Source organism: Pagrus pagrus (genome assembly GCF_965226575.1).
Source record: "Pagrus pagrus genome assembly, chromosome: 10".
Lineage (NCBI taxonomy): Eukaryota > Metazoa > Chordata > Actinopteri > Spariformes > Sparidae > Pagrus > Pagrus pagrus.
Window position 1 is genome coordinate 2,516,797 of NC_140194.1, and position 243,793 is coordinate 2,760,589.

Below are 243,793 nucleotides of genomic sequence, written 5' to 3' on the forward strand. Positions count from 1 at the left end.
AGGTAACTCGATATCTCACCGACTCTTTGCGGATCTTCCTCACCGAGTGTATTATCCCTCAGTTTGTTCTGTAGATTATTTAAATGCTCACTTGATTGTCAGCATGTGAAGGCGAGCGGTTGCGAGGGAAGGCTGGTTTATCTCTCTGGAGGGGCCAAAAGGCTAGTGTTAATCATGACGGAGCAGAGCGAGAGGAATTAAAACTAATGAAGTCCTGAGAGACCAGCCTGCTCGCTTTCTCACCACCGCTCTCCGTCTTTGTCTCTCCTCCTGTGGACTGTTAGCGTCCCCGAGGGTTTATCTGTCTGTTTTACTGTCTCTCTCTCAATCCTACGAGGACGGATCGGGTTGAGGGTGTCACAATATCGCGAACACCTGTGCAGACGCAATAGATCCTGCAAGAACAGCACATCTACAACACGAATTCTCCCTTTGTACGACTTGTGATGTTCAGATTTGGTTGAGTCTCATCAGGAGCAGAGTTTAAAGATTGCAGTCTGCGTTCACTGTCTGAAGATAGACCAGTACTGGTGATCCAGTTCATCCCAAAGCTGTCGGATGGGATTGAGGTCAGATCAAGTTCTTCAACACCGAACTGGGAAACCATTTGTTCATAGAGCTGCTTTGTGCATGAGGACATTGTCACGCTGAAACAGGAAAGACTCTTTATGTAGAAACTGCAGCGTTACAGGAATACATCAACATTTTGGGTAATATAATTATTGAGTAAGATGAGAAGATTTATTTTGTCTCATAGTTAGCGAATAATTAGCTTAGCTCCACACAAAGAGAGCAAAACCTGTGCAAATCAGCCCCAGACTGCCTTAAAAAAAGGAGTTGTTGAGTTTAGGGTTGGGCGACGTCTGCAGCGAAACATCGTGATGGACGATGACGTCAATGTTTATAAATTTGAGGCAGCCCGCGGGAAAAAAGACACACTGCTGCCACACATTTAAGCGAGTGTCTTGGGTTCTCCTAACTGAGCTGGTTTAATAAGAAAATAATAAACTCTACATGGAGACGTGATGTTAGTGCAACAAGCAGCAACATGCTTCTTTTCATTTCCTGGTCTGAAAAGGTGTTGACTTGTCTAAACTAGTCTTGTTTATGCTTTGTCCCCTCCCCCGCAGCTCACCTGTGCAACGGGACGTTCCACAAGCACCTGCAGGACCTCTACGTCCCCCTGGTGGTGCGCTACATCGACCTGATGGAGTCGTCCATCGCTCAGTCCATCCACCGCGGCTTCGAGCAGGAGACCTGGCAGTCGGTCAAGTAAGAGCCCCCGCCCACCTGTTCCCCGCCAGCCTGAGCGGTTAACGTTACGCCGATGACTACACTGTATAGCACAGGCTCAAATGTTAGCTAAGTACTTTTCTGCACACCGTGCTTATGCTCTGGTTAAGTTCAGCCACATAACCACCTGGCTGGGGTTAGAAAACATCGTGGTTCAGCTTAAAATAACTGTTTTGGTCGAGATGGTCCGACTTTCCGTCCAAAATAGATGTTTTTGGTCGCCGGTGCAGGTGTGCTTAAAAATATCCAGCAGTGTGACTTGAACTGCAGTCGGCCGTTTGGTTGCACGAAAGCCAGCTATAAGTATATAATGTGACCGTGATATGCTGCGTCTGCTACACATGTCAACCTTGGACGTATCTGTGGTTTGCAGATTGAAGATCTGGCGACTGGGCTGAAAAAAAGATGTAGAACGAAAGTTTTCTTAGACGTCGGTGTTGCATGTAAACGTTGGTGGTCATTTATTTGTCTTCTAGTCCAGAACTTTCTGCCAACTTTCTCACCTTTGTGCAAATTGTGTTTGTGTGGAAAATGTATTGAAATCCCTAAAAATTATCCAACACGTCTGCAACACCTGCAGTTTAATTGGTTTAACTTCACACTGAATTAGGGGCTGAGAGATTAGTTTTTTTCAGGGCTGATATCGATTATTAGTAATCCAGGAGACCGATAACTGATCGTTGGAAGCAAATCTTAGCCTCAAAGTCAAGAATGATTTTTAATTTACATTACCGTACTTCTGTACAGTTTTAAGGTACTTTGCTTCAGTATTTCTGCAACTTAATACTTTCACTCCACTGCATTTATTTGATAACTTTAGCTACTAGTTTCCAGGAAGTGGACACAGATTTCTGCCTGGATGAATCGATGTACAGACATCAACACGTGCAGAGATCTGTCATGAGGCCGGTGTGTGTTTTGATTGTTATAAACTGTGTTAGGGGGGAAAAGAAGCTGAACTGTGCAGAACGCTGTCATCATCAACTCATGATGATGTTTAAGACGTCGCCCTTCATGTTCCAGACAAAGAGTGTAATTGCACTCCTGGCCTAAGGGTTGGCTCATTTAATTTTTAAACCTGGTTTGTCAGTTTAATTACTTTAATATGTGAGAAAAAATGTGGATACCTGAATTTTCTTGACGTGAGGAAAGTTTAACGCTTGCAGCTCTGAATGAGGCATAAAAGGCACGACAGAGAGAACGAGACAAAATAAAAAGACATCGTGAAAGAGTTAATAAAATAAAAGATAGTCAGTTTGTTTTCTCCGTATTTATAAGACACATTAAAGTATTTTCATGATGTTGACTCTGGATCAAGACACAAAGTGTGTGATGCATTTGAGCTCCTATTAAGTAGCAGAATTAATTATTTAGTGAATGGTTTCTGGTAGGGATGTCCCGATCAGGATTTTTTTACCCCGATCCCGATTCGAGTCATTTAATACTTAGTATCTGCCGATACCGAGTCCCGATCCGATACTTAGCCCTAACTAATATTTTCCTAGATAATCAGCTGCATTAAGAAAAAAAACACCTGAGATCCCGATCATTGAAACAATGCCCACATCGGCCTCGCTCCCGCTGATCGGCTCGGGACATCCCTAGTTTCTGGTGATAAATGAACCCTGTTGTGCGCAGATATGTTTTCCAACACTATATTTATCAAACAGTCTTTATCTGAGAGAATTGTCGCCTCGCCGTGTGCATGAACTCTGTCAGTTTCAGTTGTCGTTCATTATCTTTTTACCTTCTGTTGACTCTCGGCGGCGATGGTTTGTTGATGTGTGATACTGGCAGCTGCATGAATGTAACAGAAACAATAAAAGATGAAGGAACTAAACAAACGCAGCGCGGCGCAGAGCAGAGCAGAGCAGGACAGCCGAGAAACAAAAGGAGGCAGACGCAGCGAAACACACAGCAAGGACACAGGAACAATGTAGTGAGAGCTGCACTCTTTGACAGAAAAAAACCCTGAATGAAAGAAAACAGAGTGAAAAGAAGTACGCACTGACTTTTCTGTGTTTTATTGGTATGTGCTATTGATCAATTAATGCAGGCAGGACGAGTGGCTTCTATTATAGTTACTATTCTTGTGTTTGTGAGCCGCGGTGAAGAACGCTCGCTGTTACTGTCACATTTTCTTCTCTCTCTTTTGTTCTTTTAACATTTTCCTTTCATGCCATCGATCAACCTCGCCGCTGACTTTGACCCGGCAGGTCGTTAACTAACAATCTAGCGAGCGTTCCTCTTCCCAAAGTCCCCAGCCTCCCTCTCACGCTGCCACAGATGCCCAGCTTCTCGGCGCCGGCGTGGATGGGTCCGCTGTGTGAGAACACGTATGTATAACAGGAGGGATCAACGAGTCTCGCCTCAATCCAAGAGGATATCCATCAATGAAAAAACACCCAGACCTGATCCCGAACAGACCCAAAGACGATAGAGAGGTGCTGATGTTGTTCCCCCTGTTAGTTTGAAGCCAGAGTAAAGGCTCATTTATGCTTGGATACATATTTAGATACAGATGGAGCATACTCGTCCGTATTTCTGCATGCTTTCTGAAAGCCTACGGATATGGACTTTATAAATGGCTGAACTTTTTGTGTAGAGGTACCGGCCCCCAGGGAGAGCGCCAGGTTTTGAAGCCAGATTTTGCGGTGGCCAAACCATGTAATCACATCGTCACATGACGCACTGGGACCCAGAAGACTTGGTTTAATATTTTGAGCATCACAACCCTCCGTGAAATGACTCGTTTCACTGTCGGAAGTTGTTCCAGATTACAACATTTCTTTCTGTTACTTCACAATAAGGCGCACAAAACTTCGAGTAGTTACCAGGTAACGAATGAGGAACGAATGAGGAACTAACTGCTTGTTAACCATTAGTTAATGAGTAACTCCTTATCACATTTTATACAGTAGCTACTTAGCTACCCTAATTTTCCTCATGGTGGATAATAGAGTAGATAAGTGGAGAACAGACTGAGAGGTCTTATATCAAGTCAGTATGCATCAGGTGGGTCTTTGGGTTTTCAGGGCTCAGGTATGGATGAAGATCCATCCGTCTGTCCTTTGTACTCGGCAGTCTGTGTGCATGTTTGTCCACATTGTTTAAAATGAATTATTATATCAAGAAACTTCCCAAGTCAGAACTCCACTCCCTTTAGTTTCCCCCCCTGCATGAAGCCCCGCTCGCATTTTACTATTACTTTAAGTTACTGAAAACCACAAAACCTCCGACATGACGGTCAGCCCGGGTCTCTGAGAGTGAACTGAAGAGCATGCAGCACTCTGCTCGTCTGAATGAAGCCCGGCTCGGCATGAGAGGCAGCTTTGTGGTTTCAAATTGTTTCTGTGACACTGTGGCTCTTTTGTCAGCGGGGCGCCGCCTGCATGCGATCGCTCCTCAGAGACTCGTTGGTGAAGATTTTGTAACGTGTCACGAGTCCTTGTGCCGTGCTGTGTGCATGTCGCGATCAGTGAAGTCACAATAATAACACCGTCGTCTTCTTTCGCAGCTTGCAAGGAATAAATCTGCCTGACATCTTGTGAGTTGAGACGTTCTGCTTTTTCCAATATGTGAAAGCTTTTATCGGAAAAATCTCACCCGCTCTTTTTTCGCCCTGGAAACAAAACAAAACAAAATAAAGAAAATCACCGTCTGTCCTTCAGCTTTCAGCGTTTACAACAATTTATCCCCTCTGACCCGCCCTGTTTTAAGGTAGTATTGATTTTAAAGGTTGTCTCTGCTCGCCAGGAACAAAGAAAACAGTCCATGAATTCAGTTTTACATTTAAGCAGCTCAAGAACTGATTTTCTTGTGATTCTAAGAACAACATCACAAGTTCATATAACTTATCACAAATGAATAAGTCGTAACTTATAAAAACAAAATACGACAAAAGGAAAATGTCTTTCAAGATTCTCAAGTCGACGAATACGTGAATCTTCACAGCAACATTTCATGATCTCATGACTCACATCCGTCTGTTTATCTATGAAATACTAAAAAGAAATAGAATAAAAATAAAGATAAACATGTTCCTGACATCTGTAACTGATTGCAAAATGTATATGAATGACAAAAATCTAATTTGTTATTGTTAATAATACATTTTTAAAAGTTTACAAGCAATATTTCTTTTAATATGTGCCTGATTTATGAGTCGTGTACTTAACATTTACAGTGATAATATCTCTCCCAGTTTCTTTGTATTGTCTCTGTGCTGACCAGGCTCTCCTCTCTGACATGTTCCTCTCTGGATTGTACATTTAGTTCAGTAAAAGGTTGTTGAAGAGAGAAAAACACTCTCTATTAGAGGATTCACACAGTTTTCTTCAAAAGACAGATTTGTACCGTTGACTTCTGTCTCACGACTGTTTGTTCATCTTTAATGGAGACGTTTATACTCTGACAGCTAATAAGCTACAACGACTTGGGACTCTTTCCCTCCCCTCAAAGGTCAGTACAGTCAAGTCGGCTTGACTACTTTGGTAGAAGTTCAGATACTCTAAAAAAGTAAAAGTACGGATTCAGCTTCTTTACTCCAGTAAAAGTAATCGAGTACAGGCTCTGACATGTACTCAGAGTATCAGAGTAAAAAGTCTCCCTCTGAAGGACATTTGTGGTCAAAGCTAACTGAAGCTCACGTCATATTAATATAATTCAAAGACTATTAAAGTTAAAGGTAGAGTCAGTAGGATTTGTCCCAGCTGTTCCTGAACGCACCACAAAGATAGTTGATAGTTGAGTCTCATTCCCAGGACGTCAAATAGCCACATGTTGGGTTGGTAAAGCGTCCCGAGCAGCAACAAAGAGAGAAAATAAGAAACTCTCTGCAGATACGACATCGTCATCAATCCGAATCGACGGATTGCAGCGGTTACTTTAAAAGGAGTTGATCTCATGCTGCTGTGACCAAAAAATATGCATCGTAGGAAAAATACGATGACAGTAATGAACACAAAACAAAAGACATGAAAATCTCAACATCCTCTGGTTATAATTTGCTGCTTTTCTCTGTTTTATTACGTTTTTTTTTTAGCTTTGGATTGTTGGTCGGACAAAACAAGACATTTGAAGACACTTGTGATGGACACCTCTCATAATTGTATTAACCAGACTAAAACACTAAGACACTGAGGTGACTGTACGTCAGTTGCAGCCGTATCATCAGCGAAACGCTGGAGGTTTGATCTGCTGCAGGGCTGCCGGCCATGTCGAGGCCACCAACGCTCAACCAGGAGGCTGCGTTTTCTTAAAAAGGCTCCTCGCTCCGACTCCCCCAGCCTTTCCCACAACACAGACCACACTGTTCCTCTACCTCACTTCACTTGGCCCTCCTCGATCCAACGAAAAAAAGAGAAGAAGAAGAAAAAAAAAAAAGCTGGCACTTCATTAGCGAGCACAGACGGGCGAGTGGGATCGTCCCGTTCCCCGGGGAGCGGGGCGGAGCGCGCTCAGAGAAGAGCACCGCTAATTAGACATGAGGGGGATAGCCGCCGAGCGTTTAATTGCACCACGGACTCAGCCCAAAGCGTTTATTCCTGTGCGCCACTTGTTAAGGTAACAGTCTTTTAAAGGCGAAGTGAGAAAAGTGAGGGAGTGAGTGGCGCTTGTTTTAACCCCCCCTCCTTCACCCTCCTACCCCCTCCTCCGTCCTCCTGTGGCTGTCATTCTAGCCGGGCGCTGTACACTTGGATGTCGGTGGCGGCGAGCGTTGCCATGTGTTGCTGTGTAACCTGTGCGCAGGGGAGAAGGCGGGGAGACGTCCATCTGTCTCTGTTTCAGCCTGGTGCTGTGTTTACTGACTGAAAACACACAGCTCTGCACCAAAACTACCAAAAAAAACCTGTTGAAGACGCTCACAGCCACCTGAATACGCTCTGCTTTGTTTTTCTCGGGGCAGATTGCTGAGAACTTGTTTTCTCGTCTACGCCAGTGAAAAGAGGATCATACGTGTTTGTGCACATTATTCACAGCTCAGTAATATCCTGCCCTTCTGCTGATTTGTTTTCTTTCTGTACTCTTTGTACTTTTTTCTCCATTTTTTCATCTCAGTTAGTCTCAAATTCTGTGATTCTGGCACCGCATGCAGAGGAAAAAACATATTTCCTGCAGTTTACCTTTTTAGGGGCTATTTTGTGCTCTTCAGTGAGACGGATATTGTGATGTATCATTAGATGATTGTGCACAATCGCTGATGTTGTGATAGCATCGTTATCTTGGGCAACGTATCTTGAGCCATTTTGTGAGTTACTGTTTGATTCCCGCTCCGACTGCAGCAGCATGGTCGACAGTCCGAGGCTTCAAAGTTTGACACTGTACCCCTCTAGTACTGTAAAGAGTCCGAGTCAGGAGGTGGTTGGGGTGGACTCTCCTTCTGGAGACTGGAGTTCACATCCTGTTTATGATGAAGAGTCAAGAAACATAGAAACATATGAATGAAACATTAATAAGTGAACTTGAGTAAAAGTATCTGAACTTTCTCCTGCTCACGTTCAAAACAGGCTCGTTACTTTAGTTTGATGCATTTGAGGTGAATTATGGATTATTGTTATTTGGCGTCATCGCACGCCGCCTTCCCGACATCACCAGACTGATTTCAGACGCAGTGAGACGAAACAAAGACGTAAGAAGACGTGAACAGACAGAGAGGGAGGCTGGAATGGGGAGAAAAGGCGTGTTAGTGTCTCGTATCTGCAGAGAGTTTCTTATCTTCTCTCTTTGTTGCTGCTCGGGACGCTTTACCAACCCAACATGTGGCTATTTGACGTCCTGGGAATGAGACTCAACAATCAACTATCTTTGTGGTGCGTTCAGGAACAGCTGGGACAAATCCTACTGACTCTACCTTTAACTTTAATAGTCTTTGAATTATATTAATATGACGTGAGCTTCAGTTAGCTTTGACCACAGATGTCCTTCAGAGGGAGACTTTTTACTCTGATACTCTGAGTACATGTCAGAGCCTGTACTCGATTACTTTTACTGGAGTAAAGAAGCTGTATCAGTACTTCTACTTTTACCAGAGTATCCGTATCAACAGTATCACCAGCTCACAGTCTCATATTTAGGTTTGCTGTAGTTGTAGTTTCACTTTGATTCACAGTTAAAACGTCTGTGCTGAAGAAGAGCAGAGATCCTCACACAGAGTTAGACTTCATGTAAAAGCGTTTGTGTTGTCGTCATGTTTGAGATACTCGGCTCATCACGCTCTTCATCCTCCCTGCAGTAACGGCTCGGCCACCTCCGAGGATTTGTTCTGGAAGCTGGATGCTCTGCAGATGTTCGTGCTGGACCTCCACTGGCCGGAGCCCGAGTTCGCCAAACATCTGGAGCAGAGGCTCAAACTGATGGCCAGCGACATGATGGAGGCCTGCGTCAAGAGGTCAGACTGAGAGGTCCCCACAGCTGGATCAGAACCTCCACATCTGTCTGGATCCATCTCGCTCCTTCTTTCTGTCTTTATTCTTGTAAAAATACGTTTTAACACTACGAATACAGAATATAACCCAGTAAACACACACAGATATGAACCTCCAGTGATTCACAACCTCAACAAGTATGAATGTGACTCATTTCTAACCTGAGAACCTCTCAAAGCTCAACAAACTCTGAAGGTTCCTGATATAATAGTTAATGAGATGTTTCTGTTCCCTTTTTTTAAACGCTACAATAAAAACTTTCACAAAAATGTGCCACAGTTTTACAAAAAGGCATCAAACTTCAGTCATAAAAACATTTTTTTATTTCTTGTCCCACAGAACAAAATCTGCATTTGATGCCAAAATGCAGAAAGCGAGTAAGTCGACGGACTTCAGGGTGCCGCTGTCGGTCTGCACCATGTTCAACGTGCTGATGGACGCCAAGAAGCAGTGCTCCAAACTCTGCGTGCTGGACACCGGTCAGGAGGTGAGCCGACGGTCACATGACTGATTACACGCCGTCACGTCGGGGATGTGACGTCATCACAGCGTCCATATGTTTGGATTTTAAACCGTTGCATTACAGACGTGTCACTGCAGCAAAAAGCATTAGTGTGAATCAAGGTTTTATCTGTGATTAGAGGATCGTTCTGTGGAGGATTGTTCAGTCAAGTGAGCAAATTCTCAGTTTCCAAGTCAACCAGAAGTGAATCGCTTTAATTGCAGCGATTCAGCTGAACTGAACTCATTTCACCCTTATTCAGCCGTATCCTGTCTCGATTCACAAAACTAACACCCACTCCTAAAAAATGACCTGAAACAAGAGAAGGATCTGCACATTGCCTGATTTTGGTTTTCTTTTAAAAAAGAGCCTGAAGAAATCACTCACGATGGATGTTTGTATTTTTCAGTTCGCCTCTTACATTTCACCATCAGAGCGTCGTTGTGTGCGAGCTTTTAAAAACCCTCCGTCGTCTTTTATTTTCAGCCTCGCACCGAAAGCGGGTCGAGTCAAACTGTCAGATCAAGCCACTAAAACGTGACTGTTTCCCTCCAAACATCCGGCAGATGTGGAGTTCAGGTGTATTTGTGTTCACTTGAAACGGCCAAACGCTCGACACGAGCTGTTAAATGGATGACCGTGAAGCCTGTGTGAGGCGGCAGCCTTGGCGTCGCTGAGAGCGAAACCCTTGGCCGCCGGCAGTCTTGACAGAGAGCTAAGCTCGCTGTTCTCTTAACCTTCAGCTGCCTCTCTTCTGCAGCTTCCACCACTAGAAAACACCGTGTGTCCATTTATTCCTGCTGACAAACACTGAATATCTGCCTGCACAGAGACGCTCTACACACCAGCCTCATGCACAAACAGCCTGGTTCTGGTTTTATACTGACCGGGTTCATTCAACAGTTTCAACAAGACAGAGCAGGATTTTAATATATTCAGGAAAGTGCTGCCTCGTCATATAAAAATATAACCTTTATCGTTCTTTTCGTTAAGTGCTGTAATTATTATTTAATGAATAGATTTAGTTCATATTAAAATGTAAATACAACAGAAATAATATGCAAACATGCAGCATGTTACTGTTGTAGTTGATCGAAGTGGAGCTGAGTTCAACTCATTTATACAAAGTTTATAAGCTCGTCATAAACGTGTACTGTATTAAAATCTCTTGGGTGTTGAATAAAGATGGTGAGGTTGATTTAACTCCTCGGGGTTTGTTTGTGATCGGCCAATACCAGCTGATAATACTGACCCTGTACATCGGTCGGGCTCTTGACCACAACACTGGATTCAAGCAGTTAGATTAGATGAACCTCGCTTCTCCCCGGAAAATGAAGGCTGACTGGTGACCCATCAGGCTGGCACCGCTTCCATTATCGAGTAAATGAATGAATAGACGCAGTTCTTGTCCGACTGTTTACTCTGAGCAAAACGGAAATCAATCCAGTTGTCTTCATGACAGCGGCAGCGTCAATAATACCACCCGGAAACGCTAAAGCTAAAGCTGTTAAAACGTGTGGTGGAGTAAAAAGTTACATCAATTCTTTCCTCTGAATTGTCGTGTTGCAACACAACATCTCTGCTTGGCCAACCCACTCCACACACCACAGATAAATAGACAATAAAGCTAACAATAAGTCGGAACAACAAAATAAAGATGGACACATTCACGTTAAAAAGAAAATAAAGATCTGTCTGATGAATATCTACAGTAGCCTTTACGTGCACGGTGTGTATGCTGAGTATACAGGACAAGGTCACGGTCTTTGTTTATTGTTCATGCAGACCAAGAATGCTCTCCATGTTTTCAGGAATATCTGCCTCCATCCTCAGAGTTGAATACAACTCATTCATAGCTTCATTCATAGCTTCATTCATAGCTTCATTCACAGCTGCCATCCAGAGTTTAAATGACGAAGGTGTGGCTGATTTCTATTATCTAAAGAGGTTAAACTCCAGCAACTCTCGCAGTGTGTATAGACTGAAGAACTTTATTATCAGACCAACGCGTTGCAGCTTGTGGCCGGCATCGGGTCACAGGGAAGCACATTACAAACAATATACAGATAGAAAGAAAAATAAAAAGGCACATTTCCATTTTCTCACAGAAGCTCAATCAGAATAAAAATGCCTCATGTAACCACCTCAGTCGGAAGAGACGGATCCGATCAGGCTGGACGATCGTTACCGTTTCATCACCTTTCCTGTCGTATTGTGTCACACTGCAGGACGGTAAGGTTAGCTAGGAAGTGGCTGAATGCTAACATTAGCTGTTATCTATCGGAAAGCTAACGGGTCATCACATGTGTTGTTTTATCTTGACATGCGGCCCGATGTCTCTCACCGTCCGTTGACTTTTTCAGTCGCCGATCAGTCAGGAAGCAGTGGAGTGATAACAACTCTCAGATTCACAGCGTTTATAGGATTTGCAAACCTGGAACAGAGCAGTACGACATCTGAACACCCCGAGTGTGATTCCTGAGGAAAATGGCCGCTGTTTAAGAATGGTCCATGGAAGCAACGAGAGATCAGAAGTCAAAGGAACAGCATTCAGAAAATAGATACATCAGATATCTGCATGAACCAAGGAAGAGTGTGATTGTAAGGAAGCGATGCTGTGTGCGGTGTGATAACAGATTTAACATCTTGAACAGAGATGTCAACGAATATGTAAGCTTTGAGCATTTTGTATCCGTCCACTTAAAAAACGGCCTAAACTGATTTCATGAAGTCCATTTGGGTTTCCAAACACAACAAACCTCCGTTTGTGTTAAACGCTTCATTCAGCCTGTCGGGCTGAAGTTCATTCAGCCTAAAAACTCCATCTGAATAACCTTGATGATTAAATGTTCAGAGTGTTTGATCGAAGACATCATTCTGAGGAGTTTTCAAAAGGAGAAAAGCTTTTACAACTTGCCGGCTTTCTGCTGGTTTTTTACATGTTCCTTTTTTTTTTTCAGCCGACCGTCGGAGATGTTTCAGGAACAACTGAGACTGATAACGATAATATTTGGGTTTATATCTCAGAAAGTGTTTGCACGCTCTGACAATTACCGAGTTTCACAATAAAATGTGTTTCTTTTGTTGGACAAAATGACTTTTTGACATCAAGTGTTTGATTCAAGGTCCAAATCATGATGGAAATGAAAAGTAGTTAAACTATGGAAAGACATTTGTGTGAAGATAATTTCTTTTTCCTTATATATTTGAATGAAATATTATTTTTTTGGGATTTAAAATTTGTTTGGTTGATTGTGTTTACCCTCTTTTCTTTGTCTCATGTCCTCGTCTGTCCCTCATGTCCATGTGTCCCGCACATCATTGTTTGAATCCCAGATTGACAAACAATGGGTAAGTTCCTCCATCGCCTCATCGCCTTTTTTCCCCTCTCACCCTTCTCCACATGAGCTCCACCAAAACACAAACCTTCCATCAGTCAGTGAGTCATTTCAGCTTCCTTACAACCTTTTTATGGACAGTGGTGTCGACTTGTGGTCCTGGAGAGTCCCAGCACTGCATATGTTCAAGCTTTCCTCATTCTGCTCACACCTGAATATAGCTCTTGATTGACTGAACACAACCAATCCAGCTAATTAAGTTTAGATGAAGCAGCAGAAATAGAAAACACGCAGTGCTCGGCCTCTCCAGGCAACCCAATCACCAGAATGAATGTTGGCTGAGTATGTTTCTGAAAAACCACAGGTAAGTTCAGTGTTAACGTCTCTTTATGTTGGACTTTACGTTTGTTTGGGTTTAATTTTGTATTCTTCTCTTGTCACCACGCTGTGCTTATGCTCTGAAAAGAAAAACATCATGGTTTGGCTGGAAATATCTGTTTTGGTTGCCATAATAACATCTAGTGATGGTCTGCCTTCCTGTGAAAAATAGCCGGTTTCGGTCGCCACTAAAACATCTGGAAATGTCCCCAAACTCAAACTGCAATCAGCCTTTGTGCCTTGTCAAATACCTGTTTCGGTCACCACAAAAATGTCAGGAGATGGTCCGACTTCCCAAGAAAATCACCCAGTTTTGGTCGCCACTAAAACTGCTGGAAGTAATAATAATAATAATAATAATGCATGTTATTTAAAGGCGCCTTTCAAAGCACTCAAGGTCACCACGCATAGCAACAACGATACAACAAAAAAGAAAATCAGAAAACATTTTAGTGCAATTGTGAAAGGTAGGTAAATAAATAAATAAATATGGATGTGGGATTACATAGTGCAGTAATAGAAAACAGGCAAGGGTGTGGTTGTATGATTAGTCTGACACAGAACAAGCCACTCGGAATAAGTGCGTTTTCAGGCGGGATTTAAAGGTGGAGACGGTGTCGGAAGTGCGAATGTCTGGTGGGAGAGCGTTCAAAGGCTGGGGGCAGAACGTAGATGGAAGTATGCAGACCGGGTAACCTTATTGATGTGGGCTTCATAGGTTAAGGTGCCGTCCAGGATGACACCCAGGCTGTTTACCTGAGGTGATGGTGGGACAGTGGAATTGTCTATGGACATGGAGAAGGGGTTGTGTTTTGCTAGGGTGGTTCTGGTACCAACGAGGAGGACCTCTGGTTTTGTTGCTGTTCAGTTTAAGGAAGTTGACTGAGAACCGTGATTTAATTTCCAGTAGGCAGTTGGATAGAGCTGTCGGTGGTAGAGTGGAGGTAGGCTTGGTGGAAATATAGAGCTGGGTATCGTCAGCATAGCAGTGGAATTGAATATGAAATTTCCTGAGAATGTGTCCAAGGGGCAGAAGATAAATAGTGAACAGTGTCCTCACAGACTTAAACTGCAGTCGGCTGTTTGTCAGCCTTGTTGGCCTATAACATCACCTTCCCCTCCAGCTCCTGATGTGAAAGTCCACTAACAAGCAGATGATGATATCGTGATACGCCACATTTGAATAAGACATAAAATTAAAACTATTTTTATGGTGTAGATGCTGTTGTATGCTGTAGATAAATTGAGGAGTAAAGAAGCTGCTCTGCAGTCCGGTGGTACGGCACTTGTCCCCAGGGGGCGCCAGAATAATATAATATAATAATAACAAAAGTTTCTTGTTATTTAAGTCGGCAATTGGCAAAACTACAATGTCACATCTGTCTTGCAATGAATTATGGGTAATTTAATCAGTGAAGTCCGCTAAAGTCTGGACTCCCCTTGAAGTCTGCAGAAAGTCTGTTTGAGGCCCCTCGTGGACTGAATAAACTGTGGACACTCGTGGACTCTGATAACATCAGTAGCCAACAATGCATGTAGCAGTAAACACTTCGCAGACCTTTAATGTGATTTGACCTGTTATTCTTTGCAGCATTAGGATCCCATTAAGACAAAGGTTGATGGTTTTGGTTTTTGAAGAATAAACCCAAATTAAAACTTTTGTTTTCTGAGTCTCTTCTAACTCCCCCACAGTTCAGATACTGATGTACTCCTGCTCAGAAAGGTGTAAATTATAGGTTACATCTCAACGTATGTGGTGTAACCTGCTCTGCCCTCATTGTAATGTTTGGATCCAACACATTTGTTTCTTTGTGGTCTTAAAACATCCACAGACACTCTTGATTTTCACTGATTCACTTGATGCTCGTTCATGTTCACTCGCCAGTCGGTGCTGTGAATGAGGCCTCCTTACCTCTGACCCCTGACCGGCAGTCTGAAGGGTCTTGAAGAGTCTAGACTTGATCCAAACCTTTGGTGTGGTCAGTTTTCTGCCACGAGTCCTCAAGTGCGTCGAGCTGCAGCAAAGCACTCGGACATACCTGACACCTCAGCGACAAATTCTGCTGCCCCCTCTCGCCTCTCGTTTGTCGGGAAGACGGCGTCCAGACGTCGGGAGTTCAACTGCGAAGCGAGCAGACATCCTGTGAAGAATCTCTACTTGACAGTTTAATCCGGACGAGAAATTCTTCTGCTGGATTGAGGAATTTTTCATTTCATAGACGCGTGTTAAACTCGCGTGATCAGCCGAAATCAATGAAAATGCTAATCGGTCTGTTGTCGTTTTGTTGCTCAGGTCGCTGGAATAGTTTTGTGGGGGGTCATGTTGAAAATGTGACCCAGTTCAGAATCCAAAACATCTCACCGAGCTGAAGTAGCAGCGGTGGCTGCAGCTCAACGACCAGATAAATGTTTTTAAAAGCAATAATTGTTCTTTTCAGTTTTTGCTGCGCACATGGCAAAGACCAAACAATTTCTTCTGCTCCTCTCTGCTTTTTATGGCGGCCTTTGTAGAAATAAAGGAGGCGAAAGCAGCAATGTTAATTGAGGTAAAAAGAGAAAAAAAGAAAAGCTCTCAAGATTTGCCAAAAAGATTCGGCGTGCTGAAAGAGAGCTGCCATTTTGCGGACTTGTGGAGGGAAAAAAACACAATTAGGGCTGGCGGCGCTGACCTCCCTGGACCCGCAATTTGTCAGCGATCCGTGCGCTTTGTTGATTGAAATTTTTAATTTGGGTGTTCTTTAGACGGCCAGTGAAAGGGCATTGTCGCCAAGAGATGAACTCCCCTGCTGCTGCTGCCATTCAGCGCTCAGCCCCAGCCTTTTTTTCTCCCTCCTTCCTTCAAGGGAAAAGGTGCCATGAATATGTTTTTAGGGGGGGCCAAACGAGACATGAAATGGCGGATTAATTGAATCTTGTGTGAGCCTTTGGTCCTCGCAGCTGGACCGGTGCTTTAGAGAAATACAAGGCTGCTCTAATTGTGGGGAGCCGCACAAAAAGTATCCTTCAGATTCCTTCGCTTTTCCAGCGCGGACGGGAATGTCAGTCAGCCGCATAATGGTCCTATTAGCTGCTTAACTCAGCGGCGTTACACGGATGGGAAGGTTTTTCACGCCTCGCCGTGTCAGGAGGGGTGTGCGTGTGTGCGTGTGTGTGTGTGTGTGTGTGTGTGTGTGTGAAGAATAGATGTTCACATCGAGTGTTGTAGGTTTTTTATTTCTGTCTTTTACAGCACAGACAATGCTGTTGTTCTGTATCAGGGAGGCGAGGAGTCAGTTTTGGCCTTTGTGTCCCATCAGTTTTCTGAAAATAATAAAATATTGCTTTTTGTCCCCCCTCGCTCCCCGTCCCCCCTCCTCCCCCGCCTCCCCCTCCTCCTCCCCCCCTGCAGCAACAGTACCACTCCAAAATAGATGTTCTGATTGACGAGGCGTTCAAAGACATGATTTCTTCCCTCGTTTCAAAGGTAAAACTCTTTTCGCCCTCCAATCAAATCAATTTATTTTTCTGCTGTTTTTGTATTTTCTAATTTTGTGCTTTTTATATATTTATTTATTTTTAAGCCTTTTGTCCGGCTGTTTTCTCTTTGAATCACATTTTTTATTTTTTTATTTCTTTTATTTTTTTGGCTGGATAATGACACATTTAACACGTTTTAACTCAGATTTTTTAAATATGCTCTCTAATTATACTTTTTTTTGTATTCACATGGATTTGTGGGAATTTATTTCTCCTTCATTTCCTTTTCTTGCCTCTTATTCTTTTTATTTATGCTTTAATGTTTTTATTGTATTTTGTTATTATTATTTTTTTTCATTATGTCGTTCAAGGGTAGCTATTATCTTTATTTCTTAATTATATAAATATCATAATTGTTATACATTTAGCATATTTATTTAATTATTTTGAGGCTAAGTTTTAATTGTTTCAAACCATGATGGATGTAAAACACACACGATGTATTTTCTTCCACCAGTGCGGTGAGAATATTTCCACATGTTTCTTGTCCTGTCCCTTCAAAGACTGAACGATAGAAAAACATAGAAATGTAGATTTTAGAAAATTATAGAAACAAGTTGAAATATTCTGACTCAAGAAACTGAGAAGGATGAAAAGTTTCTAAAAAATCTACAACTGAAGCGGTGAACAGTGAATGTGTCTCGTCCTCTCCGTCTGCAGTTTGCCGCTGTTTTAGACGGCGTCCTCTCCAAGCTCTCGAGATACGATGAAGGCACATTCTTCTCTTCAATCCTCTCTTTCACAGTGAGTAGCCATGTTTTTGTTCCTGGAAACAGAGAGCGCCGAGCTGTTTCTTTCACCGCTCACACAGGCAACCTGTTATTTGCTGGAAACCAGATCTTCCCAGCTGAACTTCAGTGTCATTCTTCTTCTTCTTCTTCTTCTTCTTCTTCTTCCTCCCCCCTCTTCCTCCTCCTGCCTCCCCCCCCTGAAAGGTGAAAGCAGCTGCCAAATATGTGGAAGTCCCCGTGAGTCCGTCGATCTGCCTGCTGTTTTTTTATTGTTCACTGTGTCCGTCACAGTCGGTTTCCATATTTGTGTTTCCATTCAGACAGCCGGAGCGTCGGCTGGAGGGTGAAGCAGCCTGGAAATGCAAAGCGGCCGCTCTTTGCATTCAGCCTCAGCCATGTGCTTGTTGTTTTTTTGTTTTTTTTAAGTTTGTCATCATACGGTTGTAAACATGTGTGAAACATAAAGAGGGTTTTTATTCCATCTGCAGCTCCGGAGCCAAAGATCACACAACAAGCCTAATTAATTGCACTCTTGTCCTTGGAGATGTGTTTTGCTGAAGTGTCGGTTTGTGGGCGGCAGCCGCGTTCGGGTGTCGAGCGGTTAATGAACGGCGGCGGCGTGGCAAAGATCAGAGGCTGCGACGAGCGAGCGAGCGAGCGGGAGGAGGAGGAGACGAGGACGCGTACGACGCAGGAGTTAAAGTGTCGAGGTGATGAGGCGTTAACGTTTGGCGGCGTGCAAGGTGTGAAGGAGAGAGAGGTTTAATCTCCAGAATTAGATCTCACAAAGATAAGGTGACCTCTCGTTCTCTCCAAAGTGATTAACAGCTCAAAATTAACAAAGTACAATTCCTCTGTGGTTTGTGTTTTTGCACGTTTTACATTTTCCGTCTCTTTAATATGAATCCTGGCAGATTTTAAAAGCACCCACTGGGATTAAAGATATAAAATCAGTTGTTCCAAACCTCTCAGGCTTCGATCCAAACGGAAAAAAAACACTGCGGAGGAGAAATTCACCCAAAATGGAAAAAGAAAGATTTCTTCTTCCTTTCTCACTAAATGTTTTTGACCACTATAATAAAAATACATCTCCTGTATTTGTGACATTGATGCTCTCAGTTCACTTCTTCCAATTTCAGTTGATTGACAAGTTTCTCAGCCTATCACGCTCACCGGTGGACTCACCCCATCTCAGCTTCAGTCGCCCTCTTTGGCCAAATTAGGAGACGTATCCAGCATCCTCAGAAAGTGCTCTTCACAACTTAAATCCAGCGTCAGTGTCTGAAAGCAGTGACAGTGCAGGGAGCAGGACAGTGGTGGACTCCTTCACGTCCTGTCGCAGACCTGCCACTAACTTTCTGTTTTTGTTTTTTCTCCAGAACCACAAATCTTCCTCCCTAAAACCTTTTCTGGAAATATAATAAGCTAATCCACCCGATGAAGTTAAGGATGCTGTCAGCGCTTTAACATCCGTCTCTGCTTGAGAAGCACTCGAACATCGTTAAGTGTGCGTTGAGTTTGAAAGAGACTAAAGTAAAAGATGTTTAAAAAGGAAGCAGTTAGTCGCTGTTTTCGACTGCAACACAACAGGAGTCAGTCACCTATTCAAAAATGCTCTATTTTTGTTGTAGGTGTGCCATCAGCTTAGCTTAGCATAAAGATTGGAAACCGCTCGCCTGCTTCTGTCCAAAGGAAACAAAGTCCACCTCAAAGATTAACATGTTTTTAACTCTATACAGATTTTAATTCACTCGCGCTACACGTGTCTGAGCGTATTTCTAAGCTTCCAATATGCTTTAATCCGTTTTATGTGCGTAACTGCAGCGATTAGCGCTGAAGCTGCCGCTCTGCTAACACGCTGCTCATGCTACGCCCTCCCTGTGCAGACGACGATGGTTTCCTGATTTTTTATAAAGTCGTAAGAAAGTATCAGGATGTTTCCCGAAGCCTAACCGGGTGTTTTGGTCTCTGATCCGAACAAACGTCAACAAGAGTGATTTTGTTTCTGAAGGCACGAACACATGATGTCGTCCTCACACAGGCTGAAAATATAATCCGTCATTAACGCTGTTTGTCCCCACGGATCGCTTTGATATACTGATAATGTGTGAGTGTTTAAGGATGAGTAATGAAGTCTGCACTCTGTCACACTTTTTAATAAGAAGACTTGGTAAAATGGCGATAAATATGTTTTATGTTGAAACCTTTGTCTAAATTAAGGCCAACGATATACGAAAGCGTGATTAAGTAAATCAAAGACATAATTATCATGTTAACATAATATTCTGGGAGCAGAAAGTCGTTTGAAACTGACTCATCGCCCAGCTGAGATAAAGAGCAGCACAACAGTCTCACCTCGCCTCCTTAATCCTCATCCCCGCCGCGGTACATCCCACCTATCCCAGCATGCTCTCTGGTTCCCGTCCAGACTTCCTCCTCAGCTGCCTCCACCCCTGAAATTATAATGTAACCGCTACCTCGGCCTTTTGGTCTTTTGTGTGGAGGGAACCTGACGCAGGTAAGCCTCTTTTCCAGGTGGGATGAAGAGCATGAGGGGGGGCGGGGCCTCTGCGTCTCCTCGCTGAACGGCTCCGCCCACCACCTTGTCACGAAATCGTGCAGCTTTCTCTGACGACTGCAGCTGGTGACTTCATAGTTTTATATTCTGCGATCAATGTTTTTGTGGCTTTCAACTGCTATGAACTTCGTCCACGCGGACAGGCGTTTCTCTTTCCTGCTTGCTTTTTAACTTAACTATACTTTCTAATAAGCTGCATTTGCTGATGTTTGATCGAACTCCATAAAACTTAAAATGTCACCACAGCCTGCCTGTGTCCACAATAACAGGATATATCACAATACAGTAATCCTTGAAGTTTAATCATTTAGCAGCTTGTCAGTAATCTTGTGCCGATGCTCTGATGAGGTTCAGGCATGTAAACCACTTGGTTAGTGTTCGGAAAACATCATTATTTGGCTCAAAAATACCTGTTTTGGTCGCCTCAGATACGACTGGTCTCATTAAAAATATCCAGCGGTGTCACACTTACAAAAGCTGAAACACAGACTCAAACTACGGTTGCACATTTTATCTTGGCGCCTCGGCTGAGCTCGCATGAGCTAACGAAGAATTAGCTTCGCGGTGGAGACACAGTTTTTAAACTATCTGCTATCTTCAGTTTTAATTGTCATTTAATCTTGACAGTACCTCTCAGCTGTTCCCATCAGAGATAGATCATTTGAGGTTGAAACAAAGGTCTAACGTCACTTCTCGTATCATGTTCCTGTTATTTCGTCTCTCTGCTGTTGTACAGGTGTCAAACCAGGACCAAACACAAAAGTTACTGTAAGACTTTCTTTAATTAAACTTTCCTGTACTCGTAGTGAAGTATTGTACTATGGAGTATAATACGGAGTACTCACACTGTGCAGGGTTGGAGTGGCTCGCTGTGTGTTTCTCACACTGACTCACACGTGTTCAGCAGGTCCGACACGCTCCCGCCTGTACAGCCAAGACACCAGTGACTGACAGCCACACATGCTCGTATCAGACATATGCATCCTGGCAGCGCAGGAACACAAACATTGGACGAGCGATCGTCGTCACTGGCTCCTCACCATCTTCAACACAACACAGTCCTGCAGGGCCGCTGCAAAACGTTTCCGGGGCGCCGAAGCTCCGAGAGGAGATTATTTAAAGACACAATAAGTAATTGTTGTTAGTCCATATGTCCATGTTTGACTCAAGCCTATTAATCAGTCATTACTTGTTCGAAAGCCTAACTCTGAGTCTCTCTCACCCGACCTGGAGTAAATAAATTAATCACGGAGGACGGTCCAGACAGGAAAGTGTCATGAGAAGACTTTTGTTGTGAATTGGCTCTATACAAATAAAGACTGATTGATTGGATGTTTCTGAAGGTGTGGTGTTCAAGACGCTGAACATATGATCTCAGCGTCCACGTTTGAGGCTGCCTGGAGACTTTTGTGTGCTCACAAGAAAGGAGTTGCTCTGTTAAATCAAAGATTAAACAGAGATCATTTGTCTTTTTCCTTTGTAACTCAAAGTCTCTCAGATCGTTTCTCAGAGACTCGTTCCTCCTCGGCCTGAAGAGCTCTCCACGGCCGCACTGACGGCGACGCTGTGTTGAATTTTCATGGCTATCCGGAGAGGTCGGGTGATTGTTGGGCGAGCGTGCACAAAAAGGCACGTCTGAGGATTTTATCTGCCAAATATGCAGATAATTGTTGAACTTATGTACATGAAAGCAGGTAGAAGTGGTGCCGGGCTGCCAGCCTTCATACAGCTGCAGACAGATGGCTGAATGAAGACGGGTTCATTGGGAAGAAGAGGCGCCGTGATGTCAGATCATCGCTGGTCGGTTATGGCGGCCAAAAGAATTCGTGATGACGATATTATCGCGATGCAGATAGAAATTTTGAGAAAAACATTATTAACGTTATATCAGTAATAAAGGAGCAGTCTGTAGTTTTGTTGAAGAAACGTTAATGAGCAGAGAAAGATCTTCACTGACGGATTAACAAACTAAATAATCAACCTACTTTGTTTATATGTGGCGGACCCTGCCACCTTTCTACCTTCAAACAGTGTTCTGGGACCTTATTTTCCTCTGAGAGCAGCTTGTTTATTCACTGAGGGGGAAAAAAAGTGTTATTACCTCATTAGTATTGTAAATATTCAAATTCTGAGTTTGAATTTCTTCTCCGGAGCTACACGGTGCCTCTTTGAATTTAAATCACGGTTATTGACGATAGCGGTTATCAGCGACACCCCTATTGAGAACCAATCTGGTTGTTCTACCTATGACACCGTGCAGTCAACGCTGACATCATGGTATGTGTTTACTTCCGTTTTAATTTGTTGTGATTATGAAGTCAATCTCGTGCTCAGTTATTTTCAACTGGGACAACAGACGCAGTGTGAACGTGAAGTTTAACGAGTCTTTACTGACGCATCATGTCAACGAACACTGACTGTGGACGGACAGAATATTTTATATCTTCTCAGCTGAACTGAAGCATCACAAACACTTGTGTTTTAATCATAGTGGGACTTTTATGCGATGACATGCGAACACATATTTGTACACACGCACAACATGCACCTGGCAGAAGTGAAATGAATCCAGGGCAGGAAACGAGGCCGGCAGCGGTGTGTAATTACCTGGCATTTCACCGCCCTCCTCTTCCTCCCCCCGCTAACCACTCATTATCAACGAGCCTCTCCTCCCCCCCCCCCCCCCCCCCCCACCACCACCACCACCACCACCACCACTTCAAACCATCGACCCCTCCCTGTCTGTATCCGAACACGAACTGCGCTTAATTTTACACTCTCAGTTTTTTTGTTGTGAAATGTTGACGAGCAACCAGGCGGCCATTATCCCGGCGCGGAGGGGATTACTGGTGTTTGGCTACAAGTGAAGAAACAGTGAAGGAGACAAAAACAGGCAGAGAGGGCAGAGCGTGACAAGAGCGCTGAGCTGCTTGTATATGTGTGTGTTTTTTTCCGCCTTTCTTTTCCTCTCGTGTTAAAGTCTTAATCTCCGTGGCTGGAACTGTGCCGGCGTCTCCGATCTGTCATGCTGCTTTGTCAGCTCGTCAGAGCGAGAGAAAAGAGAGGTACATGATTGAGACTAAGCCTTCAGGGGGGTGGGAAAGGGGGGAAATAGATGTCTCAAGTGACAACAAGGGCAGTAATATGTTGCCAGTGACACACACACAAACAGTCTGAGGACAGGTTCCTCTCCTGCGTTCACCCTTTCCACGCTCACACACATTCTTACATTTGATCTTACGCACTCAGTTCTGGCTCCTCCGTCCTCACCACACGTCACCTGCAGTGACGAACATGTGAGAGGCTTTCAGGCACAATTTGAAGTATTGCATTTTTAAAAAAGGTCGATGGAAACTTGAAAAATTAGAAACAGAAAACCTGAATTTTGCAAAAAAGTTTGTGTGTTCGTTTAAGGTCGTTTTTGCGTTAATGCACTTAATGGAAACAACTTTTCAGCTAGCATGGATCTAACAATTAACATGTGGACACCGCTTCAGAGGCAGAGCTCCGTTCATAACTCTGAACGCTGCTCAGCGGCGCATGAAGCCTTCCAAGGGATCTTCCGTGTGGTGAGGCCCATGCAGCGTGTGAACTCGAGACTAATTAGTTAGCTAGTTACTGCGCTAACTTCTTCTTCTTCTGTCAGCTCTATGACGGGTGGCGACCAGCGTAAAGCTGCATCACCGGCAGCGAGCCTGCGAGACATCGTGAGAATGGAAAGGAACGGAAATTGTTGAAGAGGCGCAGGATTATCATCGATGTCAGTAGATCATGACAGCTCTGTAGTTAAAGTCTGAAGTTTCTTCTGCTCTACGAGGAAAAACTATAGCAGCAGATTGAAACAGTCACCTCATCGTTCAGCACGAGTCTGATGTCACCTTCCTCACATTACTGCATTAAGATAACCAGTGATGGAGAGTAACTAAGTACATTTACTCAAGCACTGTACTCAAGTGCAATTTTGAGGTACTTGTACTTGAATATTTCCATTTTCTGTTACTTGCTCTAGATCTTTAGCATTTTCTTTTGCTGATTTTTTTTTTTTTTTTTCAAAATTTGTGTGTAAATTATTAATAATTCTGTTTTAATTTGCTTCTTTATGTATCTACCTGTGTATCATCCACATGTTTATTCACTTTCCCCTTTAATTTTCCCATTTATTCATTCATTTATCCATTTTTAAGTTTATTTATTTATGTTACACTATTCGCACTCATCGCTCAGTCATGATATTGACGATGTCGATCACCATCACTAAACGTCCTGCTGCAGACGTCCCTTCTGTTTGTGTGTTTTTTTCATGTGAATGAAAACTGTGTGAAAATGATGGATAGACGAGCGCCTGTGGACAGAAAACAAAGCCCAGTTTTGAAATGTATCTGTGTTCATGTGGACATGACCTGGAAGTGTCTGCTGGAACCGATCAGAGACAACATGACGAGTCCTGTAACGCACCCGCTGAGACACACGTGCTTCACTCTCGTCAAGATTTCTAATCGTCATTCAACAGCGATACTCGGTCTGCCGCGCTCTCACTTCTCCACTCGCTCCAGAGGATTATGGGGATTCTGACAGGCCCGTCAATCACTGGGCCTGACGCCTCCTCTCTCCGGTTGAGTATAACACCCACAACACCCCTCCTTTTCCTACACACACACACACACACACACACACACACACCAGAAACCCTCGCAGCCATGTGACCCCACTTTAACCCCTGGTTTCTGTCCAGCAGTCTGTCTGAATCACAGCGTCGCTGACTGATCTCAGTCTGTCACTCGCCGTTCGAGGCCTCTGCAGCAGCTGATGAGACTGTTTCTATCAGGAAGTGTTTGACTTTAAAGTCAGAGAGGTTACAGTATCGAATGTTTGACGTTACCGCTTTGGTCGCCACGATCACAAATGGAGTTTGTCTTCCCGACTTCACCACAAAAACGTCCCCAGGTGTCCTTAAAGACGTCCGTCCAGTGGTGCGACGGGAATAGCTGTCGGCTGTTCGGCTGCTTCGTTGGCTGTAATAACGTGAGCGTGATGTGCCACGTTCGGTACAAATGTATCCGTGGCTTTCAGAAACATTAACTGCTAACGTTACATCCCGGCGCCTGGGCTGTGATATCAGTCCAAAAGCGGGAGCAGTGTGTGAACGACCCGGCTGGTCCAGTTTCCCACAGCTGCCTCTTTTCTTGCCAAATCACAAACTCCAAATTCAGACACTCGCTCGTGATCAAAGTGACAGAAGACGATTGAGTTCACTGTCGAGATCCAGTCCTTTTTTTTCCCCCTCCATTAGCATGTGACAGTTTGTGTTACTTTTGTGTTGTCTTTGACAAACAAAAGGTTACAGTCCCAAATTTATAATCAGTCTCCAACCTGCCTTTTGCCTTTAAGTGAAGCCAAAAGGTTTCTGGGCTTCTTGAGGCTCCATTTCCTTGTGTTTCCACGAGGGACCTGACGTGCCATGCTCAGCGGCGCTGTAGCAGAACAACAACCCCCCCGGGGGCCGACGCATGCCGGCTCAGAGAAAACGAGTGTGAAAGATGTCAAAGCAATTACAATAAGCATTACAGTTGTAATCTCCCCTGACAACAGGGAGTGTGAATGAAAAGGGTTTTACCCACTTCTCCTGCCTCTGGCCTCTCCCCGCCAAACAAACTGCTGCTGCCACAGCAGTTAATGTTTCCGCCGGTGAAACAGCTCCAGCAGCGTCTTGTTACTCCCAACACGGAGACGGTAGATTATTATTTTTCTTCTTTTCACCCAGGAAGCAGCAGGTGATGCTGAACACTTGTTCCCTGTGTTGTGGCGTGTAAACCAGTGTTATCCTCAGTCTGGTGGTGTCCGTGAGGAAAATGCTTTTAAAATCATTGCTCACATTATCCGCTCTGTGCTCAGCATACGTATGTTTTTTCATTCACATCCGTTATTTACAAAACGTGTTCACATAAATTATTTGTTTAAGTTTGTACCTGCAGGTCTGTGCTTGAATCAGGCGCTTGAATTTTTGCACACGTTTGCGATGTTTGTCTGAGCACTGGACGGCTAAAGTGTTTACAGCTGGTGAATAACCACAGCGGAAAGACGTCTGTCACAAATCAGACATATGTGACTAAGGGACACTGTCACTGTCTCCCTGGAGACACTTTCCCTGTATTTTGTACAACTTGGCACTGTGATCCCAGGTTTCTGTAACAGTTTCTGTAACTACGAACAAAACTCTGCATGTCATAATAATATTTAGACCTGAAAATTATGTCTTTGCACACAAACGCTGCACACAGCTCAGAACAGTAGCAGCACGCTAAGCTAACGTAACATGAACCAGACACAATAACACCTCAATATAACATGCGACCAGCTAAACCTGCCTTGGCTTATGATCAAAAACAAGCGAGTTAAAATCTTGCAAGTACAATAACACAATATATACTGTATAACGTTAGCAAACCAGCTAATATTGCTTACTATTCAACAACAATAAGTCCAGCTCAGTGTCAGTCTGCAGCCTTTTATTTAGCAAAGCAATCACTAGCGACTAAAAGCCACTTTTGTAAGACAATATTTTGTCTTGCCTCTCGCTCTGTCACCGTCTGTTTTTCTCTTCTTTTTTTCTCCGTCAGCGTCCTCTTCGGTCTCTTCACCTCGAACAAACCTAAACCTAATCATCGACATCAACGAGAGTTGTTGCACCCTCTTTTCTTGTTTTCACCCTCGTATAGGTCATCAAAATAATGTTTTGCAGGTAAAACGGTTGCTACATAATGAAAGAAAATTGACCCTGAGAGAGACGTTCACATGTCACTGTGCAACACGATTATTGTTTCAGAAGTTATAAAACTAAACGGGCTCAGGAACACTTTGTAAAACTATTGTCAGTTAAACAGTTTGTCCACAAAATGATTGAATTCTGCTTTTATTGACATTTTATATAAAACATCCCAACAACCACAAAGACAGGTGGTGGGTTCAGGTCTGTTGGAGCCGTTGGAGGTGTGAGCGCCGGGCTTTGAGTACGTCTCACCTCAGAAAGAGACTGCGTGGAGATACAGAAGCTAGTTGAACAGAGCTGATGGGAGCGATGGCGGGACTTGTTGTTGTTTGTTTGCTCTTGACATTATCTTCTGGGGGTCTGTTCCATCTCACTGTGATCACACAACACTGCTGCTGAGTTCAAGCTTCACTGTTGTTCGTGCAGTGAAACGTGCACCATGAACACCAGCCACGTTCACATCTTCAACACCAGGCTGTGACTGTGTGGCGTTTTAACTCCATATTCAGCCTCCACCCGCGTTGGAGTCGTCTTCAGGTTCTGACTGTGTCGTCTCTCCTGCAGAAACCGGGGATGGATCTGGCCGACACCTACATCACCTTCGTCCGGCAGAACCAGGACATCCTCCGAGACCGCGTCAACGACGAGCTCTACATCGAGAAGGTGTTCGACGTGAGTGCTGATTCTTGTTTTGAAAGACAATTACAGGTCATTTTGTAGTTTGGGCCGTCGTTTCTATCAGTAATAATAACATTAATCTCAATCAGAGATCAGAGATTGAAAGCAAACGGAAACTCGATCCAAATAATCTAAACCACTTTATTTGGAGGTCAAACTGAAAGTCAGCACACCTGAAATTTCACCAATTATCCGTCATAACAATTAAAAGTGTACAGAGTTGAAACACAGATGGTTGTAACAGATGCATTTCATACAGAAGACACGCAGGTCTCCTCACACACCTTAGATCCATATAATGCCGCTTAAAACTGCCTATTGACTCCATTCTCCCTTCATGCAGTCTGTGATTTTCATCTGCATTAACTTGTAGGTCCCTGATGTCATGTTTCACGTCACAGATGCACAGAAACAGTTGTAACAGAAGAGAAAACAACAGCAGACCCACTGTGAGAAGAAGAAGCGTCTGTAAAACGGTGGATAAACTATTTTGAGCGTCACAACCCCCGAGAAATTACTCGTTTCACTGTCAGAACTCGAGCCATTCGGTCCAATAACATTTGGAAAGTCTAGAAGAGCGATTAAATTATTTCACCCCCCTCAAGTTAGTCGGGCACTTAACCAGAAGTTAAGAAACCCGTGTCTACTGCAGAGTCAGGTGACCCGGGTGTGAATGCAGATTGAATATTTACATTGTTTGAATGAAAGTTCAAATTTCAAAATAAAATGTGACGGCCCGATGCTTCATCATGTAAGTACACGTGGGAAAAGCAGTTTACGGTTGTACGGTCCGAAATACGTAAGAAGCTGCACGAACACAGCGCGTCGAAGAGGACGAGACAAAGAAAGCAAACAGATCAACATAATCAAATAATGCAAACATATCTCAAAAATAACAACTGGAAAGACGAAAATGTGCCAAAAAAACCCTCAAATAAAATACAAAATAAGAAAGCAGTCGTGTCTGCAGGTGTGAGGAGACGTTACAAACAAGAGAAACAAATCATCTTAATGACTTAATGACTTCTTGACCTAAAGTATGACGTCACAACAACACATTTAAAAGATGCTCTTTGAGTGTTTATAAAGACGACATCAGCCATGACCCGCTTATGAAATATTCAGAGCCGTGCTGCTTGTGACAAAAAAAGCAGAGAGGAGCGGTGTTAATGAGAGTGGAAGTGGCAGCAGTGATGGCTTTCCCTCCCGTCAGCCGGCTGTGAGCTCTGCTGCAGCTGAACGAGGACATAATAAAGGTGGATTCACCTGCGAGCTGCGTTCACGGCCTCATCAGACAAAAAACACACTGAAGAGCAACGTTTCCTCTCACTCGGATAAATAAGGGATAATGAGAAAACTTTTTTTTTTTTCTTACCATCTTGAAATATTGTCACCGTTCAAATTCAATTCCATTTTCTGTCGAGCTACAAACATTTTCAGGTCCACAGAGCGTTTCTGATGAATTTCACTTGAAGTATAAAATACTGATGCAGCTTCCAGGTCTGAAAAGTGAAGCCGATGCCGAGGTGCCTTAAATCTGAGCTCTTTCTGACGGCCAGCACGGGGGCGACTCCCCTGGTTGCAAAATCGAATTGTATCTAAGCTTATGGGAAAATGACCCTACTTCTCACTTGAGTTATTACCTCAGTTCACAGTTTGCATCGTACAGAGGGCAAAATTATTGTATATATATACGACAACGCTGAAGAGATGATGACACGGAAAAAAAGGTTAAAGAGGTCGTATTCTGCTTTTTGGGTTTTTCGCCTTTCTTTTATTGTGTCGTGTAGCATTTTTGCTACGCTGCTGCACTGCCTGAAGCGCCTGGTTTGGAGACGAGCCTTTACTTCCGTAACCTACGTGCGTCACTGTGTAACAAGCGTTATATAAATATATATATTTATTATAAAATATAAACACTCCAGTCCGTCAGCAGACATCCAGCTGCTGCTGCTGTAGCGGCGTTATTTTAGATCACACTACCTTGCTCAGCATGACCCGCCCTACTCTGCTTCTGATTGGCTACATCCTGCCCGTTAAGTAATGCGCATGTGCAACTCCCACCAAAGATTGAACAGAGGCGGGATGTCTCACTCTGTAGCTGAAACGGAGCGTTTAAGACACAGTGCGTAAAGGGATGCTGCAGCGATGCACCGTATGAGAAAAATAATGTGTTTTTTGGGAAATTAAAGTATGTAAACTTTTTCTACTAGGAACCCCGAATAAAAGTATGAACCTGAAAATTAGCACCATATGACCTCTTTAAAGTGTCTGTATACATTTTAAAATGCACTGCAAATGGAAATTTGACAATAAGCTGTTCTGGTATCTGATCTTTTCATACGCTTGTATGAAAACACACTGTGCTAATAAAAATCTCTACAAATGGAGCTCACAGTCAGGTGTTTGTGCTGTTGGTGCGAGCTTTGATTCTCCACTTTCGGAGCAGCAGCAGGTCTCTTTGAGGCTGAAAACACAGACTGCTTCTGTTGACCTGTTTATCACTTAGGAAACACCGAGAGCTGTCGGCTCGCTCTGCAGGAGCTGCACACACACACACACACACACACACACACCTCCACCCATCCACCCATCCACCCCTCCATCCTACGCTGTCCGTTTGCTTCACCGTCCGCCCCCCCTCCACGATTCAGATTTATAAGAATATTTTAGCGCCGAGTTGCCAAACACGCCTCAGCTCGCCGCCGTGAGTCAATGCAGCGGACATGGCGGCTCAGACCTTCGTACACATTAGCAGCACGAAGCAGAGCGATGGATTTCTGCCACCTGCCGCCTCCTCTGAGGGTTCGGGAGTATTGTGGCTGAAGCTCGAGCTGCACTGTGCTGATCCGTGTGTGTGTGCGTGTGTGCGTGCGTGCGTGTGTGTGTGTGTGTGTGTGTGTGTGTGTGTGTGTGTGTGTGTGTGTGTGTGTGTTAAAAGAGGGTGTGTTGGGGGGGGTGAGGAGAATGAGTCTAATGGAGCTCAGAAGCGCCCAGTCATGCACCAACGAGGAGGTGACGGCGGGGCCTCAAAGTGTCTCCACTCAGCCCTTCAACATGTATCACACACACACACACACACACACACACACACACACATACAGTTAGTGTGTAACAAAGAAAGTAAACCTGTGTTCATACAGCAGCATCGGGCCTCCTGCCAGGAGCATTATGGGTATGCAGTCGACTTGTTTATGTGCGTCTGAAGGAGTCGAACTCAAATTCATTTAAGGCGCCTTTTCTTTAAACAAAAAGGGTTTGACGCCGCCGACGGATAGAAAGAAGAAGAAGAAGAAGAAGAAGAAGAGGCTGTTAAAGCGAGCGACGTGACGAGAAACAGGACGAAGATGAGCTGATGTAAACGTGTCTGTGATTTATTTTTTGTTTGCTCTTCGTGTGCATGCTCACATGCGCCTGTCCGTCTATTTGTCTACAAGTGCTCACCAGGGAACGTCTTTGTGTGGATGAGGAGTGTGATACACATGCCCACACACACACACACACACACACACACACACACACACACACACACACACACACACACACTCCATCCTCTTCACATTAGGAGCCAAATAACCTTGATGAAGCAGCTGACAAGGACGCTGCAAAAAAAAAAAAGAGAGAGAGAGCGAGATGTGGATCTCTTGACATGAAATCATTTAATCTCAGATTTGGCCTTCGAGAGTGATTTTTTTTTTTTAATAACATAAAATGTTTAACATTGTGCCAGTTTCCTTCTGTCGTAGTTTGGTTTACATTTCGGACTGCGTCAGAAATCAAAGACAGGACTGGAAGGCAGCGTGGTGACATGACAAGAAATCACACGTGCAGATAGTTTCATCCTCTTCGTTATCCCTTTGAGAAAACACAATTGTAGGACCTCAGATGAAACCTCAAGGACAAAATTCTTCCTTTGAGCTCGACTGCGAGCATCATTTTATCTACATTCACGAATGTCAGCATCTTAAAACAAGAAAATCAAGAACATGACACCTGATCTCAACAGAAAGGGACTTAGAAGTTCAAATTACTTTGAATTTTCAAGAACATTTCCTTCTTTCTGCTAAAACCAGAATATGTGTCAAATGTTTAAATGACATCATTACTGTGACACCATCAGGGAAGCACCCTCCCCTCCTTTAATCATATCGTTCCTGACAGGACTAATGCAGACCCACAACGCTGTGCAGACCAGCCTCCACCCTCCTCCCCTCCCCCCTGCATATTCCCTCCATCTGTTTTCACTCTCGTCCTCTAATCAGCTCAATTAAGGAGCGTCTTCGTACTCAATTTCCACGTCGGTTAACGCGGCTCGCGAGGCGACCGTCAGGCAGCTGATTAGCCCGATCTGAGGAAAAACTCGCCTCCCAGAGACTCAAATAAACGTTTCACCGAGCGGGTGAGGAGAGGGGGGGAGGAAGACGGAAATCAGAAGAAAATCATCACAGGAGCAGCAAATATCATCCAGTAATTTCAACATCCTCGAGCAGCTGTTAACTCAGCGAGATGATTAGCATACGACACGGAGTCCAGCGTTAAAAAAATATTTAATGTGGAGAGTGAGAGGAGGAGGGAGGGATGGAGGAGGGAGGGAGGGGGAGGAAGAAATGCCAATAACGGCCAGAATCGGTGAAACTGTCCTCCACACGCTCACATGTAAGGATATGAAAATGTTCAGGACATGACGGCAGATCAGAGCGCTTCATATAATCTGTAAAAAATGTCAAAATAAAGAAAAACAGACACCAAAACAAGGTGCATTAAAACGTAAGTCAGCAAATTTAATCGCACACGTCATCACATTATTTAGTGGGAGAGCGCTGATGTGCATTTCTTGGATGAATACATTATTATTATTATCTGTTATATCAGATGTGTTCAAACATCTGGGACGAGATGTGATCGCCGTCAAAGTCAAAGGACAAGAAGACACAAGTAGAATCAAATTTGCTGTGGAAGGATGAATCTGAAGTTGCGTCAAATTATCGTCTCGAGGACTCGTCTGCCTCGTCTTCATCAGTTCACAGGAACAAGAAGAAAATGGTGGAATCAGTTAAACAACTCTGGTTTTAGCATCTGCAGTTAGCATTAGCTGAAGAGGGCGAATGAACACAAACTGCAAACTGCAAACTGCAAACTGCGAATTCAAAAGTGAATTCACGATGACGATGTGATCGAGATATCTGTAAAGATTTGAAAAAAAATGGCAGCGATAAAACCTGTCTTTAACTGTGTGTGTGTGTGTGTGTGTGTGTGTGTGTTGTCTCTTTTTTTTGCTGATCAGCTGTGATTACTATAAAATTTTCACATTCACAAAGTAACACACGAGTTAACATCATTTTCAGAAAGCAAAGCATCCGGCTCTGTTCTCTCCGGACAGAGAAGAAATAAATAATAAAATCAGACCTGTGATTAAACTCGAATCCTCGTTTGTACGTCAACATACATTTTCTAGCAATTAGTTGTAACTGAACAACTTGGACTGGGTGAAAAAAAACTGCTTCATTACTTTGACATAATTAAAAGGAGCCAGTGTGAAGGAGGTCAAAGTTCGTTCCCACAATAGATGTAATCAAATATTTGCGTGACCCTCGAATGATCACGGACGTGTTTTGGCTTTTGTCAAGTGTATGAAAATACCCTTTGGACTGTTTTTTCTCCGTTAAATTGGAAGATAATTACAGTTCTTGTCAGTGTGAAATTAAGTCTGCCGGCGGCTCTTGAAGCAGATCTGAATATTACGGGTCATTACTGTGTCAGAGCAATTTTCCCCGAGCATTCTTGTTTGACTGGTAACTGAATAAAGCCACCCGATGTGTGCATTTTACCAGCAGAGTGTTGAATGCTGCTGTAAGTGAGGATCGCTCCTCAGGTGAGGAAAGGTGCGTTTGATTTCCCTGCAGCTGTGGCCTGGTGGCGGGAGGTGTGAAGGAAGAGCATTTAATGAAATCTACAAAGACGGAGCCTGATATTTTTTTCCCTCCGCTGAAGGTCGAAGCAGAGCCGTGAACTCTTCCCTTGACGTGCAGCATTCAGGAGTTTTCCAGTAAATTGATGCTTTTTGAATAAGTAAATGTTTTCACCTTTTTGAGTTTTGCCGTTTGGATGCCACACATCCTCCGACCTCGTGTTGTAGTGCTGTCAGCGTGACTGAAGCGAGGCGTTTTCGAAAGCTGGCGGCAAGCAAGCGGGCGGTCATCTGAACTCCTCGGCGAACGCACGGGAGTGACGGCCATGAGCGATCCCTGCTCAGAGTGCGACTGTGACGGCATCAACATAATGTCCTTTTTATTTATATCATTTTTCCAGGATGTTTGTAGCCTCTGAATGAAGCTGCTTTCTGGCAGTCTGAAGTTAAATCCTGCTATTAGAAAATCTGTTACACTGACTGATTTAATTAGCTTCACTTTAAAGGGTGAGTTTGTGTTTTTAGACTGCAATTCCTCTAATGCCTAATAAGTGTGTTGAAGTGAATTGGAAAAAACCCAACTTCTTACCCACTTCTCCCAGGTTGAGTTTTGGTTACAATTTGAGATTCATTTCACAGTTACTGAGCCATTTAGTGTTTCTGTAGCTTCGGTAACGAAGGTACAGAACTAATTAAAAGTTGAGATCTGGAAACACAGCGACCCTTAATAAAAGTATGTCCGATGGGTGACGTCACCGTGTCACAGCGCTTTGTGGACTGTCGTTTTGACCTCCTTGAGTTTGGCATCACGGCCGTCGCCATCTTTTTGGAGCCAGAAGTGACCATATTTGGACAAGAGGGCGGATCTGGGGAGGATATCCTGATCGTATCTGGCTGAGAGCTCGAGGACACGCAGTGGTAGCCACACCTTAGATCGTATCCTGCTTTATCGTCTATTCTGCTCTAAAGAGCACCATAATTTACAGAATGGTCATTCTGCACCAACTCACCAACATCCAGAACTTTTTCCCGGGTATCTGGAGTACAGCTGTATGATTTTGCGAGGTCCCATGAATTTGATTTAAGTGTCAAGATTCATTATTTCTAGAAAATCCATGACATGAACTGAGCGGTCCTCGTTGAGTTTGAATGAAATGACCCAAAATGAACATCATGCTGTATTGACGAAGACTTGAAACAAGCGATCGAGACCATAAACTCATAAGGAAACTGTTTACTGTGGTAATAAATCAAGTGAGAAGTAGGGTCATTTTCTCATAAGCTTACATAAAGTCAGACTTCTCTTTGCAACCAGTAAAGTCTTCCCCCTGTTGGCCATTAGAAAGAATGCAGGTTTAAGGCACTTTCACTTGTCAGATTTAAAAGCGCCAAATAATTGACAAAATAGAAATTTTACAGTTTTCACTCGTAACTAAGTTTGACTAACGTGTTGTTTGTTTGTTTGTTTGTTTGTTTTCTACAGCAATGGTACACCGGCTCCACGAAGGCGGTGTGTGTCTGGCTGACGGACAGATTGGACCTACAGCTCCACATGTACCAGCTGAAAACACTCATCAAAATTGTGAAGGTAAAGAAAAGTGAAAACATTACGAGAGACCAGAACTTCTGTCGCAGAAATATATGTCTGTAATTCTGAGCGACTTTTACCTGTAAGATTCAAAGGCTTTTTTACTTTGCTGTTTGAAAAGAGCTGCTGCAGTGAATGAGCCTGAGACTGGCTAAATTTAAAAAGAAAGCATTTTAAATGTTGGCTTATTCATGTAAAAACAGTCAGAAGTGAAATGGGAGGAAAATAAGAAACGCTAAAGACAAATCAAACCAGGCTGAAGTGTCCTTGAAAGCGGCAGCAGCGGCGGCGGCGGCGGCGGTGTGAAGAGGCGGCGAGACATGAAAGAGAAAACTGCTCAACTGTGCGCTGCTGCTCGCTGCTTTTGTCTTTTCATAGTTTGCTAATGTACAGAGACGTGCGAGTTTAACTTGAAAGCGACGAGACAAGGAATTATAATGGCTTCTGACTGAAGGTAAAAAACCCTCAGTCTGCCTTCCCGGTCCGACACATAAAAGACTCGTCCTTGAGCCTCAATCTTCCCGCTTTTGTCCGAACGGCAGCCGCCTCCTCCTGCTCGCTGCATTCCTAAGATGCTCTCTGTCTTTCCCTCCCTTCTCCTTTTACCTTTCTCCACCCCTCCACCCTCCCACCAACAGAAGACCTACCGTGACTTCAGGCTGCAGGGCGTCCTGGACGGCACGCTGAACAACAAGAGCTACGAGACCGTCTACAACCGGCTGACGGTGGAGGAAGCCACAGCCGCTGTCAAGGCCGGAGACGGCCTGCAGGGCATCAGCATGAGAGACAGCGACGAGGACGACGATTAAACACACACACATTGAACCTTCACACACTAATGCTACTTGATTATCATCATCTCTAACAGATCAGGACCTTCTGTCACAGTTAATGATATGAGTCCTCCTCTGAACTCTGAGTGCTTCTCATTAACATCTTAATTTGAGGCTAAAGCTTAATAAATGATTAAATGTAATCTTATATTAGCATCGCTGAAAATACAATAGAAGTAGATTACTGCTGTTTACACCAACAGGACTTATGCTAACGTTAGCTAGTGCGCCATGTTGTAGATGTTCGACTCATTTTAAGTTAATAAAAACTGAAACTGAAGTCAACAAGTATTTTAAAATCAGATCGAGGAGAACGAGCAGAAATATTAACATTTATATATCAGCACAAACATTAGATAGACTAGCGAGCTAGCAACTTGTAGCTCACTCGTCTTCTACAGATGTTTTTCAATGATCATAATTAAATATAAATATAAATAAATATAAACTGACACTGAGTTTTAAACAGGAATCGCTGTAAGAAAGAAAACATCAGATTTAAACAGGTTGCGTACTTTACGGGCCTTATTTTCTGTCTAAAAACAATATTACAGTCCCTCATTTTACTGAGCAGGTCCCACCGTGGTCATGCAGAGTGCAGTTGAGGCCACACATCAGTTATCGTGACTGAAGGTCCTGATCGGTGAAGGATGGACGCTCAGGTAGCGACGCCCTCCCTCCCCTCCTCTTACCCAGCCTGTCACATCCTCGTTGTCTGGACGCTCGCCGTGCACACGTGTCGCAGCGTACACGTCCATGAGTGAGAATGTACGACAAACAGGAAGTCAAGGTGAGGCGAGGCACCTGAAGGACGTGGTGCCGGACGGTGCCGAGACAAACCTTCGTCCTCCCTCTCTCACCTGCAGGACAGGAAGCCCCGCCCTCCTCCACGAGCAGCCATACTCTAATTGATGTCACTTTGTACAGTAGAGCTCAGTGTTTCGCCGACAGCACAGCGCCTTCCTGTTTTTGTTTTCATCCAGTCGTAGCTTATCGTTGAAAAATGCTAAAAGCTGCGGCAGCGCTGAAGCCCCAGAGTCTGAGCGAGCTGTCGCATGATCCTACCGACAGCAGCGGCAGTGAAACCAATCAAAAGGTTTATTTTTATTCACAGGAAGCTTGGAGTTGTACGGTTCTGTTTAACTTTTTTAATCAGAGTTTATCGCGTCATATCTTTGTTACTTGTTAATATGGTTTTATTTTGTCGAATAACCAACGTGTGGTTGAGTGTTGGACTCGGTAACCGTCCTCAGCATCAGCATTTGTTCTTTGTTTAAACACATAAAATAATCAGGCCTCTTACCTTTACCAAGAAGCTTTAATCTAAACTTGACGTAAAATCATCATCTCTAATCCGTAAAGGTTAATAACAGCATCATAAACATCTGTTTATTGACAGATTATAAGAAAGTGATAAGATCCTCAAGAGTGTTCACGAAAGCCTTTTGAGAATCCTTTATAACAACATTACAAAAACACATTTATTACGTCATTGTTAAACCTTTACTCAGCTTATTTGCATGTTTTATTAATATCAGTACAAACTGTATTATTCATTCATCATCAGTTAACGATGCCTTCTGCAGCAACCAGATCTAAAATGAGAATAATCCCTTGTTAAGTCAAACAGATCCTTTAATGACGCACATCAACGTTTTTTTAAGGTAGTTAACGACTAGTTAATGCATCATAATGTATTATTCTTTATAACGAAACAAAAAGTGTGGTCAAGGTAAAACAATGACATAATAGGGAGGTTAGTTAAACTCAACAAATGTGTTTGTAATGCTGTTATAAACAACTCATAAGGTTTTTATTGAATTTCGTCTATAAACATTAAACAACTAATTGTGAGTGCTTATAAAGGACTTTAATATAAAGCGTTATTCAGGTCGGAGGGCTTTATGAACAATATAATACAAAACAATATGAACAACGTGACTAGCTACATTCGCTATGTGAGCTAAGGAAATGTCACGGACATCTGCTCGTTATGTTTTGATATTTCTTGTGTAAGTGTAACAGTTGACCTTCTAATGGCGGCTGACTGAAGAGGAACATCAGGAGTCGAGAGGTTTTAAATGGACTTGCTCTGGATGTGCAGATTGATCGGCCCAGCTACCCGATCATTGTCACCGTTCTTTGACCCGCTCATAGTGGACAAATCTGCGGCACGCAATTTACATCCGACGCCAAAGTGTCTGTACCATCTGTGTCTTTTATGTCAGTAAAGACTGATTTGCCTCCTCACGGACCAAACGATGTCAGCTTTTCTCAACCGTCACTGAGACTTTTCCCCCAAACTTCAGCGAGTGTTTTTTAGTTGCCTAATCTGACCCAGACTTTAACAGATGGTTATAGGTTTTTTTTGTAGTCGACTATCATCTGATAATGCCCAGACTTCCTCTTCAGTGAGTTAGGGTTATTTCGGCTGATCTCTACAGACGGATATCTACGTATGAATGCAGATATTTTTTTAAGAAGCCAATAAAAAGCTAAATCGATGGCTGATGGTGTCCCAGATTGTGCTCCATCTTTTGCTCTCCAATTGGTCAATACTACGTAGACTACAAACAAATGTCAGAACACTTCTGACTGCAAAATCTGGTCCCTTGACTTCAGATTTTGAATTCATATGCAGATATTTATTTAAAGAGATAATTAACAATGTACTCGCCAAGATAACATCTGAGACCTGGAGTCAGAGTGACGTCTCAAGCTGTCAGACGATCAGCGAGACTGAAAATAAACCAGAAATTTATGCAGATGATCTAATCCACTTCATTTGGAAGTCAAACTGAAAGTGAGCACACCCGACATAATTACACAACGGACAATAATGATTTAACTGTTGTCTTTTGTTTTTTTTTGACCTGTGTGTTTGTTTCCAAACTGTTTGATCGTTGAACTTTGAATAACTTTGTTATTTAATTTGGGGTTTTGCAGAATCATCCGTCACGGTTCAGTCTGGCAACAGTGTTGAGCTTTCAGAACAATAACACAAAGTAAATGATATCTTAATGTTGGATGTTCAGTGTCTCACATCTGCAGTAGAGCTCTTACAACTCCAAGCTAATAAAATGTTGCTGTAGTTTCTCAGTCAGAACCTGCTGTAGCTCAAAATGTCCCCACTGCCAAAACGACGACTGGTGGCCTCAGGTGCAAAAAAGAAATGAAGTGTTTCTTCTTTGGTTGTCCACATGAAACAAAATATCACTGAATCAGGTTTGTGGGTTCAAGTGAAACAGGAAACAACCAGGCGAAGGTCTTAAAAAGTGTTGAAACTGCATTGAAACTCTCTGAGATTAGGGAGTAAATGTTCAGAACCACGACTACACGTCGATGTAGTTGCAGATCTGCCGTCATCTCTGTTCATTGTGACTTTTACTGTTGTGAAGAATAATATTGAGCTGTAGAGTGATATGGTCGTACAGCCTGATGTGCATCATATCCAACGTCGATCAAAGTCTTAGAAACGTGCCAACCAACTGGAACATTGTGGACTTTTTCTTTCTCTCAACAGGAGCATCCAAGGATCTGTTTTTAATCTGATTGATGTGTTTAATCTGATCAGCAGCGAGCGGACGAAGCGTCTCATCGCTGCTCTTCATTCATTCACTCCCGTCTGTTTTGCGTGTTGTCGTTGAGAAAAATACGAGTTTTACCTGTAAATTCAGTGTAGGCCTCAAATCGACTGTGTGCAACAACCTGCTGTTTGTTTTTAACCGTCCGATCCAGTTTGTGTCAGTGCAGTTCAAAAGGCCAAAAACTAAAGGACAAAAATCTATATGAAGAAGTATATTTATATCGTCTGATTGTGCACCTGTTTTGTTCAGGTGTCTTATCTAAGTGTCACGATTAAAGTGTTTTTAAAGCACCTGCTTCACCTTGTGGCTTTTTATTTTCTCGTGTGTTTACTACAAGTCAAACTGAAGGTTAGTTATTAGCTGCCCGTTGTGATCTCACAGGCATTAAAGGAACAGTTCACCCAAACTTCAAAATTCAAGAAAAGTCGGGTGAAGTTTCCAAATCAGTTTGGGATCTCGGAGCTTCCAGAGACTTAAACCTGATGAGCTTTTTTGCTGATTTGCTGTTTTGTTGTGACGCTCCAGAAATGTTTACCTGACTTTCCATCTGCTGCGTTGTGGGTGAACTTCTCCTTTAATATTTAGCTAAGGCCAGCAGCATCTCAGTTTAGCTTAGCATTCAAATACAGCTGCAACGATTGATCGATTGGTCGTCAACTATGAAATTAGTCCCAAACTTTTTTGATATTCTGATGGATGAGAAGGATGAATCAAAATTCAGTCATCATCTCCTCACTCTCATGTTGATGGAAAGTCAGGTGAAGTTTCGCAGTTCACAAAACATTTCTGGAGCTTCACAGTAAAACAGCGTCGTAGCATTCTCCTAAACAACTGAAGTAGCTGGAGACTTGATTTAAAGAGGTCATATGATCCTTTATTGTGTTATGTTTATGGTTTTTGTGCATTTTAAATGTCTGCAAAGTAAAAGTCCACACCAAAGGGAGTTAGAGGACACACTGCACACACTTCTACAAAATTAAAACTGACTTCCAGCAAAAAAAGAGCAATAAATTAAAAGACATTTAGTATAAAATTCTCAAATAAAAGTGAGATTTCCTCCTTTTCAATCTTGAAAAACACTCCTGCTCTGCCTGAACAGCTGGTTTGGAGTCGAGCCTTTACTTCTGTAACTTATGTGTGTCACTATGTAACAGGCGTTATATAATTATATATATTTATATATTTATTATAAATACACTCCAGTCAGTCAGCAGACACAGTTGAAGTTGTGTTATTTTAGATCACACTACTTTGCTCGGCATGACCCGCCCTACTCTGCCTCTGATTGGCTACATCCTGCACGTTAAGTGATGTGCATGTGCAACTCTCATTAAAGATTGAACGCAGGCGAGATGTCTCACTCTGCAGCTGAAACGGAGCGTTCAAGACACAGTGTGCAAAGAGATGCTGCAGTGATGAACCATATGAGAAAAATAATGTTTTTTTGAAAATGAAATAAAAGGATGAACCTGAAAATTATCATCATATGACCTCTTTAAAGTGTACAAAAGTCCCCACACTCCACTCTATGAAGTGGTGTGTTTTGTTTCTTATGTAACATAAACGCACATTTTGTTCTGCAAACTTAATGTTGTAAAATGAATAATGAATCAACCTTTATTAGTTTTAGTATTAAAAATAATTCTGTTGGGTCTTTCTTTCACTCGTTTCTACAGGAGGTGGTGGTGCTCATACGACTTTCGTCCACAGGGGGCGCCAGAATCAACAAACAATAAGAGCTCCATGAAGCTGCTTTAATGCTACTTTATACTTCTACTCTGACACATTTTAGACAGAATTATCGTGATTTTACTTCACTACCTTTATTGTTATATTTAATAGTTACTTTTATTTTACATATGAAAAATATAATCTACCTATTAGATATGATGCATCGTTATAGATTAACACTCGGTTATGATGTCAGTTGTGTTGCTGATTAGATTGATTAGAGCTGATCAGGTTTGCATGAGGTCATCCTGCACTGAACCACAACTGAACACAATCAAGACGTGTGTAAAAATTAATATGCATAAGATAAAGTACAGTATATATAATTTTTCAGGATGTTGAAGACTCCTAAAGAAGAGTAGAATATCGAATGCAGGACTTGTACTACAACACTGTGGTAATGTTACTATTACTTAAGTAAACTATTTGAGTAATACTGCAGCCAAAACCATTAAAATTAAAATGTCCTTTTGACTCTTGACTCTCCTTGATTAAAAAAACAAAAATTATCAACTTTAAAACATATATTACATACATTACATTACATACATTATATTTAACACGTCAGTATTGTGCATTATATATAATATTGTATGAATAACTTCCAAGGAAATTAGCATCAGGACATTTTCCACTATAATTATTATGATTATGGGACAACTGCCTTTAAAATGTCCTTAACTTCTACATCTTAAAGTTAATTAAACCATTCCTATCTAAATATGAGCAGCTGAAGGAAATGTATAAACCCAACATCACATTATTTACTAAATCTGACTCGTCAGTTTGCAAATTGAGAGGACGTGCCCAGAGTTTTAAAACCTTTTTCTTTAAGGTCGCAGAATTCAGGGCTCGACTTCGGTGTAAAAGGATTGGTTTCCGTTTGTTTTTGTCTTCTAGAGTACCTATTCTCCATTTCTCCTTTCAGCTCAGAGGTTTATGGAGGTCTTTTGGGGGTTTTTTCTGTTCCTCAGAAGCTGTCAGCTGGCTGTCGTCCATCAGCTGCAGTTTCTTTTCTCTCCTCTTTAAAATGAGCATCAAAACCTTTTTCCTGCAACAAAACACGAGTCTGAGTCCTGCTGCTGCTTGACAGGGACACAAACACAGGACAGAGGACACGTTATTATTATTATTATTATTATTATTATTATTATTATTACTGTTGTTATTATTATTATTATTATTATTGTTGTTATTATTGTTGTTGTTATTACTATATAATTGTTATTATTATTATTATTATTGTTATTATTATTATTACAATAATAATAATAATAATAACATGAGCATTAAGGTTTTAACTTCCAGCAAAAAAAGGGCAATAAATTAAAAGAAATTAAGTATAAAATTCCCAAATAAAAGTCAGATTTCCTCCTTTTCAATCTTTAAATCTAAACAGGAAGAACTTGTTCATGAATTAGACAATAAAACTGAACCACCTTCCCCTCAGAACAACAAACAGCAGTAAACAAAAACATAAAAATGGGTTTTAAGCTCCTTTAAATATATAAATGAGCACATGGCTGAGTGATACAGAGTCAGTGTGGAGATAGGACAATCACAAATGAAAGGATCAGGAGGTTTAAAAGCAAAAAGAACAATTAATAAAAAGAGAAATTAAGTGCAAATGTCAAATGTATATAGCGATGTCAAAATAAAAGTATCACTAATAAACTGTCAGGTTTCCTCCTTTTCCAGGACGACATTGTTCACGAATTCAAATAAAACTGGACGACCGTCCCCGGAGCTGATGTTCAGCGAGCTGTGAGATTGTTTTCAATTCACAAAATCAATAAAAAAAATAACACAAATAAAAAAAGAGGAGCCACAAAAATATGCATCTTCAGCTGATTGTGATACATAAAATAATAACGAGCATCAACAGGATGAAACCACACGAGTCAGGAGGTAAAATGAAAAAACTAAAAGGTTTGAATTAAAAAATAAATTAAATATAACAATTCAAATGTATGAAGTGATTTCAAAATAAAAGATGTTTTATTAATAACCTGTATTTTATATTGTAAACAGGAAGAAACTGTTCATGACTTCAGCTGTGAAAATGAACCAGTTCCCCTGAGATGATGTCGAGCCGGCTGTGAGACGCTTTCAGTTCAGGAATCAATAAAAATAACGCGAATAAAACAAAAACCAGAACCACAGAAATACAGTTTTAAACTTATTAACACATAAACTAACGATGAACTGTCGACGGGAAAAACCAAAGAAGTCAGGAGGTAAAAATCACTGCACGAAATAAAAGAATAAATTGATTTAAGCAGCAAAAATGGGGAAATTAACACAATAATTTCTTGTGCATGTCACTCATACTTACATATTTATTTTTGTTTATTTATACTTCACACAACACACAACACACGACACTCTGCTTGTACTTGTCCTGTATATATTCAGTGCAGGCCTGCAGATCAGCTGCTGAACAGATCCAAAGGTTTAATCTCTGTCATTTTTATTTATCACACAATGACAATAAAGCTCAATGTGTATTATTATTATTATTATTATTATTATTATTTTGCATTAATCAGCTGTACACAAACGTGTGTTAATGGTTTATAACACTGATGTATGTGTCAGCAGCTTTAAGGATTTTTAAATGCAGTTTTCTGTCCACAGTTATAATTTCTACAGTATTTTTGTTTTATTCCAGCTGAGTTTGACTGTTTTCTCATTAATTATCTGTTTGTGCAGCAGCAGTTAAATGTGTTGCCAAATACACTGATTATCATTTATATCTGCGTCCATTATATTTATTATAAAACATTTATTTACACACGAAAAATCCCACATTTCTGATCAGCTGATAACTTTATTATGCAGCAATTTCATAGTAAATAATAATATTTCTGGTTCTATAATAAACTGAAGGATGCTGTTGTTTCGTGGCTTCACGTTTCAGTTTGAAAAAAACAATTTTAGAAACACGTTTTATTTGTTTTTTCGTTTGATCTGAATCAATACTTCGTTTTTTATATTTCCTATTTGAATGTTCAGATTTTCGTTTTTATTTAAATCTTTTTTGTCTCATCGTCTTTGGTCGCTTCAGTCGTGAGAATCTTAAGTTGTATAAATAAAATAAAAAATAAATAATCGAAGCCTTGACAGTTCTTTAGTTGAGAGAAATACAATAAAAACATTTAATAAACGTGTGTGTAAATCAGCAGCAGCAGCAGGAGATTCAGGTTCCTTGTTAATGTGTATTGTCTGGTTGTGTGTTTCCCTCTTCAGGCCTCTGCGCTCACTTTTTATTTCTCTCCATCTTTTCTTCAAACCCTTGAAGGCAGAATTCAGCATCAAACCCTCTCTGAGCTTTCATCGAGGTATTGTTGTCGGTTTGAACATCGTCTCTGATTCATTCTGTGGAATTTGCGTTTTCTGCTCGCCGAGTGTTTTACAGCCTGATCTCTGCGCGTAAAGGCGCATCCGGGGAGAAAAAAGAAAAAAAAAAAAGACAGGATGTGCTGAGAGGAGAGCGCGCGGGTTGTTTCTCGTGCTGCCTCTTTAGCAGACAATTTGTGAGAGTCGAGCTCGAGGAGTGTTTTTTCAGCCGCGGGTGGATTTTGGCATCTAAAAAGCTGCTGCGTAAAAAGAAAGGAGGAAAGAAAAAAAAAAGCGCTCGAGTCAAAGTTTGTGACTCGGAGACCCAAAGCCCACCCAGGCTGAGATCGATGACTCCAAATCCATTCTCTGTTCAATATCTCGATCCGTTTTCTGTCTCGAGTTCACCCGCGTGTGCAGCTCTGTGTCCTCTCTGAGGCGTGCGTAAAAGGGCTGGGTTTCAGGAGCCAGAGATGCGTCCAAATCTGATCTAAAGCTCTGACAGCTCCTGACCTCGCGGCCGCTGCGCGTCTGGCGTACTGCGATTAGAAAAAAAAAAAATGATGTCACGCGAAGCCACAAGGGGACCTGGGATTTACCAAATACCTTCCAGTTGAGCAGGAGTCCTGCCAAGTAAGGGACAACCTCCTCCTCCTCTCTTCCTCCTCTTCCAGCGGCGACAAGTGCAGAGAATCGACGGAGGAGAATTGAGCAAATTATCTACTTTTGCGCGCTCCTTCCTGGACGGTAACGATCGACGAGGTCTCGGCTCTCCGCACGCCGTTATCGAGCGAGCCGCGGCCGCCCTGTTGCCGTCAATAAGCGGGGGGAACTGCCGATTAGGAGGGGGGGTTCCCCGGCAGATGATGCCCTTTCCTGCGGGCCGGTGAGGAGCAGCACCGACCCCCGGCTTCCCTCCAGCAGCTTCTCGTTGTTGTTGTTGTTGTTGTCGCGGCGCGGTTGATGCGGAGGTGATGGACGGTCCTCTCCGCCGCCCAGCGGGGATCCTCGGCTCCCCCCCGGCTTCTGGGAGCCAGCCCGCGGGCTCCGACATGCTCACCTCCGGCGGCAGCAGCAGCAAGCCTCTCGCTTTCTCCATCGACCGGATTATGGCCAGGACGCCCGAGCCCAAGTCGATACCGCTCCCCAGCTGGTTCCAGTCCGCTCCCGTGGGGAAACCCGACGTTTGTCCGTCCTCGCTGCATTGTATGATCCCGCTGGTGCCGCTCGGCTACGAGCCGGGCCACCGGCTCAGCATCAGCGGGCTGGATCCGGGCCACCTCGACGCGTCCTCTCTCGCCGCTCCCGCAGACTTTTTGGGCTTCGGGTTGAACTATAAGAACCAGCAGGAGGACTCCGCTGTGAGCCAAAGCGCCGGCCAGTACAAACTCTTCAGACCCCGGGTGGTGAACCAGTCCTCCTTCCCCACCATGGGCACCGTGTGCTACCTGAACTGCAGCGGGGACGGCAGTGCGTGTCCTCCGCCGGCCGGCCTGGTCAACCTGCACCCGATGGCCTCGTACCTGCTCACCGCCCGGCACAAAGCCTTCATGGCGGAGAAGAGCAAGCCGGGCCTGCAGCAGGCCGGGGAGCGGTACCCGGTGTCCGGCGTGCAGGCCTTCAAGGAGCTGTCTCAGAGCCAGATCCAGCACTACATGAAGGAGCGGGACCAGATCCTCACCGACAAGATCTTCAAGGGCTCCGCGGCGGCGGCGGCGGCGGCGGCCCGGCTGAGCGGCTCCTGTGCCGGCAGCAAGCCCAAAGTCTTCACCTGCGAGGTCTGCGGCAAGGTGAGAGTCCGCCAGAGGTCCAGTGTGGTTCCGTCCACCAGCTGGAAACTAAAAGAAAAACCAGCACCTGAACGATCAAATGTTAACTTCTGCTATTTTTTACAATTTAAGTCTTTTTTTCTGGATTTATTTATTTCATTAAAATCCAAAAGTCTTTTTTTAAAATCATATTTCACATGTTAAAGGGCGTAAAAGTAGAATATCAGATTTTAATTCGTTTTAATTTAGAGTTTAATGATCAAAATTAAACTAATTCTGACTGTTTTAAAGAAGAATTTATTAATATTTTAAAAAATCATGTTTTCTGACTCGATGTGAAAAACTAAACATTTGTTTAAAATGACTTCAATCTGATTAAAATCATTTTGTTTTTTATTTTGTTGAAAATGTTGAAGTGTTAAAAACATTTTTATTCAGAAAGTGGAAATATTTAAGTTGAGCAAAAAAAAAAAAAAAAAAAGAAAGAAAAGGATTTATTTTCTTTATGAAATTAAAATAAATGATTTATTAACAGAAGATATTCAGTGTTCTGGAGCGGGCGGGTGTTTGTCTCGGTGCCGCAGTTGTTGCACATTAGCTTTAATTAGACTCAATCTGATAATTAAATGGTTTTTTCTCATTATTTTTGGATTTAATGTCAAACAAACTGTTAATAAACCTTCAAACTGGGACATGAAGGAACATTAAGATGATTTTAAGGGTAAATTTCCGGTTTGTTCCTGAAAATGTTCTTTATTATGAAGAGAAGGTTTAAACAAGTCGGACTCATTTTTTTATTTTTAATGTTGATTATGTGACGTTTCCTATTATTAATATTAACATGTTTTATCATGATTTATTATTTTCTCTTGCAGGTGTTTAACGCGCACTACAACCTGACCCGCCACATGCCCGTGCACACCGGCGCGCGGCCGTTCGTGTGTAAAGTTTGCGGGAAAGGATTCCGACAGGCGAGCACGCTGTGCCGGCACAAGATCATCCACACTCAGGTGAGACGCGTCCACACGCGCACAGACATCAGCTCAGTGTGGACACGAGAGCAAAGACTCGGTTTATTTTAAGTTTTTGTCTTTATGTTTATTTATTTATTTATTTATTTATTTATTTATTACACGTTTATTAAATGAATTAGACCCAATAAAAGAGACAGAAACTGTTCTGTGACGCATCAAGATTTAAAAAAATAAAAAATAAAATGTGATTATTTATTAAGGTGTTAATTATTCCTGTATTTAAATGCCTGTCAATCAAATCTGAAAGCGGTAACAGTTTCCAATCAGATGCTTTTCTGTGTATTGTGGGCGGGACCTTTGTGAGACTTTTAATTAAAAGTGTGTTTGATGATCGGAAACATCAGAGAGATGTCGCGTGAGGCCCAACTTCCGTTTTTTATCCCCTTTAATAAAAAAAACATCTGACAGATGAAGGGAGGTGAACTGAGCAGAAGTTTTAGTGTGAATGAATATTTAACTTTATTTAAACTTTGCGTTTGGACAGACTGACGGACTTCAGTGTGTTTGTTGCGCGTGAGCTCCTCCTGTGGCCTCGTGTGACGTCATGTTACCGCAGATTAAAGTTTCCTCGTAAAAATAATAGATAAGATAATAATTTAGTTAAAAATCTAAAATAAAACTATAATATCTGAACTTAATTACCGTGTAAAGACTCTTCATGCATCTCTGTGATGTTCTCTCGTGTTTTCATTCGAGGCCATAACGTTTATTTTTTATTCCTTCTTTCTTTTCTCCAGGAAAAACCGCACAAGTGTAATCAGTGCGGGAAAGCCTTCAACCGCAGCTCCACGCTCAACACGCACACGCGCATCCACGCGGGATACAAACCGTTCGTGTGCGAGTTTTGCGGCAAAGGATTTCATCAGAAAGGTGAGAAACAAAACCCGCAGAAATACTTTTAATGTTTTATTAAAGGTTCAAACAAACAAACTAACTTCATGTATTTAATTTAATGTTTGTATAATTATTATAATCAACACATCTGCCTCTAATAATCATAATCATAATCATAATAACAATAATAATAATAATAATAATAACAATGACTCCACTGTGCCGCTCTCTGGTTCACATCTTAATTTAAAGGAGCATTCTGTAGTTTTTGGGGATAAACAAACTAAATAAACAAACTGAACTTAAAGGACAAAAACACAATTTATACTGTTTTACTGATTTTCCTCTGAGATCAGCTTGTTTATTCACTTACTGAAGAAATATATATTTTCTTAGTTTGAATCTCTTCTTTAAAATCTACGTAGTGCCCCTTTAAACAGAAGCAGTGCATTTAGCAGAAAGGGTTCACTTTAGTTTAACATGATATTTTAAAGGGGAGGAGACAGAATAATGCAAACATCTCGCAGAAAGTCAGCGGCTCAGACCGGGCTGAACGCCAAGTCAGCAGCATCTGTCAGCCGTCAGTCAGAGACACAAATCGTCTGCAAACTGTCGGAGCGTAAATGAACTGAACCAGGAAACATAAAGAGGAAGTCGTGACGGACAGACGGGCGGATAAATACACAGCAGGCTGGACGGGGAGGAACAATGTGACGGACTCTCTCCGGATACAAAAGACATCGTGAACACAAACCAGCAGCGAATCACAATATTATCGAACAATCGTTAAAATGTGACAAAACAGGATCGTGGTGACGTCCTGCAGAGCTGCGGAGACGTCCCGTTTGTCCGGTCCAGACTCCGGCACACGTCACATCATCAGGACTTTAGTGGATTCAAAATAACCACGGCTCGATGTTTCTTTTCTTACCGTATCGTGACGCCCGGAGAGCGGAGGCGTGATGCAAAACTACATTTGACAATCTGCAGATTTTAAAAACGTAAACCACGGCTGGAGAAAGAAAAAAAATATCCATACTTGATCCCATTTTCGACGCCGCAGGGAAAAAATGAACTAAAGGTATAAAAAATTTGATTTTTATTAAAGAAGAAATAAATAAAATAACAAGACTTTTCTTTCCTCGGTCGGTCGAAGTGAACGGCATGAAGTCTGCAGCTCACGTTAAATATCAGGTTTTATTCAGAATCATTCGTTGTTGTTTTCTCTTTAGATTGAACCTTTAAAAATAAACAAATGGTAAAAGTTGGTGTTAATTTTAAACGATTACCTCGAAATGAACCAAGTAACGTAGACGATTCAATGTAAGTGCACGAGCTGAACTTGAAATTATTATTCTGATTTACTTTGGTTATTTTGAGGTGAGATCGCAGATTTTACGGCAGGTACAGGTGTAATAATACTGCAGAATATGAGTATTACTGTGTATTTTATCGTTTTATTGAAGCTTTACTGTGTTCATCTTTTAAATGTTGCAGCTGGTGATAATTTAATGATTTTATACTTCAGGGTAGTTTGATCAAGTGAAGTACAAGAGCCTCAAAATTCGAGTAAAAGTACTTAGTTACTTTCAGTTCCTCCTCACTACTCACAGATCATCAGCAGAGTCGGAGGCTGATTCAAACTAAATTAAATTTGACTCTCAGCAATCGTTTTCATTTTTCCTCAGGTTTATTAATTTCTGCTCTCAGTATCATACTTTTGTTCCCTGAATAAATCATTTGTGGCCTTAAATTGTTTAATTAGTCTTCTTGATTCTCTAAACGTTCCTGTCAGATGACTTCACGTGCTCCTCCTGCGTCTCACTCGCACAGCTATGAAGTTAAAATCTGTGTTTACGAACTAAATTCTGCTAATTATCAAAATCTTCTGAGCAAAATCAGCCACCGAAGACTCTCTGACACCGAGGTCTGATTCTGCCTGACGTCCGTGAGTTTAACATCAGGATCCACTGCAGACGGACACTTTGAGCTGTCTGCTTCAGTCCCAGCACTGAAAATAAAATATATCAAGAAAGGTTCGATGAAGTAGAAAGAAAATCTGCATTTTTTTGGTCTGATTTTAAATTCACAACATTATTACGATATCTAAAGAATTAGAAATTTAAAATCCTGGCAGTCAAATCTGTCTTTAACTCTGTTTACTGTGTTTTGTCTCTTTTTTTGCCAAATAAACGACCCTTTACAACACGAGTGTGTGGAGGTGGAGAGAGTCCGTGTACAAAAAGAACAATTATAACTTCTCACTAATTACTCGTACAAAAAAAAAAAAAAAAAAGACAACCATGAACTCGTAAACAAAAGATGCACTAGGCCGAACGTCTCTGCTGGATTATTCAGACGATATTATCAACACAATATCTATATTTCATGGTTATCATGATGCTTCAAATGAGCCTTTTCTTGTAGCTTCAGTTTAATATTTTTAAATCTGAGGAGGTCATGAGCTGATTAACAGGAGATAAGAATAAAAACATGTTTCTTTTACATTAATCCTTTTAATTCTTTAAAAAGTATTTTAACCAGAGCGATTAATATATCAGTCGTGTTGCTCGATATGCAAACTTTGTTTTTACTGATTACGATGCAGACAGTTGAATTCCCGGTGACGTTAACTGTTCGAGTGCACTGATGACAGACAATAATTTGTTAAAGTGTAAAACATCTTTATCACCACATTTAAGGGATCATTGCCAAATATGTGTGTTTATCAGCTGATATCAGAATTTCAATCTATAATCGACGTTTACAAACTGTGTCAGAGTGTGTTTGTAGTTTCCTTGTGTTTTCTCGCCCCGATCTGACTTCTCGTCTTCTCCGACTTTTTTGCGCAGGAAACTACAAGAACCACAAGCTGACGCACAGCGGGGAGAAGCAGTTCAAGTGCTCCATCTGCAGCAAGGCGTTCCACCAGGTGTACAACCTCACCTTCCACATGCACACGCACAACGACAAGAAGCCCTTCACCTGCCCCACCTGCGGGAAGGGCTTCTGCAGGAACTTTGACCTGAAGAAGCACATCAGGAAGCTGCACGACCCGGCCAGCCCTCAGTCGCCTCCGCAGGCCTGAGCGCCGACTCTGCCTCCCCCCTCGCGTCCCGACACACCAAAAAACACACACGAGGTCCGCTGTGACCTTCATCAGGCCTGGAACTGAACTTTAGTCCTTGTGTGCCAGATTTCTGTGCCCTCACATCACCAATCTGTGTGCTTTGTCCCCCAAAAATGAGTAACTTTGAACCTCCAATGACTTAATTAGTTTCCTCTGGTGGCTGATTCTCACGACATCCTGCTGTCACATCCTCCAGATGTTGTCCAGACAAAATATCTTTCATTTAGTCTCTTTGGAGACGATAAGAAGTTCGTCAAAAGGGGCCGAGATATCCCGACTTTTAATCTGATTTCAGCCCTCAAAATCCTACACTTCCCATAATGCAACTGGATCTTAGTGTCTTTTTGTTAGACGCTTTCAAACGCCACGTGTCAAGTTTGTCACTTCTATGAATTTGCAGTCTCGAAGCTCAAGCTGGGTCATAACCCTGATGACATCACCATGACGTCATCAGGGTTATTTTCCCAGACGTGACCGACCCGCCCCCCCGCCGACGACACTGAGCGAGTCAGCGGGGAAAATCGAGACTTTTAATTTGGACCGGCGGGGTTTCTTTGCCTGACACGGATGATAACCAGTCGTGTGGTTCGGGGGGCGGCGCAGCTTCGGTTTATCACAGATGAAAGTTTATAGTCACGACAGAAGAAACACGGTTAACGTCAGTATTTCCAAAAGTCCAAGTTAAAGACGCATTTTTTAATGAAATCTATGAAATCCAGCAGTATTTTCTCACATGATGTATTTTGATCCTAATTTGCTGAACTTTTGAATCAGTTAAATTCAAGTAAACTCTCTGATGAGGTCGGTGTATGTCCACAAAGTCTGCCATGTTTAAATACAAAGTCCTTTAAACAACGTGCATTTTATTTGTACTAATGTTCCTGATGTGACTCAGAAGAAACGCAAGGAAACCTCGTCCTCGACTCCTCCGGTCGCATCTCGGGGGCCTGTTGACCCCAAACTTGACCCCTTCCTCTTGAACTTCACCCTGCAAAAGCCATCAGGACACTTCTCAACCCCTCCAGGCCTGATACGACCCCTGACCTCTGACCCCTCTGGCCCTGACGCCGGCCTGGAAACTGACAGGAGAAACCCGGCCGACTGGCAGCGTCCGTCGCTCTCAGCTCGCGTTGGACTGAGGACACGTCACAGAGGACGAGCTGAACTTTGACTCTCCTGCCCTCTGATTATTAGTCAGTTATATTATAATGGTGGCTAATTATTATATCATTAGTCATCAGTGATTAGTTTTCATTATTTTTCAGTTGCGTCTCAGGATGTGAGATTGATGAACTCTGAGACCAGAGATGTTGCAGAGGTGAAACAACACAAACTGCTCGTTTGACCAGATTTATACGAACATTTTAAAGATTAAGTCCGTAAATAATCTTTATTCTTCTTGTCAACAAATCCATGAAAAGAAAAAACAACAGTGAATTGATTTTATTAACAATTGTTGCGTATCAAAGCCTGATATATCTTCTTCCTCTGTGCTCGACTCGATCTGAATTTTGATTAATCCACCGCTTAAAAATAGCCACATTTTAAAAAGTGATACTATATATTTCTGAGTTGTTTTTCAAGATTTACGTCTTCAGTAGGAGCCGGTTCCCTCGTCTCGAAGTCAGTGGTTTTTCTGAATTGGTTTTCATTTAGATGCCTGAAATGTGGTTAAAGGGATTTTTTACGTTTTGTTGTACGACATAAAATCTGCCACTTAATGCCCCATATTTAAATTATAAAGCGCTTACATGTCTTAGAAACGGCGGTTGCAAACAAGTGGTCGGGGACAGTAAACCTCTTCACATTGCAGCTGGTTTATAGCCTCACGTTAGCTTTGAAAATCATAAAAGTTGTGTTTTTTTCCTTTTGTTTCGTCGAGGGAACCAGGCCGATGCTAACTTGCAGGTCAGCCTGCAAACATACATAATCCCTGCAGCGGTTTGGAGCTGAGAGCCGCAGACTGGAAGTCAGAATGTTTAGACAAACAGACTGACACGTTGTTGTTTTTTGTCTTTTCATTGGATTTGCTGACAATAAGAAAATGTCGACTAACAGCAGACTTGTACTTTAACATGTTAGCGTGAAGAGCAGAGGCCTCTCTGACAAATTTGGATATGAACAACAGTAGTTTGACTGAACAGTCCACGGACCGACCTCTCCCGGAGGTTTCGACCATATATACACTTTTCACAAACAAATGAAGTCTACTCAGTTTTCATCACATCGGCCAAATATAGATTATGATCACAGCTGGTTGTATATTTGTAACATGTGCGACCACCTTACATCCACAATGAGTCAACAGTGAAGGACTTGTAGGATTTTATTTTGGCAGTTTTGTCCATCGATTCTGTCAGTGATAAAAAAACATTTTACTCACGAAGAGATCTGGATGATCAGGTTCCTGATGAAACTGAGAAGACTTCCTGCTTCAGCTTTGGCCCTCTGTGCTCACCGTAGTTGTGTGCAGGGATTGATTTTCACCAACATCTCAGATGTTCACCCCAGTTCCTCATTTCAGTGCCGCTGTTGATGAGTACAGCGTTATTATTATGCTACTGATAGAACGCACTGTTGAAACTATGGAAAGATGACCCAAGTTGTACCTAGAATGGCACCCAGTAGAGTGCATACCTCTGCAAAGGCCTAACTGTTCCCTTTTGTACTCACTCATAGATGCCAGCCACCTGAATACGCAGGAGTTTTTTCATCAAGGCTCCCTGAGAAATTAATGAAAATGTCAAAAACCGCAAAGTTAAAGGTGCAATATGTAAACAGAAAAGGGGGAAACATATTAACAGAGTAACTGCAAACTGCTGCTTACTGTAGCTGGTTAGCTCAGTTAGCCGTGAAGCTAGCTGTCCTGTTAGCTCTCCTGAGTATGCACAGACTGGAGGCGATGGGGACAGAGAAGCCTCGGACCGCTGCAGCTAGCTGGTTAGCATTTTACCTTTAGAAGATGTGTCTGCAACACACTACAAAGATGCCTTAAAGTCAACACTAATATTTATTCACATTCTGTTGAGAAGTACTTTTCGTTTTACATATTGCATCGTTAAAGAAAGTGAGAAAATAATTCCTGGATCCGTCCGTTTATCAGGATACGCACCAAAAGTTAACCGGGTCTATTCTGGGCCGAGACACATCCTCCATCCAACTTTCATGAAAATCAGTTCAGCAGTGTTTGTGTAATCCTGGTGACAAACCAACAAACAGGCACGTTACTTCAAATAAAAATGACTATAATTTCTACACTGTTGATGTCATTTGGATGCAAACACCCTGAACTCAAAGCTGAGAGCAACAGTTTCATATAAAACACAATCTGCTGCACTGAGCTCACAGCTTCACCTCCTCATCTCTGGTCCTGACTGACAGTCAGCCAGTCAGACAGTCAGTCAGTCAGTCGGTCAGCCTGTTGTTATTTTTGATTTCAATCTCAGGATTATTGTAAAAAAAAAAAAAAAAAAGTGTTTTATGATATTTATTTTAAATTGTACCACTGTTATAAAAAAATTTCTTGTCACGGTGAAGGTTAGTTTGTTTGGGGCCTCCGGCTGCAGAGGCTTATCAAGAAAAAATAATAAATAAAATCAACTGTGTGTGATCACTTCCTCAATCATTTTTTTAAAGTGCTCCACTATAACATACAAGATATGCTGACTGCATAAAAGCTTTAAAAAAAGTAAAGATATAAATAAATACATTGCTTTTCTCCATATGCTGGAGTTTAGAGTTATTTTACAATATAAAAAACTATTTTTGCTTTAAGTCTCATCGCTGCTGTAAAGCAGGCGCATTAAAAAATATATCTCATCATCACAAACTTTATTCACAAATACATTACAAGTCTACAGAAGCACACAGCAACACACTATTACGTTTACATTAAGTACCAGCAAATTCAAGAAATAGTCAGGTTGTATGTTAAACTATGAAGTTCATTTCTGTCAGGAAATCAAACAATCTAGTAAATTATTGACTTTGTGTCTCATCATAAATCACTTTTTCTCTTTAAGTTCTTATAACGCCTTTTGTGGTGAACATTATGACATGACAAGATGATTTGTGAATTTTATGTCAAAATCAAGCAAGAAAAAATCTAATTCATGATTATTTTTTAAAATAATCACCAGGCATCAAAATCAAAAGATGGACTAGATGATATTAAATCAGATAAATGACGTTCTGAATGTCAAGATTTTGTTAAATTATGCGATGCTGAATTCACTTTTCATTTTTAAAATCGCAATTATGACTTAATAAGTGACTCATCTCATAGTTTTTACTGACCTCAACCACTTGTCACCTTTTTACCCTCTTCCTGCCACAGATTAGCGTCCATACAACACAGATATTGATATGAAAATAGTAAATAACACATAAGATCAATATGTTTGAGAGCCTGTGTATCATTATGAAAATGTGTCGGCACAAAAATGAATTATCATTTTAAATAAACACAACAAATTCTGGATGATACAAAAGCAGAAAAATCTTTTCTCACTTCTCGTGTTAAAATCTCATCGAACAGAAACAGAACGATTGCTCTTTTTTTTCAATGAACTTTATTGAAACAAATCCAACAAGGACACAATAAAGCAATCAGCAGCGTAACTCGTGTAGGCTGAAGGCTGATCTGTGCACAAACGCACCAGGCGGAGGACGATGAAAGCAAAAGAACAATTATTAAATTAAAACTTTGTAATGCATAGTTTATGTTTTAACAGCAGTAATGGAAGGTAACTAAGTACATTTACTCAAGTACTGTACTTAGGTAGCCTGTTATTTTGAGGTACTTGTACTTTACTTGAGTATTTTCATTTTCTGCTACTTTATACTTCCAAATATTGTACTTTTACTCCACTACATTCATTTGACAACTTTAGTTACTTTGCAGATTACACGCTGCATCAGAGCCAATGTGGCACATTTTAAAATTAATTTATAAGATTAAAAAAAAGAAAAACACTAATTCTGATAATCAGAAAAATGCTGATTATTGGATCAGATAATCGTCCAGGTCAGAATATTCAGCGTATACATACACGTAAATATACGTGGAATCTACCTTTACTTGTACCTCTGATACTTAAGTACAGTTAATATCAGATACTTTAACACATTATCTTTACTTTTACTCAAGTATGAGTTTTGGGTACACATACAGAAGAGTGTTAGGGCCAGGGGGAAAAATGAGAGGAGGACGTTATTATTTTTCATTATGCATTTCAAGAAAAAAGTTGAAATACAATTTTTGATAATTAATGTAGCCAACACATTCTCATAATGCGTCTTGTTTTCTCTACTTTGGTTATGATAAACCATAAGTGAATACTGTATCGCATAACTTAGCAAAATCTTGACATCCAGTACGTCATTTATCTGATTTAATATCATCTCGTCCATCTTCTTCTGGCCCTCACACTCTTCTGTACATCTCTGGTATTCAGCTCCTGTGAAATTTAACTCAGTTTGACTTCATTCTTGTACATTTTGATTCATTGATGTCAAAAAATAAAAAACTTCTAGCTGAGGACAGAAACAGTGAATCTAAACAATGAAACTGTCCAAGGTTATGTTTTTTTTTCACTCTGTACTTTATTAATAAAAAACAACAAACAGAGTCATTAAAAACATTAAAGGTGAAGTTAAGAGCAAATCCTCCGTCATCGCGGTGCGACGGGCCACGCGGGAGGCGGCTCCTCATCTCTGGCAGCTGATTGGTGGAGAGACTTCAGTACTGTACACGCTCATGAACGTCCTGCAGACACAGCACGTGCTCTGAGAACTACAGCTTGCGGGCAGAGCCTCCTTGGAGACGGACGCTCGTTTTTCTCCACTGGGCAGCTCTTACGGGCGGTCACACCCACGTAGCTCCGCCCGGCCTCGGACTTGATCAAACTATCCCCGCTCCTCTGTTCCTCTATCTGGACTACAAACAAACACAGACATGGGTGTGTTCGTGTGAGACGCTGCTCTGCGCGTGTACGGTCATACAGCACTGTAGCCGCCCACGCGGGGTGCGCTGCGAACAAAAACAAAGGCCCCGCTGTGCGTCTCCACGGAGGAATTCCTCTTTAACCTGCAGCCACAGCCTGGCAGCATGGAGCCGGAACCCCGGGGGGCTCACCTTCAGAATAAAAGACAGTTGTTGTCAGGACTGCGCTTCTTGCTCAGAAATGATCTGCAGCTTCAATAAATACAACCAAACTACAACCACTGCCTTCACTGTGTTTTAATAACTGGTAAATGTTCTGACTCTCTGAGTACTTTTCAGTAGCGTTTACTGGTGCAAGGCTATATGGACGACGGCATAACGCAGAAGTCTTGTACTGGTGTGGAAAGGTGCTTCATCATATTTTATTATGGCACACTGGATGTAAAAATATTGTATTACAGACACAGAAAATGCCTTATATATAATGATATGAGGCACTACTGACAGTAACTTTATTTCTTATACATTCCTTTCATATTCTTATATTGTAATTTGTTGCGAATTATCAGTCAAATCTTTTTTTTTTTTTGCCATATATATATATATATATATTGTGTGTGTGTGTGTGTGTGTGTGTGTAAAAGTGTATATATATGTGTGTATGTATATTTCAATTTTCTCTCTCTATATATATATGTATATATAAACAGTATATATATATATATATATATATATATATATATATATATATATATACACTGTGTATACACACACACACACACACACACACACACACACATATTTTTAAATTAATTATTAGTTTAAATGTTGAAAGCAGTTTTTTTGAGTATTGAGAAATTTGAGTATATAAAACTACGTTCAGAAGTCTGAAGGGAAGAAATATGAACACAGACTGAGAATTTTAAGTCAAGTCTGTCTTTTTTTAATAGAGCAGTATAGTATTACTTCATACATGCTAACATCAAATGGAAAAAAATACGTCTATAACCACAAAACTTAAATCAAATTAAAGACAAATTATCATGTCAGAAACTAACAGATTAATTTTATTTTGAAATCGTAACCGGAAGCGGAAGAGTGTCCCCGGTGTGTGTGTGTGTGTGTGCGTGTGTGTGTATGTGTGTGTGTGTGTGTGTGTGTGAGAGGTTGCAGCTCGCTCACCTCTGCGTGACTCTCCGGTGCTGTCGGTTACCCGTCGCTACTTTTCCTCGTCCGGAGCCGGCGAGGTGAACAGAACCCGGGCAGAAAGGTGAGGTGGACCCGGGCCGCCGCGTCACGTGCAGCCGACACTTCATTAATAGATGGATAACTTCATTAATTAACGGCGTGAAGTCACAGTGCTGAGCAGACCCCGGAACCGACTCGTGTGGCTGCAGTGCGGGTGTAAGCTACCGGACACTGCGAGCTAAATCAACACCAGACTCCATTAACATTTTGACTGATTGTGAGTCCGTCTGCGTGTGTTTCAGCGCCGACTGCTGCTCCAGTTCACTGTGTTATTATTGTACTCAGCGGTAATATATTGATCCTGGGGTTGTTTTGGGAACACACAGTCCTTCTGGTGTCAAATATTTACTTTATACAAGTTTCTGGTTCAGCGATTCATAGTTGTGTTGGATTATTTCACACACGGTGGTTTCCAGCATGAGGAGCGGTCCCTCAAGGACTTGCGAGATAAATGAGTGTGTGCCAGAGGCTTAAAGGAATATTTCAACAGCTTTGGGAATTGCTCTCTTGCCCTCATGTCTGTGTGCTTAAAGGAAAAGATCACCCCAAAAATTAAAAGTCAGTCGTTATCTCCTCACCCTCATGCTGAAGGACAACAGCTGAAGTTTCCACAAAACCTTTCTGGAGCTTCACAGAAAGAAAACCAAGCGTTCTCAGCTCGACTGAAGCAGCTGGGGACTTGTTTTAAAATGTTGCGGGTGCATCGAGGGTGTGAATAATAATTTTGGATCTCTGGGCTCCCACAGTCCCGGGTCACTCCCGACGAGCCACATGGAGCCAGTTAATGTTTTTTGAAACAAGCCTCCAGCTGCTTCGGTCGTTGAGGAGAACGCTGCACCGCTGGTCTGCTGCGAAGCTGCAGAAATGATTTGTGGACTTTGAAACGTCCCCCGACTCTCCATCAACATGGCGAGGAGATAATGATTGACTTTTTGTTTTGGGGTGAAAATAATCAACAGACCAGTCGACAGTGAAAATAACTGTAAGCTGCAGCCGTAGCATGAAGAGACGGAGAAGCAGCGGCTCTGTCTCCGAGTTTTTCTGGTCTGACTTAACCAACTGTCTGTCAGCAGCTCTCTCCCAGCAAACCTGACCTCTGACCTCTCCGCCATGTCAGTCCAACGCACAAAGAAAGAAACGCGCTCACACATCTATTAATGCATTATCTATTTGTAAGCTTTGCATGTGACTACACGACAGTTTGCGTCGCTTCTTGGCTGTCATAGCAGTGCGGTTGTCAGCAGTCTGTGTCTTTATCTGAGCAGGGCAGGGGGGGCAGAGTCATGTTCAGACTCCTCAGTCACCGAGGTCGGAGGATGCAGAGCTGCGTCGCAGCCCAGCGGCGCCACGAGCACCACAGGGCCGTCGTGGCCATCCGCCGCGAGGACGTCAACCCGTGGGAGAGGAGGGCGCCGCTGGCCCCGCGACACGTCAAAGAGCTCACCAACGCCGGCGTCAAAGTCATTGTCCAACCGTCCAACCGCAGAGCCATCCACGAGAAGGTGAGGCACTGAGATGTGTGAAAAAAACAACACATTTCCTCTAATTTCAACCCTCTTTGTATGTTTGGAGGCCAGGATCAATAAGTTATTGTAGCTGTTACTGTGGAAGTGTCAGAAAGCAGATTTGAAGTGCGAGTGCCTCTGCCGGCCGTTTAAATCCGCCTTTCTTGTCTTCAGTACTACCTGAGGGCGGGCGCCGTCGTTCAGGAGGACATTTCGGAGGCGACTCTGATAATCGGGGTGAAGAGGCCGCCGGAGGAGAAGGTGATTCCCAGGAAGACGTACGCCTTTTTCTCCCACACCATCAAGGCTCAGGAGGCCAACATGGGGCTGCTGGAGGACCTGCTGAAGAAGGTGAGAGCTCGAACGACCCCTGAAAACGATCCTGCGGCACACGACACAAATTTTATTTTGTTCCGTGAGTCATTTTGTCACTCTTCTCCAGTCGTATGTTTTACGTTGCATTGTGGGACACGTAGTTTGTCAGTGTAATCTTGAGGTATTTTTTTAAATTGTGTTTTTTTTTTGGGGGGGGGCGATGGCTTTTTGTGTCTTTTATTTGATAGGATAGCGAAGGAGAGGAGGGATGACATGAAGCAAAGAGCTACATAATTCACTTTTACTCCTACGTTTTATACTCAAGTACATTTATTGCCAGTGCTACTTAATTACGTTTGATATCAGTTACTTTAAGACTCAAACACTTCTTCTGTGGGTGACTTTCAATTTTACCAAAATAATATTTGAACACAACGTCTTTACTTTTACTCGGGTATGAATTATGGCTACTTGTGAAACACTGATTTACGCCCTGTAGAAAGTAATTTGTTGCACTACTAGTTACATCATGTTTGTGTTACAAGATCACCTCATGCGTTGTCACTTAGTTGTCCGACACCCTTCAAGCACTTCACAGGAACATTTTGGGGTGAGAACAGGTCTCGGAGAATCAAGGCAGCGCTGGTGCCGCCTTGTACAAATATTAATTTCCTTAAAGACATATATCCATAAATAAAATGATAAAAGAGACCTGGCCTTCCTGAAATGACGACATGGAACAGAAAACATGTCATAATGGCAGATTGCTGCATTAAACGGGTCAAGGTCTCTCAAACAAACCCGCTCCGGTCACTCACTTACTAAATCTTGGCTCCAGCTTATTTTGCATTTTTATCACTAGAAGGTCCAATGTCTAGAATAATAGTTGATTGTTGAGTCTCGTTCCCAACTTGTTTTGGCTCGGAGGCCGACCCAACCTACCAGCCCAGAGCGTCGGTATGTGAAGATTTGGGGATAAGACTCAACCCTCTTTCAAACTGGACCTTTAAAACCAGACTGCAGAGACTGACGAGCCTCTCCGCACGTTGCTGTGTCGAACTTCATGGACATCGTCTCTGAAGGGAAAACGTTAACTGACTTAAAATATGTGCGCTTAAATGATCAGGTTCACAGGAAATCTGAGAACATGTTAACATACAATGATAAATAAAAGGTTTGTCCTGAATGTCAGAATGGGGAAGTCCTCGGGTGAAACAGTACCCAGGGGTCGCTGCTCCATCTGAGATTAATATGTGGACAGCGTTAGTACAAACCCAGATCCAGTGGGAGACAAACAGCTGTCTGTTAATGCTGCGATGATCCTGATGTACAGGAGCAGTTTTGTCTTCTGTTCTGCAGCTGAGAGTTTGATGACGCAGATGTTTAAATACTCTTCTGTCTTCCTCATGTGTATTTATCTTTTCTTGAACAAAACTCATCTAAAAACTAAAACTAGATTAATTTTGTCTCCTCAGGAGGTTCGTCTGATCGACTACGAGAAGATGGTCGATGCTAATGGCTACCGGATAGTAGCGTTTGGTCAGTGGGCCGGTGTCGCAGGTAAGAAAATCCTCCTCAACACAAAAAAAAATGACAGTCAGGTTTTTGCAACATGTACCAGCCGGTCAATCATTTCTTTGGACTGTTGTGAAACTAAAGTAATGAGGTGATCCCCTGTTCAAACATTTCTGAATCAACTGGACCTGATTCAGCATGACTAACTAACTGCTGAATCAGTGTCGGTACTCTTCTCGCTCTGGTCAGCATTCCTGTGACTGGATCTATTCAGTCTGGATCAGGAAGAACTCGCATTAAAGGAGAAGTTCACCCAAAAATTAAAATATCAGTCTTTGTCTCCTCACCCCCATGCTGATGGAAGGTGGGGGGAAGTTTCGTCATCCACAAAACATTTCTGGAGCTTCACAGCGAAACAGTGTTGCAGCGTCTTCCTGAACAGCTGAAGTAGATGGAGACTTTTAAAATGTAAAATAACAGCTGGAAAAAACTTAAATGGCTTCAACGTAATCCAAGTCTCTGGAGGCCCCGAGATCCCAAACTGGTGTGAGAAGATGTTATTTACACTGTCAAGCTTGTGCACCTACCTCAGACGGGGTGCACGCTAACGCTAAGCTGAAACAACGTATTTTCAAATCAAATTGGGGTCGAGAGGCTTCTGCAGCTGCACGGAGCCATTTTATGTTCGTTTAGGTTATTTATCAACGTTTTAACCTTCAGGATTGTTTTGCGGACGCCTGACTTCCCATCGACGTGTTCGTGAAGCCTCACTGTCAAAAAATAAAATCACAAGCACCCTAATACACCCATAGATATTCAGTTATCCTCTTGAATGAACTTAAATAACTTTACAAATGTTCTGAATGATCCAACACAAGCCTGCAAGTTATATTTGCATCACTCCAGGAATACTGTGATGAATGGTTCATGTCAGAGTAATATTTAATCAGAGCTCATCTGTTGTTTGTCTCCGTAGGAATGATCAACATTTTACATGGACTCGGGCTGCGCTTCCTGGCCCTGGGGCACCACACTCCCTTCATGGTAACAGAACATTCCTCCTAAACGGGCCTTTCTTCGCCCTCGTGTGATTCTTATCGCATCACTTCTTATCTCTCTGCTGTTCCCAGCACATCGGCATGGCCCATAACTACAGGAATGTCAGCCAGGCCATCCAGGCAGTGAGGGATTGTGGGTATGAGATCTCCATGGGCCTCATGCCCAAATCTATCGGACCCGTGACGTTTTGTTTCACCGGTACCGGCAACGTCTCCAAGGTAAAATGAGATTTAAAATAAATGCACAGTGGCCTCAGAAATATGGACTCCAGTGAGAACTTTCTGTAAGTTTACTCGACTCCTTCCTTTCTTTGTCCTTCAGGGAGCACAGGACATCCTTAACGAGCTTCCTGTTGAATACGTTGAACCTCATGAGCTGAAGGACGTCTCAGAAACGGAAGGTATTCATACCCGTGATTACCTTCGTGCTTCAGTGTTGTGATGACGTGACGTGAATCTTGCTGGACAGACGATAAAACACCCTGCTGCTGTCTGATGGCTCATCACGCTGAGGGCTCAAACTACAGATTATTTTAATTATCGATTCATCTGCTGATTATTTTAACGATTAATTGATTACGTACACGTAGTGGATTGTATTGTTCTGACGCAGGATGGTGCTAAGATCCCCTTAATTGACCTCTTGCTACTTTATACTTCCACTCCACTACATTTATTTAACTTTAACTTTAGTTACAAGTTACATCAGAGCCTGATCAGCACATTCAGGTAAAGAAAACACTGATTCTGATAATCAGAAAAAAGCTGAATATCAGCTCTGATAACTGGCCGGGTCGCCAGCGCCAAGTTGAGTATCCGTGTAACTGTATGTTTAATTTGCTTGTACTTTTGATACTTAAGTACTTTTATTGCCAGAAAATGACTTTTAACACTAAAGTTTATGTCTCCTGAGACACTTATAGACTGTTACTCGAGTACTATTCTTACTTTGACCAAATTGATATTTTTAAATGATATCTTTTACCTCACAAAAACAGCAAAACAGCGATAAATATGATCGTTTTTGATCATTTTTAATCTTTTCTTTGCTTTGGCCCGGGGCCTCACTTTGGGCAGCCCTGATGTTAGAGTCTGAAATTCACACAGCAATCACGAAAAAGCTGTTTCCTAATAAACAACCAGGTTTTGTGGCCCATCCCTGAAGAAAACTCCTGAAAAACCAGATGTGCTCGTTGATCTCGCTTCATTGGTTTGGATCTCGTGGTTTTATTGTACTTAAACTGCAGACATGATGATTTACGTCACGTTGTTGTTTTCTTCTCAGATCTGAGCAAAGTTTACGCCACCGTCCTGAGCCGACATCACCACCTGATGAGGAAGAGCGACGGTATCTATGACCCCATGGAGTACGAGAACCACCCGGAGCTGTACACCTCGCACTTCAGGACCAGCGTGAGTCTACCTCCACCCCCCTCCTCCACCATCACCTCCACCCCTTCACTCCCTCCAGTTACAACACTCCTCATCCAACCTGCTCCCGTCAGTCACTCGGAGGCCTCGTCCTCTATTTCAGTCGGCAGCGCTCAACAGCTGCTGGTTGGTGTTTTAAGACACATGGCAGCTTCAACACAGCCGTCGTCCTGTTAAACTTTATGTCGACTTTCATCGAGAATGAAACCGATACATCAAGCTGATCAATAATCCTTCACATAACAAAGAACATGTTAAACCTTTTGATGTGAAAAAATAAGTTATATTTAAACAGAAAAATATGTTTTATGACCTTTTTATTGCAACTCAAAATCATTTATATTATTATTTTATCTTCCAAAGTTACGAGTCTCTGTTTAAATTGTATCAAATGTTTTGCTCTTCATTGACTTCTTGTTTCATCAGCTAATCGTTTCTGTTCTGCTTTGTATCAAAGCACGGCTGAATAAAATAGTCAAGCAGCGGATGACAAAATCTATTTTATTGAGCTAACACATCCGCTGAAGAAGAACGTGAAATACCAAAGGAAAACAAAACATCACTCGCGCTCACTGTCAAGGCTGCACAAGCCCTTAAAATTCTTATTTTAATAAAAGAAAATTCACCTAGCTGAGCTTATTTTTGGAGAATAACCACATCCTGTTTAGTATTCGAGCTTTGTTCAAAGATAAATTATCACGCCTGCTGTAGTGCCACCTATAAATGAAATGACAAAATATGAAGGTTTGTTCAGAGTGTTCGTTATTTATGGAAAAGTCGTTTGGAAACCATTTAAAGAAGATTACAAAAGAGAAAAAACTGAATAAGTTACTTTTTTTGTGCCAAATTTGGTGAAGACCGAATGAAACTGCATGAAAAGTCACGTCAATCAATTTACTTCTGTGCTTCACAGCTCAGGAATCTGAAGCAGGAATGTAAAGTGCATCGCGACAGTTTCTGTGTTCACGGCCGAACTTCTCACTGAAATCTGCTTTTGAGATTCGCTGCAGACAAAACAACGTCGAGGTCATCACAGGTTGAAAAGTTTGGAACTGATCTGAAATGGATCCATTGAATACTGAACCCAACATGAGTGAGCTGATGTAGAAAAATAAAGAGGAAGGATCTAAAAAGTCCCGGTCCATAATAGATGAACCCCGGCTCAGGTCCCGGGTCGGGTCTTTAAGGAGTTAAATGCCAAAATGTTGAACCAATTCCAATTGATCCTGAAACTAATCATCAGAATAATCGATAAGGACAATAATTGTTGGTTGCAGCCCTCGGGCCCCCTTTTCCACCAAATTTCATCTGTCAGCTTTTGAACATATCCTGCAAACAAACCAGGACACAGAACCTCCTGGTAGGAGCCACTCCAATCAGAAACACAGGAACACCGGTCAATAAAAGTGAGTTTAAAAGGACTTAAACCTCTCATCCAAGAGGCTTCTTCAGTTCTAGCTAACTGGAGGGGAGTTGCAGGCTTTTAAACCCTGTGGGGACACTCCCACACAGAGTTAAAACCCTGCGACTCCCCTCCAGTTAGCTAGAACTGAGAGGTGAAACGACTTCAACAAACTGAAACAAAGTTCGGTTGCCTACGATACAGCGCTCCGTGACCTGGATGACTGAGAACCTTCATCAACACATAGTGTAAATGTTGTGTTAACCACAGGTGGCGCCCTACACAACCTGTCTGATCAACGGTATTTACTGGGACCCCCACACGCCCCGACTCCTCAGACGACTGGACGCCCAGAAGCTGATGAGACCGTCTAAAAGCTTGCATACAGTCACCGAAGGATCGCCGGGGCTGCCTCACAGGTAAGAGCGCTGAGTCTGAACATCACCAGGAGGCCGTTCCTCTTATTCTCCTCCCTCCTGTTTGCTCCCGACTCTGTTCAGCAAGAGTCAACCAGATCCTTGAACTTGTCACTCACCTTAAACGGATCGCTGCACCAGCCTGTCTGCCTCTCTGTCTGTCTTACCCGCCGACATTTAGCAGCTGTTTGAACACACTGTTTTAACTGAGTTCACCGTTTACACTCAGAAACTAATGCAGGCGACGCAGAGGAAGTCACCAGACTGCATTAAGAGATGTTGAGTCAGAAACATTATACATCTTTTGGACCTATTTGAAAGCAGGGTTGTCCATATACTTTTGGCCATATATTTTAAGAACATGAAGCTGCCTCTCGAGTGTTCATCCATTGAGTCATTTTCTCTGGTGAGTGATCGACATTGCAGCCTCACAGGGCAGCAGGTTTATATTTCCAGTAGTAGAAGGTGAAATGATCTTCTCCTGACACACTGACGGCTGAATGTCTGTTCCAGTGAATGGGGTGTGTGTGTGTGTGTGTGTGTGTGTGTGTGTGTGTGTGTGTGTTAGCTGCTTTATCTCCACAGAGGTCAAGAGTCACATCTTTATCTTCAGCCGTGTTTACAGAGTGAGACCTCTTCAACACCGCCTCCTCTCTTTGTCCACAGACTGCTGGCCATCTGTGACATATCTGCTGACACCGGAGGCTCAATAGAGTTCATGACCGAGTGCACCACCATCGATAAGCCTTTCTGTATGTACGACGCAAACCAGCACATAGACCACAACAGGTACGGCGCTAACACTCCTGATCTTTGTCTTCTCACCAGCATCACCTGCTCCTTTCTGTTCAGTCTTCTGCTTCTACTCGTCTCATCTGCAGGCTGCCGTTTGTCAGTTATTATTGTCCTCGGATTTAAAAATCTTTATCTCAGGGGGGAAAAAATCTGTTGCTGTAAGGCAGCAGTTGGTCATAGAGTCGTGTGATCTGTAGTCCTAAAACCCGGAAATCAGATCCGGTTCCCTTTTTCTCAAAGTCTGTGAGGTTTGTTGAATGTGTTTTCAGTCAAATGTGTGAAATAAGGTGTGTGGTTTCCACAGGCTGAAGGTATTTACACGTTTTATCCATCATTAAATGTCCACAGTTTAATTATAAAGCTCTTTGTGTGTTAAAAACTGTTAGCGGTTGCTAACAAGTGTCTAAATGAGACTACAGAGGTTGTCGGGGACATTAAACGTCCTCACAGCGAACACAGAGACTCGTCTCCTCACTAGTCCGTCTTTACAGGCCCACTTTAGTTACACACTGTTCTCACTCTGACTTTACAACTTGTACATTGATCAGTTTATAGAAAACCTGGATAGTAACTGTGCAGTAAGACTCTTAGTGGTGGAGACGTTCAGGTCATGTGACCGTGATGTCCTCTGATGAAGACGTAATGTTGGTGCAAGCAGTATTTGTGTTTCTAATCAGTAAACAAGATGTTGTTTCTGTCCCGGCAGCGTGGAGGGAAACGGGTTCCTCATGTGCTCCATCGACAACCTTCCTGCTCAGCTGCCCATCGAAGCCACGGAGTACTTCGGAGACCGACTCTTCCCCTACATCTGGGAGATGGTAAGACGGTTTAGGGTGTGAGCGGAGGTGAGAACAGCCGGTGTTGTCGAGGGGTTTCTGTCTCGCTCTGTGCTGCTTTCTTGGTTCGGTTTCTCTGGTCGGGTTTGCTGTGGGAGAGCGCTGCAGCAGGTTTCTGAGGGTCGGTTTCTGCCAGTGTCTTTTCTTTTTACATTTAGCGTTCTGTCATTATCAGCTGCCATCAGACTCCACCAGGCCGCTGGAGGAAGAGGAGTTCAGCCCGCAAGTCAGAGACGTGAGTAACGTGATGTTACTGCTGTTATTTCCACAGTTCACGATTGTAAGTGTCATTTCAGAAATCAGAACGATATCTTTGTTTTCTCAAGATAACCAAGTACTTAACTTGTAATCTCGAGATAACGGCATTAAAAAAACAAATACTTCCGAGCGTGGCTGCTCTTGACTTTCGATTCAACTTCCAACCACCAACTAACTTTAATATCTATCTAATATCTATCTATCTAACAACAACAGATCACAGGTGCTTGTTTTACAAATACATCCAAGTAAAACAAATTACTGGTGTGAGAAAATTCTTTTAATTAAAATACAATAATTTGTCATTTAAAAAATACAAAAAGACATTTTAAATAAACTGATGTCACGTTTTAGCCATTTATTGCCTCCAGTATTGGATTTTGTTGCCAGTTGTAGAAAAGTGACAGACGGGAGCTCCGCGATTAAAATGAAGTTGTTAATTTGTGTTATTTAATTTAGAATTAAAGTAACTTTATGTCGACTGTATCTGTTCTTTTATCTCCTCATGTAGCCGACTCTGATTTAACATCAAACACAGATCATGTCTGAAAACAGTTTGCTGATGGAAAAATGTTCCACATATTTCATGTTATAAATGAATAATCGATCATTGATTCAAGACTTAAAATTGGCCTCCCTAACACTGACCATAAGATCTTTTTATTTGACGAGATTTATTTTACCGACTGAAAATAATGAACACCAACAACAAGATCTCTAAGATTTGATCTCACCCTTTTTATTTTCTTCTTTCCTGAAGGCCGTCATCACCTCAAACGGAGCGCTGACCCCGAAGTTTGAATACATCGAGAAGCTTCGAGAAAGAAGGTAAGAAGACAGGAGCTGTGAACACGTTATCATATACGCTGCTGCAGTTTTTGTAGAATCTGTAGCATGTGTTTGTATATTTGGGGATCCGTCTGTATTTCAGCTTGATTTTCATTGAGTTATTTTTAAAAAAAAAATGCTTTGGAACAAACCTGTTCTATCTACGAGTTAATGCAACCAATCTGTGGATGAAATGTCTAAAGATTACGAGACAGGTAACGTTCAAACTGTTTGTAACGTGTCATAATGTAGCTGACCTGTGCCAACCTCTATAAACAGTAGTGTAATCATTACAGTACTGCTCTGTAGTCTCCTGTTGTTGCTGTTGTCCCTCCTTAACTCCTCTTTTAGTGTTGCATTTTGTGTTGTAGTGTCCTCAAGCCAGCAGCGCTGAAAACTGGACCTTTAGCGATTAACACCCACCGTGTGGTTGTTCCCGCACAGTGCTGCCCTCTGGTGTCTGCTGTGCCAGCCTGCCTCTGCATTAACACCTTGCATGGCTAGCGTGCTAATAAGCCGCAGCTGCTAGCCAACGTAACACACTGGACGCTTGGGTATCGAGGGGTAGAAACATCTTTTCTTCTCACTTTCACTCTAAAAACCGCCGTCACCCCTTCCTGTCGCTTCAGTCTGTCTTGTTTCGTCTTGTAGTTTTTTAAGTTTGGACAGCCGGCTTCACCAGAGTCACATGAGAGGATCACGTCTGAGACGGGAGGTGTTTAGCCTAGCTTAGCATAAGGACTTGAAGTGGAGGGAAACTGCTAGCCTTACTGTTGTTAGATTTAGATTTTGTATGTTTCATGCTGATAAAACGAACGTTTCTGTAAATGGAGTCTGGTGGATTTGGCGATATACTCGACCGATTGCAGAACTTTTTGTACCTTTTTTAGTTATTTACGTTTACGCCAAGAAATGTAAACATAACTTTTAAAAATACCAGAATTTCCCTTTAAAGCCCAGAAACATTAGTTAAACCTGACCTGCACCGAGCGGACACAGCAGAGGGTCCTTTATTGTTTTAATTACCTCTGACTAGATGCCACCTTTTTTTTTAATTTATTTATTTAGTGTTTTTTCTTTCGAGCTAGGCTAGCAGTTTCCTCCAGCTTCTATGCTAAGCTAGGCTAAAAACACAAAGAGATGAAATCGATCTTCTCCTCTGACTTTGTATAAGACAGAAAAACACATTATTCATCCGCATGTTTGTCATTTTACTCGCAATCTGTGAAAATCCTCATCAGCATTCAGTGACGTTTTATCATTTTAATCTGCTTGGATTAATTACTCCATCTATAGTCTGTCGATTGATTACACATGTTGCTTCTTGTTCAGCCCTCGCCGCTTATCTGCAGCTTCAGTTAATGTTGCTTTTGTTGCATTTTAATGAGCTTGTCAAATCTATACCGACTCCATACCTCTTCTGGGTACAGTAATCATTTTTTGTCTCTTCAGCTTATTAATATTCAGGCTCAGTGCAGATTTGATCTTCTGTGGCTCTTTAACAGCTTGGTTGAGGAGATTTCAGCTTCGTCTTGAGACTCCAGTCTAAGTGTTTTTCACACCAAAGAGTCTTGCTGGCTCATATTTAGGCCACCTCTAAGACGTGATGAGGTTTTCTTCCTAATTGTCTAATTTTTTTCCAGACAAGCCATGCCACCAAATCTTAATCCTTTTGATTGAGTTTGGCTCCTTAAGATATGTAAACTTGGGGAGAAATCTTCCTGAGGGAGCGGCTCTCTTTTCTTTTTTAATTAATAAGACGATGCTCGGCGGCCGGTCAGACCTCCAGTCAGCCCCGCTGCGACGCGTGCATGTGTGCCGTGTCGCATCCAATTAGGCCAAAGCTAACGAGTCCAGGGGTCTGACTCCTGGGGGGTGTGAGGCGGCTGGTGGAGGGATATTAATGCCACAGGTCAGTCGGGTTGGCGCCTGCATTGTGTTGTTATTGTTGTTATGACGAGCACGCAGAGACGATGCACTCACTAGACTTTCATTGTCACTGTGCGTCATCAGTGTGACTGTGCAGGAGATGAAACTCAGTTATAGATTATTGTATGTAGGTTAAGATGTAACCTACAGTAACAGCCCTGATCGAGCTGCTTAGTTGTCTGATTTACTTTATAAAAACAACAAAACTCAACAGAAATCTGCAGATTTTCGTTCTGTTTATTATTTGATTGGTTTATTTGATTTATTATGTTTTGGATGACGCCTCCTCATGATCATCCTCCTCTTCCTGCTCCTGCTCCCCCCAGCCTGGCTCTCCTTCCTCTTCCTCTCCCGGTTCAGCCCAAATCATCATCATCATCAGTCAAACCGATACTTCTAAATTTAATTCGATCATTGAAGCGTCGCTGCCACTTTGACTTTGTACACACTGTGTTGCTACAGCGCAGGAGTTCGACACTGATCTGAGATCTGATCAGACAAATATGAACTCACTTATTTGAAAAAGCAAAATCATTTTAACTGAAATTTTCAAGCCTTTGGGTCCATTAGTCAGATTATCTTAAGCATTATAAGAAGTATTCATTGTGATTTTACATGACATCGTTTGGAAACAAATGTTTTATTGCACAGTTTCCCATTTTTTTCTCTGTTGTGCAGCTTAATTGCATCTCAGGGATTCTTCAGCAGTCTTGTCTGCTTGTATTTGCTTTTCTACTGAGGTAGTGCACAAGAACCGACTTTGTCCAAGGAGTTACTTCACTGACATTCGAAAGGAAACGTCAGTACTTTCCCTTGTTGTGTGCACAAGATAAGATAAGACTTTATTGATCCCTCACACAGGAAACTCACTTGTCGGAGCAGCTCAAGAGTCAAAAAGCAGAGAGGAAAAATTAAAGATACATAAAAAATGAAACAACACAAAGCAAAAATATACACACAAGATGAATATATACTTATTTCACCATTATCATTCAGAATTTTTTTTTTTTAAGCTTGAAGATGAATTTAGACTAAATCAGATCCCAAATTAAGATTTTTTTTGTACTTACCTGTTGTGCAAAATGTGTAAAAAGTCAAAGTTATGTGGCTGATTTATTTATTTAGTTTAATCTTTACAGGCTTGTGGGTGACTAGACTGGTTTCCATTCAACTTCCTATGTCGAGTGACATAAAATAAAAAACCTCCTCTTTGTTTTAAAGCAAATTTGATGGACAGTTAAAATCATGACTTAAGTTATTAATCCAAATTTTGTGTGTTTAACGTCTCAGCTGTTGGATGGTAACGCAGTAACTTAGACCCATTGATGTTTTTATTACCTGACGTGTCTCTGAGTCCGTGTGTCTGATGTCCTTCAGGGAAAAGGCTCAGATCATGAAGAAGTCGGGGATGAAGCGCGTTCTGCTGCTGGGTTCAGGATACGTCTCCGGACCGATGGTGGAGTATTTGACTCGTGACGAGAAGACCCAGGTCACTGTGGGTGAGTTTGCCTTTGAAATATGTAGCAACATAATCGTAGATCAGATCGACTTTACGTCTCAAAGTCTTGACTGACTGTGACTGTAGTAATAACCACAGTGAATCCAGATCTTCAGAGCTCTGTCCATGTATGACCTTCCACTGACCCTGTTTCCTGTTTCTTCTCTGCTTGTTTTATAGCGTCGATGGTGCTGAAGCAGGCGGAGGAGCTGGCAGCCAAAAATCCAAACACCATCCCCGTGATGCTGGACGCCGGCAGCCAGGAAGGACACCTCGACTCTCTGGTCAAAGATCACGACCTGGTCATCAGGTACCGCGGGAGACAAATGTTTTCGTTACAGGCAGAAAGACAAACTGTTAAACGGAGGGATAGAAGAAGTCGTCTGTCCACAAGTTATTATTTATCCTACAGCAAACTTGAAATACTTGACAGCAGCGTTGTTAATTCTTATAAATTCTGAAGTAGTACTGTAACTAGGTGAATATAATGATGAGCTTTTATTTTTAGATTCTCTACAGTTGCCTTTTACCTTTTTTAAGACATATTTTCTGGCCACACCCCCAAAAGGGGATAAAGGGGATAATTTTCATCATCCTTTGCTAAATGTTTCTTAAATGAATCAGCTATCTTGTCCTGACCTCACATCCTCCCTCTGCTCCTCAGCGTGCTGCCGTACTCCTTTCACCCACTCATCGCCAAACACTGCATCAAGAGGAAGGTGAACATGGTGACGGCTAGCTACCTGAGTCCTGCCATGAAGGAGCTGCAGAGCAGGTGATGGTGACCGAACACTCAGCAGGATATATTAACACGTGTGCAGTTTGACACTAGAGGGACATTTTTACATTCATCTGCTGGAGAAACTTGACTAACATGTGATCATGTGACACCATAAGCCAATCATGGACCAGTATGATACTTTTTCAAAACAAAACTTAATTTAAAACAAGTACACTGGTTTAGTGTGGTGGTGTGTTCTGTGTTGCCTAATGAAAATTTAATTTTCAGTGTTTTGAATCAAGAGATACTGAAACTGTGTGTGTGTGTGTGTGTGTGTGTGTGTGTGTGTGTGTGTGTGTGTGTGTGTGTGTGTGTGTGTGTGTGTGTGTGTGTGTGTGTGTGTGTGTGTGTGTGTGTGTGTGTGTGTGTGTGTGTGTGTGTCAGTGCGGAGGAGGCGGGCATCACCATAGTGAATGAGATGGGACTGGACCCGGGCATCGACCACATGCTGGCCATGGAGTGTATCGACCAGGCCAAAGCTGACGGCTGCACTGTGAGTCAGCAGCACACACTCTGACTGTGTGTGTGTGTGTGTGTGTGTGTGTGTTAATGATTGTTTGAACACATGCAGGCTTCCTGGCAGTCGTATTGATCCGTTAAACAGACCAACAGTCCGTATGTTCACATTGCTGAATGTCTCACAGAAACAGTCGACGTCAGACAGCTGATGTGCTGCGTTTTTTTGTTTTTTTTTCACTCTCTCTCTTTTGGTCTCGAGTTCTTGACACCTGTCACCTTTAAGCTGTTCATCTAAAACAGTCAGGACCTGATTTTGACCTGGTTCAGACCCGAAGTAAAAGTGACAGTTACTGACAATTCATTTTTTATTTGGTGACTGTTGGACAAAACTAACAAATCACGACTTGCTGTTATCGACGAACAACTGCCGTGAAGTTTAAAAAAGGAAACGATACAGTTCTGGAACAATCTGTTGATTAATCATTAAGAAAATGAGTTGACGGTGTCGTTCAGGTGGAGTCGTACAGCTCGTTCTGCGGAGGTCTTCCTGCTCCTGAATGTTCAGACAATCCTCTTCGCTACAAGTTCAGCTGGAGTCCGTACGGCGTCCTCCTCAACACCATCAACCCCGCCATCTTCCTCAAAGACAATCAGGTACGGAGGCCTCAGAGGACCAAAACTTATAAACAAGCAGAATGTTTTTCTGTAAAGTTGTTCCCCATCATTACAGTGCTGTGATCTGTGTGTGTGTGTGACCCGATATTGTCCAGGTGGTGAGCATCCCGGCCGGCGGCTCTCTGATGGACTCCACCACACCGATGGATTTCCTTCCTGGTTTCAATCTGGAGGGATTTCCAAACCGCGACAGCACCAAGTACGCCGAGTCATACGGCATCCAGACGGCACACACACTGATCAGAGGAACACTGCGCTTCAAGGTACCACACACACACACACGCACACACACACACAGTTTTTCTGCAGCACCCTATTTTCGTTTAAGTTGGTGAAAGCTGCGACTAACAGATTATTTCTTTATTGATTAATTTCTTACTTGTTCGGTCAGTCAGTTATAAATCACAGAAATCAAGTTGAGGCCTGTTGAAATGTTTTGATTTGAAGTCTGAATGTTTTTAATATTCAGACATGAAACGGAGAAAAGCTTTTTATCCTGATAATTCAAGTAATGTTCATAACTTAAACATTACGACACATTTTGAATGAAGAATGAAGACATTTAAGTTTCAGGCGAACAGCAGTGAGAGACTTTTCCTACAAAAGTCTAAATTTGATCTTTTCATCTTCGTAAAATTCAGACAAATGAACAACAGAAAACAAGAAGCACTCTCCTAACTGAACCTGATTTCTCCCAGGACCTTTTGTTTCTTGTCTTCATGTCCGGTGTTGCCTCAGTGGAGCTCTCGTTCTGTTCACAGGGCTTCTCGAAGGCCATGAGTTGTTTTCTCAAACTGGGTCTGATCAACAGCGAGGCCTGTCCCATCCTGCACCACACTGCATCCCCGGTCTCCTGGGTAAGAGCCTCCTCTGAGCCGTGCCTCCCACCTCTTTCTCCAGTCTGTTTTGCAGCTCTTCCACTTGAAGCATCTGACTGTAGAAGTGGGTTTGCTGAAGAGTCTATTGCTGTCAATAGCTCATCAAGGCTGCAGTGAGCCGAGGCTCTCTGACACTGATGAGACGAGCTTTGTCCTCTTTTATCTCTTTCAGGCGAAACACCAACACAGAGCTGCATTTTCAGAACGTGTTTATCAGAAATCAAAGCATGATGAAAGATTTTCAATCATTCCACAACACACAAATATTGTGTCCTAGTGTCCTAACACACAATATTTTAAAAACTGAAAGAGGAGCTAGGAGACAGCCGAGGAGCTGAAGAGGAGCTAGGACATAGACTAGGAGCTAAAGAGGAGCTAGGAGACAGCCAAGGAGCTAGGAGACAGACTAGGAGCTAAAGAGGAGCTAGGACACAGACTAGGAGCTAGGAGACAGACTAGGAGCTAAAGAGGAGCTAGGACACAGACTAGGAGCTAAGAGGCAGCCGAGGAGCTAAAGAGGAGCTAGGAGACAGACTAGGAGCTAAAGAGGACCTAGGACACAGACTAGAAGCTAAGAGGCAGCCGAGGAGCTAAAGAGGAGCTAGGAGACAGACTAGGAGCTAAAGAGGAGCTAGGACACAGACTAGGAGCTAAGAGGCAGCCGAGGAGCTAAAGAGGAGCTAGGAGACAGACTAGGAGCTAAAGAGGAGCTAGGAGACAGATGTGAGAGCTGACAAAGAAGAAACAACATGTGAGGCTGAAAGTGTTTGAACGTGTCAGTGGTGGAAACATGGAGGACGTTTACAGACACTGATCTGTTCTCTCCTCTACAGAAAGAGCTCCTCTGTAATCAGATGGGATTGTCTTCTTCGGTCTCCCATGATGCCTTTGAAAAAGCCGCGTATGAACGCATTGGAAAGGACGACTTGGGGATGGACAGCCTGAGATGGTGAGAGACTGCTTCCAACAAGCACCCGAGGGTGAAATCAGGTCCTTTCTGAACCTTTGTGTTCTAATACTGAACCAGAACCCTCGAGGGTCTAATGTGTAGCTTCAATACCGCCATGGAGTATCTGGAGATATGTGGACAGAGGTTTACAGATGTCCAGGTTGGCTGATAAACTGCTACATGTTCTGTGTTTTAAATGCTGTCAAACATTGAATACAGAAGCTTCAGTAAAGAGTTACTTTCAGCCTTAGCTCAATTATTTACAGTCCAGAAGAGCAGCAGGTTTTTTTTCCTAAAAGAAAAATGTTCTCGAAAATATTTTTCTCCTAAATATATTTTTTGGTGTTTTCCACATGGGGGGAAAAAAACGTGTTTTTATTTTTATTTTTTTTATTTTTTTTCAATCGCTGTCACACATAAAACATTTGTATATTTTTTTCATGTGGTTTTTTTTCACTTGCAAAAGTTTTCACAAAAAAATTATTTAAAAAATAATTTACAATTTAAAAAATAAAAAATAAAAAATAATTAAAAATCTAATAATAATAATAATAAAAAAAGAAGTATTTATTTTTTCTCCTGATTTTTTTTTTTTTTCTTTTTCATGTGAAAATAAAATGTAGGAACTCAAATCGTTCAGAACCAGTTCTCGAGTCATAAACACAGGACAGAAAATAGTTTTAGATCGGACTTAAAATAGATCACCAGAAAAACATTTCCTCACTTGCCCCTCAGGGCTTCCGTAGAGAAGGCTTGCTGATTCTGATTGTTATCTGAATACAGTGGATCGAAGATGCAGCTTCGGGGACCTCAGACTTCCTGTTCTTCGCAGATGATGTGGTTCTGTTGGCGTCATCAGACCGTGACCTTCGTTTTGCACTGCAGCGTTCAAGGGCTGAGTGAAAAGCGGTCCTGATGAAAGTCAGCACCTCCGGGTCTGAGGCCTCGGTTCTGCTGCTATGTTGTGCAGATAGTTATGATTTACTTCGTCGGTTTTTGAGTTGCTGATCAATTGAAGGAGTTCAAGTATGCTGTGCTGTTTTCATGAGTGAGTGTCACCTAACCATCACCCTGATATAAAAGGCCAACACGGACTAGAAAGACTACAACATAGAGGTAAGGCTTCAGCATCCATCCAGCATTTGCTGCCTTCGCCTCTGACTGCACTTGAATACCTCTAGATGGGCATCTTGCTGTCAGCCCCTTCGTAGTGCTACACACTTACTCTTACTCTGTCAGTATGGACGAGCAGAGCTCAGAGTTTCAACCCTGTGAAGTTCTGTGATAATTCTGAAACTACTTTTGCCTCGTGATGCTGACGTCTGCTGCTATTCAAAGTCACTGTTGGAGCTGTGGATGGCGGGCTGAGAACAAGGCCAATGCTGCTCCTCTTCTGCACACGTTTTTACTTCCCTCCCTAATGAGGACGCCTGAAGTGGTGTAGCGTGCACACTCTTCAATTTAAATCAACTTTTCCAAGGGTCTCTTCAGACCAAGGCTCCATGCTGCCATTGTTCTGCTGCTGCTGGCGGTGAAGTGAAGAGGGCCATGCTGGCATTGAAACGTAAATTCCTCAGACGGTAAAAGTGAACTGTTGGAAACATTCCATCTGTGCCGTTAAAAGAGTAAAAAGCCAACGCGCTCGCAGCTCAAATTGAATGACTTGTTGTTCATTTATTCAATTCACCAGCAAAACAGTGACAAAAAGCAACTGCTCATCTCTTTAGATTTAGCCAAGGATGTGTGGGCTGCCGCAGCGCTGCCGGGGTGTTAAATCAGAGTAATTTTCTTTTAAAGCTTTTAAAACAGCTTTGCGAAGGTTATTCTATTGTGAGGAAAAATCTTGTTTTTTGGTCTCTGTGTGTGTTCAGGTTTGGAATGCTGAGCGACGAACCGGTGCCGCACGCCGACAGCGTGCTGGATGCTCTGACAAAACATCTGGAAGTCAAACTCTCCTTCGGTGAGACACAAACTTATTTTATGACCACTATTACCACTAATCAGCGCTACATGTAAAACTAGCACATAACCTACTCACGACTTCTCTCCCGTCGTCAGAGAAGGGCGAGCGAGACATGATCATCTTGAGGAACGACGTGGGGCTTCGCCACCCAACTGGCGAGCTGGAGACCAAACACATTAGCCTGGTGGTGTACGGCGACCCCAACGGCTTCTCCGCCATGGCCAAGACTGTGGGATACCCAGCAGCCATTGCTGCTCGCATGGTCCTTGATGGTACGTGACTTTAGTCAAGAGGATTGAAATTAAATTTGATCAAAAAACAATAAAAATACTACAAAACAATGAGACTAACATTGTTTTTTCTGGTTAGCCTGTGAAGCTAATGTTAGTTTTACCCATCAGTCTGTGAAGCTAACGTCAGTTGTCTTTGCAGTTTGTGAGGCTAGCTTTAGTTTGTCCTGTTGGTGCGAGAAGCTAACGTTAGGTTGGTTGGCTTGTTGGTTAAGCGAACGTTAATTTTACCTGTCAGTCTGTGAAGCCAACATTAGCTCATCCTGTCGCTGTTAAATAAACTAAAATCGGTTTGAACAGCAGACACGATTCTGAACAGGTGAGTTAGTTTGAAGCCTAACTCGTGTTTGTTCTCTCTGCAGGTGAAATCACTACGAAGGGGCTGGTAACTCCGGTGACAAAGGAGGTCTACGGGCCGGCGCTGGCCCGACTGAAGGAGGAGGGACTTCACTTCATGTCCAAGAGCACTCTTGAGGAGTAGAGCGAACAACGCCTAAGATGATGTACAAAATCCACATGCTATCGGCTGCGTGCACAAGCTTCATCCTCTCAGACTGTCCTGTCTGTCTCTGATAGTCGGTGTTTAAGGTCACAACATTAACTCACTGCCGGGAGCTGATACAGTAAATACTAATTATTGAATTAGTCTTTCAAATATTTGAAAGGTATGAAAGGTTAAAGGGAGTCAACAAAACGAAGATGTCAAATGTTTTAATCCCCAGGAGTTATTTTTATCTTATTGAAATGAAGCGTTGTGACTATTAGGTGATGCTTTACAACGTGTTGGTTTTAGGTCAAAAAGCTAAAAAAAAAGGCAGCTTGTGCAGTTCGATATTATCAACCTGAGTTTGGCTAAATTCGCTCACGTGTGTTTGCTGCCGTCGACTGTTTCAGAGAAAACTTCTTCTGTGAAGATGTGCAAAAGGTTGACGGATTAAACACTATTTAAGGCATTAGAAATCTAAAGCATTAGAGGAGGGAGAGACATAAAAAAACATGGCTATGAATTAATTCAAATTCAAACAAACCAGCTCAACACTGCTCGAGTCATCGAGTCATGCCCCCGGCTTCTGTCGAGCTCGAGGTAAAGATCTGGATGTTTAAAAGCGTGAATACTGTATTTATGAGACCTGAGTTAAGTTGCCTAGATGAAGTATTTTTCTGCTGCCTGAGAAATATTTATTTTATTTAGGGGTAGGGTTTGGTGACCTTGTAAACAGTCTGTTATAAGCTTTAAATAGGTAAAAAAAAAAAAAAAAAAAGCTATAAGAGTTATTTAACCTGAGATCTATTTTTTAAAATGATGTATCCATATCTGATATGTAGCTTCTCTGTTGGCTTCCAGAAGGTTGAATCAGTAGATTTGGTTTTGTTCCTGTCAGATATCAAAAGTTGAATTTACATAAATGACGTCACAGATTCAAAAGGGAACAATTCAAACAAAATCAAATCAAATGTTGACATCACAGAATATCAATCCGAACATCCGTTTCTTTCACACACACGAACACGCTTTTTGTTTTTCTTGTTTTGTTGTTAACGTTGAGTTGAGTCATGTTTACCGAACACACTTTCATTTAAACAAGCTTGTTGTCAGTGAACATTTTTGCTTTCTGAACATGTAAAAGTGGTCACGTGAATAAAAATCCTTCTGTCACATTTCTTCTTCGTCTTTTACTTTATAAAACTGATAATTGGATTCCCAATGTAAAAAGAAAATCTAAAAAGCAGTGGTGGACTCGGCAAAGGGCACCAGCAGTATGTGGTGAGGCACCAACACACAAAACAGGAACTTGAAGGGCTTCCAGGAGGGTACTTTACCAAGTTTTATCTACCATACAGGCATCCAGGAGGGCACTTTACCAAGTTTTATCTACCATACAGGCAACACTTGTCACATTCACACACACATTCATACACTGATGGCAGAGGCTGCCATACAAGGTGCCAACCTGCACATCAGGAGCAATTTTGAGTTCAGTATCTTGCTCAAGGACTCTTCGACATGCAGCTGGGGGAGCCGTGGATTCAAACCAGCGACCTTCCAGTTACTAGACGATCCACTCTTCCTCCTGAGCTCCAGCCTTTTCCTAAACAAAAAGATGTCCTTGTTAACTACTTCATTCTTCCTTCGTCTTCCTCCACAGTGAACAGAGGTGTAACGGCTTTGAACTGTGGCTGGCTGCGAGGTTCAGATCTCTAAAAATAATCCGTTTTTAATTAACAAATGTAAAAATGTTGAAATGTGAGAAGCTGGAACCTGAGCATCCGTCCAGCATTTTACTAGAGATGACTCGAGTCGACTTCACTTGACAGAAAACAAATGTGAGGACTTGAAAGTTAAAGACTTGTGACTTGACTTGAAGTGAGACATGATGACTTAAATTGTCTGTGATGGTTTTGTTTGTTAGCTAACGTTAGCTTCTGGAACCAGCAGGAAAACTCCTTCCTTTGTTTTCTACCAGGGTGAAAAAATAAATATATTTTCTAATATAAACCATAAAAATATTTAAATGTGAGAAGCTGGGCTCAAAGAATGATTAACATCTTACTCTACCACAGATGTAGAGACAATACGACTCGATCGACTCGTCTGTTTTCATTATATGTTGTATAGTTTTTTTAGTCGGGCCGTCAGAAAGTAAGAAAGTCATTTGTTTTTTGTTTGATTACATTTATTTCTCTGAATATCAAAAAACTTCTATTTATGTGACGCTAGTTACTTTTCAGATAAATCTTTACACATGAACCCTGTAGTATCCATCTACATTTTAAGATTTTTAAATACACAACTCTCACTTGTAATTGAGTAAACTTGCACTGAAGTATTCTACTTTTACTCAAGTAAAACATCTGAATACTTCCCGCATGTGTCGATCTAAAGTCTGACTGTTCATTAAAAGGCACAAAGCTTTTGTTCACCAGACGGTGAAACAGGCAGCTGTCTAAACATGGAAATATCCATATTTTGTATTTCTGATCCTGTTCTGACGTCCTCTCGGCCTCCAGCTCGGCTCCTCTGACGAAAAAAAAAAACCAATCAGCCAGTTTGGTTTTACTTAATTTGGAGGCAGCCATGCAAACTAGGCCACCAAGCAGGGGATAATTGGGCATGTAATTATGAAAAGTCAAAAATGCAAATGAAGGTGTGGATACGGCGGCCGGTCAAGACGATGTCTGGACACTTGACCTATTTTCTGTCCTGAAAAGGCGCATTTCTTGCAGAGTCTTAACCCGGATTAACACATGGGAAATCAATTGGAATAACCAGTTCAGTGCGGGGATTAAAGCACGACTCCATAAAGGGAAAATATATAATCCACAGGTCGGACAGGACTCCGTTTTCTTCAGCCCACGTCTTTATTATCTTCGGTTTGTTTTTGTTTCTGTTTGTCTCAATGACACCTCTCTGCTGTCAGCTCACAGGGGAGGTAGCTCCATCTTTTGTCTTTCGGTTGCGACCTCTGACCTTCAGCCTCCTTCCTGTCGGCTGAGGCTCATTCTGCTGCTGTAAGTGACTGAATAAATGAGTTAAAGGCCTAAAATGCATCATGTAACCTGCTTTTCCCACATGTGAAACCAAGTGGATTTATTTGTTTGTTTGTTAGTTTTTATTGTTTTTTTTTTCAGGAGACAAGCGAGCGTTAGCTGTACAGACAAAAAAAAGTTTTGAAACCAAGTGGGAAATTTTTTTTTTGTAAGGCTCATTTATTAAGTGTTTGTCTTTGTTTTCTATGATGTCTGATGAAAAATGTTTGCTGAAAAAAGATACATGAAAAAAGTTATTCCCAAAAGAATTTTTTTTTCATACGTGCAACCAAGTGAAAAAACATTTCAGCAGAAAAATAATGTCCGTTTTTTTTTTCTTTGTTTTTTTTTTTTTTTTGAAGATAAAAAAAATTCAGAGGAAAAAAAAACATTCGGGAGACATGTTTTCCTGGACCAGCACGACAAACTAAAGTTAGCTTCACAGACAAAAACATTATTTGAAGCCGAGTGAGGAAGAAAGGGTTTTTGCGGGAAGTTTTTTGTTTGTTCTCCAGATTTTTTTCACTTGGTTTTCCAAAAAAACAGAAAATTCTGCTGAAAAAATGAAAGATGGTGATCCAATTTAAATTTGATCTTAATTATTTTCTCCCCTGTGTTTATAACTTTAAAAATGGTAAAAAGAATAATAATAATAATTGTAATAATTTTTTTTTTTTTTTTAAAGTAAGGGTAATATTTCTTTCAAGTTTCAAGATTTTCAAGTGAAAACAAATTTGAGCAGAAAAAATATTTACATTTTTGTTTGTTTAAGAAGAAATTCTCTAAAAAAGTTTTTCTGAAAAAGTTGAATTTTCCGAAAAAAGTTGTTGACAGTTTTTGTGAAATGAGAATGTTTTAGAAATGTTTTCTTTTAAATCATCAGTAAACCATAACATCACATACATTTGATCTCTTGTACTAAATACTATCACAAAAACATTTCAGAAACTTTTTTTCCAGAAAAAGGTCGTCTTTTTTTTCCCGAAACAAAATGTCGACTTTTCCCGAAAAAAGTTGTCAACTTTTTCCAGAAACACAATGAGAATGTTTTAGAAATGTTTTCATTTAATCATCAATAAACCATAAAATCACATACATTTTATCTCTGTATCAACCTGATGAAGTTTGTTGACTTTTCCTTAAAAAGTTGTTGTCTGTCTGTGATTTTGTGCATTGTTTTCCAAAGAAAATTCTGAATTGTTGTATTTTGTAAAATGTAAAGTTTCTGAAATGTTGTTGTGTTTTGACCCTCAGAGCCACCGTAGAACACAATGAGAATGTTTCAGAAATGTTTCCCCTATAGCTCTCATCAGAAAAAAGCCTTAGAAGAAAACTGAAAAAACCTTGAAAAAGAAGTGATTAGGCTGGAGCAAATGCATAAACAGTCACCCACACCAGCAAACTTACTGATTTTTATAAATCCCTGTATAGTGCAGAGAAGGCTGACGCCGCTGCCATTGCTTCATCTTTGAACAATATTCCTTTGCCTACCATTGCGGAGGAGGACCGCTCCAGCCTAGACGCAGCATTCACGCCGGAGGAGGTCTGGGCCGCAATCCAGTCTATGCCAAATGGGAAGTGTCCAGGCCCAGATGGGTTTCCATTGGAATTTTTTAAAGAAATTCTGGCCAGAGATCCACCCAATTTTTATGACCGCCATCAATGGTATTTTAAGAGATGGCACCCCCCCCCCCCCCCCCTTCAGATTTTATATCTGAATAAACCTGAGATATCAATTCTGTTTGTTTTACCTTTAGACCCCTGCCTTTTTTAAGTCACTGAATTCTCATATTTCTCGCTATATTTGGAACAACAAACACCAAACAGTTAAGTTCTCTGTACTTACTAAGCCAAAGGATCTGAGAGGCTTGTCCCTGCACAATCTACAACTATATTATTGGTCAACACAACTTAAAACGATGTCAAATTGATTTATGAACAGGAAAGAGTCCTTATGGTTGGGTCTTGAATCCCTATTTTGCTATCCCAGAAGGCTTAACTCCCTTCCTTTTATCAATAATATAGATCAGTTAAATCATCTCAAGAACAACATAATTGTTTATAACACACTGCTGGTTTGGCGAGATGTGAAGAAATACCTGAATAATCCCCCTGTCATCTCTCTCCATTCTCCCCTGGCTCTGAATCCAGATTTACCAGCACAGATTAGGAGTATTGGTTTGATGGAGTGGACATCTAAGGGCCTGTCAAACTTTACAGACCTGTTGGTCTCTGACTCTGTTAAGTCATTTGAGCAAATCAGGGCTGATTTCAATATTCCCCACAAAGATTTTTGTTTTTATTAAGTATCTCCAAATTCGTCACTTTATAGGGTCTCTCTTGAGGACAGGCGGGATCCACATGAGACTGTCAGAGCTGGAAAACACTATAGTTCTGGCCAAATCTCCCAAAGGACTGATTTCCAAGATTTATACTTCACTACTTTATTCTGATTCTTCAGGCTATGACTCTCTGAAGCTGTTGTGGGAACGGGATATGGAGGTGATGTTTAATGCTGTAGACTGGGACAAGATCTGCAGCGTGGTTTTCCCTAAATGTACTTCAATCTCTATAGATGAACAGAACTTTAAATTTTTTCACTGAATTTATTGCACACCTGTTCGCCTCCAGAGAATGTTCTCTGACACCTCCAACCTTTGTTATAAATGTAATATACACAAAGGTACATTTATCCACTTGTTTTGGTCATGTGACCACATCCAGACTTTCTGGAAGGGGGTTCACTCTGTAATCCAGGAGGTCACTGGTAAACAGTTTTTGTTTACTCCTTCTCTCTGTCTACTTAAAGGATAACTACCGTTTTTTACAACCTGGACCTTATTTCTGGCAAAATATATGGTCATTTACTCACCCAGATAACTTTGGTGTCATTCGGCGTTGTTCGGACGAAATTAGATCCAGTGTAGCGGCGATATATCCATATAATGGGAGAGACGGGGCAGCGACACACAGCCTCTATATAACGCATTATCTGCCACGAAACTAGTTCATTTCATCAATATTTTGTTATGAAATGCTAGCGCTATTAGCCTCTGAGTCCGGGCTCGTCTACTGTCAACATCCGGGGTCTGTAGGCTGATCTACTACCTCTGACCTGGAAGATGTCATCTCTGAGCTGCGCGCGCACCCGCGACAGCGCGGCTTGTTTACCTGTAGCTGCTACTGCTAGTTTGACCCCGGATGTTGATAACGGCCGAGCCCGGACTCAGAGGGGAATAGCGCTAGCATTTCATAACAAAATATTGATGAAATTAACTAGTTTCGTGGCAGATAATGTGTTATATAGAGGCTGTGTGTCGCTGCCCCGTCTCTCCCATTATATGGATATATCGCCGCTACACTGGATCTAATTTCGTCCGAACAACGCCGAATGACACCAAAGTTATCTGGGTGAGTAAATGACCATATATTTTGCCAGAAATAAGGTCCAGGTTGTAAAAAACGGTAGTTATCCTTTAACCATGCTCCAGACAATTTCTCAGACACAGACACCAAATCTCGGTTGACCATTCTTTTGTTTTTGGCTAAAAAATGTATCTTGCTGTGGTGGTCAACTCCCCAGATCCCTACAGTCGACATGTGGATATCACAGATTTCTGCTCTTATTCCTCTCGAGAAGTTGACTCATAACCTGGACAAGTTTTGGAGGATCTGGGAACCATTGCATTCCTTTTTACAGAAGCTATAACTCATCATCTGTCCCTGGAAGATGAGGTCTGTCTGCCTTTTCATTTATTTCATGTATGTGCTCTTCGTTTACCTGTCTCCTGTCATCTTTTTATTTACTTATTTATTTTATGCATATGTAGAAATATATAGCGCATCGCTCACTGATAGTTTGGGGTGGGACTTTTTTGTTTTGTTTCGTGTTTTGTTGTCTGGTTTGTTTCTTTTCTAATGTTTGTGCTTATAAAAAAGAAAAACCAATAAAAAGAGTTTTAAATACAATGTTTTCGTTTAATCATCAATAAACCATAAAATCACAAACATTTTATCTCTGTATCAACCTGATGAAGAAAAAGAATACAGTAAGTTTGTCAACTTTTTCCTAAACGTTGTCAACTTTAACTTTTTCTCAAAATTCTGACTTTTTCTCAAAATTTTGACTTTGTTTTTAAAAAAACTTTTCCCCTTCTTCTCTGCGCACTTTGGGTGTTGGACTTTTAAATTCAGTGAGTCTCACAAGAATTGAACCATCAACCTCAGAAGTTAAGAGCAGTCCTCCATCGGCCTGAGCTGTCCGATCAGACAGGTGAACTCTGTCTCTCAGAGCTTTTCACTTTTTCTTTTGGACTTCAGCCTTCAAAGTTCTACCTGAACCAGAGCAACTCAAGGATCAAACCCGCGACCTCAAAACTTGGAGGCAGCGTCTCTACAAACTCAGGAACTTCTGCTTTTTACAAAAAAGTTCAATCAGAATTATTTTTCCAGACTTTTCCTCCTAGAAAAAATTTCGGAAATCTTTGGGAATCCTTCCTTTTCCTTTGGTTTCACTTCATAAAAGAAAAAAAATTGCCTGAGAAGTTTCTGATTTTTTCCCTGAACTTTTACTCAAATTTCCCCTGAACTTTTTCTCTAAATTCTGACTTTTCCCTTAACTTTTTCACCAATTTCTCCTTAATTTTTGCTCAAAATGTTGACTTTTCCCTTAACTTTTTTGTAAATTCTTCTTTTTCCTTTGGTTTCACTTCACAAAAAACAAAAAAAATTGTCTCAATTTAAATTTTAAAAAGAAAATCTTCATATTTTTCCTCCTCGGTTTTTCAGAAATTATTTGGAAATTCTTCGGAATTTCCAGAGATCCTTTGGAAATTTTCTGAAATTTTCAGAAATCTTCGGGATTTTTCGGCAATTTTCAGAAGTCTTTGGAAATTTTGGGAAATCTTCAGATTGCAGAAGATTTCCGAAAATTTCCGAAGAATCTCTGGAAATTCCAAAGAATTTCTGAAAAACCGAGGGGGAAAATATGGAGATTTTCTTTTTCTTTTTTAAAATTCAGACAATTGTTTTTGTTTTTTTGTGGAGTGAAACCAAAGGAAAAAGAAGAATTTCTGAAAAAGTCAAGGGAGAAAAGAAAATTTCTCCCTAAAAGTTCAGGTTTTTTTTTCTAAAAATTTCAGATTTCTTTAAAAATTTCCTATTCATGTGTGAAACTGGTACTGAGTGTGAAAATAATCTGATAGGAGGAAAAAAACATCTAGAAGAAAAATAAATCCATTTTGTTTTCCTAAAAATTCAGATTTTTTTTCTAAGAATTTGAGATTCTTTTCTGAAAATTTTAGATTTTCTGTCTTCATAGATTTCTTTTTCATGTGTGAAACTTGTACTGAGTGCGAAAAGAATCTGATAGGAGGAAAAACATCTAGAAGAAAATAATTCAGATTTTATTTTTCTATTTTTAGACATGGTCAGCAAAGTGTCCAAATGACAGAGTCAAAACCTCCAAGAAACAAGTTACAGAAGTTCTGATTGAGTAGCTCATTTTGTAGATATGCTCCCTCGAAGATTTGAGGTTGTCGGTTTGATCCTTGAGGTGCTCTGGTTCAGGAAACTGATCTGTGTTGAATTTTGAAGGCTGAAGTCCAAAAGAAAGCGTGAAAAGCTCTGAGAGACAGTTTTCACCTGTCTGATCAGACAGCTCAGGCTGATAAAGTACTCCTCTGAACTTCTGAGTTTGATGGTTCAATTCTTATGATATTCAGTGATTTTGAAAGTCCAACACCCAAAGTGAGACTGAAAAGCACCCAGTGAAGAGGACTAGGTGGCGTGGTTGGTTCGATCTAGCCGCTAGTAACCAGAGTTGCTGGTTCAAATCCTGCTGCCTGCCACAACTCTGCTCATGAGTTTTCTGGCTGTGGCTTCTAATAGATGGAAAGAGGATGTTGTCCTGCTTTTCCAATGAGTCAAGTTCAGCTACTTTACTTTCGACAAAGATATTTCACCAGGACTTCAAACGTTAACATGGCCAACAAATCTTTGTAGAATTTTATTTAGCATTTAACAGTGAGCCGTGCCATCTGGAGGCTCCAGGATCATTTGACTGCTGCTGAAAACATAAATACATTATTATCATAATGTTGTGTGAATCAAATGTCTGAGCCAGCTGTTGGAAGTACATGCTTTCAAATCTGACTGCTTCCATTGCTAAGAAACCACAGGACCATCAGCACCATCTCCCACAACTGAGGCTCCAGGTACTGGCTGCCAGCAGGATTCGAAAAAGATCAAAAGCTCTGGTCACTAACAACCGAGAACAAACCCACCGTGCCACCGAGTCCTCTTCACATTGAGACCTTTTCTCTGGGCGCTTTTCAGTTTCACTTTGGGTGTTGGACTTTAAATTTCACTGGGTCTCATAAGAATTGAACCATCAACCTCAGAAGTTCGGAGGAGTCCCCTATCAAGCTGAGCTGTCCGATCAGACAGGTGAACACTGTTTCTCAGAGCTTTTCACTCTTTCTTTTGGACTTCACCTTCAAAATTGTACCGGAGCCAGAGCAACTCAAGGATCAAACCCACGCTCGCAAATCTTAGAGGCAGCATCTCTACAAACTGAGCTACTCAGTCTGAACTTTTGCAGCTTGTGTCTTGGAGGTTTTGACTCTGTCATTTGGACACTTTGCTGACCATGTCTGAAAAAGAGTTTGAAGCAAAAGTCAAAATTTTGAGGAAATGCTTGAAAAAAAGGCAGAATTTTAAGAGAAACTTCATTTAGGGGGAAGAGAATTTTGAGAAAAAGTTTGAAACAAAAGTCAAAATTTTTGGAAAAAGTTCATGGAAAAAAGTTGTGAAAAAAGAATTTTGACCTCAGAGTCACCGCAGTAACACAATGAGAATGTTTTTGGAAATGTTTTCTTTTAATCATCAATAAACCATAAAATCACGTATGTTTTAACTCTGTATCAACATGATGAAGAAAAAGAATACAGTTTGTCGACCTTTTCCTGAAAAATTTGTCTATTTTTCCGAAAGGCAGATTTTTTCCCCCTTAAAATGTAGGGTTTTTTTTTCTAAAATGATTTCTGAAGACTTCCGAAATTTTCCGAAGATTGCCGAAGTTTTCCGAAGATTGCCGAAGTTTTCCGAAATTTCCCGAAGTTTTCCGAAGTTTTCCGAAAATTGCCGAAGTTTTCAAAAATTTCCCGAAATTTCCCGAAGTTTTCCGAAAATTGCCGAAGATTGCCGAAGTTATCCGAAAAATTCCGAAGTTTTCCGAAGATTGCCGAAGTTATCCAAAAAATTCCGATTTTTTTGAAGTTTTCCGAAGTTCTCCAAAAGACTTCCGAATTTTTTCCCCCTCAACCTCCTACCAAATTTCCCCTCATTTTTTGCTCAAATGTTGAATTTCCCTTAACTTTTCTTTTTCCTTTGGTTTCACTTGTGTGTTAAGAATCCTATCAGATTCTTTTCCCACTCATTGCCAGTTTCACACATAAAAAATAAAATATATTAAAAATATATACTTTTTCCTTTGTATTTCAAATCCCCATTTTTAAAAAAAATACCAAAGGATTTTTTCGGAAATCTTCGGCAACCTTCGGAATTTTTAAGGTTTCACCAAAGGATTTTTTCGGAAATCTTCGGCAACCTTCGGAAAATTTCGGAAAATTTCGGCAATCTTCGGAAAATTTCGGATAATTTCGGAATTTTTCGGAAAACTCCGGAAATCTTCGAAAAACTCTGAGGTGATTCCTGAAAAATTTCAAACAATTCCAAAGGATCTCTGAAATTCCAAAATTTAAAATATGGGGGAAAATATGAAGAATATGATGAAAATTTCCGAACGTTTCCGAAAAATCGCCGAAGTTTCCCGAAGTTTTCCGAAAAATTCCGAAGTTTTCCGAAGTTTTCCGAAGGTTGCCGAAGTTATCCGAAATATTCCGAAAAAATTCGAAATTTTTGAAGTTTTCCGAAGTTCTCCAAAAGACTTCCCATTTTTTTCCCCCCTCAACCTCTTACCAAATTTCCCCTCATTTTTTGCTCAAATGTTGAACTTCCCTTAACTTTTCTTTTTCCTTTGCTTTCACTTGTGTGAATTTTTTTCCCCTTCATATTTTTTTAAGGGAGTTAAGAATCCTATCAGATTCTTTTCCCACTCATTGCCAGTTTCACACATAAAAAATAAAATATATTAAAAAAATATACTTTTTCCTTTGTATAAAATTTTTTTTTAAGGTTTCACCAAAGGATTTTTTCGGAAAACTTCGGAGCTTTTCGGAAAACTTCGGAAATCTTCGGGAACCTTCGGAATTTTTCGGAAAACTTCGGCAAATTTTCGAAGATCGCCGAAGTTTTCTTTGCTTTCACTTCACAAAAAAAAAGTGAATTATTTTTCATCATATTCTTCATATCTTCACCCCATATTTTAAATTTTGGAATTTCCGGAGATCCTTTGGTATTGTTCGAAATTTTTCGGGAATCACCTCAGAGTTTTTCGAAGTTTTCCGAAAAATTCCGAAGATTTCCGAAGATTGCCGAAGGTTGCCGAAGTTTTCCGAAAAATTCCGAAGATTTCCGAAGATTGCTAAAGGTTGCCGAAGTTTTCCGAAAAATTCCGAAGATTGGCGAAGAAAGTTTCGAAGATTTCCGAAGGTTGCCGAAGTTTTCCGAAGTTTTCCGAAAAAAATCCTTTGGTGAAACCTTAAATTTTTTTTTTTTAAAATGGGGATTTGAAATACAAAGGAAAAAGTATATTTTACATAATTTCGGAATTTTTCGGAAAACTCCGGAAATCTTTGAAAAACTCTGAGGTGATTCCTGAAAAATTTCAAACAATTCCAAAGGATCTCGGAAATTCCAAAATTTAAGATATGGGGGAAAATATGAAGAATATGATGAATATTTCCGAAGATTTCCGAACGTTGCCGAAGATTGCCGAAGTTTTCCGAAAAACTCCGAAGTTTCCCGAAATTTTCCGAAGATTGTCGAAGTTATCCGAAAAAATCCGAAAAATTCCGAAATTTTCGCAGTTTTCCGAAGTTTTTTTCCCCTCAACCTCCTACCAAATTTCCCCTAATTTTTTGCTCAAATGTTGAACTTCCCTGGTTTCACTTGTGTGAATTTTTTTCCCCTTCATACTTTTTTAAGGGAGTTAAAAATCCTATCAGATTCTTTTCCCACAAAAAATAAAATCTATTAAAAAAATATACTTTTTCCTTTGGATTTCAAATCCCCATTTTTTAAAAAATTTTTTGTAAGGTTTCACCAAAGTATTTTTTCGGAAAACTTCGGAAAACTTCGAAAACCTTCGAAACTTTCTTCGCCAATCTTCAGAAAACTTCGAAAATATTCGAAAAACTCTGAGGTGATTCCAGAAAAATTTCGAACAATTCCAAAGGAATCTTCGGAAATTCCAAAAATAAATAATTCACTTTTTTTGTTTTTTTGTGAAGTGAAACCAAAGGAAAACTTCGGCAATCTTCGAAAATATGCCGAAGTTTTCCGAAAAACTCCGAAGTTTTCCGAAATTTTCCGAAGATTGCCGAAGTTTGCCGAAGTTTGCCGAAAAAATCCTTTGGTGAAACCTTTTTAAAAAAATTGTTTTTTTGAAAAAAAAAAAAGGGGGATTTGAATTCCAAAGGAAAAAGTATATATTTTTAATATATTTTATTTTTTATGTGTGAAACTGGCAATGAGTGGGAAAAGAATCTGATAGGATTCTTAACTCCCTTAAAAAAATATGAAGGGAAAAAAGAATTCACACAAGTGAAAGCAAAGGAAAAAGAAAAGTTAAGGGAAGTTCAACATTTGAGCAAAAAATGAGGGGAAATTTGATAGGAGGTTGAGGGAAAAAAACTTTGGAAGTCTTTTGGAGAACTTCGGAAAACTTCAAAAATTTCGAAATTTTTCGGAATTTTTCGGATAACTTCGGCAATCTTGAGAAAACTTCGGAAAATGTCGGCATTCTTCGGAAAACTTCGGCGATTTTTCGGAAAACTTCGGGAAACTTCGGCGATTTTCGGAAACGTTCGGAAATCTTCGGAAATTTTCATCATATTGTTCATATTTTCCCCCATATTTTAAATCTTGGAATTTCCGAGATCCTTTGGAATTGTTTGAAATTTTTCAGGAATCACCTCAGAGTTTTTCGAAGATTTCCGGAGTTTTCCGAAAAATTCCGAAATTATCCGAAATTTTCCGAAGATTGCCGAAGTTTTCCGAAAAAATCCTTTGGTGAACCTTAAAAATTCTGAAGGTTGCCGAAGATTTCCGAAAAAATCCTTTGGTATTTTTTTTAAGAATGGGGATTTGAAATACAAAGGAAAAAGTATATATTTTTAATATATTTTATTTTTTATGTGTGAAACTGGCAATGAGTGGGAAAAGAATCTGATAGGATTCTTAACACACAAGTGAAACCAAAGGAAAAAGAAAAGTTAAGGGAAGTTCAACATTTGAGCAAAAAATGAGGGGAAATTTGGTAGGAGGTTGAGGGGGAAAAAATTCCGAAGTCTTTTGGAGAACTTCGGAAAACTTCAAAAAAATCGGAATTTTTTGGATAACTTCGGCAATCTTCGGAAAACTTCGGAATTTTTCGGATAACTTCGGCAATCTTCGGCAATTTTCGGAAAACTTCGGGAAATTTCGGGAAATTTCGGAAAACTTCGGCAATTTTCGGAAAACTTCGGGAAATTTCGGAAAACTTCGGCAATCTTCGGCAATCTTCGGGAAATTTCGGAAAGCTTCGGAAAACTTCGGCAATCTTCGGAAAACTTCGGAAGTCTTCAGAAATCATTTTAGAAAAAAAAACCCTACATTTTAAGGGGGAAAAAATCTGCCTTTCGGAAAAATAGACAAATTTTTCAGGAAAAGGTCGACAAACTGTATTCTTTTTCTTCATCATGTTGATACAGAGTTAAAACATACGTGATTTTATGGTTTATTGATGATTAAAAGAAAACATTTCCAAAAACATTCTCATTGTGTTACTGCGGTGACTCTGAGGTCAAAATTCTTTTTTCACAACTTTTTTCCATGAACTTTTTCCAAAAATTTTGACTTTTGTTTCAAACTTTTTCTCAAAATTCTCTTCCCCCTAAATGAAGTTTCTCTTAAAATTCTGCCTTTTTTTCAAGCATTTCCTCAAAATTTTGACTTTTGCTTCAAACTCTTTTTCAGACATGGTCAGCAAAGTGTCCAAATGACAGAGTCAAAACCTCCAAGACACAAGCTGCAAAAGTTCAGACTGAGTAGCTCAGTTTGTAGAGATGCTGCCTCTAAGATTTGCGAGCGTGGGTTTGATCCTTGAGTTGCTCTGGCTCCGGTACAATTTTGAAGGTGAAGTCCAAAAGAAAGAGTGAAAAGCTCTGAGAAACAGTGTTCACCTGTCTGATCGGACAGCTCAGCTTGATAGGGGACTCCTCCGAACTTCTGAGGTTGATGGTTCAATTCTTATGAGACCCAGTGAAATTTAAAGTCCAACACCCAAAGTGAAACTGAAAAGCGCCCAGAGAAAAGGTCTCAATGTGAAGAGGACTCGGTGGCACGGTGGGTTTGTTCTCGGTTGTTAGTGACCAGAGCTTTTGATCTTTTTCGAATCCTGCTGGCAGCCAGTACCTGGAGCCTCAGTTGTGGGAGATGGTGCTGATGGTCCTGTGGTTTCTTAGCAATGGAAGCAGTCAGATTTGAAAGCATGTACTTCCAACAGCTGGCTCAGACATTTGATTCACACAACATTATGATAATAATGTATTTATGTTTTCAGCAGCAGTCAAATGATCCTGGAGCCTCCAGATGGCACGGCTCACTGTTAAATGCTAAATAAAATTCTACAAAGATTTGTTGGCCATGTTAACGTTTGAAGTCCTGGTGAAATATCTTTGTCGAAAGTAAAGTAGCTGAACTTGACTCATTGGAAAAGCAGGACAACATCCTCTTTCCATCTATGAGAAGCCACAGCCAGAAAACTCATGAGCAGAGTTGTGGCAGGCAGCAGGATTTGAACCAGCAACTCTGATTACTAGAGGCTAGATCGAACCCACCACGCCACCTAGTCCTCTTCACTGGGTGCTTTTCAGTCTCACTTTGGGTGTTGGACTTTCAAAATCACTGAATATCATAAGAATTGAACCATCAAACTCAGAAGTTCAGAGGAGTACTTTATCAGCCTGAGCTGTCTGATCAGACAGGTGAAAGCTGTCTCTCAGAGCTTTTCACGCTTTCTTTTGGACTTCAGCCTTCAAAATTCAACACAGATCAGTTTCCTGAACCAGAGCAGCTCAAGGATCAAACCCACGACCTCAAATCTTGGAGGGAGCATATCTACAAACTGAGCTACTCAATCAGAACTTCTGTAACTTGTTTCTTGGAGGTTTTGACTCTGTCATTTGGACACTTTGCTGACCATGTCTAAAAATAGAAAAATAAAATCTGAATTATTTTTCTTCTAGATGTTTTTCCTCCTATCAGATTCTTTTCGCACTCAGTACAAGTTTCACACATGAAAAAGAAATCTATGAAGACAGAAAATCTGAAATTTTCAGAAAAGAATCTCAAATTCTTAGAAAAAAGATCTGAATTTTTAGGAAAACAAAATGGATTTATTTTTCTTCTAGATGTATTTTTCCCCTATCAGATTCTTTTCCCACTCAGTATCAGTTTCATACATGAATAGGAAATCTATGAAGAAATCTGAAATTTTTAGAAAAAAAATCTGAATTTTTAGGGAGAAAAAAAGAATTTTCTGAAAAACCGAGGGGGAAAAATATGAGAATGTTCTTTTTTTTATTTAGACAAATTTTTTTTGTTTTTTGTGAAGTGAAACCAAAGGAAAAAGAAGAATTTCCTAAAAAGGAAAAGTCAACATTTTGAGCAAAAATTAAGGAGAAATTGGTGAAAAGGTTAAGGGAAAAGTCAGAATTTAGAGAAAAAGTTCAGGGGAAATTTGAGAAAAAGTTGAGGGAAAAAAACTGAAACTTCTCAGACAAATTTATTTTCTTTTGTGAAGTGAAACCAAAGGAAAAGGAAGGATTTCCGAAGATTTCCGAAATTTTTTCTAGGAGGAAAAGTCTGGAAAAATAAATTCTGATTTTTCTTTTTTGTAAAAAGCAGAGGTTCCTGACCGAGTAGCTCAGTTTGTAGAGACCCCGCCTCCATGTTTTGAGGTCGCGGGTTTGATCCTTGAGTTGCTCTGGTTCAGGTAGAATTTTGAAGGCTGAAGTCCAAAAGAAAGAGTGAAAAGCTCTGAGAGACAGAGTTCACTTGTCTGATCGGACAGCTCAGGCTGATAGAGGACTGCTCTCAACTTCTGAGGTTAATGGTTCAATTCTTGTGAGACTCACTGAATTTTAAAGTCCAACACCCAAAGTGAGATTGAAAAGTGCGCAGAGAAACTCTTCTACTGTGAAGAGGACTCGGTGGTGTGGTAGGTTTGATCACAGCTCTAGTAACCAGAGTTGCTCATAGTGGTTCAAATCCTCCTGCCTGTGAGAACCCTGCGCTTCAGTTTTCTGGCTGTGTCCCCTGATGTGGATTCTCATAGATATAAACAGGATGTTGTCCTGCTTTTCCAATGAGTCAAGTTCAGCTACTTTACTTTCAACCGAGATATTTCACCAGGACTTCACACGTTAACATGGCCAACAAATCTTTGTAGAAGTTTATTTAGCATTTGACAGTGAGCCGTGCCATCTGGAGGCTCCGGGAACATTTGACTGCTGCTGAAAATATAAATACATTATTATCATAATGTTGTGTGGATCAAATGTCTGAGCCAGCTGTTGGAAGTACATCCTTTCAAATCTGACTGCTTCCATTGCTGAGAAACCACAGGACCATCAGCACCATCTCCCACAACTGAGGCTCCAGGTATTGGCTGCCAGCAGGACTCGAAAAAGATTAAAACGGCTCTGGTTACTAAAAGCCGAGAACAAACCCACCGTTCCACCGAGTCCTCTTCTCTGGGCACTTTTCAGTTTCACTTTGGGTGTTAGACTTAAAAACTGACAGAGTCTCACAAGAATTGAACCATCAAACTTAGAAGTTCAGAGCAGTCCTCGATCAGCCTGAGCTGTCTGATCAGACAGCAGAACTCTGTCTCTCAGAGCTTTTCACTCTTTCTTTTGGACTTCAGCCTTCAAAATTGAAACCAGATGAGTTTCCTGAACCAAGGATCAAACCCACGACCGCAAATCTTGGAGGCAGCATCTCTACTAACTGAGCTACTCAGTCAGATCTTTTGCAGCTTGTTTCTTGGAGGCTTAGACTCTTTCATTTGGACACTTTGCTGACCATGTCTAAAGATTCAGATTCTTTTTCTAAAAATTCAGATTTTTTCCCCCCAAAAAGTCAGAATTTTAAGAAAAAAGTTTGAAAAAGTTAAGGGGAAAAAGTCAGAATTTTGACCCTCAGAGCCACCGCAATAACACAATGAGAATGTTTTAGAAATGTTTTCTTTTAATCATCAATAAACCATAAAATCACATACATTTTATCTCTGTATCAACCTGATGAAGACAAAGAATACAGTAAGTTTGTTGACTTATTCCGAAAAAAAGTTGACTTTTTCTGAAAAGTTGTCGAGTGTTCCAAAAAAGTTTTTGTGATTTTGTGCATTGTTTTCTGAATTTTTTTCCCTGAATTGTTGTATTTTGTCGAATGTAAAGTTTCAAATGTTGTTGTGTTTTGACCCTCAGAGTCGCCGCAGTAACACAATGACAATGTTTTAGACCATAAACCATAACCATGAAATCACATCTCTTTAACTTATAAGAATACAGTAAATTTGTCACTGACAAAAACAATTCTTTGAAGCCAAGTGGGGAAAATAGAGTTTTTGCGGGCAAAAGTTTTTTGTTTGTTTTAAAAAAAATCTAGTCTCTAGTTTTTTTCCACTCGGTTTTTCAAAAAAAGAAAATTCTTGTGAAAAATGAAAGATGGTGATCCAATTTAAGTTTGATCTTAATTATTTTCTCTCCTGTCTTTATAACTTGAGAAATGGTAAAAAAAAAAAATGTAATCTTTTAAAATCTGTTAAAACATGACCACGAGAACCTTTTCTCGTGAGCACGAGAACCTTTCTCGAGAAAGTATCTTGCGAGCACGAGAAACGCATCCCTCAGCCTGGGATATCGTTTGAAAATGGAAGTTTGATAGGTGAACACTATTCATTGAAGTGTAGTTACGGTGAACTTGGACTGCATCATGATCAGGACTCACAATTGTGTAGTGTAACGATTCTGTGAGAGCTGTCACTGACTTTATTTACAGGCTTTCATAAATCATACAAACCATATTTGCAGGTGGTGAGGATGATCCAGAAGAGCTGACTGGAGAAGGCAGTGTGTGTGCGGAGCCTGCACTGTGACAGTCGTGTCCACTGCAGCGATTTCACACACAAACTACATGAAAACTAAAATCGTATTCGGTGAAACATGAACAGTTGGCTATTCATTCTTTAGTGCTTTTTGATTTAATCTTGGATTTCTACCATCAATTATGATTACTGGATCTGTTACCAAAGAGTCTGGAGTTTATGGAATAATTATTACACTTCACTATAAGCGCAAATACGAGGCCATTACAAATACGAGGTTATGAAAAAGCTCACGAGAAAAGTTTCGAGAGCACATTTTCACAAACATTCAAACCAGCAGTGTTACTTGCGTACATGCACATCCGTATCTGAGCTTATAGTGAAGTGTAATAATTATTCCATAAACACCTTTCAGTTGTAAAAATATCAGCCAACACAAATCTTAAATCAATATTTCCCCATTGAGCGCTGTGCCATCATTCCCTGTCCTGGAGCACAGCAGAAAGGGCCGGACTCTTTGGTAACTAACTGATCCAGGAATCATAATTGATTGTAGAAATCCAAGATTAAATCAAAAAGCACTAAAGAAAAGAAAAAAGCACTTAATGAACTAAAATGACTGTCAGGTGCACTCTGGAGACAACGCAAAAACATTATTCGTTTGTTTTGGTTTTCAGGTGGACAAAAGTTCCCAGGAGAGAAAACAAAGATTTTCAGTTGTGAAAACTTAAAAAAAAAAAAAATTCCTAGTTGGGATCTTGGGGCTTCTGAAGACTTGGATCACACTGGACGAGCTGTCTGGAGCCATTTTATGTTTTATTTTATTTTTTTACATTTTAAAACAAGTCCCCAGCTGCTTCAGTTGTTTAGGAGAATGCTGCAACTCTGTTTTGCTGTGATGAGGCTCCAGAAATGTTGTGAGGACTACGAAACTTCACCTGACTTTCCATCAACATGAGGCTGAGTAGAGTTGAAAGCTGCTTGTGAACAAGCCTCTAACCTTTTGTCGGTGAAAATGTGTTGCTGCAGTGTAGTTGTAGTTGTGCAAACAGTAACAAAACAATCCAACAGGCTCGTTTATTGGTGTTCTTTCACTTTTTTAATCCCCTAGCTAATAGTCCAGCAGTGTTTCATGTCCAGCTAAAAAAACAAACATGTCAGTACCCCATGCATCACATTTAGTCTGATACAAAATCCAGAATATAAAAGCATTAATGTTCTCAAACTAAGCAATTAGAATTAAACCATAACATTTGAATGCACTAAAAATGGTAAAATATAAAAATCTAAAAGTATAAATAGAAATTTGGTCCATCGAGTTGATTACTATAATATTATTTACATTAGATTATTATTTTTAATATTCCAGGCCCCTTTTTTATATTTGACTTCAAGGGCACACTGCTGCTACCGTAGCGATGGTATTTACAGAAAGGAGTTCAGTGCAGGAGCTCTATAAAAGGCAAGCTAACAAAATATCTCATTTGATGTAAAAAGATGCAGTTTTTCCCTTTTTTCCCCATTTGGCTCAGTGCCAATAAATACAAAGGTCTAGGAAAAGTGTGTTAGTTGAGTAAAACGTCTCAGGACAGTACAGCGTTAAAACATTAGACAGTTAGTCTACAGCTTGTATTGAAGTTAGAAGTACAGAATGAAAAATACAAAAAGGCACACATTACAAAATTGCAGGAAGTCCAGATCCAGCGAAGAAGAAAGTCGTTCGCTCAGCCTCAAACTACAACGTCCTGAACGACGAGGACTTTTTTATTTAATAGTTGTAGCGTGAGTCTGGCATCAGGAGAAGTTCTGTTGGTGGTTGAAGAGGAAGGACAAAATGCTGTTGCTCATCTGTAAAAGTTCCTTTTTTCGTTTGAGTTCTTTGTGTGTTTTTGGGCAGTTACACCAGGGACTCGAGGCTCTCGGCAGTGCTGGCGGTTCCCACCACGATGGTACCGTTGTTGTCGGAAGACTGGAGGGTTTTCTCATCTTCTTGTGTCCCGATGAGACTCAGCATGGCTTTGTACAGGAACTGGTATTGCTCCTGTGAGTCAACAACAGGTAAGCAATTGTTACTGTTGTTTCAGTATCGCATGATCATTCTGGTTACACATTAAAGGGGCAGTGCGGGCGATATGGCCAGATCTTACTTGGTAAAAAACAATCTTATTACTACTGATTCAGATGAACAACAGCACATCATCAGCGTATTGTGAGACAGACAACTTACGATGTCGCCGAAGATTCCTGGTCTCATGAGGTTCGTCAGCTTGGCCGCTTGGAAGACATCAACCGAACCTTCGGCCTCCAGCTGGCGAGTCAGAGACGTCAGAGCGCAGAACGTTCCTGCCGTGACTCCGCCCACACTGAAAAAAACCCCCAAACAATCAAAGCTGTCCTGATTTTCACTGATATCTGACCAGAAGGTTACTTATGTAAATGTTGACCAGACTGTGGAGGTCTTACTCATCGTGGACCACAGTGGGGCCGTCCTTCGTGGTGCTCTCCTCCTTCACCAGGTTGAGGAGCTCAAAGGTGTTGCTGATGGGACTGTCTGGGTTCGGCCAGCGGGGGGCGCGGTAGTGTTTCACCTCCAGAACGTAGTCATCCTGTCAAAGATGAAGAAGAAAGAGATCGGATGTCTGTCAGGAAAAGTCCCATAGAGTGAGTCTTTAACTTTTTAATAATTCCATTTTAATTTGATAAAGTTAGAAATCATTTTTAATGTCTCTGTTTTACTTCTCAGTGTAATGTTTTTCAGTGCCAATACAACTTTTTCAAATACAAATGTTTCAATGTCCATGTTTCAGGTCAGGTTTTGTTTTCAATGAAAAGTTGCAGTGCCAGAACTCTCCATCTTTGTTTTAGCCTAATGAAACCTGCCTGAATGGATTAAAATTAAATCTGGCAACATAAATAAGAGTTTTTCATGCACTTTTAGGCCTTCATGTTCCAGGTTGTACTGACCTGTGTGGCTTCCAACACGTACTCCTGGACCACCAGCATGTCTTCGTTGGCCAGACAGATGAGATTCTCACTCCTCTGAGTGACGGTGAACGTCTCATAGCCGATTGGCTGTCCTTTACGAGGCCAGGCGTCACATAGCTCCGCCTCCTCCTCTGTCTAATAACACAGGAAGTCAGCAGACAGTTACATCACACTCTGATCCGACAACATTATGATGATTCAATGCATGTAATCTAATAACAATTCATCAGATTACATGCAGCTTCCTCTGGAGCCACAAAAGGCTTTATATGACTTTTTCACATCAACAATCGCGCCACCTAAGACATGTAAACACATTTTAATGTGTAAAATTGATGGAGTTAATGCTGCATTCATCCCAAGTCTCCAGAGGCTCTTTTTTAAAAAATGTTTTACACCGTCGACAGCCACTTCAGATGGAGCGGACACAAACACTTTTAGCTGAGCGACCACAGTGAAGATTTTGCCTTAAAAAGGGTGTAAACATCTTTTCAAAGCAATTCGGGACCTCAGGGCTTCTGGAGACATAGATTATGCTGGACGAACTGTATGGAGCCATTTTATGTTTTTTTGTTTTTTTTTCCCATATTACCACAACCCTGAGGGCTAAGTAGACATTTTTTGCTGTTTGTTTTTTCTTTTTTTTTCCACAGGAGGACAAAAAAATTCCCAGGAGAGAAATTTGTTTTTGTGACAAAACACTGTTTTCTCCGACCAGCACGACAAACTGATGTGAACTTCACAGACAAAAGTTTTTGCATGAGAAACTTTTTTTTCTGCAAGGTTCCTTTCTCTTTCTTTTTGTTTGTTAGAAAAGACATTTTCAGATGTTTTCCCCACCACTCAGGTCAAACGCAACACAAACATTTTTTTGGAAAGATCATCCTGGCAACTATTCTGGTGATCCATTTTCTGGTCTAAAATGTTTTTTCTCTCCTGTGTTTATGACTTGAGAACTTGTGTGGTAAAACCTTTGCCAGGATAATCTTATCAAGTTTTTTTTTTTTTTACATCTTCGAAAACAAATGAAAAAAAACTTTATTTGAAAAACCACAAAAAAATGTCTTCAGGAGGATTTTTTTCATGTCCAGACAAGGGAAAAAACTTTTAGTAAAAAAAAAAAAAAAAAAAAAAAAGTTTCAGGAGAATTTTTTTTGAAAAACTAATTTTTTTCTCCTGACACAAGATTTTTGGTAAAAAAAAAAAAAAAAAATTCATTTGTTTTTTTTTTCATGTGAGTGAAAAAGAAAATTCAGGAGGATTTTTTTTCCCACGCACGATAACAAAAATGTTTGTGTAAAATTGAGCGGGGAAAATTTTTTCGTAAAGAAGGAAAAAAAAGAAAAAAAGAAAAAAAAAGGTTTCCAGGAGAATTTTTTTTCTAATCTAACATTTTGTTTCTCAAGTCTCAAGTCAAGGTGAATTTTTTCTTTTGTAGGGCTCGTTTTTGTACTGCAAACACATAGAAAAATGAGCTTTCCAAAAACAAATTCTCCTGAATTTTCTTTACACTGATTCACATGGAAAAAAAAAATCTCGGTTTCACAGATGAAAGATTTTCTTTTTTTCTCCTGATTTTTTTTTTTTTTTTTTTGCTTTGGTTTCACACAGCAAAATGTTTTAACTGATTTTTCCCCCCACTTGGCTGAAACACACACACAAAATATCCTTTTTTCACAGATTGAATAGAAAGAATTAAGAGACCTGGAAAGATTATCCTGGCAACAATTCTGGTGATCCATTTTCAAAGTCTGGTCAAAAATGTTTTCTCGCCTGTATTTATGACTTGAGAACTTGTGGAAAAAAACTTTTGCCATGTTGATCTTTACATCTTAGAAAACACACAAGAAAATTTTTTTCTTTTTTCTTTTTTCATGTGTTTTCACAGATGGAAATTTCTTAATGAGCTTTCAAAAAAATATTTTTTTTTCCCTGTCAGGACTTTTTTTTCTTCGCAACTCTGTTTCACAGTTGAACGTTTTTTCTTTTTTAATTTTTTTTCTCCTGAACACTTTTTTTTTGGTCATGTCTGAAAAAGATATTTTCACACATGCCATATTTTTTCCATCTGATTTATTTTCCATCATGTGTTTTCGCTGATGGTAAACTAATTAAGGAACTTAGAAAGATTATCCTGGCAACACTTTTCTCAAGTCACAAACAGGAGAGAAAACAATTTAGATCAGAATTAGAAAATGGATCACCTGGAAGAAATTTCCTCACTTGCTCCTCAGGGCTTCTGTACGAGCTACTTCAGTTGTTTAGGATAATCCTGCAGCACTGTTTTGCTGCCAGAAATGTTTTGTGGACTGGCAAAGTTAACCTTATTTCCATCAGAATGAGGATACGAACGTACTGTTCCTGTAGGTTAAAAGTGTACAGTCTGCACACAGATGACAAACACAACCCGTAAAAAAACAAACATCCTCACCTCGCCTGACTGTGTCCCCAGCAGGGATACAATGACCTGGGCGTTGTGGTCCCATATCATCCTCCAGAAGTCCTTTATGGTGCTGGGCAAAGGATTCTGGGTAATGATGAACTCACTGCTCTGCCTGTAACCCTGCAGGAACACAACCATGGATAAGTATCTGTTCTGTTTTTATTCTTCATAGTGACTGGGCTGAGACACTGCACTCCTGTCTTGGCTAAACACATCCTGGATCTGTCTCTGTCACTGAACTGACTCTGGAGAAGATAATGAATTTGTTCTTACTGTGATGTACGATGCGTTAATGTAGTCAGACGTTTCCTGCTCCGTCGTCGACAGGCGCACTCGCGATCTTTCAACTGCAAAGACAGAACAAAGATTTCAGAGTCATGCAGCACTTTCTTCTCTTTGGTTGAACTAACTTAAGAAAACTGGAGCTGAAGAGACAAATTAAACATCTTTTTCCTTTGAACAGCTCCTGAGCCGACGAACATGTCGGACTCACCAGGTATCATAGAGCAGTTTCTGTTCTTGCTGCGGTTGCAGTCCTGCAGAGCTGTTGAGTAGTCGGACTGCTTCACTCCGGAGTGACAAACCAGCTGTGGAAAAACATGAAACATCTGTTTTTACACAGCATCAATTCAGTGTAAGCTGTAACAATCCTCCACTAGGCAGTTTTTATTTGGCACTGTAGCAAAGTGCTTCTTCATGAGGGAGTTTTGGGTCTGTAAATTAAATAAGTATGGTCTGGACCTGCTCTCACTGTGAAGCAATCTGAAACCTCACTCCTAGATGCCAATAAATCCTACACACTGAACCTTTACTTTAGATTTTATTTTCATCTTATATTGTGACGATTTTGAGGCTGTGTGTTTCTATGAACCTATAAGCTCATGTCTCACTCCCAATGTTTCCCTGACTTCACATGGACTACTTTCTGTTTGCACAGAAAACACTGAATCCAACACGGCAAATGAGCAAATTGTGTATAAAAAAATTGTTACAACAATTACAATTAAAAGTGTATTTTTAATTTACTTTATATTTGTATTTTTTGTTGTTGTCTTGTTGCTTTCACTTTATCTCAACTTCTCCTTAATCTGGTCTTACTTCTTTTTGGCTTCTTTTTTTACGTTGAAGGTGCTATTTAAGTAAAGGTTATTATTCGATATATATTCCATTGCACATATCACACAGAGAGTCATTCTGGTATTATACAGTATAATTATAATACAGACTCTCCCACTAGCTGGCAGATATTTCGGAGCCGATAAACGTGAGCAGAAGTTCAGCGAACACAGTAAACAGTTTGACGAGCTGCTCACCTTGAACTGTTTGTCCAGGCGCGTCCTCCCAGCAGGCCCCGGGATCAGCAGCTCGTCCACGTACCTGTGCAGGTGAGCCGCCACCACCTCTGTCTCTCCGGACAAGATGGCTTCCACCAAGGCATCGTGGATAAAAACATACTGTTCCTGCAGAGAGGAGTTGAAGCTGAAGGAGTTGCATATCAGATAAACACTGAAAAAAAAGTGGCAAAAGATTTCTTTGCCTCCAGGTTTAAACTGGACTTGTTTTTTAGTTGAAATTATCATATTTTGTGCATTCTGCTGCTTTTTATGTTGAATCTTCTTGAAAAAATGTCATGGAAATCTATCAAATAGTTATTGAGAGATATCAGTCTGGATTAAAGTGACGGACCAACGGCGTCATGAATAAAATAAATGATTATAATTCACCACGTAATTGCCAAAGTTTATACTTGCTTTGTTTTGACCTGCAAATGCCAACAGGGTTCAAATTACAGCCTGTTGAAATGTAACATGACGTCTGAACAACACACTGATGTGTGTGGACAGACAGAAAGTTGACCTCTGACCTCTGTCTGAACCAGGTAGTTCCTCTGTGTGCGGATGTGTTTGAGGAAGCCTGTGATGTTGACGGTGCTTTCGTCTCTTATCTGCTTCAGCATGCTGTCCAGGACGATGTACGTGCCCGTCCGGCCCACGCCGGCGCTGCACGGCAACGACAAAGAAAAAGAAAAATGGGATGAATCCAGTATTTATGGACCTGAGGATAGAAAATGAAAACTTTGATCAGATCTTACCTGCAGTGCACCACCACAGGCTCCTTATCATCCTTCTTGGCTTTAGACGACTTGCGGACTAAGCTGAGCAGCGGCAGAGCGAACTCTGGGACGCCCATGTCGGGCCACTGGGTGTAATGGTACTGCATCACCGTCCGCTCGTTGCTCCGCCCCTTCTGGGAGCCCTGAGGATGGTGAACAAAACAGGAAGTGATTAAAGGAAAACCTGCAGTTGTGTCATAAACAGCAAAAGTGCTGCCCCAGATAACAAGAGATTACAATCTGTAATTTTAAGAATTAATCTGAGCACAAACACAACGATTAAAATGTGCACGCTACGTCGTTTCAGTGATAGAGTCCATAGCAACCAACATAGCAACAACAGAAAATTTAGCATTTTGACTATTTTCCCACCAAACCTGAATAAATCTTTGTAATAACAAAGATCATACACGTTCATTGAACCAAGACTCTGAAAATAAAACAGAAGAATTTCTACTTTCACTGGTCAGTTTGTTTGGACCTGAATGTGCATCGATGATCATATTTCTGACAGCACTTGAACACCGTTACTACAGTCACTCTGTGATCTGACTGGCTGTTGGTCTGACCTTTTTGGCGTGGGTGTTCCTGACGGTGAAGGTCCTCTGGGTGTAGTAGGCGAGTGCTCTGCAGCTCTTCACCGTCACCAGGTAGCTGCCGTACTCCTCCTGCACCTCCGCCGGCCAGTACTGATCACACTTCCTCTGAGGACGACGCATCAAATGTGATGAAATAAAAACGATTAAGATGAAGTCTCTGTTTTTTATTTTCCAGCATTGAAATGCTTTTAACTTTGTCCATCAGTTTATAGACCTTCTGTTTATCAAATAAAATGAAAAATGATATTTTGATTTACAGGATTTCGTGTGTTTTTTCAAAGGAATAAAAGATAATTAAATCTGAAAGCTTCTTAAATTTTAGAGTGGAAAATATTCTTAATTTAGCATTATGAGAAAAAACACTTGAACATTAATCAGCTTGAGTCAAGTTGATTAAAGAGTGTCTCTCAATATTAGTCTCAGATAATGTAAGTACAATAAATGTTCTGATCTTTATTTGAGATCTGGTCACTCACTCTTCCTTTCTCCACCAGGTTGGTGATCATGACGATGACGCAGACATTTTGCTCCCAGATCATCCTCCAGAAGTCCTCGGTGCTCGACCTCAGAGGACCCTGAGCGGCGATGTACGACCGTGCCGTCTTGAAACCCTGTGGAAACACACAGCAGCATCGGTTTTAAAAACTCTTTAAAGACCTGATTAAATCTCGAGAACACAGAATACAGAAAACCCCCTTATATTTCCATTTCAGTCTTCTGACAGTAAAGTGTTGTTTTATTATTATTATTTTATTATTACAGACGAGACTACAGCTGCCGCTGTGTTCAACATAAACAGAGCTGCATTTAGAGTTTATGATGGTTCAACTTTTCCATCTACAGAGATGTAAACAATACCGGAGCTGATTTGCTGTCTGAGTCAGTTTTGCAGGTATTTTGTAAAAAACAAATTCACTTCCACCCACTCAACCAAATACGGTCACTTCTGGCTCCAATAGAGACGGTGATGGCCGTAACACCAAACTCGAGGCTTCAAAACTCTAATCATCAAAAAACATTTCTGCAGCTTCACAGCAAAACAGTGTTGCAGCGTTCTCCTAAACAACTGAAGCAGCTGGAGACAACTGAAAATAACATCAAATGGCTCCATACAGCTTGTGCGGCGTTATGTAAGTCTTCAAATGCCCCGAGATTCAAACTGATTTTAAAAGCCGTTATTTGCACCCTTGGGCAGCCACTTCAGTCTTGGCGTGCACTTACATGCTACAGGAAAGATATTTGGCTTAAAAAAGGGTGTAAATAATTGTTCAAATAATTTTGGGACCTCTGGCTTCTAGAGACTTAAAGCCTGTATGGAGGCATTATTACTGTGCTTTTTTTTTTTCAAGCATGGAGGGAGGATTTTTGGTTGAACTGTTCCTGTCACACCAATGGACTGATGCTTGCGTTCGACAGTCCTACCAACTGTGACACATTTTGGACTGATCTACAGGTGTCAGATATGCAGCGATGCACCAGTAAAGGCAGAAAAGACGAATACTGCTAACCAGAAAACAATGCTGGAATTAAAATGCTTAATATTTTGGGTTTGCAAATGTTTCGTGAGAGAGAAAATACATTCAACGAATTTGTTCGAGCTCAAGGATTCACACAATTCATTTTTGTGAGAGGCGCTGAATGTAAATATAACTTTTGTTAACAGAAAACTCCACAGGGCACCTTTAAGGCCAGCGCAGGAAAGAAAGTCACATGTTCTCAGCAGAGGGCAGCATTCAATCACTCCCTTTAATAGTTTAATAACCTTCACATGACTGACAGTGTGAAGCTGCCTTCACTCTGTGAGACGCAGACAAAAGTGTTCGCTCGAGAGATCCTCCACATGCTTTTACCAACTCTGTAACCTGTACGCCGGCTCTCCAGAGAGGCCATGACTGTCGCAGGGTTTTTTTGTGTCATCTCTGCCTTTCACAAAACAACAAGATACTGGAAATGAGATTTTAATGGTGCAGTGATAAGCATAATGGAGAGCCACACAGGTCCCCTCTAACAACAGCATGTCTAATGAATAGGTTTAGAATTATGCAGGGAGGCGTTCTGACTTTGGTTTGGGAAGACAGAGAGAAGAGTGAAGTGGCTCTAAGTTTTTGCTGCACATTCGACTGATTCAATATGCAGAAAGAAGGCTGGGGGTGAGGACGAAGGCCTCCGTTTGTATAGAGCTTGTAAATGAAAGTGAAAAGCAGGTTGAAACAGGGTTCTTACATCCACGTAGTTCGCATTGATGTAGTCCCTCATTTTCCCGTCTTTGTCAGCCTGCGGCGAGAGTCGCACCCGGCTGTGGTCATCTGAGATATAAAGACAAAAAAAGAGCAACATGTGATCAGATCAGTATGGAGGGCACTTCGGTTTCTTTTTTTAAGTCTATTATAGGTTATAGAGTCATTCTGTATTTTTCTTAATGCAGACAAATCCCATGTATAGACAAGAACGAGGTGTCAGTCCTTCTCTCAGTGACTTTAAACACAGAGAACAAATATAAAGTTTAATTTTTAAAACAGCTGCTCATTTTTGATTTTAACCAACATCCCTCAAACAGGAGGAAACTGTGCATTTGTTGGGGACTATGGATTAATCCACAGGACGGTGTGTGGCATCGAGTCAAGATAAACTACAGGCTCACTGATGTGTTTTTAATAGTGTGTGGACAATAATGGAGCTCTGTGGCACAGAGGAAGAAGATATATCAGGCTGTGATACACACTCGAGACTCGTTGGTCGACACATTCAGTGTAAACAATGAGAACAGAACTGAATATCCACAGACTTGTAATTAAAATGCTGAAAAATCTCTTCCACAACGCTGATATTTGCCATTCATGCTGTGATATTCTGTTTTTTAATCTGTTTTAAAGAAGATAAGAGTCTTTTACTGTAATTGTAATGTGCTAAGCTAGGCTAAACATCATTAAAGTTCCCATTAAGTGGCTACTGGAGTGCTATTTGCTTTGTCCTAGTTATGTGTCTCCTATAAAACAGGCAGCGCGGGAGGGACTTGTTGCAGATATTTGATTGGCGTTTACAGTAGCCAATAGCCATGAATGTACGTAACGCGATTAGCACAAGTGTTTCACTGCCGACTCTGTGTACTGGCTAGTTGTACGGCTAACCGATCAAACTTGCAAACAGCAGCTACATTTAGCAGCAGCTGGTGCTTACTTTAGTTGCAGAGCTGCCAGATCCGTCCATCGGTAATGTAACTGGCCTCCGAGTTCGGAGGAAGGCTGCTGGTGAAGTAATGACCATGTGAGGCACTTTAACGTGACTTGAGATGCTTTTTTTTCCCTACTTTATATTTCTCCTTCATGACATTTTGAGGCCAAGTATTGTACTTTTTACTCCAGTACATTAATTTGATAACTTCAGTTACTAGTTACTTTTCAGAGTCAGAAAAAAAAAAAAATGCTGATTCAGATAATCATAAAAAAAGAGGCATATCTGATCCAATCATCTGTTGATCCTTAAATTAAAACATATAAATACATACTTAAATACAATAAAGTGTTTTGTACAGTAACCTGTGCACGGCTCTGCTCTGGCAGCGTGTTTCTTTTCATACTGCCACAGCAGCGTCATACAAATTAAGAAAGCATTTATTGGACAAAAAATGTGTATGCCACCTGAAGATACCACTAAAAATGTGTCGTTATTTGTCCTGATACTGGTGTATAGGTGAGAGCAAGACAAATGTAATATAAACATTATAAACAGCGGTTTTAAAAACATTAAAACTCACCCGTCCACAAAATGAACTTCAATGAACTGCAAACTGACAAAATAATATTATAAAACTCTAAATCTACAGCTGTCGTATCTGTAGCGTTGTGCACTCTGTGGTGGCACAGTGTGGACTGAAGTGTACTCACAGGCCAGGATGTTGCTGTATCTGTTTTTAGTCTTGTTGTCAGGATGGTTTGAGCTGTCGGTCGTCATCCCCATGTCCACCGTGCACGCCTGAACCTCCTGCACACACACACACACACACAACATAAAGCTTAAATCCCTCGAGGACGAGAAGTGAGGAGTAACTACGTACTTCTGTACAGTTACTGGAGACGTTCTAGCTACTGCGATTACTTCATTTGTAGATTAAGAGTTTCTTTTCCAACCAAGATAAAATATTACTCAGAGAATATTACTTGTCAGTACAGCTGGGAGTCATTTGAAAGTTTCAGTAAATAGTAAATCATTTTTTCAATGTGATATTCAAGTTTCAGTACGAGTAACAAAATACTTTTTCTGATATACTTTTAGGAATTTTAATAAATGTTTTTCTGCAGAACTCTTTTTGGAAACAGCCGACAAGAACTAAACAGACAAACTAACCTGCATAAAAATGAAGTCTAAAAATGGCAAAATTAGGATTTAAATCAGGAACTATCTGATCGAGGAATAAGTCAAGAAGATTATGATAAGATAATAAATGACCTTTAGAGATTAAATAAGGCTTTTAGAGAATTTACTCGACCGATCATTATTCAGAATCATTCATAGGCAGTTATAGTGTTTTTATCCTTGGTAGAAAATGGTTTCCTTTGAATGTCCAATGTGGTTATCTGCATGGATATTTTGAATTTTTACATTTCTACTGAAACAGTATGCAACAGTATGTAATGTTTGCTAGCAGAGGTCTCTAAATCAAAACAATGAGAACAACAGACGCAGTGTGACGGTGTTGGGAAGTAGCCTGGGATCATCAGAGTTGTTGTCTTCATTGTTAATCAGAAACTTTGCTGATTTTCAAACCAGCTTTGTCTCGCTACAATTCTGGTATTTTATACAAACGAACAATATTAAACTTCTCCATCTGTCCTGCACTCGGAGACCCCCTCTCTTTTTCTGCAAAAACATGTCATCTGGTAGATTTAGGACCGTTTTATTAACTACAGATTATTGTGCCGTGTTTTGTAAGCATGCATCCAAGGACATAAAGTCTCAGATCAAGTGAGGGTGTCTCACAAAACACTTATCAAACTGCTTAAACTATGCAGTGCTGATGAACTGCAAACCGAGATTCTGTTGCAATGCTTTCAGAAACATGTTTTTCTGACTGTTTAGCTGCAGTAGAGAAGGATCCTGAACCGGAAGTGGCCACCATATTGTGTCTGTACTGTGAAAACAGAGGCTGAAAAGGCTTTTATCAAACTGTAAAACAAGGCAGTGTTGATCAAATCTGGACCACGATCCTGTCAATTTTGTCTCCTAAAATGTTTTCAGGAACGTATTTTAGTGTTCTGTTTGGATGAAATATGATATTGTTTGTTAACAGCTGGCTGCTTTACTGTTTCCTGTTTCAAAACGGACTGTGAGCCAAAACCAAGCACCGCCAAACTCACCTGTCAGCGGGGTGTTCATTGGTCTGCTGCGGCGCAGTGCATTCTGGTCAGTCGAGGTAACGTATGAAGTTTTACTCATGTTGCAATAAATGATGTTTGTATGACAAAACATTTGTTATTTGAAAGTGCTGAATAAAGTTGGGAAAACAATGTTTGCAGACTTCCTTCCTCACTTATAGCAACAGGCGACCACATGAAACGTGCCGTTACCCTGAATAAAACGACGGATTTCTACTTCTCTAAACTACCGTAGCCCAGAAATAATTTTAAAACAATGGAGGTTAATATTTCAAACTTTTTCTCGGAGCTTAGAAAAGTTGTTTTAATGCGCCTGATGTCATCTAAGCGTGAAGTTTTGGGGACAAAGAAGCAAAGCCAGGAAAGAGAAAAAACTTTTGTGCGAGGTGAGCAACTTTGTTTGTAAAGAATGGGCGCCATTTTGGAGTCCAGTATCCATTTCCTTTAATACATCGACAACGACTTCCTCCGGTGTCAAACAGCGATCATGCTTTGTAACATCCACAGCTCCACACGAACACTTTGTATAACGAGACGAGACACAAACACAGCTACGAGTGCAGCGGCGTCCATCAGTGAATAAAGACGTGAGGGGGAGAGCGTCTTACCTCGTAACTCTCCTTCAGTGTCTAATGATGAGGGTGAGGAAGCAGCAGGCAGCAAGGACGTTTCCGTGACAACACAGTCAACCAAAGAGGTGCAAAAATACAAATTACAAGACAACACAGGAAACAACTCCAGACTAATTCATCTCACAATACAGCTCATGCTCCTGCAAACACAAAAGGAAGATCAACCCAAAGGAAAACGAGGTTCAGTTAAAGTTCAAATTCATCTTCAAAAGGATCCTCTGATTAACGGTCGGGCCGCGCCCCGCTGCATTCTGGGATTCTTTAAATTTACACTTTTTCTTCACTACATTTCTGAGAACAATATTATACTTTCACTACATTTAACTGACAATTGTCTTGTTCAACTTCACAAAACAGCCTTGATCTGACTACTCAAGTGACCCCCGAGGGGAAATTGGTGCGTTACAGTTGCTCCATCCACAAACTACTTCTGGCTCTTCATCATAGTTTTTTTTTTAAATATTTACCTACTACTTTCTGGCTCTCAGTTAATTATAGTAGGTGTTGTTTTTTTTGCACCACAGAACACTTCTGGAGATCTTATTGTCCTATGAGTGACCATAAAACTGTATTTGATTTTTTTGGTTTTGACAGCGGCCTCCGAAAGTCAACACAATATCAAAGTTCCTTGCAGCAGCTTAGAATTATGATATTCAATTCAATAGTGCAATAAAATAACAATATTAAATAGCCTATCAATTATTTTATATAAATACAGGCCCACTGTTTAAAATACAGGTTTGGTGCATTAAATAATATGAAAATGTGATTGAAAGTATTTCTAACATCACCTGTTTAGTTCCAAAAAACTTTTTTTTAACAGGTTTTCTGAAAATATAAGAATTTAACAGTTTTTCTTGAATCACCTATTTCTACCACTGATGTCCACTACGGCACATATATTTAATAATAAATAAATAACATCTAACATTTTCTAAACTAGATGAATTTCCAGTTTTGAGAATAAAAACTAACTTTGAAAAAGATGATTGAATAAATCGTGCATGAAGCGGTTAATATCAATATAATGTGCAATGTTCCTTTTTCACTTCTCAATATCACCTACGATTCTACTTTTACAATATCAGGTGCAATATTTCTGATATTATGTTCAATATGACCTTTTATTATGTCTCAGTATCATTGTGTATAGCACCTTTGCTGTTTGGGTTTAACTGTAGCTTATTTATTTTACTAAATGTATCTAATTTCACAGCACTGACAACATTCACTCCTTTAAAAATGCTTTTATTCCTGCTCGCACGTGTTTTCCTTTTTTATTCTTATGCTTCTGTATTTTTGAGAATATTTACGGATATGAATATTTATAGCTTCAGAATCGACCTGGACAAGATTTTATGTCTTTCTTGATGATGTCTGACTATCATTATGCTACCCCTTCGTGTTTCAGTTGGTTTGCAGCCTCCGTTGTCTTTGTGTTGATTCTTCCTTCAGTGGCACTTCGACAACAAAACAAAGTGGAGCTTCGATTCATTAAGTGACTTCTGCTGCTAGTCGACAGGTAAAAGACACCTGAAACGCTGCTCACGTGAATGAATGAATGAAGGCTCCTCACAAAAAGACGAACCAGGACTGCAACATTCACCTCCAACTATTATTTTACTGTAAGTTATAATTATTATTACTGTTGTTATTATTCACAGTGAGTCTGTCTGAATTATGATCAGAGAATCTTAAATAAATCACATAATGTTGCAGTCAACATCATCACAGCTCATCATGCAGCATGCAGACAACAACGCGATCAGACACGACCCTAACAAACACACACAAACACACACAAACACACACACACACCACTGGTGAGATTTTGACAGATATCATTTGTAAAAATATTCAGTATTTTAGGTCGGGCTGTCTTTGTACCTCAAACTCTCGTTGGAAGCCGCCAGTGTCGTGAAGCTCGGCTACGTGTTTGACAAACTCCTTCACTGGAAAAGCTGTTTCTTTGTCTGGAAGTAAAAAGAAAATAACAATGAAGAGACGAGAAGAAGAAGAAGAAGAAGCAGCAGCAGCAGCAGCAGCAGCAGCGTGAGAAGAGATACTCTGGTCAAATGTGTGTATTCGTGTCTCTGAATATTGATGGATGTGATCCTCTCTCTGCTCTAAGGGCAATTTTTAAATCAAACACTTTTTCTGAGGAAATATTTTTAAAGATGAGGTTAAATTTTCAAAGTAAAGACATTTTCAGAAATCGAGGATATTTCTATTTAAATGGACAAAAGGAAAAAGGACATTTTTAGAGAAAAGAGCACATTCTGGAAAGTGAGGACTATTTAGAAGATGACGCTGTATTTAGAAAGTAAAGACATTTTCAGACATTTCAGATATTTTAGAAATTATGGAACATTTTTCAAATGCTATTATTTACACATAAAAGCTGAAATGTTTCTGACCTCTTTAGGTCACACATGTTGTTTACCCCTCACCTCCTCAAAGAAGTGTTCAAGTGTTTAGTCTCACAGTTTTTAACTTTAAGGTTAATATTAGAGAAAGTGTTACTCCTTTTCTTTCCACATCAGAAGATTTTTTTGTGGATTTTTTCTTTCCCTGAAGCCCCTTGGGGCAAATTCGTAGCTAGCTTGAGCTGACAGTTGTGTCTTTATGGGCCCTCACATTTAAGCACATGTTGTTTTCGGAGGTCTGAACAGCAGCTCCTCTGCAGCCGTAACCCCCCTCACTGTGTTTCTTTGTCTCTTTGAAGAACCCAAATTCCAGCTTTATCCTAACCGACAAATCTTTGTTCAAAAGGGCATATTTGAATCCCACCACTTCCACCATCACAGTGTCAAAGCTTTGCTGCAGATTAGTCTCACATTTGTAAATAAAAATCCATCTAACATCACCAAAAATGCTCATAAATGAAGCCAGCTGCAGCTCCTCCTCAGTCAAGTCTCAAATCAATTTCTCCACATCTAAACTTCAACAAGTTCTGCAGCAGCATTTGCAGCTTCCATTACCTTTAGCTGTTATTGATTTCTGTCTGTGTAGATGTGAATAACACAGAACAATAATAATCACCGCCCACCTCCACCGCCTGCCCTTCAACCCCATCATATATCATATGATCTGGGGAGGGCGAGTGAAGTGGAGACTTTAGCCAGAAGACTGAATCTCCTTGAATACGATTTCAATCTTAATCTTACATTGTGTCGAGTGTTTGCATGCGCGTGTGTGTGTGTGTTACCAGATATTAATTCAGCGGTGGACGGTGCAGGGATGACTCTGGGTGATGAGCTGTCGTCGATGTAGAAGTGAGCCGTCTGAAAACAGGTTCTGAGGACAAAACAGAGAGGGAGAGAGTGAACATCAGAATATATTTTCATTCAAAAATAATCTCTGAACATGAAAAGATCTGTTTGTAATTCAATAAAACACAAAAAAAAAATGTGTAGAGAAATTAGGAATGGTCGATATTTTCAGGCTTCATCACAATCAACAATAATCTGAAATGTCCTCACAAGAACTTCATAGATGCAACAAATGGACGACAAATTATATATATGTACTGTCTAAGTGGGTAAAGACAAACATTAAAACGAGTACAGTCTGTTAAATTCAGAAAATGACTTGACTGTGATGCAGCATTTAAAACCAGGAAAAGACAACACTTATGTGATATCATGAAGTAAAAATATCCAATATCTGCCACAATGACCATATATATCATATATATCGCCCAGTCCAAGGAGGAATAAATGGAAATAAATTATCTATATTTTGGGAAAAACACTACTTAGTGTTTTAGATATACACCAACCATTATAAGCACATACTGAAAACCAACAAATATGTTGGTAATTTAAAATATATTATGTAGAAAAGTCTGAAATCTTAAACAGAAAATACAAATTCTATTAAAAAGAGAGTTTTGTTTGTGTTAAAAGTAAAAAAAAAATATATATCTGCTTCAGCCTGGACTGAGTCACAGACTGCAGGATTCACTGAAAGGCAGAAGATGCTTTTGTTTTCATGCGACTCTGCGTTTGGCCCAGATTTGGGAGAATACACGGTAATCTTCCCAAGAACACAGGAAAAAAGATGTTCTGTTAATCCTTGACAAGTTTTTAAACGGATGAGATGAACCTGCGTTGTCTCGGCCAGAAATGGGCATCAGGGATTATCACCGACAGAAAAAAAAAAAAAAAACAGTAAAAGGGTTGAGCTCAGAGATTATAGACGACGTGTTTTGGAGGAAACTGTTATTCTCTCAGTGAGTCTGAAGAGTGTTTATTCGATGACTTTGATTTGTTCAGCATTGACTTTCATCTTAAACATGTTAATTTCCATCAAATTTCACTGTGTTTCATTTTTACTGTTCCATCAAATATAAGAAAAAATTCTGTTTTCATTCATGTAAAGAGCAAAGAGCAGAACTGGTTCAGAAGACGCAGATGAGTCAATAAAATGTACGAAATCCATATTATTTACTGTTTTGGCACCTTCACAGCAATGCTTACTAATGTGCACTGTCTAGTTAAATAAACAAACAACAACAGGAGTAAACAAATGCATGAATAAACGGCACAAAATGCTACAAATGGCAGAATTGTCACAATTTACATCTGCTGTGACATCAGTTATAATGTGTTGTGGTTGAGATCCTGACCCACCGTGCGTCCTGGAAAGTGACTAAGTTACGTGTTTTGCTAAATGACGTCAGTAAATAAAGGACGCTGTCTGACTCTATCACTCGCGGGGAAGATTGCCGTTTTCTGGGGAAAGTTCACTGAAGTCTCGGTCGGGAGGGCTGATCGTACTGTATCGTGAATTATTGTGTGATTCCCACCCCAAGGTGTTCTTTAGGGCTTTTTGTCCAGAGAGAAAGGGTTTTATAAAGTACAAAAAATAAGGTAAAAAAAACCCTGCTCACCCGGTAACAAATGCAGCTGAGGTGCTTGAGCTGTAAAACATCAAACTAGGACAGAAAAATACACCCGCACACTCAATCTGTGCAAAAATCTGTTAAAACTACAAACAACACATCGCAGTCGCGCATATCCAAAAACCGTTTAAGGCAGGTGTCACACACTGTAGGTCCCTTACATGCAATCTATTGACACATCCGCAGGTAACTTTGAGAGCGTTTTACAAACCACAGACAGGTCATTTGTTTTTAGCTGTCATATATATTCTATCTGTAATGTCTGATGTGTCGCTGCCTGTTGACTTCGTTCAAACAATGCTCCAATTAATGTTTAAATTTCCTCACGGCAACACAAAGTTGGTCTTCTGACAGATGGTGTTTGATGTTTTGAGATTATCGGTCAAAAGATGTAGTTCTGATTCTGCTGCTGTTCATTGGCCAACTTAGTGTTTTTTACTTGTTTATCTACTGAGACTGAAACTACTTAATCTGATTATTGATGTCGGATGTAAGAAGCTCATCTGAATCACTTCAAACTAAAATAGGAAAACAGCTGCTGCTCATTAACAAACACACAGTTAGATATTTTCAACCTTTTTTTCAGCAGTGAACACATTCGCCATCTGTATCCGCTCGATGAAGTTTATTTTCAAAGAGTTCAAATGATCAGAAGTGACGTGTTGAAGTAGTTAAATCTAAAGCCTGAACATCTCCGTCTCTTATTAAAGATTCTTTGTTTGACCTCGTTCATTGATCTTTTTACTGAGAGAAGCATTTCTCTGAGACCACCATAGAAAAACTGATCAGACGCCGTTAGAAACGATTCAGCTACATGCTAATTTGCCGTTCATCTCTCAGCTTGTTGTAAACTTGTAAAGTCGACTGAAATCCCCTCAAACTGCTTGACCTCAAATGCACAGCAGCAGTGTCCAAATGAGCACCGTGTTGTCAGGAGGGAGTGAAAAAGGACACAACACCAGCAGGATTAGTGCAGTTTGGCCTCCCGCCGCTCGCCCTACAAGACGCTGACACGATTCCTTCTGTCCGACATAATCAGGCGGATGTCCTTTTCTATCCCCCGACCCTCTCTGGACGCTCTCAGCTGAGTGGACGCTCGCAGCGCTGCAGCCAAGGTACATCCTTCACAGAGGACTAATCCCCCTGCTCCTCAGATTATTACCAGCTTAGTGGTGCTCAATCTTGGAGATACAACAACAAGCAGAGCGCAAAACAAGAATAATATGTTGAGTCTCCAGCAGTTCAGAAACAGTCAGTGAAAAATACGACTAAAAGTGTTTATACTGAATTTGACAGCGTGTCCTTGATTGGATTTCCGAAGTTGCTTATTTCACGGTCTGAGTGGCCGGCAGGTTTTTTTTTTTTTTACTGGATAGTCAAAGATGCTTTCAGAAAAGGAGAAAAGAAACTTTTGGGTTTTTGCCCGACATACAATAATACAGGAAAAAAACAACTTTTATATAAATAAATTTAAAAAATCTCACACACACTTTTGTTTGCTCCGAATCCAATATTTCATACGTTTCAATGAAAAATGAAAAACAGCATCTCTCAAGGTCAAGAAACCAAAAAAATACTGCTGTCAAAAGCGAGGCTTCATTCAGTCCGCCAGCAGCCGCATCAACAGCACAACACAGGAGGCATTGTTTATGAAGGGGCTGCTGGTGAGCGCGCACACACACACACACACACACACACACACACACACACACACACACACACACACACACACACACACACACACACACACACTCGACACAATGTAAGATCAAGATTGAGCTCGTATTCAAGGAGATTCGGTCTTCTGGCTAAAGTCTCCACTTCACTCGCCCTCCCCAGATCATATGATATATGATGGGGTTGAAGGGCAGGCGGTGGAGGTGGGCGGTGATTATTATTGTTCTGTGTTATTCACATCTACACAGACAGAAATCAATAACAGCTAAAGGTAATGGAAGCTGCAAATGTTGTTGCAGAACTTATTGAAGTTTAGATGTGGAGAAATTGATTTGAGACTTGACTGAGGAGGAGCTGCAGCTGGCTACATTTATGAGCATTTTTTGGTGATGTTAGATGGATTTTTATTTATAAATGTGAGACTAATCTGCAGAAAAGTTTTGACACTGTGACGGTGGAAGTGGTGGGATGCAAATATGCCCTTTTGAACATAGATTTGTCGGTTAGGATAAAGCTGGAATTTGGGTTCTTCGAAGAGACAAAGAAACACAGTGAGGGGGGTTATGGCTGCAGACCACGCCTCCAAAAAACAACATATCTTGTGGTGGTTGTTAGACAAACAAACAAACAAATCCCTCAAAAATCTGTACAAGTATAAAGGAGAAATAATCCCAGTAAGGCGCTTGAACTACACCTATACCCGTCTATCTACATGTACAGCGTGGAGAAAGTTACAGTGCACGTAGCATCTGTAAAAATTTTGTTCACAGGTGAATCTGAGGCATCTTTCACCAGGTATTGATCCCCCCCCCTCTAAATGCAGCTTCAGATACACCAGCAGCACTGACCTCCAGTAGACGAGGATGCTGATGAGGACGATCAGGCCGAAGACGGTGAGGGTAGAGATGACAGCCAGGGGAACCACAGCCTTCCTCTCTCTTTCCCTAATCGAACCAACTCTCGACTCGTGGCTGCTGTTACTGGCGTCTGAAGAGGACAGAAGAGGACAACATTAAAGCTGCTGCAGGGTGAGAAAGAAGTCATCTGTTGCATTCTGGAGGTTTACTATCAGCTTACTGTGCTTCTCAGAGGAGAGAGTCAACTGACCAGTTTAACTGTCTCTGGATCAGACACCTAGCGAGATTTCTATATGACCTCCCAGATTAATATTAGTCTTAAAAGAGCTTCCTATGAATAAATGCACCATGTTTAGACAAGTTTACATAAACATTCATAGTATCAGGCCACATTGCTAATAAATGTAGATACATGTCCTCATTCAGCTTGACATGTGACAACCAAACACCAAAACGTATGCGACGCTACACGACGACCTAAGATGACTCAGGTTTAATTCAACCATGAGCTCATTCCTGCCTCCAGAGCAGCTTGACCTCCTTGAACTGTCTGAAGAACTAAAACTCCAACGTTCTCAGATGTTTAACAACTCCTTCAGAGAGAAACATGAAACCTATTCACAGGCCAAACGCGATGCACCACGTTTTATATTCATCCACCTACGGCACAAACACTACACTAACCACATTCGAACCACCGGCCGAACCACTTGAAAGAGACGTAGAAACGTACACAGGCTCATGATCAAAAGTCCATCACAGATCAAACGACAACACATTCATCAAACCGGAGTCAATCAAGCAGCAAAGCTTCGACTTGAATTATGGGAAAAGAAAACCTGACGGCTGACCTCGCTGAGCCGCTGAATCCTTCCTTTATCATCTGATAAACAGTGACGAAAACACTCGTATGGATGAGGATTTCTAAAGCTGAAGGTCAGGGAACATTTCGTTTCTTAGTTTAGGTTGGTTTATTCACACATGTGGTCAGAGTCGGATCTAACACAACTCAGAGTATGCACAGAACAAAAGATCCAAATTTTATTTATTTATTTGTGACGTGTTCACTGATAAACAGCCCTACGCACTACAAGACCACTGATGTGAGTCATAGGCTATACACCATATTGAAATGTCTCCAAAACGTGCCGGATCACTTTCACATCACATGTTTATAAGCTGACTTAAATGTCGGGAGGTGGCGTTAGAGGAGACAAGACTGCCAAGCCAGTGACCGCAGTGTGAGTCTGTGTTTCAGCCTCTGTAAATGGGAAACCACTGGATATTTAAGGAGACCTCGGGACAATTTCCTTCCATGTTTGTGGCGACAAAAACGTGTATTTTTTAAAAGGGACTCGGGCCATCGTCAGCCGTGTTTGTGGCAACAAAACTGGGTGTTGTTAACGTGACTTAGGGACAAATTCCAGACGTGTTTGTGGCCAACGAAACAACAGCAATTCAGCCATGTGTCTTTTGACCGAAACAGGTATATTAAGCCAAAACATGATGGTTTCCTAACCCTAACCGAGGGGTTTTTGTTGCTAAATCTAACCAGAGTATAAGCACAGCGTTGTGGCGATGCACACAACACTACTGAGGAATATGTCACCAAGGAAAAAAGCTTCAAATCTCACACACAGATCGTAGTTGAAGAGAACTGTAGTACAACCAGGACGGATTTGGATTTAATTTGCAAAAGCGTATCTGGAGGGCCAGTACATACTGTAATAATATTATAGATGAAAGAAAAGGTGTCAGAAAAAGTGAGAAACCATTCAGTGAAAACTACAACTGGATCATTTGAGGTGGATTAGGTTCATAAGTCACGAGAGCCAAATGCCCGACCCACTGTGGTCAGTTTTCTGCAGTTGAAGGACAAACTTACTATTCTGGATAAAGCTGAAAACTTAAATGAGGCATTCCCTCAAACTGTCTGGCAAAGAAGGCAGGACGAGAGACAGAGAGAGGTGAAACTGAACCAGCTACCCAAAACCCGCCACAACAAAGGAAGGCCAACACTCAGAGTTTGTCCCATTAGCCTCCAGTAAACGGCATTCACACAGCACTTTGATTACTTAACCACTTCAAATAAGCTCACTGGGCTTTCTGCCTCTCTCTACACTGTATTGTCATCTTTGTGTATTCGTACAAGCAAATGTTGAGGTTGTGACTCCTGATAAGCCTTTAGGACCTTTGTAGCTCATCCCAAACACATATAAAATGGATTAAGCCTTGAATACTACCAAATCAGAAAAGTATATTAAAGAAGTATACAGTGGATCTAAAAGTTGCTACGGAATGATCATGACAATAAAAAATACAAAACATTAAATGTGATTATTCGAGGTCAGCACACAAAAACCACCTATCAATAGATAAACCTTGACTGGGAGGCTGTTTGTCAGAACTTACCTCTTCGGCACAATCTGACTCAGTTCAGCCGTGAATGGCTGGGTCTGCCCTGTTGACTAGTTCATTGAGAGCCTGTTGTGCGCCTTCTACTCTGTGCACCCTCAGAGGAAAACCCATTCATTCAATCATCCAACCAACACATCTTTGTCTGCCTCTCAAAAACTCTGCACACGCTGCTGATGATAATGGGCGAGGAAAAGAAAAAAGGCCGGGACAGGAGATGGAAAAGGTTATTCGTTTTTTCGATGCAAAGACTGAAGACACAAAGTGACTCAAAGAAGATCTGATGAGAATTAGGGACACAAAAAAAATTCCCACTGAAAAGATTTTAAATCAAATGATGAAGTTATAAAATTAAGGATGAAGATGGATTTCTGTTAGTGCAGATCTGGCTGTCAGAAGGTCACAGGCGCAGATGTGGAAATACACCGAGCGGGAAGGATCGTACTTTAAAGAACCACATCAGTGTTTTAGGCCAAAATAATACCGTCAGCTCGTGGACCGATTTCTGACCTTTCAAGCAGCCGTTGGTTTCCGTTTGTTTCCGAAAGAAGTCTCGTCAATTTTATTCGTATATCCCAAAACCACATATCAGAAAATATAAAACATATGCCTGCCTTTATCCGTATATCATTGATTCAGATAAATGTAAGAGACTTGAAACTTGCTGCAGGTAGATTACTGCCATCACTCCCTTTACTTTCCATTTGTTTAAGTTCAGTCCCTGTCATGTTGTAATGTTGCACACAATTTAAAAAAAAACCTCTGCTTATTGAGCTCCAACGACGAAGCGTGCAGCATTCACGAGCTCTGTCGCTGGAAAATCAAAACTTTAGGACCAAAAATAACAGAAATATATAAAATAAGAAAAAATCTTAGTACTTCTTGAATGTAAATTAAATGTCCTTGAATACACAAACTCAAAGAGCTTTCAAACAAAGTATAACAATGTAAGTTACTACACAAAACTGCAGCAAGATTTGAGTCTCTGGAAGTAGATTTTTATAGCATGATTTATCGTAAAGGATGCATGACTTTTTTGTTAATGAGGGACAATTTAAAACCCTAATTATATTTATAAGCTACATAAATTGTTCTACTTAATGAGGATTGAGGACTGAAGTTGTTTGATGTTTTGAGACTGTATACAGTGCAGTGTAGTCAAAGACAGACGGCTATAGGGTGTGATGGTGTTTGAACCAGTTGAAGCTTTGAAGAGCTTTGCTGCGCTCTGGTGGCCGTTACAGGAAACATCTGGGAAGAGAAGACCTCTGTGTTTAACATTAAAATGAGGATTTGGGACATTATTCTATGTACGATAGTCTTTAAAGGATTTCAACGCTGAGTAAGGCACTGTGGATCGCTGTCGGGATCATTGCTCACTTCTGTTTTACGATCTCCTTACATTTGTACTTTTGTAAAATCAGTCTGTATACACTTATATCGTTTTTTGTTTATTCCTTATGATGTGCGCTCTCTTATTTAACATTCAAATAACATTATTTCAAAATGATATTGTTTAAAATTGGCGTATTTGTTGTTTTTGGTTTTAAAATGTATTGTTTTAGTTCATTGATGTCATTCTAGACAATTAAGGTTATTAAACTGTTAAAAATCTTGCCTCCATTACATATTTTTTAGTGGTGACTATTACCTGTTATTACCACTGGAGAGGCATCTTTTTTTTTTACCTTTGGATTATAATGTATTAATTCAGCTCAGATTGTCCAGGGTGTCTCGACCAGACTCTCATAACGCATGCTGGCAGCCCTTCACAACAACCCTGAAGCGAATACGTGGTTGAGAACGTGGGTGGGTGACCGATATTAAGTTTCAAATGATGATGAAGTGATGGCGCGTTTATCGAAGTTACTGGATCCTGTTGGGTGACGTTTTACCTTGCATGCATGAATGTTCCCATATAAAAATGAAAAAAATGAAATGTAGTTTTGTTGTTGAGAGATGGTAGATTAGTCATCGTTATGGTGTCCAGAACTCTTCCCGATCCCTTGGCATTTTGCAGGTGTAATGCAGATTTTTTGCCCCCTCGGACGGCTTTTTTACCTGCGACTGGTTCCTCTTCCTCCGACTCTCTTTCTGTGCGCTCGGGGATACTGAAGTCAGAGGACGTCTCGTTGTCGTACAGGCCTTCACCTTGCCCTGAGCCGCTCTCCTCCTCCCCCCCGCCCAGCGACAAGGGTGAAGCCGTGGTTACCGCAGGAAAGGTCGGCGTCGCTGTGTCTCCTACCTCCGAGGTGACGGCGCTACCGCTCTCGCTTTCAAAATAGAATGCCGAGGAGTGTTCGTCCACATCATCAGGGGTTTGGCCGGACTCAGAGGTCGTAGACGGGGGGCTGGTGTTAGTGATTTTGGTTGAATAAGGGAACGCGCTCTCTCCAGAGGCCGAGGTTTGAACCCTGTCCCACTCCTGATCTATGCCTTCCTGGGAGTCAGGGAACAGGGCCGACCCAGAGGCACTGCTGCTAGTGTCTAATGCCTGTCCCTCTGGGGTGGGGGTGAAGGGGGAGGCTGAGGGTGAGGAAGGGAGGGCAGAGGTTTGTAGGGCGGAGTTCCCGTCTGATGCCGAGAACCAGGGATCCCTGACGCCAGACGCTGTGGCTGCAACAGAAATGGGCAGGTCACTATAGGTGACTTGGAGAAGGTGGGAGTGTGAAGAGGATGACGAGGGAGAAATAGCGCTATGGTCTAAAGACAGACCATCAGAACCCGCTACAGACAGAGAGCGCAGAGGGCTGTCAATACCAACACCAGAGACTGAAGGGAAGCCAACGCTAGAGTACAGCTCTAAGCTAGCAGAGTCCCAGGCTGAGGACGGCAGGGGTACATGAGGAGAGGCATGCAACCAGGGCGAGGACACGGACGGCTCCAGAGAACAGCCGCACATGGGGTCCACGTCACTAGCTAACGGAAACCCATCACCGCTGACCTCTGGGAGAAAAGATTCTAATCTGCTCCCCGTGGCATACCTTGAGTCCTCAAACCCACCTGAAAAAGACCGGGATAAGCCCGGAGTTGTGCCGGAAAGGGTGAAGTCACTAGAGAGGAGAACTGAAGGCTGGAGGGTGGGGCTGAGAGACAGAGAGACTGTTGAAAATGACGGATCCCAGGAAGATTCGGACGGCTCGGCGGCGACTGTGGTGCCAGACGGATCCGGCACCGTTTGGAGAGGAGGGGTATCGCTAAATAGTGAGGGGTCACCTGAGGAGACCGATGAAGACGAAGACCCAGACAACAAATCACCATCGCTATCATTATCATTGAACGTGACACCGGGGGAGACAGGGCTAGTCTCCCAACCAGACAGAGGGAGTGAGGGGTGAGGGGGGTGAGGCAGAGTGGAGGCAGGGAGCGTGAGGGTTGAAGGAGAAGCTGGGTCTTTGCTAGACAGCGGCGGTGCGGTAGCGACATGCTGGGCGTCTGATGCGGAGGCAGACAACACAGGCCAAGACGAGGAGGGAGGGTCATGCAGGCAGGTGGAGGGGGCGGCGCCGGGGTCCGCAGTGTCACACAGAGGGGAGGAGGCGAAGGAGGAGGAGGAGGAGGAAGAGGAGGGGAGGACAAAGGGGCGCTCACCGTTGGACAGCGGCTGTGTGGTCTGCAAGAGAACACCACTAAACCGAACAGAGGCCGTGGTAGATGAAAAATTGGGCATGCTGGGCCTTGTGGGCCTACGTGGAGCAGCTGCACTTGATGATGAAGGTGTGGAGGTCGAACTTTCAGCCTGGATCCCTGGAAGACCTCCAGCGGACACACCTCCATCCGTAGTGGTGTCTTCATTCATGGGGCGCGCCAGGCCTCGGTCTGTCTCGGCCCGGACGAAGGATGATGATGTTGTTGTGCTGCTCATGTCGCTGGTACGAGATCTCGATGTGGTTGTGGTGGTGCTGAAGGAAGAAATGCTTTTACCACCTTTTGTCTTCGTACTGGTGAATGTAGCAGCGGTCGTACTGACACCACCTTTCGTTTTTTCAGAGGATTCCTTTGGACTGATGCCTCTGAGAACACCATCTGGCTTTGGAGTGGAGTGTAAAGTAGTGGCGGTGGTGGTGGAAGTGAAAGCTCCCTTGCTTGTTGTTGTTGTAAAATAAATGGGAGCAATGCCACTAAAGTCAGCACTTCCTCTGGTTTCTGGTGACAGGGCGACCTCCGGTGGCCGTGTGGAGGTACTGTGGCGTGCTGTCTCTTCAGAATGGCCATGGGCTTGACCAGAGTGGGTGGATCTGGCCGAGAGAACCGGATCTGTGGTAGTTTTCCTCTGCACAGATTCTGTTGTTGTGCTTCTGATGCCAGGTAGAGGTAAAAGAGGTAATCCAGAAGTCGTGGTCCTCGGTGTGGTTGTAGGAATCCAGGCCTGATCGTAATCTTCTGTTTGGACTGGTTCACTCCAAGACAGATTGGGGTCATAGTTGTCCTGTTGGTGAGAGAAAGGATGATAGACAGAGATCAATAACAGGGATTATTTGAACTACACTAGATGTTCTGTGTATGGTATTGAACATGACATCAAATATAACGCCAATAAGTTTATTAATATGTTGAACAAACAAGGAAAATGTCCTGTCTTCAAATAATACTCTTGAGGTCAGTAATAAGGGGAAATATCTTGACAGTTTTATTACAGATATAATTTCACTTCTTACATCTTTTGTGTAGTTTCGTCTCACTACGTCTGCCGTGCGTGACATGTATTGATGGGTTGAAATCAGTCTTGTGATGTTGGGAAGGCGGCGTGTGATGACACCAAATAAAAATAATCAATAATTCCACTCAGATGCATCAAACTAAAGTAATGAGCCTGACTTTTCTTACTCCTGCTGCACTAAAGCGGCGCTTCAATCACTAATGCTAGCGGGGTACCTACGGTGTCAAACTTTGAAGCATAGGGCCACTGACCAGGCTGCTGGATTTGAAGTACTGTGAGTGAGAACAGGCTGCAGGAGTCAACAATTAAACAACGGCATGTTGTGTTTGAAGAAATGTGGAAGGTTTTCTTACCTCAATGTTAAATTCATCTGAATCTGGATCCAGTGCATTTTCTGGAAACAAAAAAAAAAGGCACAGGTTGCATCATTAGTTAGCAACTCAACATCAAAGTAACTCCTCACTACTTTGATCTTTACGTTTCTCTGAGTTGTATTTATGTTGCTGTTAATTTCCTGAGGCAAAAACAAATGCTAAAAAGCAGAAACATGACAAAGGGTAAAACAACTTGAAAACAGTTTCATGAGAACATCACAGAGAGGAAAAGGCAAAACCCTAGGACGCTGTGTTTCTGGATGATTTTAGAAAAGAGTAACACTTTGATCAGTTTTGTTATATTAAACCTTAAAAACCTGATAATGAAATCTAAATGTGTGTGAAATGAAAAATGGAAGAGAGGAAAAGGTTGAACACACCACCTCAAGCGGTATGTTGGCTTTATGATGGTGACAAACACTTGCATGCAACACATCACACACATCTGGACTTTCATGCATGGATTCCCCCAAAGACACAAGCAAACACAGAAAACCCTGAACAAAAAGCATTTGCAATTAATCATTTCTCTGTTTCATCCGTCTTGAAAAAACCAGACGAGCCAAGAAAATTAATTTGAACCGACAACTCTCAGCTGCTTTCCTCTGATTGTCAAAACGTTTTGGTGTTTGAACTCCACCCGTCTGCCAGCTGAGAGGGATAAAACAAACTCACTTTGCAAATTGCAAATGCCACAAATGTTGACCGAGCTCAGACGCACAGCACACAGCGGGCATGTCAGGGGGGCAGGTGGTGGCGTGGCTCTTACCTGTCTGAGGCTAAGTCACACATCATGGAGACCAGATCAAACTGGTTTGTGAAGCATGAGGTGAGGTTTTACAAGTTTAATGAACTGGGTTTGAGGGAGATGACTCAGGGTTTGACGCAAAAAGGGTGGAAGTGGCTAAAAAACTAACTTTAATTAACAACGGAAGTGATATTTCATGACGATCCCGAATGGAATCAAAGATGACAGGAAAAACATTCAATTTGGAGATTAAATTATTAGGTGATTGAAAAATCACCAGAAAATTAATTGATTATACCTATTATGATAACAATTTCAGTTGCTAAACTTCTACGGCTTCAAAACTGCAAAGATTTGCATGTTTTTCTTTATGTCAGCATAAAATAACATTACATTGTTATTATAAAACGGAACAACAGTTGCACAATTCGTACGCTCAGCTGAGATGGGAACATAAAAACATTTATGTGTCAAGTAAACCGTCACCCATTCATGCAAGCTGACACTGAAATAGGATGCAGGGGATGTTTTTCTTTGTAACAAGACACATTAGTTTATTTAATATAAAGTTCAGTTGAAATACAAAGTTACTATGATTATCATTCCAATCCATGTTACACAAAATGCTTCTGCACACATGCAAACATTTCTCTTACTGTGACAGGCAGAAGGACAGACGCCACACAATGAAAACAAAACAAAGATGGCGACTTTGTCTTCCCATGTGACACGGAGGGACACAATAATGACCCCTTGACCCCACACCAAGCATGTTCTTTCATCTTAGAAATATATAGAGAGAGCAAGTTTGAAAAGTAAACAGACAAGCTTCTGAAACAGTTTAAAACAGAAAAAGACAAAGAACAGAAATGCATGTGTGTGTGTGTGTGTGTGTGATTAAAATCCTCACAAAATATTAACCCCAGAGTGAAAAATAGGGAGGGTGAAGAGTGAAATAAAGAGGAAGAAAAACAAAAAAAGAAATGTCTGTTGTCTCATTCAGAGTTCAGAGGGAGGATGAGTGGGAGGATGGAAGTGCTTCTAAAAGAACAGAAATGTGGCTGGTGATAAAAAATACGTCCAGAAAAACATATTTTTCACTTTCGGTATCAGCTGGTATCAACAGCTTCCCATCGCTTCCATTCGTTGTGCTAAGCTAGGCTTAACCAGTCCGCTCTGACGGACGCACAGAGACTTTTTCCTTTAAATTCAACTCTTCATTTTTCCACCGATGACATAAAGATTGTCAGTTTAGGTGCTAAGTTAAAAGCTTTGGTTATTTATCATTACTCTTTAATGTGGCAGCCCATCTACGATAAGAAAAGGAAAAGAAGTTAAGAGTGCAGTGCATAAAAAGTCAGCTGTTAATTAAGTAAACATCATTTTGAGATATTTAATCAAAATTATGACAATTTAAGTCAAAATGAAAATGCCATCATCTTGATAATTTTGACTTAAAGTCACAAGATTGCTATCTCAAATGTGTTTTTTTTAATTTTTAAAAAGGTCATAACTTACACTTTCAACTTTCTTTTTTTCTTGTCGTCACTGGGCTTCCATAGAGAAGTTAGTCTTCCTCTACTCTTTATCACTTTTAAAAGTTTTACTGCCAGGCTCTAAGAAGCCAGAGGAATAGTTTAAGGTATTTGAGTCTTAATTAAAAAAAAGGACACATTAAATTGCAGCTGAATGAAAAATATCTGTACAGTTCATCTGCCGAACTCTATGCTCGGTCTCGGGCACGGTCGCTCTTACCGGGGTCGTCGATGGGCATGACGACCGTCAGCAGGTCGCTCACACGTCCGTACAGACCGTTGGTGCAGACCGCCACCACCTGGACCGTGTAGCTGGTGTTGGCTAGTAGATCGTCGAGTATCGCCCCCTGGTGGAGGGAGAAGGCATCACATCAGCTTTGAAGCATCACAGCGATGAAGCATAATATATATAATTTACATCACTATCAACAAACATGAAAATGATTCCTTCAGTTTGAGTTGCTGGATCGGGACCTCCAGGTTGGCTGGTTGGCAGTTTTGGATGGTAAATTCATTACAGACTTCTTTAAGTGAATCATTCCTGATATCATGAACTTGTTAACTCTCTCACCACATCCTGGTCTCCGTCGGTCAGGTATACAACGGGGGCAGCGCTTTCTACGTTGGCCAGTCGGTAGGTGACGGAGTATTTCTCGATGCTGGCGTCGTAGACCGCCCGAGGACGCTCCCACGTCACCAGCAGGCTGGTGAGGTTGTGTGGCGACGCCTGGATGTTTTCCGGCTCTGAACTGCACACTGACAGAAGAAGAAGAACTTTTTTTTTTTATAAAGGCTTTGGTTAGAGATACTTTACACAAAAACATAAGTAGAAGCCTACAGATGAGAAGCTCCTTCGCTAACGGCTCCAGATCTGGTTTCAATTTGTGAAAACGGGCCTGTTTTCATAGATTTATATTGTTCCTTCCTGTGTTTTTAAGAGTCCTCTCTGATTCTGGGTCAGAGTTGAGATTAGAGCAGCAGAGCTAATGCAGATGACAGACACTGTGTGGATTAACACAGATTAAAAGAGGTTGTGGATCGATGACAATAAACAGGAGAATGCTCCATCTACCCAAACACTGACACACTTCCTCCTCACTGGCTTTAACCTCTGACTGGACCTTTATCCTCTTTGACAGATCAAAGTGAAAACGTCACATCATGTGTCGGAGCTGCTGCGCTGACAAAACTGTGGTGAACAAATGCAACAACACATGGACACATGTGTAGACTGATTTTTAAAGCAATCAGAGACGTGTGGTCACCGACCAGGAAAATACTAACAGTGACAGAGCTTAGTTCAAGAAGAGGAAGCTGACATCTGTTTCTGTCCAGCTTCAACCACTAGAGGGCAGCGTGAGCCAGGAGAACATCATCGGAGCATTTAGTCCAGTTCAAAAGTTTATAACACTGTGGTTCATCTCTGACACCTGAGTCAATTTGAGTGAAGGTCTGACAGAAATCAAATCATCTGGACTAAATAACTTCACTTGGTCCTCAGACACAGACTCACAAACAAAAAGTGCATGAGAGGGATTCATATTGTAGTCTACACACAGATCCCTCTCAAGTATGTCAAATAGGGCAGCTTTGGTCTCTACCTACCCCTCTAGGGTCAGTTATGCATGTGCAGGGCTCCACGGTCTAATTAGCAAAAATAAATCTGCAACGTCTGATTAGAATTTCAAAATAAAGCTTGCCGAAAAACATTTCAAAATATGAGTATTGGACTGCTAACGTGGATCGATTTAGCCAGCAAAACTACTTGGTTTAAGGATGGTTTGGGCTGAAGTAAGTACATACATTTGGTTGTGTAAGTTAAAAAAGTTTATTTTTATTACACACAGGGCTCCAACTCAGGTTTCCTGGGTGGAAACAAGGAACATAAACAACAAAACATCACCAAATCTTGCTTTGGTGCCAGACTGTGGTGACAGCTGACTCATCATGACTGATTTTTTATTTTTATTTTATTTTCTTTAAAATCAACATGTAGTTCGTCCCTTGGTTTCGTTTGGGAAAGGCTCCTGTTCGCAGTATAATTTGAGTCTCATCAGTGACATCTGGTTGGACCTGCCCCGTTTGGTTACAATATTATCAGCCCTGTCGATCATTTGGGGAAAAAATCCAGTGTTAATCTACTCTCTGAAGGGTTTTTCATTTTCTGGAGGCATTTCCTCTTCAGAAGTTGTACAATATATGTACAACTTATGTTGGGCTTCAGTGTGTTTCTCCATGCATCTCCCACTGATGTTAAAACAGCTGGCAACACGGATCGAGAGCAGGCTGAACACCCAGCTGCACTTTTGATGAAATAACTGTAGTTCTTCAATATCTTCTACTTGATTGCTCTTCTACTTTCGTTTTTTTTTTTTATTTAGCTCTGAACAATAAAGTCAAAGAGACACGTTGTGCACAACAAAGTTCCTAATTACTATGTAACTAAATCAATACTCAATACCATTTTCTGTTGCTGGCAAAATAAAATGAAGCTGGTGTTTTCCCCTGAGGATAAGCTAGATCAGAGGTTTTTAAACTTCTGTTCTCATGTTTTGTTGTTTTAAATATAGAAATCAGGGATATTCCACATTAAATCTGATAACTCTTGAAAATGTGTATTGAATTGTATTTACTGGACCTCGTCCAACACTGAGTCATGATCCTCTGGCCAATAATGTCAGAACAAGCCCTTCCAAAAACCACAGATCAATGCTACTTCGTAACTAGTTATCGAATAAAACCACCGAGCGGCGTAAAAAATCGATGGTTAACCGGGCTGACCTCCCGTCATCGTCACTGAGATTAAATTTGGGTCACTGGAGTTCTATTCTTGTCGCTCCGTCATTTTTTCCCATCACTTGATCCACTTGTCTTTGTTCCATTTAGACCTTATTTAATTAGCATTAACATGGGATTGTTCATACGAGGGGTCACACTAAGGTCTAGCACCAGACAGGTGAGATGTTGTATCAATAAGGAATATAAATGTGTCGGCCTACAGTAGACACTCATAAGACTGACTGTCAGAATAAAAGCTTTTCAAAGCAGGATTTATAAGGCGTCTTAGTAATGTAATTCAAAATAACACACCACGAGATATGAGATACAGTGAACAGTGAATAAAAATAAACGTACTTCAGACGTAGCTGAATACATAAATATAAAAGCATAATAATACAGAAAAAAAAGTGTGATTTTGGACTCGTACCTGGTGTGAGGACCTCCTCGGTGCCGGTGTAGGAGGAGAACACCTGACCCATGAACTGCTCCTGCTGCTCCCTGTAGTTGTTCTGCAGGTAGTCCATCAGCATCACGTATCCGGCCTGCTGCATCGTCATCACCTCGCAGAACATCTCCAGCTGCAACACAAGAGACACAACAACACAATCACCAAACAAAGTCAGCAGTTAAGATCAATTCAACCCAAAGAGTAAACAGTTTGTCTGAGGAATTAATGTACAATTAGTTCTTCAAATGTCTGATTTTTTCCAAAGAATATTCAGTTTATGAAGATAAAAAAAACAGCAAAGCAGCGAATCCTCACAGTGGAGAAGCTGAGTGTGTATTTTTGATTGATAGATTTGATTAAAAAAATGTACTGTGAATCAAAACTTTTGTCAAATATTTTCTCTAAATTCACTAAATTGAACGTATTAGTTGACGATCTTCTTCTATAAACTTTCACAACGATACGCTGAAGAGTAATTATCTTTATTTTTCTAATCATGCAAATCTGAAAATGTATCACATGGAAGAAAACTTTCCAAACACAAATGTTTTGATACAATCTGATAAAAACACACAAACTCTGAATGTGTTCAGCACGACAATAAGGAGTAAATCATCCACAACACACAGCAGCATTTCTCTGAGCGGTCTGGAAGTGAACGGGCGTGAAGGGGCCATGAATCATGCTGGAACCGTCCTGCTGGCTGCCTCCGTACCTGTCCAGGTGAGTCACTCCCCTTTGGATACACAACACTCTGACTCACACAGACTCCATGCTGCAGCACAGCCTCGCTGAGAGCCCATTAGAGCCATTTGCGGTTGTTAAAGTCGTGACTTTAAACTATTAGCTCTGGCAGCTCGACAGGAGCTGGAATGTCAACCAAGCTGAGACACGTCACAGAGGTCCTGGAGAGGTCCTGGAGAAGTCCTGGAAGGCCTGAAACAGCCTGTGTACGTGCTGCAGTGGATACGACAGTACTCTATTTTTACACAATGTAAAAATACTTTATACAAGTAAAAGTCCTGCATTCAGTAACCCGCTGATGTACAAGTACAGAAGTATTATGAGCTCAATTATAGTTTTGAAAGTGAAAGTGCTGATATGTGGGCGCCCCGGTAGCTCAGTTGGTAGAGCAGGTGCAGAGGCTCGGTCCTCGCTGCAGTGGCCCAGGGTTCAAGTCTGACTGTCAATCATCCCATTTCCTGTCATCTCTAAGCTGTCCTATCAAGAAAAAAAAAGGGCTGGTATGTTGTTTTACTAGATTGACTGATGAATCAATGTGTGGTTTTAATGTTGTCGCTGCTGCAGTTGAGCTAGTTTATAAGCAGTCAACTAATTAAGCCCAGTGGTTCCCAACAAAGGGTCACCAGATCAATCTGAGGGGTCGTCGGATGATTAATGGGAGAGAAAAGATGGAAAACAAAGTTCCCATATGCACATTTTTATTAAATGTCTGGACTTTTATCTAATCTTTGTTTTTTTTACCAGATCAAATCTGAAACATGACGGGGAGCCTCTAACAGACACTGACTTTTGGTAAGAGGCCATAAAATTTGAAAACCGCAAGATTAATCTCTGATGTCTGGTCTCTGTATAGCTTAAGGGCCCTAACGTATATAGTACAAACTGTGTGTGTGTGTGTGTGTGTGTGTGTGTGTGTGTGTGTGTGTGTGTGAGAGAGAGAGGCCTCCTGCCTTATGATAGCAGCGTGTTCAGAGTGAATGAGTCTAGTGGAAGATGACGATTGAGCCTCAGCAGGCGTCACACGAGTAACCTTTTGTGTCTTCACATGTTTGTGCAAGTATGTGTGTGTGTGTGTGTGTGTGTGTGTCCATGTGTTCCCTCTTAAATACCGTAAAGATCTTTTGTGAGCTAATATTTGTTGGATGCAATGACTGCTTCTGTATGGCTGTCAATCAGTCACTTGCAGCCTGAGGGCAGTCTCACACACACACACACACACACACACACACACACACACACACACACACACACACACACACACACACACACTGTTGACAGCCTGCCTCACCCATCATTTTGTTGTGTTTCCTGAGCTCTGGTATGATAATTCCTCCTTTCAGCTCCTCGAGCACGTTTCTAAAAGGTTGTTTACGGACATTTCTGTAATTGTGTCACTCGTCTTTTCATCTTGAACAAAAGGCACGAAGTTGACGTCTGACTCTTAAAGGGCCACACAGACATGGTTTCTTCCCTTTAGCTAGCCGTTGGTTTCAGCCTTACACAGCTCAGACGCTCATCAGTTTATTTAGAAAAATATATTTATGGACAGCTCACGCAGGATATTTTAGGAGGTTTTTCAGGACATCTCAGGTGTTATAATGGGGTTGGATCGCTTCATCTGAATTACAGAGCACTTCTGCTAATGTCATAAGAAGCGTTTGCACTTCTATTGATTATATTATTGAAATTCAGGAGAAACAACCACAACAATTCAAAGGAATGGACACCTTTTTTATAATGAGTGTGGGAATCCTTTAAATCAGCATCTAGTCACCACATTCATAAGGAGACAGGGCGCGTTGTAATCTGTCAGGTGACAATAATTAATTGATTAAACCAAAAGGTCACTTTCCACTTCTGCTTACTAATTTCACTACATACACACACACACATAGTGAGCAGAATCTAAAGACTGTCTCCAGATGTTTTTTTTTTTAATTTAAATGCAGGACATTATTGAAAATGAATGCCTGCACAATAAATCAGCTTTCCGACTGCTTCAATCTAAAAATGCTGATACCACATCATCACCTGTTCGTCAGAGATGACCGCTGTGTTCTTGAAGACGATCCACTCGACGGTCTCGCTGCATGGCGGCGTGGTCAGCGAGCCGTTGTAGATAAAGTATTTCTCCGTGGAGTTCGGCAGGAGACCTTGCAGGGCGAAGGGTGAAACCTCGGCGCTCTTTCCTAGACGGCAGACAAGACAGTTTAAAAAAAAGCAGAACAACAGAAAATGAAGAGGCAAGAGAAGAGAAAGAAGAAGAAGAAGCTGACGTACCAAATCTGCTCACGCTGTTGATGCCGTCTATGATGGAAGCGTAGTTCATGTTGTCTTCAGTGCTCGTCTGTGAAGAGAAAACCAACATAATTGACTCAAATATATTATTTATGAATGGAAACTGTGAGTTTAACACAGAACAGGCTCAGCATCAGGAGGTCAGAAATCACCATCTTCAAATATCGTATTTTAAACATATGACAGAATCACATAAACCAGCGGTCTCAACCTGCCGACCCCCTCCCCCTCCATCCAGCCCATGGCCTGATGTCAAAAATATAACATAACCCGGCCCGCAAAATTATTAAGTTGCTTCACACTAATTTAAACTACACCATTATATTCAAAATACATAATTCTATTTGAAAAAACAAAACAAAACAAACAAACCTGACTTGACTTTTATTTTGAAGTTGCACAACATCAGGGAAAACAAAAATATATTAATGATTAGTTAAAAACGAATCATATTAAAATGCATACAAACTTCTGTTTGCATTTTTATATTATTATGTTAATAATAGATTTAAAAAACAAACAAACTGATACTCGAGTTAAATCCATCGAAGCAGGAGTTCCCACCAAATATGTTCCTTTTAATTGATTTTAAACCAGATATTATTTAACCCTGTTAACTATGTGAAATAATCATTTCATATGATCAAAATGTACCAATTTCTTTAGCTTCTTATCCCAACTGTTTATGTTGCATATACATTTAGCCATGCATTCATCCATTTCAACTGTTAATTCATTTACTTACTTTTAGCTAACAATTAGCCTACTTTAAGCTAACTATTTTGACCGTTTATCCAGTAGCCTACATTAAGCTAGCACACTCTTTGGTACATGTGTCCAATACTTTATCTTATTGTGCCAACTGTTAATGTATTAAAGCCTCCCTCCAGTCAGTATTTCTTCCCAGCAGTCCGTCTCAAACAGAAGATTGGGGTGTGGTTGATAGTTTGAGCACCATCATCACCAAACTGCCGTTCTAGCAGCATCAACATCATTAGCATGGATTAGCGATAGCATCGATATTAGCATGGACAAGCAAAGGCGTGAATATTAGCATGGATCACAGATAGCTTCTGTCATCTTCAGCTCCTTGGGTACTGAGCAGCTCCAGAGTTTATTCATGGTCAAACTGTAGCCTGAGCTCCACCTGTCCGCTCCGGCTAGCTCCACCTCTCTGCTCCGGTTAGCTCCACCTCTCTGCTCCGGCTAGCTCCACCTGTCCGCCCCGAGCACCGCCGCTCCCTCTCTTGTCGTCGCTCGACCACTCACACGCTGCCCTGTTTCTTAAAGGAGCCGCGGCCATTTTACTAACGTTTGTTTACAATAACTTCCGGGTAGAAAACCTCCGCGTCACGCATAAAGACCCGAAGCCACGCCCCCTTCCGGTTTGCCCCAGGTGACGTTATTTCAGAAAAAGGCAAATAATTTATTGATCCTGTTTGAATTGTGTCATGAATCACACATATGACGTTGATCGATTTAAAAGATAATTTTTCCGAGTCAACAAAGTCGCAGTTTGTCGTAATTAAAGTAAAATATCATGTAGTTTTGTGTTAAAGCGCTCAGTGAACTACATCGTATCGCTCAACACCAACATGGCCGCCAACTCGGCTCAGAGAAGGTCCTAAAAAAGATGAAAATCACAATAAATCTGCTCATATTAACGGTTAACAAGACAACAAGTTACGGGTCTCGGTGACCATTCAGCGATTCAACTGTCGGCTGTGTTGTCTTTATTATTACGTATTTTCATGTATGTCATTTAATTAATTGTACTGTACAAGAAACTGAGACTTTCTCAAGATGAAAAAATATCTTTTAACTTGACTTCGGCTCTACAAAACGTGTTTGTCAATTTAAAAGATTATTTTCCAAGTCAAGAAAGTCGCAGTTTGTTGTACATAAAGTAAAATATCATCGAGTTTAGATTTAAACCGCTCAGTGAACTACAACATCTCGCTCGAGTCAATAAAGTTGCAGTTTGTCGTAAAACTAATGAAATATCAGACTGTGAAAATACGTCATTAGAAGGACGACACAGCCAACAGCCTCGTTGGTGACGTCGTCTCGTTGAACAGTCACCAAAACTTAAACACTGTAGCGCTGCTCCTGTTTATTAGCAGCTCTCTGAACTGACCAACTCTCTCTTCACATAGGATTTTAAATCTTTCCATGTGCACCTTGTCAACTGCTACTATACTGTAAGTACTCCTGGTTGCAGCTGTATGTATTAATATGCGTTGTAGTAGAAGTGCTGTGGTTTCATGGGGATTCCTGAACGTTGACTCTAATTGCACAATAACAGGCTGGAGGTAAAGCTTCATGGGAACATTATGTCAGATCCCAAACACTAAAGTGGGCGTTCATCAGCTAAACCAGTCGGACAGGAGATCAGCGCAGAAATCCCTCAGTGCTACACATGTATTATTGAGAAGCGAAGTTTCAGGACATTCATTTCAGCATTATGTCAGTGTTCACCTAAACAAAAGTGGAATAATGGTACAACTCTTTTTAAATAGTTTACATTACCCATTGCTAGAGAGACGGTACATTAAGAAAAGAACGGAAATAAGGCCGGAGATTATCACTGGCCTTCACCACTGCAGCCACCAGACTGCCCTCAACACGAATGGCCCGGTGGGTTGGCAGAACGCAGAAACAAAATGTACTTTCTTTTGTGTGTTAGTTATCCCAACCTGCTCCACACCCAACCTGCAGCCCAAAACACACACAGCGCCTGCAGCTTCACATCAGACGTTTTTCAGATTTTCGTTCCAACACGGCCTCTGTCGGCTCGAACATGCCAAACCAGCCGGAGGCAAAACAAATGTGCAGAGCAGAGCACAGGAAAAGACAAAGTATATGAAGCTCAGTGCGAACCCTGGCATTGAAATTGAAAACACAGACAAGAGCTCGGTAATGATCCTCAGCCAGAATATGGATCAATTCAAGCAGTGCACTCGCTGAGGTATTACTACAATGTACTGGTGATAACACTGTGAGACTCTGATTCACTCCCTCAGTGCAAAGTTTTTATCTGCAACAAGAAGTCGAGCACAAGTCATTCAAACTTTATGAATTTCAGAAAAGCTTTTTCAAATCAGACACTTTGGGAATTGAGCACCAACTTTAACTGAAAAATCTGTGTTATGTACAAGAATAAGATCAGGTTTATCGTCAAGAGCCCCGTTAGCTTCGGCACATATCACTCACAATGTGGGATATCTGAGTCATTAGCCCAAAGCTAACTGCTGTAAACTCAAGGAGTGTGGGCCTTCCCAACATCAAAAGTGTCTAAAAAAAAATAAGTCCACTCGGCCTCCTGTGATGTCAAATGAATGTGCTCTGAATGATATTCACAGCACATTAATCCTGGTCTTAATTTAATATAAGTCTTGAAATGAGCCTTAGACTTCAACATGTATTTGCTTCTGACCCGTGGCGCCACATTAAGTTTCAGTTTTGGCCATCGAAGGGAAAAATGTTTGGGCACACTTGGTCTAGACAGCATGAGGAAAATACTGAAGATGAAAAGAAACAACTTTCATTACTCAAAAATGAGTTTTGGCAGAAAAACGTGAACAGGTACGGGGCAGTTTGAGAGGCATGCTCACCTCAAACATGACGGCGAGCGCTGTGATTCTGCCTCCGGCCTTGATGGTTTCATCTAAAGAGTCGAAGCGTTGCGCCTCATAACAGTAGATCTGCATCTGTGGGAGAAAACACAAGTGTGTTAAGCTACCGTGGACAAGCTGTAGCTTTGTCTGTAAGAGTCCCAGTTTCCAAAATGAAAGAAAAGTTGTTGTGTTTTGTTGCGATTGTTCTCCATGAAAGCAGCCACAGTACAAAGTCCTGAAAACACTGTCAACAGAGCAGAAGCTCGGTACTTGATGCTCCACTTGTAACTTGTAAAGCATTTGATTTCTGGAGCTGGAGATTATGAGATCTTATTTTCAGCCACGTGAACTCACATGTCTCGTTGATTTGTGGATTACACGACGTGTTTCTGGCTCAAACCACTGAGCCACAGCAGCTCACGACATCAAGTGTGGGTCAATCATAATCAAGTCCATTAATCCATTATAAGATTCAGATAAATGTAAGTTTTGTTAATCATACAAAGATAAATGGTTTTGTTATTTACTTACGGACCTAACACAACTTAACACAATGTTTTTATTCACGTCTGTATAAAACTCTTCAGAACACATCAGAACCACAGGCTGAACGGACCTGGTTCATAAACATTAAACACGTATTAGAAGACGTCTCACCTCCAGAGGGTATTTGACTCCATCCAGACTGTGTTCGGAGCCTTCTGAAGAGGCGTTGCAGCGCCCCCAGTGGAAGGTGATGCGCCCGACCTTGAACTTTGACCTGAGACCTCCTCCGCTGACATAAAACTCTCCGTCCACATTGACCGCCACTGAGCACAGAGAAGACACAGATGTTAGAAAATAGATGCACGATGTGAACTTCACGTGTACGACGTCGTTTTGTTTCAGCCCTCCACGCGACTTCATATCCCACTGAGATCCTTTCAGCGGAGCCTGATTGATGTTGCTGACTTGCTCAGTTTTAAGTGTATTTATTGTTTTTTATTCTAACGTTGTTGTGCTGTAGATACTGAGTCTTCACAGGGTGTTTTATTTTGAACACTGACCGGATGCACTGTGCCGTTCTGCTGTCTAACTTCCTGTCTGGCTCGATCTGCTCTGTGCAGACTGACATGGTTTGCGGTCCGCAGAGACGTGACGAGACACAGCTAGTAGAAACACGAGGATTGTCTGGAACAGTCGCGACCAGCTCCGGCTAACATATCGCGGGTCACTGCTTAACCATGATTAAAGCTCATCACATCTAGGATCCTCACTCAAAGACACCAGCCACCTAAATACGCCTGATTTTTTCCATCAAAATCCCTGGGAAATTAACGAAAATTTGGAGGAAAAAAAAATGTAAAAACGGCCCGAAGCTGAGGGGGTCTATTCTGGGCCAAGACCCATCCTATATCCAAGTTTCATGGAAATCTGTCAAGTAGTTTTTGTGTAATCCTGCTGACAAACCAACAAACAGACACGGCTGAAACATAACCTCATGGCGGAGGCAACAAACCTGACCACCTTCATCGACTCTGTCTCCTGTTTCTGAAGCTTTGAAGACTCGACCCCAACACAGCCTCACCTCACTCTGAAATGATGGATTATAAACGTACAGAAGATCAAACGGCGGGTGCATGTGATACTCCACTAACACCTTTATTGTCACAATGAGTCAACAGAGGGATCAGGCCAGTCTTTGTTTGACCTGACAAAAGGTCCCCTCGAGGATCGAAACATTCTTTGATGGTCTGATGAAGGTGAAGCTTCGTGCGGCTCTTTCATCTTCTACTGTACACCTCAGCCTGTCGAAATCAGCAAAAACATCGATCAGCTGAACACTAAAGCTCTCCTCACTTTAGGGACCGTCTGTCTTTGGTAGGTTTTCATTCTCTCCGCCTCTTTTATCTGTGTGTGGTTCACGTCGGCTTTGTTGTCTGTGTGTGTCTTCTGCTCTATTATGTTTTAAACCCCGTCTAAAGTCTAATTTCCCCTCCAGGGAGGACAAATATTGACTCAACTCGTCGCTGATTCATTCCTGTTGAAAAGTGTGTTTGTGCTGTATTAAGGCACAAACCGATCCATACGCTCCATCCATCAACTCTTTTTTTTCTAGCACTGAAGTCTGGGTGAACTCCTGACAGCCCCGCAGCTTGAAAAACAGAGTGTATGGATGGCAGCCTGTGCCTTGAACCTACACTGGGCCCATTTGTGGGCTGATAAAAACAGGTTTAAGTACTGTCGGCCTGAATCGTGCTCGGATTGTCCACCAAACATCTCCATTTATAAAAGCCTTTGGTGCAGCTGGCCGACGAACAACAACGACAACAGAGTGCTTCTTATTTCGCTGAGAGTCCCGTTGCTAAGAAGCGCTGGACTCGTCTGTTTGGGGCTTTTCGAAAAGGCGAGGCGGGATCCCTCTTGTCTACAATTTCACTTAACAATCACCTTGAATGCACACTGTAGGTTATTGTGTTTCACGCCACTTAGAGAGAGGAAATATATAAAAGGCTCTCGATCCTGTCAAACGAGAAACTGGTAACAGTATCCTTTACAATAGGACACCACTGTACTGTACCAGAAAAGGCCCTATCGGTCAGTCTCTATCTGGGAGAAACGGTCATTAGAAAAACAGCTTCAGGAAGGAAAAAGACACTTCAGGAAGGAGGGTCGAAGGGGGTAGAGGAACTGAGGAAAGGAAAGAGGCAGTTTTAAGCAAAGACTTAACAAAAAACTGCTTCAGAAACGACACAGAAGCCTTAAATTATGTAAAAAATCTTTTCACAAGGCTAAAATTACTCTTTTTTTAAGTTAGTGTGCAACATTCATCCGAGTGGCAGCTTCATCTTTAAAAGGTTGATGTGAAAATTAAGAATCTTCTGCACAAAAACAATCAAAACTGAACTGCACTGAAGCTACAAGAAAAAGTAATCTGCCTTAAACTGACAAAAGACGCCGGTGTTTCACTTCATGTTATCAACGTGAATTAAATGTTGATTGCACATGTAATGTCTGCAGACCAGTGATCGGTGTTTGAGTCCCCATAAACTCCACTTTCACTGTGCTATTTTATGCCACCGGGCACAAAATTGAAGGCTGACTGGATCGACACCATTATACGTCTCCTTTATAGACTAAATGAATGTATTAACTCACATTTTGTCCTCTGTGGTTGGTAGTTCATAGTCTGAGAAAGTCTGTTTCCACTGAAAAACTGCTTTAGAAACACCTGTGGACGCTTTTAATATCACACATGAAACACTTTTACCGTGTTTTACTCCGTCCAAAACGCATCAGTCTTTCCACCCTGCGCTCGGATAAACTTTTTTTTTCAAGAGTAAAATCCTTTTTGTTTAACCAGAAACCTCCACAATAACGCAGTCTCCAAATGCACCAGACTCCATTTACAAAAACTGTCATTTTATAAGCGTAAAACACAAACTTCATTAAAACTCAACAGAGTCCAAACAAATCTCACTAAAACAATCTCGGCTCATCACGGCGGTTGACATAAACGCCTAATTCGCTGAGTTGGAGGTGAAAACTTGATGAGAGGAGGATGTGGATGAAGTCCACGGGCCCTTCAGCTCTTCACACCGGCAGGTTTTTGGTTCTCACCCGTCTTGCCATCGTTCTTGATGGTCGTGCTGTCGGTCGTGAGGCTCTCCCAGCCGTCAAACCTCAGCTTCTGGTACTGCAGCTTCACCTGAGCCAGGTTCTCCTCGATGTTGATGGGAGACTGCTTGGCGTTGCTGCAGGACGGAAACTTCTTGGCCCAGTTGTTTTGGTTTAATGTTCCTGGAGGGGAGACAGAAAACAAGCGTTGGAGAAGAACGTTAGCGTTAGCTTCCTTTTCACGACTACATTGTGTTACCTATTGATCTTTCTTTCCTGTTCTACTCGCGCAGCATCGAGTGCAGAGGCTGCGTATTTAATTTTGTCCAATTACAGTAAAGATACTCTATCTACTTTCAAATCGACATCAGGAGTCAGAAAATTAAACATAGAAGACAAACGATCAGAAACACAGACGTTGTTGAACGAATAATGTGAAATTGGTGTTTTGTTTTTAACTCTGAAGTCTCACATGTTGGAGTTTCCTGAAAGCACCTGAACGCACCAAAGAAGAGTTTTGATAACAGCTCGGTCTCAATTCAGCCCAGTCACCTGGATATAAAGTGAGCTGTGAATGTTCCTGCAAATCACACATAAAAATTACTTTTTCTGTCCCTGGCACATTTCAGGTCTCTGTGAGTTGTTTAAAACCAAAAGCAAAATTTAGTGAGACCAACGTGACTTTCAGGGAAAAAGCTTCCTGAACGAGAGTAGAAACATCCTGAGCACAGACGTACTGGACACAAGACTCACTGCTGTGCTCCGATCTTCACCAGGTCTCAACCCAGCTGAACTCCTACAGGGTGAATATGAGGAAATACGTTTCGGAGGATTGCGGTGAAACAGCATCTCATCATGTTTGATCCACCTACAGGTGTGTTTTCACTACAAACTTTAACTCATGGAGAGTTTTTAAAACTTCTGTGACCTTTGACTTTGTTTATAGGTCGCAAAACTCTCCCAACCCCACCACTCACACGGCCGTCAAGTTGTCAGGTCGGGTGTAATTATGTGTATTATTTCCAGGAGCATGGAGGAAAAACCACATGGATCACACAAGTACGAGAACCAGAGGAGTGTAAGTGACATTTGACCGACTTTACAGGAGAGCGTAACAATACATGACCATGCTGTCCTGACGTTTTTCCATCGCCGCTAACAAAGTGGCTCCGCTAATTCAGTTACAAACACGTTTCATTTCTTATAACTTCTTCACAATAAAAGCCCCCCGTTATTTAGTCATTTAAAAGCTTTTATTATGAAGCAGCATTACAGGAAACGTTGTGTTTTCAGCAGCAGTGACTGAACACGACTCCTGAAACAGCTGAACGTGAACACGATGAAACAGTAAAACACAGCAGATGTTTGCAGGACGAGAGAAACTAAAGAGATTCAGTTAGAAGAGCTGAACACGCTGACTTTTTAAAACCTCTTTCTCTCAGGTTTCCTGCACAGACATGAGTTGAGTGTAGATTTCAGGGGCAGACGGTGCTTGTTACGGGTTGATGCGGCTCAACTCAGCGCAGTAAAACTGGTGATGGAAAAGCAAATCAGCGCCGGACTTGGTTTGACTCACCGCGGCCAAAAAGTTCTGCTGGAAAATTGCTGATACAACAGAATAGAATAAATAATAATTATAAATGTGTAAACCATAAAATGTTAACTCTACATTAAAGTCAAACTGAATACATGTGTTTTAGATTTGTATTTAAAATATCAGTTAGTGTTAGTCTGAACCTGTGAAATGATATGAAGGATATTAATGTGCTTCATTCCTCCGTACAGCTGTGGATAATATTGTTCCCACATTAGTTGGACTGATGAAGTGCAGACTTCTCTCTCTGTCTAATTATACTGAACAATCGCTCACAGGTGTGCTGCTCTGGGAGAGCTAGCTACGAGCTAACGAGCTAATAACCTCCAGCTGTTCTGCCGCGCTCGGGCTTTAACGTTAATATCAGCTCACATTTTTCACTCTTACAGCTTTCATAAAGGTCAAATTTGAGGCAGACCTTCGTCAAATACAGCCTGCAGCCAACGACCGCTGCACAACGACAGAGCTGAGCTTCAGGTTTCAAACACGGAGCAGGCCGACATGACGGACGGCATAAATACAGAAGGGAAAGTGCGACAGCGCAGGACTACAAATGATCCTCCTGGAGCGGTTCGTTCAGTGTGTGTCAGCTGCAGCCCAAACAGATTTAATCCAGCAGCTCGTGTTCGTGTCAGACTGATCTACAACCTCAGGCTCTTTATATTATGAAAAATAATCTGAGCAGCATGTGACGTCTGACCACACTCCTGTAGTTACAGGACGACATGTTGATCTGTTCACATCTGCTCAGAGTTACTGTCCTCACTCAGGGGATGTCAACATCTCAGACTGACTGGAGACGAGACTGAAGAGCTGCCGTCTGTCGGGTTGATTCACTTTAACTGTCCGTGGTTCACAGCAGCAGCTGGACGGCGTCGATCTAAATAAATACAGTCCGTCCTCACTGATGGACTCACAGTCACATTAGAGACAATCCATGTCCTCTGTCCTCCCTGGATTCAAAGACTTTGGCCTCATTTACATTTGTCAATTCAAGAGTCTTCCGATATAATTTAAGACACTTTCAGTTGTAATCAGACACATTCTGCATCTCTGCTCGACAGAGACACTTCTTTGAGGACTCATTGGTCGAACAGACCAGGGATCACAAACTCTGCAGATCAGCCCTCTGTCAGCCCGTCACCAGGATATGATGTTAGCTGTTAACCACGGATACATCCAAGAGAGGTGGAGGGAAGCCAACAAGGCTGCTAAATGGCTGACTGCAGTTCAAGTCACATCAGTGGAAATGTTTAAGGTATTTTAATCTAAACCATGATGTTTTCTAACCATAACCAGGTGGTTATTTAGCCTAAACCTAACCAGAGCATAAGAACAGCACTGTGATCAGAGAGAAATAGAAAATTCAACCTAAACAAACATAAAGTTGCAACATAAAGAAAACGTACATGGAGAACGACAGTCACAATGATATCTATCTATCTATATCTAAATATATCTATACCTATACCTGGCAGCTGGGACTGAGTAAAAAAAAATCAGTCACTTCCTGTGTTGAGCTTTAAGTCAGTGTCGACTTCACTGAACCTGGACTAAGTGACAGAGCCATAAAAACATTCACCATGCGTCAGCTGTCAGGAGTGGCCCCGGCATCATCATCATCATCATCATTATGATCTGCTCATTGAAACCTGTTTCCAGCCAGACGTCAACATGTACGAACCTCTTCATCATCACATCACAATAAAGGGTTGATGTCTAAATTACAGGTTATGATTCGAGGCATTGAATCCAGGTAGAGATGATGAGAGCTGCGTCTACGGACGCTGCGAGGACAATAATCATCCTCGACCTTCCTGTTCGCTGTACTTTGATTGTTATGTATTATTCAATTCTGTTCATGATGACAGATTAGTTAAAAATCAGGTTTTTAAGAAAGCTGACAGCCTGAACATCTGAATAAAAACATCCAGAATCTTCTCGTCTGAAACAGAAAACAATCCAGATGTTCAGCGTAATGAACCGTCTCCGTTATCTTACAGATGTTTGCAGCTAATTCACTCTTTTCGTGCTAATTATGTGTTGTAGTGTTGTTTCAGCCAGCTGTTGTGTTTATGAGCAGGTACGCCGGCGGTCACGTGACTCCCTGTCCTCGCTCTGATTGGCCGTCGGAGCTTTTTTCCTCCAGAGCACAAAGAGCTCAACCAGGTCAGACGGATATTAGCATGTCAATGGACACACAAACACACACACACACACACACACACACACACACACACACAGCTCAAAATGTGAAACCTCGACTGACTGATGTAGCAGAAGAGTAAAAAACGATATGAAAAGATGAAATTTTAAGAGCCAAAGCTGGAAAATATGGTTGTTGACAGAATGAATAAAGGTAAGAGACATTTTTAGATACTTGTACTTGACTATTTCCATTTGTTTGCTGTTTTTCACTAAATAAAATATTGTACTCTGTCCTCCACTATGTTCATTTGATAACTTTAGTTACTAGTTACTTTGCAGATTACATGCTGTATCAGAGCCGATACACCACAGTTTTTATTTATTTATTTATTTTACTCCTCGAATGGGAGACTTCACTTTTACCAAAGTAATGTTATTTTTACTTTTACTCAAGTACTCAGGGTTTTCAGAGCCTAAAGGCCAGTCTGACCCTCCAGGCAGCTGACTGGGACTAATAAAGCTCTAAATAAATAAAATATATAAAAACTACACCTGTTTCTTCCTGCGTGCCTCTACACTGTGTCCGCTGAGCAGATCAGTAGTTCTGACGACGATGTTAAAAACAGGTCAGCGCTGACTCAGAGACTTCAGAACCTCCTTCACAACACCGACACTTCACCTCTGTTATCATTTTACACTGTAGATGAAACTGAGTGAGACTTCAAAGGTAATAAAAAGAGATTTAAAGGACGATTTTTCCGAAAACTCGTTTAAATACGAAGCTTCTCTCTTAACTTAGTTGACTTTCTTCTTTATTGTACTTTTAACGAGGATCATTAATGTAAATTCACCTGTTGAACTCTAAATATTTACCTTCACTTCCCTCTTTAGTAGCTGTAAAGTAGGATTTAGTTTCCACATGATGTCAGTTTAACACAAACAGTATACGTTCATCTGTATGATGTTGATGGAAATAATCCAGACGTCTTGTTCATCATTTTAAACTCGTCGTTTCCACCAAAATTAGACGTTTTTGGTGTCTTTGCAACCTTAGGACACAAAATCTTCAAACACCAATGAAATCCTCAACTGAAACACACTACATGGCCAAAAGTATGTGGACACCTGAATGAGGTCAGAGCTCTGCGGGACAGTCAAGTTCCTTCACTTCCTTCCTTTAGTCTATAAAAATCCTCCCAGCACAGATTTCCCAAAAGCCTAACGTGATGTCAACAGACCAGAACCCAAAGACTCTTCATCTACTGTCATAAATGGCAAAGAGAAGCAGCAAATTATCACTTTTAACCAACAAACGTTTGATGTTTTTGCTTTAAAAATGACGTAGCAGCGCTTTCTGGCACAAAAAACAGACCCAGACCAAAAGGAAACTGAGGACACCGAAGGTCTCTGCACTTTTTTGGCTTTATAGTGCTTCTCCTCACTGACGACGTCTGAAGAAGACGATACCGTGAAACTCCCTTTTGTTTTCTATCTGACAGCCTGTGTTTTGACGAGCTGCTTCAAACAACATATCAAAGTCTACAAACCACCGACAGTTGTTACAACTCATCCTGTGATATTAATCTGATCAGAGGAGAAGTGACCTTTTTATTAAATCTGTCGAGCTCTCTGCAGAGAACACGCTTCCTCTGATGAAGATCAAACAAACTGTGTGTGTGTGTGTGTGTGTGTGTGTGTGTTTATATTCACATGCAAATCCTTAAAATGAGACTAAAGTGGGTGAAATTGGATTCATGTGATTCTGCAGAGAAGGACGGCATCTTCTCCTGTTCTATGATTTCAGATCAGATAAAACAGAGTCTGAGGTTACACAGGAGAAGAGTTTGATGTTTGCCAGCGAGGTGAACCCTCCAGATATGAGCCGACATGTCTATTTGTTTATAAAGTGAATATTATTTTCTAGTTTCACTGGTTTTGATGCCAAATGTCTGAAGTCCCCTACAGGCTGCCGCATTAATCACAGCCACAGTATGAAACAAGAACAAAAGACCTCCTGATGATTCGTCTATTCTTAGCGCCACACCAGGAGCTCAAAAAGTCAAGTTTAGTCTGAGGGTAATGAGGTCATGAGGGGGTCAGAGGGTTCATCATCTGGGAGCAGGAAGAGGATCAGAGATAGGATCCCTATTTACCTCCTGTGGTCACAACTCTCCTGTCCTCCTCAGTGAGCGAGAGACGGGCAGAGAAATGAAGACGACGAAGAAACAGACGAGACGGATGAACTCCCGTCTCTCATGGAAAGTTTTAAAGGAAAGATGCACACTTTCTGTAAAATCTGCTGCATCGATTTCTTGCATCGACTTACAATCTTTCCTGGGAAGTAAAATTAAAAGGATCTTGATTCTACCTTTGCTCCACATCAACACCTCCTTTCACTCAACACCAGATATGAGCACTTCATGCTCATGATGACCGACGGCTGCCGAGTGACTCACCTGCATACGACCAGTCGATGTCTTCTGAGAACTTGCGTTGATTCCTGTATGCATATCCCTCAGCTGCAAGACAAGAAAGACAGAGACGTCCTTTTAGAAAACGTACAAGGAGAATTCATGGATGCTGAATTAATTCATCTACTGAGTCCTTTTAAGAAGAAGAAGAAGGAGAAGAAGAAGAAGAAGAGGAAGGAGGAGCAGAAGAAGAAGAAGAAGAAGGAGAAGAAGAGGAAGAAGAGGAAGGAGGAGCAGAAGAAGAAGAAGAAGAAGGAGAAGGAAAAGAAGAAAAAGAAGAAGGAGAAGAAGGAGACGAAGAAGAAGGAGAAGAAGAAGAAGAAGAGGAAGGAGGAGCAGAAGAAGAAGAAGAAGAAGGAGAAGGAAAAGAAGAAAAAGAAGAAGGAGAAGAAGAAGCCACAACAACACTGATACTGGATTGAATGCTGTCAATGTTAGCAGCAGATGTTTGTGAGTCCCTTAATAAATCACATGATTTTTAGAGTTGTTGCGTGAAGAGAAACTTAACAAACTTTGTGAAGCGGCTACGACAGAATCTGAACCTTTGGTGCCTTCTTGTAAATTCAGCATTAAATACAAAACATTCAGATGTTTCTTTCCTTTAAAAAAGTCTCGCTCTGAGCCTGTCTCTGAAGTGTGTCGTACTTCCCGACAGCTGTTTGAATTCACTGTTCACACACCAGACTTATTAAAGAATATAACATACTGACGGTAACATGTTGAAATTTACAAACACAGTAAACAGTGACTGAAAAAACCTACTTCTTCGTCGTCCGTGGCGAAAGTCTCCAGACTCCCTTAAAGAAATGCTAAATTTTGAGACTTGTTGCGTCAGGAGAAACTTATAAACTTTGTGAAATGCTGTCTTCAACACATTTTTAACTATTTGGGCGATTTTGTTTATTCGGCAAACGTTAGACATGAAGATTTGTCTTTCTTTGTGTAAAAAGCATCATATCTGTTTGTTTTATTGATGTAGGTGTACATTTGCATACAGAGCGGGGAAGTGAGATGTGATCACAAGTGGTCAGGTGTGAAGTGACGGGCTTCATGATGTCCTCTTGTTATCAGATCACTCAGGACGGATTGTAAAACAGAACAAATGTCCTGTTAAACACCTGAGCTGACAGATTCATTCGCTGGTTGGACTTTGATAGATTTTATGGTTCGACAGTCGATGTGTTATAGCTGGTTCGATTTCATCTGATTTCTTGTCTGACACCGAGTCACCGCTGAGGGTCCAGTGAACAGCTGCCAGAAAAACCAACAAAAAACATAACACAACACACTTTCACCCATCCAGCAGCTGAAAACAGCCACAGGCTCCTGCACTGAAACAACACAACACAAAGCTGCAGAGGATCAGTGAGTCACTTTAAGAAAAATGACCTCTTTTGTCATGTTGGGTTTGTGTGTGGTTTGCTTTGTGTAAACCCCCTTCATGGTTTCAAATCTCAGCTGCTTCCAACAGTTTCGGTAAAGATTTCTTCACCTCGTCCCTAATTGTTGTATCTCTACACTTGGCTCCTGTGTTATTGCCTACAGCACAAACTCCACCCACAACATGTCCATGCTGGTTGGTGATTAATAATATTTAGACCACAAACCACGGCCCATGTTTGGGCGAGTGGAGGCCGTAATGCTCCACACCCTTTCAGATTAATGAAATCCAGCAGCAACGACTTTACATTGTATTCTGCAGACTGAAATCTCAATACAGTACTTTCTCAACAGGTTCAGGTCTGGGGAGATCATTTCACTTCTCTTACATCAGCCTGAGTTGACAATTTAAGCTTTTATTCACTACTGACAAGAGGATCTCCTGCTGGACTGAAGTACTGGACTCTCTTAGTGTGTTTTAACAACTGAAGACGCCTAATTCCATGTTTGTGGCGACCAAAAGAGTCATTTTATTGCTAAAACACGATGTTTTAGGAACCCTGACCAACATTAACCTACCCGGAGCACAAGGACGGCATTGTCCCGAGAGAAAAACTGATGAAACGTACAGTTACAACATGAAGAAACAAAAAAGTTTTAACTTATCTGTAGTTTTGCACGAACGTACTTAGCTCAACATTTATTCTTGCAGAGCTGTAGTTGGAAGACTTCTGGTTTTAGGCTCTTGTTTTTGACTTCAGCCCGGCTCGAAGCTGCTAACTAACCTTTAAGACTCTGAAGTACTGCTACATAAGAAGGCGCCTTTCATTCCTCCTCTGCGACAGCATCACATATCGCTTCAGTAACTGCTCTACTGCAGCCTGAGCTTCTCTGGACACTTCATGGCTGACTCAAATAACTGAACTTCCCCTAATAGCATGCACTTAACTGTGACTCACACACCGGGAGAGAGACTGAGGCCACTGTCCTCACAGGGGACACCGTGAAGACAATATGGACACTGTTCAGTGACTGTAATACCTCTTAATAACACCTGAAAGTCCGGGGACGATAGGTTTTGTTGTCGCCCCGATTCTGGCGCCTATGGCACCTTTACCCATAAGTCACCAGGGTTTCAGCACAGAGGGGTTTCATATCTACTTGACCGACAGGTGTAGCAACCAATAACAACAGTAGGCGCCACCTTGTTGGCCATATTTGGCTACAGCTGTGGACAGTACGGCCGTTTTCCTGCATAATCTAACGAAGCCTTATCCACATCATCAACAACATCCCTCCTGATCTCGCTCCGTTCTTCTGGACCTTTCTGATTAACTCGGGCTCACTCAGACTCTCAGTCATGTATCTAATGAGACCCAACGTGGCGAGATGTCAGGAGGTGACATCATTAACCCCAGCGGCTGTCCAGGCATCTGTCACATTAATGAAGGAAAGCCGTGAGGGAACAACACCTCATTATCATAACAGAGCACCGACCGAGAGACAAAGAGCGAGAGGTCACATGACACACAGAGGAAATGAAGTGACGTGATGAGGTGTGTGTTTACAGCACTGGTGTTCACAGGACTGAGGAAAATGTTGGGAATTTATTGATGGAAAAAAAAAACATGAACTACGATCAGGTATCGGATCACAGCGTCAGTGAACGCTGCTCAGGCTGTTCAGTAACAGCTGAACACAAATATCTGAACTTTCCCCTCCTCACGTTTGATGCATGTGAGGTGAATTATGGATTATTTGTATTTGGCGTCAGTGAATGTGACCGAAACCCATGACACCAGCCACATATCTTCTCTTCTTGATCTGGAGGTTCGGTCACATTACAGTTTAATCGTCCACTCAAACAAACAAGTCTGACTGACTTTGAACTACGATGTAAACATGTTTGACACACAAACCTAACATGTGTGTTTGTTTGAATCCTGTATGAAGAGTCCTTCATGTCCACATTATAACAAAACGTATTCAGCGTGACAAACTGAAAACAGAAACATGTGCTTAGTGCCTCCTTCTCCAAATTTAATTTCCCGTCCCGACCTGTTTCTGATCGGTTCAGTATTAGTCCGCAGTAAATTAGGAGATGAGCTCTCCTGCTGTGCGGTGTTTATTCCCTCTGAGCTCCGGATGATAAGGGTCTAATCCAGGATCACGTGTTTGACGGACTGCAGAGGGAAGACGTCGCAGCACCTTCAGCATGAAGACATTCATACAGGATGTAAAGTTCTCATGTAACGCAGCAGTTTTCCAGGCAGGCTGCCAGTAATCTGACCGCTGTAAGGGCAGACGAGCTGCATTAGATTAAGTGTTTACGAGTGAGGAGGAGATCATGATCACTCTGCAGGAGGACTGGAGCACTTTTACATTGTTATATTTGTCCTTTTCCTGACCTGACCTCTGCTGCACATCTGTAACTCTCTGTTGCTCTGTCAGTCTTTATCTGAGTTTTACCTACAGTAGGTCCATCTGCCTGTGAGACTGAGCTCAGGGAAACAATCTGCAGCCTCCTTCCCTTTGAGAGAATAAAGCTCTTCTTGTTCTGAAGCGAAACATCACAGAATGATCCAGTCGTGCTTTACGTTTTAGTGAAAGTGTAGAAAGTTTAATCCTTAAATCTAAATGTGTTAACATGATCCAGCAGAGAAGACTTTAACAGACTGACAGAGCACCAAAGTGGAACTGAACCTCCTGACTGGGCAGAAACTCTTTCCCATGAATCATTGCATGACCATACATAGAGACCGAATGTGATTTACTGCAACGCTTTCCTGCTGCGTTACAGCTCCTGCCGGCTCATCTCCTTCAGAAAGCAGAGATAAAGAAACAATCGGGCCGGCGTGAAGAAGTGACATCGTTTGTCTTCTCGTCCTGATGTTTCTCTGCCAGACGCCTCGCTCTGGCAGTGTTATTCACTCTGCCGCTTTTCACTTAATCGCTAACCTCCAACACGCAGACGGTGGCAGGGTCACGACCTCCAGTTTAAAAGGTCAGAGGTGAGAAGTTCAAGTAACAAGAAGCAGCTTTCATTTCCTCCACAGTGAAGCGAGGACGTCTCATTAGCCAGCTGAAGACTGGCAGATCAATATCGTCATCCCTAAAGCCGCACTGGACACCTGGCTACAAACTCAAACGTTCAAGAAGCTTGTGGACGTAAAGGAGAGAAGTCAGCTGCGACTCCCTCCTCGTCCTCGTCCTCCTCCTGTTACTTCCTCTGTGACCTCGGAGCAGTCAGGTGGGTCAGGACTAACCCAGGTGGAAATGGAAACCAGAGAGTGTAAACAGCAGCTCTGACACGAAACACCTGTCCGCTCCCTGAACAGTTCATCAACACGGGTCCATTACACAGTGAGTGTGTGTGTGTGTGTGTGTGGCGGGTTTACAAGGAAAATCTTCCAAAATGACGGCGTTTTGTTCAGTTTTCATTTCTTTTACAAGTTTCAATTTAGGCTCCACAGTTAAACCAGTTATAGTTACACCTGTATGAAGCGTCATCCACCACGTGTGTCAGTACTTTTTAGATTCGATGTGCAGCGATCTGAAAAACACATGATGTGGCTCTGCACGTCAAAACGAGCAGACAGACGGATCCCGAGGGAAATTTAAGCATCCAGTAGCTTATACGCAGGACGTACAACATGCCAATACATACAAGAATATAATTTAAAAAAGTGCAGGATTTGAAAAAGTTAGGTCAAATAGTGAAACCAGTTGAGCCCCAACAGTTCGCTTTAATTCAATCAAGCTTAATCCAAAATCAAATCAAACATAGTTAAATTAGCTGGATCTGGATTTTATTTGGATCTGCGTCAATTTGTACTCACTAGTAGATACCAGTCACCTTAATAAGCCTGTTGTTGTTCACCAAGATCTATGCATTATTCCCAAATTAATGAAAATGTCGCAATTTTAAAGAAAGTGAGAAAAATAATCCTGGATCTGTCCCTTTATTTGGATCCACACTAAAGGTCAACAGGGTCTATTCTGGGCCGAGACTCATCCTCCATCTGAGTTGAATGGAAATGCATTCAGTAGTTTTTTGTGTAATGCAGACGTGGGTCAGACCTGCAGAGATAATGTAAATCTCAATCCCATTTCAGGACCTATTCATATGTTAAATGTAGCACCGAGGCACCGATGTAATTCAAACCACAGTGACTCTGTCCGACACATCTGATCGTCTGCTGCCTCAGTGTCACTCCGTCTCATCTTCTCTGTGCTGCAGGACAAACACGACTCGTCCTACATGCACACATCAGACGCCGCAGGTTTCAGTTACAGACCACAACGGCGTCGTGACACATGAGTTGGGTTGGAAACCTTTTGTGTCACTCGCTACAAAGAAAACACCTGCTGAGTCTGTCAAAGTACTTGTGTTAGACAGGAAACGTTACAGCTGCACAAAGGGAGTCTGACAGATGCTGAAGAGTTCATTATTACACGACAGAGCAAACAGCACACCGATGATTTAACTATAAAAGTTTAACGTGTTCGACTTCAGCCCTCCGACCCTCAGGGACTCAACCTTAACAACAGAAACATCACAGTTAAAATAAACTGACCACCTTCAGACATTCATGATCCCCCAGGGGTCAAACTTTTCCTCGAGCGCCATCATCGGATTAAAAATGTAATTTGTTCATGATATTTCATCGGCCTCAGCTGCACCATCCCTGCCAGCCTGGACCCTCACCAGTGTGCTCTCAGAGCCAACAGATCCACAGAGGATGTCATATCCACTGCCCTCCGCTCAGTCTTCACACACCTCGAAAATAAGAGCAGCTACATCCGGATGCTGTTTGTTGACTTCAGCTCAGCATTCAACACAACCTCATTAACTAAACTAAACTCAACACTCTGCAACTGGATATTTGACTTCCTCACAAGCAGAGAGTTCGGATTGGCTGTCGCACCTCCTCTAGGTTAGTGCTCATCACCAGAGGCCCCTCCTGTTCACTCTGTACACCCGAGACTGCACTCCCAGACATCAGGAGGACTCAACACCACCACCATCAGTCGCATCATAAACAATGTTAGAGTTCATATCGGGAGGAAATCAAAAATCTTGCTGAGTGGTGCACAGAGAACAATCTATCGTCAGCAAACCAAGGAGCTGTTGATTTTAGAAAGAAGGAGGCAAAGACACACACCTGTCTACATCAGTGGAGCTGAGGTGGGGCAGGTGAACAGTTATAGGTTACTGAGAACCTTTCTTGGTCATTGGTCAGAAATTGATCTGCCTCCTACAGAAACTCCAGCCTCCTGACTGGAAACATCACAGACTGACGTGGTTCATCACGGCCCAGGACATGAAGGCTCTGCAGCGGGTGATTAAACCCGCCCAGAACATCACTGGTACCATCTACAGAGCATCAGCATCAGGATACTAAAAGACAACACCCACCCAGCCACAGTCCGTTCACCCTGCTGCCATCTGCCAACAGATACAGAAGTATCTGCTGCCGTACCACCAGACTACACAGCAGCTTCACTCCTCAGGCTGCGAGACTCCTGAACTCATCTTCACCACCATTTTATAAAATAGATGTAGCACCAGGGTCGTGAACATAGTTTTATTTCTTAAAACCCTTTACCTTCCCTGTAAGCTTGTAACCTTGCACAAATGATTATGTTCAATGTTGATTAATCTGTCGATTATTTTCTCGCATAATTGTCGGTGGGATATGTAACGGTGAAAAATGTCGATCTGTGTTTTCCTAAATCCCAAGATGACGTCCTCAAATGATTTGTTTTCTCCACAACCCAACAATACTCAGTTTACTGTCAAAGAGGAGGGAAAGAAACCAGAAAATATTTTGGAAGTATAGTCAAAATTATGTTTCCAGCTCGTTAAATGTGAATATTTTCTGGTTTCTCTCCTCCTCTGTGACAGTTAACTGAATATCTTCGGGTTGTGGACAGAAAACAAAACAGTTGAGGACGTCATCTTCAGCTTTAGGACACACAGATCGACATTTTTCACCATTTTTGGACATTTTGTAGACCAAAGTAATTGTTTGTGACCGAGGTAAAATACTTACTTTAATGATTTTTTCCTGAACCTAACCAACCATCTGTGACTGTACTAAGGTCCCGTTTGTCTGTTGCTGGTTCGCTGGACGTAAATAGCTGTTTATAGTCTCAAAATCTAATTCTGTATAACTTGTTAATGGAGACATTAGAGGGAAGAGTTTCAAGGAAAATATGATAGTGAATTTTGTCAGGCCCAGCGTCAAATGATGTACCGGTGCACAACTCGGCTGCTGCTTTATGATCCTGAGAGTTAAAATTTCCTCTGACTGTTGCTGTAATGTTTCGGAGTTGTTGGAGAAATGTAGCGAGCGGAAAACGTTTCTGTTGAAGGAGCGAGAAGAGCTGACGAGAGAAAAGCTGATTTAAGGCGAACGGAGAGGAGGAAGTGAAGACGGGAGGGTGATTGAGCCGGAGGAGGAGGAGGAGGAGGAGGGGTGTGATTCAGGTTGAGGACAGAAAGCAGGAGGGGGGGTACATGCTTATGTCCTACTGGAAAAGAGTGAATGAGTAGAATAGATTGTATGGAGAACTCTTGCTCAGCGTCTGTACGGAGAGAAAAAGACCACAACTGTGTCAGTGTGTTTATTCAGCGGAGAGTGGCCGGCTCGGCGCTCCGGTCTGTGGGAGCCCCGCAGCCTCCAGCCGGACGCTGAATAAGAGGATTAGCCGAGCCCTGGGAGAGCCAGGACGTCCACAGGCTGTGGGGGTGAGAACTGGTGCCCACGCCAGAATGTGTGACGACCCCCCCACCCCCCCCGGCACATCCACCCGAATCTCTGATGCCAGGAGGACGAGGGTCTGCGGAGGGGGTGGGGGCGGTTTCTCTAATACCAACCGCTCAGACTGGAAGGGGATGGCAGGTTAATCTGTGGACAGTCTGTGCTTTTATTTCTTTAAGGACCATCCTGGTGCTTTGGTAGGTTGTAGCTCTTTAATCGCTCATTTCCCCAATTAATTCATTTCATCAGTTGACTTCCTTCCTTCCAGGCAGCCACTGGTTTATTGTACAGAGGCTTGGAAACTTCCTGCTCACAGATAATAACAACTTATTCATCTGTTTAATCTAAAAACTGATATGCGTGGTATGATTTGGGCCTAAAAGTCAGTTTCACCTCCTTTTGTTCAGCTGATTTCAGGTGACCCAAACCTTAAACCTGCAAAATCCAACATATCCTCAAACCTAAACCACTGAAGAGGTGCTGTAGTTTGTCAGCGTCTCCCAAAATGTTCGATAACACTGTTCCCAAAACAACATGTGTCCTAATGAGGCGGTAGACGTCACCTGAGCTGAGCCTTACGAGCAGCGTTGTCAGGCCAGAGTTATCCTGTAGATCGTGAAACTTTTAGGGTAAATTCAGGTCTGCGATTTATATTCTGCCTGTCAGTCCGAGCTCAGGGCAGATATGCACCCTGAAAGAATCTAAGGCCAGTGAACGGGACGATGAGCCTGAACAGCTGGACTGTTTTACACTTCAGAGGTCCGACCGCAGGCCTGATCTGTCAGCAGACCGAGAGAGAGACAACGCTGAGCAGAAAACCTCTGCTGTCATAACAGGTCCACTAAAGCTTCTGGACAAGTCCTGCAACACGATGGTGTTTTATCAAAGTTTGGTGGCTCGTCACAAAACTTCCTGTCATCCTCTGATGGAGGAGAACTGTGAAGTAAACAGGTTTAAATCTCTTCCCAGCAGTAAACTAAGAGCTGAAGCAGCTCGTCGTGTCTGTGGACCTGACAGATCACACCTCATACACGTCATACACTATCTCTGAAGACAGATATCCTCAGACATATATTGCCTTTAGCCTGACACTTCCTGTCAGTGACTCTGAGGCAAAACACTCCCTAATGTGCGGTCTGTGAAGAAGATTATCAGTCAGCTTCAGAAAACAAATGGTTTTAAGACTGATGTGTCGGTTTGAGTAAAACTTCAAACCCTCTTTCTCTAAATCTCTGTTTTTGTAGTTCCTGCTCCTGTTTCTCTTCACACAGAGGCACGTCGCTAGCAGTCACTGTTTTCAGCACGGCATGCTCGTTTCTCTGGCGGTTTTCAGATGCGCAGAAAAGCCAAAATAAGTGATATTTCAGGTTTTTGATGCAGGGTTTGTACGAGATACTGTGTGTAGGAATACAGACGTTGTACGGTTGAGGGAATGTAGTGCCAAAGGAAACGGCTGTTTGACGGCAACGCAAATCACCAAAAACATTGAAAACATCAGCGTACACTTAAACAAATTTATATTTTCTATGCAGTTACAGCCCCGCTCCACTTTACCAAGCTGTTCGTGAACGGCCGTGTCTGTAGCAGCGAGTCTCGGTGTGGTCGGGGTCTGAGGCAATACTGTTTAAATATAGTAGTAAAAATACAGTGAAAGTATTTTAATTTAAGTGCAGCAACAACTTCCAAACTGGCTTTGACTGGTGGTGAAACAGAGTTTGACCTTTGTGAAGCTCAGACAGCAGAGTGATTCATCAAAGTGCTCCTGCTAGATTTACACACAGCTGAAGCTCCACTACAAGACCACCAAGAGGAAATCAAAGCGCCTCGTCACAGCGCTGCAGGCATTAGACAAATGAAATGTCGGTTCTACCTAAAATAAAATCCTTCCAAATTGCTGCTGGGAGCGTTAACACGGGGGAGAACCGGCTGCGGGAAAACTAAACTCATCAGCTGAACAGAAGCAGCGGGGTTGAAGTTCTCTCCATCGATCAGCTGCTCTCATCTTTCTCTTTTAACTATAAATGGCAAAGAACAAAACGCTGTGGATTATCTACAGGCAGAGTCCATCAGCCCTAAAAGGAGGACCGAACATGAAAGAAGCAGCGCTGCTGAGAGGATGATTCCACACGAGCACGCCAGGAATGAAGGCGAGAAAACAGACTGCAGCGGCTGGAAACATGAGCCAGGTCTGCAGGACAATCATCTTTATGAAGTCGCTCGACAAAGAAGCAGAAAGATTTGACACGTTAGTGAGATGTGTTCAGCGTTCGACCGCACTGAAATGTCTGAAATGAGTCGGGACAAGTTTGTGGCAGCATAAACTTTATCTTTTAAACAGGAAGTTGAGATGTCTCAAGCCGTGTTTGTGGCGACAAAACCGGGTCTTTCTAACGAGACCTCGGGACACGTCGAGCTGTGTTCGTGATGACAGAAAACTGATGTTTCTGACGGGACATAGAAATATTTGAGGTAACTATGAAGGCTTTGTTGGAGATGAAGACACTTAAAACTTCTCTGAACAACAACATGATCCGAGTTTGGACATCTGCAGTTGATTACGGCTGCTGTTTGGTGACATCTGGACTTAATGTGTCTCAGATATCTGGAATAAACGTCCTCACGATGTCTTTAAGAAACCTAAAATAAAATAATCTACATAACATCACAGAAAACATGTGTATCAGGTTGGACTTGGCCTCCACCTGTCAGTCAACACACTCACTTCTGTGTGTGTGTGTGTGTGTGTGTGGTCACAGCTTTAACTTTTAACTGCAGTGCCACGTCTCTGGTCTACATCCTCCAACACCAGCATCACTGCACTGAGCTGTGATAAGACCCAACAGCTCTGTGGCAGCATTGTGTGTGTGTGTTTTCATGCACTCATGTGTGTCCTGTATCTGTAGTCAGAAACAAATGATCTGTCTCGGGGGAGGGCGGATGAATAATGGATCTGACCGTCTACAGTTTCCATCAGCAGCCTCTCTGGGCTGCAGCCACCGCGTCCGCTGCCAGCTGAGCATGAGCAGGTTTTCTGTCCTGCTTCGACCAACCAGCAGTGAGTTTCATATCGGCGGTGTCGACGTCGTTTTCAGCTGACACAGACGCTGTGCAGGCGGCTGCTGGAAGCAGTCAACTTTTTAATTGTTCGAAGAAATATTCTCATTTACAAGTCCTGAATTCTGTAAGTCCATTTTTATCGAGCACAGTTGCATCCAGCTTATTAGTCCTGCTAGATGAACCAAGGTGTCGTTAAAAACACTCGACATCCTTGATGAAAGGTCGAGACATCTCAAGCACGGTTTGTGGTGACAAAAAGTTTTTGACGGGAAGTCAGAACATCTCTAGCTGTGTTTGAAGCAACAAAATGTGTGATTATCAAGAGACCTCGGGACACGGTGGAGACTAAACCAGTGTTTTTAATGACACCCTGGGACAACAAACAGATATTTTTGACGAGACCTCGGGTCAATTTGCAGCTGTGTTTGTGGTAACAAACGCACCGATATCTTAGCGGGAAGTTGGGACATTTCCAGCCGTGGTTGTGGCGACAAAAAACAGATATTTTTGACGGGAAGTGGGAACATCTCGAGGCATGTTTGTGGTGACAAAACCTTCTGTTTTAATTAAACCACATGATCTTTTTCTAACCCTAAACGAGTGGTTTGTGTGCCTAAACCTAACCACAACATAGTCACAGCCTTGCCACAACAGAAAAATGTAAAACTGAACCTCTGCAGAAATGTTCATTGCCAACTTTTTTTATGCCATTTAGGTCGCAGTTGTGTCACCAGAGGGAGCTGTGTGAAGTCTGATAGATGTCCTCAAGTGATGTCAGTTGAGTCAGCGGGGTTGAAGACTTCTGGGTAGTTTTTCATTGACTGGACCTTTATCAGTGCAGTCTGACAACAGTGTAGGAAAAGATAGAAACTCAGCTCTCTGTCAGCTTTTGGAAGCTCATCAGACAAATGTTCAGGTCCTGACTTCGCGTAAACAACTGTGGACGACTGCAGATGTCTCAGCTTTTGCTCCCTTTGTTGTATTTACAGCAGTTCTCAGCGCTGACGCAGGCCGTCCCACCAACACCTATTCAGCCTCTGAATGTCTGCTGGGTACCTGCCCGCTGTTCACAGCGTGCCAGCCTCTGCCGCTCCCGCTGCTGCATCAATCTGAAACAAACCCTGCAGCCGAAAACCTTCAAACGGCCTCTCTCTGTTCGTCTGCCCGGCCGTCACCTCCACAGCCAGTGGCTCCAAACACTCAGAGAGCGACCGGGCTGTTTAGACAAAGAGCTCCCACTCAGAGCGACTTGTTTACAGGAAGAGGAAGATTTAGAGGCAAACTGAGAAAGGTACGGCTCCAACACAACCATCTCAGAGACATTTTATTTATATTAAACCTTCGCTGTTAGCTATAGGCTCGGCTTTACGTCTGAGCTGCTACAGAGCAGAACGTAAATAAAGATTTATTACATTAAAAAGCATTAAATGTATGAAGCATGTGGCTCGTGTTGGCATCAATCAGAGAACGCAGCGGTGTGTATGTAAACTTAAACTGTTATTAATCCAATATGCTCCCACTGTGGCCTCCAGAAGTTTATATGCCTTTATATGTAATTTGTGAATAAAACAACATGAGTTTGTGAGGAAATGTCGGCACACCTGGCCCTGGGTCTGTCAAACCTTCCTGGATTAAATCAAAGAGGAAGAGGAAGAGGAGGAGGAGGAGGAGCACTTAACACTGTTGGCTTGACCAGAAACTTCCTCTGCTGGCCTCATCGAGATCAAGCCCCCAGGAGGATCGCCAGGCTTTGAAGCCAGTTTTCGTACTGTGTAATGACATCGTCATGTGATGCACTGGGCCCAAAAATACTTTTTCCCATAAGATAACATTGTGGATAATATTGTGCTACAACTCTCCATCTGAATTTCCCAAAATGTGAAACTTTTGCGTTCAGCAGTCGGAGTAACGACAGCAGCTCGTCAGACTGGCCGCACAGTCTTTGCTGTTGGAGGAAACTGAGCGGTTACACAATCGCTCAGATTGTGGACACAGGCTCATTCATTCACGGCGTCTGGACGGCAGCACAGTGTCGAACATGATAGCCCTTGCACCATCCAACTGGGCTGTTTGTGTGTCAGGAGTTGGTGTGTTCAGTCTGAACACGGATATCAGCAGCATCTCATCAGCTCTCTCTCTCTGTATACAGTATTTATGATTAAACCCAGTCAGAACATCACTCGTACCCATCTATTGAGCATCAGCGACATCAGTGAGCCACAGTCTGTTCACTCTGCTGTCGGCAGGAAAGAGATTCAGACATATCCGCTGCCGTACCACCAGACTACTGAGCGGCTTCACTCCTCAGGCTTCACTCCTCAGGCTTCACTCCTCAGGCTGTGAGACTCGATTCTTCCACGCTCCTCCAGGAACAGTTTATTTCTGTGATTTGTTTTCTCATCCAGCTCAGTCTGATGAAAGTTGAACCAGGTCTGAGAAGCTGAGTCTCACCGTTGAACTCCACTGCGCGCAACAATTATTCATGTAACTGTTATAAACACAGCAACAAACAGACAAAAGGTTTGTGTTCCCAGCCGAAGGATAAGAAGAAGGGTGGACTTGGATTTGTCTCTTTTTTGAGATTTTTGTGCTGGCTGGAGTGTTTTATTCTGAAAATTAACCGGTTGTTTTGATGTTGTTTCGGTGTCTCACTTCCTGTCTGCTCTGTGCAGAATTATAAATCACCCAAATATCTTTTTCTGCGTTATGTTTTTTAAACCCAAAAGTTTTCATATCGGCCAGTATTGACAACATATACGCCGATATTTGTCTGTGATAGACTAATATCAATTGAACTGTACGCTTTTCCCATACATTGTTGGAAAAGGGAAAATGATCGGCTACAGTTGCGGGTGACTGATGCAGCAAAGATGCATGAAAGGAGCGCCTGTCCTAAAAAGCCCCCCGTACAGAAGACACTTTTTACCCCACTCCTGATAAAGATCTAAGAATAGGAAAGTTCTGGTTTCGACGGTCCGTGAGTTTCTGCAGGTTACCACCCTGAATACCTGATCAGCAGCGAAAAGGGGCAGCGAGTTTCCTTCTTCACCCAGATTTCCTCATGTTTGAAGCGTCTGTTCCAAGCGGCGCTGCTTCGGTTCCAGCAGACGTGTTTCTAATCTGATCGTACACACGGTGACGAAACAGTTTGTCAGAGGCCCAGAGGAAAGCTTCTCTAACAGAAAAACGACTTAATTAAACACCGGAGCTGAAAGGACGAACGAGAGTGCCAACGCTGTATCCCACAGGAAAGACAATGAGAGAGGAAGTGTGTGTGTGTGTGTGTGTGTGTGTGTGTGTGGCCTCGCACTTTTATTATAAACTTCTGAACTTTTGATTTTCTCGTCGGCTCCGGCTTCAGACGGGCCTGATGTTCCTGATGATACGTGGAGGAACATCGACTCGTTCAAAGATTATTTATGCAGTTCATCTGAGAGCTCATGCTACATTCAGGTCATGTAGGATTTCTGAGCTGCCAACTGGGGAAAACAGTCAGTAAACACTGAACAAATCCTCAGATACTGACCAGTCGAGGCTCGAATTTTAAAGCGAGGCCTGTTTTTACCAGCGCTATAAATAACCTATGATGATGTTTATGGTTGTGGATGATTTTAATCCAAAAAGTGTGCCGTTGTCTTACTTTGAGCTTGATTTGTGATTTCTATTTCTGTGACTTTATGCATAAAAAAGTGCATAAAATCACAAAATAAAATATGAAAACTCATTGAACTGTTTTAACACTGTCCTGCCCACGAGAAACCATGTTTATTCTGATTAAAACTGCACTTCTCCAAGTTTTGTTTTTTGTTTTCTGTGTCGCTCTCTCACTGTCTTCTCTCTATAGCTTCCTCCTCCTCCTCTTCCTCCTCCTCTCTTTTTATTCAGGCTCCCTTCTGATGGACCTCGGGCCCCTGGGACCATCTACATCTCCTGGCTCCTGCTGCCTCACATATTGACTGGATTGATCTGGATCATCATACCCTGGGCTCCGCTGGATCATTGCTCTCCTTGTATTTCTGTCAAAATTTGATGCCTCTTCACTCTGATCTTCTCTGTTTTACTGCTAATTATCCTTCCAGGTCACCACGGTGGAGCCTCGTCCTGCTCAGTCGTCTCCTGGATCCACACTTTACTTATATTATACAATTATCTGTATCAGATATTCTGTCAATTCAATTCGTAAACTGTGATTTTGTTGTTCTGTACATGCGACATCTATTGCATGTCTTTCCGTCCTGTGAGAGCGATCCTTCCTCTGTGGCTCTTCCTGAGGTTTCTTCCATCTTTTTTTTTCAAATCGAGGGTCTCAGGACAGAGCGTGTCGCTCACTGTACAGATTGTAAAGCCCACTGAGGCGATGTGATTGTGATTTTGGCCTTGAGTCAAAATATAAATTGATTTAAAATGGATTTGAAAAGATTCAATAAAATGCTATCAAACCTCAAATCTTCTGTAGCCATGTTTCCATCCAAATTCAGCACAATTTAACAGAATTTTACAGAATATCTGCAAGAGGAAGTGTGAATTAACCGTTAAGTGCTGCTGTCCATTACAAGATGTCACGCTGAGTCTGTAAATCCCCGTCAGAGCGACGACAGTCTGCAGACTGTGTTCGGTTCACGCTCCAGCAGGACGCAGTCGGACTCAGCTGAGCATCACCGCTCTGTCCTTCCCAGCATGCCTTGCTCTCTGTGTGTGGCCTTCACTGTCAACGTGAAGCGTTTCACACATCAGCAGCAAAGCAGGGAGGAACCAGCACGCTCCGCCTGCCTCTCTGAGACCTTCACACTTGTCTGATAATCATGTTCAGACCACCCTGCTGATTGTACAAAGTCTAAATGTCAAGATGATTTAGCAAAGTGCAAAAAATTATCATTTAATTTGGCCGTTTTCTACATTAGAGATGTTTAGCAGCTGAATCATCAGCCTCAGATTTAAGTCTCCACGAACTGTCAAGTCTCTGCAACTTGATTTGCATAGAAATAATGACATACTGTTGTTTTTTTGTGCAGCACTTTAGAAAATAAGATGACAAACTGCTTTACAAAATGCAAATTAAATAGCACAATAGAAATAATGAAACAGAAAAGAAGAGCAACACAAAGAAAACAAAGTCAGATGAAGTTTCTCATTTATAAATTACATCGGTTCAGTCTCGACCTTGAAATGACCAAGACAACAGCAAATGAGCAAAATTTTTAAATGGTGTTTAACGCTACATGTTTTCAGCCTGTTTCAGTAAAGATAAATAATCAATCAGAAGCATGTTCACATGAAGTCTGAGCAGCAGCTGCAGAGCGGAAGGATCGTCTTTTCTGTTATCGCCAGAAATGAACTGAAACCGAAGGCAATCTGGAAGGAAGGAAGGAAATCCATCTAAAACCTGATGTATTCAGATCTGACTGTTACAAACTGTGAATTAAACAGAGCAGGTGAGCATCTTTAGCTATTTGTGTGATTTTATTTGTTGTGTTCACATAAAAATGAACACCTGTGCGGCTTGATTAAGTGGATATTTTCAAAATAAAGAGGTCAAACTCAACATTATTTCACCTGGTGTTTAAAAAAATGACAAAAACAGGACAAGTCGTGTAAATGATCAATAAATAATAAATAAATATCCAGATCGCCCCGTCTGACACTAGTGCCTCGCTCTGTCCAGACAACCCTTCACCTGTCTCTCAGCAGGAGGCCCCGCCTCCAGATGATGTCAGCGTGACATCATCTGCGGGTCGCAGCAGGAGCAGCCAAACACTAATTGCTTTTTTCACCTGCATGAATCCAAGCCGGCGAACATCACCAGCACGATCAGCAGCTCATTAACAGGCAGACACTTTGTGACGGAGCCTCGGGGGGACGCACGACTATTTTGAGGAATGACCTAATTGAAATGAGCAGCGGGGGGTCGGACGCAGAGGAAATTATGGATTTTACACTTTGTCCTCCTGTAACCTTGACACACTTCTACTGGGTTTTAGTAATGTAAACCAATGATGGCGGCTGTTTAATCCTCATTATTCTCCGACAATAAAACACATTTAATCTATTTCATTATGAGATTATTGTGTTTAATAGTTTGTAGGTGGAGGCTGACAGACGTCTGCTTGGAGTCAACTCTCTCAGATGGCTGGTGACGATATCTCAACATCGTCCGCTTGGATTTGACTTTTGTTTTGCTTAATGACAGTTTACTAATCAAACTAATCCAAATTAAATCAGTGGGAAAACATTTATTGTGTCATATGTACGACAGGGTTTGTACAGCTTTTTAAAAAGTCAAGTTCATGCACTTTCAAGGTTCCTGAAACAAAACTTTCAAGACTTTATCATCGCATCTGAATTATTTCTCTGAGTATGTAAAACTTAATAACAGTTGAACTCATTTATATTAGTTATAGAACGATTATCGGCCCTGGATGATTGATTACACGTCACAATTAACAGCCTATAAACAGTGAATAATCTGAATCTACGAAGTAACTAGTAACTAAATGTAGTAAATAAATGTCATGGAGAGGAAGAATAAAGTCGCAGAAAAAGGAAATACTCAAGTAAAGTACTTGAAAATATCAGTTTTCAGTCTCCTTGATTTCTAATAATCGGTATTTGCCCTGAAAAAGCCGTACAGGTCGACTATTAATGTGTATCGCAGGGTGCATAAATCTTTGTAAGAGTAAAATGTAAGCACTGTCAAGGTTCCTTGACCAAAACTTTCCAGACTCTTGAGGACTTTATCATCACATTGTTTCTATAAGTGAGTAAAACTTGGTGAAAAGCCTCGCTGCTGCGTTTCAGACGAGCTGAAGACGAGCGAGTGTCGTGTGATTAAAGCAAATAAAAAGTCAAGTTATTACTCTCAGCGATCATTGTGCACTAAACTGTCACTTGTTTATTTTACCAGCTGTTCATATTAACTTTGATTTTAAATCATTTCAGCACCTGAGACAACAAACAAATGTGACTGTGTGATCTTTAACTTCAAATAATAAACATTGAGGTTTACATGAGTGATTGTGTCGATGAAACACCAGATAATGTTAAAAATATATATTCCTAACCTTGAAAACATAATGTCTGGTATTGAGGTGAACTGTTACTGTACTCTGTCCCTAAAAATATCTCGTCTAAATCAGCTCCTGGCGCTCCAGATGCAGCAGTTCGGTGGGAGCCTTTCAGTGTCGACCTCCTGCTGTTCACCTCCACCACCAGCTGCCTCCCGTCCCACCTCCAGTCCTCCCAGTATACCCACTCTGGGCTACAGTACCAGTCAACCAGACGGTAACGCGAAGAGACGTGGAAACATCCGTCTGCTGCCGGCACAGAGGGACTCGCAGGATGATTTTTAAAATTTGGGCCAAACAAAGACGAGAGCTAACGAGCAGCGACAACATGCATGAACGTTCTGCGTCCGTGTTCGAGGGAAAGAGCCGAGCAACATCACAGCAACACACTAACCAGCAGTCCTCCATTCAGTGGTGTCTTTAATCTGTGGAAACATAATACGAGACAACTGGAAGTTCAGATAAACGATGTGCATCTTAATAATGTGTCATTAACGTCAGACGTCCAGCAGTGAGAGCAGACTTGTTGTACGAGACGCTGAGCAGAAGGAGAGTTTCTGAGGTTGAGTTATTTTCTTCACCACAGAGTTTAACGACGTTGTTTAATGCTGCCGTGTGTGTTGGTCAGCTGGTGTCGTTTGTTACCGCTGACCGCTGCTCCGCTCCGTTAACGTCAGCCTCCGAGCGACGTGTATAAAGTGTTTACAACCATGCAGCCTACTTCACGTTCGTATCCAGTCTTTGCTTGCACAGAAGATAACTTGTCCGGGAGCTGAACTACCATCAACATCACGCTATTAATTAACATTTAGAAAATTGTTTTTGACATTTGTGGATCGATTCTGAATCGTAGGAAAAACCCTTTTCCTTTTGACCCTCCCCGACACTCAAGCGATCACCTGAGGACATTTATCAGACTTCACACCACTGTCTCCTCACAAGACCTGTAAACTGACTCTGAAGTGTAAAATCAGTGATGTTGCCCTCGAGCATCAGGACAACATTTGTACTTACTTACGCATAAAATATAAACATCTAGTCGGGGTGTATCGATACATCGATTCGGATCGATATATCTATCTGACATCTAGCAGAAGATATTCATGACATTTCTTAATCACATTCGTGCTCCCCAGAGGATGAACCGTTTAGATTTTAAAGACCCCTTTAACTTCACTCTTCAACCAGCCTCAGCAGGACTGTACGAACATTTAAACAGTGTTTAAGATGTTTGTATGTTCGGGTGTGATTATCAGTGAAATCCTTGGGGAAAATCAATAAATCACCAAATGGTTTGACCTTTGCTGACCTGTGGGTCTCACGGCACATCTGGCAGTTATCAGCTTTGGTTTCATCCCAAATCAACTTCGGCTGCTTTCAGTGACAACGAGAAAACTTCATACTCTGCTTCCACTTAGATGTAACTGCTGTAATTGTGTGGCACTTCACAGACTAACAGGATTAACCTTTCACAGCCTCCACATGCCTCGTGGGGGAAATTCTTCCGATCTGTGTTCAACAGCTCAGGTGTGTCAACACGACCTGAGGCCTCTCTCTGAGGAGCAGACCTGAGCAGAGTGTCTCTGGGGGAAACATCTGCTCTGAGCTGTACGAGTCAGACACTGCAGGTCAAACTGACAGCTGACCTCTGCAGAGTCTTCAGGTGTTTACCTTCAGAACGGACACACCTGAAACAAAGTGAAGCCCTCTGAAACTGCTTTTCGGTCTCATTTACTGCCGGGTTGCAGTGTAGACCATTGTCCACTACAATCAAACTTTCCAGCTTCTTTACATATAAAGCCAAATCACTGTGGTGTTGCGCTCACAACAACACTTCTGGGTCGTAAACTGCCCGTTGAAATCAGCAAACTTCAGACCAAATGCAAAGCAAATTAGTCCTGGGTGTAGATTACATACAAAGTCAATGAAAAGATGAATTTATATTTCTTTGTGCTGGGCGGCGGGAATGGAGAGAACACGAAATTCACATGACTTGAAAATATTGAACTCAGGCGAGGATTTTACGTGGTGCTGTGTTGCGCCATGAAGGTAACGTTGCTGGTGTCCTGACATTCGTGAACAGCAATGGAGGATAATAATCACTAATCGTGGCTGTTTGCAGACACCCAGAGCTGTAGGATAACACATCTACTCGTACCGAGACAGGAGCTAGCGTGGAGGAAATTGAGCGAGGAAGTCTGACTACCTGGTAAGTCGCGCAAATATGTCTCAGCACAGCACATTCAGGGAACAAGTATTTTAAATGTTTACCGTTTGGTTCAGTCTCAACATTTCCACAAGCAGCAGGCAGCAGTTTTCAAACCAGCGCCGATGAAAGTAGACGACCCGCCAGCAGCAGACAGCAGATGTTACACAGTACGAGACGAGCTGGTGAAGACAGCTGAACATCGGACTAACAGGAGAGCGAATACTGAACTCTATTACGTGGACAACAACATAACTTCAAACAGACGATCATGTTGCTTCGTGTCTCATGTAATACCATCTGTTAGGGCGTAAAAACAGACCAAAGAACAGACTCTAAGTGGCCAAAACATCCATTAAATCTGTGTGAAATTCACTTTATATTCCCGTCTTTCACATTTTTGTAAAAACACCAACATATCTGTCTCTTTCTGCCCTTTCTTTCTTCTTCTCTTACTTCTTTGGAGCCTCCGGAGACCTGACATGGCGCTGCACAGCTCGACCCCCTGCTACTGTTAGCTTGTAATGTCGCTGATCGAGGAATTTAAGCTCATTCTCCTCCTGCACTCAATGGAGGCTGATCTGGATAAGAGGATCAGACTAATGTCTGAAATGTAAATGTAAATGTTCTGTAAATACTTGAAAAGCCTCGTTGAGGCCCATCGAATCCTTTTGTGCACGGCAACATCTGCCTAAAGCGTCTCCGCATTCACCTGCTTAGATCCCCTCCACCCGCCGCTGAATGGGGGAGAAAAGGAGTGAATCGGCCCCTTTAGTGAAGAGGACTTTGACCGACCCGCGTCCTCCACGCGGGCCTTTTATCGCTGGCCTTTTTCTGCGTCACATTTCGGGGGAATTCACATTCATCGGTTCGAGAGACGAGGGCCATCGAACGTCCGGGATCGAAGGGAGACCACACACTCGCAGGCAGCTGAGGAGTGGAGAGAACAGGGAGAAAAGTGGAGGACAAATCAAATGGCTCTCCACCAGCTACTCTACGGGGGGCTCCACTTGTTCTCCGCTGCAATGGGCCCCGGTGTGAGTGGCCCCCCCTTTCAGAGGCGCCTTCGGGCCACCCGGATCTGCCCCGTCATCCATTACAGCGTCCAGAGCGGCGGTGGGCACAGAGGAGGAGGAGGAGGAGGAGGAGGAAGGGGGGCGAGTGACAGTGGTGGCAGAACACCAGGCGGACACCAGCAGAGACAAGATGGTTGGCTAACCAGAAAAACACACCCGACACCCCTCATCCCTCACCCACCCAGAAACCAGAGAGGAGACAAATGAGGAGGATTAAAAAACGTTAAGGGGGGAAGAGGAGGAGGAGGAGGAGGAGGAGGAGGAGGAGTGGGGGCAGACAGTAGAGGGATGAAGGCATGAGGCTCGAAAAAGGGGAGAAATGTGGGACAACAGGGTGAGAGAAGATGTGCAGCAGCGAGCAGAGAGGTGGTGAAAGGACGGGAGAAAATGAGAGATTAAGAGCTGAGGAGAGGAAAAAGGAAAAAGGAGGCGGACAGAAAAAATGTTAAAGAAGATTGAAGAGTAAGAAAAAAGAAAAGAGATCTCACCACCAGCAAATACACTGCAAAAAATACCCTGAAATGAACTTCACTCTTAAAACTTTCATTTTCCTCAAACTCTGGAGTCTCCGGTTGTCGATTCAAACATCTCGAGAACTTCATCCTAAAACACAGTCAGGCTGAGTTTCAGGGAATGAACTGATTCACACGATGTGGTCGAGCCATAAAATATAAAAACAGACGTTTCAAACAGGTTTGGAAGTATTTGCTCTTTCTAAACTTAAATCAGTCTGAAGCAGAATCTATCAGACTGGACTCTATCAGAGTCCACCGGGCTCGTTACAGCTGCGATATGGTCGCCGGAGCCGATCGCTGCCGTTCTAGACAATCTTCATGTTTCCAGCTGCTGCACCACGGCACGTTTCAGCAGCGTCCAGGAAGCGGCTCTCTGCTCTGCTCCACGGAGAGTACTCGCCAAATCTCTCTGTGATGCACAGAGCCGATCGAGCCAGACAGGAAGTCAGGTGCTGACTCGGGCTCAACAGCAGCAACGAAGTCGGAAATGTTAAATTAACAGACTGAAAACAGACACACGATGAAACGATTTAACTTCATAGCCTACTCAACCACGATAGAAGCACAAACACCAAGGAGAAACGAGGAAATGAAAACAATATGAACAGGTCAACAGGCAGGCACGACGCCCCGCTTCAGAAACGTGGTAACAGAGACGACACGGTGGATTCAAAGGGTTGTATTAGCAACCTGTGCTCCTACCCTGCCAGTCTGCACTGATATTTTACCCTCACGAGTGCTGAAGGGATCTTTAATTTATCACTTGTAACTGGAACTGTCTCAACTCTCTGCTCTCACTCCTGTAACTTACATTTTTAGTATATAGTTTTTTTTTTTCTTTTACAAGTAGTTTTGTGCCTAAATCTAACCAAACCAGAACTCTTTAACAACGTTAATAACAATCCGCAAGTCAGAATATGTCTCACTATGCAGTGTTTGTTAGTAAGCTTTATTTTGAAAGTCCAATAATTGTATACTATGTATTATTGAGTCCTTAACGTGCAAAAGGGACATTAGACATGTAGGTAAAGCGTCACATCTCACTACTCCGCTTCAGCGTCTGTATGAAAGTCACAGAGGAGGAACGGGGGGCAGTTTCATTCTACCTCTGTTACACCTGCAGAGGTAGTAACAGAGTCGCAACAGGTGAAGCGATGTCTGTGTGTGACGGTAAGACGCCGCTTCCCCGCTGAGAACAGCATCCCTCTCTGGGAGTGAGAGCCAGACAGGGTACAGCTGCTGTGACCCGACCAGCAAAAAAACAACCTCACTTTCAACAATCGTTCAATGACGGAAACGAACTGAAGACCAATCGGCTTGCTGGGATGGGTGTTTTTTTACAGTGTGTGAGGGGAACCGAGGCCTGAGAACGGTGATGGGGACGGGGGGGGGGAGGTGGGGGAGGAGGGTGGAGGGCTAACGAGGCTGGGGGTGTTAACGAAGACTAATGAAGGCAGGAGTGCTGCTTAACCTGCACTCCATCGCTCTGTGAGGCCTCCAACCTCGCGGTGTCGGAGAAAGAATGTGTGTTACTGTGTGTGTGTGTTACTGTGTGTGTGTGTGTGTGTGTGTGTGTGTGTGTTACTGTGTGTGTGTGTGTGTGTGTGTGTGTGTGTGTGCGCCCCCCCCCCCCTCACACACTGCGCTCCCACACTTCTGCTCCAGCTTCTCAGTGTGACAGCGTCCTCTCCTCCTCACCGCCGCCGCCACTGGGACAAATCGCAGTGCCATCGTGCGTCACGCTTAAATGCCCCCCCGCCCCTTCTCCCATTGAAACCACCCCCCCACCCTCTTCTTTTCTCTGTTGCTCTGCATACCCCCCCCTCACCCCACCCTCCCCGCCACCACCCTCCTCAATCTGCCCCCTTACACCTCCCTTCTTTCTGTAGTTGCCCCCTTTCCTACTGTTACAAAACAAATCTCCCCTCTGACAGCATAATTCACCGGGCCGGGCCAGAGGAGGCGGCGCGGGACGGACGGGCCTCCTCAGCTGACCTCCGCTGAGGACCCGGCTGGTTGTTTCCCCACGTAACCCCGGCCTCCATTCAGCCGAGGGCCAGCGGGAAGAAAAAGAGGGGCGACTCGGGAGGATTCAAATCGGTGGCCCCTGTGTATGCCTGAGTGAATACCGTTGAGCCTAATACCCACTAATCTGGTCATCAAATACCCCCGCTGCCACGACTGGAAATCTCTGTTTTTTCCCCCCCTCAGACTTCCAGTGGGGCAGCGAGGGACGTCTGCCCAGCCGAAGCTGCTTTGGCCAGAGATGGAGGGATAAAAAAACCAAGGAAAGAAAAGGGACAGAGAGAGAAGATGGTGAGAAAAAGGAAGAAATAAAGGCATGAATGTAAAGAAGAGGGAAGAAAGAGGAGGTCATCTGAGGTGACCACAGTCCTGTGTAAGTCTTTCCTTAAAGAACAAACTGAACCCAAATGAGCTTGTACACAGTTTCTAATTCTCTGTAAACTCAAATTTAACTGTACTGTCGACGCCAACAGCCTCTCGTGTCTCTCGCCCTCCGTCTGCTCGGTTTCCTTCATCCTATCGCTGTGAATCAGTCCGCAGAAAGGAAATTACACGCGAACTATTTTGACCATCGATTAATTAAAACATTTCCTGCTTGTGAGGATTTTCTTAAAGACTTCGGCTCGATCCCATATCCACGTTTTACCCCTGCAGCTCCCCTTCCCCTCAGAACAGAGGTCAAGGCGTTAGTGGTTGAAATCTCCGGAGATACTAAACTCATCAACGCATCAAATAAACAGATCACTGCTTCGTTACCTGGCCACTAGCGAGGCTGCTCCTTCTCTGCCAGTCCGCACTGATATTAGAGGAGTGGTACCCGAGGGCGTTACATTAAAACCTGGATACATTGTTGGAAGCGGGCCCCCCGTAGAGCGTGCACACTGAGACTTCAGCCAACCGGGTCGGCTGTTTAGCGTCCGGCTAACGGTTTTACAGACGCTTCCTTCACAATGTAAGTGTTTTTGGGCTCCAGTGCGTCACGTAGGCCACCACCAAAGTTGGCTTCAAAGCCCGGCGCTCTTCCTGGGGACAGTCAAGCTCAAATCAGCAACAACAATGTAACATTAGCGAGCTAGCTAGTTAGCTACAGAGTCATCAGCAAAATGGAGGGGCAGGGCTCAGTGGTGGGGGGTTGGGGGTGTGTCGGGATTGGGACTTGAAAAATGTGAATCGGTCCTTTAAAAAAGACGTCCAGCTAATGCCGTTAGTCAAATGTAGCCGGGCTCGGGGTTGCGGTCTGTGGCGGCGGGCATCACATCTACATCTACCGCCTGCATGTGTTTGACTGACGGACTGTCTGACTGTGATGGCCATCTGTCAGCAGACGCCCTGTTAGACAACAAGAGGCCCGGTGGACGAGCCCAGGCGGAGCGCAGGGCACGGCTGGCACTGCCCATTCACAAATATCTTTTGGGAGGACAGATGGTGCCGAGTTTTCTCCTCATGTGTCTTTTCTTCCACCGTCAACCATTCCTGCGCTGCCTCCTCAGCGAGCTGGCACCTCCTTTGTGCCCCGACGTTTCATCAAAGCTTCATTTAAAATGGCCCAAATGAAAAGGGAGGAGGCGTGAGGGAGCCCGGAGGCTTTCTGCAGGTACCGAACCGTCCAGCACAGATCCAGGCTCACTGGCCCGGGCACAAAAGGTTTCACATCTCTTCAGCGAAAACTGGCTCCGACCAGCTTCTCCCCCTAATCTTTGTTTCACGTCTCACCCCCCGAAAAGATTCAACCAAGCAGATCAGTGTCCTCTCTGGCACGCTGCGACCGTACCGTTCGGCTCGGAGGGCAAACCAGAGGATCAGGAGCTGGAAAACCCTTCCAGAGTTCAGGCTTACGGGGACAAATCCTGATTCATCGCCACTGACTTCTTAAACCTTCCTCGACCCTGCACGACGCACTGCTGCGTCTGTTATTACAGGCACACACCTACAAACCCACTGAAACTTGAGTTCCCAAAGATAACGTGTCTTCATATAAAGCACAAGACATCTAGAATATTCATATTCATCATGTTGTTGACCTCTTTCAAACTGTGATGATATCCACTTTAGAGACAGGTTGCATGGTGTCAGGTGTACAAGTCATCATTTCTGCCCTACTCTTTGCTCCAGTCAGGAAAATGCACTCCTGTTTGCAAATACGCTGCAGAGATCTTTAGAAATGTACCATCACAATGTTTTTAGATAATTAGAAACTTGTGAACTTGCTGCAGTGTCATCAAACTGTAACCGGGCCCGTGTCCACATAACGGTTATTTTTTCGGGGCAGAAAGTCGATGGCTATGTGTTCGGGAGCGCTGGGATGTTGTGATGCATTGGAGATCAAAATACAGTGAATATTATCGCTTAGATCAGGAAAAAGAAAAAGAGCGACTGTGACGTCACCAGCGACTTTCTTTAAAGTTGAGAGACTTTCAATTCGAAGCGTTCGTCTGTTCTCTCTTCCAGAATTAAAAATCTTGTTCATTTTTCTGAATTGAGGCTGTTGATTATTATCCACAATCAAGGCTGCTGACAGAACTCGATATTACAATATTAACGAGGTAATACTACAATTTTTTTCCATAAGTGAATAAACAAGCTGACCTCAGAGGAAAATAAGGTCCCAGAACACTGTTTGAAGCTAGAGAGGTGGCAGGGTCCGCCACATATAAACAAAGTAAAACAGTATAAACTGTGTTTTTGTCCTTTAAGGTCAGTTTGTTTATTCAGTTTGTTAATCAGTCAGTGAAGATCTTTCTCGTCTCATTAAAATGTCTTCCACAAAACTACATAATGTACCTTTAATGTGTCAGAGGGCCATCTCTTCAAAGATTGAACAGAGGCGAGATGTCTCACTCTGTAGCTAAAACGGAGCGTTCAAGACAGTGTGTAAACGGACGCTGCAGCAATGAACCATATGAGAAAAATAATGTGTTTTTTGAAAATTAAAGTATGTAAACTTACTCTACCAGGACCCAGATAAAAGTATGAACCCTGGAAATTATCATCATCTGACCTCTTTAAAGCGTCAGAGTTCAAAGTGAGTCATCAATTTGTGTCGGGTATATTACACTAAACTCAACACAAATTGATGACTCACTCTTAACAAACTTTAACTTCACGGCTTTTTGGATTCATGCGAGCGTAATTCGTACAAAGTTGTCAGAAACGAGTGTTATGCTCTTTTGTTGGGGTGTATGATCAGCTGGGTGACACCGTCTTCTGTTACTGTAGACGTAACCACATCACGTCGGTTGGCATCGCTTATGAATGTGAGGCAGTTCACCACTGTAGCCGCTGTTTCCCACCGCTGCTCTGACATGAACCTCCAACTGTCTCACCCTGAAGAGGAAACTCTCCTGTTACCACCGACACACCTCCCTGTGCCAGGTTCAAAAGCGTCCTCGTCTCCGCACCACGTGTCTGTAACTTAGCTTCGTTCAGCCTCGCATGCATAAAACAACGTTGGCCAACTAGCCAAGCAAGCTACGCTAAGAAACTGTGTAAAAACAGCAGGACTGACAGAAACAGCGGCCCGCGGGACAAGAAACACTGCCGCCACAAATTTAAGCGAGTGTCTTGGGTTCTCCTAACTGAGCTGGTTTAATAAGAAAACAATAAACGGGACATGGAGACGTGATGTTAGTGCACCGAGCAGCTACATGCTTCTTTTCATTTCCTCTCCCCACATATCACAAACAGCGGCAGCTCTGAGGGGACACACCTCTTAATTGAGCGTCGTTCATCGGCTCAACTCTAATTAGATTCTTTCATCCGGAGCTGGTGATGGAAGAAAAATCCAAATATGTTTTGGTTCTCACTGACAGGAAACACAAAGTTTACAGAAGGTTGGTGCAACTGGTTGTTTATATTCAGACGTCTATGTAATTATTATTGGATCAGACGTTTAAATATCGTTTTTTTTTTGCCAATTTCAGACTTTATCATGTTTTAGTTTAAGTTCTTGTAGAGAAACAAAATCATACTCCTCAAAGGGCACTTTTTAGTTTTGGAAAATACATTTGATTATTAATTTAATATTTATTATTATTATTATCAATGAGGTAATAATACAAACACAGAAATAAGTATTTTTTCCATAAGTGAAAAAACAAGCTGCTCTAAGAGGAAAATAAGGTCCCAGAACACTGTTTGAAGCTAGAAAAATGGCAGGGTCCGCCACATAAACAAAGTAAAACAGTTTAAATGTTGTTGTCCTTTAAGGTCAGTTTGTTTATTCAGTCATGAAAACAAACAGAGTTTGTTTATTTAGTTTGTTAATCAGTCATTGTGTTCTCTGCTCATTAAAAATGTCTTCCCCCAAAACTACATACTGCTCCTTTAAAGTGTGAGGCATCGAAATGTTTTTAAATCAGTGACTGAAACACATCAGAGAGCATCAGGACACCAAAACAAGACGATTGCTGCTGTTGTGCATCCAAAAAAGATCTTAACTGGCTCCTGGAAGCTGTAAAGTTTGGTCCCAGCTGGATTTCTCTCAGTGTGTCATTTCTCAGACCTGCATCCTTTCATTTTTGCAAACAGACAGGTCGGAGGAGTCGCCACAGTCCAAACAGACGCCACTTAAACACAAACCGAGCCCGTTTACTTTTGCAGCAGACAGAAACTGACAATCACAACAGAGACATCACAACAGAGACATTCACCTGAATGTGTTTACAGTCGCATTAACTGCACCTCCTGCACCACTGTCACAGGCCTGTTAAACGCTTCAGGGTGGGAAAAAAACTGATGTATTATAGTTTCTGCAGTGATAGTATCTGTTTCTGAGAGGCATTATAGGATTACTGCTGTTGTTGTTGCCAGATATGGAGCCTCTGACACCCTTAATAAGCCACCCAGCCTACCGTGTCCAAACCTCTCTTTTCATGCTTGACAGCTCCGGTTTGGAGCTGATATGTGACGCCCTGCGCCCCTCAAACGTTTTAATCTGTGATCCCACAGCAGTGGCGCTGATCATCGACACTAAACATGAATGATATCTCAGTCACATAATAAAATCTGTTTGTTTTTTTTGTTTTAAATCGTGGAAAAAAACCGCGTTGGACTCGTTCCCCTCGAATGTTTCCAAATACGCACAGCGCGTTACGCACTGCGGGAGCGATTCTGGACATAAAAAACTGAGCAAAAGATCCTCAATTCTGACAAAAACACAAGAGCACGGAGCACATGAAGACTTCCTCGGTTTGTCTCGCACAGAGCTCGCTCCTCAGGTCACCTGAAGCTGCTGCGCAATCACCTTCAAGTTGGCGCAGCGAGTTGAAAAACCATCAAATGTGAACACGAGAGAAGATTTTAAGGGTTTCTGTGTCCTGCGAGGACAAAAACACGACTGATAGCACGTCTTACCTTGTTGGCAGAAGAGGATGAAGTGTGCAGCCAGCAGCAGCCAGCAGCCTGTAGTCTCCATGTTGGGGGGGAAAAGCTCTCATATGCGGTAAATAAACAAATCAAAGTGGGTTTTTTTTTTAGGGGAGCAGGTCCCGGTCGGTCCCCGCAGCGCTCACAGCTCCATGCTGCTCCGCTCCTGCCTGCCTGCCGGTCGGTTGTGGTCTTGCTGCCGTGTGTGTGTAGTACAGATCCGGGTCCCGGTGCGCCGCTCCGTCCGCTCTCCTCCACACCGACTGACTGACTGAAGAGGAGCCGCCAGACTGGAGCTGTGCGCCGCCCACAGCCCGCAGACACACCGGCCTCACTGCCTCCACCTGATGTGACAGACTGACTGACGTGATGCGTCTGTAGCTTTATTCACTCACTCATCCTATTAATGGACTGAAATACAGAGGAAATGTTAGAATTATTAAGAGTTAAGGGATTTATATTTAGGTAAGAGAAGAGGATGGATGAATGGAAGAAGGAAGGAAGAGAAAATGGCAGGAAATGAGACAAAACAAAACACATTTTTAAATGTTGATGCTGGGAGGGAGAAGTGATCTGTGGGCTGCAGGTTCCTCTTCTTAGTCATCAATACATTTAAAGATTCTGATCATCAGAAATATGCTGATTATGGATCCAGGCTGATAATCGCTCCAACAATATTATACAGTATAAGCCAAAAGTAAAGATATCAGGTTATAATATATCTTTGATCAGAGTGAAAGTCTCTCATATGAATAGTACTTCAGGAAAAGTGATATTTAATGAACTGAAGTATCAAAAGTAAATTATACACACATACATATACACACGCTGTGTACTACGGGTCGACCAGTTACCTGCCATGAACTGAAATTGTCAACGATATGTGATATCTACTCAACTCAGCATGCTAACCAGCTCCTGTGCTAGTGGTGTCAATGCTAACACTGCCCTAGCCCCCCCGAGCTCCCATGCTAACTTAGCTAACTAGCTATGGGCAGCTACAGCTAGCAGCAGTTAGCGGTTACTTTGGTGACGCTCCCCTCTATTTATTCTGACTATGAATGTGACAGGTGACCAGTTCTCACCTGCTGCGTCATTTATTTCTCTCAAAGCTCAAAAGAAAAGAAAAGAAGTTGCACCATGAAGAAGAAGAACGTGGATACAAAACAACAACAACAACAAAATAACGATTTCTACTCAATCAGCTGCTTCATTGTTGTCATTATCATGAAAGTAATCAATCTGGAATCTGGAGATAAAACTCGTCGGCCGCTGCGACTCCATCAGTCTCCTCGGTGGGAGGCGCAGCAGACTGCAGACAGCGGGGAGTCATTAACGCGACGTAAAGAGTAATTGAGTGAAACGACTCGGAGGAGTGTCTTTTTGTTTCTGGGTGTGTGTGGTGGAGTTCACAGGGCCGCCGACCTCCTGACCTCTGAGAGACGCTTCCACCTCGCACTGAAACGGAGACCAAAACATCAGCGGTGACCCAGAAATCACAATTCACTCCGGGAATGTGGAACAAGTGCGAGTGTGTGTGTGTGTGTGTGTCTTTATCTGTATACTTGTGAGAAAATGTCGGTCCGGATCGCAGGATGCAGATTGTGTCCATCGAGCTGTGACGTGTGTCGGACATATCACAAACTTTCACAGGAGGCTTCTTTAGAAATGAGAAACGATATAACGTGTTGAGAAAGTCTCTTGTTTCTCAGCCGACAAGCTGGAGATCAGCTTCACCTCTGTGGGCGCGTTTAGCCTAGCTTAGCACAACGTGGGAAGCAAGGGGAAACTGCTAGCGTAGCTCCGTGAAAAGAGAAGAGAAACACTTTCCAACATCTCCAACGCCTCTTTGCTTCAACTTAAAGGGGCACTACGTAGTTTTAGAGAAGAGATTCAATGTAACGTAAGTAAGAGACTCGAGTTACGTCACTTATTTAAGTTATATTTGTTATTTTAACCCAAATTACGATCTTTTACTGTAACTAAGTAGTTTTTTTTTTTGCCTAACCCTCAAGAGATTGGTCTTGATTTCCAGACTGCTTTTCCGATTCTACCACATTTTTACTCGCGTTTCACTCTCGGACAAAGTGGATATAATCTATTATATAACTGTGTGATACCTCTGTACTTAAAGGGGCGCTACGCAGCTCTGGAGAAGAAATCCAGACTACAATATTAGTGAGGTAATAATACAAACTTGATTTTCTCCATCAGTGAATAAACCAGCTGTTCTCAGAGGAAAATAAGGTCACAGATCACTGATTGAAGCTAGAGAGGTGGCAGGGTCCGCCACATGTAAACAAGTTTATTCAGTCATGAAAACAAAGTGTGTTTGATTAGTTTGTTAATCAGTTTAAGATTTTTCTCTTCTCATTAACATTTCTTCCTCATAGTGCATCTTTAAAAATTTCAGCGTTAACCTGCAGAAATACATCATCCCTACACCTCGCTGTTTCCTCAGTGAACAGCTTCCTACAGAGTTTATGGTCTCCGTCTGTAGTTTCAAGTCTTCTTCAACACAGCATGATGTTCATTTTATAAATGATGGTCCCACTTGGAGTCAGATAGATGATAAAGCTGGGTATGTTTTAGGGCGTGGCTGCCTTGTGATGGAAAGTCGCTACCACGTCGTGTCCTCGGGTTCTCAGTCAGATCCAATCAGGCTATCCTCCAAACTCCCTCGACTGCGTTATAATACTGTGACAACACTGGTCGCTCTGACGGTCTGAGGTTTTTCGCCTCGTCCCGTCCCCTCAGTGTTTTACAGATGATGCAACGCCGCGGCTTTATTTCCTCACAGGCCGAGCCCTCACAGACTTTCTTAAATGAAGTTTCCCTCGGTTCAGTTTCAACCACTGGCTCAGATTTTTTAACCTCACAATAAACGACCGCACCACCCCCTTCTTTATCTGAGCGAATATATTTGCATAATTTACTCTGGATTATCTTTAATTTATGCAGAAACTGCTTTCCACTTGTTAGGTTGAATGTTTCCAAGGGGGCTAATAAAATTAGTTGTACTCCCACAGAGCTCCCATTCAGGGATTTTTTTTTTTTTGGGAGCTTTCGGACGGTTTTTCCACGACTTTCCTACAAACTGCACTCAGGCTGAGGGTGATTTCTTCCCTCCAACACGAGGCTGTGACCTGAACTGATCTCTCGAGGGAAACGAACAGGTCAGAAAGTGAGGCAGGTTTTTGTTTTCTCTGTATTTACTGTGTGACTTCGTTCAACGGGTCCGGTTCTCACGGTGCCCAGCCCTCACCATCATTCACAGGACAGGAGGATAGTTCTGTTCTGTGCTGATTATTGATCCTGCAGAGGGAAACAGCCACTGATCAATCAGCAACAGGAAGTGAATGCGGTGACGGATTGTTTTTGATGGAGGTGGTGCAGGTTTGAATCCTGCTGCAGTTTAGGACGACGTGACAATTTTTTGTCTAGCACATGACTTAAAGAAATGTGGGCGTCGTCCTCTCAGGAGCAGGAACGGCATTCAGAAATTTAAAATGATTAATTTTCCAGATAACTCATCTGAAGTTGAATTATTTCGACTGCTGTGTGTAACTCTGCACTGTGCGTGTTGCTGTAAGCTTGACGGCTCATGTTTGAAAGTACGTTTCTGCAAAACCACAGAAAAGTTCAAACTGAACCTTCTTTGTGTTGCAAATTTTCTATTTCTCTCTCATCACAGTGCTGTGTTATCCTCTGGTTAGGTTTAGGCACGAAAACCACCTGGTCAGAGTTAGAAAACATCATGGTTCGATTTAAAATACCTGTTTGGTCGCCATGATCACGGATGGAGATGATCCGACCTCCTGAGAAAATAGACGAAGGTTTTGACGGCACAAAAACGGGTGGAAATGCCCGAAGGTGTCCTTAAAAATTTCCAGTTGTGCGACTCGAGCTGTTTGGCAGCCTTGTTGGCTGTAATAATGGCCTCCAACTCCTGCTGTGACAGGTGACTGATAATCATATAATGTGAACGTGATATGCCTCAATATCGTGGAGACTGGGCTGTATTTTTGTGAGCCAACCCGGAAGTCCGCATCGTCCTGGTTCCCTCCACAAATACACAACAACAAAAAACGATGGGATTTTTTATTTCAGACACCATCCCAGTCGGACCCGAACCTATAACTGATAAATTATTGAGAATTATGACAGTTAGACAGCTGACTGCTGGTGTTTCTTGGCTCTCAGTCCTCACAGTGACCCCAGACCTCAGCTGTTAACTTTATTCTGAGTTCATTTTGTCGTTTAAGTATCTGAACCTTTGTCATTCAGGTCAACAGAACAAAACACAGCTCCTCCGAATGGGAGAAATAATGTTGAGATGACAATCAGTTTCCTTTTACAGTCACAGAAAAAGCTTCAGCAAACATCCTTCTCAAATCCACAGAGAGGTTCCTCCCTCGGATGGTGTTACGTGGGAACAAGCACCGGCCATTGAAACTGACGGACAACAACAAATCCCCCGAGGGGAGGTTCTCAGGACGTTTTTCAGGACATCAGATAAGAACATCCAGTTTTTATTGTCGACGTGTTTTTAACCTTTATTTTTACAGAGAGGCTCATCTTCAGCTCCGCCCGGCCTCGACTTAATGCAGGTCGACACAGTCACACAAACAAGCTCACACTGAGAGCCACACATTAAAGTCACGACGCTGGATGTTTAGTGATTGTCCCTCCTGAGTCGGTCCAGCTTCCTGTCCTCCTGGATCACATGATCTGAAGTTTGTGATTTCACTTCCACTTCTTCTTCGCATGTATTTAAAACTCCCGTTGGTGAGATTGTTGATTTTTTTGTGTCTCTTTTTTCAACTCGTCAAATACTGACACTTTTGGATTGTAGCTCTGAAAGCGTCGAGTATTTGACGAATTGGGAGTGAAACTGAAAAATCAACCATCTCAAACAAACAAAGACAATATATTTCATGTTCCTCATGTCCAGATTTCTGCCGCACTGGTTCGGGAACACATAAAAGTGTTGCTGCTAAAAACAGTTTGTTTGCAAATAATAATAAGAATAACTTTATCGATATAATGTAGCACCTTTAAAAACAGGGTTTATTTTTTATGCTTTGACAGGATTCTCATATAGATAATATAAGAGAATAAATGAATATGACTTGATACAAAGTTAAAGGAAAGAAGTGATGAAGAAGGCGAAATCACATTAAATAGGAGGACAGATGAATAAAACCAATAGAGGACGGTAAGAAGACGACATCACAAGAGGAATTAGAAACGGGTGCATTGAGAAGAGTAAAAAGAATAAAACTAAATAATGAATAAATAAATAAAGATAAAAGCAATGAATGAAGGTAAGAAGAAGAAGAAGACGACATCACACAAGGGAAATAAAAACACAAATAGATTAAGAACGGCAAAATGAATAAAAGGACAGAAAGACTCAAAAATGAATTAAGAAAAAGTGTTTCTTCACATAAAAGCAACTAAAGGAAGGAAGGAAAAAAGGAAAAAAGGAAGTTGTGTCTTTTGCATTCGTGTCAACCCTTCTGGGCCACCGTAGATTGTCATAAACAACATACTTACAACACACATGTAGAAATAGTCAATAAACAAGAAAAAGAAAAAAAAATGATAAAAATGACAGAAAAACATAGAATAAAAAACAAGAAAGAGAAATAGGATAAAAAAACCAAACAACATTAAAAAAGATAAATGAAATCGAGCTGAACAGAACATACAGAACATTTACCTCAAAGAGACGATGAAATAAAACAATGAAAAACAAGAACAGCAACTGAAGAACGAGAGAGAAACAAAATGTGTATATGATTTTATGATTTGGTGAAGTGACCCTTTAACAGCAGCAGCAGGGTTGAATGTGTTGTTGGACTCGGGATAATCTCCCCCCTCCACCAGAACGTGGATTGAGGTAATGAGGTCATGTCACACAGAACAGACCGGGTGTCATTAACCCCCCTCAGCCCCCCGCTACCACACTCACTGTATAACCCCCTCCTCCTCACAGAGAGGTCAGAGGTCGGCCTCTGGAGCTGGTAACAGTCAGCGGGCAGGTTCAGAGCCCTCTGGGGATCCTCATCGAACCCTCATGGTGTTTCTGTCACATCACAAAGCGCCGGTCCGATCCATCGATCACACCGGTCAAGTTCGCAGCAGAGCGACAGATATCAGCCAGGAGAAGGACAAACAGAACCGCAGCTGCTGTTCTGGATCATTTATTATTTCACGACTTTTCAGATGCTCCTTACTTTTTGTTTTCTCCCGAGTGTCTTTTTACAATAACTGTCTGTATGTTTTGTGTCACTAAAACCTGTTTTACAAAAAGAGACAGTAGTAACTCACGACCCTGAACACAGTCGAGGCAGCACTGAGTTAAAACCTGTGTTCGGTTCAGAGAAATCCTTTTCAGAGAAACACACACACTAATTGGATGTTTAATTAAGGTGGAAACGTCTGTTGTGGCACATTTAGGAGTCCAAACAAACAGTCTGTAACATCCGCCTCAATGTGACTCCTTCTACATGTTTACTTTCTGCCGAGGCCTTGTTGATTTAGGTGATGGGAACCGGCCGCTCCGCTCTCCCTCCCACTTTGATGTTTCGTTGCCATTGTTGGGCCGGCTCTGAATCGCAGCCGGCTGGATGGTTGGTTTCGTTGGTTGGCAGCCATTGAACCTTTGCGAAGATTAACTGTTATTACCGGCGTCTTTGTGCGTCCGGGCCGCTCTCTGCATACCAGCAGAGAAACAAAACGCTCCTCTCCAGCCTCTCCAGTGGAGGAGGCTTCAGAAAACAGCAGGTCCGATTCGCTTTTATCTGCACACTGACGAGAGTATAAGAGCACTAAGTGGTCTCTCAACTGACAACAAGTTCCTTTTTAGGAGAGGAGAGGTCCGATATGCGCTGTATTAGCCTCGACCACTACACACTCGCACACACACAATGGAAAAACTTTCTATTCTGGGACAGACGAGGTCACAGATCACCTTAATAAAGAGGCAGGAATGTGTTGAGGCACTTCTGCGTTCACTTCAACTATACGATCTCTGACTCTCCTCACACAGTCTCCTGCAGCACTAATGAGCTTTGCATTCAGGCGTTCATTCATGCGCTCCTGCTTGTATTTGAAACACATGGTGAGATACACGCTGCCAACACACGTGACCTCTGACCCCAGCTGCACTCCGCAACGCACCGTCACGAACGAAGAAACTGCTGCAGCTTGAAGACATTTCCTCAGTTGTCCGGCCGTCACGTGAAGTTCACCTGGAAAAAGGTGAAAAATTTGTAATGCGATGAACAAATGTTAAAGGAGCAGTACGTAGTTTGGGGGAAGAAATGTTAATGAGAAGAGAAAGATCTTCACTGGCTGATTAACAAACTGAATAAACAAACTGACCTTAAAGCAACACAATTTTCATTGTTTTACATGCTCAGTTTTAGCTACAGAGTGAGACATCTCGCCTCTGATCAATCTTTGATGAGAGTTGCACATGCGCATTACTTAACGGGCAGGATGTAGCCAATCAGAGGCAGAGTCCGAGCAAGGTAGTGTGATCTAAAATAACAGCGCTACAGCTGGTAACCATGGCTGCAGTACAGTTGTAATATTTTATATAAATATATATGTTTATATATATTTTAACACCTGTTACATAGTGACGCACATACATACATAAGTAAAGGCTCGAGAGAAAGATCTACGACTGACCTTAATTTTAATTTATACTGTTTTACTTTGTTTATATGTGGCGGACCCTGCCACTTTTCTAGCTTCAAACAGTGTTGTGGGACCTAATTTTCTTCTGAGAACAGCTTGTTTATTCACTGATGTGTTATTACCTCATTAATATTGTAAATATTACAATTCTGAGTTTGAATTTCTCCTCCAGAGCTACGTAGCGCCCCTTTAAGATCAGAAGGTGTCACACAATTATATGATACAGTGACATCCCTGCACGTTTGGTCCTGACTGGTCTTGAAATAAAATCCAGAGTCCTCTTTGTCCGAGACTGAAACGAGACCGAGTAAAAATGTGGTCGATTCCGAGACCGAGACCTTCAGAAAGCGGTCTTGAAACCAAGACCAATCTTGTGTACTGTAATATTTGGGTTAGACAAAAAAAAACAACTACTTAGTAACAGTAAAATATCATACTTTGGGTTAAAGTAACAAATAAAACTTAAAAAAGTGACATAACTCTATTAAAAACAAATCACTCTTGAGGCTCAGTCACAAACGAGATGTGAACCCTGCGTCCGGAGAGAAGTCCAACCCAACCAGCTGGACCTCCCCCTGAGGTGGACTGTCTCACTCGTTATGAGACTGCATTAGCGGGTCGCTTCCAGAAAAGGATGCTAGAGGGGTACCATCAAACTTTGAAGCGCACACACGGACCAAATGAAACTCAGGAGAGGTTCAGGCATAAGAACAAAAATATAAATGAATGTACAAATAAAGATAAAGTGGAAAAACTGAGCAGTTGGCCCTCGATGTCTCAGGTATCTTCTTGAAGGGTGAGTTATTAAAATTTTGTTTTGCTCAACATTTCGTTCTGAAAAGTAAAAGCACGTTGACATGGAGAGGATTTAATAATAGACTCTGACTGGACGTTTGTCTGAAACTCCATCCGCTCCACTTCGGTTTGTTTACAGCAGCCACAAACCTCCTGAAGCTAATTACAATTGATCTCCGGTAGTTTTTCTGAGTGACACAGAAACCTGTTTTACTGCTGAACATCCAGTTCACTTTCTGTTCCCTCTGTCTGCTTCCTGTCCTGTTGTTTTGAAATGAGTGTGTTGGACTGTGTCGTACAGGTTTGAGGAGTGAAGGTTACCTCAACGTCTGACGACTCGGGATCGATTCCCAGCTGTGACTCGTATCACTTACATCCACATTTAATTACAGATTTTTAAAAGTATTCTGATTACAGTTGTACTAAAGCACAACTGCATGTACTCTGTTACTACCCAATGGACTCAAAGGTGTCTCTTCCAGCTCCTCCATCGCTGTTTTTACTTCACAAACACGTCACCAAAATGTATTTTTAAGTACTTGGTCAATAAGCTGAAATGGCCAGCAGGGGGAGCCCCTGTGATTAAACGTTCTGTCCTAAGTGTGACAGATTCGGTTGTAAACGAGGCATGAATTCCTCCCAAACAGAGCGATTTTTCAAAGCACTCTTGGCTTTTGCTGAATAAACCTTCCCACCGGTCCAAAAGGAGCCGTTCGCTGGCGACTCGGAGCACAACAGAGCCACCTGACAGAGCCGCCAGCCAGCAGAAATTCACCTCAATGCCTTCAGAAAGCTGCTTTATGTGTGTCCTGCCGGCAACCGAGGGAGGAGAGAGGAGAAAGGCCTAAAAAGAAAAAGAGTCTGCAGAGTGCAACTCCGAGCTGAAACTCAGAGTTTCCTAGCAACATGCTCTGCAAGATGAAACTGAGAGTTTTGCAGAGCTCTCTGGATCTGCGTGCTTTTATTCAGCGCTGCAGCAGAAACAAAGTTTGGTTTTATTAGGTAGTTTTTTAATGCTCATCTTCCTCTGAAGTGTTCGCAAACCCCCGAAACTCACGTCCAACCACACACACGTCTCCCTCAATGAATTTCCAGCAGCAGCATTCGCAGAAATCGTTTGCATGTGCTGTGTTTCCACTGTAATCTCTCTCTCTGTCTCAGACCTGTTGAATCTTAAACCTCACAGCTCCCCCTATTCTCCCCTCCCATGAAAGAAGAAAAAAAAAAAAAACACAAGACAAAAGCATGAATGCATAATTAATATAGTGAAGCTGCATTTTTAATTGTTGCTGGTCTTCAAAGTTGCCCAGTGGCATTGTCTCTCGGTTCGGGCCGGCTGCTTCCGATGGCAGAGCTTCATTCAGGTCTTTTTAGGGCTGGAGCGCTGCAGAAGCACCGGCAGACAACGGCTCCAAGCTCGCCTCTTTTCTCAGGGTGTCTGCCCGCACAATGGACTTCCTTAGCCTGCACACAAAAGAGGGCTGGCGCATGAAAAAACACCCAAATTCAATGGCATTCCTCTCCACAATGCACTCTGAGAATATGTGCTTGTCCCTCTCCTTCTCCCTCTCGTCTCTTTCAGCGCCGGGTGATGTGTGAGGACGATGTGCGAGGATCAGGAAGTGAAATTTTTTCCTGCGTCAAAATGAAACAAACTTGTGTGAAAGTGAGAATGGAGAGTCTGCAGCCAAGCTAGCAGCTCTGTGAGGCTGTGCTTAGGGACGGAGATGGTATTATGTAATTTCTGCCACTAGGGGGCTCTCAATCAAAACAAAACAAAAGATTGGATCATGTAACTACACTGGCTGCATGAGATACGCCTCTTGTTTTTACGTTTTACATCTCTAAAAGATGTAAGTAACGTGGGATCATGGGAGATGTTGTCTTCCTTGCTGAAACATCTGCCGATTAAAATCTATCTGCATGACTGAGGCAGAAACGTACGGACGAGGTTATGTTTTTTCCCTCACTTTCTGACTCTCTCCCAGAAGATTTCTCTGCGTTGAACATTTTTGAAAACATGGAAACATTCAGGATGATGTACACAACTCAACAAAATATCTCACAAGTCATTGTAATGCAGAAATGTTGAATACTATATATTTAAGTGCCAATATCAGACTGTCTACCCTCACTGATACAGCAGCTATAATGTTGAGAACAACTGGGGCTGATGGTACCGTCATTACTTCTTTCTGGACAAATTGAAATTTTGACCTGATGATGGCGCCGGATAAAAAGTTAAGAGGTCATCAGAGTTACAACAAATCATGCTTAAAGGTCCTATTTGTAAGAAAAGTAGAATTTATCTCACGTGCTGACGTTTTGGGGGTGGCGACCATCCCGACCTAACATCCCAAAGCGTCAGTATTTGACGAGTTGGGACTCTTTTCTTACAAATAGGACCTTTAATGTGAAGACGGGGACGCCTAGACCAAATTTCATGACAATCCATCCAATAGTTGTTGAGCCATTTCACGGAAAACCATAAAAATGTCATAGTTTAGGCATGTCATGTTGAGCTGCGCCAGAGATGACGAGCAGCAACAGAACAGGACGGCTCTCCAAGCTAATTGCAGCTAACGTTACGTTTACAGCAGTTCGCACTTACTTTAGCACCAAAGCTACCGATATCTGTACCAGGAAACTCCATAAATCATCTGGGTACTCCATCTGTCCTCTGTTCGTCCCGGTCCTGAACACCACTGTGCTCCGGCAGCGTTCCTCTTTTTATACATCCACGGCAGCGTCATAAAATAAAGAAAGCGTTTATTGGACGAAAAATGTATATACACCCACGAGTGCAGGATGAGTCATCAACATTTTTAATGATTTTCCAGGAAGAAACTCCAAACTAGCATCAAATATACCTACAAAATGCCTGCAACTGATGTAAAGTTGGATCAAGACATATGTAATTAAATCACTTCGACAGCGATCTCGACTTGATGTGTGAAATTGGACTTAAAATTAAATGTTGTCTTTCTGGGACCGTTCTCGTGTCCCCGGATGAAATTACGGTCCCCACATTGTGAGTGCGTGAACAGGTTGTTCATCAACCATCATCACACACACAGCCTCACTGTTGCTGGTCAGATGGGGTGGCATTAACTCCCCCATCACATCCTCTGTGTGAGGAGTTGCAGTGGGTGAGGAGGGGTGAGTTTACTGGGTGGGGGGGAGGTCGTTCCACCATTGTCGGGCGCACATTGAGCACCGTTGGCACGCCGGCAGGCAGCTTACCATCCCGAGGCTGCCGGGAGCCACAAAGGGCCACGATGGAGGGAGAGTCGAGCCGGGTGAACGTCACCAACACCCGCAGCCTAATCCTCCTGCCCTGTACATCTGCGCCGGGCCGGTTTCAAAAGCCAGACCCCCTTTTTTTTCCCTCTCTCCCTCTCTAAAATCCCCCCTCCTCCATCATGCACCACCTCTTTTCTTTTCTCCCACTGTTATTCTGCAGCAGGAGAAAGGACGGGCTTTTGTAGAGGCTCATAGTGTCACACAGACACAAGACCTGAGGCTGCCAGTCATCAAATGGAAGCTCTCTCTGGGCCTTTCACAGCGCTCACTTTGCTCATGTCGACTCGGGGAGAGAGGGGGAAACTCTTATTTTAGCACGTGAAAAGGCTCCAGACGGGGACATGAAGGCCGGCTCTTCACATCGGACACAATTGACTTTGAAAGCCAGCGTTTCTCTGAGAGTAGTAGGGAGTGTTTGCCGGGATGTTGGCATCATGTTTTAATTGAATTTGACTGTCAGCGGGTCTCAAAGGGGCCCAAACAAGCTTATTATGAAAACGCTCCTCTGGGATCCTGCCGAAGTAAACCAGCGACAAACACGATAAAGAAAAGGTCAAATGGCTTTTTACACACGAGGCCGCAAATCAGTCTGCCCGTTTCAAACTTTTACACAAATGAATGTAAATAAACAAACTGATTTAAAAACTAATTCAACGGCTAAAAGGATGCAATTTTATTTAAGTATTCTACTTTTCAAAAAGAAGAAAATTTAGATTAAAACAAACAAAATAAAATGTAAACATATAAAACAAAACAAATAAGAATCTGCTGCACAAACTTTCTCCCTCAGAGGGCTGAAAGCAAACACTTACTGTAGATATATGTATTCAATATATTATACACTTTTAAGATGTTAAATATTACTAGGAAAAATAATTAATGAAAAAAAAACTGCATAAACATATTTATATCATAATTAATAACAAAGGTGCAATATGTCATGTTTGCCATGAATTTAATTTATAATCAGAACAAATAGGGGGCAGCATTTCACCAGCAGTGAGCGACACTGCCACACAACACAATCTCAAATGTAGACGACGTCCTGATCCGATTCTCTGGATGTTGTCTGCATTGATATGAGATAAAATTAAATTAAATTAAAATTAAACAACCCATCCAACCAAACTCTGCTCCTTTTTCTTTGCCTACTGGTACTTACATACGGACAAATGTAACTTAAATGACATAATTATGTTATTAATGCATTTATTTTAATCAAAACCATGAACCTTTCCTTAACATAAACAAAGTAGTTTTGGTGCCTACATTTAATTGAAATGTTGATGTTTCACAGCGTATGTGAGCTCCTGTTCTGCCTTGTCCAGCTGTGATTGGCTGGTCCTCGACGATGTTAGCTGTGAGCACAAGTCCGGCCCTGAGACTCCCTAAAAATTGATGTTTCCTGCAAAACCATCTCCATCCAGGTGAAACATCAAGTTTTAAGAGAGTCTCTCTGAGTGCCTGTGAGGATATCAGCTGATGAGAGCAGTTTAGACACGAGGTCCTGGTGGAGGAGTGGGACAAAAACAGCTGATGATTCTCTGGTTTCATCACTACGAGGGATCCATTTAATATTTTCACAAGTTGAACGTTTTTGAGCCACAGAGCGGCGCAGCTGTCCAGATGTGGCCTATGAGAGTTCAAGTCCAGTCTGGGATCTTCAGGACGTTACTACTAAAATCAGTTTTACAATAAGTTTGACTCAGAGGAAACTTGGAGATAAATCTACTCAATGTTTAAAAAGGAAAATGAAAAAATTGAATGCTACATTTTACATAACATTCATCCAAATATCTACTTGTTTGCTTTTCTGTCTGATGACATCGACCTCTGCAGTGTCAGTGACTCGAACACACACAGCTTCTTACAACAAGAACAAAACCTGCAGCAGGTGGTCGACTCTTCTCTGACTCATCTGTTTTAGAAACCAAACACCTGCATGATGTGTGAGTCAGGTTTAATGATGTTCAGCTGTTTGAGGAGGTGAAATGAACACAACACCAATGTTAGTAGAGATTAAATGACAGCTGAGGTCGCCCTCTGGTGGAGATTTTAACAAACTGCAGCCTGACGCTCTTCTGCTCCGTCTACACTTCAGGATTTTCAAAATAAAGTGAGGAAATAAAAGTGATAATTATAAATCCCTCTGTTTTATCAGACAGACTACTGATTTTTGAGTGGTGTCTCCTCTCTCTGAGGAGATTTTTCTACAATACACAATTTTAATTTGACTTAAAAGTCCAGCATGGAGGATTTAGTAGCATGTAGCAGTGAGGCTGAAACCAACGACACAACAAAACAAAAACTTGTTCCAAAACTTTGTCAACAAGTTTCACACTGAGTCACTTAAACTGACAGAGCTTCACTGAGAGGAGGAGCAACAAGAAGAAAAAACTGCGTCACATTTCCTGAAATGAAAGTGAAAGTTTGTCAGAGCGACAGCAGAGCTGCAGTCCAGACGAGTCTCTCTGTTTTCAGCTGAATCCATCAGGTTTTTCTCAACTAACCAGCAGAATCTCTGCAAACACTGGTGAGTACACTGACCTACACAGACCTGACTGAATATTTCTTCAAGACTGAGTTAAAACCAGAATCTGACATGTTTACACTGTTCACAGGAAGTACAGAGCAGATTAAAACCAAACCACAGTGACTGAACTCCAGCTAGTTAAAGTTACACAGAATCCAGTCACAGCTGGTTTTAGTTTAAACTGATTTACCGTCTTTCTCTGACCTGTTTCTGGTATTAACACAGAACCTGAGCTCTACTCAGACAGGAAGTTTCACTCAGGGCGCCGCCACTTTAACTGCCACCCATCAGTGGCTGAGGGTTGTAGAGAGAAACAGCTTCAGTTTCCTGCAGCTTCCATCTTTTCTTCTTCACATTCAATGTGTGTGATTCTCTGCTCTCTGTATCTTCATCCTCTCTCTGCACCTCCTCCTCCTCCAAGCTGACTCTCTGACACTAAAGCTCTTTATTTATTTTTCTTCAATAACAGAAATAATAAAGACAAATACTGGCAAAATATATTATCAGCCTGAAACTGTGACTTTCATTATATTAATTACATGTAAATGTTTCATCTAATTCTACACACGTTCAATGTAAATGTCACATTAAATGCAGAGTTTCAATGTGGAAAATGAAATAACGAGGTGTGCACCTTATTACAGGAGACAGAACAACAAATATTACATGTTTTTTAATGTTTAATGTTTTTAATGTTATGTATAAAACTTGAATCATTAACCAGTTGAAACACACAAAATGTTTATGTAGAAGTTCCACATAACTTTACATTAATAATTAAAGAAACACATGAGGTTTATGTAACTCTGCATTCATTTAATTTAATCAGACTAAATTATTTAATCACATCGACTCAACATGAAAACTTTGCATTAAATGTGACGGATGTGATGGAAAATTGTACATGTAATTAAAATACTTAAATTCACTGTTTTAGGCAAACGATTTTTTTCATTCACAGGAAATCATAATAAATGTGTTAAGTTAAATATTAAAATGGTCTCAAATCAGTGAAGAGACCTGCCAGTGTAATAATACATTTAGATTGTGATGTTTGAGTCACTGGGTCACATTACATCGACTCTGTTAAAGGACATTTTCTTTAAAATATGAGACCACATCAGTTAATTACACGTGAGAAATTAATAATCTTCATCAATAATGCTACATGAGGCCAATTAAGTCAAATGTTTTAATGGTGGTTTTTTGATGGTCTCAAATTCGACACTGAAGCACGACAGCTGGAAGCAAACTGTCCTCCTGCTGCCAATAAAACAACTGAATTCATGATGATTCTCTGAATATTAAACCAATCATTGTTTAGTTTCATCCAATTAAGTGTTTTTTTTGTTTGTCCTCAGACTGTAAACATGTCTGCTGCCAGCTGTCTGCTGATTGAAGATCAGTTTCTGTGCTCCATCTGTCTGGATGTGTTCACTGATCCAGTCGCCACATCATGTGGACACAACTTCTGTAAAACCTGCATCACTCAACACTGGGATAAAAATGACAAGTGTCAGTGTCCCAACTGTAAACAGATTTTCAACACCAGACCTGAGCTGCAGGTCAACACGTTCATCTCTGAGATGGCTGCTCAGTTCAGACAGTCAGCTCAACAGAAAGCCAGCAGCAGCAGCTCAGAGCAACAAGTTTCCAAACCAGGAGAAGTTCCCTGTGACGTCTGCACTGGAACCAAACTGAAGGCCCTGAAGTCCTGCCTGGTGTGTCTGGCCTCCTACTGTGAGACTCACCTGGAGCCTCATCTGACAATGTCAGGCCTGAAAAGACATCAGCTGATCGACCCTGTGGAGAACCTGGAAGACAGGATGTGTACGAAGCACGATAAACTGCTGGAGCTGTTCTGTAAGACCGACCAGATGTGTGTCTGCATGCTCTGCACTGTTTTAGACCACAAGACACATGATGTTGTTCCTCTGAAAGAAGAATATGAAGGAAAGAAGGCAGAGCTGGGGAAGAGAGACGCTGAAATTCAGCAGATGATCCAGAAGACACGACTGAAGATTCAGGAGATGAAGCGCTCAGTGGAGCTCAGTAAGAAAGATGCAGACAGAGAGATAGCAGCTGGTGTTCAGGTCTTCACCGCTCTGAAGGAGTCTGTTGAGAGAAGCCAGGCCGAGCTCATCGACACCATCAAAGAGAAGCAGAGACAGACAGAGAAACAGGCTGAAGGCTTCATCAGAGAGCTGGAACAGGAAATCTCTGAGCTGGAGAAGAGAAGCTCTGAGGTGGAGCAGCTCTCACAGTCTGAAGACCACCTCCACCTCCTCCAAAGCTTCCCATCACTGAACGCGAGGATAAAAATTTCTGAGTTGAAGAAGAGAGGCTCTATGCCTTGGTCGAAACTACTTTTCCAGAGCTCCCCATCACTGAACACTGCTCCACCCACCAAGGACTGGACAGGAGTCAGCTTCTGTCCTCCTTCATATGAGGGGACTGTGGTGAGAGCTGTGAATCAGCTGGAGGAGACGCTCAGTAAACAGATGAAGAAGCTGCTTGAGCTGAAGAGGGTCCAGCAGTATGCAGTGGATGTGACACTTGATCCTGATACAGCACAACCAAACCTCATGCTGTCTGATGATGGAAAACAAGTATATGACACTGATGTAAAGAAGAATCTCCCAGACAACCCAGAGAGATTTGATTATTGTCCCTGTGTCTTAGCAAAGCAGAGTTTCTCTTCAGGAAGATTTTATTATGAGGTTCAAGTTAAAGAGAAGACTGACTGGGATTTAGGAGTGGCCAGAGAGTCGATCAACAGGAAGGGAGACATCACAGAATCTCCTCAGGATGGTTACTGGACGATATGTTTGAGGAATGAAAATGAGTACAAAGCTTTTGCTGGCCCTCCAGTCCGTCTCTCTCTGAAGTGTCGGCCTGAGAAGGTGGGGGTGTTTGTGGATTATGAGGAGGGTCTGGTCTCCTTTTATGACGTTGATGCTGCAGCTCTTATCTACTCCTTTACTGGCTGCTGCTTCACTCAGAAACTCCACCCATACTTTTGTCCATGTCCTAATGATGGTGGTGAAAACTCTGCCCCTCTGATCATCTCTCCTGTCAATCACACTGAGTAGAACAAACATTTGATTTTCTACAGAAAGATTCACATCATTTAATGTAATAAATGTACATTTATTGGTGATGTATGATGTATACATGTTGTTTTACCACATTGATTGATATTATCTAATGTAGCCTCATTTATTCTAATAACTGCATTACCTGCCTTCAACACTGTTAAATCATCAGAAAACAATGTACTCAGATATATGAAACATTTGTGTGTTGAGTTTAACCTTTTTATTGTCTGATCATTGTAAATATAAGAAGAGCTGCATCCTGACAAAAATGTTATAAATAGTGCAAAAATAATTTGATTTTTTCTTTATGAATAAAATAGAAAAAGCAACAAAACATTTTATTGTGTCTGAATCATTATTTAGTTTGTTATTGATATCAACAGCTGATGTTTCTAATGACGACCAAATCATGTGATTAAAAACACCATCAGCTGTTCTCAGACTGACTTGAGCTGAGGAGCTCCAATCCTCCATCACACCTGAGACAGCTGGTAGTGTGAGATGATGTCATGTTATTGAAGGTTTGAACAGCTGATATGAACTAAACCAGAGATCTGAGGTCGCCCTCTAGTGGAGCCACCACCACAACAAAAACCCTCAGTCTCTTGTCATAAGGAGAAAAGTTATAAAATATTTGCTTGTTATTACTGGATACAAATGATTCTGGTTATTAAAAAGATTTCACTTTATATCACAGAACTCATTATTTTCATAAAATAACATATCTCTCTTATTCAATCAATCTTTTCTGGTTATCACATGATAAAGTGGCAGGTTGTTATAATACAAAACTTCTCCATCGCCTCCAGCAAACGTTTTCCTCTTTCACAAACTCACAAGGTCTGTCAATAATTTGTTATTATAAAATACTGATGAAGGTTTTTGAACACAGAGCGGTGCAGCTGTCCAGATGTTGCCTAAGGTGAGAGTTCAAGTCCAGTTCAGGATCTTGAGGACGTTCCTCTCCCTCTGTTAAATATCTCAGTGGAACTAAATCTTTCTGTTTTTGGATCCTATATAATGTAACGTGACGTCTCAGAGGAAACCAGGGGACAAATGTACAAATGTAGAAGAAGGCTCAAATGAAAAAAGTCGACATTACAGACAAGACATCCACTTGTCTCCTGCTGCAGACCATCCTGTCTGATGACATCGACCTCAACCAGTCAGTGACTCAAACACATAACAGCTTCTTATAAGAAGAACAAAACCTGCAGCAGGTGGTCGACTCTTCTCTGATTCATCTGTTTTAGAAACCAAACACCTGCATGATGTGTGAGTCAGAGAGAATGAGCCTGAACAGAAGATGTACTGAGTGTTATGTCGAGTCATCTGATGTCAGATAATGTAAAGTGTATGAGGTCATTTAATGTAAAGTAAAGCTGTTGTTATGTTTGAGAAGGTGAAATGAACACAACACAAATTTTAGTAGAGATTAAATGACAGCTGAGGTCGCCCTCTGGTGGAGATTTTAACAAACTGCAGCCTGACGCTCTTCTGCTCTGTCTGCACTTCAGGATTTTCAAAATAAAGCGAGGAAATAAAAGTGATAATTATAAATCCCTCTGTGTTTTATCAGACAGACTACTGATCTTTGAGTGGTGTCTCCTTCTCTGAGGAGATTTTTCTAAAAAACACAATTTTAATTTGACTTAAAAGTCCAGCATGGAGGATTTAGTAGCATGCAGCAGTGAGGCTAAAACCAACTACACACCCCTCGCCTCACCCTCTCCTAGTGCAGTTGCTAAAGTGTTTGGTTTGTCCGTTCTGGGCTACCGTAGAAACCTGACAGACTTTGTGGAAGAGGAGCTGCTCCCTCCGTGGATATAAAAGTCTCTTTCTAAAGTAGCGAAAACACAACGATTCTTAGTTTCAGGTGATTACACACTAATGAAAACACAATTATTAATATTATATTTCATTTCTGCTGATACATCGTCCTAAATCCTACACACTGGACCTTTAAGGCGGCTTTGAAAGTATTTTAAAATCACAGTGAAGCCCACTTTCTGTATTTCCTCCCTGTAATGTGACAGGTTAGAAATCACACAACAAAAGTCTGACAAAGAAAAGATGCTGAACAGTTTGTAAAGCAGCAGAAAAGTGAAATGACAGACTCAACAGTGAGCTGAACACTGGAGTGTTGGTGGGATTGCAGAGGGAGCGTTGTGGCCTGTTGATCTAAAGATACAGTTTGTTCTTGAATATCTTCCACTGACTTCTTTTCTTATGTGCTTTATTTGTAACTGTATCTTCTTCTGGCTGCTGTAAACTTCCACTGCTGAGAAAAGACCAAGAAACAAAAAAGTAAAAACTTGTTCCAAAACTTTGTCAACAAGTTTCACAATGAGTCACTAAAACTGACAGAGCTTCACTGAGAGGAGGAGCAACAAGAAAAAGCTTCAAGGTCACATTTCCTGAGATGAAAGTGACAGTTTGTCAGAGCGACAGCAGAGCTGCAGTCCAGACGAGTCTCTGTGTTTTCAGCTGAATCCATCAGGTTTTTCTCAACTAACCAGCAGAATCTCTGCAAACACTGGTGAGTACACTGACCTACACAGACCTGACTGAATATTTCTTCAAGACTGAGTTAAAACCAGAATCTGACATGTTTACACGTGTTCACAGGAAGTACAGAGCAGATTAAAACCAAACCACAGTGACTGAACTCCAGCTAGTTAAAGTTACACAGAATCCAGTCACAGCTGGTTTTAGTTTAAACTGATTTACCGTCTTTCTCTGACCTGTTTCTGGTATTAACACAGAACCTGAGCTCTACTCAGACAAGAAGTTTCACTCAGGGCATCGCCACTTTAACTGCCACCCATCAGTGGCTGAGGGTTGTAGAGAGAAACAGCTTCAGTTTCCATCTTTTCTTCTTCACATTCAATGTGTGTGATTCTTTTTTCGTAAAATGTAAATTTTCTACCTAATTCTACATACATTCAATGTAAATGTCACATTAAACACAAAGTGTTTCTGTCATGTTTAGTCAATGTGTAGAAACTAAATAACAAGATGTGCAACTTATTACAGGAGACAGAACAACAAATATCAAATGCTTTTTTAACTTACTTTTAAATATAATACTTGAATAATAAACAGTTGAAACAAACATTATGTTTATGTAGAAGTTCCCCAAAACTTTATATTAATAATTAAATAAACGCATCAGGTTTATTTAACTCCGCATTAATTTAATTTTTTCAGACTAAATTATTTATTCACATTGACTCAACATGATAGGAAAACGTATTAAATGTGACCCTTTGTATTAAACTTATGTAACAAAAATGTACATGTAATTAAAACACTTTAATTCACTGTTTTAGGTAAAGTTTTTATTAACGTGCACAGGAAATCATAATAAATGTGTTAAGTTTGATATTAAAATCAGTGACGAGACTTGTCTCACTTGTCCAGTGTAATAACATCTTTATTTCTATATTTTAGTACTTTTAATATTTAATTCTAAAATGTATTTTTAATACTTTATAAGTTTTATCCTTCCGTTACTCGTGTCATATTATCTTTCTCTATTTAAATCTTGTTTATATCTACAGTGTGATATTTTTTATTCTAGAAGGAGCGACTGTAACGTACACATTTTCCTCCTCAGGGATCAATAAAGCATTTCTGATTCTGATTCTGATTTTGGCTTTGATTTGGAGTCACTGGGTCACATTACATAGACCCTGTTAAAGAAAACTTTGAACATTTTGTTTAAAATTAAATCAAATCAGTTTATTACACATTACAAATCAATAAACTTGTGCAACTGGGAGCTAACTGTCCTCCTGCTGCCAATAATACAAGAGGATTCATGATGATTCTCCTCATAATCCACCAACCATTGTTCAATTTTAACTCATTAAATATTCAAAATAAATGTATTAAAGCTGTTTTTTGTTTTCTTTTCATCCTCAGACTGTAAACATGTCTGCTGCCAGCTTTCTGCTGACTGAAGATCAGTTTCTGTGCTCCATCTGTCTGGATGTGTTCACTGATCCAGTCGCCACATCATGTGGACACAACTTCTGTAAAACCTGCATCACTCAACACTGGGATAAAAATGACAAGTGTCAGTGTCCCAACTGTAAACAGATTTTCAACACCAGACCTGAGCTGCAGGTCAACACGTTCATCTCTGAGATGGCTGCTCAGTTCAGACAGTCAGCTCAACAGAAAGCCAGCAGCAGCAGCTCAGAGCAACAAGTTTCCAAACCAGGAGAAGTTCCCTGTGACGACTGCACTGGAACCAAACTGAAGGCCCTGAAGTCCTGCCTGGTGTGTCTGGCCTCCTACTGTGAGACTCACCTGGAGCCTCATCTGACAAAGTCAGGCCTGAAAAGACATCAGCTGATCGACCCTGTGGAGAACCTGGAAGACAGGATGTGTACGAAGCACGATAAACTGCTGGAGCTGTTCTGTAAGACCGACCAGATGTGTGTCTGCATGCTCTGCAGTATTTCAGACCACAAGACACATGATGTTGTTCCTCTGAAAGAAGAATATGAAGGAAAGAAGGCCGAGCTGGGGAAGAGAGACGCTGAAATTCAGCAGATGATCCAGAAGAGACGACTGAAGATTCAGGAGATGAAGCGCTCAGTGGAGCTCAGTGAGAAAGGTGCAGACAGAGAGATAGCAGCTGGTGTTCAGGTCTTCACCGCTCTGAAGGAGTCTGTTGAGAGAAGCCAGGCCGAGCTCATCGACACCATCAAAGAGAAGCAGAGAGAGACAGAGAAACAGGCTGAAGGCTTCATCAAAGAGCTGGAACAGGAAATCTCTGAGCTGAAGAAGAGAAGTTCTGAGGTGGAGCAGCTCTCACAGTCTAAAGAGGACCTGTTTGACTTCTTCCAAAGCTTCACATCACTGAACACTGCTCCACCCACCAAGGACTGGACAGGAGTCAGCGTCCGTCCACCTTCATATGAGGGGACTGTGGTGAGAGCTGTGAATCAGCTGGAGGAGACGCTCAGTAAACAGATGAAGAAGCTGCTTGAGGCTGAGCTGAAGATGGTCCAGCAGTATGCAGTGGATGTGACACTCGATCCTGATACAGCACATCCTGATCTCATCCTGTCTGATGATGGAAAACAAGTTAAACATGGTGACGTAAAGAAGAATCTCCCAGACAACCCAGAGAGATTTTATCCTTCTGTTGATGTCTTAGCAATGCAGAGTTTCACTTCAGGAAGATTTTATTATGAGGTTCAGGTTAAAGGGAAGACTGGGTGGACTTTAGGAGTGGCCAGAGAGTCAATCAACAGGAAGGGAATAATCAAACTAACTCCTCAGAATGGTTACTGGACGATATGTTTGAGGAATAAAAATGAGTACAAAGCTCTTGCTCGCCCTTCAGTCCGTCTCTCTCTGAAGTGTCGGCCTGAGAAGGTGGGGGTGTTTGTGGATTATGAGGAGGGTCTGGTCTCCTTTTATGACGTTGATGCTGCAGCTCTTATCTACTCCTTTACTGGCTGCTGCTTCACTCAGAAACTCTACCCACTCTTCAATCCATGTCTTAATCATGGTGGTAAAAACTCTGCCCCTCTGATCATCTCTCCTGTCAATCACACGGAGTAGAACAAACATTTGATTTTCTACAGAAAGATTCACATCATTTAATGTAATAATTGTATATTCATGGTTGATGTACGGTGTGTACATTTTTTTTTTTTTCAGAATCTGATTAATGTGTATCATTTTTACAGTAAATGTTTTTCTTTGATGTGTCACATTAATATTTACTACAACAATACACCAGCACTAATTCATATTATCTAATGTAGTCTCATTTATTCTAATAACTGTTACCTGCCTTCAAGTGAGTTTAACCTTTTTATTGTCTGATCATTGTAAATATAAGAGCTGCATCCTGACAAAAAAAGTTATAAATGAGCAAAAAGTAATTTGATTTTGTTTTTCTTTATGAATAAAATAGAAAAAGCAACAAAACATTTTATTGTGTCTGATTCATTATTGAGTTTGTTATTGATATCAACAGCTGATGTTTCTAATGACGACCAAATCATGTGATTAAAAACACCATCAGCTGTTCTCAGACTGACTTGAGCTGAGGAGCTCCAATCCTCCATCACACCTGAGACAGCTGGTAGTGTGAGATGATGTCATGTTATTGAAGGTTTGAACAGCTGATATGAACTAAACCAGTGATCTGAGGACGCCCTCTAGTGGAGCCACCACCACAACAAAAGGACAACAACAAGGATCTTGAGGACGTTCCTCTCCCTCTGTTAAATATCTCAGTGGAACTAAATCTCTGTTTCTGGATCCTATATAATGTAACATGACGTCTCAGAGGAAACCAGGGGACAAATGTACTCGATATTTCAAAAGAAGGATCAAATGAAAAAAGTCGACATTACAGACGAGACATCCACTTGTCTCCTGCTGCGTACCATCCTGTCTGATGACATCAACCTCAACCAGTCAGTGACTCAAACACATAACAGCTTCTTATAAGAAGAACAAAACCTGCAGCAGGTGGTCGACTCTTCTCTAATTCATCTGTTTTAGAAACCAAACACCTGCATGATGTGTGAGTCAGGGAGAGAGAATGAGCCTGAACAGAAGATGTACTGAGTGTTATGTCGAGTCATCTAATGTCAGATAATGCAAAGTGTGTGAGGTCATTTAATGTAATGTAAAGCTGTTGTTATGTTTGAGAAGGTGAAATGAACACAACACAAATGTTAGTAGAGATTAAATGACAGCTGAGGTCGCCCTCTGGTGGAGATTTTAACAAACTGCAGCCTACACACCCCTCGCCTCACCCTCTCCTAGTGCAGTTGCTAAAGTGTTTGGTTTGTCCGTTCTGGGCTACCGTAGAAACCTGACAGATTCTGTGGAAGAGGAGCTGCTCCCTCCGTGGATATAAAAGTCTCTTTCTAAAGGAACAAAAACACAACGATTCTTAGTTTCAGGTGATTATACTCTAATGAAAACACAATTATTAATATTATGTTTCATTTCTGCTGATAGATCCTCCTAAATCCTACACACTGGACCTTTAAGGCAGCTTTGAAAGTATTTTAAAATCACAGTGAAGCCCACTTTCTGTATTTCCTCCCTGTAATGTGACAGGTTAGAAATCACACAACAAAAGTCTGACAAAGAAAAGATGCTGAACAGTTTGTAAAGCAGCAGAAAAGTGAAATGACAGACTCAACAGTGAGCTGAACACTGGAGTGTTGGTGGGATTGTAGAGGGAGCGTTGTGGCCTGTTGATCTAAAGATACAGTTTGTTCTTGAATATCTTCCACTGACTTCTTTTCTTATGTGCTTTATTTGTAACTGTATCTTCTTTTGGCTGCTGTAAACTTCCACTGCTGAGAAAAGACCAAGAAACAAAAAAGTAAAAACTTGTCTAAACTTTGTCAACAAGTTTCACAATGAGTCACTTAAACTGACAGAGCTCCACTGAGAGGAGGAGCAACGAGGAGAAAAAACTGCGTCACATTTCCTGAAATGAAAGTGAAAGTTTGTCAGAGCGACAGCAGAGCTGCAGTCCAGACGAGTCTCTCTGTTTTCAGCTGAATCCATCAGGTTTTTCTCAACTAACCAGCAGAATCTCTGCAAACACTGGTGAGTACACTGACCTACACAGACCTGACTGAATATTTCTTCAAGACTGAGTTAAAACCAGAATCTGACATGTTTACACTGTTCACAGGAAGTACAGAGCAGATTAAAACCAAACCACAGTGACTGAACTCCAGCTAGTTAAAGTTACACAGAATCCAGTCACAGCTGGTTTTAGTTTAAACTGATTTACCGTCTTTCTCTGACCTGTTTCTGGTATTAACACAGAACCTGAGCTCTACTCAGACAGGAAGTTTCACTCAGGGCGTCGCCACTTTAACTGCCACCCATCAGCGGCTGAGGGTTGTAGAGAGAAACAGCTTCAGTTTCCTGCAGCTTCCATCTTTTCTTCTTCACATTTAATGCGTGTGATTCTCTGCTCTCTGTATCTTCATCCTCTCTCTCTGCACCTCCTCCTCCTCCTCCTCCTCCAAGCGGACTCTCTGACACTAAAGCTCTTTATTTATTCAACTTCAATAACAGAAATAATAAAGACAAATACTGGCAAAATATATTATCAGCCTGAAACTGTGACTTTCATTATATTAATTACATGTAAATGTTTCATCTAATTCTACACACGTTCAATGTAAATGTCACATTAAATGCAGAGTTTCAATGTGGAAAATGAAATAACGAGGTGTGCACCTTATTACAGGAGACAGAACAACAAATATTACATGTTTTTTAATGTTTAATGTTTTTAATGTTATGTATAAAACTTGAATCATTAACCAGTTGAAACACACAAAATGTTTATGTAGAAGTTCCACATAACTTTACATTAATAATTAAAGAAACACATGAGGTTTATGTAACTCTGCATTCATTTAATTTAATCAGACTAAATTATTTAATCACATCGACTCAACATGAAAACTTTGCATTAAATGTGACGGATGTGATGGAAAATTGTACATGTATTTAAAATACTTAAATTCATCAAACTATTTTTTTCATTCACAGGAAATGATAAATGTGTTAAGTTAAATATTAAAATGGTCTCAAATCAGTGAAGAGACCTGCCAGTGTAATAATACATTTAGATTGTGATGTTTGAGTCACTGGGTCACATTACATCGACACTGTTAAAGGACATTTTCTTTAAAATATGAGACCACATCAGTTAATTACACGTGAGAAATTAATAATTTTCATCAATAATGCTACATGAGGCCAATTAAGTCAAATGTTTTAATGGTGGTTTTTTGATGGTCTCAAATTCGACACTGAAGCCCGACCTTCGAAGCAAACTGTCCTCCTGTTGCCAATAAAACAACTGAATTCATGATGATTCTCTGAATATTAAACCAATCATTGTTTAGTTTCATCCAATTAACTATTCTAAATGTTTTTTTTGTTTGTCCTCAGACTGTAAACATGTCTGCTGCCAGCTGTCTGCTGACTGAAGATCAGTTTCTGTGCTCCATCTGTCTGGATGTGTTCACTGATCCAGTCGCCACATCATGTGGACACAACTTCTGTAAAACCTGCATCACTAAACACTGGGATAAAAATGAAAAGTGTCAGTGTCCCAACTGTAAAAAGGTTTTCAACACCAGACCTGAACTGCAGGTCAACACGTTCATCTCTGAGATGGCTGCTCAGTTCAGACAGTCAGCTCAACAGAAAGCCAGCAGCAGCAGCTCAGAGCAACAAGTTTCCAAACCAGGAGAAGTTCCCTGTGACGTCTGCACTGGAACCAAACTGAAGGCCCTGAAGTCCTGCCTGGTGTGTCTGGCCTCCTACTGTGAGACTCACCTGGAGCCTCATCTGACAATGTCAGGCCTGAAAAGACATCAGCTGATCGACCCTGTGGAGAACCTGGAAGGCAGGATGTGTACGAAGCACGATAAACTGCTGGAGCTGTTCTGTAAGACCGACCAGATGTGTGTCTGCATGCTCTGCACCTATTCAGACCACAAGACACATGATGTTGTTCCTCTGGAAGAAGAATATGAAGGAAAGAAGGCCGAGCTGGGGAAGACAGACGCTGAAATTCAGCAGATGATCCAGAAGAGTAGACTGAAGCTTCAGGAGATGAAGCGCTCAGTGGAGCTCAGTAAGAAAGATGCAGACAGAGAGATAGCAGCTGGTGTTCAGGTCTTCACCGCTCTGAAGAAGTCTGTTGAGAGAAGCCAGGCCGAGCTCATCGACACCATCAAAGAGAAGCAGAGAGAGACAGAGAAACAGGCTGAAGGCTTCATCAAAGAGCTGGAACAGGAAATCTCTGAGCTGGAGAAGAGAAGCTCTGAGGTGGAGCAGCTCTCACAGTCTGAAGACCACCTCCACCTCCTCCAAAGCTTCCCATCACTGAACGCTGCTCCACCCACCAAGGACTGGACAGGAGTCAGCATCTGTCCACCTTCATATGAGGGGACTGTGGTGAGAGCTGTGAATCAGCTGGAGGAGACGCTCAGTAAACAGATGAAGAAGGCCGAGCTGAAGAGGGTCAAGCAGTATGCAGTGGATGTGACACTCGATCCTGATACAGCACACCCCAAAGTCATCCTGTCTGATGATGGAAAACAAGTTAAACTTGGTGATGTAAAGAAGAAACTTCCAGACAACCCAGAGAGATTTGATACTGGTCACTGTGTCTTAGCAAAGCAGAGTTTCTCTTCAGGAAGATTTTATTATGAGATTCAAGTTAAAGGGAAGACTGAGTGGGATTTAGGAGTGGCCAGAGAGTCGATCAACAGGAAGGGAAGAATCAGACTGGCTCCTCAGAAAGGTTACTGGATGATATGTTTGAAGAATAAAAATGAGTATGAAGCTCGTGCTGGCCCTTCAGTCTGTCTCTCTCTGAAGTGTCAGCCTGAGAAGGTGGGGGTGTTTGTGGATTATGAGGAGGGTCTGGTCTCCTTTTATGACGTTGATGCTGCAGCTCTTATCTACTCCTTTACTGGCTGCTGCTTCACTCAGAAACTCTACCCACTGTTCAGTCCATGTGTTAATGATGGTGGTGAAAACTCTGCCCCTCTGATCATCTCTCCTGTCAATCACACTGAGTAGAACAAACATTTGATTTTCTACAAAAAGATTCACATCATTTAACATAATAAATGTACATTGTTGACTTTGGTGATGTATGATGTATACATTGTTGTTTTTTCAGAATCTGATCAATGTGTTTTTATCCTTTTTACAGTAAATGTTTTTCTTTGATGTGTCACTGATATTTGTGACAACTCACCAGTTTTACCACATTGATTGATATTATCTAATGTAGCCTCATTTATTCTAATAGGTGCCTTACCTGCCTTCAACACTGTTAAATCATCAGAAAACAATGTACTCAGATATATGAAACATTTGTGTGTTGTTTAACCTTTTTATTGTCTGATCATTGTAAATATAAGAAGAGCTGCATCCTGACAAAAACGTATAAATGAGCAAAAAGTAATTTGATTTTGTTTTTCTTTATGAATAAAATAGAAAAAGCAACAAAACATTTTATTGTGTCTGATTCATTATTTAGTTTGTTATTGATATCAACAGCTGATGTTTCTAATGACGACCAAATCATGTGATTAAAAACACCATCAGCTGTTCTCAGACTGACTTGAGCTGATGAGCTGTAAGTACTGCAAGTGCTGTAACTGAGTATGTAAGTACTTTTACTTACATACAAAATCAGGTCACCGTGCTTTTCTTGAGGAGTTCTGTTTTTGGGTTTTTTTATTTTTCCACCAAATCTGAGGAGGAAATATTGTCCTTTTACTGCACTACATCTGTCTGTACGACTTTATAGATATACATTTTACATTCAACAGGAAATAAACTCATGTCTCTGTTGTTGTGTAATCTTGTAATTAGAAATAACTTTGTTTCAGGTAACTGTTGGTGCATTTTGACGTTCTGAACCCGTAGAGGGACTTCATGTGATCCATCATCTCATCAAGAAAACTACAGATGTTTTCTGACCGACAGCCACAATATGATGCATTTAACTTTCTCAAATATATATTTGAGACCAACACCTTACCGTGGTGGAGGGGTTTGAGCACCTGAATGATCCTAGGAGCTATGTTGTCCGGGGCTTAATGCCCCTGGTAGGGTCACCCAAGGCAAACAGGTCCCAGGTGACAGGTCAGACTAAGAGCAGTTCTAAAGCCCCTTATGATAGAGACTACATCGAGGAAGTTCACGTCGCCCAGAATGGCGTCACCGGCGCCCCACCCTGGAGCCAGGCCCAGGGCTGGGGCTTGCAGGCGAGCGCCTGGTGGCCGGGTCTTTGCCCACGGGCCCCGGCCGGGCACAGCCGAAAGAGCGATGTGGGCCCGCCCTCCAGTACGCCCACCACCCGCAGGAGGGTCCAGAAGGGGCAGGTGCGGTGGGATTTGGGTGGCTGTCCTGGGCGGGTGCCCTGGCGACCCAATCCCCGGACGGTGACTCTAGCCATGGGGACATGGAATGTCACCTCGCTGGGGGGGAAAGAGCCTGAGCTAGTGCGGGAGGTTGAGCGCTACCGACTAGAGATAGTTGGGCTTGCCTCCACGCACAGTCTGGGCTCTGGAACCCAACTCCTTGAGAGGGGCTGGACTCTCTTCTACTCTGGAGTTGCCCACGGTGAGAGGCGGCGAGCTGGTGTGGGCTTGCTCATAGCTCCCCAGCTCAGCCGCCATGTGTTGGAGTTTTCCCCGGTGAACGAGAGGGTCGATTCCCTGCGCCTTCAGGTCGGGGATAGGTCTCTCACTGTCATTTCGGCCTACGGGCCAAACAGCAGTGCAGAGTACCAAGCCTTCTTGGAGTCCCTGGGAGGAGTACTGGAGAGTGCTCCAACTGGGGACTCCATCGTTCTACTGGGGGACTTCAATGCTCACGTGGGCGGCGACAGTGTTACCTGGAGGGGTGTGATTGGGAGGAACGTTCTCCCCAATCTGAACCCGAGCGGTGTTCTGTTGTTGGACTTCTGTGCTAGTCACAGTTTGTCCATAACGAACACCATGTTCAAGCATAAAGGTGTCCATCAGTGCACGTGACACCAGGACACCCTAGGCTAGAGGTCAATGATCGACTTTGTGGTCGTGTCATCTGACATCAGGCCGTATGTCTTGGACACTCAGTGAAGAGAGGGGCTGAGCTGTCAACTGATCACCACCTGGTGGTGAGTTGGATTCGCTGGCAGGGGAGGAAGCTGGACAGACTTGGCAGACCTAAACGTATTATGAGGGTATGCTGGGAACGTCTGGTGGAACCCTCTGTCGGGGAGGTCTTCAACTCCCACCTCCGGGAGAGCTTTGACCAGATCCCGAGGGAGGCTGGGGACATTGAGTCCGAATGGACTTTGTTCTCCGCTTTCATTGTTGACGCGGCCGTTCGAAGCTGTGGCCGTAAGGTCTCCGGTGCCTGTCGTGGTGGAAATCCCATAACTCGGTGGTGGACACCGAAAGTAAGGGATGCTGTCAAGCTGAAGGAGGAGTCCTATAGAGCCTGGTTGGCTTGGGGGACTCCTGAGGCAGCTGATGGGTACAGGCAGGCCAAGCCTGCTGCAGCGTGGGCGGTCTCGGAAGCAAAGGTTCGGGTCTGGGAAAGGTTCGGGGAGGCCATGGAGGAGGACTACCGGTCGGCCTCGAGGAAATTCTGGCAAACCATCCGGCGCCTCAGGAAGGGGAAGCAGCCCTCCACCAACACTGTTTACGGTGGAGGTGGGGAGCTGTTGACCTCGACTGGGGATATCGTCGGGCGGTGGAAGGAATACTTCGAGGATCTCCTCAATCCCACTGACATGCCTTCCAGAGAGGAAGCAGAGGCTGGGGACTCGGAGGTTGATTCATGCATCACCCAAGCTGAAGTCACTGAGGTAGTTCGGAAGCTGCCCAGTGGCAAAGCACCGGTGGTGGATGAGATCCACCCTGAGTACCTCAAGTCTCTGGATGTTGTGGGGCTGTCTTGGCTGACACGTCTCTGCAACATCGCGTGGCAGTCAGGGACAGTGCCTCTGGACTGGCAGACCCGAGGTGGTGGTCCCTCTATTCAAAAAGGGGGACCGGAGGGTGTGTTCCAACTATCGGGGGATCACACTCCTCAGCCTCCCTGGTAAAGTCTATTCCAGGGTACTGGAGAGGAGAATTTGGCCGATAGCCGAACATCGGATTCAGGAGGAACAATGCGGTTTTCGTCCTGGCCGTGGAACACCAGACCAGCTCTATACCCTCCGCAGGGTGCTCGAGGGTTCATGGGAGTTTGCCCAACCAGTGCACATGTGTTTTGTGGACTTGGAGAAGGCATTCGACCGTGTCCCTCGTGGCATTCTGTGGGAGGTGCTTTGGGAGTACGGGGTCGGGGGCCCTCTGCTAAGGGCTGTACGGTCCCTGTACGACCGGAGCAGGAGTCTGGTTCGCATTGCCGGCAGTAAGTCAGACCTGTTTCCAGTGCATGTTGGACTCCGGCAGGGCTGCCCTTTGTCACCGGTTCTGTTCATTATTTTTATGGACAGAATTTCTAGGCGCAGTCATGGGCCGGAGGGGATCTGGTTCGGGAACCACAGGATTTCATCCCTGCTTTTTGCGGACGATGTTGTCTTGTTGGCTCCTTCGAGCCAGGACCTCCAGCATGTCCTGGGGCGGTTTGCAGCCGAGTGTGAAGCAGCTGGGATGAGAATCAGCACCTCCAAATCCGAGGCCATGGTTCTCGAACGGAAAAAGGTGGCTTGCTCCCTCCGGGTTGGGGGAGAGTTCCTGCCTCAAGTGGAGGAGTTCAAGTATCTTGGGGTCTTGTTCACGAGTGAGGGACGGATGGAGCGTGAGATTGACAGGCGGATCGGTGCGGCGGCCGCAGTAATGCGGTCGTTGTATCGGTCTGTCGTGGTGAAGAGTTTACCGGTCAATCTACGATTTACCAGTCAAGCTACGTTCCTACCCTCACCTATGGTCACGAACTTTGGGTCGTGACCGAAAGAATAAGATCCTGGATACAAGCGGCCGAAATGAGTTTCCTTCGCAGGGTGGCGGGGCGCTCCCTTAGAGATAGGTTGAGGAGCTCCGCCACACGGGAGGAGCTCGGAGTAGAGCCGCTGCTCCTCCACATCGAGAGGAGCCAGCTGAGGTGGCTCGGGCATCTGTATCGGATGCCCCCTGGACGCCTCTCTCGGGAGGTGTTCCAGGCATGCCCCACCAGGGGGAGGAGACCCTGAGGAAGACCCAGGACACGCTGGAGTGACTATGTCACACGGCTGGCCTGGGAACTCCTTGGGATCCTCCTGGAGAAGCTGGAGGAAGTGTCCGGGGAGAGGGAAGTCTGGGTGTCCCTGCTCAGACAGCTGCCACTGCGATCCGGCCCCGGATAAGCGGAAGAAAATGGATGGATGGAATATATATATTTTAAAAGTGCTCAGATCTCAGGCCTCCTGAAACAGCTACAACAGAAGCATCAGTACTTTTACTTTGAACCAGATTATTGCTGTTGTACTTATCTCGACCTGAAGGAGTGAAAACTAATACAGTTTGCTGATGTTTGAAAACATTATGATCGAACTACCGTCAGACTTTAGTTTTTTTAACATCTCATATTTCTCAGTGGTAGTTGTGTCAGTGTTTTGACACTTATTAACCCACACAGGTTCAACTATAAGAGCAAGACCTCACTTAACAATGAGGAACATATTGGAGTTAGAAAGACTTGATTCAGAGTTATTTGGACACTTTTAACACTTGTAGTTTTGAGTTTTGTCACATAAGATTAAACCATATTTATACATGTTATTAAGGACGAATGACTTTTCTCTTGAGGCTCATACTGAACAAAGCAAATTAAGATCGTAATTCATGTCCAACAACTTCCTTATTTACTATCAATAAGCAGTAATTAGGAGGTTATTGAGGGAAACTCTTCATAAACGTTCTAGTAGTTGTAGAAAATGATCACGCAGAATAAGGAATTAATAAGTGCTTTATAATGACTAATAAAGAGACAATATGCAGCGAATAAGCAACTAGTTAGTGGTTAATATGTGTCGCCTGATATCAAGTGATACTGAAAGAATAAGAAAAAGTAAAGACTCATATTGTTCTAAAGCTTTTTCAAGGTGTTTCCCAACGAGGCAATAAAAGCTCACTTACAGAGCTCCACTGAGAGGAGGAGCAACTCTGAGACAAGAAAAGCTTCAACGTCACATTTCCAGCAGTAAAAGAGGAAGTTTGTCTGAGTGACAGCAGAGCTGCAGTCCAGACGAGTCTCTGTTTCTCTCTGAAGAAAGATTCAACTGAATCCATCAGGTTTTTCTCAACTAACCAGCAGAATCTCTGCAAACACTGGTGAGTACACTGACCTACACAGACTAAATGACCTGACTAATAATCAGGTCCAACATCAGTTAAAACCACAATCTGACTTTTTTTTTTACATTCATGTAAATGTTATGTTCAACATGTTAGTCATTGAGTTTGTTATACCAAATACTGCACACATAGAAGACACTAACTCAATCCACCAGAGAAAAAAGTATCACCGCTTGTCGTGCTAAAAGCTAACTAGCCTAGCTTAGACGCCCTTTGGAGAATCCAAAGTACAGACGACAGTATCTGACTTCAGCTGACTCTTATTTAATTGCCTTTAAAGGTATAAAACTGATGTGTGACAACTTATTTAAAAACTTTGATAAGTAGCTTGAACTTTGGACACTTTATCTCAGCCTCAGTGTTTCTGTAGTTGCTGTTGTCTGCCTTTATAAAGCAGTACAGCTGATAATATTTACCCTGATATTAACGCAAACCTGAGCTCTACTCAGACAGGAAGTTCCACTCAGGGCATATTTTCACCTGAGGTCCGTCAGTGGTCGTGGGAGTTTTGGAGAGAAACAGTTTGAGTGTCCTGCAGTCCAGGAGCTTCCATCTCTTCTTCTGCACATTTAATGTGTGTGATTCTCTGCTCTCTGTATCTTCATCCTCTCTCTCTGTACCTCCTCTTCCTTCTCCTCCTCCAAGCTGACTCTCTGACACTAAAGCTCTTTGGACACAGATGCTGATTTTTCTCTTTCTGCCTCAAACGCTTCAATAAAACAAACAATAGAGACAAATACTGGATAAATATATCAGCCTGAAACTGTGACTTTCAGTATTTTAATAAGACATAAATAATAAACAAATAAATAATAAATTTTCCATCTAATTCTACATACACTCAATGTAAATGTGACATTAAACACAAAGTGTTTCTGTCATGTTGAGTCAATGTGTAGAAACTAAATAACGAGGTGTGCAACTTATTACAGAAGACAGAACAAATATTACATGTTTTTAAAAATTAGTTATGTATAATACTTGAATCATTAACCACTTGAAACACCTATAATGTTTATGTAGAAGTTCCCCATAACTTTTTATTAACAATTAAAGAAACACATCAGGTTTATGTAACTCTGCATTCATTTAATTTAATCAGACTAAATTATTTAATCACATCAACTCAAGATGACAGAAAAACTTTACATTAAATGTAAGGGGAGGGGATGGAAAATTGTACATGTGATTAAAATGAACTATTTTTGCGTTCACAGGAAATCATAATAAATGTGTTAAGTTAAACATTAAAATGGTCTCAAATAGGGCTTTGACATCGAACTTCGGTATTCGAATATAATTCGAATATTAAAAAAAAAAAGATATTCGAACGAATATCGGGCAGCTTCTAAATATTCGAACCTATAATAAGCATTATTTTTGGTAAATGTGTTTGCCTGAAAACTTAGTTTTCAATCCAGATTCGAGGCTTTTTTCAGCCTGTTTTGTGAAACGCGAGCTCATGAGCATTGATCACCTGGGGCTTCTGTACGTTATCACGTCGTTAGCGCCTGACGCCTGTTTACACTCTTTCACAGAAAAACAATGGCGGAGCAAAAGGCTGCGAGTGCGGAAGGAGAACTATACACGCCGGAAAATTTAAGGAGTTATGTGTGGCGCTTCTTTGGTTTCCTGAAACAAGGAAAAATAATGAGAAAGGACAAAGTTATTTGTAAAATATATAAGACTAAACTTATCGACCACTCCACGACCAGCAACTTGAGAGCCCACCTGTCAACACTTTTCTGTCTATTGATTGATACACTGCCCTCTGGTGGACAGAACATAGAACAACAGAAAAACGACTTTCTTTTGATACTAATATAGGTCTTACTGGAGGCATTTAATGATCAAAATATTATCAATAAATATTCGAATATATTCGAATATTAATATTAATAAACAAACGAAGTTCGAATATGATTTTTTGGGCAAATGTCAAAGCCCTAGTCTCAAATCAGTGAAGAGACCTGCCAGTGTAATAATACATTTAGATTCCGATGTTTGAGTCACTGGGTCACATTACATCGACTCTGTTCAAGAACATTTTCTTTAAAATATGAAAGCACATCAGTTAATTACACATGAGAAATCAATAATCTTCATCAACAATGCTACATGAGGCAAATTAAGTCAAATATTTTAATGATGGTTTTCTGATGGCATCAAAGTCGACACTGAAGCACGAGGGCTGGTAGCTAACTGTCCTCCTGCTGCCAATAAAACAACTGAATTCATGATGATTCTCTGAATATTCCACCAATCATTGTTCAGTTTCATCCAATTAAATATTCTAAATGTTTTTTTGTTTTTTTCTGTCTTCAGACTGTAAACATGTCAGGGGAAGTTCTCTGTGACGTCTGCACTGGAACCAAACTGAAGGCCCTGAAGTCCTGCCTGGTGTGTCTGGCCTCCTACTGTGAGACTCACCTGGAGCCTCATCTGACAATGTCAGGCCTGAAAAGACATCAGCTGATCGACCCTGTGGAGAACCTGGAAGACAGGATGTGTACGAAGCACGATAAACTGCTGGAGCTGTTCTGTAAGACCGACCAGATGTGTGTCTGCATGCTCTGCACTGTTTTAGACCACAAGACACATGATGTTGTTCCTCTGAAAGAAGAATATGGAGGAAAGAAGGCCGAGCTGGGGAAGACAGACGCTGAAATTCAGCAGATGATCCAGAAGAGACGACTGAAGATTCAGGAGATGAAGCGCTCAGTGGAGCTCAGTAAGAAAGATGCAGACAGAGAGATAGCAGCTGGTGTTCAGGTCTTCACCGCTCTGAAGGAGTCTGTTGAGAGAAGCCAGGCCGAGCTCATCGACACCATCAAAGACAAGCAGAGAGAGACAGAGAAACAGGCTGAAGGCTTCATCAGAGAGCTGAAACAGGAAATCTCTGAGCTGAAGAAGAGAAGCTCTGAGGTGAAGCAGCTCTCACAGTCTGAAGACCACCTCCACCTCCTCCAAAGCTTCCCATCACTGAACGCTGCTCCACCCACCAAGGACTGGACAGGACTCAGCGTCCGTCCACCTTCATTTGACAGGACTGTGAGGAGAGCTGTGAATCAGCTGGAGGAGAAGCTCAGTAAACAGATGAAGAAGGCCGAGCTGAAGAGGGTCCAGCAGTATGCAGTGGATGTGACATTCGATCCTGATACAGCACATCCCAAACTCATCCTGTCTGATGACGGAAAACAAGTAAACTGTGGTGATGTATGGAAGAATCTCCCAGACAACCCAGAGAGATTTAATTCATATGTTTATGTCTTAGCAAAGCAGAGTTTCTCTTCAGGAAGATTTTATTATGAGGTTCAAGTTAAGGAGAAGACTGAGTGGACTTTAGGAGTGGCCAGAGAGTTGATCAACAGGAAGGGAGACATCACACCGACTCTTCAGAATGGTTACTGGACGATATATTTGATGAATGAAAATGTGTACGGAGCTCTTACTGACCCTCCAGTCTTGTTCTCTCTGAAGTGTCGGCCTGAGAAGGTGGGGGTGTTTGTGGATTATGAGGAGGGTCTGGTCTCCTTTTATGACGTTGATGCTGCAGCTCTTATCTACTCCTTTACTGGCTGCTGCTTCACTCAGAAACTCTACCCATTCTTCAATCCATGTACTAATAATCGTGGTAAAAACTCTGCCCCTCTGATCATCTCTCCTGTCAATCACACTGAGTAGAACAACCATTTGATTTTCTACAGAAAGATTCACATCATTTAATGTAATAAATGTACATTTATTGGTGATGTATGATGTATACATTGTTGTTTTTTCAGGTTGTGATCAATGTGTTTTTGTCCTTTTTACAGTAAATGTTTTTCTTTGATGTGTCACATTGATATTTGTGACAACACACAAGTTTTACCACATTGATTGATATTATCTAATGTAGTCTCATTTATTCTAATAACTGCATTACCTGCCTTCAACACTGTTAAATCATCAGAAAACAATGTACTCAGATATATGAAACATTTGTGTTGAGTTTAACCTTTTTATTGTCTGATCATTGTAAATATAAGAAGAGCTGCATCCTGACAAAACATTTATGAATGAGACAAAAAGTAATTTGATTTTGTTTTTCTTTATGAATAAAATAGAAAAAGCAACAAAACATTTTATTGTGTCTGATTCATTATTTAGTTTGTTTTTGATATCAACAGCTGATGTTTCTAATGACGACCAAATCATGTGATTAAAAACATCATCAGCTGTTCTCAGACTGACTTAAGCTGACGGGCTCAGGAAGTAACTAAGTACTTTTACTTACATACAAAAATCAGGTCACCGTGCTTTTCTTGAGGGTTTCTGTTTTTGGAGGCTTTTTATTTTCCCACCACGACATCTGAGTAGGAAATATTGTCCTTTTACTGCACTACATCTGTCTGTACAACTTTATAGATATACATTTTACATTCAACAGGAAGTAAACTCATGTCTCTGTTGTTGTGTAATCCTGTAATTCAACACAACAACTTTGTTTCAGGTAACTGTTGGTGCATTTTGATGTTCTGAACCCGTAGGGACATCATGTAATCCATCATCTCATCTGATGACATGACGCCCAAAAAACTACAGATGTTTTCTGACCGACAGCCACAATATGATGCATTTAACTTTCTCAAATATATATTTTAAAAGTGCTCAGATCTTAATATCTCATATTTATCAGTGGTAGTTGTGTCAGTGTTCTGACACTTATTAACCCACACAGGTTCAACTATAAGAGCAAGACGTCACTCAACAATGACGACATATTGGAGTTAGAAAGACTTGATTCAGAGTTATTTGGACACTTTTAACACTTATAGTTTTGAGTTTTGTCACATAAGATTAAACCATATTTGTACATGTTATTAAGGAGGAATGACTTATCTCTTGAGGCTCATACTGAACAAAGCAAATTAAGATCATAATTCATGTCCAACAACTTCCTTATTTACTATCAATAAGCAGTAATTAGGAGGTTATTGAGGGAAACTCTTCATAAACGTTCTAGTAGTTGTAGAAAATGATTTTTCCAAAGCTTTTTCAAGGTGTTTCCCAACGAGGCAATAAAAGCTCACTTACAGAGCTCCACTGAGAGGAGGAGCAACTCTGAGAGAAGAAAAGCTTCAACGTCACATTTCCAGCAGTAAAAGAGGAAGTTTGTCTGAGTGACAGCAGAGCTGCAGTCCAGACAAGTCTCTGTTTCTCTCTGTAGAAAGATTCAACTGAATCTGTCAGGTTTTTCTCAACTAACCAGCAGAATCTCTGCAAACACTGGTGAGTACACTGACCTACACAGACTAAATGACCTGACTAATAATCAGGTCCAACATCAGTTAAAACCACCAGCTGACTTTTTTACATTCATGTTATGTTCAACATGAGTCATTGAGTTTGTTATACCACATACTGCACACATAGAAGGCAGTAACTAAATCCACCAGAGAAAAAAGTATCACCACTCATCGTGCTAAAAGCTAACTAGCCTAGCTTAGACGCCCTTTGGAGTGTCCAAAGTACAGACGACAGTATCTGACGTCAGCTGACTGTTGTTTTATTGCCTTTAAAAGGTATAAAACTGATGTGTAACAACTTATTTAAAAACTTTGATCAGTAGCTTGAACTTTGGACACTTTATCTCAGCCTCAGTGTTTCTGTAGTTGCTGTTGTCTGCCTTTATAAAGCAGTACAGCTGATAATATTTACCCTGATATTAACACAAACCTGAGCTCTACTCAGACAGGAAGTTCCACTCAGGGCATATATTCACCTGAGGTCCGTCAGTGGTTGTGGGAGTTTTGGAGAGAAATAGTTTGAGTGTCCTGCAGTCCAGAGCAGCGTCCATCTCTTCTTCTGCACATTTAATGTGTGTGATTCTCTGCTCTCTGTATCTTCATCCTCTCTCTCTGTACCTCCTCTTCCTCCTCCTCCAAGCTGACTCTCTGACACTGAAACTCTTTGGACACAGATGCTGATTTTTCTCTTGCTGCCTCAAACGCTTCAATAAAACAAACAATAGAGACAAATACTGGATAAATATATTATCAGCCTGAAACAGAGACTTTCAGTATTTTAATAAAATGTAAATTTTCCATCTAATTCTACACACGTTTAATGTAAATGTGACATTAAACACAAAGTGTTTCTGTCATGTTGAGTCAATGTGTAGAAACTAAACAACAAGATGTGCAACTTATTACAGGAGACAGAACAACAAACATCAAATGCTTTTTAAAATTACTTTTAAGTTTAATACTTGAATAATAAACAGTTGAAACAAACATTATGTTTATGTAGAAGTTCCCCATAACTTTATATTAATGATTAAATAAACTCACCAGGTTTATTTAACTCTGAATTAATTTAATCTATTTAGACTAAATTATTTATTCACATTGACTCAACATGATAGAAACACTTATTAAATGTGACCCTTTGTATTAAAGTGAGAGCTATTTGTGACCGACTAGGCACTTTGGAATATGAGTGTATTAGATGATTAATCAGTCGCTTCGGTTCTCATCATCCTGCTACGTACTACGGTAAGCGTGTTGCGTCATTGCGTCATTTCCTGTTGTTGTGTTACTGACTGATAGCGTAACTGTGCTGCTCCGGCTCGTCCAAGCAGATTATTGTTGTATTCCTTTCTGCAGCGACCGAGATCCCGCTTGTGATCGGGCACTTGCTGGTCCACTAAGGCATTCAACAATACTCTGTGTTTATAGCTTGGTCGCCGGGCTTGCTGCTGTTTGTAGCTCTCTTAGCTCTGCTGGCTAATCTATCGTGTCCTAGCTTAGCCACTATCAGCTAGCGATGGCTTCTCTCTCTCCCTCTCGCTCTCCTCTTTTCTCTTGCTCAGTGTGCCAGATGTTCAGTTACACCTCTGCCTCCCTTAGTGATACTGGTACATGTATTAAGTGTAGTTTATTTGTAGTGTTGGAGGCGAGGCTCAGTGAGTTGGAGGCTCGGCTCCGCAGCATGGAAACTCCGACTGTAACTGCTGCAGCTAGCCACTTAGCTAGTGCGGACCGAGCGACCGTAGCTTCAGCTAGCCGTCCCTCGGCAACTCCCGAGCAGCCGGGACAGCAGGGCGGCTGGGTGACTGAACGAAGGAAGCATAATACCAAACCAAAGCCCACGTTACACCACCAGCCGCTTCACGTTTCAAACAAATTTTCCCCACTCAGCGACACACCCGCTGAGAAACAAACTCTGGTTATTGGCAGCTCCATAGTACGAAACGTGAAGTTAGCGGCACCAGCGACCATAGTGAAATGCATCCCAGGGGCCAGAGCGGGCGACATCGAATCAAATTTGAAACTGCTGGCTAAAGCTAAACGTAAATATAGTAAGATCATAATACATGTCGGCGGTAATGACTGCCGGCGACGCCAGTCGGAAGTCACTAAGATTAATGTTGAGTCGGTGTGTAACTACGCCAAAACAATGTCGGACTCCGTAGTTTTCTCTGGGCCCCTGCCAAACCTAACCAGTGATGACATGTTCAGCCGCATGTCATCATTCAACCGCTGGCTGTCGAGGTGGTGTCCAGCAAACGATGTGGGCTTTGTTGATAATTGGCGGACTTTCTGGGGAAAACCTGGTCTCATTAGGAGAGACGGCATCCATCCCACTTTGGACGGAGCGGCTCTCATCTCTAGAAATTTAACCCATTTCATTAGCCAACAACCAGCCTGACAACCCAGAGTTGAGACCAGGAGGCAGAGCTGCAGTCTTACACGCTTCTCTGAGCTTCCATTAGATCAGTTGCACACCCAAAACTTCATTGAGACTGTGTCTGCCCCCCGACCACCTACATTAATTAAATTAATCAAATCAAAAGTCCACAGAAGAGGAGTTGTGCATGAAAATCTAATAAAAATTAACAGCAACTCTGCAATCTCAAAACAAGACAAGAGAATTAAATGCGGACTCCTAAATATCAGATCCCTGTCATCGAAAGCTGTACTAGTAAATGACTTAATTTCAGATTGTAATATTGATTTATTCTGTCTTACTGAAACTTGGCTGCATCCTGAAGAATATGTCAGCCTGAATGAATCCACTCCACCCAGTCACATTAATACTCACATTCCTCGAGGCTCCGGCCGAGGAGGTGGTGTTGCAGCTATTTATGACTTAAGTCTGTCAATCATTCCTAAACCTAAATTAAATCATAACTCATTTGAAAGCCTTGTTCTGAGTCTTTCACATCCAACGTGGAAAACTTTACAGCCAGTTCTATTTGTTGTAGTGTATCGAGCACCTGGTCCTTACTCAGAATTTTTATCTGAATTCTCTGAGTTTTTATCAAGTCTAGTCCTCAAATCAGATAAAGTAATTATTGTAGGTGATTTTAATATTCATGTGGATGTCGTTAATGATAGCCTTAGTACTGCATTTATCTCATTATTAGAATCTATTGGCTTCTCTCAGTGTGTACATAAACCAACTCACTGTTTTGACCACACCCTTGACCTTGTTCTAGCTTATGGTATCGAGATTGAAAATCTAACAGTTTCTCCACAGAATCCTCTTTTATCAGACCATCACTTAATAACTTTTGAAGTTCTATTACTGGACTACACACCATTAGGCAAAAACTCCTTCACTAGATGTCTATCTGATAGTGCTGTAGCTAAATTTAAGGAAATTATACCGCTGGCACTAAACTCAATGCCATGTCTCAATATAATAGAGGACTCCTCCACTAACCTCAGTTCCTCACAAATCGATCATCTTGTTGATAGCACTGCAGGCTCATTGCGAACAACACTGGACTCTATTGCCCCCCTGAAAAGGAAACCTATAAAGCACAGGAGGTTAGCACCCTGGTATAACTCGGATACCCGCAAATTGAAGCAAACATCACGGAAATTTGAAAGGAAATGGCGTTCCACCAACTTGGAAGAATCCCGCTTAGCCTGGAAAGATAGCCTTAAAACATATAGGAAGGCCCTCCGCAATGCCAGAGCAAGCTATTACTCGTCATTAATAGAGGAAAACAAAAACAACACCAGGTTTCTTTTCAGCACTGTAGCCAGGCTGACAGAAAGTCACAGCTCTACTGAACCATGTATTCCTACAACGCTCAGTAGTAATGACTTCATGAGCTTCTTCAATGATAAAATTTTAACTATTAGAGACAAAATCCATCATCGCTTGCCCTCAACTGGCACTATTGTATCTTTAAACACAGGAACCTCAGAAACAGTTGTAAATTCTGACTTATATTTAGACTGCTTCTCTCCCATTGACCTCCACCAACTAACTTCGATGGTTTCTTCATCTAGACCAACAACTTGTCTCCTAGACCCCATCCCAACTAGGCTGCTGAAAGAAACTTTACCTTTAATTAGCACATCTTTACTAGAAATGATCAACCTGTCTCTATTAACAGGATACGTACCACAATCCTTTAAACTAGCTGTAATTAGACCGCTCCTTAAAAAGCCTAATCTTGATCCAGAAACTTTAGCCAACTATAGACCTATATCCAACCTCCCTTTCCTCTCCAAGATCCTTGAGAAAGCAGTCGCCAACCAGCTATGTGACTTTCTTCATAAAAATAGTTTATATGAGGATTTTCAATCAGGTTTTAGAGCACATCATAGCACAGAGACGGCACTGGTGAAAGTTACAAATGACCTCCTAATCGCTTCTGACAAAGGACTTGTCTCTGTCCTGGTCTTACTAGATCTTAGTGCTGCATTTGATACCATTGATCATCACATTCTACTACAGAGACTGGAACACTTAATTGGCATTAAAGGACCCGCATTAAACTGGTTTAAGTCCTATTTATCGGATCGATTTCAGTTTGTACATGTTAATGATGAGTCATCCCTGTATACCAAGGTTAGTCATGGTGTTCCTCAAGGCTCCGTGCTTGGACCCATACTATTCACCTTATATATGCTCCCTCTAGGAAATATAATTCGGAAACACTCCATAAACTTTCATTGTTATGCAGATGATACACAGTTATACCTATCAATAAAGCCAAATGAAACTAATCAGCTTACTAAACTCCATGCATGTCTCAAGGACATCAAGACCTGGATGACCTGCAATTTTCTGCTGTTAAACTCAGATAAAACCGAAGTTATAGTACTTGGTCCTAAACACCTTAGAGATGCATTATCTAATGATATAGCGAGTTTGGATGGCATTAACTTGGCCTCCAGCACCACCGTCAGGAATCTGGGAGTTATCTTTGATCAAGATATGTCCTTCAACTCCCACATAAAACAAATTTCAAGGTCTGCATTTTTTCATCTACGTAACATTGCAAAAATCAGGCCCATCCTGTCTCAAAAAGACGCAGAAAAGCTAGTCCATGCATTTGTTACTTCCAGACTGGACTATTGTAATTCTCTATTATCAGGCTGCCCTAACAAGTCTCTAAAGAGTCTCCAGCTGGTCCAGAATGCTGCAGCACGTGTACTGACAGGAACTAAGAAAAGAGATCATATTACTCCTGTACTGGCCTCTCTGCACTGGCTCCCTGTAAAATCAAGAATAGAGTTTAAAATCCTTCTCCTCACTTACAAAGCTGTTAATGGTCAGGCACCATCATATCTCCAGGAGCTCATATTACCCTATCACCCAACTAGAGCATTACGCTCCCAGAACGCAGGATTACTTGTAGTTCCTAAAGTCTCCAAAAGTAGAATGGGAGCCAGAGCCTTCAGTTATCAAGCTCCTCTTCTGTGGAACCATCTTCCTGTTTTGGTCCGGGAGGCGGACACCCTCTCTACCTTTAAGAGTAGACTTAAGACCTTCCTCTTCGATAGAGCTTATAGTTAGGGCTGGTCCAGGACAGGCCCAGGCCTGTCCTGGACCAGCTCTTAGTTATGCTGCTATAGGCCTAGTCCGGGGGACAATGACACACTGAGCTTCTCTCTCCTCCCCTCTCCTCTCCTCTCCATCTGTATACATTATGCCTGTATACATGCCCCATCTCTGCATGTCACTGACTTGCTTCTTCCCCGGAGTCCTTGTGCTTTCTAGTCCTACAGGCTCCCTTGGATCCTGGCCGCGCCCGGGTCGTGGATCGTGGATGCGCCCACTGCTATGGCCCTGCCTGATCGTGGATGCGCCCACTGCTATGGCCCTGCCTGATCGTGGATGCGCCTACTGCTATGGCCCTGCCTGATCGTGGATGCACCTACTGCCATGACCCTGCCTGACACCCATATTAGTCACATCTCTGTTACATACGTTCCACTACTATTATCGTACTGCATTGCTACATACCATCCTTGCCATTGATCATTACTACTGTTATCACTAGTAATCACATTTCCATGTGCATTTCATCATTATTGCTGTAATACATCTTTGTGTACTTTCACTCCTGTCAACCATCGCTTATAATTGAATACATTGTGATCTCGTTGATCTGCTCTGTACATGCGACATCTATTGCACGTCTGTCCGTCCTGGGAGAGGGATCCCTCCTCTGTGGCTCTCCCTGAGGTTTCTTCCGCATTTTTTCCCTGTTAAAAGGGCCTTTTTTGGGGCAAGTTTTTCCTCACTCGAATCGAGGGTCGAAGGACAGAGGGTGTCGTCTCTGTACAGATTGTAAAGCCCTCTGAGGCAAACTGTGATTTGTGAATTTGGGCTATACAAATAAAATTTGATTTGATTTGATTTGATTTTAAACTTATGTAATAAAAATGTACATGTAATTAAAACACTTTACCTAAAACAGTGAACACAATTCACTGTTTTAGGTAAAGTTTTTATTAACGTGCACAGGAAATCATAATAAATGTGTTAAGTTTGATATTAAAATCAGTGACGAGACTTGTCTCACTTATCCAGTGTAATAACATCTTTATTTCTATATTTTAATACTTTTAATATTTCATATTAAAATGTTTTTTTTATATATCTTATTATATATATTATTTATTATATCTTGTTTATATCTACAGTGTGATATTTTTTATTCTAGAAGGAGCAACTGTAACTACACATTGTTCTCCTCAGGGATCAATAAAGCATTTCTGATTCTGATTTTGGTTCTGATTTGGAGTCACTGGGTCACATTACATCGACTGTGTTAAAGAAAACTGTGAACATTTTCTTTTAAATGAAACCAAATCAGTTTATTACACATTAGAAATCAATACACTTGTGCAACATGAGACCAATTCAGTCTAATTTAACTCAAGTCCACATGAAGTTATTGGAAATTATAAAACATCAGCATTGTGTCATTTCAACAATAATTTATTGATGGTCTCAAAGTCAATACTGAAGCACGAGGGCTTGGGAGCTAACTGTCCTCATAATCCACCAATCATTGTTACATTTTAACTCATTAAGTACTCTAAATGTATTAAAGCTGTTTTTCTTTTCTTTTCTTCCTCAGACTGTAAACATGTCTGCTGCCAGCTCTCTGCTGACTGACGATCAGTTTCTGTGCTCCATCTGTCTGGATGTGTTCACTGATCCAGTCACCACATCATGTGGACACAACTTCTGTAAAACCTGCATCACTGAACACTGGGATAAAAATGTCCCATGTCAGTGTCCCAACTGTAAAGAGGTTTTCAACACCAGACCTGAACTGAAGGTTCACGTTCATCTCTGAGATGGCTGCTCAGTTCAGACAGTCAGCTCAACAGAAAGCCAGCAGCAGTGATCCATCATCTCATCTGATGACATGACGCCCAAGAAAACTACAGATGTTTTCTGACCGACAGCCACAATATGATGCATTTAACTTTCTCAAATATATATTTGAGACCGACACCTTACCGTGGTGGAGGGGTTTGAGCACCTGAATGATCCTAGGAGCTATGTTGTCCGGGGCTTAATGCCCCTGGTAGGGTCACCCAAGGCAAACAGGTCCCAGGTGACAGGTCAGACTAAGAGCGGTTCTAAAGCCCCTTATGATAGAGACTACATCGAGGAAGTTCACGTCGCCCAGAAGGGCGTCACCGGGGCCCCACCCTGGAGCCAGGCCCAGGGCTGGGGCTTGCAGGCGAGCATGGTGGCCGGGTCTTTGCCCACGGGACCCGGCCGGGCACAGCCCGAAAGAGCGACGTGGGCCCGCCCTCCAGTACGCCCACCACCTGCAGGAGGGTCCAGAAGGGGCAGGTGCGGTGGGATTTGGGTGGCTGTCCTGGGCGGGTGCCCCGGCGACCCAATCCCCGGACGGTGACTCTAGCCATGGGGACATGGAATGTCACCTCGCTCGGGTGGAAAGAGCCTGAGCTAGTGCGGGAGGTTGAGCGCTACCGACTAGAGATAGTTGGGCTTGCCTCCACGCACAATCTGGGCTCTGGAACCCAACTCCTTGAGAGGGGCTGGACTCTCTTCTACTCTGGAGTTGCCCACGGTGAGAGGCGGCGAGCTGGTGTGGGCTTGCTCATAGCTCCCCAGCTCAGCCGCCATGTGTTGGAGTTTTCCCCGGTGAACGAGAGGGTCGATTCCCTGCGCCTTCAGGTCGGGGATAGGTCTCTCACTGTCGTTTTGGCCTACGGGCCGAACGGCAGTGCAGAGTACCAAGCCTTCTTGGAGTCCCTGGGAGGAGTACTGGAGAGTGCTCCAACTGGGGACTCCATCGTTCTACTGGGGGACTTCAATGCTCACGTGGGCAGCGACAGTGTTACCTGGAGGGGTGTGATTGGGAGGAACAGCCTCCCCAATCTGACTTGGACTTCTGTGCTAGTCACAGTTTGTCCATAACGAACACCATGTTCAAGCATAAAGGTGTCCATCAGTGCACGTGGCACCAGGACACCCTAGGCTAGAGGTCAATGATCGACTTTGTGGTTGTGTCATCTGACCTCAGGCCGTATGTCTTGGACACTCGGTGAAGAGAGGGGCTGAGCTTTCAACTGATCACCACCTGGTGGTGAGTTGGATCCGCTGGCAGGGGAGGAAGCTGGACAGACTTGGCAGACCTAAACGTATTATGAGGGTATGCTGGGAACGTCTGGTGGAACCCTCTGTCGGGGAGGTCTTCAACTCCCACCTCCGGGAGAGCTTTGACCAGATCCCGAGGGAGGCTGGGGACATTGAGTCCGAATGGACTTTGTTCTCCGCTTTCATTGTTGACGCGGCCGTTCGAAGCTGTGGCCGTAAGGTCTCCGGTGCCTGTCGTGGTGGAAATCCCATAACTCGGTGGTGGACACCGAAAGTAAGGGATGCTGTCAAGCTGAAGGAGGAGTCCTATAGAGCCTGGTTGGCTTGGGGGACTCCTGAGGCAGCTGATGGGTACAGGCAGGCCAAGCCTGCTGCAGCGTGGGCGGTCTCGGAAGCAAAGGTTCGGGTCTGGGAAAGGTTCGGGGAGGCCATGGAGGAGGACTACCGGTCGGCCTCGAGGAAATTCTGGCAAACCATCCGGCGCCTCAGGAAGGGGAAGCAGCCCTCCACCAACACTGTTTACGGTGGAGGTGGGGAGCTGTTGACCTCGACTGGGGATATCGTCGGGCGGTGGAAGGAATACTTCGAGGATCTCCTCAATCCCACTGACATGCCTTCCAGAGAGGAAGCAGAGGCTGGGGACTCGGAGGTTGATTCATGCATCACCCAAGCTGAAGTCACTGAGGTAGTTCGGAAGCTGCCCAGTGGCAAAGCACCGGTGGTGGATGAGATCCACCCTGAGTACCTCAAGTCTCTGGATGTTGTGGGGCTGTCTTGGCTGACACGTCTCTGCAACATCGCGTGGCAGTCAGGGACAGTGCCTCTGGACTGGCAGACCCGAGGTGGTGGTCCCTCTATTCAAAAAGGGGGACCGGAGGGTGTGTTCCAACTATCGGGGGATCACACTCCTCAGCCTCCCTGGTAAAGTCTATTCCAGGGTACTGGAGAGGAGAATTTGGCCGATAGCCGAACATCGGATTCAGGAGGAACAATGCGGTTTTCGTCCTGGCCGTGGAACACCAGACCAGCTCTATACCCTCCGCAGGGTGCTCGAGGGTTCATGGGAGTTTGCCCAACCAGTGCACATGTGTTTTGTGGACTTGGAGAAGGCATTCGACCGTGTCCCTCGTGGCATTCTGTGGGAGGTGCTTTGGGAGTACGGGGTCGGGGGCCCTCTGCTAAGGGCTGTACGGTCCCTGTACGACCGGAGCAGGAGTCTGGTTCGCATTGCCGGCAGTAAGTCAGACCTGTTTCCAGTGCATGTTGGACTCCGGCAGGGCTGCCCTTTGTCACCGGTTCTGTTCATTATTTTTATGGACAGAATTTCTAGGCGCAGTCATGGGCCGGAGGGGATCTGGTTCGGGAACCACAGGATTTCATCCCTGCTTTTTGCGGACGATGTTGTCTTGTTGGCTCCTTCGAGCCAGGACCTCCAGCATGTCCTGGGGCGGTTTGCAGCCGAGTGTGAAGCAGCTGGGATGAGAATCAGCACCTCCAAATCCGAGGCCATGGTTCTCGAACGGAAAAAGGTGGCTTGCTCCCTCCGGGTTGGGGGAGAGTTCCTGCCTCAAGTGGAGGAGTTCAAGTATCTTGGGGTCTTGTTCACGAGTGAGGGACGGATGGAGCGTGAGATTGACAGGCGGATCGGTGCGGCGGCCGCAGTAATGCGGTCGTTGTATCGGTCTGTCGTGGTGAAGAGTTTACCGGTCAATCTACGATTTACCAGTCAAGCTACGTTCCTACCCTCACCTATGGTCACGAACTTTGGGTCGGGCCCAGGATAAGCGGAAGAAAATGGATGGATGGAATATATATATTTTAAAAGTGCTCAGATCTCAGGCCTCCTGAAACAGCTACAACAGAAGCATCAGTACTTTTACTTTGAACCAGATTATTGCTGTTGTACTTATCTCGACCTGAAGGTGTGAAAACTAATACAGTTTGCTGATGTTTGAAAACATTATGATCGAACTACCGTCAGACTTTAGTTTTTTTAACATCTCATATTTCTCAGTGGTAGTTGTGTCAGTGTTTGGACACTTATTAACCCACACAGGTTCAACTATAAGAGCAAGACCTCACTTAACAATGAGGAACATATTGGAGTTAGAAAGACTTGATTCAGAGTTATTTGGACACTTAACACTTGTAGTTTTGAGTTTTGTCACATAAGATTAAACCATATTTATACATGTTAAGGACGAATGACTTTTCTCTTGAGGCTCATACTGAACAAAGCAAATTAAGATCATAATTCATGTCCAACAACTTCCTTATTTACTATCAATAAGCAGTAATTAGGAGGTTATTGAGGGAAACTCTTCATAAACGTTCTAGTAGTTGTAGAAAATGATCACGCAGAATAAGGAATTAATAAGTGCTTTATAATGACTAATAAAGAGACAATATGCAGCGAATAAGCAACTAGTTAGTGGTTAATATGTGTCGCCTGATATCAAGTGATACTGAAAGAATAAGAAAAAGTAAAGACTCATATTGTTCCAAAGCTTTTTCAAGGTGTTTCCCAACGAGGCAATAAAAGCTCACTTACAGAGCTCCACTGAGAGGAGGAGCAACTCTGAGACAAGAAAAGCTTCAACGTCACATTTCCAGCAGTAAAAGAGGAAGTTTGTCTGAGTGACAGCAGAGCTGCAGTCCAGACGAGTCTCTGTTTCTCTCTGAAGAAAGATTCAACTGAATCCATCAGGTTTTTCTCAACTAACCAGCAGAATCTCTGCAAACACTGGTGAGTACACTGACCTACACAGACTAAATGACCTGACTAATAATCAGGTCCAACATCAGTTAAAACCACAATCTGACTTTTTTTTTTACATTCATGTAAATATGTTATGTTCAACATGTTAGTCATTGAGTTTGTTATACCAAATACTGCACACATAGAAGACACTAACTAAATCCACCAGAGAAAAAAGTATCACCGCTTGTCGTGCTAAAAGCTAACTAGCCTAGCTTAGACGCCCTTTGGAGCATCCAAAGTACAGACGACAGTATCTGACTTCAGCTGACTCTTATTTAATTGCCTTTAAAGGTATAAAACTGATGTGTGACAACTTATTTAAAAACTTTGATAAGTAGCTTGAACTTTGGACACTTTATCTCAGCCTCAGTGTTTCTGTAGTTGCTGTTGTCTGCCTTTATAAAGCAGTACAGCTGATAATATTTACCCTGATATTAACACAAACCTGAACTCTACTCAGACAGGAAGTTCCACTCAGGGCATATTTTCACCTGAGGTCCGTCAGTGGTCGTGGGAGTTTTAAGAGAAATAGTTTGAGTGTCCTGCAGTCCAGAGCAGCTTCCATCTCTTCTTCTGCACATTTAATGTGTGTGATTCTCTGCTCTCTGTATCTTCATCCTCTCTCTCTGTACCTCCTCTTCCTTCTCCTCCTCCAAGCTGACTCTCTGACACTAAAGCTCTTTGGACACAGATGCTGATTTTTCTCTTTCTGCCTCAAACGCTTCAATAAAACAAACAATAGAGACAAATACTGGATAAATATATTATCAGCCTGAAACTGTGACTTTCAGTATTTTAATAAGACATAAATAATAAACAAATAAATAATAAATTTTCCATCTAATTCTACATACACTCAATGTAAATGTGACATTAAACACAAAGTGTTTCTGTCATGTTGAGTCAATGTGTAGAAACTAAATAACAAGATGTGCAACTTATTACAGAAGACAGAACAACAAATATTATATGTTTTTAAAAATTAGTTATGTATAATACTTGAATCATTAACCACTTGAAACACCTATAATGTTTATGTAGAAGTTCCCCATAACTTTTTATTAACAATTAAAGAAACACATCAGGTTTATGTAACTCTGCATTCATTTAATTTAATCAGACTAAATTATTTAATCACATCAACTCAAGATGACAGGAAAACTTTACATTTAATGTAAGGGGAGGGGATGGAAAATTGTACATGTGATTAAAATGAACTATTTTTGCGTTCACAGGAAATCATAATAAATGTGTTAAGTTAAACATTAAAATGGTCTCAAATCAGTGAAGAGACCTGCCAGTGTAATAATACATTTAGATTCCGATGTTTGAGTCACTGGGTCACATTACATCGACTCTGTTCAAGAACATTTTCTTTAAAATATGAAACCACATCAGTTAATTACACATGAGAAATCAATAATCTTCATCAACAATGCTACATGAGGCAAATTAAGTCAAATATTTTAATGATGGTTTTCTGATGGCATCAAAGTCGACACTGAAGCACGAGGGCTGGTAGCTAACTGTCCTGCTGCTGCCAATAAAACAACTGAATTCATGATGATTCTCTGAATATTAAACCAATCATTTTTCAGTTTCATCCAATTAAATATTCTAAATGTTTTTTTGTTTTTTTCTGTCCTCAGACTGTAAACATGTCAGGGGAAGTTCTCTGTGACGTCTGCACTGGAACCAAACTGAAGGCCCTGAAGTCCTGCCTGGTGTGTCTGGTCTCCTACTGTGAGACTCACCTGGAGCCTCATCTGACAATGTCAGGCCTGAAAAGACATCAGCTGATCGACCCTGTGGAGAACCTGGAAGACAGGATGTGTACGAAGCACGATAAACTGCTGGAGCTGTTCTGTAAGACCGACCAGATGTGTGTCTGCATGCTCTGCACTGTTTTAGACCACAAGACACATGATGTTGTTCCTCTGAAAGAAGAATATGGAGGAAAGAAGGCCGAGCTGGGGAAGACAGACGCTGAAATTCAGCAGATGATCCAGAAGAGACGACTCAAGATTCAGGAGATGAAGCGCTCAGTGGAGCTCAGTAAGAAAGATGCAGACAGAGAGATAGCAGCTGGTGTTCAGGTCTTCACCGCTCTGAAGGAGTCTGTTGAGAGAAGCCAGGTCGAGCTCATCGACACCATCAAAGACAAGCAGAGAGAGACAGAGAAACAGGCTGAAGGCTTCATCAGAGAGCTGGAACAGGAAATCTCTGAGCTGAAGAAGAGAAGCTCTGAGGTGAAGAAGCTCTCACAGTCTGAAGACCACCTCCACCTCCTCCAAAGCTCCCCATCACTGAACACTGCTCCACCCACCAAGGACTGGACAGGAGTCAGCGTCCGTCCACCTTCATATGACAGGACTGTGAGGAGAGCTGTGAATCAGCTGGAGGAAACGCTCAGTAAACAGATGAAGAAGGCCGAGCTGAAGAGGGTCCAGCAGTATGCAGTGGATGTGACATTCGATCCTGATACAGCACATCCCAAACTCATCCTGTCTGATGACGGAAAACAAGTAAACTGTGGTGATGTATGGAAGAATCTCCCAGACAACCCAGAGAGATTTAATTCATATGTTTATGTCTTAGCAAAGCAGAGTTTCTCTTCAGGAAGATTTTATTATGAGGTTCAAGTAAAGGAGAAGACTGAGTGGACTTTAGGAATGGCCAGAGAGTTGATCAACAGGAAGGGAGACATCACACCGACTCTTCAGAATGGTTACTGGACGATATATTTGATGAATGAAAATGTGTACGGAGCTCTTACTGACCCTCCAGTCTTGTTCTCTCTGAAGTGTCGGCCTGAGAAGGTGGGGGTGTTTGTGGATTATGAGGAGGGTCTGGTCTCCTTTTATGACGTTGATGCTGCAGCTCTTATCTACTCCTTTACTGGCTGCTGCTTCACTCAGAAACTCTACCCATTCTTCAATCCATGTACTAATAATCGTGGTAAAAACTCTGCCCCTCTGATCATCTCTCCTGTCAATCACACTGAGTAGAACAACCATTTGATTTTCTACAGAAAGATTCACATCATTTAATGTAGTAAATGTACATTTATTGATGATGTATGATGTATACATTGTTGTTTTTTCAGGTTGTGATCAATGTGTTTTTGTCCTTTTTACAGTAAATGTTTTTCTTTGATGTGTCACTTTGATATTTACTACAACACACGAGTTTTACCACATTGATTGATATTATCTAATGTAGCCTCATTTATTCTAATAACTGCATTACCTGCCTTCAACACTGTTAAATCATCAGAAAACAATGTACTCAGATATATGAAACATTTGTGTGTTGAGTTTAACCTTTTTATTGTCTGATCATTGTAAATATAAGAAGAGCTGCATCCTGACAAAAATGTTATTAATAGTGCAAAAAGTAATTTGATTTTTTCTTTATGAATAAAATAGAAAAAGCAACAAAACATTTTATTGTGTCTGATTCATTATTGAGTTTGTTATTGATATCAACAGCTGATGTTTCTAATGACGACCAAATCATGTGATTAAAAACACCATCAGCTGTTCTCAGACTGACTTGAGCTGAGGAGCTCCAATCCTCCATCACACCTGAGACAGCTGGTAGTGTGAGATGATGTCATGTTATTGAAGGTTTGAACAGCTGATATGAACTGAACCAGAGATCTGAGGACGCCCTCTAGTGGAGCCACCACCACAACAAAAACCCTCAGTCTCTTGTCATAAGGAGAAAAGTTATAAAATATTCTTCATGTTATTTGAAATATTTGCTTGTTATTACTGGATACAAATGATTCTGGTTATTAAAAAGATTTCACTTTATATCACAGAACTCATTATTTTCATAAAATAACATATCTCTCTTATTCAATCAATCTTTTCTGGTTATCACATGATAAAGTGGCAGGTTGTTATAATACAAAACTTCTCCATCGCCTCCAGCGAACGTTTTCCTCTTTCACAAACTCACAAGGTCTGTCAATAATTTGTTATTATAAAATACTGATGAAGGTTTTTGAACACAGAGCGGTGCAGCTGTCCAGATGTTGCGAGTGAGAAGGTGAGAGTTCAAGTCCAGTTCAGGATCTTGAGGACGTTCCTCTCCCTCTGTTAAATATCTCAGTGGAACTAAATCTTTCTGTTTTTGGATCCTATATAATGTAACGTGACGTCTCAGAGGAAACCAGGGGACAAATGTACAAATGTAGAAGAAGGCTCAAATGAAAAAAGTCGACATTACAGACGAGACATCCACTTGTCTCCTGCTGCAGACCATCCTGTCTGATGACATCAACCTCAACCAGTCAGTGACTCAAACACATAACAGCTTCTTATAAGAACAAAACCTGCAGCAGGTGGTCGACTCTTCTCTGATTCATCTGTTTTAGAAACCAAACACCTGCATGATGTGTGAGTCAGGGAGAGAGAATGAGCCTGAACAGAAGATGTACTGAGTGTTATGTTGAGTCATCTAATGTCATCTAATGCAAAGTGTATGAGGTCATTTAATGTAAAGTAAAGCTGTTGTTATGTTTGAGAAGGTGAAATGAACACAACACAAATGTTAGTAGAGATTAAATGACAGCTGAGGTCGCCCTCTGGTGGAGATTTTAACAAACTGCAGCCTACACACCCCTCGCCTCACCCTCTCCTACTGCAGTTGCTAAAGTGTTTGGTTTGTCCATTCTGGGCTACCGTAGAAACCTGATAGACTCTGTGGAAGAGGAGCTGCTCCCTCTGTGGATATAAAAGTCTCTTTCTAAAGTAACGAAAACACAACGATTCTTAGTTTCAGGTGATTATACACTAATGAAAACACAATTATTAATGTTATATTTCATTTCTGCTGATACATCGTCCTAAATCGTACACACTGGACCTTTAAGGCAGCTTTGAAAGTATTTTAAAATCACAGTGAAGCCCACTTTCTGTATTTCCTCCCTGTAATGTGACAGGTTAGAAATCACACAACAAAAGTCTGACAAAGAAAAGATGCTGAACAGTTTGTAAAGCAGCAGAAACGTGAAATGACAGACTCAACAGTGAGCTGAACACTGGAGTGTTGGTGGGATTGTAGAGGGACCGTTGTGGCCTGTTGATCTAAAGATACAGTTTGTTCTTGAATATCTTCCACTGACTTCTTTTCTTATGTGCTTTATTTGTAACTGTATCTTCTTTTGGCTGCTGTAAACTTCCACTGCTGAGAAAAGACCAAGAAACCAAAAAGTAAAAACTTGTTCCAAAACTTTGTCAACAAGTTTCACAATGAGTCACTAAAACTGACAGAGCTCCACTGAGAGGAGGAGCAACAAGAAAAAGCTTCAAGGTCACATTTACTGAGATGAAAGTGACAGTTTGTCAGAGTGACAGCAGAGCTGCAGTCCAGACGAGTCTCTCTGTTTTCAGCTGAATCCATCAGGTTTTTCTCAACTAACCAGCAGAATCTCTGCAAACACTGGTGAGTACACTGACCTACACAGACCTGACTGAATATTTCTTCAAGACTGAGTTAAAACCAGAATCTGACATGTTTACACGTGTTCACAGGAAGTACAGAGCAGATTAAAACCAAACCACAGTGACTGAACTCCAGCTAGTTAAAGTTTCACAGAATCCAGTCACAGCTGGTTTTAGTTTAAACTGATTTACCGTCTTTCTCTGACCTGTTTCTGGTATTAACACAGAACCTGAGCTCTACTCAGACAGGGAGTTTCACTCAGAGCGTCGCCATTTTAACTGCCACCCATCAGTGGCTGAGGGTTGTAGAGAGAAACAGTTTCAGTTTCCTGCAGCTTCCATCTTTTCTTCTTCACATTCAATGTGTCTGATTCTTTTTTCGCAAAATGTAAATTTTCCATCTAATTCTACACACGTTCAATGTAAATGTGACATTAAACACAAAGTGTTTCTGTCATGTTTAGTCAATGTGTAGAAACTAAATAACAAGATGTGCAACTTATTACAGGAGACAGAACAACAAATATCAAATGCTTTTTTAACTTACTTTTAAATATAATACTTGAATAATAAACAGTTGAAACAAACATTATGTTTATGTAGAAGTTCCCCAAAACTTTATATTAATAATTAAATAAACGCATCAGGTTTATTTAACTCTGCATTAATTTAATTTTTTCAGACTAAATTATTTATTCACATTGACTCAACATGATAGGAAAACGTATTAAATGTGACCCTTTGTATTAAACTTACGTAACAAAAATGTACATGTAATTAAAACACTTAAATTCACTGTTTTAGGTAAAGTTTTTATTAACATGCACAGGAAATCATAATAAATGTGTTAAGTTTGATATTAAAATCAGTGACGAGACTTGTCTCACTTGTCCAGTGTAATAACATCTTTATTTCTATATTTTAGTACTTTTAATATTTAATTCTAAAATGTATTTTTAATACTTTATAAGTTTTATCCTTCGTTACTCGTGTCATATTATCTTTCTCTATTTAAATCTTGTTTATATCTACAGTGTGATATTTTTTATTCTAGAAGGAGCGACTGTAACGTACACATTTTCCTCCTCAGGGATCAATAAAGCATTTCTGATTCTGATTCTGGCTTTGGCTTTGATTTGGAGTCACTGGGTCACATTACATCGACCCTGTTAAAGAAAACTTTGAACATTTTGTTTAAAATTAAATCAAATCAGTTTATTACACATTACAAATCAATAAACTTGTGCAACTGGGAGCTAACTGTCCTCCTGCTGCCAATAATACAAGAGGAATCATGATGATTCTCCTCATAATCCACCAACCATTGTTCAATTTTAACTCATTAAATATTCTAAATAAATGTATTAAAGCTGTTTTTTCTTTTCTTTTCGTCCTCAGACTGTAAACATGTCTGCTGCCAGCTGTCTGCTGACTGAAGATCAGTTTCTGTGCTCCATCTGTCTGGATGTGTTCACTGATCCAGTCACCACATCATGTGGACACAACTTCTGTAAAACCTGCATCACTCAACACTGGGATAAAAATGACAAGTGTCAGTGTCCCAACTGTAAAGAGGTTTTCAACACCAGACCTGAGCTGCAGGTTAACACGTTCATCTCTGAGATGGCTGCTCAGTTCAGACAGTCAGCTCAACAGAAAGCCAGCAGCAGCAGCTCAGAGCAACAAGTTTCCAAACCAGGAGAAGTTCCCTGTGACGTCTGCACTGGAACCAAACTGAAGGCCCTGAAGTCCTGCCTGGTGTGTCTGGCCTCCTACTGTGAGACTCACCTGGAGCCTCATCTGACAATGTCAGGCCTGAAAAGACATCAGCTGATCGACCCTGTGGAGAACCTGGAAGACAGGATGTGTACGAAGCACGATAAACTGCTGGAGCTGTTCTGTAAGACCGACCAGATGTGTGTCTGCATGCTCTGCACTGTTTTAGACCACAAGACACATGATGTTGTTCCTCTGAAAGAAGAATATGAAGGAAAGAAGGCCGAGCTGGAGAAGACAGACGCTGAAATTCAGCAGATGATCCAGAAGAGACGACTGAAGATTCAGGAGATGAAGCGCTCAGTGGAGCTCAGTGAGAAAGATGCAGACAGAGAGATAGCAGCTGGTGTTCAGGTCTTCACCGCTCTGAAGGAGTCTGTTGAGAGAAGCCAGGCCGAGCTCATCGACACCATCAAAGAGAAGCAGAGAGAGACAGAGAAACAGGCTGAAGGCTTCATCAGAGAGCTGGAACAGGAAATCTCTGAGCTGAAGAAGAGAAGCTCTGAGGTGGAGCAGCTCTCACAGTCTGAAGACCACCACCACCTCCTCCAAAGCTTCCCATCACTGAACGCTGCTCCACCCACCAAGGACTGGACAGGAGTCAGCGTCCATCCACCTTCATATGAGGGGACTGTGAGGAGAGCTGTGAATCAGCTGGAGGAGACGCTCAGTAAACAGATGAAGAAGGTGGAGTTCAAGAGGGTCCAGCAGTATGCAGTGGATGTGACACTCGATCCTGATACAGCACATCCTGAACTCATCCTGTCTGATGATGGAAAACAAGTCAACTGTGGTGATGTAAAGAAGAATCTCCCAGACAACCCAGAGAGATTTGATAAATGTGTTAATGTCTTAGCAAAGCAGAGTTTCTCTTCAGGAAGATTTTATTATGAGGTTCAAGTTAAAGAGAAGACTAAGTGGGATTTAGGAGTGGCCAGAGAGTCGAACAACAGGAAGGGAAACATCAAACTGGCTCCTCAGGATGGTTACTGGACGATATGGTTGAGGAATGAAAATGAATACAAAGCTGGTGCTCGCCCTTCAGTCCGTCTCTCTCTGAAGTGTCAGCCTGAGAAGGTGGGGGTGTTTGTGGATTATGAGGAGGGTCTGGTCTCCTTTTATGACGTTGATGCTGCAGCTCTTATCTACTCCTTTACTGGCTGCTGCTTCACTCAGAAACTCTACCCATTCTTCAGTCCTGAACCTAATTATGGTGGTAAAAACTCTGCCCCTCTGATCATCTCTCCTGTCAATCACACTGAGTAGAACAAACATTTGATTTTCTACTGAAAGATTCACATCACATCATTTAATGTAATAAATGTACATTTATTGGTGATGTATTGTTGTTTTCAGATTCTGATTCATGTGTTTTCATCTTTTTTACCAGAAATCTTTTTCTTTGATGTGTCACATTGATATTTACTACAACACACCAGTTTTACCACATTGATTGATATTATCTAATGTAGTCTCATTTATTCTAATAACTGCATTACCTGCCTTCAACACTGTTAAATCATCAGAAAACAATGTACTCAGATATATGAAGCATTTGTGTGTTGAGTTTAACCTTTTTATTGTCTGATCATTGTAAATATAAGAAGAGCTGCATCCTGACAAAACATTTATGAATGAGACAAAAGTCATTTGATTATTTTTCTTTATGAATAAAATAGAAAAAGCAACAAAACATTTTATTGTGTCTGATTCATTATTTAGTTTGTTATTGATATTAACAGCTGATGTTTCTAATGACCACGACCAAATCATGTGATTAAAAACACCATCAGCTGTTCTCAGACTGACTTGAGCTGACGAGCTCAGGAAGTAACTAAGTACTTTTGCTTACATACAAAAATCAGGTCACCGTGCTTTTCTAGAGGAGTTCTGTTTTTGGAGGCTTTTTATTTTCCCACCACGACATCTGAGGAGGAAATATTGTCCTTTCACTGCACTACATCTGTCTGTACGACTTTATACATTTACATTTTACATTCAACAGGAAGTAAACTCATGTCTCTGTTGTTGTGTAATCCTGTAACTCAACACAACAACTTTGCTTCAGATAACTGTAGGTGCATTTTTACCTTCTAAAGCCTTCGAGGCTCCTTCAAGAAATATATAAAATGATTACGTTTATTTAAGTTTCAGCTAACCTTTTAATTTTTGACTATAAGTTGATGAGCTTCCTGCAGGTCTGACGCTGCTCACTGAAGCTCCACTAAAAAGGATTTTATTTATTTTTATATTTCACCTTAATTCAGTTTGAAACTAACATTACTGTGAGCAGCAGGCAGAAGGACATAATTAAGACTGTTGTTAATTAAATGTTAGATCTTTAATTACCTACATTGAATCTGTCACAATAGAGTCAGCTTCAGTTCTGCTGCAGCAGAAACAGTCTGAGCTGCACTGCAGCTGGTTGTCCTGCAGGGGGAGGCAGAGCTCTGTCCCTCCACACTTCAGACAAGTGACTGATGGTTTTTTCACTACTAACTGAGAAAAACTTCAATTACAGTGTGGAGAGAATGTTAAAAATAAATATGCAGCAGATTAAATGATGACAAAGTGAGCAGAGCACCACTCTGTCTCTGAGAGATTTCTATCTGGCTGAGGAAACAAGATGTCTGTAAAACGTCCACAGAGAGGAGAGAGGGGTGGTGGTTGTGGACTTCATTTGGTGTTGGAGAAACAACTTCCTCTCAGGGTGCATAAAAAATATCACCTCCATCCCAGAGACTGAGCAACACCAACCTCACTCTGATAGCTGATAGGCTGGAAAAACACTAGGAACAGAGAGGAGCTAATGAGACAGATGTAAGAAAATCAGGCAGTTGAGGAGCGCAGGGACACAAGAACACGGGAGGGAAACGGAACAAAAGACACCACAAAAACCCAGAAAACACAATATTAAAAAGAAAGAAATGACAGATGCACAGACAGGACCTGTACGTACATGTTAATGTATGGAGAGAAGTCAGAGAGAGCAGTTTGGGGATTTTGCTAAAAATCAACCAGTTAACACCAGGAGTTTCTTGCTTTTAAAAAGAAAAGAAAATTGCAGACGAAACAAAGAAAATTGTCAATAAGTCCCATCTATCGCACTGAAATCCTGCTTTCTAGTTGTGTCTTGTATATAGTGTATAAGCAGCAGATATGGAAGCAGTTGTCTGTATTTTCACTTCTTTTTTTAGCAATCTGGCCAAAATGCAAGAAAGGTACATTGTAGAGCATCCAGTAGCTGACGCAACCCTGCAGAGACGCTGCATAGCGAGCTGACATATATAAAAATGCAAATATGAAACTATTTGGAGCAGAATATGATGCTGTGCTCATGTGGGCTGTTTGTCACTGATCCTCCTGACTGTGTTTCTGTTCCACACTCAGCTGTCTGTCCTCGAGGCAGCAGGATTTTCTTCTGTTTTTCAGTTCTGCTGTCAGAAACATTTTCCTCCTCCAGCGGCCTGCTGTGATCATCGTGTCTCTACCGCTGTTACTGATTTCACACAACAAAGATCTGAGGGACATAGCGAGCTCTGCACCAACACGGCCGATAAGATTCGTCTCGTTTCGTCACAGCTCGGTTCTTAAAAAAATAATATGTCAGCTCGCTCAAACAGGTACTGATACTGACAATACACGGGTAGAGCCACTGAGAGCTGCTGGGACTCACTGGACAGTTAAATTAACATGCTTCATGTCCAGTTTTTTTTTTTTTAAAAGTCAGTTCAGTGAGTCTTAAAGTGGCAGTAAAATACATTAAATGAAAATCAAAAGTAATTTCCTGGAGATAAATGTACTTAAGTATAAAAGTACAAGTAAAAGCATGTTTGTACTATATGCTTCTTTGGCTCTGATGCAGCATGTAATCCACAGAGTAACTAGTAACTAAAGTTATCAAATAAATGTAGGAATGATCTAATCTGGTACAATGAAAGAAAACTGTGTTTTTTTAATTTCTTGAAGGTTTTGCTTTAAAAAACTGCTGAAACTTAAACAGAATAATTTGACACGAATTCACTTCTCTTGCCGAGGGTGAGATGAGAAGATCGACAGCACTCTCAGGCTTGTACAAAAAAACGTAAGGCTCCAGCCAGCAGCTGCTTAGCTTAGCTTAGCATAGTGACTGGAAACAGAGGGAAACAGCTAGCCTGGTTCTGACCGGAGAGCGGACAAAATAATCCGCCTACCAGCTCAGAGTAAAACTTCCCGAGTTAATACAGAGTTCATTGTGAAATAAAAACACATTCGGTCGTGTCTGGAATGTGCAGCGCTCGGTCCTGAAACACACTCGCTGTTGAGTTTTGTGAATGACTGAATTCCTGAGCACAGTGAGATTTTATGTCACAACACATCATTTCACGTCTCCTCATCCATATTCAGGACTCGTCAGCATCAGCTGGTCTTTCAGAAGAGTCCAGTATGTGAGTGACAGAGCTGCTCTGGTGAACAGCCGGCCTGTTGTGCTGCGTATGAATATTTCATGTCCTGGATCTCCTCCTGGTTTCTGCTGCGACGTGAAGGTTTGCAGCTGAACACATCTCCACAACAGACTGCTGTTGTGTTGAGATAAGCTAGTTGTGAGTGTAGTCTTGTAGTTGTAGTTCCACATTTCACGTATCAAAGTGTGTTTACAGGACTTACAGGTGCTGCTGCATATGTGGAAAAAGTATTATAAAGCCTCTTGTGCCACCAGAAGACGCTGCATGTAATCTGATAAATTGCCTCCAGTGATGTCACTCAGTGGCTAAGTTGCATTGTGGGTAAGGGGCGGAAGTTTTTGAAAGGATGAAGAATGTGTGAGATTAAAGATGTACAATATCTCTATTGATTTTGATAATTTGTTTTTAAACAGTCCATAATGAGTCGAATAGGGTATCATCAGTAATTTAATGGAGAATCCAAAATCAGAAAATGAAAAAAGTATTTGTTATCAGCAATAAACCTTATGAATGAGTAGATACCCGTGATAACACATCAACCACCGGAGCTCTGGTGGCAGATGATGCATCGGTCGCTGATGTCAGTCGCAAATATAAAACAAACTTATGCGAACAACCGTCAGTAACTGGATCTTAAAACTTAAAATCATGATTAGTTCATCAGTTGTCATGTGCGTCCCCGCCTTGTAGAAATGCAGCCATTATCTTCCCAGTCAAACTGTTTCTCAGATGGAGTCAGGTGAGGTCTGATCGCTGCCTGAACCACAGCCTCTCTCCCTGGTGGAGCCGTCGCCCTCCGTGCTCCGGCAGCCTGGTTCGGCCCGGCCCAGTCTCGACCCGGCCGTCCTCCTGCCTGTATAATCTGCTCTGTCAGATGGAAGCTGTCGTCCGGGGGGGAATAAGAGCTTTATTGTCCCGGTTCTTCTCCTTTGTTGGGGATTGCAGCAACATTTCTAGGTCACCGGCTGTGACTGAACGCCCCGCTGCCCAAACTGATTCTTCACTGAGGGAATTCTCCCCCTGCCTTCACCCCACTCCCCATATTTCAGCCAGCACTGTCAGGGGGAACACAATTAGAAAATGCTCCCAGCAACAACAGCCGCGCTGCGATCTGTCAAATGATTCTAGCTTCTGTTTTCAGTCGGAGCAGATACATTATGGATGCCGACTCAAACCTTTAGTCAAAAGGCTCTTTCATGGCGGTAATTGGGCGGAAGGGCTCTCAGATCCTCTCTCTATTCATATTTCTCCCCGTAATTATTGTTAACCTTTCACCCTGATCTCTCTCAGAGGGGTTAAGCACACATTAATGTTCTCGCCTGATGCAATGTGAGGCTGTGCTTAATCGCTGATGATGGCGTTTTTAGAAAACATACTGTATGAGCGTCTAACTTAATACTTTCACACTAATGTATAAAAATGTTTTGAGATTACAACTCTCCTAACATGCTGCATCTCATTTGTTTAATGCATAAAAAAGCCAAAGTGTTCAAGCAGTTCGTGTTTTATATTTTATTTTGGCGTCCAGCGGAGACTCCAGGAAGTCACTGGTATCTGTAACCCCTCTTTGCCTGATAGGGTCACAAGTAGTAGTAGGTTTCAATTTCAGTTCGCAGTTTGGACTACACACACTCACACCAAATGTAGTTTTCAATAATGTATTGTCAGTCATCAACATTGAACAACATGACAACAATATTATTAAATTGAATATGAAAAATAATAAAGCGCGCACAACATAAAATAAAATAAAAAATTGTGTCCTTTGTTGTTGGTGTATTTGGTCTGTATTGTCTTTTTTCGTTGGGGCCCTTTAATCTGTGTGTATATCACTGTCCTACCACACCGCAGGTAAGGAAGGTGAGTTCATTCCTCTGCTCTAGCCCGCCATCTGGTTCTCCGGATCCGTCTCTCGAACAGGTGTCCACTGGTGGCATCCTCTCTCTAACCTCGACTACTGGTGTCGCTGATGTCCTCTTTAAAACGTCAAGTCTCACCGAATCATATCCACAAAAAAACCTGACCTAAAAAACAGGCCACATTCACTTGTCTCAGTAACTTAAATTACTATAAGCCATAAATTCTTAGTTAAAATAGATAACATGAGTATGACCTATCTATACATTTCAAATAATAACACACACGCACACAATAGCTCAGCATTTTATATAGATTACCGCACAATGTTAACCATTAGTTCATTTGTTAGCTCAGTTGTTAGCTAAGGTCATTACAAACTCACATGCACTGTGACCTTAGCGGCTCACACACACGCGGTAGCGCATTAGCGGTTAGCAGCTAACATTAGCGCGGCAGCTAACACCGCTTTCACTCGACACTCTCATCCTGAAAATACACATTAAACTCACCGCCGAGCAGGAAACATCAACCGAACACTCTGTAGCTTCAGCTCGCGGTACATTCTGATCATTTCACTCCGTTTTAACCACTTCTGGACATTTTTTCGGGCAGCGCTGTCCTCACGCAGCCGGACGGTGCGGTCTCCCAGAGTGCTGCGCGCAACTGCGACACGGTTGGCCCGTGACGTCATGACGCACTACGCTCTCTGCTCAGGGAGACGTGGTTAACCCTATAAATGCCGGCTATCACTCTCACACATACATAGACAAATAACAACTTCTACTCTTTTTTTCTTTTAACCTTTCCACAGCTTATGTATGGAAAGCCCTTTTAGTCATAATGAAATTAATTAATAAATTAATAAATAATGCCATGAAATGGGTCCCAAATTAGATAAATAGACATAAATTAAATATAAATACATAGATTAATTTATATTTTTATTTTTAAAACAAATTTTTTATTTTTTCAGGAGACTTTTATTTCCTTACGCCTCATTTATTTATTTCCTGATACTTCTGTGAGCTGGTAGGCGGATGTGATCACGATGTGCCACATTGACAGCAACATTAGCTAAAATATCATCTGCTGATACTATGTTTTCTTCTATGCTGTCACTCAAGGAGAGCATACTGTAGCACCCCTGAGCTAATCTATGTCCTCCATGTCCTCCACCTCCCGGTCTCCAAATCTGACAGTTGTTTTATTCTGAAAGGGTACAGATAACCCCGCCCCCTCATTTGAATATTGCAGCATGAACTAAAAGAGCAGTGAAATAAATGTGACGTTATGAAATAAATTCCCCGGAAATAAATAAATGTGACGTTAGGAAATAAAAGTATCAGGAAATAAATAAATGAGGCGTGTTTTAAAAATAAAAATATTAATTAATTTATGTATTTATATTTAATTTGTGTCTATTTATCAACCTATTTATTTAATTTGGGACTCATTTCATGGCATTATTTATTTATTTATTAATTTATTTATTTATTTCATTATGACTAAAACGTCTTTCCATACTTATGAAGCCTGGACTACATATCCGTCAACACAGTTCAGCACTTAACCCTCCATAAAACGGCAGATGGTTGTTTTTAATCTGTATTTGAACACAAAATAAAATAAAATAAAAGATGCAACATGTAAATCACTGAGCTCTGGAGGTTGATTCTGACTTCAGTGATCTTCAGGTTTTGTTTCTCGCACCACTGGAGGTTCACATTTGTGTTTTCTTTAAGTTAAATATCTCCAAAACGATCGGATTGATTGCCCTGAAAATTGCTGCGCTCCATGTTTGTCTCAGGATGAACAGTAGTAACTTTTGGATCATCAGCAGGTCAAAAGGTTTTGCCAGTATTTCGTCCAGCACTTAAACTGATGACATTCCCATCAGCCTCAGTTGCACTTTGTGTTTGGTGGTAAACAGCTAATGTTAGCATGCTAACAGGCCAAGATGGTAAACATTGCACCTGCATAACATCAGCATATAAGTACTGTCACTGTGATCCTCTTACTGCTCTCATGTCTCCTGCATCCACTTCCTGTTTTCCTTCGCTGTTCATGCTTTTAACTTTAAAGTCACTAAATCACCATTAAACACTCTGCAACAGAAGTGGGTCGTATTAATGCCACTCGGCAGTATTCATGCAGCCCTATAAGGACTGTGTGTGTGTGTGTCGTCTCTTCAGTGGTTCACTTCCTGTTTGTGTTTTGCATTTTTCAGACCGTTTGCTGTCAGAAGCCGCCTGCAGTTTCTCTTCTTTGTCTTTTCTGGATGTGAGACTCGGCAGCAGACTGTGAGGAGGTGACACTTCAGTCTGCAGAGTTTCAGTTTGTTCTGGGAGGAAACAGATTGGATGTGAAGAGTTTGTGGAGGGAGCTGCAGCAGACGCCTGGGGGGATTTTTTTTAGATTTTTTTTTTTTAGAGTGAATCAGATCACTGCAGCTTTCTGACAGCAGCTGCAGTCCGCCTCCATTAATACTCTTCACCCGGGGGCGCAGAGGGCTGCTGCAGAGTCGGGGTTGGTTAACAGCAGAAACACTGTCACACTGCAGAGGAGACGGGAGAAGAAGTGGGTCTGCAGTCAAGAGTTGTCTCTTCTTAGTCTGAAAACAGCAGGGAACAAGGAAAGTGCTGTTAGTTTATCAGCCCAACATTTTGTTTGAGGGGCAGATATCTCGACAACTTTTGGTCAGATATCCAAGTCAAAACGTGCTGTGGATGATCACTTAAGCAAATTTCTACCTTCATATTCATCAGCTGCGGTGTTTTCTGTCTGTATTTATAACAAACAAACAGCCTGTGAACTGACTGTAGAGACAATTAAGTGCTACAGCAACACATCCTCATACCAACACGACTGAATGACTCTAAAAACATCAGAAGTGTTGCAGCGTACCAGCGACAGGCGTACCAGACCTTCGTCAGTCACTCGCTGGGTGGTTGGGTTTGGGTGGGGAGAAAAATGCCTAAAAAACAGCTCCAACACGCATAAATATAAATAAAAAATATATATATTGATGGGGAATCCCAACGCTCGCCATGTTCCCAATGAAATGAAATGGGGAAAAAACTGAAGGTGCGTAGAG

At 42.0% G+C, this 243,793-nt stretch overlaps 8 protein-coding genes across 19 annotated transcripts in view; 7 read left to right on the plus strand and 1 right to left on the minus strand.

The window, feature by feature from the left end:
* Positions 1-39,413, plus strand: part of cadps2 (Ca++-dependent secretion activator 2) — a 178,785-nt gene extending 139,372 nt beyond the window's left edge. The window contains exons 19-30 of one of the 6 annotated variants that reach the window (XM_084363304.1): positions 1,131-1,272; positions 3,510-3,629; positions 4,811-4,840; positions 8,528-8,683; positions 9,060-9,207; positions 12,559-12,573; positions 16,327-16,401; positions 17,115-17,198; positions 17,390-17,422; positions 27,094-27,201; positions 34,599-34,703; positions 35,342-39,413. In XM_084363304.1, the coding sequence (XP_084219430.1) occupies positions 1,131-1,272; positions 3,510-3,629; positions 4,811-4,840; positions 8,528-8,683; positions 9,060-9,207; positions 12,559-12,573; positions 16,327-16,401; positions 17,115-17,198; positions 17,390-17,422; positions 27,094-27,201; positions 34,599-34,703; positions 35,342-35,512 (1,187 nt within the window). In that variant the 3' untranslated portion in view covers positions 35,513-39,413. The remainder of the gene's footprint in view (positions 1-1,130; positions 1,273-3,509; positions 3,630-4,810; positions 4,841-8,527; positions 8,684-9,059; positions 9,208-12,558; positions 12,574-16,326; positions 16,402-17,114; positions 17,199-17,389; positions 17,423-27,093; positions 27,202-34,598; positions 34,704-35,341) is intronic. The other 5 variants (XM_084363307.1, XM_084363305.1, XM_084363306.1 and 2 more) reach the window with 5 other exon arrangements.
* Positions 39,414-44,954: 5,541 nt separating this feature from the next.
* Positions 44,955-51,261, plus strand: fezf1 (FEZ family zinc finger 1). Its single transcript, XM_084363765.1, has 4 exons — positions 44,955-45,983; positions 46,838-46,972; positions 47,734-47,866; positions 50,683-51,261. The coding sequence occupies exons 1-4, from the start codon at positions 45,168-45,170 to the stop codon at positions 50,916-50,918; spliced, it is 1,320 nt and encodes a 439-aa protein (XP_084219891.1). The 5' UTR covers positions 44,955-45,167; the 3' UTR covers positions 50,919-51,261.
* Positions 51,262-58,043: 6,782 nt separating this feature from the next.
* On the plus strand, positions 58,044-79,592 carry aass (aminoadipate-semialdehyde synthase). Of its 2 annotated transcripts, none has more exons than XM_084365339.1 (24): positions 58,044-58,174; positions 59,418-59,654; positions 59,832-60,008; positions 61,448-61,532; positions 62,464-62,531; positions 62,618-62,764; positions 62,868-62,946; positions 63,831-63,958; positions 65,649-65,797; positions 66,461-66,583; positions 67,296-67,407; positions 67,601-67,660; positions 68,444-68,511; positions 71,818-71,939; positions 72,119-72,248; positions 72,603-72,713; positions 73,104-73,212; positions 73,692-73,832; positions 73,949-74,116; positions 74,615-74,710; positions 75,565-75,680; positions 77,552-77,640; positions 77,739-77,915; positions 78,296-79,592. In XM_084365339.1, exons 2-24 carry the CDS (start codon positions 59,436-59,438, stop codon positions 78,412-78,414), a joined length of 2,793 nt encoding a protein of 930 aa, XP_084221465.1. In that variant the 5' UTR covers positions 58,044-58,174; positions 59,418-59,435; the 3' UTR covers positions 78,415-79,592. The 2 variants fall into 2 exon arrangements, with proteins under 2 accessions (XP_084221465.1, XP_084221466.1); XM_084365340.1 differs by lacking the exon at positions 58,044-58,174 and adding an exon at positions 58,207-58,369.
* An 18,205-nt stretch (positions 79,593-97,797) lies between these two features.
* Positions 97,798-241,349, minus strand: ptprz1a (protein tyrosine phosphatase receptor type Z1a). 6 transcript variants are annotated; one of them, XM_084364662.1, is made up of 32 exons: positions 241,209-241,349; positions 240,686-240,863; positions 147,735-147,797; positions 141,540-141,719; positions 138,597-138,748; positions 137,937-138,032; positions 134,305-134,371; positions 134,056-134,213; positions 131,260-131,410; positions 128,623-128,807; positions 128,272-128,398; positions 125,748-125,788; positions 124,326-125,163; positions 122,796-123,350; positions 118,311-118,449; positions 114,088-114,176; positions 112,767-112,852; positions 110,856-110,876; positions 108,760-108,856; positions 107,099-107,181; positions 105,352-105,486; positions 104,846-104,980; positions 104,256-104,419; positions 104,028-104,163; positions 103,477-103,623; positions 102,657-102,750; positions 102,437-102,510; positions 102,152-102,283; positions 99,700-99,855; positions 99,199-99,341; positions 98,963-99,098; positions 97,798-98,776 (listed from the first exon to the last, which is right to left on the minus strand). In XM_084364662.1, the coding sequence occupies exons 2-32, from the start codon at positions 240,774-240,776 to the stop codon at positions 98,633-98,635; spliced, it is 4,815 nt and encodes a 1,604-aa protein (XP_084220788.1). In that variant the 5' UTR covers positions 240,777-240,863; positions 241,209-241,349; the 3' UTR covers positions 97,798-98,632. The 6 variants fall into 6 exon arrangements, with proteins under 6 accessions (XP_084220788.1, XP_084220789.1, XP_084220784.1 ...); XM_084364663.1 differs by lacking the exon at positions 122,796-123,350; XM_084364658.1 differs by having other exon boundaries at positions 122,796-125,163.
* On the plus strand, positions 190,821-196,398 carry LOC311264488 (E3 ubiquitin-protein ligase TRIM39-like). Its single transcript, XM_084365383.1, has 2 exons — positions 190,821-191,544; positions 192,906-196,398. Exon 2 carries the CDS (start codon positions 192,915-192,917, stop codon positions 194,634-194,636), a length of 1,722 nt encoding a protein of 573 aa, XP_084221509.1. The 5' UTR covers positions 190,821-191,544; positions 192,906-192,914; the 3' UTR covers positions 194,637-196,398.
* Positions 198,579-206,096, plus strand: LOC311263844 (uncharacterized protein; the record flags this gene model as incomplete). The annotated part of the gene is made up of 2 exons (XM_084364180.1): positions 198,579-200,221; positions 203,564-206,096. 2 exons carry the CDS (start codon positions 198,579-198,581, stop codon positions 205,257-205,259), a joined length of 3,339 nt encoding a protein of 1,112 aa, XP_084220306.1. The 3' UTR covers positions 205,260-206,096.
* On the plus strand, positions 212,678-215,335 carry LOC311264489 (zinc finger protein RFP-like). Its single transcript, XM_084365384.1, has one exon. It carries the CDS (start codon positions 212,861-212,863, stop codon positions 214,208-214,210), a length of 1,350 nt encoding a protein of 449 aa, XP_084221510.1. The 5' UTR covers positions 212,678-212,860; the 3' UTR covers positions 214,211-215,335.
* LOC311263173 (uncharacterized protein) lies at positions 228,234-236,508 on the plus strand. Its single transcript, XM_084363096.1, has 3 exons — positions 228,234-230,169; positions 233,673-233,688; positions 233,999-236,508. The coding sequence occupies exons 1-3, from the start codon at positions 228,824-228,826 to the stop codon at positions 235,658-235,660; spliced, it is 3,024 nt and encodes a 1,007-aa protein (XP_084219222.1). The 5' UTR covers positions 228,234-228,823; the 3' UTR covers positions 235,661-236,508.
* Positions 241,350-243,793: the final 2,444 nt, after the last annotated feature.

Coding starts and splice junctions, on each gene's coding strand:
- LOC311264488 (XM_084365383.1), top strand. CDS start 192,915: ATGTCTGCTGCCAGCTGTCTGCTGATTGAAGATCAGTTTCTGTGCTCC.
- ptprz1a (XM_084364658.1), bottom strand. CDS start 240,776: ATGCCACCAGTGGACACCTGTTCGAGAGACGGATCCGGAGAACCAGAT. Junction 128,808..131,259: donor CGAGGAGGTCCTCACACCAG/GTACGAGTCCAA, acceptor TTCTTCTGTCAG/TGTGCAGTTCAGAGCCGGAA. Junction 125,789..128,271: donor CATGCCCATCGACGACCCCG/GTAAGAGCGACC, acceptor TTTTGTTTCCAG/AAAATGCACTGGATCCAGAT.
- fezf1 (XM_084363765.1), top strand. CDS start 45,168: ATGGACGGTCCTCTCCGCCGCCCAGCGGGGATCCTCGGCTCCCCCCCG. Junction 45,984..46,837: donor CCTGCGAGGTCTGCGGCAAG/GTGAGAGTCCGC, acceptor TTTCTCTTGCAG/GTGTTTAACGCGCACTACAA. Junction 47,867..50,682: donor CAAAGGATTTCATCAGAAAG/GTGAGAAACAAA, acceptor TTTTTTGCGCAG/GAAACTACAAGAACCACAAG.
- aass (XM_084365339.1), top strand. CDS start 59,436: ATGTTCAGACTCCTCAGTCACCGAGGTCGGAGGATGCAGAGCTGCGTC. Junction 62,947..63,830: donor GGACGTCTCAGAAACGGAAG/GTATTCATACCC, acceptor TTTTCTTCTCAG/ATCTGAGCAAAGTTTACGCC. Junction 66,584..67,295: donor CAGCACATAGACCACAACAG/GTACGGCGCTAA, acceptor CTGTCCCGGCAG/CGTGGAGGGAAACGGGTTCC.
- LOC311263173 (XM_084363096.1), top strand. CDS start 228,824: ATGTCAGGGGAAGTTCTCTGTGACGTCTGCACTGGAACCAAACTGAAG.
- LOC311264489 (XM_084365384.1), top strand. CDS start 212,861: ATGTCAGGGGAAGTTCTCTGTGACGTCTGCACTGGAACCAAACTGAAG.